The sequence below is a fragment of the Ictidomys tridecemlineatus genome, chromosome 1 (assembly GCF_052094955.1).
Source record: "Ictidomys tridecemlineatus isolate mIctTri1 chromosome 1, mIctTri1.hap1, whole genome shotgun sequence".
Lineage (NCBI taxonomy): Eukaryota > Metazoa > Chordata > Mammalia > Rodentia > Sciuridae > Ictidomys > Ictidomys tridecemlineatus.
Genome location: NC_135477.1, coordinates 159,978,682 through 160,199,273, shown reverse-complemented (window position 1 = coordinate 160,199,273; position 220,592 = coordinate 159,978,682). Strand labels below are relative to the sequence as shown.

Below are 220,592 nucleotides of genomic sequence, written 5' to 3'. Positions count from 1 at the left end.
CCCAAATGCCATAGATAGATGAATGGATAAACAAAATGTGATGTATACACACAAAATGGAATCTTAGCCTTAAAAAAGAGATTTACATTCTAACAATTGCTACATGATAGATGAATTTTGAGGTCATTATGCTCAGTGAAATCAGCCAGTCACAAAAAGACAAATATTGTAATTCAACTTCAACAAGATTATTAAAAATAGTCAAAAATCATAGAGGGAGATAATAGAATGGTGGTTTCCAGGAGTTGGTAAATGGTGTTACTGTTCAATGGCTATAGAGTTTCAGTTCTGCAAAATGGAAAGACAGAAGATGATGGTGGCACTATGATGTGAACATATTTAATGTCACTGAGCTGTATTCTTTTTTTAATTTTTTTTTATTGTTGGTTGTTCAAAACATTACATAGTTCTTGACATATCATATTTCACACTTTGATTCAAGTTATGAACTCCCATTTTTAGCCCGTATACAGATTGCAGAATCACATCAGTTACACTTCCATTGATTTACATATTGCCATACTAGTGTCTGTTGTATTCTGCTGCCTTTCCTATCCTCTACTATCCCCCCTCCCCTCCCCTCCCCTCCGAGCTGTATTCTTAAAATGGTCAGGATTTAAATTTTTTTTTTATGATTTTACCACATCTTTAAAAACTGGGGATAAAAGGTCTTTAACCTTTCCCATTGTTTTATTACACTAGTCTGTCAACTAAGACATAAATATATAATTTCAGTCCATTTTGTTGCATTGATAATTTTAAATCTCTTGTAATAAATGATGTGTTCATGTTCTCTTACTTAGTAGTGCAAGAGACTACTTCTCATTGGCTTTCCCCATCTGCTTTCCTAAACACATGAAATTTTTTGGTTTACGTATTAGGTTCTGTATATTATTTTCTTTGGATTGTGTGGTTGGACAGCATTTCCTACATTTTTCCATCTCAGGAGCAAATTATACCATCGCATTAAAGTTTTTAATTTTAATATCTTCCAGAAATTTATTTTCGAAGATTTACCTATAGGTTGTATCCTTCCATTAAGTTTGTTTCCAAGAAAGCAGTATTCTCCGTTTCGGAAGGTGATTTCTCCTTCCCTTATTTTAAAGCTGTCTATCCTTGTTAGGTGCAGTGGTGCATGCCTGAAACCCCACTGGCTTGGGAGGATCCAAGTTCAGAGGAGGAGGATCCCAAGTTCAAACCAGCCTCAGCAATTTAGCGAGGCCCTAACTAACAACCTTTGGTACCAATGTGGGGAAAAGGTTTCTCTTTCCTGTGGAAGTGCGGTTAGGACTCGATTTCCTTTACATTCTACATATATGCAGAACGCTTAGAGTCCTACTACAGTAGTTCTCAGGATTTGTCTTAAAAGCCCCTTTACACTCATAAAAATTACTGTAGACCTCAAAGGGCATTTATGTGAGTTATAACTAGCAATATTCACAATCAATTGGAAATTAAAATTGAGTTTCTTTTAACCATAAGAATATACAGGCACACATTCCATTGCAATGACGTATTCACACTTTTGTGATCCACGGAAACCCCTGGACATCAAAGAATGGGAGTGAGTTTTGACGTTTCTGGAACACAATTGATTCCACCCCATTCCAAGAGTCCCGGGGATAATGCTCTGAGAAACGCAGCGCGGCCCATCACAAGCCACGGTCTTCCTTTCGTGCTGCCCCGCACCAGCAAGAAATTATAATCCGCATCAACCCGCAACAGCATCTGGTACCTGGAAACAGGCACTACTGCGCGCCGCACGCCTCGCTTCCCGGCGTGCACTGGGCGTGCGGCGTGTGACGTAACGCGCTCGGGCCCACGTGACCTGTGGGGCCGCTGTAGCGGGAATCTGTGAGTTCGCGCTTTTGCGGGGTCTTGGGCCTTTGCTTTTGTCTTGGGGCGGGTATTCCCGAGCCGGTCTCCTTCCCTCTCGCCCTCCAGCCGGAAAGGAAGCCGGTGTGGAAGGAAGGGCTCCAGCCTGAGCCCCTGCCCCCTCTTGCTGCTCGCCCTCGGAACTTGGCCTTCCTGTGCCTTTCTCGTCCCACGCTTGCCCTGCTGCAGCCTTACTGTTAAACCTCGGTGGGCTCCAGGTCCTTTGGTGTCGAGACACGAGACGTTTGCAAAAATGTCCCGGATCGAAAAGATGAGCATTCTGGGCGTGCGGAGTTTTGGAATAGAGGACAAAGATAAGCAAATTATCACTTTCTTCAGCCCCCTCACAATTTTGGTTGGACCCAATGGGGCAGGGAAGACGGTAAGTCCTGAGTAGCCGCCTTCCGTTTACTCGCCCCATGTTACGAATCCAGAAAGTAAAATCCCTGGGGGAGTTCTGAACTCTGATTAGGGAAAAGAGAGGTGTACTTACTACTGTGCTTCTGGAGGCCTAGAAAGTGCATCGGGGCGTGGCCTTTTGCGTCATCCCAGTCCCAGGCAGTTTGGGTGTCAGGGACAGCCCTGTGGACAGGTGTCGTTGAGAATCCCAGAGACCTGAACTCGCTCACGGTCCTACATGAAGAACTTTGGCTCATGCTGCTGTTATTTACCCCTGCCCCCTTGCTTTTGAAGCATAATATTCGTTTCCCAGTAGTTGGCCCATACAGGAATTCCTTAAAAAGTTATGAAGTATGATAAATATACACTTGGTAAAGATACCCACTGTTAAACCTAATAAATGGAAAAAGAAATGACTTTAAAATGAAACTGATGTAGTGAGGATTTAGGTGCAATTGGAGAACTGTATTTTGTTGTTACTTAGGTTTTTTTGACTTTTGCCCAATTAAAGTGGGAGCAGAGCTTGATTACTGCTATTGTTAAAAGCCCAGGTAATATTAGAAATTTGAGTGAAAAATGTAGCCAAGAGGTGTTCTGGTCCAGAAATAATAGCTTGAGAAAAGCAAAACATTATCAGTATAGGAATGAGCAGAGTCTAAGGGAAGAATTTGTGAAAAGCATGTAGAAAGGGAAGGTTGAGAGTTGAATGCTGGACTGTTGTCTACTTTTATTTATGTAAAATTGTTATATATTGGGCTGGGAATGTGGCTCAAGCGGTAGCGCGCTCGCCTGGCATGCGTGCGGCCCAGGTTCGATCCTCAGCACCACATACCAACAGGGATGTTGTGTCCGCCGAGAACTAAAAAATAAATATTAAAAATTCTCTCTCTCTGTCTCCTCTCTTACTCTCTCTTTTTAAAAAAATGTTATATATTGTATATTATTTTCTCAGCATTGTACTAAGTGCACTACTGACCAGTACTGACCACTGACCACCTGAATACAGATTTTTTTGCCTCATCATTTATTACCTGTGTGACTGCTGGCAAGTGACCTAACTTCACTGTTAGGTCTAGTTTTAGGTCTTAGTTTTGCCTTAGTGTTTTGATTCATAATATGGTGTAAAAATAGTTTCTATGGCCTAGGGTTAATGGGAGAATTCACTACTTGCATATAGGAATCTGTGTGTAATTGTTAGCAGTTGTTTTGGAAATATTTTTCTTCTAAATCACGAATTCTTTATTTTAGGATGCCTTTTAAATTATATAGCTTTTCTATGAGCTTACAGCAATTATTCTTTAAACTCTTAATCTTATCTTTATTATGAGTTTATATTGTCAAATATTTCCCAATCACATTCTTATAATATCCATGAGAAATATTTTAGTAATGAATTAATATTTATGGTAAACTTAAGCAGTTCTCTTATAACTAGTATAATTTTCTATTTCTTTAGACCATCATTGAATGTCTAAAGTATATTTGTACTGGAGATTTCCCTCCTGGAACCAAAGGAAATACATTTGTTCATGATCCCAAGGTAATGCTACTAGTAAAACTTTTTATTTTTAAAATAAAATTTTTGTAATTATGAAAGTGATAATGGCTTATTGTAGAGAAATTGGCAGTGGTAAAGTATAGAAATGAAAGTCACCTACACACACAGTCTTAGCACCCAGTGATAACCATTGTTGATATTTTTATGTGTTTTTCTCTTACTTTACATATTGTTTTACGTAACTGAGGACATATTGTATCTAATTTTGTATTCAGCGTTTTAAATTTTTTTCCCCACTACACATTATTCATTAAAGTCCTATGTCATGGTCTGGGGTTGTGGCTCAGTGATAGAGTGCTTGCCTAGCATGTGCAAGGCCCTGGTGTGATCCTCAGCATCAAATAAAAGCAAATAAATAAAAAAAAAGATATTGTGTTCAACTACAACTAAAAAAATAAATATTTTTAAAATTCTTAATATGGGCTTATGTTATATGATTGCTTCTTTTTAGTCTTTGTTTTATGAACATTTTTAGTAGTTGCATTTTTTTTTTACATTTAGACTACATTTAGTTTTTTCATTAAAATATTCCAAGATGACCATTTGCATATGAATCCTTGTTTGAATTTTGGTGTTTATACTATTAGTATGTGGAAAGGACATAGGATTTGGCCTATGAAACAAAAAAATATATATATGTTTAGTGGAATTGTGTGCTTCTCTCCTGATCCCTGCCTTGAGTCCCACTAGGTTAAGAGTTCATGGTATTTTCTTTCAGGCCTTTTTCTGTCTTTATAAAACCATGCCCGTGTGATTTTATAAGTACACTTGGTACATTTATCTTTAAACACATCAGTAGAATTTTATTTTATAGTGTAAAAGTTATTTAGTGACATACTGTGGATACACACACACACACACACACACACACACACACACACACACACAAACACACACACACGTTTCTGTTTCATTGTTTTAAGTTACTAAGTAATTTTCCATTGAGTTTATATCCTGTAGTTTAACTAACCCCCTACTGGTCATTTAAGTTGTGTCCACTTCTATGTAACTGAAGATAGCTATAATTTTGAAGGTATTTGTGAATTTTCATATATTATATTATTATTTGGTACCTTTACTGAGTAGCAAATAATTATTTTTCTGAAATAACTGTTTCCACCTCTCTTGTTAAATCCACAATGTACTCTCCTCAACTAATGATCTTGCCTTGTATTTTATTGAGAAATAGGAGGAATCAGATACATTCTCTCATTTTCCAATCATGAAATTTATGAAACTACCATGTACACATTCCTATATAGTTTCCTCTCCTGTAGTGAGGGTAAATTGATTTTCATTTTTTCTAAAAATGAACCAACTCCTTTTGGAGGCTGGAGCCCATCCATCCCTCTTATCAACTAAAAAATTTTGCTCTTTAGTTCCTTCTCTTTCTGTATTAGTAGTTTCTCCTTATAGGATCATTCACATTAGCTTGTAAATATGCTCCAGTGTTCAGATAAAAAATTATCCCTGTACTCCAAAACATCCTCTAGCTATTATCTTTGTTTTCTTTCAGTTTGTAGCAGAATTCACAAGGGTTGTATGTACACTTCATTGCCTCCCATTTCCCCCTCTGTCTATTCCACTCAGGTTTTTTCCTTCTTCTTTTACTAAAATTGCTTTTATAAGATCACCAGGAATCTCTGTGTTGCCAGATAGAATGGTCAATTTCAAATTCTCATTAACTTCTCAGCAGATATGATTCAGTTATTCTTTTTTTTATATATATTTTTATGTGGTGCTGAGGATCAAACCCAGTGTTTCACACATGCAAGGCAAGCACTCTACCACTAAGCTACAGCCCCAGCCCTTGATTCAGTTATTCTTAAAAGAAAAAAAATTCCCTTTTGCTTTCTATGACATCATAATCTTATAGTTTTCTCCCTTTTTACTTGCCATTTCTTAGTCTTTGCTGGATCTACCTTTGATTTCTATATGCTGTTGTGCCCTAACACTCAGCCTCTTCTCTGTCTTCTCTCTTGGGTGATCTCATTCCGTTTCATGAATTTAAGTACTGATGCGTCCCAAATTTATTTATTTAACTTTGACCTCGTTCTTAAGCTTTAAGTATATGTCTAGGGGCTGGGGATGTGGCTCAAGCGGTAGCACGCTCGCCTGGCATGTGTGCGGCCCGGGTTCGATCCTCAGCACCACATACAAACAAAGATGTTGTGTCCGCCGAAAACTAACTAACTAACTAACTAAATAAATAGATAGATATTAAAAACAAAAAAACAACAACAAAAAAAGTATATGTCTAGCTGTTTGGGTATTTACTAGGCATCTCAAACTTAGTATGTTCAAATAGAACTCTTGATTCCTTGTATCCCCATTCCTCCCACATTGTCAAGTCTGCTACTACTTCAGTATACCAATTTAGTAAATTATATCATCATCCATACATTTGCTTATGCCAAACTCTATGGGTGGTCTTTGATTGATTGTTGTATCTCACCTTGTTTCCAATTCATCAGCCATTCTTAGCTACCCTTTTAAATTGTGCCCAGAATTTGTCCTCTTCATTTCATTGCCAATACTTTCCAGGTACAACCCACCATTATTTTCCCCTTGAACTGTTAAATACTAGTCTTCTAAGTTGTTTTTCTGCTCTAATTCTTGAAGTTCTCTCCTTTTCACACAGCAAGCGGTTGTCTTTTAAATATTCATTCAAGAAGAGTGAATTGTTAAGAATATGGAGTAAGAACATACATTTGATCTTAATATTTAAGGGCAAAGTCCCTGAGGTATGAACATGTTTGGTTTTCTTACCAAGAAGAGCAAAGTGCGGGGAAAAATGGTAGAAAATTCAGTCACAACAATAGAAAGGACTGAATTCTGTGAGATCTTGGATTCTATTCTATTCTTAAGTAGAAATCTATTGGAAGATATTGAGTAGGGAAAGAACATGGTTTTATTTATGTTAAAAGGGACTAAGTTTTCCTAAAACAGGAGATTCTAAGCCAGGTGCAGTGGTGCACACCTGTAATCCCAGCAGCTGAGGCAGGAGGATTGCAGGTTTGAAGCCAGCCTCAGCAACTTAGTGAGGCTGGAAGCAACCTAGCGATACCCTGTCTCAAAATGAAAAGGTTTGGAGGTGTGACTCAGTGGTTAAACACCCTTGGGTTCAATCTCTGGTAATAATAATGATAATAATAATAATAATAACAACAACAACAACAACAATAACAACAACCAGTTTGGCAGCTGAGAGAAAGCTATCTGCTTTCTGTAGCTAGCAAAGGTTGGAGAACAGAGACTAATTTAGGGGTTTGTGATAATCTAGATGAGAAATATTGGTGACCTGATGAAGTTAGTGGTGGAAGTGGTGAGAAATGCTGGATTTGGGATGTTTTGAAGGTAGAACCAACAGATGAGGTAATAATTTGGATAATAGTGAATGAGAGATGTAAAAGCACCAAGCATGATTTCAAGGTTTTTTTTGCTTGAACAGGTGGTTAAAAAAGTTTGACCATTGGGCTAGGGATGTGGCTCAAGTGATAGCACCCTCGCCTGGCATGGGTGAAGCACTGGGTTCGATTCTCAGCACCACCTGGAAACAAAATAAAGATATTGTGTCCACCTGGAACTAAAAAAATAAATATTTTTTTTTAAAAAAATTTGACCATTTGTTGTAATAGGGGAACTCTAGAAAAGAGATTTGGGTGGATCTGGTTTAAACATGTAAATTTGGGACCTGTTAGATATCCAGAAGAGCTGTCCATTTGGCAAATAGAAGTTTATCCAAGCAAGTAGTTAGACCTAGAGAAAAAAATAGAAAACATTGATATATACACTTAATTCTATATATTAACTTAAAAGGTTTGGTTAATTCAAATGGGGAGAGTAAATAGAAAAGATCCAAGACCTGGAACTCTAGAGCTAATGGATTTAGAGATCACAAAGAGGAGGAAACAGCAGAGGATACTAAAGTACAATTAATAAAGAGGAAAATTGGGAGAATTATATCTTGGAAGACAAGCAAATAAAGTGTTACAAGGTGGGAGCTATCAACTCTACCTATGCTAGTACTTAAGAGGAATGTTTGGGTACATGGAACTCATAGCTGCTTTTGATAAAACTAGTTTCAGAGAAAGGAGGAGGCAAGGAAGTGAAACTTAGAATAATTTTATGAGTTTTGCTAAACTAACTCAGAAATAGGGCAATAGCTAAAGAGGCATAAAAGATAAAGAGGTGGTTAGTTGGTTATTCTTATTTTGTTATGTTTTTTAAAATCGGACATTCTAGAACATTACAAATTGTAGACTAATAAGAATGACTGTGGATAAAGGGAAAAATTGATGCAAGAGAGGGGATATTTGCAGAGCAAAATCCTTGAGTACACAAGAAGAGATAGGATTCATTGCCCAGCTGGAAGGATTAATAGGAGGGTGCACTGTTTATCTAATGTAACAATACATGATTGGAAAAGTAAGCAGTGAAAGAATAGTAAGTTCTCTTTTGGTTGCTTCTGTAGTCACAATGGAAAAAAGACATGAAGTTATTGGCCTAGAGTGGGAGAAAGGGTTGATTTAGGCTCAAAAATGTGTGAAATAGTTTTTACCTCATAAAATAAATTGACTAGGAAAATGTTATAGGGTTGCATGACAGTGTCAGGAGTCTTGAAGTTTATGTATGAAAATATAAAGAGAGACCAGTTGTTGTGACTGTGTTTTTTCACTCTTGTTCAATTATTCAGTGGCAAGCAATAAGTTGGACAGTTGAATTTAACCAAGATTGGGCATTTGCTTGCTAAATACATGAAGAGAATGAGACTCAAGAAACTGACTACATTCTTATTGTATTTACTAGTTTGATCAGTTTCCCTATATGTCATGAATCTGCCATCACTGCACCAGGGCTCCAACACCCCACGATGGGCAGACTGCATTCCCATATTTGATGCCTCTTTACCTTGTTTGGGCTCTTGACTCCTCAGCTAGCTCCTTCATATGATGCTGTCCCATTCTGCTTCAGCTCTATCTTCCTGTACTGATGACCTCCTCATTCCCCTCCCATGGACACCTTTCTCAGTTTGATACTTTGTACCAGCTAAGCTCTTGAAGAGATGTTTACACTACTCTGATCTAGATCCGCCAATAGTCTTCTCCCTCATGTGGACCCCCTGTGCAGCATTGTTAGACTCTGAATTCTCATATCATCATCCCTTCCCCCAGTGTGGACACTCCTCTCCTGAGCTGTATTATTCTGATTATGAATGTCTTTTTCATCCTGCTTGACCTCTGATACCCTAAGACTCTTGAAACCCTGTGCCAAGATCTCCCCTCATGTGAATACCCTCTTAGTCTACATAAACTCATTTATCCTACTCTAGGCTGAGCTCCTGTGTGCATCTCTCTCCAGGTCTTCAGCTAGCATGGCCATGTACTTTCTTTTGACCTGTCTAATAGTTTAAGGTATAAATTGTTTGGAAAGGGAAGGGCTTATTATTTATTTTATTCTTTTGGATAGAAATTGTCCTTAAGTATATTAGATTAACACAATCTAAATAACTCTTTCAAAGTGCCTCTTTCTCAGCAAGAACATCAACGACAATATTTTGATAGAAAGATACCTTTTGCTTGAATTCCATTTACTAATTTGATATTTACCAGGTAGATTTACCTTTCTAGACAGGTAAATGCCATGGAAAATGAATACATGCATTTGGCCTGCTAGTGGGGACATTATAAACAAATTAATTTTCTGGTGCTTACATGCATAGCTCCTTAGTTGAACTACTGAGAATTAAACCCTTAGAACTCCTCTCTTTGGGATGAAATGACTGAATGTCCTCCAAGGCTTTTTTTTTTTTTTAAATAAATAATTTTTTTTTAATTTGTCGGTGGACTTTTATTTTATTTATTTATATTTGGTGCTGAGAATTCAACCCAGTGCCTCATATGTGCTAGGCAAGCACTCTACTACTGAGCCACATACCTAGCCCTTTCATAGCTTTTTATTAAACTTTGGCCACCTTTTCTCTATACTAAGAGTCCAGTCCAGAACTCTCTTCCTCTTTACCTACTTCTTCAGTGTTAAAACCTTGTCCACGCTGTTTTCCTGACTTACTTCAGTCCATTCTCTTCACCCTAAAGAGAAATGATTCTTCTAAAATGTTTACTACATGTAATTCCTTTGGTTCAAATCTTTTAGTGCTTTCTTCTCTCACTTTAAGTCTAAAAAACTATGTTTCAGAAAGCTCTTAATTGCTGGATTCATTTTTTCTCTTTACTTTTCCCTACTTTCTGAAATTACAGTTGTCTCTTAGAATCCAATAGGGATTGGTTCCAGAAATCCCTTCCTTCACAGAATACCAAAAATCCAACAATGCTTCAGTCTCATAGAAAACATAGAGACATGTGATGTCATATTTACATATAATCTACTCCCATCCTCTCATATACTTTAAATTATCTCTAGGTTACTTATAATGCCTAATACAATGCAAATGCTATGGAAGAAGTTCTTATATTCTATTGTTAAAACAATGCTATAGAAATAAGTCTACATATTCAGTTCAGATGCAGTTTTCCCAAAATATTTTCTACTCAAACTTGATTAAATTTGCAGATGGTGAAACCCTCTGTTACTGTCAACTGTATTTTAGCCACTCAGTGACTCAAATCTTTTCTTCTGGCCAATTCTTTCTCATCTATCAGGTCTCAGTTTAAACATTCATTTCTTTTACAATGTCTTTTCTATGCGGTCTCCTTTGTGTTTCCTGAGCACCCTGTACTTCAATTATGATGGTGTTAAGCATATCTTTTCTACTCTTGTTCAATCTATTAGTCTTCCATGTGCTAAAGAAAAAAAATTGTCATTTTAAACAAAAACAATACATGAAAACTACAAAATACTTTATAAATGCTTGTTTAGTGTTTTGATGAATTAATGTCAAATGATTAAAACAAGAATATTTTCTAACTTAAAAAAGCAGAACCTAGGATTTCTAATTTGGTCAGAATTGTGAGTATTACAATTAATCTCTCAAGATAAACAACTATGAAACTGGAAAAAATATTTGAAGGAACTGTTTGCAGGCATTGGACAACAGATCATGTTCACTGAGAAAAGAAGAGCATATAAGGTGACTATATTCTAACTTTTTACTTAGGGACATTTTATAAACTTTAGGACATGGAATTATAATTTAACAGAGAACAGGGACATATTTAAGCAAATAAAACTGAAAAGTTTGGGTTTGCTGAGATGACTGGAATTTATGGAGCAGGGTACTGGAGTAGGATTGTTGCAGAGAGGGCACTGGAAAAGTACATAAGGATCCTTTGAGTTTTGGGGAAAATACAAGCTAACTATGTCCAGAATGAGATTCAATGATGGCTAGCAGAGAAAAAGTACTGAGTAGGGTGAGTTCTGGTACCACATGTTGAGTGGATTAAAGAGATCCCACATGTTGGAAGACATATGATTCTTGACAAGCCAGATGAAAAGACCTTATGGAACTCTCCAGTATTATAATTGAGACCTCAGAAAGGCCACCATAACAGAACCTCCAACCAAGCTTTGACAGACTCAAGCTAACCTGTCAATAAATTAACTGCTAGAACAAAACCCTTTTTAAAGGTTACTCAATGTAACATCCACAATGTCTAGAATATAGTAAACATTTAGTGGAATCAGCCAGGTGTGTTGGCACATGTGTATAATCCTAGCTACTCAGGAGGCCGAGGCAGGAGTATAGCAAGTTGGAGGCCAGTCTTGGCAACCTCTGCAATTTAATGAGACTGTCTCAAAATATTTTTTTTTTCTTTTTTGATACTGGGGAATGAACCCAGGGCACATCTCTACCACTGATTCACATCCCTGGCTGTTTTTATTTTGAGACAAGGTCTCACTAAGTTGTTTCAAGCCTCACTAAGTTGCTTTAAGCCTCACTAAGTTGCTCAGGATGGCCTTGAACTTGTAGTTCTATGGGAATTACAGGCATATGCCACCAATCCTGGATCAAAATAAAATATTAAAGGGCTGAAGATGTAGCTCAGTGGTAGTATCTCTACATTCTATCCCCAATATAAAAAAATGACTTAATTAAAAAATTAAAAAGGCAATTTATCACAATTACACTATTATTATAGAGGAAGTTTTTGAAACTGAAGGAAAATAATACTGAAGTGTCAGTAAATTTACAAGGATTGAAGTCATACAGAGTGTGTTCTTTGACCACACCAGACTTAAACTGTAAATCAGTAACAAAAATGTATCCTGGAATATTTGAAAATATGCAGGACATTTATAAATAATTCATGGATAAAAAAAGAGTCACAAGGAAAATTAGAAAATTCTTGGAATTAAAAGCATAGCATATAGCTGGGCACAGTGGTACACACCTGTAATCCCAGTGGCTTGGGAGGCTGAGGCAGGAGGATTGCAAGTTCAAAGCCAGTTTGAGCAATTTAGCAAGACCTTAACTCAAAATAAAATATAAAAAGGGCTGGGGATGTGGCTTAGTGGTTAAGCACCCCTGGATCCAATACCTGGTACTCCCCCACCACACACCAAAAAAAGGAAAAGAAAAGAAAAGCTAATGAAATTCAAATATGCAAAAGGAGGGAAATAATCAAGATGAGGGCAAAAGTCAGTGAAATACAATACAGACAATAGAGAAAATCTTTGATACCAGAAGCTGGTTCTTTGAAAAGCTTAATAAAATTAATAAACTTCCAAGCGAAGTGATAAAAAAGGCAGACAAATTGCCAAGATTAGGAATGAAAGAGAAGACAGAGCTACAGATCTTACAGGGAGTGTTGTGAGCAACTTTATGCGAAAAAATGTAGTAAAGTAAAATGGACAATTCTTTTGAAGACACATGACACTAAAATTCACTCAAAGAAATATCCTATGAAAGCAATTGATTTGAGTTTGAAACCTCTCAATGAAAATGCCAGGCCTAGGTGGTTTCACTGGTGAATTCTACCAATCATTTTATAAAGAAACAATGTCAATTCTATACAAACTTTCAGAAAAGAGGCAAAGGGAGTGCTTTCCAACTCGTTTTTATGAGTCTGACATTACCCTGATATCAAAACAGGACAAAGATATTATGTGATAGCTGCAGTCATTCCTTTCATGATGTAGATGCAAACATCCTTAACAAAATATTAGCAAGTCAAATTCAGCAATGTACAAATAAAGATAATACACCATGGCCAAGTGGTATTTACTGGTGTTGTAAGAGTGCTCACCTAGCACATGTGAGACACCACTGGGTTCGATCCTCAACACCACTTAAAAATAAATGAATAAAATAAAGGTATTGTGTCCAACTACAACTTTTAAAAAAAAAAAATTGTAGCTTAGTGGTTGAGCGCTTGCCTCGCATGCATGAGGCATTGGGTTCTATCCTTAGTACCACATAAAATAAATAAATAAAACAGATAAAAAAAATCAATGTAATTTGCCATAGAATAAAGAAAATGAAAAATGCATTTAAATTTAAATCTAAATCACATTAAAAACTCTTGGACACTTTCCTTCATTCCTGAATAATTCATTCCAAAAGCCATTAGGCGGACTGAGTTGGGAATGCATCCACAAAAGTTAGTGTAGTAACCTATGGGGGATTGGAGCCCAAGTAAAAAATCCATGAGTTCACACTTATGCCAAAAATAAAGGAAAAAATAAGGAAAGAACAAAAGCTTTTATAGTAGAATCTTTCTTATAATAAAGCTAGAAAATTTGTTTGCTAGCTCTCATAATAATTCAGGTAAAAATAATAGATGCTAAGACTGGTAGAGGAAGTCTGGTAAAGAGCTGGCAGATGCAACCTTATCAGGAGATTGAAGTTAATGCTCCTAGTAATAAGATAAATTGAAATCATGTCCTACCCGATGAAAGGCAGAGGATGTCATCATTACTTCTGTAATATGATGCCAAAGATGGGTAACCTGATTCCGGTCATGAGGAAATACCAGACAAATGTACATTTTAAAGACATCCTACAATATAATGATCTTTAATTTTCAAAATTATCAGTCATAAAGGTAAAGGAAAATTTGAGCAACTGTTCTGGACTGAAAGAAACCATAGAGAGAAGACTGCCAAATGAATTACACCAAATGTATAATTCTGAACTGGATCTTTTTGTTGTAAAGGACAACAACTGGTGAAACTGTTTCCAGTGACAGTTGGTAGAACTAGAATAGGATCTGTGAACTGCATAGTAATAAAGTATCAGTATCAGTTTTAGGAAATTTTTGTGGTTGAAAACTTTTTGCTTTGTAAGAAATTGGTGATGGGACATCAGATCAGCACTATACTTTCAAATGATTCAAGGATGTGGGAGGTATATATACTTTTTATTTCCAATTTTGTTATGATTTTTTAAGTTAAAAAAACATTTTTGGTACTTAGAAAGATAAAATTTATTTATTTGGAAAGTTCATATACCTAGTCTCCTAATGTTGTTGATTAAAGAAAGTAAATAGTACTTTATCATTTTAGTAAATCAATTAAACAGTATTTTTCCTCCCATATTTTGAATAGCTTGTAAAAATGTCATTTATTTTGAATGTATTATTCCTTTTTTTGTTCTCTCATTTTGAATAAATAAGATTGCTTATCCTTTTTCTTTCAGATTGTGCTTATTACTATAGCATAATTTTTCTCTGTTTACCTTCAAAGGTTGCTCAAGAAACAGATGTGAGAGCCCAGATTCGTTTGCAGTTTCGTGATGTCAATGGAGAACTTATAGCTGTGCAGAGATCTATGGTGTGTAGTCAGAAAAGCAAAAAGACAGAATTTAAAACCCTGGAAGGAGTCATTACAAGAACAAAGTAGGTGTTTATGTTACAGTTTAATATTGTTCATTTTTAGTCTTTTAGGTGTATAAGACCATGGACTTTTTTTTTTTCTATTTATTTTTGGGAGCATATTGGTTTTCTTTTAACAAACTGTTTTTAGAGTAGTTTTAAATTCATAGTAAAATTGGGTAGAAATGTTACCTTATGGTCCTCACCCCTACACCTCGCATAGCCTACCCCATATTAACATGTAAATGTTTTGTCTTATTTTCTCAAAATTGGTAATTGAACCTAGTGGTGCTTTACCATGGAGCTACATCTCTAGTCCTTATTATTTTTATTTTGGTCTTGCTAAGTTGTTTAGTGCCTCACTAAGTTGCTGAGGCTGGCCTTGAACTTGGTATTCTCTTGTCTCAGCCTCTGGAGTTGCTGGGATTACAGGTGTGTGCCACTGTACCTGGCAACATTTAATTTTGTTTTTTAATTAAGATGATTTTTTTAATACCTTTATTTTATTTATTTATTTTTATGTGGGGCTGAAGATTGAACCTAGGGCCTCGCACATGCTAGGGGAGCGTTCTACCACTGAGCCACAACCCCAGCCCTAATTTTTGATACTTATTTACTAAATAGAGTGTTCACATTAAAGATTTAGTGATAATGTTTCATTTCATTGAGTAATTTATGAACAGTTTCAGAGTCAAAAGTATATAATCATCAAATATAGATTTTTTTAAAAAAAGTGTTAGTGTTACATATAGGGATGGATGAGATGAGAAGCAGACAAGTAGGGAAGAGTAGTAATTTGTCGCTCTTAACAATTATCATTGTGTTAGAGTCAAATAATGTCTTCTAATAGATACGGATTTTTGGAGTTTGTATGCTCTGTGCAAGCTTTTTTAAAAACATATATGTATATAAAATATATTTATTAGTTGTCGAAGGACCTTTATTTTTATGTGGTGATGAGAATCGAACCCAGTACCTCACACATGCCAGGCAAGCACTCTACCACTGAGCCACAATCCCAGCCCTCTGTGCAAGCTTTTATTCTTGTTCATTGAATTACTTAACTGTTCACCCTCCTCCCTCATTTTTTCTTATTAAACTGAGTAAGTATTTAGTCAGTGAAGTTTAGCAACCAGCTAGAGGCACTGTATTAGCTACCAATTTCTCAAGTAGGTTTTTTTTTTTCTGACATTTATTCATTCATTTATTCATTTACTTATTTATTTTCTGGTACTGAGGATTGAACCCAGGGATGCTTAACCACTGAACCACATCTCCAGCCCTTTATATTTTTTAATTTTGAGACAGGGTCTTGCTAAGTTGCTGAGTCTGGTTTTGAATTTGCAGTCCTCCTGCCTCAGCCTCCTGAGCCACTGGGATTACAGGTTTGCGCCATTGTGCCTGGCTTTTCTGACTTAAGTACACTCAAGTCTCTCTTATATCTTTTCATATTATTCCATTCCAGTTAAGCTATTTCCCTTTTCCCCTTTACAGCCATTTTTCTCAAAAGTTGTTAATACTTGCTATCTTTTCCTTTTCCAGTTCCATTCTTTCAATGAAATAGCTCCAACTAAGGTCACTAATAATATCTTTATTAATTAAAATAATGTTGTTGCTATACAGAATAGACTTAAAAGCCTCTGTTTTCTTCATTTGTAAAATAGGGATTTATTATGCCTGAATTTGTCTTTGAAAAAAGGCAAGGATTGAAATAATGCATATAGAATGCTTACTATGTAGTAAGAGCTCATGGATTAGTTTTCTATAACTGCCATAACCACAAACTTGGTGGCTTCAAAAACCATAAATTTGTTATCTTACAGTTCTATAGTGTAGAAGCCTGAATTCAGGAATTTTTTAAAAATATTTTTTAGTTGTTGATGGATCTTTATTTTATTTATTTGTATGTGGTGCTGAGAATCGAACCCAGTACCTCACGCATGCTAGGCAAGCGCGTTACCACTGAGCCACAACCTAGTCCCTGAATTCAGGAAATTTTATGGCTTTTCTGATTTAAGTACACTCAAGTCTCTTGTAGGACCATTGTTCCATTTACCACAGATTAGTAAATGACAATTGTTAATTAGTCCTTACTTGAAAATTCCTTTTTTAGACCCCCATCATGTAATGCTGTTCTTTCTTATTGCAGCCTCATCTTACTTCATTTACCCAGCCAGTAAAGGTTAAAGTCAGACAGGCTCAGTACTATATCTTCTGTTGTGCTCTATATTTTCTTCCTAGAAAATCTCATTCATATCCATTGCTCAGATTACTATGTGACTTTGAGGAACCCACAAATCAGACCTCTTCTTCTAGACCCATTTATCCAATTACCTCTCTTTTTATATATGTGTGTGTGTGTTTGTGTGTGTGTATGTATATATACACACATATATATAATTTCTAGTTTTTTTAAATTTATGTATGACAGAGGAGTGCATTACAATTCTTATTACACATATAGAACATAATTTTTTGTATTTCTGGTTGTATACAAAGTATGTTCACACCATACATGTACTTTGGATAATAATGATCATAACATTCAACCATCATTTCTAACCCCATGCCCCCTACCTGTCTCATTTCCTACCTGTTTCAGATATACATTAGATTCAACATGCCCCAAACCATGCACGTGATTCACTGTCTTTGACCCTTCCTAATAATCTTCCTGTAACTTGGTCTCTTGCATTACTTTTTATTGCACTGCCCATGCAGTAACACAAGCCAAGAATCTAAACTTTAATATCTTTCTTGTCCTCTCTATCCAGTTTATTACCAAACACCATGGATTTAATTTAACTTAAATGTTTCTTGAATTTGTTTCTTATCTTACATTGACCATTCTAATCCAAACTACCATCATCTTTCCATGGTCTAATGTGATAACCTATTGTCTTATGTGTCTATTCTAGTCCCCCACAGGACATTCTCGGTATACTCAGTGTAGTATTTTCAAATTTGGAATGTAAAAAAAAAAAGCAATAAAGACAGATTCTGTGTCTGTCTGCCTAATTAGTCCATTATTGAACAACCCAATTTTTAATGTACATGTTCTTAGGTGTTTTTAAGTTATCTTTGCCTGACTGCTATTGATCATTGTGTTCTGTTTTATTAATTTAGGTCTCTTATTTTTTATTCAGGAATGAAAGAGAGTATTTTTGCTCTATGTATTAGGTATAAATATTTTAAGTTATCTTAAAGTCCAAATAGGTAAAAAAAAAATTCTCTATTTTACCTAATTTTTTTATCAGTTAACTGCTAAATCATTTAAGAATAGTACCTTTTAGCATGAGGAAGCTAACATGATAGGTAAAGGGACTATTTTTTAAAAGAAGTACAGTATGATGGATTGACTAAGCAATAGAATATGTATGACCAAAGGTTATTTTACTCATATTCTTTATTTTTATTTTCTATAGGCATGGTGAAAAGGTCAGTCTCAGTTCTAAATGTGCAGAAATTGACAGAGAAATGATAAGTTCTCTTGGGGTTTCCAAATCTGTGCTAAATAATGTCATTTTCTGTCACCAAGAAGACTCTAATTGGCCATTAAGTGAAGGAAAGGCTCTGAAGCAAAAGTTTGATGAAATTTTTTCAGCAACAAGGTTTGTAACTCTTGAGTGTGCTTTGTAATCCATTAAGTTGTTGAACATTTTTTTTTTCTTCTTTCTATTTTTTGTGTTATTAAGGATTGAACCCAGGACCTCATATACTCTGCCACTGAGTTCCCTGAGCCCTTTTTTTTTTCCTCTCTCCCCTTGTATTTTGAGATAGTCTTACTGTGTTATTCAGGTTGGGCTTAAACTCTTGGCCTCAAGCAGTTTTCCTACTTCCACCTTCTGAGCAGCTGGGGCCATAGGCACACTCCATTTCAGCTTGGATTTTTTTTCAGTTATAGTAGAAATTGAACCCTGGTACATTCTACCTCTAAGCTATGTCTCCAGACCTTTTGTTTTGTTTTGTTTTGTTTTGTTTTATTTAGAGATAGGGTTTCACTAAGTTGTCCATGTGGGCCTCAACCTTTTTATTCTTCTGCCTCAGCCTCCCGGGTAGCTAGGATTATGGGCATGCACCACCATGCCTGGCTGGATGCTTCTTTCCTTTTTTAAAAAAAAAGAAATTTTTTTTAGTTGATAGTAGACCTTTATTTTATATATTTATATTGGTATTTACATTTGTGCTCAGAATCAAACCCAGTACCTCACGCATACTAGGCAAGTGCTCTTCCACTGAGCTAACCCCAGCCTGGATGCTTCTTTTCTTAAAGAAAAACTTAAAAAGCAAAAGGTCATTATTTACTACTTTTACATACTGGCAACCATGTTTCCTTTCAGTTTTCTTTCTGTACATATGTTTATTTACCAGACTGACAGTGTAAATACAATTTTTTCACTTACCGTTATGTCAAAGCATTTTCCAAGTTACTGAAATTGGATTTGGAAATTGCTGAGTTTGTATTTGAATGTAAACAAATTTATAGCATGACACTAAACTAGTTTAAACTAGTTTAAACACTTAAACTAGTACAAACTATCAAATAGCTGTGTAATTACTCAGTCTTAAAATTCTGTGTTCCTAAGATTTTTTTAATTGAGAAATATTTCTATAGAATGTTATAATTTGAAGGATGTTCTTGACATGGCACAAAAATTTTAATTTAATTGTAAATGTAATATTAATGACCGCATAATATTCTATCGTGTGAATATACCATAATTTACTTAGCCAGAAATTTTATTTTTATTTGCTATCTTCAAAGGTACATTAAAGCTTTAGAGACGCTTCGTCAGGTACGTCAGACACAAGGTCAGAAAGTAAAAGAATGTCAGACAGAGCTGAAATATCTGAAACAAAATAAGGAAAAAGCTTGTGAAATTCGTGATCAGATTACTAGTAAAGAAGCCCAGTTAACATCTTCAAAGGAAATTGTCAAATCCTATGAGAATGAACTTGACCCACTGAAGGTAATTTTATTTCTTTTTTTAATTGACAGATAAAAATTATATATATTTGTGATATAAAATATGATGTTTTAATGTAAGTATACATCATGAAATGTGCATGCTATTTACTTTGACTACTAAGTCAAAGTAAGTAGCATGCACATTACCTCATGTATTATTTTTTGGGGGAGAAATACTTAAAATCTATTCTCTTAGCAATTTTTTAGTACACAATATATTGTTATCAATTGTAGTCGTCATTATGTACACAACCTGTGTTCTGTACTCTGGAGATAAAGCTAAAATACAAATGTCAAAGAAGAACTCCATAGGATCTGGTGACTGGTTGGATTTAACGAATGAAGCAGCTAAAGATGTCACTAAAGAGCCAATCCTACATGATTCTCATGTTTCTTGTGTCACCAGGAGGCACTGAAAATACTGATGGAGATACACTGAGAAGTTTGTGGACTTCTGAAGTCAAGATTTTAATATTTAGTGTTCTTAAGTATTAATATAATTCTATTTGTTAGACATCACTCAAAAGATACTTGGTATAGAATTTTCTTCACAAGTTGTGTGAATGGTTCCATCATTAAATGCTAATCACCAGATACTGACCAGAGTGCTTCAAAATGTATTATGTAAGCTCTACAGTGACCCCATGAGGTTTCTAAGGCTAGAAACTGAGCCATAGCTGTTCATGATGGAAGGAGGAAGTGAAACCAGGATTTGAATCCAGGCCTCTTGATTCCTATGCACATACATTTTTTTCCTTTTTAAGTCAAATTTATTGAAGTATAATTTATATATTGTAAAATCCACTCTTTTTAAAGTGTTTAATTCTGTGGGTTTGGACAAATGTATACAGTGACATCACCACTGTCAAAATCGAAATAATAGAGTATTTATCTCCCCCCAAATGTCTCTCAAAAGCCCTTTTAGTCAATCCCCTTTCTCTGTTCCCAGCCTCTGGCAACCACTAATATGTTTTCTGTCATTATATTTCTGTTTTGCCTTTTCCAGAGTCGCACATAAATGGAATCATACAGTATGTAGACTTTGTGTCTAGCTTCTTTCCTTAACATAATGCTTTTAAATTTATCCGTGTTGCTGCATATATAAGAAATTCATTCTTTTCTATAGCAAAGGAGTAATCCCATTGTATGGGATTACTCCTTTGTCTCTTTTTTGTAATTTTTTTAATCCAAAAAAAAAAAATTCCTGGTTGATGGACATTATGTTGTTTCCAGCTGTGGCTGTTACAGATAAAAGTGCTCTAAACTTAACTGGGCATAGTGGCACATGCCTGCAATCCCAATGGCTCAGGAGGCTGAGGCAGGAGGATCGTGGGTTCAAAGCTAGTTTCAGCAAAAGTGAGGTGCTAAACAACTCAGTGAGACCTTGTCTTTAAATAAAATACAAAGTAGGACTGGAGGTGTGGCTCAATGGTTGTGCCCCTGAGTTTGATCCCCCGTAACCCCCCCAAAAAAACTTTTGTGTACATGTTTTCTTTCCTCTTGACTAACTTTCTAGATTGTATGATAAGTGCTTTTAACCTTATAAGTTGGCAAACTATTTTCCAAAGTGACTGCTGTTTTGTATTTCTACTAACAGATACATAAGGATGCAGTTATTCAACATCCAGCTCTGCACTTAGTACTGTTATTCTTTTTCATCTTAGCCATTATAGTAGGTTTGTGGTATTATCTCATGAGAGGTTGTTTTTCTCAATGGTTTTTATTTGCGGTTTCCCAAGGACTATTCTAAAAAAGGTCTAGTTAGAGTTGGTCAGCTTTGGAATTGTAGAACCAGACCTGGGGAGAGTATCCTCAGCATTGTTCAGGGAGAGAATGCTCTAAAGCAGGTAATACATATTTCAGGAGAGGAGGCAACCAACTGCCCCTGAAGGTAGGCCTTGGAAACAGGCCACTGAAATCATTTGTCATGCCCATCTAGCTGTGCCCCATCTTATTTCCTCAGAGTCCTCTGTGCTTGAGTACACTTGCAGACTCAAAATTGCTAACTCACTGCCCCGTCAGTGATTTTGATATTTTAAAAGATAAATTAAAGCTGGGGATATAGTTCCATTTGTAGAATGCTTGTATACCATTGGTGGGGCCTTAGGTTCAATCTGCGGCACTACAAATAATAAATAATAATAGTAATGAATAAATTCATCTTTTAAGGATTAATTCTAACACGTGGTACTTCCGAGACTGTAGCTCATAATACCCTACAAATGAGTGACTTTTGTGGGTGGAATTGAGGGTAGGGCATGGGCTTTGAAGTTTTAAGTGGAATTTAATTTCTGCTTTTATCAACTAGCTGTGAAGAGTCAGATAAATTACTAACATTTCTGATCCTCAGTGTGTTAGCTTTTCAATACTGTGACCAAAAAACCTAGTAAGAACAACTTAGAGGAAGAAAAGTTTACTTAGGCTCATGTATCAGAGGTCTCAGTCCATGGTTGACCAACTCCATTATTATGGGCCTGAGGTGAGGCAGAACATCATGGTGGAAGAAAGCTGCTCAGCTCATGGCAGCTGGGAAGCAGAGAGACAAAAGGGTGTGTCCGTGTATATGCATGCAATGAGCCAGGGACAAGATATAATTCCCATGATGATGCCCCCAGTGACCTAATTCCTCCAGCCACACCCCATCTCCCTATAGTTATCATCCAGGAGACTATTTTGATTGTTAATCCATCAAATGAATTAATCCACCAGTGAGGTCATAGCTGTCATAATCTCATCATTGCCTAAAAGCCCCACCTCTGAATCTTACTGTATTGGTGATTGTATATGAAAAACATGAGCTTTTCCAGAGATATTTCTGGAGGATCCAGATCATTACACTTGGTTTTTATGCTTCCATTACAGTGTAGTTGTTGGTATTAAATGAGATCATTTTTACTAAGAGCCTGTTGTTTATTTTCATCCACCAGCAGTGTAAACTAGAGTGAATTTTATTTCTGTAAAATGTTCCTTTGTTTTCAGAATCGCCTAAAAGAAATTGAACACAATCTCTCTAAAATTATGAGACTTGATAATGAAATTAAAGCCTTGGATAGCCGAAAGAAACAAATGGAAAAAGATAATAGTGAACTGGAACAGAAAATGGAAAAGGTTTGTGGTGGTAGAATTTTGTTCTGCTTGAAAACTTGGGGATTATTTTAATGAACCTCATTTGTACTGGTTTTGCCACCCACATTTTGGAATTTTTTTTTGTTTTTAAATATTTATTTATTTTTCTTTTCGGTGGACACAACATCTTTGTTTGTATGTGGTACTGAGGATCGAACCCGGGCTGCACGCATGCCAGGCAAGCACGCTACCACTTGAGCCACATCCCCAGCCCCTTGGAATTTTTTATTTATAACAATTTTTTTTTGAGAGAGAGAGAGAGAGAGAATATTTTTAATATTTATTTTATTTTATAGTGTTTTTTTTGGGTGGGGGGACACAACATCTTTATTTGTATGTGGTGCTGAGGATCAAACCCAGGGCCGCACGCATGCCAGGCAAGCGCACTACCTCTTGAGCCACATCCCCAGCCCAATAACAAATCTTGATGTTAGTTACTTCTATGTATATGTTAAAATGAAGGATATTGAATGAGATTTGATTTATATTTGATATCTCAGAATTATTGTACCTTCTTATATTTATACATTACAGCCTTTTTTTGGTTCTACACAGGTTTTTCAAGGGACTGATGAACAACTAAATGATTTATATCATAATCATCAGAGAACAGTAAGAGAGAAAGAAAGGAGATTAGTAGACTGTCAGCGTGAATTGGAAAAACTAAACAAAGAATCTAGGCTTCTCAATCAAGAAAAATCAGAACTTCTTGTTGAACAGGGTAAGACATAGTGTTTACCTGTCCTTTCTGCCTACTACATATAACATTGTACATTTTTTGCATGAATGAAGAAACCCCAAGGAATTATACTGAGTGAAAAAAGCCATTCTCAAGTTATATATAGTATGGTTTAATTTGTTCAACATTTTTGAAATGTCAAAATTAAGAAATAGTGGACATTTGGGAGGCTGAGGCAGGAAGATTGTGAGTTCAAAGCCAGCTGCAGCAATTTAGTGAGGTCCTAAAGCAACTCAGCAACACTCTGTCTGCAAATAAAATATAAAAAAGGACTAGGGATGTGGCTCTCTGGTTAAGCACCACTGAGTTCAATCCCCGGTGCCAAAAAAATATTTTTTTAAAAATAAAAAATATTTTTTGTGGTACTAGGGATTGAATCCAGGAACTCACATGTTAGGCAAGTACTGTATAACTGAACTACATCCTCTCCCCTTTTTATTTTTATTTTGAGGTACAGTTTTGCTAAGTTGCCCATGTGGGCCTCAAACTTGTGATTTTCTAACCTCAGTCTCCCAAGAAGCTAGAATTATAGGTGTGTTCCACTGTACCTGGTTCATGTTGTGTTATTTTAAAAATCAGCTGAAGAAAAGAATTATTGAGTTTTTTGTTCTTTTTTTTAAGGTCGTCTACAGCTACAAGCAGATCGTCATCAAGAACATATCCGAGCTAGAGACTCATTAATTCAGTCTTTGGCAACACAGCTAGAATTGGATGGCTTTGAGCGTGGACCATTCAGTGAAAGACAGATTAAAAATTTTCACAAACTAGTGAGAGAGAGACAAGAAAGGGAAACAGAAACTGCCAACCAACTGATGGTAAATATTTTGAAATATAGTGTTTGCTGTTTTCTTTTCTATCGGATTTAGTAATTGAATTGTTTAATTTTTGGATGAACCCTATTTTGGAATATTTTTAGATTAGTGTTAAATTAGAAACTGCTATAAAGTACAAAAAACCTTATGGATGCAAATTTTTAAAAAATTTATAAGGATAAAACCATGAATAAAATATAGGCCCACATTTTTTTATTTGCTGTTAAGTAAAATCTCTTAAGGTTAATTGCTAAAAAATGTTTTTCATAATTAATGATGATTATTTCTGGGTGATGCTTTTTACATTTTTAAAACACTTTTCTGTATTTTCTTCAGTGTACATATGTTATTTTTCATAAAAGAAACTGAAAGTTTTTTATGAAAAAAATTAATGCACATTCTTCATGTATGTATTTAGAATGACTTTGCAGAAAAAGAAACTCTGAAACAGAGACAGATAGATGAGATAAGGGATAAGAAGACTGGACTGGGAAGAATAATTGAGCTAAAATCAGAAATCCTAAGTAAGAAGCAAAATGAACTGAAAAATGTGAAGTACGAATTACAGCAGTTGGAAGGATCATCAGACAGGATTCTTGAACTGGACCAGGAGCTCAAAAAAGCTGTAAGATATTTAAGTAATCTAATAATCTCAATGTACAAGACATTTAGAATCTTGTATTCTGAGGCATTTTATCTAATCTTTGTTTAAGATTATGGCACGTTAATGAAAATGTCAGCCTTTGCTGACATGTAAAATTTATCTAAATATTTTCATCACTCAGCTGTTTGGTTCTGGAACCAGGTGGGTTGAAAATTAGAATCACCTAGGGAGTTTGTTAAAGATACCTGAGTTCTTTTTTTTCATTATTATTTTTAAAAATTTGAATTAGTTATACATGATAGTAGAATGCATTTTGACACATTGTATACAAATGGAGCACAACTCCTCCTTCCTCTGGCTGTACTTGGTGCAAGTCATAAGGGTAGTGTAATCATATATGTATTTAGTCTAATGTCTGTCTTATTCCACCATCCTTCCTGTCCTCACACCCATTCCCCTCCCCTCACTCCCTTCTGCACAATCCAAAGTTCCTTCATTCTTCTCCATCCCTCCCCTCATTATGAATAAGTCTTTGCTTATCAGAAAGAACATTCGTCCTTTGGTTTTTTGGGTTTGGCTTATTTTGCTTAACATGATATTCTCTAGCTTCATCTATTTATCTGCAGATGCCATAATTTCATTCTTCTTTAAGGCTGATATCTGTGTTCTTAAAGCTTAAAACCTTCCAAATCAATGTAATTTTGAGAGTGAAGCATGAAAATGCATGTTCCAAACAACAGGACTGATTGTTATGAACATCTTGGTTAAAAACCAGTTATCTAAGTAAAAAAGCAAGTAAAGTATTTTTCTTCTAGTTTCCATACACTGCAATTTTATATGACCTTTACCTTTTTTTCACTTTTTTTCTATGATGAAAACTTTCTTTTTTTTCTTTTTTTTAAAGAAAGTGAGAGAGAGAGAGAGAGAGAGAGAGGATTTTTTTTAAGAGAGAGTGAGAGAGGAGAGAGAGAGAGAGAGAATTTTTAAAATATTTATTTATTTTTTAGTTCTCGGCGGACACAACATCTTTGTTGGTATGTGGTGCTGAGGATCGAACCCGGGTCACATGCATGCCAGGCGAGCGCGCTACCGCTTGAGCCACATCCCCAGCCCTGTGATGAAAACTTTCTGAGAGCCATTCTAAGAATTTCCAAGTATTCTTCCTTGCTTCTAACCTGCCCCCTTCTTTTATATTTTATCACCAAAGTCATCATCCTAAAGATTCCAAATTCTTTTTTGATAATTTAAACATTATTTTTCTCCTTAACTCGCATATATTTTTATTATTTTGGCACATATCACAGCATTCTCTTCTTGGGGTAAGGAATGACCAGTCAGGGTCTACATCACACTATTTTTGTAGTTTCCACATGCCAAATGATATTTACATAGGACTTAGTTGTTGACTGAAGAGTTATTAATCTAAATAGTTAGACATAGTTCTCCTAATTTTGCTCTAATTCTCATTTTCCCTTTATCTTTGAGTCTTCTAGGTTTATTTACTAATTCTTTACAATTCATAACCTAATAAGGTAATTCTAATAAAAATTTCCCTAAGTCATATAGAGCTGGATTTTTTTTTTCTCTTGTTGGATACTAGCAAATAGTAATACTTTGGCTATTCTTTTTTTTTTTGTACTGGGGATTGAACTCAGGGGTATTTGACCACTTAGCTACATCCCCAGCCCTATTTTGTATTTTATTTAGAGACAGGGTCTCACTGAGTTATTTAGTGCCTCGCTTTTGCTGAGGCTAGCTTTGAACTCGTGATCCTTCTGCATCAGCCTCCCAAGCTGCTGGGATTACAGGTGTGCGCCACAGCACCCGGCCTATTCTGAGGAGTAATTTTCTATACACTTTGTCATTATATTAATTCTATACAAAATGTATAAACTTGTGCATTTGTTTGAATTATTGCTTAGGAACGTGAACTAAGCAAGGCTGAGAAAAATTGCAATGTAGAGACCCTAAAAACAGAAGTAATAAACCTTCAAAATGAGAAAGTAGACCTAGACAGGACCTTGCGTAAATTGGACCAGGAGATGGAGCAGTTAAATCATCATACAACAACCCGTACCCAGATGGAGATGCTGACCAAGGACAAAGTATGATTTTTTTTTTTTTCTGTTCTCACTATACTGTCTGGTATTTAAAATGGCTTATCTTGCATTCATAATTGATAGACTATAGAGTGTTGCTTTGGTGTTGGCATTCTATTTAGAGGATAAGTGAACTTAATACTCTGTAAAGTGAACTTTTAAGCTTAAAAGTTGTTTTTATTTATTTATTTTTAAACAGGCTCTTGCTATGTTACCTAGTGGGCTGCAAACTCCTAGGCTCCAGTGATTCTTCTTGCCATGGCTTCTTGAGCAGCTAGGATTATAGGCATGCATCACTATACCCAGCAAAATTTTATTTTTAATTACAAAAAGTTAATAATACAGAAGTACATAACTAAACACACACACACACATATATATATTATTAACTTTTAACACACTAAAGTTTTTAAATTTTTATTTTAGACTTGTTACTCTTCTCTTATGGCTTAGCAAGACCATACCCAATCTAAGACTTAAAGAAATTTTATATTTCCTTTTTGCATTATTGTAGTTTTATTTTTTTTAAGTTAGTCTTATTTTGTTCTTGATATTAAGTAGAAACACAGACTTGATTTTTGAAAGTTTTTGTTTTTTACCTATAGGCTGACAAAGATGAACAAATCAGAAAAATAAAATCTAGGCACAGTGAAGAACTAACTTCATTGTTGGGGTATTTCCCCAACAAAAAGCAACTCGAAGACTGGCTTCATAGTAAATCAAAAGAAATTAATCAGACTAGGGACAGACTTGCTAAATTGAAGTAAGTTTTTGGAACATTACCATTATAATAGAAATGTCTTTTCATGCTTTTATTTTTAATTGTTTGAAAAATAATTTATTGTCATGAAATGGTATTATGTCATATTAATTGACCTTTTTTTTGGGTAAGTTAAGTAAAATAGCAGTGGGTGGTGGTTTGGGCCTCTGGTCTCTTGAAAATTTGTAGTCTAACTATAAATTTTAGATTAAAATTCTAAAATTCTCTTGGGATGGGGTTGTGTCTCAGTGGTAGAGCGCTTGCCTAGCATGTATGAGGCCCTGGGTTTGATCCTCAGTACCACATAAAGATAAATAAATAAAGATATTGTATCCATCTACAACTAAAACATATATATTTTTTAAAGGCAAGAGCTCAAGAATCAAGATTTAATAAAGTTAGTAATTAAAAAAATTGTTTTAAATTCTCTGTTCATTTCTGTAAATAAGCCATTATAAAAGTCATAGTTTTTCTTGGATCTTATCTTAGCTGGTGGTTGGATAAGAAGGTGAAACATTTCACATTTTTGCAGGGTTACAATTACATTTCCTGGGAAACACCAGCATTTAAAACTTGTCCAGTAGAGGAAGAGGAGCAAGGGAAGAAAATAGGGTTATGCTCAGAGATCCAGGGTGGGAGCCAAGCAGGAATAGTATCTGGTGTGCCATGGGAAGATAATCCTCCAAGGAGAGGGCAACAGTGTTTGATGCTTCTTAGAAATAGATGAAGAATGCACTTGGCACTTAGATCATTGGTGACTTTGATGAGAAGTGCTTAGTGGAGCCTAAGATGGTGAAAGTATCATCTATATTATTTTTTCCACATTTTTACTATGACTCAAAAGGATGTTATGATGAAGTGTGTGTACACGTGTTTATCTAAAGCAAATTCTCAAAATAATACTTGTACATATTATTTACTCTATTACATTCTTTTCTGTTTCATTTTTAAGAATATGCTGACTATATTGCATTAAATTGATTATATGACTGCTGGTACATTATAACCTGTAAGTTGAAAAAACAATGTGTGAGCCTTGATTGGCCATGATTTAAGAATTGATGTAGAAGTAAATTATACTAGCAAGCAAAATCTCTTTTTAAAAACTTTTTTAGTTGTTGGTGGACTTTTATTTTATTCATTTATTTATATGTGATACTGAGAATCGAACCCAGTGTCTCACATATGCTAGGTAAGTGCTCTACCACTGAGCCACAATTCCAGTCCTAGTGAGCAAATCTTTGATGAATGAAAGGTAATAAGCAATTGAGAATAGGTAGATGATCACAACAAAGAAGAGACAAAGGAAAGGCTTTCATAGGACATTAGAAAAGTAATATTTTAAGGGGACCCAAAGGAACTAGGAAATGCTTTCTTTTCCTTATTCCTTCCAGTAGGCAAAATATCTTCAGCCTGCTGAGGCTCTTAACCTGGGATCTAAGACCATGACCCCTACTTCCCCAAATCAGGCAGAATTATGCCTATGTACATTTTTATGGGAGCAGATAATAACCAGAATTGGCAAATGAGTCTGTGTACTAGGGGGAGCATTAAAACAGAAATGAATTGTTGCTATGACTAATAAGTATTTGGGATAGGGATGGAACACAGTGTAGAGCATGTGCTTACACGTGCTTCAGTCCCTAGCACCTAATAAATTAGATAGATTGGTTGGTAGGTAGGTAGGTACATAGATAGATAAAAGGAAGGAAGATATTTTGGAAAAGTATTTGATCATACCAAACCCTTGTAATGATTTATTGGCAGAATTTGTCTTCTGCCTTATCAAATTTTTCTCATGTTTATAATCCACATTTATTTTTATTTTAGCAAGGAACTAGCTTCAGCAGAGCAAAATAAAAATCATATAAATAATGAGCTGAGAAGAAAGGAGGAACAGTTGTCCAGTTATGAAGACAAGCTGTTTGATATTTGTGGTAGCCAGGATTTTGAAAGTGATTTAGACAAGCTTAAAGAGGAAATTGAAAAATCCTCAAAACAGAGAGGTAAGTTATCTATTTTATATTATCAAGGCATTTTGACACTTCTTTAATTTTAAATAAATTTTTATTCATATTTAACTATTAAGAATGGGAAATTTTAAAACCTTGTTATGGAGTCAAATGGCTTCAACTTCAGTAAGGCTCTATAGCTTACTGTCTGACTTTGGTCAACTTACCTTCCTGAGTTTCAGATTGATCATCTATAAAATAAAGACACAACTACCTACCATCTGGAGTATTAAAGAGAAATAAGTGATATTATAAATGTAAAACCCTGAGAATAGTGCCTGGCACTGTAGCTATCTCTCAATAAATGTTATTCTTTTTGTGTATTTCAAAAATAACTTGTACGTGTGTAATGTGTTATAAAGCAAGAGGAACAATCATACATTTATAGAAGAAAATGGATATTTTTCTCACTGGAAATGTATTTATTTTCTTAAAATAGCCATGCTGGCTGGAGCCACAGCAGTCTACTCCCAATTCATTACTCAGCTAACAGATGAAAACCAGTCATGTTGCCCCGTCTGTCAGAGAGTTTTTCATACAGAGGCTGAATTACAAGAAGTTATCAGTGATTTGCAGTCTAAGCTGAGGCTTGCTCCAGATAAACTCAAGTCAACAGAATCAGAGCTGAAGAAAAAAGAAAGGCGGCGTGATGAAATGCTGGGGCTTGTGCCCATGAGGTGAGAATAGGGTTTATCCTTATTGTATGTGTAGCATCTGCCCTGTAAGGCCTGGCATATGGTAAATGCTTGGTAAGGATGTGTTGAAAAATTAGAAATCAAAGTCAGGATTCTGAGCCAGTCATACCTTACCTTGTGTTTTTTATATGATAGAAGAACCAATGATTTTGTTTAAAGTTAAGCTTGTTTTTAAAACTAGTCAAGAAAATAGATGTAGTCTTTACATTTGTGTGTGGGGGGGTGTGTGGGTGTGGGTGGTATGTGTTAATTCCTGAGACATGATTTGAAGTTCTGAAAAATTCTCCCCAAAATCAAATTTTAAACAATGTTTTAAAAAAGGATGAATCATAGATTGTTTCTATTATTTTTTTCCTATACTTGCACAAGAAATTAATTAATTTTTCTCTTTCCACATTTTATTTATTGGTATGTTGTAGTTGTACATATGATGGATTTTTTTTTTTTGTTACATACACACAATATAATTTGGCCAGTATCACTCCTCAACACTTCCCCCTCCCTTTCCCCCTCCTACCTGCTCTGGTCCCTTTCCTCTGCTGATCTACTTTTGATTTTCATGAGATGCTCTTGCCACCTTTCTTTTTCTTTTTCCTCTCTAACTTCCACATTTGAGAGAAAACATATGACCCTTGACCTTCTGAGTTTGGCTTATTTTGCTTAACATAATGGACCCAAGTTCCATTCATTTTCCTGCAAATGGCATAATGTCAGTTTTCTTTTATGGCTCAGTGAAGCTCCATTATGTATATATACCACGTTTTATTTATTCATTCATCTGTTGAAGTGCACCTAGGCTGGTTCTATAGTTTGGCTGTTGTTAATTAAGCTGCTGTAAGCATGTATCACTGTAGTATGATGAATTTAAATTCTTTAGGATAAATACTAAGGAGTGGTATAGCTGGGTTATATGGTGATTCCATGCCTGGACTTCTGAGGAATCTTCATACTGCTAATTTACAATCCTACCAACAGTTGCACAAGAAATTTAGGTGATGGGTTTTTTTTAATATTTATTTTTTATTTTTAATTTTTTTAATTTTTTTTTAAATTAATAAATCTTATATGTTTTATTTTATAACAATATTGGTAAAATATACTCAGGTGAAAATATACATTTAAATAATGATACATGTACATGTCCATTTTTATTAAGAATAGTGAAATACATCTATTTTTGTAATATACTTTTGTTCATGAAAGCATCATAAATATTATTATCAAAAATTATTGTAGCTGCACAAAAATTAAAAATCCAAATTGTGTATATCTCAATAAATTAATGGCTTTAAGTGACTGAAATTTCTGAATCTGTTATTGTGAAACACAAATACTCAGTAAAATATGCTCTGAAGAAAACCTCAATTTCAAAATGTAAAACATAGAAAGGAGTATTTAGAGTTGTTTTACCATGAGATTAAATTAAAATACTTTTGATACCTGAACAAATACTCTGAAGTTTTTACCCTTAAGAAATACATATGAAAGAGTACAGCAATTCTGTCTCGAGTAATGCAAGCATAAGAGAAAGATAAGAATATTAAGTAAGCCTCAAAAATATGAGGATCATGAAATAAATAAATTTTTGGCAAGTAAATATCTAGAATCAACTTTGATTTAAAGTCAAAACTAATAAGCATTTTAATTTACCAAATCTTAATGATTTAATATATTAGAGAAAAGAAATCAGAATTCAAAGCAAAGACTTGAGAAATGGGTGTGCAAAGCAAGGTTTAACCTCAGAAAATTTTTTACATCCCCTGTGTCTGTCCATGTTTCTCTCTCACATCTTTCCACTGTGACACCAAAAACAAAAACAAAATGAAGAACAAGTTTTTGAGTAATTATATTTAGGTCTTAAAACAGTTAAAGAAAATTGTTAGCTCTCTTTGTCTATTTTTAGTAGCAATTTGCCTTAGTATTTCTTCAATAATTAATGATCACCCTGTGCTTGTTGCTCATGATATAGAATGAGGTTCTGAAGAGCACTATTAGAATAATGTCAGAACAAAAAGTGCTACAGAACAGTAGGAACTGAAGAACAAGGCTGAAGCCAGTGCAGGACCACATAGCATGTAGGGCTATCTCAAGGAGGAATGGAGGTGGTATATGAGGTCTGACCTCCCTTTGCCAAGACAAAGGGCAGGCTAGTACACACTGTCTAGGAAAATACTTTTCTTCAAATCTTATATTTTAATGGATGCATGGTAAGAATCCAGAAGTTAAATTACAAACTAGCACATTTACATTCATTTCTGGGACACTTTTATTCTAGTTCACTAGATAAGCTAATTTTAATGCCTTTCACCATGTCCTAATTGATATTCTAGCTATGGTGGATAACTTTTTCTTATTTGATATTTTCCAGGGAATTTACAAAGGATTCCATTACAGAATGCATTCATTTTAAAAAATTGTTAGAGCAACAGATTAAATTGTTTAAAACACATACATAGTAGTATCACAGGATATGAAGTGTGTGTAGTTGGACACAATACAATTTATATTTATTTCACCCATCCATCATTATGTGGTGCTGAGGATCAAACCCAGGATCCCTCATGCGAGGCGAGCACTCTACCACCGAGCCACAACCCCAGCCCATAGATGATAGTTTTTGTTGTTGTTATTTTGTTTGGTTTGGTTTGGCATCTGGGTGTTCTACCACTGCTCTACATCCTTGGCCCTTTTAATTTATTTTTCATTTTTTGAAACAGGGATTCACTAAATTTCTAGGACTGGCCTTGAAATTTCGGTCCTCCTGCTTTAGTGACCTGAATCTTGGGATAACAGGGATGTACCACCACACCTGGCTAAATGATAACTGTCTTTTTATAAATCAAATCAGATAATATATAATGATTACCCTGATATCTCCCAGATCATAGAGTATAATCCTGATCACAGAGACTAGTAAGACATAACCCACAAGGAACTAATGGTCTAATTAAAAAGAGGCAAGCTCTCAATATTAGATAAAAAGCTGGGCTTAATAATGTGCTTAAAAATGAACAAGTTTAAAAGAGAGAAGTCAGTGGATACAGAATGAGAAAAATTATTTTGAGAATGAGCTAGGAAGGAGAATATGAAGAGTAGAGAATTTGGTATGACTTAGTTAAAAGGAGAAAAGGGAAAAGGGAAATCATAACCATGTATGCACAGGAAGAGCAGTAGGACCTACGCTTCAACTGAAATGTTATTTGGTGTTTGGGAAATTATTTGTAGGAATTGATTCTCATAAGTTGGGAAGATAGGGCTACGTTATACTCAGGCCTAGTTATAACATTGTTTCATAAGTTAGAAAGAATTATCTTCAGGGATTTAATAAAATATATATTTTGGGAAGTTGAGTGGCTCGGGATAAAAAATATCTGGAAGCAGAAAAACTAGGAGACTATACTGTCTAGGAAAATCAAGGAGAATTTTAGGAAAAAAGAGGAGGAGAGGTCTAAGAAGATGTGTTTTGTGGCAGCCAGCTGTTAAAGGTGGTCCCCAATGGACTCTGCTTCCTGGTATTCATGTGTCCTCTCCTCTTATGATGTTGCAGGTTTAATCTGTGTAACCAGTAAAATGGGACAGAAGTAATAGCATATCCCTTCCAAGATTAGGTTACCTAAGGTATTATGGCTCCTGTTACCCCACCCCTTTCTGGGAGAAGGTAGTGGCCATGTTGTGAACATTCCTGTGGAGAGGCCCATATGGCAAGAACCTACAGCCTTTGAACAAGGAAGTTTGGAAGCAGATTTTTGTAGCATTAGTCCTTAGACGACTGCATCCTTGGCAGACAGCTTGACTAGACTTTATGAAAGACCCTGTGTCAGAAGCATATTTCCTTATCCCATAGCTGTGAGAAATAATAAGTGTTTTTGTTTTATGCTGCTAAGTTTGGGGTTATTTTATTATGCAATAATAGGTAACTAGTATAAGTATCAGTTCAGTGATGCCACAGAAAAAATTTGATAAGGAGATAGAGCAGTAGTTCAAGACCCTTCTCAGAGTAAGGTACCTGTCTTATTCATTGTTTTGTCTGCACAATTCCTCATATGTTATAACTTTGATAACTGATGAGTGAAGAACTGTAGGATCTGTTCCACTTATTTATTGCTGCATAACAAACATCCTCAAAACTTAGAGCCTCACAGCAAAAATTTTTTTTAATAATTTTTCATGATTTTTTGGGGGGCTGGGGATGTGGCTCAAGCGGTAGCGCGCTCGTCTGGCATGCGTGCGGCCCGGGTTCGATCCTCAGCACCACATACCAACAAAGATATTGTGTCCGCCGAGAACTAAAAAATAAATATTAAAAATTCTCTCTCTCTCTCTCTCTCTCTCTCTCTCTCTCTCTCTCTCTCTATCTATCTCCTCTCTCACTCTCTCTAAAATAATAATAATAATAATAATAATTTTTCATGATTTTTTTGAAGTGCCCAGGCTCAGCTGAGTGGTTCTCACCTGGGGTCTTTCAAGTGGCTGCAGTCAGAGACTGGCCATACTCATCTCAAGGCTCAATAGGGCTGGACATTCAAGACAGTTCATTCCTGGCAGCAGTGATGCTGACTGCTGGCTGATAGCTGCGAGTTCAGCTGGAGCTGTCAAACAGGATGCCTTCACGTGGCCTCCACATTGTGTCGGAACTTTGGCAGCATAGTGGCTGGGCTATCAAAGGAAGTTTCCCAAGTGCAGGTATTCCAAGAGACAGGAAATAAAAGCGCAAGTCTCAAGGTCTGGGCCCAAAACCAACACAATGACAACTGCTGCCATTTCCTATTGGTCAGGGTAACCAAAGAGCCTGCCAAGATTAAATCATAGGAGATACTCTTCCTCTCAATGGGAGGAGAGTCAAAGAATTTGTGACTGACTTTAATCTACCTAATAACCTTAGATCTATAGCAGCACCTTGTGCCATTCTGGTCACCACACATTAAGAGAAGAAGCTGAGGCTGGGGTTGTAGCTCAGTGGTAGAGCACTTGACTAGCATGTATGAGGCACTGAGTTCACTTCTCACCACCTATATAAATAAGTAAATAAATGTTTGTTGACAGCTTAAAAAAAAAGAACCTGAAGTTAGAAAAGTTCCAGAAGAAACACTAAAAAGAGACCAAGTTGTTATAGGGCTTCTAAGTGAAAACATGGTGAAACCATTTTTATTAAAAGTACTAAAACATGAAAACCAAAAGAGCAAGCTAATGATTGCTCCTAGATTGTTTTCCTCCAGTGGGATGCCATCCTGGAGAATAATGAGATTAGCATCTATGAGAGAGGGCTTTCTGTCTCCAAGGAAATAACATTATGAAAGATCTAGGCCTTAATTTTCCCCATATAAAGTGAGGGGGTTGACTTAAGATGACCATTAAGTTTTTTTCCAGCTCTGGTTGTATAGGATACTATTATTATATGCCTCCTCAGTCAGCATCATTTTTGAGATTGATTTGTCATCGTCACTTAGAGAGTTATTTATTGGTGAAATAGCATTTAAAGTGAGGATGATTATTGATGTTGAAGTAATGAAATAACAAGAAAGGTTATATGTATCAGATACCATTTGTCAGCTAGTACATACTTAATAGATACTCTTCTGGGGCACTGGTAATGCAGCAGTAGACAAAGTAGACAAAGTCCCTGCCCTCATGGAGTTTATATGCTAATAGGGAAAAGACAGTAAACAAATAAGTAAATATACAGTGTACTGGTGATGATCAGTGCCATGGAGAAAAGAACAGTAGGATAAGGGAATACCAAGTGGCTAAAGGGTGATGGGAGGGAAGTTGCTGATGAAGATAGCATTCGAGTGGATACTTCAGAGAACTGTGGGAGCCAGGTACACATTTGCCCAGAGCAAGAACATTTCAAGCAGCATAAAATCTCTGCAGCATGCTTGACCTGACGGCCAAAGAAAAAGTAGTGAAAGATGAGCTTAGAAGGAGTAGTAGGAGACCAAATTATGCTTCTCTTCTTTGGGGAAAATAATATTTTCATTTAAAGCCCTACACTTAATTTGAGACTGCCATTGTGAATGAAATCTTAGCTGAAAATATATCTGTTTATCATTTTGTCTAGTACTGACTCAGGTTCATTTATTGTAGAACCTCATTTAAATAAAAACTCATCTAACATTTTCCATTGCTCCCAAAGTTTTTTCCCCCGCTTCATTATCATACTTTTGTGTGCCCTTTTATGTACAATGCCTTTGGAACTGTCAAAAATAGGTGAATTGGGGCTGGGGATGTGGCTCAGGCGGTAGCACGCTCACCTGGCATGCGTGCGGCCCGGGTTCAAACCTCAGCACCACATACAAACAAAGATGTTGTGTCCGCCGATAACTAAAAAATAAATATTAAAAAATAAATAAATAGGTGAATTGAGTTTCTCGGGAAAAAGAAAAAAAAAAAACCAAAAATAAGTTTTAAATGTCTTACCATAAAAAATAATAGGCAAGGAAATAGATATGATAAATTGATCTAATCATTCTACCTTATATGCCTATATGAAAACATTGCATAGCTCATAACTATGTGTATTAATTATTTGTTGAAATATTATTAATAAAAATTGTGAACCAGGAGAAAAATGAATAGTGGAAATAAAAAATAAAAATATCATAAAAATGAAAATAACTCAAGAGAACCCTAACAGATCTCAGTAGCCCATTCTCCAGGGAAGTTTCTTTACTTTTTCTTAGAACAGTTATTTTAGCATCTTATATCTATTATCAAAAAAGAACAGACCAAGCAGAGTGTGGGGGGACACAACTGTAATCCCAGTGACTCAGGAAGCTGAGACAGGAGGATCACAAGTTCAAGGCTAGCTTGGGGAACTTGGCAAGACCCTGTCTCAAAATTTTAAAACTAAGAGGACTAAGGATATATTGTAGCTCAGCAGTAGAGCACCCCTGGGTTCTGTCACCAGTACCAGCAGGGAAGAATTGGGACACCAAAACCTGCACCTCATTGATAAAGGGCTTTGTGTGTATGTGTGTGTGTGTGTGTGTGTGTGTGTGTGTAAATATAAAAAATGTATGCCTATATTTTTTCACAAAGACACCCCAGTTTTGTGAATGTTTGACCTTCATTAGGCTCTCTAGTTGTGTCAGTTTTCAGGTACTGAGAACATAATGTAGGACCAATTGGTCTGATAACAATGTTCTGTAAGTAATATACGTGTGGAAGTAATTGCTCATCACCTGCATACCTTCATACTTACTTACATATAAAATAAGAATACTTAATATTTCTGTGATATTTAAAAAAAAGATCTGTTACCACATATCAATTCAGGTTCACATTTCTTGGTCATATCATAGTATACATTATTTTTTAACCATTGTATGATTTCAGTATGTAAGAGCCAGCCCTTGAGTTTCTGGGTTTTCTTTTCCTTTATTAAGATCCTGTTAGCAGTTACTTTATTATATCACTTTAACTTACTGTACTAATTTTAAATAAGAATTTGGAATTTTTCTGAAATAAACTTTATTTTTTAAAAAGATTTAATACAAGTTCTATTGCTTCAGAGGTGTTCACAAAAAATATGTTATGGAGCCAGTACCTGTCTTAGAGGCAGCAGTTCATTAGTGACAATAAAAAAGATTGACAGTTTTTATATCTTTAACCTTTGTAGTATTTGGCTGAGTGGCTGGCTTCTTTCCTTCCTCTCTATAATTTTTTTAAAAATTTGAATTTTGAAATAATTTTCTACTTAATGGAAATCTTGTAAAAATGGTATGGAGAATTCACATAGACCCCTCGCCCAGCTTTTCCTGATATTAAAAATTTACGTAAACATAACACAGTTTCAAAATTAGGACTTTAATTTTACTAAATAACAAGTCATATTTGAATTGCAACAATTTTTCTATTACTCTTCTTTTTCTGATTCAGGATACAACCCAGGATCCTACATTGTATTTAGTTGTTATTTCTTCTAAGGCTTCAGCAGTCTGTAATAGTTCATCAATCTTTCTTTGTCTTTTATCACTTTGACACTTTTTATTTTTTTGGTACCAGGTATTGAACCCAGGGATACTTGACCACTGAACCACATCCCAGCCCTTTTTATTTTTTATTTTGAGACAGAGTCTCACTAAGCTGCTTAGGGCCATACTTAGTTGCTGAAGCTGGCTTTGAATTTGTGATCCTCTTGCCTATGCCTCCTGAGTCTCTGGGATTATAGGTGTGCGCCACTGCAACGAGCTGACCTGGATATTTTGATGAGTATGGTCAGTTAATTTGTAGGTTCTTTCTCAGTTTGGCAGGCAACCCTAGTAATAATTATTGCAAGTAAGATTGGTATTGGTTAGCAATGGATACTAAAATCAGTGCACAGAAGTTTGAGAAGCAGGATAGTTACATATTCTCTTTATGTCTATTCTAAGATTTTTTATTTATAAAGAGAAAAATAGTAACTTTACAGTGGAGAAATCTGGCTGAGAACCACCTTAGCCAAGTGAATAAGATTAACATCACCAGTAATAAGACTTAGTGACATCAAGTAGCCATTGATATAATGCTTAGAAAAGGAACAACAACATTTGTATGGTATTCTTGCCAAAAATGCATAGCCTCAGTCTAACTATGAGAAAACTTCAGATAGATTGTTTTTAATTGTTTGTTTTCTGTTAAGGCAAAGCATAATTGATTTGAAGGAGAAGGAAATACCAGAATTAAGAAACAAACTACAGAATGTCAATAGAGACATACAGCGCCTAAAAAGTGACATAGAAGAACAGGAAACACTTTTAGGTGCAATAATACCTGAAGAAGAAAGTGCTAAAGTATGTCTGACAGATGTTACAATTATGGAGAGGTTCCAGGTAAGTTTATTGTAGTATAAGGCAGAATAAAACTTATTTCTTAGTGACACAAATGTGAAATGTAAGAGTGTTAAAAATAGTATCTAGTTTTCAGGTATATATATCATGTTTAGAATTCCAGGTAGCCTCAGGGAACATTTGATTGGTTTATATTCTTTTTTTTTAAATTTTTATTTATTTCTTTTTAGTCATACATGACAGTAGAATGCATTTTGATATATAATACATACATGGAATGTACATACATCAATAATATTGTCTATTCTATTCTGCTGCCCTTCCTATCCTCCCTACTCCTCCCTTCCTCTCCCATCCTTTCTTGATTTATATTCTTGAGTTTAAATTTTTTATTCATAGATTATAAAAATTAAGACATAATTCTGTTTCTCATTTTTAGTCAACTTCCTTTTTTTACCTCATTTGAGTTGCTAAAAATTAATTTCGCTTTTATACTATTAAACTCTGCTTAAAAGCTTTTGAAATTAATGCAATAAATTTCTTAGGGGAAATAACTATTTTGTTCTTAAGATGGAACTTAAAGATGTTGAAAGAAAAATTGCACAGCAAGCAGCTAAACTACAAGGAATAGACTTAGATCGAACTGTTCAACAAGTAAACCAGGAGAAACAAGAAAAACAACACAAATTAGACACAGGTAATATAGTCTGTTTCCTCAACCATAAAGATTTCAACATTGCCAACATGTGTTTTTATGGTGAATTTTATACCTGTTACATGGACAAAGAACTTTCTTCTTTTAGTCCAAAGTATGTCCATTCTCGTTTTTTGAAAGCATCACTTGTTTGTTCCCCTCCTTTTGAACAACAGATTCAGGGATGGTAGGGGAGTGTTGAATGAACTGTACTCTTTCTCAATAACATCTACCCTGGGAGTTTTACCTGTGAGTAGTCAGGAGAGGACAGCAAGCAGTTTTGGGAACTGGAGGGGTTCTTTTTATACTTTTGATGCAGTCAGTGGAGCCCACAGAAATTCAGCCTTGGTGGATTCCACAGTACTATAAAAACTGAAAGGATGATGCCAATAGTATTTTGTGTGCCCTTTCACTAATCATCACGTCAATATGTTTTTGTGTAGTTTCCAGCAAGATCGAATTGAATCGTAAACTTATACAGGACCAGCAGGAACAAATTCAACTCCTAAAAAGTACAACAAATGATCTTAAATCAGAGAAACTTCAGATATCCAGTAACTTGCAGCGTCGTCAGCAACTAGAGGAGCAGACTGTAGAATTATCCACTGAAGTTCAGTCTTTATATAGAGAGATAAAGGTATAATAGTTCTTACAGTTTCTTTTTAAAATTAGTTCAAATATATGAAATCATATTTATTGATATAATGACCAGAACTGTAGTTGCTGTGAGGATCAAATGAAAATATTACAATTTTGTGCTTCCTGAGTGACAGAATTTGTCCTAATAAGTAAAGATTTCTGGAAAGAGGAGTTTGGCCATAGTAAGAAGTACCAGCTGCTTGGTTAAGCAGTGAACTTCATGTTATTGGAAGTAGTCAGGTTGTGGCTAGATTAATCTATATAAAGGTTCCTTCCTTTGTGAGGTATTTGTGTTATCTGTGGATGCTATGTCCATTGTAGACACGTACCATCAGAGCATTGTTTCCATTTGATTCTAGATGTGGTCTTAGACTCCTTACCAATACAGTGTTACAGGCACTGAGTTACCACATGTACTGGAATGTATTCGCCATGCCTAATATAGATTATTTGTATCTAAGACTTAACCTACTAAATTATGAACAGTCTAGAAACGTTAACCTAGGGGTTTTTTTTATTTTTATTTTTTAAATACTAATATTATTATTATTTTCTTTTTTTGGTACTGGAATTTAATCCAGGGGCATTTAACCACTGATCTACATCCCCAGTCCTTTTTATTTTTTATTTTGAGATAGGGTCTTGGTAGATTGCTTAGGGCCTTGCTTAGTTGCTGAGACTGGCCTTGAACTTGCAATCCTCCTGCCTTAGCCTCCTGAGTTGCTAGGATTACAAGTGTGCGCCACTGCACCCAGCAGTTTTCATAACATGATCATTCAGTAAATACTGAATAAATTACTGAATCCATTTATCACTAATTACTATAAATGTGTTTTAGTTCTTAAATAATTTTGAATACAGATTATCAGAGGCTTAGAATATAATGTAAAAATAGTATTACTTTGCATTTATTTTTTTTATTCCTTATAAATCACTTTGATATTAAAACATTCAGTGTTTTAGCCACACTGTTGAAACAGATGATTAAAGCTTCTTTTTGTAGTAAAAGAAATGGATATTTTCAAATGTCCCATGAGTTGCCCAAGTTCACGCACCTAATAGGAGGCAGCATTGATTTTTCAGATATGTCTTCTTATACTGAAGACATTTGACCTCCTACTACACCATACCACTTTTCACTATGAGAAAATACACCTGCAGTGAAGTAATCCTAAATAATTATATCTGTCTTTATAGGTTTAGTAGATATTTCAGGATCAAAAGGTGGTTGAGATTCATTTTTTGAATAGTAGTTATTATATAAATATGTTGTACAGATGTTCCAAGGATAAATAATGGGGACTTCTGATCAGTAAAATAGTTTTTTACTTGAAAACTCTCTTCCTTTCACATACCAACATGAGTATACTTTTATTACCATATAATAACCACTTAGCAGGCTTAAGTGTAAGGACAAAAGTGGTTTTGCTGTCATAGTCCCATGTATAAGAGAATTGTAAACCAAATGAGCTTTTTTTTTTTTTCCTGTTCTCTAATCACACAGAGCTGACATCAGCCCCTATTAAACTCATGAAAATGCATGCCTGAAGCCACATAATAATAGAATAGGGAGCACACAGCCTCGACCAAGAATAAAGTCAGTGACTGAGGCAGTGTTGCATAGTGGTTAAGAGAATAAACTCTGTAGCTAGATTGGGTTAGAATCTTGGCTATATCATTTACTGTTTTAACCCTGGACACATTTTTCTTTGTGCCTAAAGTAAAGGGATGAAAATAGTGGTAACTTTCTCATAGGGTTGTCAAAAGAGCAAATGACTTGACTTTAAAGCCTGGCACATAAAAAGGGCATTTATTAAGATTTCTATTTTTTGTTTTTTTAGGATGCTAAAGAGCAGATAAATCCTTTGGAAACAACACTGGAAAAGTTCCAGCAGGAAAAAGAAGAATTAATCAACAAAAAACATACAAGCAACAAAATAGCACAGGATAAAGTAAGATTTCATTTATGTATTTATTTAGAAAATATCTTTATTAAACTTAGATTTACAGCACTATCATTTCATGTGAAATTAAATAGCTTGATAAGATTAATAGTATTTTCAGATTCGTTATATATATGTATATTATTTTTAAGAGGAGGAGAGGTACTAGGGATTGAACCTAGGGCTTTGTACATGTTAGGCAGGTCTGTACTATTGAGTTAAATCCACAAATAACATTGATATTAGAGATACTTGTTAGAATAAGAATTAAAATTTAAAATATTTTGCCTCTTGATCTAAAATAGAAGTTAAAAATTGAGACTATTTAATCCATTCCCATTAGTAATAAAAGGACTTACTTAAGATCATAAAATTTTATAGTAGTGGAAGTTGGAACTGAAGATTCCTACTTCTAAGCCACTGTTTCACTGTGCTACTTATTAAGTGTCCTGGTCCTAACTAGTATAAATTTAATAAATACTTTTCCACAGCTGAATGATATCAAAGAGAAGATTAAAAATATTCATGGTTACATGAAAGACATTGAGAATTATATTCAAGATGGAAAAGATGACTATAAGAAGGTAATTTAAAACTTAAAATTATTTATTTAGTTATTTTTGTTTCATGCACTTAAAAGTTTTTCTTTTTTTGTAGCAAAAAGAAATTGAACTTAATAAAGTAATAGCTCAACTAAGTGAATGTGACAAAAACAAAGAAAAGATAAATAAAGAAATGGGAATCATGAGACAAGATATTGATACACAAAAGGTAGGTCTTTTTTGCTGATGGTGTCACATAAACATTCTTTTCTCTAGTTTTATTATAATAGAAGATCCCATTGAGTATAAATGCAAACAGAAGGCAATTGTAATTACATGTTCTTTTTGTTGTTCTTTATTTTTCATTTTTATTTTCAATAAAAGGCCCATCTAGTAAATTTTTAAACATGAAGACAGAAGATTAAGTGTCCTCCTCCTAATTCCCAGTTTCATTTCTAGATGTCTTTATTGTTGCAATTTCTTATTTGCTCTTAAGTTTTTTATTCATATACCAGCAGATAGAAGGATAGATAAGTATAGATTTATTTATATGTATGTTTAAATTAACTTTGACAGATGGGATCATACCATTTATTTATTCTGTACCTTTTTTTTAACTCACAGAATTTGATCTTCCATGTGAACTTACAGATATATCACTTTCTTTTTAATGATTAAAAAAATGTCCCATTTTGTGTATGTACTGTAACTTGATTACTTTTTTCCTTATTTTAAACTGTATAGCAGTGAATATTCTTCTACGTGCATCTGTATGTTGTTATTATTCTAACATATCTTTGGGTAGGATAAATTCAGAAAAGAGGGATTAAAGTCTAATATATTCCTTTTGGGGGCAGGGTACTGAGGATTGAACCCAGGAGTACTTTATCACTGAACTATATTCTGAGTCCTTTTTTATTTTGAGACAGAGTCTCATTAAGTTGCTGAGGGTCTAAGTTGGGGAGGCTGACCTCAAACTTGCAGTCCTCCTGCCTAGCCTTCTGAGTCACTGGGATTATAGGTGTGCACCATGATACCTGGCTTTAGTGTATTCTTTAAAGTTACTTGTAAGGGGGATTAGGACCTGCCTTTTTTGGGGTATAATATAGAAGTCAGTATAGCTAAGAACCTTAGTTGGACAGTCCCTGCTTTGTTGTGGAGTTAGTGTGTTGAGCTCCATGTAGCTGTGAGGTGAAAATCCCGTAGTCAGAATCATTCATAACAGTCAAATCTAATGATATTATATATAGCTTAAGGTCAGTGTCCAGTTTTATATTACTCTGCTCTGTTCATTCTGTGTTTCTATGTGGTGTCTTTTTTTCCTTTTTATTTCACAGGAAATTCACTAATAATTTCCTTGTTTCATTTCTTGAGTCAAAAAACTTAAGATCATTAATGTATTCTTTCTGAAGGATTCATTGTTGTATGTGGTAATGTAAGACTTCTGTCATGCATTAACTTCGGATCATGCAATACAATCACATGATTGATACCATAATTTGAATTGGCTTTTTAAATTTTATGCTCTGAGGGTGCTATTTCATTATATTGACAATATTTTGACTTAGTTACTATATTGAATTGCTTATACAGGTAAGGGAAGATGTTGTGTACCATCTTGAATTATTGCAGTCCTAAGAAAAATATTGAATTTATGGTTTAACCTGGGGTAATTTTTACCCTTAAGAGTCCTTAGAAAACTGTGGCCTTAACATTCTGGTCTATGCATGGCCTAACATTTTTTACTTTTGTTCTCCTTAAGCACAGCTGAAATAAGCCACCATTAAAAAAAAATAAATAAATACTAAGGGAGAATGATAAAAAATAATTTTAAAAAATGAAAAATATATTACCAAGGGTTGCACATTCCTATCCAGTTTTGATTGATATGAACAGAATTAACATAGAGGGATTTTGCCTGTGTGTGAGATTTATTGGATTTACTTGGGCTAACTCAAGGGCTGGCACATATCTCTGGCAATTTAAATATCTGTTTTTCTCAAAACCCTCTATGCCTTTTGGTTTCTGCCCCCATAGACTTCCATCATTCACTCCTTCATATAAGGAGAATGAAAAATAAAATATAAGTTTTGTGAGGACCAAAAAAAAGTTACCTGTGAGGGAAAATATTTATAATATTAAGTCATTTCACAATTGATTTCCTTTTTCACTTATTTCTCTATTAAGGAAATCAATTTCTACAACGTAATTAATACCACATAGAGATACTATCTTTAACATGTCTTAGGCAGCCATGGTTGTTAATGTCATGGAAAACTGCATAATTTTTCTGTTCCCATATTTTATTTTATTTTTTTTTTTACATATTGATATACTCATGTCTGTTGTATTCTGCTGCCTTTGTAGCGCACTCACCTGTTCCCATATTTTAAACAAAATTTTCCATTTGACTGTTATAATCACTTGGTTGTAAATGATTAAAAATCTTTGAAGATTATCCAGATCAGCTTTCTTCTGAATCTCTGACTATAACAGAAATTTCAAATACCAGTCAAAGGTAAATTGGTGACCTCATAAATGCCAAATACATTATATATTTATGAATTGTGTATTATAAAGAACTTAATTATCACCAGTTTATATATGGGTTGACTATATAAAACTATATAAAATCACAATCTATACAGCTCCCTGCCTCTCTGTATGTATATACTTATATACAGACTTATTCAAAAACTTAATATTTACCAATCTATGATCTTTTTCAAATTGGTGGTCAGAGCTTAGTGAATCTGATGGCATCAGTTTTCTTTGTAACCTGCCTTATTAACAGAAATTATTTGCAAATACATATTCAGTTAAAGTGAAAACAAAGTGATATAAGGACAAGAAGGTAATGAAACCAGGAGAGAAGTGTATAAGTGTGTATAAAGTGTCTATGTGTATTTATATATATAAATGAAGTCTGGCCAGACATGGTGGCACACACCTGTATCTCAGCAGCTTAGGAGGTCGAGACAGAAGGACTGTGAGTTCAAAGCCAGCCTCAACAACTTAGCAAGGCCCTAAACAACTCATCGAGACTCTGTCTCTAAATAAAACACACTTGGGGAAGGGGGGTGGGTTGGGATGTGGCTCAGTGGTTAAGTGCCCCTAGGTTCAATTTCTGGTACAAGAAAAAGAAAAAGTCTAATATGCTTGTTAAAGATTCTAGTAGTCCAGTTAAGAGAGAAAGTCACAATTAGTTAAGATTTCACCTTTTATCAAAGCTAAGAGAAACAAGTTCCCTCCACTAAGATCAGAGAAAAATGTCTCTGTTCCTCTGAAAAGAGGACTCTGTGTAGACTAATAAGAACTGTGTCTTTTAACAAACTTAATTGGGCTTTTATTTTAAACATGTGTCAGCATCAGCTCTTGAGGAGGAGGTTCTAGAGAAAGTGATGTGATTGAAACTTAAAATACATGTTACAGTTTTTTGAAAGCAATGATTCTTAGCTAGGGCCACCCATCAAAATCATCTGGGTTCTTCCACTCTTAGGCATTGAATCAAGAAATTGAAAACATATGTTCCCATGAAACTGGTACAAGAAATGTTCTTAGCAGCATTATTCATAGCCGTCAAAATGTGGAAGCGACCCAAATGACTATCAGCTAATGAATGGATAAACATAATGTAGTATATGACTGTAGAGGGATATTTTTCAGTCATAAAAAGGAATGATGTATTAGTATCTTCCATGACATGAACCTTTAAAACATTATGCTAAGCAAAAGAAGCTAGTCTTAAAAGACTACATATTGTATAAATGTATTTATATATGAAATGCCCCAAATACGACAACATTCCCTGTGGTGGTCAGCCAGCTACTTATTGGCAGTTTGATTATATTGGACCACTTCCAGCATGGAAGGGACAGTGCTTTGTCCTTACTAAAGTAGACATCTGAATGTGGATTTGCTTTCCCTGCAAGTAATGCTTCTATCAAGATTACCATCTACGGGCTTAGAGAATTCTTTATCCACCATCATGGTATTCTGCACAGTACTGCCTCTGACTAAGAAACTCATCTTACAACTAAAGAATTATAGCAGTGGGCTCCTGCTTATGGAATTCAGTGGTTTTTAACATGATCCTTATCATCCTGAAGCAGCTGACTTGATAGAACTTTGAAATAATCTTTGGAAGATGCATTTATAGTGCCAGCTAGGTGACTTTGCAGGATTGGGGCATGATTTTCCAGAAGGCTGTCTGTGCTCTTAAAAAGGGAACAATTTATGGTACCATTTTTTTTTTCTCTAGCCAGGATTCATAGGTCCAGGAATCAAGGGGTAGAAATAGAAGTAGCTGACCCTTATCCCTAGTGACCACTAGCAAAATTTTTGCTTCATATTCTCCTGACTTAACGTTCTGCCAGTTTAGAAGTCTTAGCTCCAGAGAGAGGTATCCTGCTACCAGGAGACAGAACAGTCATTTCACTGCACAGGAAGTTAAGATGGCCACCCTATCACTTTGGGCTCTTTATTTCTCTGAGTCAACATATACAGAAGAAAGTTACAGTACTGGCTGTGGTGATTGATCCTAACTAACAAGGGGAAATTGGACTACTGTTCCATAGTGAGGGTAAAGAATAGGATGTCTGGGACACAGGAAATCCTTTTAGGGTATCTCTTAATTTTACCATGCCCTATGATTAAGGTCAAATGGAAAATTGCCACAACCTGTTTCACTCAGGACTATGAATGACTCAGACTTTCAGGAATGTGAAGATTTTGGTCACCATACTAGGTAGAGAACCATGGTCAACTCTGAGCAAAAAGAATAAATAATGGTAAAAAGAATAAGAGAAGGAAGTTTTGAATGCCAGCTATTACCATGTGACCAGTTACAGAACCAAGAACTCTAAATTGTCATAAACATTTTCTTCCTATTTTGTTAATAATATGTTTGTATGTGTGTATATATATACAGTCAAGCATCACTGAATGATGGGGATAAATTCTGAGAAATGGGTCATTAGGCAATTTCATTTTTGTACATATATCATAGACTGACATCGCTACGTCATTACAAGGCAATACAATCTTATGAGACCACCATCATATCATATGTGGTCTATCATTGATCAAAAGGCTGTTATTTAATGTGAGAATATACTATTAATTTTACAACATAGGGCTGGGGACGTGGCTTAAGTGGTAGCGCACTCGCCTGGCATGCGCAAACACTGGGTTCGATCCTCAACACCATATAAAAATATAATAAAGATATTGTGTCCACCTAAAATTAAAAAATAATAAAAAATATTTACATCATATTATTCAAGTTATGGGAATCAGGACAGGAATAATATTACCCAAAGACTTTACCTCCTTGTAAAGTCTCTGGGGAAGAGATTTAGTGAGTTTTCAACTGAATATAGGATATATTGTTAGGCAGAACTATAATCTTGTTGTCTTTATTTGGAGATATGAAAGTATAGTTTAAGGAGATATGTTTGGATGCCAAGTTGAGAAGAGGTGGGGTTCTGATGGTTAATTTTAGGTGTCAGTATGACTGAATTAAAGTATACCTAGAGAACTGGCAAAATGTTACCCTTGAGTATGTTTGAAGGTGTTTCCAGAGTTGATTGGTCTGTGAGTCAGTGGACTGAGTATGGAAGATCTGCTCTTAGTGTGGATGGACACAATCCAATTAGCCAGAAACCTGAGGAGAACAACAGCAACAAAAAAATCCTCTTTCTTTCTCTGGAGCTAGGCTACTCTTCTTCTTCTGCCATTGAATATGAACTCTGGGCTCTCTGGCCTTAGGACTCTGGTTGTAGACCAATGGCCCCCTGGGTTTTCAGACCTTTGGCCTCCCACTGAGAATTATACCATTGGCTATTCCATTGAGCTCCCTGGTTCTGAGGCTTTACTCTTCAACTATGCCATACTTTGGGCATCCCAGGGTCTCCAGCTTGCTATCATGAGATTCCTCACCCTTCATGACTACACAAGCCAGTTGCCCTAATAAATCTCTTCTCATGTATCTATACCTATATATCCTATTAGTTCTGTCTTTGGAAAGACCTAATACAGCAAACTGCTTGCATAATGTATCATCTGAGCTAACTGATTAGGGTTGCTATTTTTTTAATGTTATTTTTTATACCTTTATTTTATTTATTTATTTTTATTTGGTACTGAGGATCAAACCCTGTACCTCACGCATGTGTGGCAAGTGTTCTACCACTGAACTATAACTGCAGTAGAGTTGCTGTTTAAGAACTGGGAAAACTAATAATATTTGTTTACATGCTGATTTAAGCCCTACTAAATTTAATCCTAAGAATAAAATAATTTGAAAACTAGTAATCTGCCTCCCTTATTTTTCAAATGAAGGGCAATATCAAAGGGCATGAAGATGATCTGACTTGACCAAGGGTACACAAGTAGCAACAGATTTAGAACTTGACTGTACATTGTCAAATTTCTAGTGTAGTGAAAAACAGTACTGGTATACCATCACTGTATCTGGTTTTCTTTCCTCCCTTTCTCTGATATTTTATAAGATATAATTGGAATTTTCACAGCTTAGAGTTAAAAGGATAAATTTGACCCAGAAGGCTTTTACTCTCAATTATTGAGCCAAGCACTGTACTGATTACAGACACTAACTTAAGTAACCTTCACAATAGCTCATTACATGTTACAAGCAAACTGAGGTTCAGAAAAGTTAAACTAATCTGTCCAAATTATTGTGTTTAAAAGTTATGGTACCAAAATTGGAGCCTAAGTATACCTGACTTCAAAGCCTATGCTTTTTGGGGAGTGGGAGCGGTGGACACTAGGGATTGAACTTAGGATCACTCAACAACTACCCATATCCCCAGCCCTATTTTGTATTTTATTTAGAGACAGTCTCACTAAGTTGCTTAGCGCCTCGCCCTTGCTGAGGCTGGCTTTGTGCTGGGGATCCTCCTGTCTCAGCCTCCTGAGCTGGGATTACAGGCCTGTACCACCATGCCCAGCAAAGCCTCTGCTTTTTAACTACTCCACTATATACTGTCTTTCAAAGCTAAATAGTAATAGAAGCTGACCTAAAAGAAAGAAATGCCTGCTTTCCTGGTGATCATGCAGGAAAATAGACCACAAATATCATTTTTTGCCAAAAATCAGTCTTACTTAACATGTGATAGCACTTTAACCCCAAGAGTCCTTTCATGTAGTTATGAAAGCAGATTCAGGTATTACATAGTATCAGATGAAAACAGGCGTTGGGACATTTTCTTTTTCCTAATGAGGAAATATAGTTTCCCATGGAAGAGCTTTGAGGAGGTGTAGCAGCTAACTACAGTGCTATAGCAGCTACCTATAACTACATATGGTGGTTGTCTCAGCCTCAGAGAACTTTTAAAACCATTTCATTCTAGCTACCTTTGCTTATAATATTGCCATTAGCAAAATTGTGTCTATTTATAATATTTTCAGGAAAATTGAAAGTAGCCTTAAATTTTTGAAAGTTTTTAAAAAAACATAAAAATGGTGATTTCTAGATAGTTAAGGCTGGACGTGAACATTGAGCATGTGAGAGAAATTCTTAACTTCCCTTCTTGCTCCTACCTGCCTTTCTCCCTGACCTTCATTGTTGGCAGTAAGGTATTATCAAAAATCTGACCTTCCCTCCTTGGCTTCCTGCATCCCTGAGTTTTACTCAGCTGCAAGGACTATTATTAGATATCCCACTTTAATATTTGAGAAGTCCTGACTGCAAACTCAGGTTAAATTTTACACATGTGGATTATGGAGGCCAGACCACCATTGTTTCTGCAAGATTTTTTTAATTCCAAAGAGTCAAGTTATAAATTGCTTCCTAGTGTTTATCTCTTGACAGTATAATTCATTATATACACACCAGGAAAGCTACTGAGAAAATTTTTTTTTGCTGCCATTACTAAGGGATTATCCTTTTTAAGGAGTAGTAGCAGGTAGTTTTTACAAATTCAATTCAATAGCCAGGAATATATCAAGAAGTTTGTAGACAAACACTACTTTTATGGCACCTCTTACTGCTTGTATGACCATTATAAATTGAGAGTCTCATTTAAAGCACATGAGACCAGAAGTCTTTCAGATCTCAGTCTTTTGGATTTGCGATGTTTGCATAGACTTTATTTGTTGAGCAGCCCTAATCCAGAAAATCTGAAATGCTCCAAATTCATGTTAGATGCTTACACTATTTTTGTAAATTTGAAAGCAGAGGTTGTATCACACATATACTTATAGAATCTAATAGTCTTGGCACATGGTAAGTATAGGGAGATTTCAGCAGTAGTAGTGATCTCTTGTGATTTTTTAAAATTAGACTTATTTTTAACTGATACCATAAAGACACTAAAATTGTACATATTGATGAGTCTTACTATCTTTTAGATCAACAGGTTCCATCATACAGTTTCTGGACATGATGTGATTCACTGGAATATAGATATTAACTGTGTAATTTTTTGTTTCATCATATTAAATTCCTGTTTTGCATATGTTTTGATGAACATATTCAATAGCATTTTTAACCAAATACTTCATAAATAAACAAGTACACAAAGATATGTGCTCATATCATTTGTTATGTGACCACCCAGTCAAATAGGAAAATAACTTTTTACATCATGGTCAGGAAAGGGCACTAAAAGCTACATTACAGATGTCCCTCCTGTGACTATTAGCCATCTAGATTAGTATAGGCCTAGAGATAACTTCACACTGGTTAGTTCTCCCTTTGTCCAATTTAACATGATTCTAATTAAGGCCGAATTAGCACTACCTGTTGGCATGTTTCTGTTATGTATCTCCTGTTCATAACTTGATTGTTTTCATTAACTGACTTAATATTTATATTTAGATACAAGAAAGATGGCTACAGGACAACCTCACTTTAAGAAAAAGAAATGAGGAACTAAAAGAAGTTGAAGAAGAAAGAAAACAACATTTGAAGGAAATGGGTCAAATGCAGGTTTTACAAATGAAAAAGTGGGTTTTTAAAAATAGTTCTTAGTTTAAATAGAGGTGTTTATTATTGTAATGTAAGGAAATTAAATAACTATTTTGTGGAAGAATTTAAGCCTCAGCCTAATATTAGAGACTTAAAGGAAGGTGGACACAGTTTTTATATCTCATAGCCTTAAAAATTGAATTACTGAAAAGTAATATAAAATTGATAATCATACTGCGGGAAGGGACAGTAATTAGTATTATCCCAGGTCCCCAGACTTCTGCTAACCTACTGCACACAGGCTAGTGGTACTGAGCACACAGAATATACAACTATGGGCTCTACCTGGCTTATAACTTGTACAGTTCATGATATTGCCAGTGGAGTTATTTCCAGAGCAATTTGTCAATGGAGACTTATGTCCTGGTTATAATTTTGTGCCCACTAGAACATTTTGAGTGTATGTGAGAAAGAGAGAGAGAGAGAGAGATATTAGCCAGACTCTTCCTTCATTTGGTATTATTGGTATTTATTGTGGGTGCTTCCTTCCTGGTACAACAGAAAAGATTTTGTTCCTTCCCTACATTAAAGTTAACTTAAGAATTCTCAAAGAAGCTGTTTGATTCTAAAATACTAGGCAGGTGTAAAAGATTGTACTTGCCATTTTTAACCTCCTCAACAGCTTTAATCGAGGTCTCATTTATTTATTCAGTTCTTCCTTGTTCATTTTCAGAAATCTGAATCAAAGAATGCTTAGGATTTTCTAAAGGATATAGTAAAAGTGAAGTTTTAATTTACTTTATACAGTCTAACAAGTGGTTAAGTACTTGGTTTATCTATTCAAAATTTCTTTGAGATAGCGAAGACCATAACTGGAAGAGCTTATTATCTTTGGCTTCTTCATTTTTTATGGATTTGGACACCAAGACTCAGAAAAGTCACAGAAAAAATTATGATGAAAACCAAGAATATGACCCCAACATCCCTTTAGCTCTCAAACCTCAGCTCTAACACAGTGATATTCGTGCTTTCTCTGGCAAGTTGGAAAAGGAAAGCTTTTAGAAGGAACTTTAAATGAAATAATTTATTCTTTACTACTAAAGACCCAAACCAGATATTTTAAAAATTTCTATGATTAGTGCTTAATAATGCCTTTTACATTCACTCAGATTTCAAATTCATCTGTTCAAATTCATCTGTTCTTTTTCAAACCTTTCTTCAACTAGGATACAACAGAAATATCAACAGAACGTACAATCAGGCCAGCTTTCAGATGTCTATAAACTTGAGAGCAATGTCTAGCTCCTAAGAGGATGTTTAATAAATAAACAATTGTTAAATAAATTAAAAAATTTTAAAATATACATTGAAGCCTGTATAACCTGCTAGATTATCATAAGATTTTGATTATTTTACTTCTTTTTAGTCAGTGTTACAGTTTTTATACTTGGGTGCAAGAGTAAATTTTTTTTTAATAGAGAAGTCTAGCTTTTTCATAAAAATTACTGTAGAAAATTGTTTATTTCAGATAAAACTAGACTGTCTTGGACATATTGTGAACAAAAAAATTTTTCCCTTTTACAGTGAACATCAGAAGTTGGAAGAGAACATAGACAATATAAAAAGAAATCACAGTTTGGCACTGGGGCGACAGAAAGGTTACGAGGAAGAAATTATTCATTTTAAGAAAGAACTTCGAGAACCTCAGTTTCGAGATGCTGAGGAAAAATATAGAGAAATGATGATTGTTATGAGAACAACAGAGCTGGTAAACAAAGATCTGGACATTTATTATAAGACCCTTGACCAGTAAGTATTAGGCTAGAGATTTTGTTTCCATTGCCATGAATATTAGCTAGCATATTTTAGTCATCTTTCTTCTTTTTAAAACTTATTTTATATATGTCATAGAATAAAAGAATATATGTATGTATGTATACACATATTTACCTAAATTATGAAGTTAGATTATAAAGCATATTAGTATTAAAATGGAGTTTTCTACCTCTCCCAACCAATCCAACAACTCTATCATTATCACCAACTGGCCTCCACTTAGATGCACTTCTCTTATCATAACCTTCAATCATCTCCACTTTCTATAACCAGTGACAAAGATTTTTGCTTTCTCTGCTTTTTAAAAGCTAGGTTTATCATAGGTGTGTTAATTTTTAAGCTTTGTAAAAATGGCATTATATTCTCAGTACTCTCTGGGGATTTGTTTTATTATTTTGTTCTGCTTTTATTTATCCATGTTGCTTATAGCTGTAGCTCATTCATTTGCACTGATGTTCAGAATTTTACTAAGAAAATTTACCACTGTGTATCCATTCTCCTATAGGGTTTTTCCAGTTCTTTACTAATACAAACTTTGTTGCTTAGAGCATTCTTATCATATCTTTTGGAACAGAGGCATAGTAAAGTTATAAATGTGGCAGTGGGTTGTAGGGTTTGCTCACTTTTACAGTCTCAAATTGTTTCTCAAAATGGTTTTGCTAATTTACACCACTAGCAGTATATAATGCTTTTCTTTTTTTTTTTTTTAAGAGAGAGTGAGAGAGGAGGGAGACAGAGATAGAGAGAGAATTTTTTTTTTAATATTTATTTTTTAGTTCTCGGCAGATACAACATCTTTGTTGGTATGTGGTGCTGAGGATCGAACCCGGGCCGCACTCATGCCAGGCGAGCGCTACCGCTTGAGCCACATCCCCAGCCCTATATAATGCTTTTCATTAATGCATTCTCTTTCATTAGTTTTGTAAATTTCTTAATATTTGCCAATCTGGTGGCTAATAAATCACTGTGGTCTTCATTTGCAATCCCCTTATTTATTAATATGTAGTAATTGTACATATTAGTGGGGTTAGTATGATATTTCTGTATATGCATAGAGTGTGCACTAATCAAATCATACATGTTCATGGGGTTAGTGTGATATTTCCATCTATGCATATATAGCGTGTAGTGATCAAATCCATCCCCTCTTTTCCAACCACTCCCCCCAACACATACCTTTCCCAATCTCAAGTAATCACTGTTCTTTTAAAGTCAGCGTTTTTATGCTTCCACGTATGAAAGACATATGGTACTTGTCTTTTTGTATCTGGCTTTTTTCACTTAACATAAAGTCCTCCAGTTCAATTCATTTTGCTGCAATGACAGGATTCCATTCTTGTGGCTAGTTATATTCCCTTGTGTATACATCCACATATTTTTTTAATCCATTCATCTGTTGATGGGCACATAAGACTAATTCTTAGCTCTTGTAAATAGTGTCACAATAAACTTGGGCATGCAGGTATTTAGTGAATATGCTGGTTTCATTTCCTCTGGATATATACGTAGAAGTGGAATAACTGGGTCATTTGATAAATCTATTTTTAATTTTTTGAAGAATCTTTGTACTGTTCTTCATAATAGCTATACTAATTTTCATTCCCTCCAAGAGTATACAAACTCCTTTTTCTCCTTATCCTTGCCAGCTTTTTTTTAATAATAGCTATTCTATGGTATTATAATAGCTACTCAGTGGTATCTTATTATAGTTCTGATTTGTATTTATCTTATAGCTAATGCAATTAAGCATTTTTTCATATATTTTTTGGTTATTTGTGTTTCTTTTGAGAAGTGTCTCTTCAGATCATTTGCCCATTTTTAAAATGGATTGCTGGTTTTTTGTTTTTTGAGTTCTTTATGTATTCTGGATATTGATCCTCTGTCAGTCAGATATTTTCTCCATTCTGAGGGTTGTCTCTTCACTCCATTGATTATGATTATAAAAAACAGAAAGATTTTTACTTTTATTTTTATTTGTGTGTGGCGGGGTACTATGGATGGAACCCTGTAATACTCTACCTCTGAGCTACATGTTCAGCCTTTTTTATTTATTTATTTTAATTTTGCTAAATTTCTGAGGCTGGCCTCAAACTTGCAATCCTCCTGCTTTAGTTTCCCAAGTCTCTAGGATTGTAGGCATGTACTACTGTGCCTGACAGAGAAGCCTTTTAGTTTGATGTGATAATCTTAATCAGTTTTTGCTTTTGTTTCCTGTGCTTTTGGGGTCCTTTCCTGAAAACCATTACCTGAACTAATGTTCGTTTTGAAGTTTTCCCCCCATGTTTTCTTCTAATAGTTTCAGAATTTCAAGTCTAACATTTTATTCTTTGATCTATTTTGAGTTGATCCTTGAACATGGTGAGAGAGAAGGTCAAGTTTCTGTCTTTGCAGGTAGATATCCAGTTTTCCTACTGCCCTTTATTGAAGAGGCTTTCCTTTCTCCAGGGTGTGTTTCTGGCACTTTTGTTGAGAATAAGGAGGTATTAGATATTGGGGGATTGGTATTTCTGTATGTCTGCTGTTCTTTCGTCCATTTATATGCCAGTGTGATGTTAATTTGATTATCATATGTGTAGTATTTTTGAAATCAGGCATTACGATGTTTCCAGCTTAGGTCTTTCTGCCTGTGATCACTTCAGCTATTCACAATTTTTGCGCTTCCATGTTAATTTTGAAATTGTTTTTTCTAATCCTGTTAGGATGTCTGGGATATTTTGATTGGGATTGTTTTGCATCTGTATATCACTTTGGGTAGTGTGGTCGTTTTAACAATACCAAGTCTTCTAATCCATGAATGTAAGAGGTCTCCAGTGTGTGTGTGTGTGTGTGTGTGTGTCTGCCTGCCTGCCTGTCTTCAATTTACTTTATTGGTGTTTTGTATTTTTTTTTTTTAATTGTAGAGGTTTTTAGTTCCTTGGATGCGTTTTATTTCTAGGGAGTTTTGTTGTTGTTGTTATTTCATAGTTATTGTGAATGAGAGTATTTTCATGATTTCTTTCTCAGCAAATTCATTATATTGGTATATAGAAAAGTTACTGATGTGTGTGGGGGGTGGTGTGTGTTTATCCTCCTACTTTATTGAATTTGTACATAAGTTTTTATAGTCTTTTGGTGGAGCTTTTAGTTTTTCTGCATATATAATTGTCTGCAAATGGATAATTTGACTTCCTCCCTTTCTAATTATATCCCTTTTCTTTCTTTCTCTTGCCTAATTTTCTGGCTAAAACTTCTAGTAAGCAGTGATAGTGGACAGCCTGTGCCCTTGTTCCTGATCTCAGGGGTACTGCTTTCAGCTTTGCCTCATTCAGTATGATGTTAGCTGTGGGTTTGTCATTTACAGCCTGTATTATGTTAAGGTACAATCCTGTATCTATTTTATGTAGAGCTTTTATCATGAAGTCATGCTGAATTTTATCAAATACTTTTTCTGCATCTATTGAGATGACCATATGATTTTTATTCTTTTTGATGTTATATACTATGTTTATTCATTTGCATATGTTGAATCATCCTTGGATCATATCTAATTTGATTATGGTGATTGACCTTTTTTTTATTATTATGCTGCTGAACTTGATTTGCTAGTATTTTTTTTACACTTGCCTGTTGTACATCTTTATTGTTTCTAGTTGAGCTCATTACAAATAAATCAGCCATGAACATTTGTATGAACATATATATTTCCTTTTCTTTGGGGTAAATATTGAGAAATAGAGTAGCTAGATAATGTGATAGGCATTAATTTAAAATATTAATAAACTATTGAAGTATTTTTCAAATTAGTTGAAGCATTCTACATTCTTATCAGCAATATAGTTCCAATCTTCCAAATTGATTTGCTAGTATTTTTAAAATTTTTTGTAGTTGTAGATGGACAGCAGGCCTTTTTTTTTTTTTTAGTTATTGATGGACCTTTATATTATTTATTTATATGCAGTGCTAAGAACCAAACCCAGTGCCTCAAAAATGCTAAGCATACATACTACCACTGAGCCACAACCCCAGCCCCTTATTTGTTTATTTTTATGTGGTGCTAAGGATCAAATCCAGTGCCTTACTCGTGCTAGGCAAACACTCTTTGACACTGAGCTACATCCCCAACCCCTATCTGCTACTATATTGTTGAAAATTTTTGTATCTATATACATGAGAGGTATTAGCTGATAGTTTTTTTGTTGTTGTTGTTGTTGTTGTTTTGGCATCCTTTTCTGGTTTGAATAACAAGGTAATGCTATCTCCTAAGATGAGTTTGGAAGAGTTCCTCCCTTTCAGTTCTGTGAAATACTTAGAAAAGAATTGGCATTAGTTCTTTTAAAAGTTTGATAAAGTATAATCCCAGCTATTCAGTAGGCTGAAGCAAGAGGATCACAAGTTTAGGGCCAGCCTTGGCAACATAACAAGACCTCTCCACATCACTAGCACCCTCCCACACAGAAATAAATGTTTGATAATTCAGCAATAAAGTTATCTGGCCCTGGGCTTTTCTTTGTTGGGAAACTGTATTACTAACCCAGTCTCATTACTTATTATTGGTCTAGTCATGTTTTTTTCCGGTCCTCATGATTAAATTTTGTTAGGACATAAGTGTCCAGATATATGTCCATTTCTTTTAGGGTTTCCACTTTCTGACATGTAAATTTTCGTAGTCCTAATGATCCTTTGTATTTCTGTAGCATAAGTTGTAATGTCTTCCTTTTAATCTTTAGTTTTGAGTCTTCTCTCTCTTTCTTGGATAGTGTAGATAAAAGTTTGTCAGTTTTATTCATCTTTTTCAAAGAACCTACTCTTTGTTTCATGAATCTTTTTGTTTTTAATTTTTTTCTCTATTTTACTTATTTCTGCTCTGATCTTTGTTAATTTCTTTCCTTCTAAAATTTGCAATTTAGTTTATTCTTGCTGTTCACAATCCTTGAGGTGCATCATTAAGTTGATTGAAATATGTATTTTTTAATATAGGCATTCAATGTGTAGACTTCCCTTGTAGTACTTATCCTGCTTTTGCTACATTCTACATTTTTGGAATGTTGACTTTTTATTTTCATTTTTTTTTCAAGAAATTTTAAAATTTCCCTTTTGACTTCCTCAGTTCAAAAATCCATTGTTCAGCAAGTGGATGCTTTGCGTGCGTGAGGTCAAGTGTTCAATCCCCAGCACTGGAAAAATAGAGTGTTGTTAATTTCCATACATTTGTGTAATTTCTAAATTTTCTTTTGTTGTTGACTTTTGGTTTCTGACCACAAAATACACAGGATATGATCACTTTTTAGAATTTGTTAAAACTTGTTTTTGAACCAGTACATGTTGTAGAGAATGTTTCATGTGCTCATAAAATAATTTGTGTTCTGTACTTGTTGTGTAGAATGTTCTGTAAATATCTGTTCAGTCCAATTGATCTATAATAGTATAGATTCTCTGTTTCTTTGTTGATTTTTGTTGTTGTTGTTGTTTTTGGTTAAGGTGATCAGTTCATTGATGATAGTGGGATGTTGAAATCCCCCACTTTTGTTGGAGCCTGTCGCTCCCCTTAGGTCTAATACTTTATTTATAAAATTGGGTGCTTGGGAATGAAATTGACAAAATTATATTGTTCTATTTTATGCATGTATGAATATGAAATAATGAATCCCATTATTATGTATGATTACAATGTACCAATGTACCAATTAAAAAAGGAAATAAAAATAAACTTTTAAAAATCGGATGCTCCAACATTAGCTGCACATAAACTTACAATCATTCTTATTTTTGAATTTATCCCTTCATCATTTTATAGTGACCTTTGTTTCTTTCAGTTTTTGTCTTAAAATCTATTTTGTCAGATATAAGTATAGCTATCCAGCTTGCTTTAGGTTTCCATTTGCTTGGAACATCATTTTCCATACTTTTACTTCTAGTCTATGTGTTTCCTTGCTGGTGAAGCATGTGACTTATACGCAGCATATTATTGGGTCTTATTTTTTATCCATTCATCCAATTAACAACACTTAGTTTTTCCAATATCGTTCATTTGAAGAATTTAGTCTGTTTACATTTAAGAATATTATGGATATGTAAAAATTTATTCTCATCATTTTATTGACTTTCTTCTAATTGTTTTGAATATTTTTTTTTGTTCTTCCTCTGTGCCCTTCTTTTTGGTTTGGTGGTTTACTATATTGCCAATGTTTGATTCTTTTCTATTTCTCCTTTTTGTATGTATTCTTCTAGTGGGATTTACAATTTCACTTGCTTTCAGAATGATTTCTTTATCTTTCCTTTCTGAGTGTAGGACTCCCTTACACATCTTTTGCGTGGTAGACATGAATTCCCTCAGTTTTCAATTGTCTTAGAACATTTTTATTTCTGAAGGATAGCCTTGCTGAGTATAGTAAGTTAGGTTGGGAACTATTTTGATTCACGACTTGGAATATATCATTCCATTCCCTCCTTATCTATAAAGCTTCTGCTGAGAAATCTGTTGGTATAATGGGGATCCTGTAAATGTGATTTGGTGCTTTTCCCTTGAAGATTTTTTAATTCTTTCTTTAACTTACACTTCTGACAGTTTGACTATATGCTATGAATATCTTTTCTGACCATGTCTTTTGGCAGTCCCATAAGCTTTCTGTACATGGATATCTATGTTTTTCCCCCCAAGATTAGGGAAGTTTTCTATACCTTTAACTTTTTTCTCCTTGCCTTTGCTTATTCCAAAAATAAATACAGGTGTTTATACATTTAAAGTGTCTAATAGGAATGAATGTGGCATAATTTTCCTGTGTACTATATGAAAACACCACAGTGAATCCCACTATTAGAATGGGACTCTAACTAGAATAAGATGTATTCCATGCTTGTATAATTATATGAAAATGGATTCTGCTGTCATGTATAACTAAAAAGAACCAATAACTAAAAATAAAGTATGTCATAGATCTTGAATAATATTCCCTCCGTTTCTTCATTTTTCTTTTCTTTCTTTTTTTTTTTTTTTGTTTGTTTGTTTGACTCAAGATACTTCTAATGACCTGTCTTCAAGATTCAAGTTCAAACATTTTTTTTTCCACTTGGTATAGTTTGTTGTTGAGACTTTGGCAGGTATTTTTTTTTGTTTGTTTTCAACCTGTTGAACTCTTCGTTTCCAGGATTTCTGTTTGATTCTTTTTCAGAATCTCTATTTGCTGAATTTTTCACATATATCTTACATTGTCTTCCTAATTGTATTTACTTGTCTATATTCTCATGGATCCCTTTTAGCTTATAATTGTAACTTAATTTGTAGGAATTTTATTTATTTCTACTTTTGGGGAATCTGTTTCTTTGAAAGCTGCTACTAAGAAGGACACCTTATTAAAAGTGGTAGAGTTAACAATCCACCAGATGTACAAATCTTAGTGTAGGAGCACAAGAAGTATGGAAAAATAAGGTCATGTGAAGCCTCCAAAAGAACACAAATTATCTTTATTATTCTTAGTAGCAGTTTTCTCCTGAAGATATGTCTTGAGGTATGGGTTTGTTATACAGTGTTGGCTTTTTTTTAAGACATGAATATATTTATTAATATGTTTTTGATAATTAATTTTTTATTTGTTTTAATTAGTTACCCATGACAGTAGAATGCATTTATGCACTTTGATATATCATACATAGTTGGGATATAATTTCTTATTTTTCTGAGTGTACATGTTGCAGAATCATATTGGTCATGTAGTCACATATATACATAAAGTAATAATGTCTGTTCATTCTACTATCTTTCCTATCCCCATATCCCCTCCCTTCCTTCACATCTTTCCACCTAATCTAAGGTAACACTATTCTTCTCTAGTGCCCTTATTATGAATTAGCATCCTCATCCTCATACTAGAGAAAACACTCGGCCTTTGGATTTTGGGGAATTGGCTTATTTTGCTTAGCATGATATTCTCCAACTCTGTCCATTTACTGGCAAATGCCATAATTTTACTCTTCTTTAAATCTGAATAACATTTAATTGAGTATATATCACATTTCTTTTAATCATTTATCTACTGAAGGACACCTAGGTTGGTTCCACAGTTTAGCTATTGTGAATTGAGTTGCTATAAATATTGGCTTGGCTGAATTACTGAAATATGCTGATTGTAAGTCTTTGGGTATAAACTGAGGAGTGGGATAGCTAGGTCAAATGGTGGTTCCATTCCCAGTTTTCTGAGGAATCTCCATACTGCTTTCCATAGTGGTTGCACCAATTTGCAGTCCCACCAGCAATGTATGAGTGTTTTTTTTCCCTTTTTCCCCACATCCTCGCCAATATTTATTGTTTTCTGCATTCTTGATGATTGCTATTCTGACTGGTGTGAGATGAAATCTTAGAGTAGTTTTGATTTGCGTTTCTCTAGTTACTAGAGATGTTGAACACTTTTTCATATATTTGTTGATAGATTGTATTTCTTCTGTGAAATGTCTGTTCAGTTCCTTAGCCCATTTATTGATTGGTTTATTTGGTTTTTTTTCGTGTTTTTTTTTAGTTCTTTTCATATTCTAGAGATTAATGCTTTATTGGAGGTGCATGTGGTAAAGATTTTCTCCCAATCTGTAGGCTCTCTCTTTACATTACTGATTATTTCCTTTATACTGAGAAGAAGCTTTTTAATTGGAATCCATCCCATTTATTGATTCTTGATTTTACTTCTTGCACTTTAAAAGTCTTGTTAAGGAAGTCAGATCCTATGCTGACATGATAAAGATTTGTGCCTATTTTTTTCATCTATTAGGTTCAGGGTCTCTGTTCTAGTGCCTAAGTCTTCGATCCACTTTGAGTTGATTTTGTACAGGGTGAGAGAGAGAGGTTTAATTTCATTTTGCTACATATAGATTTCCAGATCTGCCAGCATGATTTGTTGAATAGGCTATCTTTTCTCCAGGGAATGTTTTTAGCACCTGTGGCATAACTATATTTATGTGGGTTTGTCTCTGTGTCCTCTATTTTGTACTATTGGTGCCAATACCATTCTGTTTTTGTTACTGTAACTCTATAGTTTAAGGTCTGATATTGTGATGCCTCCTGCTTCACTTTTCTTGCTAAGGATTGCTTTAACTATTCTGGGTCTCTTATTTTTCCAAATGAATTTCATGATTGCTTTTTTGAGTTCTATGAATAATGTCATTGGGATTTTAATAGGAATTGCATTAAATCTGTGTAACACTTTTGGTAGTATGGCCATTTTGACAATATTAATTCTGCCTATCCAGAAACATGGGAGATCTTTCCATCTTCTGAGTTGGTTTTTTTTTTTTTTTTTTCAGTTTCTTTCTTTAGTGTTCGGTAGTTTTCATTATAGAGGTCTTTCACCTCTTTTGTTAGATTGATTCCCAAGGTTCTTCTTCTTTTTTTTTTTTTTTTTTTTGAGGCCATTGTGAATGGAGTAGTTTTCCTAATTTCTCTTACAGTGAATTTAATGCTGAAAATGTATAGGAATGCATTTGATTTATGGGTTTTGATTTTCTGTCCTGCTACTTTGCTGAATTCATTTATTCTAGAAGTTCTCTGGTGGAATTTTTTGGATCTTCTAGATATAGAATCATGTTGTCAGCAAATAGTGATAGTTTGAGTTTTTCTTTACCCATTTGTATCCCTTTAATTTCTTTCTTTTGTCCTGATTGCTCTGGCTCAAGTTTCAAGGACTATGTTGAATAGAAGTAGTGAAAGAGGGCATCCTTGTCTTGTTCCAGTTTTTAGAGGGAATGCTTTCAATATTTCTCCATTTAAAATGATGCTGACCTTGGGTTTAGCATATATAGCTTTTATAATATTGAGGTATGTTCCTTCTATCCCTAGTTTTTCTAGTGTTTTGAACATGAGGTGTGCTGTATTTTGTCAAATGCTTTTTCTGCATCTATTGAGATGGACATATGATTTTTGTTTTTAAGTCTATTAATATGAATTACATTTCTTGATTTCCAAAGTACCTTATTAGAAGAGCCCACAAAGCCATACACAATAAAAACAGACTTACCAAGTCACATTTGTGTGAAATTTAAGAATAATCAGTACAGATAAAAGATCCTAAGTTTCCATAAAGAAAAAAAATTCAAGCTGGGTGTGGTGGCCCATGCCTGTAATCTTAGAGACAGGGGGCGTTAAGAAAGGAGGATCGAGAGTTCAAAGCCAGCCTCAGCAAAAGCAAAGTGCTAAGCAACTTAGTGAAACCCATATGTTGAACCAACCCTACATCCCTGGGATGAACCCGACTTGGTCATGGTACACTATCTTTTTAATATGATTTTGTGTGCGATTTGCCATAATCTTATTGAGAATTTTTGCATCTATGTTTATCAGGCATATTGGTCTGAAGTTTTCTTTCCTTGATGTGTCTTTGTCTGGTTTGGTGTCAGGGTGATATTAGCCTCATAGAATGAGTTTTTCTGTTTCATGAAAATTTCATGGGGCTGGGGATGTGGCTCAAGCGATAGCGCGCTCGCCTGGCATGCGTGCAGCCCGGGTTCGATCCTCAGCACCACATACCAACAAAGATGTTGTGTCCGCCGAGAACTAAAAAAAATAAATATTAAAAAAAAAATTCTCTCTCTCTATCTCTCTCTCTCCTCTCTCACTCTTTCTTTAAAAAAAAATGTCATGGAATACTTTGAGGAGTATTGATGTTAATTCTTTGAAAGTCTTCTAGAATTTGGCTGAGAGTCCATCTGGTCCTGGGCTTTTCTTGGTTGGTAGGGTTTTGATGGCATTTTTTATTTCTTTACTTGAAATTAAATTTAAATTATGTATTACTTCCTCATTCAGTTTGGGTAGGTCATATGTCTCTAGAAATTTGTCAATGTCTTTAATATTTTCTATTTTAATGGAATATAAATGTTCAAAATAGTTTCTAATTATCTTCTGAATTTCAGACATGTCTGTTGTATCTTGTATTTTAGTAATTTGAGTTTTCTCTCTCTTTTTCTCTTCATTAGCATGGTCAAGGATTTATCTATTTTATTTATTTTTTCAAAGAACCAAGTTTTTGTTTTGTCAGTTTTTAAAATTGTTTCTTTTTTTTTATTTCGTTGATTTCAGCTCTGATTTTAATTATTTACTGTCTTCTACTGCTTTTGGTATAGCTTTGTTCTTTTTCTGGGGCTTTGAGATGCAGTGTTAGGTCATTTATTTTTGACTGTTTATTCTTTTAATGAATGTACTAAAATCAATAAACTTTCCTTTTAGTGCTGCCTCCATAATGTCCAGGAGCTTTTGATATGTCATTATCAGTGTTCTTATTTACCTCTAAGAATTTTTTTATTTCATCCTTGATTTCTTCTATTATCCATTTATCATTTATTTAGTCTCCGTTTGTTACAGTAGCTTGTATTTTTTTATCATATCATTGATTTCTAATTTCATTCCATTGTGGTCTGATAGAATGCAGGGTATTATCTCTGTTTTTTTGTACTTACTAAGAGTTGCTTTGTGGGATAAGATATGGTCTATTTTAGAGAAGGTGCCATGTGCTGCTGGGAAGAAAGTATATTTGCTCAATGATGGATGAAAAATTCTATATGTGTCTGTTAAGTCTAAATTATTCATTGTATTATTTAGTTCTATAATTTTCTTATTTAGTTTTTGTTTGGAAGATCGTCCAGTGCTGAGAGAGGTGGTTAAAGTCACCCGGTATTCTTGTATTGTGGTCTATTTGACTCTTGAAATTGAGAAGGGTTTGCCTGATGTACATAGATGGTCCATTGTTTGGGGCATAAGTATTTATAATCATTATATCCTGCTTATATATTCTTCCCTTAAGAAGTATAAAATGTCCCTTTTTGTCTCTTCTGATTAACTTTGGTTTGAAGCCTACGTTATCTGAAATGAGAATGGAAATCCTGCTTGTTTACACAATCCATATGAGTGGTAAGTTTTTTCCCATCCTTTCACCTTTAGCCTGTAGATGTTTTTGCCCATGAGGTGAGTCTCTTATAGACAGTATATTGTTGGATCTTGCTTTTTAATCCAGTCTGCCAATCTGTGTCTTTTGATTGATGAGTTTAGGCGGTTAACATTAAAGGTTATTATTGAGATATGATTTGTATTCCCTGTTGTTTTGATTTATTTCTGGTTTTTGATTTGTCTTAATTTCTCATTTGGTTGAATGTCCCTGTAATGTAGCTCCTCCCTTTCCTAGTTTTCACGTTTTTCCCCTACTTCATCCTCATGGAATATTTTGTTCAGAATGCTCTGTAATGTAGGTTTTGTAGTTGTGAATTCTTTCAATTTTTGTTTATTGTAAAAGGTTTTAATTTCATTGTCAAATCTGAAGCTTAATTTTGCTGGATATAAAATTCTTGGTTGGCATCCATTTTCTTTCAGAGCTTGAAATATATTATTCCAGGACCTACTAGCTTTGATGGTCTGGGTTGAGATCTGAATTGGTTTCCCCCCTATACATAATTTGATTTTTTTTCTCTCATAGCCTTTAAGATTTTATTCTGTGGGTAAGTCATTCTCATTATAATGTGTCTTGGTGTGGGTTTGCTATAATTTTTGTACACTTGGGGTCCTGTGAGCCTCTTGTATTTGATTTTCCATTCCATTCTTTAGGTTTGGGAAATTTTCTACTATGTTATCATTGAAAAAACTGTGCATTCCTTTGTTTTGTATCTCTGTTCCTTCATCTATTCTGATAATTCTTAAATTTGGTCTTTTCATGTTATCCCATAATTCTTAGATGTTCTGTTCATGATTTCTTACCATCTTCTCTGCATGATCAACTCTCTTTCAAGATTATATGTTTTGTCTTCATTGTCTGAAGTCTATCTTCCAAGTGGTCTAGTCTGTTGGTGATGCTTTCTATTGAATTTATAATTTGGTTTACTGATTCCTTCATTTTGAGGATTTCTGCTTTTTTTTTTTTCATGATCTCTAACTCTTTATTGAAGTGGTTTTTCATTTCCTGTATTTCTTCGATTTTACTCCTTATATATCCTTTACTTCACATACCAATTTAACTATGTACAATCTGAACTCCTTCTTAGACGTTTCTTCTACTGTGTTATCAGTGGCTTCTGTTGTTGAGGCATCTTGGTTTGTTTGGGACGCTTTATTCCCTTGTTTTTTCATGTTGTTAGTGTGTTTTCCCATCTAGATGTATGGATGTAAGGGAGCATAAATTTACCCTGAAGGTTTCTAGTACTTTTCCTTTAATGGTGAGACCAATATCAACAGCACCCAGTGTATACAATATATAGCCTTAAACTTAACAGCTCCCACTAAGGTGTCTACTGCTTTCTCGCATTAAATCAGAATGATGAATTCAACAACTATCTATAGTACAAACAGAAAATTTGTTAAAACAGTTTACAATTTCAAATGGTGGATGAGAGAACAGACGTGGTGTAGTATGCAATATTTGCAAGGAAGGAAGAGAAGCTAGAAGTAAAAATTCACAGGAAGAGTGGAAGAGGAGCAGAAAGATAATGGCTGTGGGTTGGAGAAAAGTTGGAAAGAAAATCCAAGAAAATAGACAAGAGAGGAAGAATATGAACAAAGAGAAAAAAATAAAGACATAAGAATACAACAGAAATGCAAAACACCATTCATATATCATTGTCCTCCACATACTGATGCATAAAAAACATCCTGTTCCAAATATGATAGAGAGATTAGTAAATCGAAAAATAAAATAAATCTTGCTGGAAAGTCGAACTGTCTCTATCAGTGTTCATCAGTTTCTCAGCCCTGTCTCTGTCGTCTCTTGGGATCACCAAACCCAGATCAGCCCTCGAAAACCCAGTCTCTGTCCCACCGATCTGGGCTTTAGATACCTCAGCCTCAGCCACGCTGCAGTCCCAAGATTTCAATGTTGCTCTTACTTGCAGACAGATCTCTAGGGATATACTCATGCAAAGGAGCAACCTCAAGATGCAGCAGCAAGACAAGGGCCACCAGCACCCTCAGCAGGAAGACCCCAGGCTTCTCCAAACCCATAGGCACCCCCACACTGGACCTGCAGTTCCTGGGTAGAGGCCCCAGATAGAGGCTTTAATGGTGATAAACCTGCTGGCACCCAACTTTTCTCCATCCCACAGCCATTCTCTCTCTGGTCCTCTTCCACTCTTCCTGGCCGTGGTGGCAGCAGTAGTGGTGGTGGTTGTTGGCAGCAGACATTGGGTTAGCAGCATCAGTGGCTGTAGCAGCTATGGGGGCAGCATCACCAGGTGATCTCCAGGGATCAGCTCCAGGGATCAGCAGCAGTGTCGGCTTCAGTTGCATCCAGGGCAGCAGTGTCTTCCGTGGCAGCAGCACCCAGAAAAAAGATCTCCAGGTGACTTCAGGCTGACAACAGCAGAATCAATTCCTAGTACCAAATAAATAAATAATAAACAATTATATATATTACAAATATCTATTCAAGCTTTGTGCTTTTACTTTTTACTTGTCTTTTGATGACACTTGATTTTAAGCTAATTGAATTTATCTATTAGCTCTTTGTATATCTTGTTCAGAAATCTCCCTATTCCTTCATTTTCTTCTAAAAAGTTTAAAGTTTTATCTTTTCATATCTAAGTACATTTAATTATTTAATTTTAAATTTATTTTTTTAATATTTTTAAGTTGTAGATGGATAGCATGCCTTTATTTTGTTTTTTTATTTATTTTTATGTGGTGCTAAGGATCGAACCCAGTGCCTTATGTATGCTCGGCAAGCACTCTGCCATTGAGCTACAGCCCAGTCCCTTAAATTTAATTTTATGTACAGATGTAAAGTATGAGGTAGGAATTTGATTTCATTTCTTCTCTTAGGAATTACCAGTTGTCCTGGTTCTATAGATATATAGTAAGTTATTATTTTTTTCTCATCAATAGGCCACATTATTTCTGTAATATATTAGAATGCCATATGTGCATGGTTTGGTTCTAGGTTCTCCTTTCATCGGTCACTTTGTCTATCTGTGTGCCATTACCAACATGGTCTTAATTACTGCAGCTTTATAATATTTCCAGTATGTGGCAGAACTTTTTAGTTGAGTCTGACTGTCTTTTTTTTTAATATTTATTTTTTAGTTGTAGTTAGGCACATTTACTTATTTTTATGTGGTGCTGAGGATTGAACCCAGGGCCTCCCAAGGCTAGGCAAGCTCTCTACCACTGAGCCATAACCCCAGGCCCCAATCTTTATCTTTTACTGAACTTATTCCTTTCATATTCATTGTAATTACTTAATAGAACTGGATTTATTTCTGCCCCCCTTTTTTAATCCTTTTCTACTTTTGATAGGATTAATTTATTCTGTATTCCTTCTTTTTCTTTTCTTTGGATTGTAAATGATTTATTATACTTCAGTGATTTGGGTACTTACCTTTAAATATTTTAACATACTTATTTGACTTCAGGTCAAACACATTAACTTTCAGAGTGGCCCTGGAACAACATTGTCCTCACCAACTTGGAACTCAGCCTCCAACTCAGACTCTTTAGATGTGAGATAGGAGGATTGCAAATTCAAAGCCAGCTCAGCAATTTAGCAAGACCCTGTCTTTAAATAAAAAATTTTAAAAAGCTAGGGATGTGGCTCAGTGGTTAAGGCCCTTGGGTTGAATATCCAATACAAAAAAAAAAAATTTTTTTTTCTTTTGTACTGAGGATTGAACCTAGGAGGCCTTAACACTGAGCCTCATCCTCAGCCCTTTTTTTATGTTTTATGTTGAGGCTGAGGCTGGCTTTGAACTTGTAATCCTCCTGCCTCCTTAGCCACTGGCATTATAGGTGTATACTACCATGCCCATCTAGTTTTGTAATTTTTTAAAAATTATTTTTGGGGGGCTGGGGTTGTGGCTCAGTGGTAGAGCGCTCGCAGCATGTGTGAGGCCCTGGGTTTGATCCTCAGCACCACAAATAAATAAATAAATATAGTTTAATAAAATAAAATTATTTTTATTTGTTCTATTTAGCTGTACATAACAGAATGCATTTCAATTCATTGTACACAAATGGAACACAGTATTTCAGTTCTCTGGTTGTACATAGTGTTGAGATGCACCATTCATGCAGTCATACATGTACCTAGGGTAATGATGTCCATCTCATTCCACCATCTTTCCTACCTCCATAACCCCTTTCCCTTCTCCCTTTTGCCCAATCCAAAGTTCCTCCATTCTTATGCCCTTCCTCCATCATAGATCAGCATCCACTAATCAGAGAAAACATTCAGCCTTTAGTTTCTTGAGATTGGCTTACTTCACTTAGCATAATACTCTCCAACTCGATCCATTTACCTGCAAATGCCATAATTTTATTCTCTTTTAATACTGAGTAATATTTCATTATGTATATATACCACAGTTTCTTAATCCATCCATCTATTGATGGACATCTAGATTGGTTCTACAATTTAGCTATTGGTGTGGCTATGTCACTTTGGTATGCTGATTTTAAGTTTTTCGGGTATAGAATGAGGAGTGGGATAGCTCGGATAAATGGTGGTTCCATTCCAGGTTTTCTGAGGAATCTCCACACTGCTTTCCAAAGTGGTTGCACCAATTTGCAGTCCCACCAGCAATGTATGAGTGTATCTTTTCCCCCACATTCTCTCCAACATTTATTATTGCTTGTATTCTTAATAACTACCATTCTGATTACAGTGAGATAAAATCTTAGTTTTTTTTTAAGAGAGAGAGAATTTTTTAATATATTTTTTTTTTCGGTGGACACAACATCTTTGTGGTGCTGAGGATCGAACCCAGGCCACGTGCATGCCAGGCAACCACGCTACCACTTGATCCACATCCCCAGCCCTTAGAGTAGTTTTGATTTGCATTTCTCTAATTGCTAAAGATGTTGAACACTTTTTCATGTATTTGTTGATTGCCTGTATATCTTTTCCTGAGAAGTATCTGTTCAGTTCCTTAGCCCATTTATTGATTGGGTTGTTTGTTTTGGGGGGATTAAGCCTTTTTGAGTTCTTTATATATTCCAGAGATAAGTGCTCTGTCTAATGTGCATGTGGTAAAAATTTACTCCCATACAGTAAGCTCTCTTTTCACCTCAGTGATTGTTTCTTTTGCTGAGAAGAAGCTTCTTAGTCTGAATATATCCCATTTATCGATTTTATTTCTTGTGCTTTAGGAGTCTTGTTAAGGAAGTCAGGGCCTAATCCAACATGATGAAGATTTGAGCCTACTGTTTCTTCTTTTAGGCGTAGTCCCTGGTCTAATTCCCAGGTCCTTGATCCACTTAGAGTTGAGCTTTGTGCATGGTGAGAGTGAGAGGTTTAATTTCATTTTGCTATAGATCTAGGATTTCCAGTTTTCCTAGCACCATTTATTAAAGAGGCTATCCTTTCTTCAATGTATATTTTGGTGCCTTTGTTTGGTGTGAGGTAACTATATTCATGTGATGTTTATTTCTGTCTTCTATTCTGTATCAGAGGCCTACATGTCTATTTTGGTGCCAATATCATGCTGTTTTTGTTACTATTGCTCTTTAATATAGTTTAAGATCTGGTATTGTGATGCCTCCTGCCTCACTTTTCTTGCTAAAGATTGCTTTAACTATTCTAGGTCTTTTAATTTTCAAATGAATTTCATGATTGCTTTTTCAAGTTCTATGAAGAATGTCATTGGGATTTTAATAGGAATTGCATTAAATCTGTATAATGCTTTTGGTAGTATGGCCATTTTGACAATATTAACTCTGCCTATGCAAGAGCATGGGAGATCTTTCCATCTTCTAAGGTTTTCTTCAGTTTCCTTCTTTAGTGTTCTGTAGTGGTCATTGTAGAGGTCTTTCACCTTTTTTGTTAGATTGATTCCCAAGTATTTTATTTCTTTTGAGGCTATATTGAATAGGGTAGTTTTACTATCTCTCTTTCAGTGGATTCATCAATTAAGTATAGAAATGCATTTGATTTATGGGTATTGATTTTCTATCCCGCTATTTTGCTGAATTCATTTATTCTAGAAGTTCTCTTGTAGAATATTTTGGAACTTGTAAATATAGAATCAGGTCATTAGCAAATAGTGATAGTTCTTCTTTTTCTGTGCATAGTCCTTTAATTTCTTTTGTCTGTCTGCTTGCTCTGGCTAGAATTTCAAGGACTGTGTTGAATAGAAGTGGTGAAAGAGGGAATTCCTGTCTAGTTCCAGTTTTTAGAAGGAATGCTTCCAATTTTTCTCTGTTTAGAGTGATGTTGACTTTGGGCTTAGCATAGGTAACTTTTACAGTGTTACATTGATCCTGCTATTTCTAGTTTTTCTAGTGTTTTGAACATAAAGAGGTGCTGTATTTTATCGAATACTTTTTCAGCATCTATTGAGATAATCATGATTCTTGTCTTTAAGTCTATTAATGTGGTATTACATTTATTGATTTCTGTATATTGAACCAACCTTGCATCCCTGGGATGAACCCCACTTGATCATGGTGCACTGTCTTTTTAATACATTTTTGTATGTGATTGGCCAGGATTTTATTGAGAATTTTTGTGTCTATGTTCATCAAGGATATTGGTCTGAAGTTTTCTTTCCTTGATGTGTCTTTGTCTGGTTTTGGTATCAGGGTAATGCTAGCCTCATAGAATGAGTTTGGAAGAGTTCTGTCCTTTTCTATTTCATGGAATAATTTGAAGAGTATTGGTATTGGTTTTTCTTTGAAGATTTTACAGAACTTGGCTGTGAATCTGTCTGGCCCTGGGCTTTTCTTGGTTTGTAGGCTTTTGATGGTGTCTTCTATTTCCTTGCTTGAAATTTATCTGTTTAAATTGTTATGTCCTCCTGATTTTGCTTGGGGTATATTATATGTCTCTAGAAATTTGTCAGTGTCATTGAGATTTTCTATTTTATTGGAGTATAAGTTTTCAAAATTGTTTCTGATTATCTTCTGTATTTCAATAGTGTCCATCGTGATATTTTGTTTTTTATCGCAAATTTTAGTAATTTGGGTTTTCTGTCTCCTTCTCCTCATTAGCATGGCTAAGAGTTTATCAATTTTATTTATTTTTTCAAAGAACCAACTTTTAATTTTGTCAATTTTTTTTGAATTGTTTCTTTTGTTTCGATTTCATTGATTTCAGCTCTGATTTTAATTATTTCCTGTCTTCTTATTTTATGTGGTGCTGAGGATCAAACCCAGAGCGCTAAGCAAGTGCTCTACTGCTGAACCACAACCCTAGCCCAGATCTTCTTCTTTTTTAATCCAATCTGCCAGTCTGTGCATTTCTGATGAGTTTAGGCCATTGACATTCAGGGTTATAACTTAGATATGGTTTGCATTCCCTGTCATTTGGTTTATTTTGGTTTTTAACTTGACTTGGTATCTTCTTTGATAGGATTTTCCTTTAGTTTAGTTCCTCCCTTTGCTGATTTTTATTGTTTTTCATTTCCTCCTCATGGAATATTTTTCTGAGAATATTCTGTAGTGCAGGCTTTCTTGCTGTATATTCTTTTAATTTTTGTGTATCATGGAAGGTTGTTATTTTATCCTCAAATCTGAACTTAATTTTGCTGGATATAAGATTCTTGGTTGGCATCCATTTTCTTTCAGAGCTTGGTATATATTGTTCCAGGGTCTCCTAGCTTTGATGATCCGGGTTGAGAAATCTACTGAGATCCGAATTAGGTTCCCCTTATGTATAATCTGAAACTTTTCTCTTGCAGCTTTTAAAATTCTATACTTATTCTGTGCTTGGCATTTTCATTATAACATGCCTTGGTGTGGATCTTTTGTAATTTTGTGCATTTGGTGTTCTGGAAGCCTCTTTATTTGATTTTCCAATTCATTCTTTGTGTTTGGGAAGTTTTCTGATATTATGTCATTGAAGAGATTGTGCATTCCTTTGGTTTATATCCCTGTGCCTTCCTCTATCCTGATAAGTCTTAGATTTGGTCTTTTCATGTTGTCTCATAATACTTGAAGGTTCTATTCATGGTTTCTCACCATCTTCACTGTGTGGTCAACTTTATTTTCAAGATTATATATTTTGTCTTTGTTGCCTGAAGTTCTGCCTTCCATGTGATCTAGTCTGTTGTTGATGCTTTCTATTGAATTTTTCTATTTGGTTTATTGTTTCCTTCTTTTCAAGGATTTCTGTTTTGTGTTTTTCAGAGTCTCTCTTTCTTGAAGTAATCTTTTGCTACCTGTATTTCCTCTCTTATCTCTTTGTTGGAGCAGTCAGTTGTTACCTGTATTTGGTATCTTAATTCATTCTGTGTTTCACATATCATTTTCAATACATGCATTCTGAACTCCTTCTCTGACATTTCATCTACTGTACTGTCAATGGAATCTATTATTGCAGCAGCTTGATTTGTTTGGGGCACTTTTCTTTCCTTGTTTCTTCATGTTGTCCTTGTGTCTTCTTCTCCAACAGTGTGGATTCACAGTATTATAGTTTCTACCTTATAATCCTGTAGTGTCCCTGTAGGTTTCCAATACCTTGCCTGCAGGAACCTGGATGATGGTCTTGTAGGTCTTGGCTATTATCACTAGATGGAAGCTGGGAGGGTGGGCAGGAGGGGTACCCAGTGGGAGGACCCAGCCCAAGCATTGGTTGGTGTGGCACTGCTCCTATCAGGTGGCAGGCAGGTCAGGGTTGCTCTACTCCTACTCCTTGGGCTTGGCGGGTGGGCCCCAGTTTTATCATTTTTTGACACATATAAATTGTACATATTTAATGAATATGAAAAGATTACTTCATGTGATGTTTGATACATGTATATATTGTGTAATGGTCAAATCAGGGTAAACATACCTACTCTTCCTACAGTTATCATTTCTTTGTGATGAAACATTCAAAATCCATTCTTTCAGCTTTTTTGAAATATACAGTATATTATTATTATAGACACCATAGTGTGCAATAGAACACCAGAATTTATTTCTTTTAATTCTATCTTAGTACCCATTAACCAACTTTTCCCCATTCCTCCATCTCCCCTGTCTCTCCAGTCTTTGGTAACTACTATTTTATTCTCAGCTTCTTTGAGATCAACTTTCTTAGCTTTCATGTGAGTGAGATCATATGGCATTTTTCTGTGTCTGTTTTATTTAACTAAACATAACGATCTGCATTTCCACCTGTGTTGTTGAAAGTGACAGGATCTTATCCTGTTATGACTGAATTGTATACCATTGTGTGTATTCACCACATTTTCTTTAATCAGTTGATGGACACATAGTTGATTCCATTTCTTAGCTATTATGAGTAGTACTGCAGTAAACATGTGCATAATGTCCTTTTGACATATTGATTTCATTTCCTTTGGAAATATACTCAGTAATAGGATTGCTGGATCATATGGTAGCTCTATTTTTAACTTTTTGAGGAACCTCTATACTGTTTTCCATAATAGATTTATTATTTACATTTCCACCAACACTATCTAAGGATTTTCTTTTCTCCATATTCTTACTAATCTTTTGTCTTTTTGATAATAGCCATCCTAACTAGAGTGAGGTGATATCTGAGTATGCTTTTAATTTACATTTTCCTGATGTTAATGGTATTGAGCATTTTTTCATGCACACCATTGACCGATTTGTATGTCTTATGAGAAATATCTATTTAGGTCTATTACCATTTTTTAAATTTTTGTCATGTTTTTAAGGGGACTTGGGGGGGTTTGTTTTGTTTTTGCTATGAGTTGGGTTCCTATTTCTGAGTATTAACCAGTTGTGTAGTTTTTACATATTTTCTCCCATACCATAGATAGTCTCTTCATTCTGTGGATTGCTTCCTTGTTGCACAGAAGCTTTTTAGTTTGATGTACTCCCATTTGTCTATTTTTGCTTTTGTTTCCTGTGCTTTTGGGTAATTATTTTACCTATTTTGAGTTAATTATTGTAGAGGATAAGAATAGGTCTAGATTCATTCTTCTGCACGTGAATAGATATCCCTTTTTTGCTAGGTAGATAGCACTATCTATTGAAGAGACTGCCCTCTCCTCAGTGCATATTTTTACCACCTTTATTGATCAGTTGACTAGAGATGCATGGGTTTACTTCTGAGCTCTCTATTCTGTTGCATTGGTCCATTTGTATGGTGTTTTAATTATTATAGCTTTGTAATATATTTTGCAGTTAGTTCAGCTTTGTTGTTTTTGCTCAAGTTTACTTTGCCTGTTTGGGGAATTTTTGTGGTCCCATATGAATTTTTAGAAAATTTGTACTGGTTCTAAAATATTTTGATAGGGATTGTATTGAATCTATAGATCTCTTGAGGTAGCACAGACGTTTTAACAATATTGATTCTTCCATTCTCTTAACATAGGATATATTCCCACTTTTCTTGTGTCCTTTTCAGTTTCTTTCATAAATGTTTTATGGTTTTCTTTGTAAAGATTTTTTTCTCCTCTTTCATGAAATACATTGCTAGGATTTTGTTTTCATAGCTGTTGTAAATAATATCGCTTTCTTGATTTCTTCTTCACATAATTTGCTATTGGTATATAGAAGCATTACTTATTTTTGTGTGTTGATTTTGTATCCTGCAATGTTGGTAAAAATTAAGGTTTTAGAACAAGAAATAAGCAAGACTTATTAAAGAATTCTTGCCCAGTAAACTACACATATTCATATTTTTCCTTTTTTATTTTTTCTTCAGTAATTTTCTTTAGACTTCTCCTATGCCTGCAGGAGACATTTTACTTTAGTTCTTTAGTAATAGTTGTTACAAATCCAAAAGACTCACACCAAACATTCCTTGAACACTAAGGAAGGGTAGGCCCAGTGCCGCAGTTTGGCTGGGCACAAGATCACGAGCCACTCACAGCTTTGTAGATTCAAACAGCAATTATTTATTCCCGAACTCACACCGGCCCTCTACAAACACGTTCTCAGGAAATTCACGTTCTGCTGCCAAATTCATGTCCCAAATACTTTCTGAATTCCACTCAACCAGAACTCAGGCAGCAGGATACACCCTATTCCCAGCAGGAATAACCTTAAACCTGGAACTGCCCTAAACCCAGATTGTCTTAAACAGGGAACTCCCTAAACCCAAGGTGCAGGATACTTCCTAAAACCTGCAGGATACACCCTAAACCTGGATCCACCCTGGTCCTTGAGCAGGGTCACCTTTCTCAAACACGCATGCAATGTCACAGCGAATTTCCAAGGCAAGTCCATTTAACATGGGGTACGCTGGCAAGGAAATTTCGATGCGTCATTCCTACTTGGCAATGGCCCTCAGCAGCCCAGGTCCTGCTGACAAGGACATTTTTAAGTTTACTTGAAGAAACACAATTCAAAACAGATTTCTCTCAGTAAGAACCTACTGAATGGGGAAGATAATTTAAATTGGTTGTGATAGAAAAACAAAACAGGAAATTACAAAGCAGAAGTGGACTTTGTGTGAAAGTTGATAAATTTTGCCTTCATGAAGCCTCAAAATTCCATAATACATGGTTAAAAGTACTAACCCTTAAAACTGAATTTGAATTCTGTTATATTAAGTAAATTATTTATATACCCCAAGTTTCCATTTCCTTATTTTAAAATGGAAAAGAAGGTTTTAAATCCTTAATAGCATTCAGAATGGAGAAAGTTAAAAGGAAAATTCAGGGGTAGTTTTGAGTTTAGTCCATCTTTCTTTGTCATATTCTATTCTTTAATATGAGGGGTTTTTTTCATATTGATTATGACCTCTTAGTTTCTGATTCTGCTTCTTTTTTACAAAACTTAAAGATTATTGATTTTACCGGAAATATTGTGTTCAGTATTTAATCCATTTTCTTTTTAAATCTGTTCTCTTTTTTTCACATTATTTTTTTATGCATTATAGTTGAACATAATGATGGGATTTGTTGTTACATATTCATATATGCCATGATATAACAATATAATTTGGCCAATATCACTCCTCAGCACTTCCTTCCTCCCTCCTTCCCCCTGCTCCCTTTCCTTTGGTCTACTGACCTCCCTTTGATTTTCATGAGAGCCCTGCTCTTCCCCACACCTTTCCTTTACTTTTTCTTCTCTTGCTTTCACATTCTTCAATGTAAGTTCTTAAACTGTATTCTTTAATAGCACTAATGAACTCCACTGGAAGTAAATATAGATTTCTTTTGTTCCTATTTGAATTTTCTTAAAGTTTAATTGTCCCAAAGTTGGCTATGCAAAGGAGACACTAATATTAATTGAATATTTACTGTGTGCTTGCCATAATCTAATTTAATTGTTATGTCTACCCTGTAAAAAATAAGTATTTATTGGCAAGATTAAGTAGACTGCCCAAGATTACACGGCCAAATGGCAGATATAAAATTAGGTCTCAGACCTAAGAGTTGTGCCTCCTCCCCTGCCAAGATTGCTATCATGGTAGCCCATTTTATAATCTCTTAAAAAGTAATTTTTATATAATAGGGTTATAACTTTACTTAATTCATACTTCCTGATTTATAGCCACACAATCAACTAATTTTTACATATTTTATAACAGTTCAGTGAAGCATATCCATATGTAAATATATATTTCATTATATTAGGATTTTGAGTGCTTATATCATTGCTTGATACTATTCTGGATATAAGTAAGCAAATAGGAATGAAGAAACAGAAAATTAAAAAATAACATGGTAGGTGTTACAAATTAACAGTATGAGAATAACTGAGGGGCTATTTGAAGGTTTTCCTAAGGTAAGACACTCTCTGAGAATGTGACATCTAAGTTGGGACCTAACTGATGTGAGAGAGCAAAATAACAAAATTCATGGAGCATGTGCTCCAGGGGTAAAGTATGTAATATAGTGGTCCCAAGACCAGTATGAACAGGACATGTTCAAGGAACAGGAAGAAGGGAAGTGTGGTCGAAGAGAATCAGAGGTGGATTACTGATGGAGTATGTCATGGCTTGTGTAGCCTTGGAAAACAGTCTAGTTTTATTGTAAATGGACTTGGAAGTCACTAGAGGGGTTAAGGCAGGAAAGTAATATAATCCAATTGATAATTTGAAGAAATGGTACTGGCTGCTATGTAGAAAACACATTCTAAGGAGCGTGAAGAAGACTGCTATGGCATCCTAGGAGATGGCAGTGGACTTGGGTTGTAGTAATAGAATTGGAGAGAAGTGATGGACTCAGGATTTGTTCTGGGGATAGAGTAGACAGGCCTTGCTTCTGAATTGAATGTAGAGAAGGAAAGGAAAATCAAAGATTACGTGTACCATATTTTTACTTGAGCAACAAAGCATTAGGGAAACAAGTTGCCATTCTTAAAATAGAAAGAATTTGGGAGAGAAAATGAAGAATTGTATGTCAGACACTTAAGTTTGAGGTGTCTATAGACTTCTTCTAAGTAGAGAAGTCAACAAGCAGTTGGATATATTATTCAGTCTAGAGTTCAGGGGAGAGAAACTTGGGAATCATTGGCATAAATGTGGCATTTAAAATCATGGAATGAGATTACATATGAGTAGACAGAGAAGGGAAGTAAAGATTCACTATTACAGATAAATCAGTAAATATAGTAAATTATTGCTAATGAGATGGTAAAATATTTTTAAAGGTGCAGGATATTGAAAACCAAGTGGAAAGAAAATACTTCAAGAATCTAATTAGGGCCTGGGGGTGTCACTCATTAGTGAAGCACTTGCCTAGCATGCCAGTCTCTGTGTTCAATTCCCAGCATTGCAAAAAAAAAAAAAAAATGCTATTGAGAGGTTGAATAAGATAAAGACTAAGACTTGACCCTTGAATTTGACAAAATGGAGATTGTTAATGACTTTAAGCAATAGTGAACTGAGTTGGGTAGGCAAAGTTAGTTTTGTTTTAAATTCAGTTATAAGTATTGTATTCTGCAGCAAAATCAGTTTCCTTTTACTGTGCTTTCCAGCAATTTTGGCTAGCTTAAGAAACAAAGCTGGGCTGTTTGCTGAAATCTATTATCTGGTAATCAGATGGATTCTTCTAAATGAAAAGAAATGAAGTAGTACAAATTTCCCCAAAACAGTGTCTTTGTGGGCTTATACTTGCAAACAGTGGACTTCTCAAGGTTTATACTATGAGCCTAAATTTGCCTGCTTCTCCGGAAGAAAGGAAGGTCTAAAATTTCCCTTATTGTTTCACATCTTAGAATAAGGCATACTGTCAGTGTAATTGTTGCATTCAGTTGTCTATTTAAGGTAACACAGGAAATTAGCAGTGCATTTTCAAGAAAAGCTGATTACCATCTGTTATTAGTAATCATCTAAAAACATCACTAAGTAGAAGCATTGGCAATGGTCAGAGACACAGCAGACGAGAAGAGGAAAACATGCATCATTTAGAATGTATTACCTCATAGAATACATCCACTTAAATGATTTTGGAATATTATCAATAAAGGTATAATGTTCTACCCTATGCCCAAAATATTCTACACATTTTTTCCTAGATATGGAACATTGCATATTAGGTCATACTACTTCTGAGACTCAAGAGAAGCATGCAACTTTGACAGTTTTGTGTCTGAAGCAGCCATCTTTCTATAAGGCTGGAGCATGGGTCCCTGCATTCAGAGAGAGCTTTGAATTGAGGTCTTTATTCAGAGGTCATTTTGTGGCTATCATTCTTGTCCACACTATGGGTGCAGTAAGATTTCACCTTAGTAGTATCCTACAGAGGGTAGATTACAAAATGAAAAGATAGCCATTGGGAATTCATATCTTCTGAATGTTATTTTAACCAAACCTTTATTTTGCAATAAAGGTTGTAACATTGTCTAAATTTGAAAAGCTTATGTTTAAGAGTCTAGCCACAGGAAATTAGTACTTTGCAGGGTTTTCTCTTGAAAGAGTCACTTTCCTTTTAAATGTACAATTTAAGATTGGCAAATTAGGGATTTTGAATTTTGCTAAATAAGAAAAGTCACTAGTAAGTTGGAACAAAATTGTTATGATACCATTTTCCTTATGCAAGAGGGCTTTCACTGACCCAGATGTAGGGAAGCAAGATAGTCCCCCAGTGCTAAGTTCCAGGGCAGTAGGGAAGCATAGCAACCGTAATAAGGAATAATAATCATAGCCAGTTTTTCAGCAATCTGCATATCTAAGAGTTTGGAACAATTTTAAATACAAAGATAAAGATAATATATTGTTGGGAAATGACTTTTGTAAATATAATATTTACTGCTTTTTTCCAACTTGTTTAATTTTTCATTATGTATTTTTTATCATATTTCAGAATTAATAGTTTATTAGGAAAAAAGTTCATAGGTGTTTGGCCTTTTCAGATAATGTTCTAGTCTGTGAGATAGCTTTTGAGACTACAGGGAAATCCAGTCAAGATTCACTTTTCTTGTGCACTTCTGATTTTGAGCATCAGGTCACATTTTGCACAGTTTAGCCAATCTTCTCAGTACCTTGAGCCCTGAAGATGGTTTAAGTATGGAAAGAAGTAAGAGCTGGACAGGTCTTTAAAAGGTGAGGTCTTGGTCTATTTGGGTGATGCTGTTCTAACCCCTTAGAAACTCAGTCTCTCATGGTGTGTCTCAGGCATTCAGTTCCATACTAGTGGCTAAGTTCTGAGATGGCCAGAAAAGTGGTCTTCACAGTAGGAACAAGAACCCTAGGTGGGTGTGAGCCTGCACTTCTGTAATCCCAGCCAGTTGGGAGACTGAGGCAGAAGGATCGCAAGTTCAAGGCCAGCCTGGACAACCTACCAAGACCCTGTCTCAAAAAAAAAAAAAAAATTTAAAAGGGCAGCTCAGTGGTAGAGCACTTGCCTAGCATAAGTGAGCTGAGGTTTGATTTCTATTACTCTAACTGCTTTCCTGGGTAGGCTTAATATGCTGCTTCAATTGTGACATGAGGCTGGAAGCCATGTATGCTTAGGAAGAAGGTAACTCAGAGGCTCTGAAAAGCTTTCCCTTAAAGGCTAAGTATGGGAAGCATTGGATACCAAAGTTTAGAACCAAAGGGAAAATTTTCTTGATGCTGAGGCAGAAGCTCTGGTTGAAAGAGGTGTAAAGAATAATAGAGTCATCTAGGCATTTAAAGGTAAAGGGCATGTCTGCATACAGAAGGAAAAGGGACACAGATGGAAATAGCTCCACCACTGGCACATGTCTGTGTTGTGCTTTGTTTTACAGTGCTGAGATTCAAACTTGTGGCCTCATATACATAGGCAAGTGCTCTACCACTAAGCTTCATCCCCAGCCTGTTGTTGTTTTAATAGACTTTATTAGAGCAATTTTAGATTAACAGCAAAATTGAATTGAGCCGACAAAAAAGTAGAGATTTCCCATGTGCTCCCTGACCTCACACATTAGTAGTATCCTACATCAGAGATACATTTGTTATGCTCTGTGAACCTATGTTGACATACCATAATCCAAATCCATTGTTTGCATTAGTTCACTCTTGGTAGTATATGTTCTGTGAGTTTTGATGAATATCCAATGGCATTTATCTACCAGTATAGTATCACATAGAATAGTTTCACTGGCATGTGTCTTTTTGTCTTTCTGGCCTCTTGATGCCTCCTTTTAAACAGGAAACATATTAGACCTTTGTCATTTGTGAGGATCACATCCTAAGACTTTCATAGATCACCAGAATTATAAATGCCACTAAAACCAATATGTGTCCTCAGCAAATGCAATATATTTTTGCAGAATTCTTAATGAAATCTTTTTTAGACTCTTAATGAGTATAAGACTAAAGTAATTTATAAACCATTATTTTCATAGATATTAGAGCTTCTTGCTTTCATTTGGGAACCAGGTTTCACACACACAAAAAAAGCATAGCACTTCACATGAATAGTATGTGTAATTAACTGAGAGATGTGCACACTGGCGTGGTGGGGCTGATATATGTGAGGTAACTACTTGCCTCCAATGGTATCTAGCCCAGGAAATTCAAATCTTTGCTTCAGGAGAAGGTCATAGACTTTCATGGTTTATCTTTAAGGTATTTAATACTAAATAACCTACAAAAGCCAGGATGTAATTCAGTGGGACAGCATTTGCCTACCATGTGTGAGGCCCTGGGTTCAAACCCCAGCAAAAAAAAAAAAAATCACGTGTTCAATGTGTGTGAAGTTAATTGGTCCACTGTCAGTCAGTAGTCAGGTCCCACAGGGTTCTTGACATGGTATTGTTTCACAGCTGCTCTTTCCAAGGCCTCAGCCTTACTCTTCCCTATCACTGGTAGCCTCCTCTACCTCTGATCTCTTACCACTCCTTACACACACTCTCTTCTGTTTCTACCAGGTTAAGCTTCCAAAAGGTGGCAGTCCCTATTCCTTTCATTTTAGGAAACAATTCCATACCTGGCTCTTCCCATTTTTAGCTCTCACTGTTCACTGTGTTCCTAAGCAAACTCTGAATAGTTTCGTTCTGTTAAGGTACACCACATTTTCCTATGCCACTTCTCCTCCTCAAAATACTGCCTTGATGAAACCCTTTCCAAACAGATATTTTTTCCTTCCTTTGTACAACACAACACTTTGTAGCACTAAACACATTCAGCTTTGTATTACAGATAATTTCTGCCTCCCCACACTTCATGACTATGCAAATCATAGGACACACTTTAGACTAGACTAGCTTTATTTCCATGACAGTGTCTGCTGTTTATTCATCACTTCAGTATTACATCAGTGACGTATTTTCATTTCCCTCACAGTGTCTTTACATGTAGTATTCAAATATATGTTTTGTTTTTATGTGAATGGTATCATGTTTTTCTGTTGTCCTTTTTCATTTAACACAATTCATTTATATTCATATATGTTTGTACCTCATCATTTTTTTTAAGAGAGAGAGAGAAGAAAGACAGAATTTTTTTAATATTTATTTTTCAGTTTCCGGTGGACACAACATCTTTATTTTATTTTTATGTGGTGCTGAGGATCGAACCCAGCGTCCCGCGCATGCCAGGCGAGCGCATTACCACTTGAGCCACATCCCCAGCCCAATAACTCATCACTTTTAATGGTTTCATAATCTAAATGGATATTACCTACCTTATTTAACTATTGATCGACATACGAGGAAGCTTTTAAAAGTTGGCTACTACCAATTTTGCTGCAGTGTGTATCTCTGCACACTTATGCAGATATACCAGAAAGATAGCTGAAGTTACTGGGTCAGGGGGTATGTACATTTTTAACTTGTTAATGCCTAATTGCCTTCCAAAAACATTTATTAAATTTATTTTTCCACCAGTAATATATGAAAGTGATCGTTTCCAAGTCTGACTATTATTATTGGCCATTTTGGTTTTTGCTAGTCTTTTGCACACAAAAAATGCTTTCACTGTAATTTATATTTCCCTCCTTATTAGTGAGGTTAAATTTCTTTTAACTTTCTTTATGGTGTCATTTGTGACTTTTAATTTTTGCATAGTCAAATCTTTAGTCTTCTTACTTATGGCTTCTTAATTCTGTGCCTTAATTAGAAAAGTCTTCCCAATCTAAAATTACAGAAATGTTTTCTTCTGGTAGTTTTACTTTTTTTCTTTACTTTTTTTTCTTTAAGATGAGTTCTAACTTGTTGTCCAGGCTGGGCCCAAATTCCTGGGCTCAAGAGAGCCTCTTGAATAATATAGCTACAGACCTGTGCCACTACGTCCAACTTACTTTAACATTTAATCATTTTCTTTTTGAGTTTTATTTTGGGTTTTAATGAAGAGTAGTTATAGCATTTTATTTTTTTAATTTTTTCCAGCCATGTTGAAAGTTTTTTAGTTGGTTTGAAATGTCATGACAAAAGTTTTATATGTATTAGAATTATTTCTGAATTTTCTTCTTGTCTACCAATTGTTTTTTTTTTTTTTTTTTTTGGTACCAGGGATTTAACCCAGGGGTACTTAACCACTGAGCCACATCTCCAGCCAGTTTTCTATTCTTTTTATATTTGAGACAGGGTCTTTTTTTGGGGGGGGGGGGGAATGAGGTTGAGACAGGGTCTTGATAAGCTGCTTAGAGCCTTGCTGAGGCTGACTTTGATAAGCTGCTTAAGTTGCTGAAGCTGACTTTGAATTTGTTATCCTCCTGCCTCTGCCTCCCCAGCTGCTGGGATTACAGGCCTGGCTCTACCAACTGTTTTATTCTTATTACCAAAATTTTATTCTTTTGCATTGTTTCTTAGAATTTTAGAATCATACTGTGGGTTCTATTAATTTTTTTTTTTTTTTTTTTTTTTTTTACTTTTGGGATTTCTGTTTGGATTGCATTTTGTTTATGGATTACTTGGGGAGAATACATATCTTTGCAATATTGAGTCTACCATTTTGGACCTTTTACTAAAAGTCTCTTAAATCAAGTTTTTGTCCTATTATAATATTTTATGGCTTTTTCTTCTAGATTATATACTTTATTGCTGGATTTTTATGTATTTTATAGTTTCTATTGCTATTTTAATAGGATCCCTGTTTTTCGATTGTCACTTATAATGTTGTTAGCTGTTAGAATACTAAAACTATTAATTTTGTGTATTTATTTATAACCATCTTATTAGTCTTAATTTTTTAGTTGACTTTCTTGGATTTCCTAAGTATACAATTGTATCACTTGTAAAAACAATGATAGCCCTCCACCCCCATCATTTATGCCTCATTTCTTTTCATTGCCTTACTTAAATAAACTGTTAGAGATCCCCAGGACATCATTTTAGAGTGGCCATAATAGTGAGCATTTTTCTCTAGTTCTTAGCTGTACAAGGAATGCTTCTGTATATTTTAAATTAAATTGATAGCTTGCCATAGGTACCTGAGAAAGGAATTTTATCAAGTTAAGGAAATTTTCTATTTTTTCTCTTATTGAAGATTTTTAATCAAAACTCGATGTTACATTATATCAAAAGCTTCTTTGACATCTATTAAAATCATTTTTTTATGTTGTACTATTCTTGCTTTCTTGGGACAAATACCACATGGTCATGTGTTCTTTATATTACCCTCATTTACTAAATCTTGTTTTATTTTAGAGTGTTTCTTTTTATTTTCATACATATAATAGGCCTGAACTTCTTTTGACCTCTCTTCACTTATGTTTTTCCTTGCTGTTTAATACTTTATATAGATGGTTGGGAGCTAGGTCTGTCTTGAGGATTTGATAATACTCATAAATCTGAGGCTGGTAACTTTAAAAGATGAAATATTCACTACCAGTTCAATTTTTGCTACCATAATCAAGGACTGTTAATATCATGCCCACTTTTCTCTGATCTGAAACAACTTACTAATTTTTCCATTTATTAATGGTAAGTGGAGATAAAATCTAACTCCTGGTATTGTTGTCAAGATCTAATGAGATGATGTGGCCATTTAGCATTGTTGTGGCTCAGATAAATGTCCATCAGTAATAACCACTATTATTGTTACTCCATTAGGTTGATTTTATCTTAGTCATCTCCAGCTGTTGCACAGTATGGTTATATAACCTCCATAGAAAGATAGAGGACATAAAGATTAGCTTATGATCCAGCCAACAGTGGCAGACATAAGCTCCCTCTGACACATGCCTGGTGGGTCTGGATTTTGTGTCTTGGCAGACCTACCTGGCTGGAATGCACCACCTCTGCTGTGTGCCTTGGACACTCCTGCTCTACCTGGAATTTGTTTTCCACATTGGGCATGCTTGCTTACATTAATTTTGAAGATTTTTAACTCGAATGGACAAATAACTTTTTTTACAAAAAAGTTCTTTGATGGTTGGGATGTGGCTCAAATGGTAGCGCACTCGCCTGGCATGTATGGGGCACTGGGTTTGATCCTCAGCACCTCATAAAAATAAAGATGTTGTATCCACCAAAAACTACAAAATAAATATTAAAAACAAATATTCTCTCTCTCTCTCTCTCTCTCAAAAAAAAAAAAGTTCTTTATTAAAAATCAGGATCATAATGCACAATGCTATGGAAAGACAGTCTTTTTTATACAATTGGCCCAAGCATAGTGTGTGATTTTTTTATTTTGACTTTTTAGGAAATTCTTAGATGTTTCATCTCTCTCTTTTTTTTTCTTCTTTCCTTTTTTTCAATATTAGGGATTGAACCCAGGGCCCCATGCATCTAGACAAATGCTCTACCCCTGAGCTGCATTTCCAGCCCCCATTTTTATTTTATTTTGACTCAGATTCTTGTTAAATTGCCAAGGCTGGCCTTGAACTTGTAATCCTCCTGTTTCAGCCTCCCACATAGCTTGGATTACAGACATGTGCCACCAACCCTCGACTTGTCTTTTTGAAAGTAGCATAAAGTAGAAAATGGAGACTTGTTGCATTCTCATCAAGAAGCAGAATATGTTTTTTTTCCAGGGTTCACTACTTCAATAATCCCTCATCTGATATTTAAAATGTATTTACGTTGAGTCATTTCTTTCTCTTTTGCTGGTGAACCAAGAGATCATGAAATGATTTTGCAGAGGCAGTAGCATTACGTTCAGTTTCTTTTTTTGTATATATCAGATAAGAGGCCTGCAAATGGAAGTAAGTCCGACTCACATCCTTTGTATGGTGATGGCAGTGATGTTTGCCTTTTAATCATCGGAGTGACATTTATTAGTTCATAAACCTGCTTCCAAAGAACCTAAGGTCTTTTTGATGAAAGGTGACTATAAAAAGACTAAGAGGTTTTTGACAGGCTACTTTTATTTTTGCAAACATTCTTCTTTTTAGTGTTTAGGAACTACTATCTTAAAAGAAGCTTGGGGGCAGGGACATGCCAGAACCAAATGGAAGTTAATGCTCTCATTTAGGATTAGGATTTCTGAATCTGTAATTAGGAAGGCAAAATAAAATTTTGATTTAAGCTTCTAAATCACCCTCTGTGATTTAGAAGAGCCTCCTTCTAGTTGGAAAAAAAATTTACAGATCTGAGGAATAGAAGCAGCACAAGGGGCCTGGCTTTTGGTAAACCTTAATAATAAGAGAAGAGGAACCAGGAAGTAGTTTCCTGGATTCAGTACTAGTGGAACAGCAAGGTTTTGGTCCTATTTATTTTTTTCTAGTTCTTTTGTTTTGTTTTGTTTTGGGGTTTTTTGTTTGTTGGTTGTTGGTTGGTTGGTTTGGTACTGGGGATTGAACTCAGAGGTGCTTAACCACTGAGCCACATCCCCAGCCCTATTTTGTATTTTATTTAGAGTCAGGGTCTCACGAGTTGCTCAACACCTAGCCATTGCTAAGCCTGTCTTTGATCCTCCTGCCTCAGCCTCCCATGCTGCTGGGATTATAGGCATGTTTTATGCCCAGCTTCTTTTTCATATTCTGTTTTTGTCACTCAGAGTTTTAGGGAATTATTTCATGATATTATGTTATTTTGACATACATTAGTACAAATAATTAGACGTCTTTTATATATAGTAGTACATATTATTGTTCCATTAAAGTACCAATGGCCTCTCTTTCCAGAGCAATAATGAAATTTCACAGTATGAAAATGGAAGAAATCAATAAAATTATTCGTGATCTTTGGCGAAGTACCTATCGTGGACAAGGTAATTAACATGGTGTGTCACAAACATTCTTCACAAAGCCTTCTTCATAACTTCTCCCCGTATGATCTCTCATTGTGCAAGTATTACCTCCTTGGACCCCTTTCTGAACATCTCTTTGAGATTTTCTAAGAAATCTTATCTTGAAACATAGCAAAAAGAAAATGCAAAGTTTTCTATTCCAAAGCCTGATAGGACTTACATCCTTGGCTGCAGTAGGCATGATATTTAGCTGATGACATAATAGGTTCTATTGAAGTGTAGATAGAGATAAACCCTGATGCAATAAGAAGAAAACCTGCCCAAGGAAACTCTTAGAGAAGCAGCAGAGGGGTTGGGTATCCAAATTGCTTCTAGCCAGACTGCCAGGATCTTAAATCTTCCCAGCCAGAGAAATAAGTTCAAAATCAGCCAGTATTTTCCCCAGATGAAATCAGCTTCATGTGTTTCTCCTAGGCTTACTTGATGTAGAAAATGACAAAAGGCTGCAGAGGGTAAAGTATTTTACACTAAAGTATTTTTCTTTCTGCATCAGATATTGAATACATAGAAATACGATCTGATGCTGATGAAAATATATCAGCTTCTGATAAAAGACGGAATTATAACTACCGAGTGGTGATGCTGAAGGGAGACACAGCCTTGGACATGCGAGGACGATGCAGTGCCGGACAAAAGGCAAGTATCTGGGAAGTCTGACAGGAAGAGTACCAGAAAGCACCCAGGGCTGTCCTTGATGGTAGGAAGCTCTTTTCAGCATCTGTGGTTACCCTCTCCTAATGCCAACCAACATTTCCTGCAGCATTCTGTATAGTGGCTTTTAAGAGAATTGCCTGAAGGGGTGTAGAGAAAGAGGCTGAACCCATTATCATTTCACAGCATTCCTTCTCAGAATAAGGTCACTCAACTGCCTTATCTACTACTCTTTAATGTGCTACCAAGAAAGAAAAAGATACTTACAACTGTAAGACATATTCTGATTTCAGAGAAGTAAAAATTCAAAATTAATATTAATTATATTAGTAATAGTAATTATACTATTAATCATAGTAGTGTTAACAAGTCAGATTCTAGGCTGAGCCAGATGAGACATTCCAGTAAATGAGAGAATCTTCTTGAGAAAGTAACCCCCATATAGAACCAACCTTCTACCACCCTAGCCTAGCTTCTGGACCCACAGACCTCAAAAAGAGGGCTCTTGTCATTCAATTGCCTTGATGCCCACAGGGGTTTCTGTCACCAGCACCACATACACAAGACACAGTTGTAGGTCAGGCCAGCTGGCTCCACATGAAGTCTCTGGGAGGACAGCCCTGCTTGGATATGGAGCACAGAGCAAAATCACAAAGAAGAATGTTATTTTAAAGGTCAGGATAATGGGGTCTGCATCCTGGGGTATAAAGCTAGGTCCTTTCACTGTGCACAGGTTTCTACCAAACACTTCTCAGATTAGAAGCAGATTATACTTGATATACCTCTGGACCCTGATTTTCATAAAATTTCAAAAAAGAAAAGTATGCCCATATTATCTTAATTACTTCTATAGTTTTTTGCTTAAAGAATATACCATGCAGCTAGGCATGGTGGCACACACCTATAATCCCAGTGACACAGGAGAGTGAGGCAGGAGGGTCGCAAGTTCAAAGCCAGCCTCAGCAATTTAGCAAGGCCCTAAGCAACTTAGTGAGACCCTGTCTCAAAATAGAAAGCACTGGGGATGTGGCTCAGTGGTTAAGTGCCCCTGGGTTCAAGTCCTAGTCCCCCACACATAAAAAAGAATAAACCATGCATGTGTGTATCATCAGCCCAGAGAGCTGATAGCAATTCAAGACATCTGCAGATTACTATCTAAATTGTAGTCTGCAAAAATGACAAATTTATGATAATCAGTATCCCTACTTGCTTTTGTGATTTTTTACTGTTAATTATAAGTGAATTTGAATCAAGATACCTCTAGATTTAAAATGCTTTCAAAATTACTTCCTTTATATGTGCATGATACTGGGAATTGTCCCTATGCATGTTCTACCACTGTGTATCCCCATCCCTTTTTATTTTTTGAGAAAGAGCCTAAGTTACCAAGGCTGGCCTCAAATTTGTAGTCCTCCTACTTCAGCCTCCTGAGTAGCTGGGATTACACGGTTGCCTTACTGCACCCAACTCAAAAATACTTTCTGAGCAAAAATAGATTTACTGTAGATAGTAGTAATTGCTTTGTAGTAGTAATTGCTTTCTTGGCATTGGGAGAGAAGGAAAACCAAATGGTTTGGTGGAGGTGGGCCTCAACTGTGCCTAACACTGGCTTTTGCTGAGGCTTTAGAGGCCATTGTGAGTGGGTGGTAGTAAAGTTGGCAGCAGGGGGATTCAGAGGCAGGAAGGAAGTACCTGTCCCCGAACGGGGAAGCAGTGGCCCTCGTTTCTGCAAGCTGCTGGCCTCCCTGGCCATTATGAGAATGTGTGTACTACTACAAAATCAACTCACTCACAAATTCAGTAGGAGAAAGAATTTGTAACTCACATAAATGTACTTTATATTTCATAGAATAGTCCTACACTCTTAATTCTGTGTTCCTTGTACTCTCAGTTGGCTTTATTTGAGTCTGAGGGTTTTAGTATTAGGTTTCTGTTAGTCATGAAAGTGCCTAATAGTTCTAGTTACTTGGATTTCCTGCAGGTAAGCGTAAACAAAACCACACTTCTATACTCATCCTGATACTGTGACCCATGATTGTTTTTTCCCTCTTACTTTCTCAAAATTATACACACAAACATTTCAGTGTGGACCAGAACACAATACCTGGTACCAAGTCTCTTTGTCAGAAAACCATAAAGGTCAGATGAAGACTTTTTAAGATCATAAATCTTATATCTTTATTAAAATTATTTGTTATAGCCAAGTGGTAATGCATCTCTGTTGTGAGCCTGTGATTTCAAGTTTTGATTATAGCTGATATGGTTTTTTATTGGAGGGCAGGGGGATGATCAGTGTTGCATTTAGCATTTTATTTCATTGCAAATGATGGGCGTGAGCATGCAGCTGATGGCTCACCTTCCAGAGGGACATAAGAACCTGGTTGCAGGCTGGGCTCTCCCACACAACAGCAATTTCTCTAATGTCAGTGACTTTGTGACATTTACTCACCTTTGCCTTCTGAAGCAATCGTGCCAGTCTGTGGTATGCATCTCACTCCTGGGCTTTTCCCCAGGTATTGGCCTCACTCATCATTCGCTTGGCGCTGGCTGAAACTTTCTGCCTGAACTGTGGCATCCTTGCCTTGGATGAGCCAACAACAAATCTTGACCGAGAAAACATTGAATCTCTTGCACACGCTCTGGTTGAGTAAGTGTCTCACATTTGGGAGATTGTGATAGTTTTGATCAAGAGAGTTGTGTGGGGTGAACTCCACCTAGATGTGTCCTTCTTGAGGAAACCAGTTGGTGACAGACACTTTTGACAGACACGTTTCCTTTTGATAGTAATTCGTCAGATTCCCTTGAAAATGAAATAGTGAAAGCAGCCCCAGACCTGTCCTCCTGTGAACCCACATGTCGCAAACAGGAGTTGGTGTGCCCTGCTGAGATGTTTGTACATGGTGGTAGTGGGTTTAGGACTGTCTCCCAAGCTTTTTACAGTGCATCAAACAGCTCTGAGGAACAACAAAACTCTTATTCAAAAAGCACACTAGTGATTAAGTAGACTGCCGAAGACGAAACTGCACACACCTTTTACCACATTCACCTGTGTGGGCGCAGGCTCCAAGGTTGGGCAGCTTTTGCAAAGGCCCTCAACCTTGAGGTAGAAGGGGATGTTTGGGGGCACTCCCGACTCCAGGAAGACTTTCTGGCAGAGGTGATATTTCCGGCCTGACAACACAGCATGGGCCAGGGGCCCTAAGCAGCAGGGCCATCCTCAGTCTGCTCTCAGTAGTCAGGCGGGACCAGCAAGGAAGGGCTAGTGCTTTAGAAACTCAAGTGCATCCAGCTTCAGGCAAGAGATAAATAACTGGTTTGTCTTTCAGGTCTCAGTCCCAAAGCTGGTTACCTCATCATATAGATGAGCAAAAAAGTGTTCCCAGTGCACCCACTCAGGTCTCCTGTGTGTCATAGAACGGATGCATCTAGTGACTAGTGGTGACAGAATTCTAAGTAGACTCAGCTCTGAAGAAAGCAGTGTTATTCCCCTGTCATCATTTTTTTAAAGAGACAGCTAGCATTAGAGTCAGGAAAATGTAGGGGAAGAAGTTGAGGAGTTGAGGCATTCCTCAAACGCCACCACCTTCTTTAGTAGGAACAACTTTGTGATCTAGAAGAGCAATTCCAAATTCTTGGCCTGGTTCTTACGAGCCCCTAAGGTGGAATCAGCCATGCATCCCCACTGCCTGGACAGGAGATGGGACTCCTGCCTTACGGGCTGAAGGCCCCTGACCACCACCACCACCTCAACTTCCTGCAGGGTAGCCAGAGGCCCTTACATACACAGCACAGGAAAAACTTAGATGCCACATGTAGCAGCAGTTCATGTGTCTGACAAGGTTTATAGTGACTTTTCCAAATTTTTGCTCTTAAATCATAAAATATTCTAAATATATTGTTTCAGGATAATAAAGAGCCGCTCCCAGCAGCGCAACTTCCAGCTTCTGATAATCACTCATGATGAAGATTTTGTGGAGCTCTTAGGACGTTCTGAATATGTGGAGAAATTCTACAGGATTAAGAAGAACATTGATCAGTGCTCAGAGATCGTGAAATGCAATGTTAGTTCCCTGGGATCTTATGTTCATTAGCTGCTTGGTTTTTTTTTTTTTTTTTTTTGGGGGGGGGGGTTGTGTGTGTGTGTGTGTGTGTGTGTGTGTGCGCGCGTGCATGTGTGCACGCGCGTACACAGAGGATTGAACTCAGGGCCTTGCAATACTAGCCAAGTATTCTACCAACTGAGCTACAATCCCCACCAGCTGCTCACTTCTGATATCAACTGAACCAGATGAAGAAACATTCTTTAAAAAAAAAAAAAAAAACTTGTGTCTAGAATGTTGAATGTTTAAGAGGTTCTGAGATCATAAAGTTGTTTCACATGAAATTTGGACTGATTTCCTAAACTGTGTCCCCCTGCAGCAGCCTCTAACAGCCTACAGGGCTCAGCAGCTTTACAGTTGGACTCAGTCACTCTGCTTCTCTCCATGTCCCCCTCCCCTTGCTGTTAAGAAGGATGGGCTCCCTTAACTATAAATCCGTGCAGGTGACCTCTCTGCCTGGGCCTTGGTTTCTCCTAAATCTGAAGTAGTTGAATGGGGTCTTAAGTTTTGACAGAAACCATTGAGTACCCATCATCTTCTCTCTCCACACACCTGCCAGATAGTCATCAAGACTCAGGGCTCTCTAGAGAGGAAATTGCCCACTTGAAGCCTGATCTGTCCACCATGCAGAAGGCAGTCATTCTCCTCTGCATCTCCTGTGTATCAGCTCAGCCTTACCGTCAATCCCAGCTACTCTTCAAGGGCAGGTCCCAGTGTGGAAGGCAAGCCAGGCTCACTCATACTCAGGTCCTGCCTCCAACCAGACCTAGAAGAACAAGCCTCTCATTTCCACTCTCAATGACAATTCTGATAAAGCCCAATACACTTTTCCATGGAATTATCAGCTAACATCTTGAAGCCATTTGCAATTATTCTAATGCTTCCAAGTCACACTTAATTCCACTTTGTGGAGTTTTGTCAGAGTCATTCAGAACTGTGTTAGACCTTGATTCAGTCAAGCTTTGCAGATCTGGTAAGCATATTGTGTAGACTGCCTTTCTCATCTAGGGTCCAGAAGCGGATTGAGCCCTAAGGTCCTATATTATCTGTGCTCAGGCTAAATAGTGGCCCCCAAAGACATCCAGGTCCTCATTCCCTGAACCTTTGAATATTACCTTATATGGCAAAGGTGACTTTGCTGAAGTGATGGAAGCTAAGGATCTCGGAAATGTATTTTCCCTGGGGTGCTGCTAAATGTAATCATAAGTAACCTAATAAGAGGGCGGCAGAGGGGAGTCAAATTACAGGAGGTGATGTGTTGGTGGAAACCGACCAGAGAGATGCACTTTGAAGATGGAGGAAGGGCTGTAATCCAAGAGATAGAGGCAACCACTAGAAGATGGAAAAAGTAAAGAAGCATTCTCCCCTCAGAGCCCACAGGAGGAGTCAGCCCTTGACTTTAGTTCATTGAAATTGATTTTGAGTTCTAGCCTTCAGAACTGTTAAAAGAATAAATCTGTGCTGTTTCGAGATGGTATATTTTGGGTAATTTACTACTCAGCACTAGGAAGTTAATATAGAAATCAGTTTCACTGCATCTAAAATGATACTAGTTATCCTTGAAAGAATTGAGAAAGGAATTGCTTAAATCATGTTCTGAGGTTCATATAAGAAGCCTGATTGAGAAAAGAAGGTCCAGAGTCTCACCCAAGCTGGGGAGGGCCAGGTAATAGAGTATACCACTCCAACCATCCAGCTCCTGCCTATTCCAAGGCCCGTCTTGTTATCAGGTTCAGTCATCCTACTTAGTTTTTTTTTTAAATGACACAACACCTTTATTTTTGTTTGTTTTCATTTTATTGTGGTGCCGGGTATTGAACACAGTGGCTCATGCATGCAAGGCAAGCACTCTACCACTGAGCCGCAACCCCAGCCCCATCCTACTTAGTTTTGACAAACTAAAAATTGCCTCTTAACCAAACTCACATAATCCTGACAAAAGAATCACTAAAAAGAAGAGCAGATCACTGTCACAGTGAGCACAGGCCCAGTGACTCCTGAATGCAATAAAAGCAAATCAACTCCATTCATATATAAAAGCAAACATCTATAGTAACCAAGGTGTGTTCATCCCAAAACACAGTAATAAATAATAATAAATCTTGAGAAAATGATAAATCCAATTACAAAATATCAAGGATAATAAACCAAAAGGGGAATAATTCTTACACATGCCTAACATTTGATAAAATTCGTCTCCCAGGTTTAGCATATTTGTAATTCTGTAAATATTTTCTGAATATTACTTTCAAGTCAAAAACAATAACAAATGATGAAATATTTGTCACTTAAATATTAAAACCAATTACCTCCTATCAGTGTGTTCTGAAAGCTCTGGTTTTTGCAATAAAGAATGAACAAAATGCAATACAAGTTAAACATAGTGAAACCAGAAGTATGACTTACAAATTAAAACAGACTTTCCATCTAAAATCTAGGCCACACCCTCACAGACCTTTTGAGTGGCCCTTTCACCCTATAACACTCCTTTCAGTGGGCTTAGAAATGAGAGGTACCTTCTTCCTTCTCATTGCTGCTTGGAAACCATGCTCCATTAAATGCCCCCACCCCCAAATGAATGGGCATTGCAGTTTGGAAGTTAACCATCTAGATTGCCTGGACTTTAAATTCCAAACACCACCACTAATCAACTGAGGGACTTTGAGCAAATTAGTTATTCTCTTTTTGCCTCTTCTTCCATACCTATAAAGTGGGTAAATGGTACCTTGTCTTGTAGGGTTGTTATAAAGATTAAATGACTTAGTATTTATAAACTGCTTAGACCTGCTTGACACATAGTAAGCACTATTTTAGTGTGTTCAAGAAAAACTTCACATCTTCAGTTTATTTGTTCTTGTTGCAGTATCCTAGCACCTGGGCTAGTCACCCATAACCGTAAATATTTTAGCTGCCTTTTCAGTGTCACTCTTTCCAAACTACTTTCATAATCACTGATGATTTCAATATCCAAATAATGATTTCACATAGCAATAATGACTCGAGAGCTCCTGTTCTTTCCTCTCCCTTGAGAAGATTCCCCCATGGTCTTACTTTGGAGCCTGATTCTTTTAATAACAAGAACTGCAACTCTCTATTGGAGAGTGAAGAATTTCACATTGGGGTTTAAACTCCTCACTCTCCAATAACCCCTCTGTGTCTACAAGTCATTTCTGGAGTTGTCAACCCAGCAATTCTTTGATCCCACCAAGGTTGAATTCTACCACCTATTGACAGTTCATTTCCTTCATGCCTTCACTTACACAATTTAAATGCTGTTGTCCATCATTATCACCCTGCTCTTCTATCCTGGGCCTTCCTGACCACTCCAGCCCTGGGTAGGTCCCCCTCTCCCCTTCCCTGCACATGTCGCTTTCTTTGCAGTTTCCCTGATCTCTTGCTGCTGCAACACTTCAGTGCTGAGACTGAATCTGCACCTCTTTTCTCTACACCCACTTATTTTGTGATATCATCTATTCTCATAACTTTCAAACAATTTTCTCCCAGAAGCAGAACCTGAAACAAGGCTTTCAAGTGAAAGTAATCAGCAAGAGATTGGGAAAATTATATAGAGAAGAGAAGGCAGCCATTGACACGCCTGCTACCAAGCGAACAACAGGAGTTTAATCCCACAGGGTAACTCTGGAGAATTTGGCAAAAACATGTGACATGGCATTATTCTGCCTGTGGGGCAAGAATATGGGATATTAATATTGCAACTTCCCAGTTACAATATAAATATCCCATGTTTATATTGGACTATTCTAGCACATATTAGGTAGCAGCAAAGCTACTTTCCACAGATGAAGAAATTTTCAGACAACAGTAGCAACTGGCCAGGGGTGGAACACACTGGTAGTCCTAGGATTGGAGCAAGGCATAACAGCCCTTGTAGCAACCACCTATATGCTGATGACTCATAAATGTTTGTCTCCAATCCTAAAACACCCAACTCCTATCCAGCTGCCTGTGGACAACTGGACATCTAGATGCACTTAAATATTTAACAGACATCTGAAACTTAAAATGACCCAAACCATTCTTGCCCCAGAACCCACACCCCCTACAGGCTTTCAGTTAATAGCAATTCCATTCAAACAGTTGCCATTAACATCCTTGATTCTTCTGTTTATCTCACATTTCACATCCAGTGCATCAGTTTAATACTATGGATTCAACTTTGAAAATGCATCCAGAATCAGAGTGTGCCTCGCCACCACTGCCCCGGTCCAAGCCAATACCATCTCTAACCTAAGTGGTCTGAGTAACCATCTAACTGCCCTAACTTATTTCTTCTCTGCACTGTCTGTGCTTAACACAGCAGCCAGTGATCTTTTAAGATGGTAAATCAAGTAAATGTGTTTCTCACAGGGCCATGGGGGAGCAATTCTGAAACTATTATGTACAGATGCTTCATCATGTACAATGGAGTTACATCCCTCTAAATCTATCATACGCTGAAAATGTAAGTAAAATGCACTTATCTTCTGGGCACCGCGGCACACACCTAAAATCCCAGTGGCTCAGGAGGCTGAGGCAGGAGGATTGCAAGTTCAAAGCTAGCCTCAGCAACTTGTCAAGGCATTTAGCAACTCAACGAGACCCTATCTCTAAATAAAATATAAAGAAGGGACTGGAGATGTGGCTCAATGGTTAAGCACCCCTGGGTTCAATTATCAGTACAAAAAAAATGCATTTATCACCCCTAACCTACCAACGACCTAGCTTAGTAACCCAGTGTAGTTGCATAGTATTAGTTTTTTTCCCTTGAGATCACTAGGCTGATTGGGCTGATTGCCACTGCCTAGCACTGTGACAGAGTATCATACAGCATATTGCTAGCCCCAGAAAAGTTCAGTTTAAAATTCAAAATGTGAAGTGTGGTTTCTATCAAATGCATACTGCTTTCACACTATAAAATCAGACAATCATAAGTCAAACCATCCTAAGTCAGGATCTGTATGTGCTAAAACAATACACATGTATTTTGTAGATAATAAGAATCCAGTGTTCTGAATACATGTATAACATATATTCAGTTAGTAATCAGCTAATTTAAATAATCAAAGAAAACCCAGGCTTCATGGATAAACTGATGGTTTCTATCATATTTAAAGAATACCATCAATCCTTTAGAATAAAAAGTTAAAATCAATTTCACTCCTGAGTATATAGCCCAAAGAATCAAAAGTAGGGGGTCTCAAAAGATATATGCACACCTTTGTTGATAGCAGCATAGAAACAGCTCACATATTCATGGACAGATGAATATTGGGTATTCATGTAATGAAATATTGGCCTTAAAAAGGAAGGAAATTCTAACATATGCTGCAATGTTGATGAACTTTGAGGACATTATGCTAAGTGAAATAAGCCAGTCAGCCAAGGAAAAATGCCATTTTATTTCATATATATGAGATACCTAGAGTAGGTAAATTCATAGAGATCAAAATAAAAAGGGTGTTCACCAGGGGCTGAGAGAGGGGAGGATGGGGGTTTGTTTAATGGGCACAGTTTCTGTTTTGTAAGATGGAAAGTTCTGGGAGACTGGTTACACAACACTGTGAGTGTACTTAAAAATCTTGAACTATACACTTGAAAATGGTTTAGATGGTAAGTTCTATGGGTGTTCTACCACAACTTAAAGCTTTAAAGGAGACAGAACTAAGTACACACCAACACAGGCTGGTCTGCACACATATTCTACTTCTGTCCACTGAGGGTGCCTCAGTAATAATGAGCACACCTACTGCCCTAATTATGATCTTGATTTAACTTTTATATAAGGAAATGAGGCTCCTTGGAGAAATGGTTGATTCTAGGGCTGTAGCGTGGAAAAATACAAAAAGAGCCTGGAACACCTTGTGGTACCATTGTGTGTGTGTGTGTGTGTGTGTGTGTGTGTGTGTGTGTGTGTTTTCCGAAGAAAAGGGTTTGTTCAGAGAACACAGGACCTCACCTGAAGTAATGTCTTTGAGAAACAAAGACAGTATGACAGTATAACCCATAGAGAGACAAAAACCTGTGAGCACATACTGATATAACAAGTACTTAACCAAAGTGGGGAGAAGGAAATTGAAAAACCACCATCAGGCAAATAACCACAGTAAAAGAATCATTGATTGGTGCTAACATTTAAGGAGAAATGATTTTATATAGTCTCAAACTATCTCCCTCAATATATTTATTAACTAGAACAAGAGAAAGGTGTTAACTTTATAGTGGAAAAACCTGGCAGAAGCCGTCTTAACCAAGTCAAAGTCAATACCCAATGAAGCATGACATGACTCCTATGACATGATGCACTGAGAAGGACACAACTCCATTTCTGTGATATTCTTGCCAAAAATGTGTAACCTCAATCCAATTACAAAAAAAAATGCCATAATTTTCTCATAAGACACATCCAAACTGAAGAACATAACTGGTCAATATTATTAGAAAATACAAGAATTATGAATGACAACACTGAGGGACCATTCCAGATTTCAGGAGACCAGGGAGAATTAACAACATTGTGAGATCTGGGTTGGATTTTTTGGGGGGGGCTGGGGATTGGACTAGGGCCCCATGCATGCCAAGCAAGCACTCTACCACTGAGCTACATTCCCAGCTCCTTCTGGATTGGATCCTGAAACCAATAAAGGACATTAGTGGAAACACTGGTGAGATTCAAATAAAGAGTGTAGTTTATTCAGTAAATGAGTGTTTTTTGTTTTTGATTATTGCACTAAGATTCAGTGTCTGGTGAGCACTTTCTGCATTTGGAAGGTGTCACCATTAGGAGAAGCTGGGAAAGGGGAAATGTGGAAACCCTAATATTTTTTGCAACTTTTCTATAAACCTAAAGTTAATTCAGAATACGGGTCTTTTTAATTTTTTTAACATTTATTTTTTAGTTGTAGTTGGACATAATACCTTTATTTTATTTATGTATTTATTTTATGTGATGCTGAGGATTGAACCCAGGGCCTTGAACATGGTAGGCAAGCGCTGTGCCACTGAGCTATAACTCCAGCCCCAAGGGTCTTTATTATAAAATAAAAAATAAATAAATTGAATCATGCTACTACACTGCTCAAAACCTCCTGTGAATCCCCATATCACTGGTCACAGAAGCCCCAGTTCAAACAGTGGCTTAAAAGACTGTTCTGGGCACGTTGACCACCCCACTCACTCCCTCTGCCTACACCAACTTCCTTGCTAAATCCTCAACATGGTATACATCCTCCTGCTCAGGCCTGCTATAGTCTGAATGTAACATTTCCACAGAACTCCTCTGTGGAAATGTTACCCCCCAGGGTGATGGTGTTAAGAGGTGGAGCCCTTGGGAGGTGATCAGGCCATAAGGATTCTACTGTGCAGATGGGATTAGTGCCCTTATAAATGGCTTGAAGGAGAGAATTCACCCCTTTACCCTTCTGCCATGGGCAAAAGAAGCAAGAAGACACCATCTTGGAAGCAGAAACTGCTCACCAGACACTAGATCTTCTGGTATCTTGCCTTGGACTTCTCAACTTCCAGAACTGTGAGAAATAAGTTTATGTCTTTTTATAAATCACTAATCTCAGATAGTGTGTTGTAGCAGCAAAAAAGGATTAACACAGGACCTTTGTCCTTGCCCATACATTCTACTTGAAAACTTCTTCCCCCAAATATCTACATAGTTGCTTCCTCTCATCCTTAAGGTCCCTCTACTCAATCAGCAGCTTCCGAGTGAGACTTTTCCTCACCATCCCTACACAAAGGCACACTTTCTGTAGCCTACTTGTCCTATCTTCCCACTGCCCTTCTGCCATGGGCCAAAGAAGCAAGAAGACACCATTCTGGAAGCAGAAAGCGCTCACCAGACATTAAATCTTCTGGTGTCTTGTCTTGGACTTCTCAACTTCCACCATTGCACTTCGCACCATCTGCCATGCCATACAGTTATTCTGTCTCCACCCACTACAATACATCTCCAAGAGGGCAAGAACTATGCTGTTTTATTGGATGCCCAGCATACAGGAAGTATACAATAAACATTTACTTAAAAAATAAATGAACTTGTAATTGTTGTAAGAATTTCTTGTAATTATTTGTTTCAAATATGTCTTCCATACCAGACTGAATTGTTCCACTGAGCTGCATCCCCTATCTTCACCCAAAAGGGGGTACACAAGATCTTGCTAAATTGCTCAGACTGGTCTTGAATTTACTATCCTCTTGCCTCAGCCTCCAGAGTTGCTGGGATTACAGGTGTGCTCCACCCTAACCAGATATTCACAAAGGCAAAGGTTTCCGTTTTCTCTTCACACATCTATCTACTAGAATACTAGAGTGACCGCTACTAAAATATTACAGTGATGATTATCTTTGGGTGCTGGGATTATGGGGGCTTTTTATTCACTTGTGTCTCTGCATTTTACACAAGAACATATTTTGCAAAAATCTTTTTTAAATGCAGAATACTGACATTAGAGAAAAGACAAAAAAAAGTTATTCAATAAATCATTTCAGTTTTGCAACAAAATACAAATGTGTGCAGCAGAAGGACTGGTAATAACTACAGAGTCCAAGTTAAAAGGGTGCAAGATTCTTGTTGGCTTCTTACTGCTTGTCTCTTTTTAAAACTTTCTACCTTAAAAACATAAATTCCAAGTGGAAACAATGGAATGAATACACACTACTGCCTGGATAACCCAGGAAAATGACAATACTGAATTTTTCAGTTTTTAGTAACACCGGACTGGGAGAGGGAACAACCACACTAGCAATTTATAAGGTGGAGAGCAGAGGGCCAATGGGCAGGCACTTACTGACCCGAGACAACAGAACTGTGAACCAGTCACAGGGAACCTGAGACCTACTCTGCTGTGCAAAATCCCCAGTGCTCAGGAACGGGCAGAAGACCAAGTACCTCTCTGAAAGGGGAAGGCTGCGACTACGGAAAGGGAGCTGAAACTCTAAGCAGCAGTCAGATCATTCCTACTCCTCAAAGTCAGCTGAGCCCCCTACAGCAGACAGAAGCCCTTCCTGGTACCTGGACCCAGAAACACGATGCACATCTGCGGGCAGCCTGACTCTGCTCAGACTGGGGCATCAAGTTAACAGACGTGGAGACCCTTAGCCCAGCCGTGCCCTCTGTCCACCTGTGGCTTCTAGAGTGCTGGCAGCAGGCAGAGTAAGGGAGAATCTTTGCTGGGGAAGCTACTTTCTCTGCAGGAAAAAAGGACTTAAGATACTGGTAGGGCAGGTCCCCTGTGGCCCTAGAGTGAACACCCAACCACATCCACACCCTCATATGGACAGACAATGCAGGGTCACCTGACACCCAAGAAAAGTCCATACATGAAAGAGAAAAAAAAAAAAGGCAGAAAGGGGCTAGTGACTTGGCGCCGTGGCAGAGCACTTGCTTGCCCAGCATGGGCCAGGAGGGAGAATTTGGAGAAAATAAAGACTAAATAAAAAAACACTACCAGTAAAATTCTTATATTGCTAAGACAAGATACCCCGTTAAACAAGAATGTGGTGCTATGAGGACATACACATGTTCCTATAAGAATAAAATACCCCTGGGATGAAAGATAAAGCTATGAAAATATAGAAGAGGAGAGGAAATTTTAAATGGAAAATAGAGAAAAGAAAAAAACTAGACTATAGAATATAAAAACTAGAAAATATGTAAACTAGAATTATAATAACAATATTTTAAACTGGTGGTTCTAATAAGAGAGAAGAAAAAGTCATAAACTGTCCCAAGTTCTAACACTGTGGATACAAAAATAATTTCTTACAAAGACAAGTAAGAAAGAGCAAGGTGCAAAATGTCACCTCACATATGCAGACAAAATAAGTTGCTTATATTTCCAGAAGCCCCAATAAGTTACACAAAAGCACAGTAAAATTCATTTGCAGTGGGGAGTAGAGATGCTCCATTCAAATATACATAGTTTTGATTTTTTTGTATCATGTGAATGGAATACCACAAATAAGAACTAAAATAAAATAGCCAAGCTTTTGTTTTGTTTTGTAAGAAAGAAAAGTTCCCTAAACTTAATGACATGCTTTCTGTTTGAAAAGGCCCTCCATGTGTCTGGCACACAAGATGAAGACAGAACCATTCCAAAGTACATCACTGTGACATTTGGAACCCAAGGATCAAGAACATTCCTACACATTTCCAGAGAAAGAGTGAGAAAAGATTTAGATTCAGAATGAGTTGGGTGCTGTGGCACACACCTATAATTCCAGCTTCTACCAAGGCTAAAGCAGGAGGATCAAATGACAAGGGGCAACTTAATAGGACAGGGTCTCACTAAAAATGAAAAAAAAAAAAAGGGTACTGGGGTGGGGGGGTATAGCTCAAATCGCTTGCCTAATGTGGGAAACTCTGGGTTCAATCCCTAGTAGGGATGGTGGTGGGGTTGAAACAAAATTGTCTCTGGAAGATAAAACTCTTAAGAACAACTGATTTAATCAAATCTCTTGAGAGGAAATTTATATAAGTGACCAAGAATTTAGGATTAAGTCACTGAGAACATAGAAAACTAAACAAATGGGAAAACAAGACAACTCCAGTGGGGAAATGGTTTTAGGAAAAATGAAAGTGATCATCATTAACCACCTGTGTGCTGTGAATATATTAGAATAATTGTTTAAACAGAAACAAGGTTTTTGACTGACCCAAATTATGATCCTACCTTGGTAGCAAGAGGGAAAGAAATCATGGAAGGAGGGAAGAAGAAACATCTATCCTAGACAACAATGCCTACACCTGAACATCAGGGAATAGCAACATGTTTAACTTAGAAACAGGAGGGATGTAAAAACCAAAACAACTTGTCAAAAACGGAAGGATCTGAGATTTTTCCCTATTTACAAGCTTTCAAGTCAACATGTCACAATTTCATAGATGCTGGCAGTAGACACAGTGTTCTTGGCTCAGAGACAAAGACATTTATTACGCACAGAAGCAGTAGAATATCAACATTTTTGTTCCCAGAATTCCAATGCTCACAGGGTGGTGTAGAGAGGACCAGAGGGCACCTGTGCACCCAGTGGGTTGCATGACAGGAGAGGAAGTCCTAGCTTAGGAAACCTAAACTTTCTATAATGAGCAGAAGGTGTGCCTGCCTTTTGCTCTGGAGGAAGCAAAAGGGCTGGGGATGTAGCTCAGTGGGAAAGCACTTGCCTAGCATGGAGGCCCGGGATTTAATTCCCAGTATTCAGGACCGCAAAAGGAAGAGATAGAGAAAAAAAAAAGTCCAAGTAGGGCAGTCAGTGCCTCACTCCACTAAACAAGCAGAAATGCAAGAGACCGGTGGAGAACTGTTACCCAACCTTGGCGGTTTTCATGATCAACCTTTATGAATTATTTCAATGTATAAATTACTAGCAAGTGTAACTGTCCTAAAAGTCTAACCAGTAGTTTTACTTACTAAACAATTTGCCCAGCCCTTCTCCCAACTGCGAATCTTTTTCTTTACAATGGAGACCCCCAAAGAGCAGGAAAATTGATAAAGACACTCCCAGCTTTCCCGATTGTGCAGGGCGATCTGATCCCAGGGAAAGACTGTCCCACTCCCAGCACCCAGAACAAGAACCAGGTAAATCGGCTGCCGAGCCCTCCGGGTTCACAACCAAAAAAGCAGAAGTGGGTGGCCCACGCTTCGGCTCTTAGCTTAGAAGCACGCCACGTTTGTCAAGTCCTCAGAGATGGGTTTTTCCATGTGACAGGTGAATGGACCACAGCTGACAGTTAAGAAACATGCAACACAAGACCACTCGACGCCGCGAGCCTGGGTGCTCCTCTTAGTGTGGCTGTGGCTCAGAAGGCCACCTCCGCACGACGCCCCCGGGGGCAGGGCGGGAGAAGGGCGGGAGAAGGGCGGGTCCCGGGTCCCGGCCCAGCACAGTCAAGCAGCCGGAGCGTTCCCTGGCCTGTGCGCACCGCGCTCTGGGCGTCCGAGGGCGCTCCGGGCAGGCTCTGCCCCGCTCACTTCCACCTTAGCCTCCCCCTCGCTTCCCCGCCGCTCTGCGCCCTCAGCCCTCCTTCCCGCACCGGCCACCTCCGGAGGCCGCGGGGGAGGGCCGTGCCACACGGATCCCGCTTATCTGCCCCATCTCGCGTTACATAAGGCCGCTCCCCTATCTCCGCGGGCCATCGCCGCCAGCGCGCCTGCTCCCACGCGCTGGGGCGCCTGCCCACCGCTGTCCGCATGCCTTCTGCTGGCCAGGAGGGGTAGGGGCACGTTGACTCATGCATGCGCGGTGCTCTGGGGACTTGCACAACCCAAGGTGTTTTCCCCATCATTCCCCCACCACGGAGACCCCAAAGGAGATGACATTGGCCCTTTGCTACAGATGCGGAAAATGACAGTGCAAGGCCTCTCTGGGCAGGGGCGGGCTCCCAGGTGTCAGGGCCTGTAGTTGGACTGCAAAGCTTTGAGTGTAGGCCAAAGACTGGGAATTTGTTCCCAGCGGGAAGAGGAGCAAAGCAAGGCTGGGAGGCATCTAAAAGAGTGAAGGGTCTGGCATTCCTGGGAAGACCTTTGTAAAGTTGAGTCACACCGAGGAGGGGACAAAGGGAGCCTGAGCAGACCAAGAGGGGACCTGGAGTGGCAGGTGCTGGCCTAGGAGAGGAAGTGGGTAAGGGAGTGAGTGCTGTCCACATTAGCACTCAATAAGCAGATACTGTAGCCTGTGCTGTGGGGGTTTCTGGAGGAATTCTAGGGAAATGAGGGAAGAGCAGGAAAAAGGCTACAGGCCAGCGTCCCTGCAGGGGTGCTGCTTACAGGGGACAGGCCCAGAAGCTCCCTCCACAGCATTTATTCTGCAAAAGGGAAACAGGAGGCCCTTCGCTGGCAGGGGCTGCTCCTACAGAGACTGGTGGGCAGAGGTGGTGCCTCCACCCAGTCTCATTTGGCTCTGGGAACAGTTACACACCAGGTCCAGGGCTGGGGCTAGGGCACTAAGGCCATGGTGAGCCCCAGAGTTCAGGCTGCTCATACCTAGAGTTACCACCAAAGCATCTTTAAAAAATTAAAAGTCCCAAGAGGAACTTAACCCTGGTTGGCTCTTTCAGTGAAGACCTGGGAGTCTGACCTTTTTGAATCCTTCCTGTGGTGGGGCCAAGGAGGAATCATGTGGGACACAAAAACCCAACTTCAGTCTCTCCTTTTGTCCTGATTGAATTTTGTATTGAAAATCAAGCATTACTTTGGTAATTTAAGAAAAACTACAAGTCCCAAATTCCCATAGCTCATAGACCTGTCACAGACCCAGTGCCACTTGGACTGCCCAACACTTCTGGTGATCCAGAGGGGTCTGAGGACAGGAGTTCAGAATTGGGTTGGCTGTCCAGGAGCTCAGGATGGTCACCAGGTGGAACTGCTGCACTGCCAATGCCAGCCACCCTCAGGGGCCCCTCACCAACACCTGGGATTCAGCCATTCCAACCTTGGAAACTCTGTACCAGATCCTTCTCGATAAATCCACTAGAAATCAAGCTCTTTCCTTTATACGATGCTGGATTTTCCACAAAGTAAAATCAAGATTAGTAAAGATGTGGTTTCTAGATAGTGCCCGACAAAGCGGAGGCCAGGGTATGGGGCGTCACCATTTGGGCCTATAAAAAGCTGCCACAAGAAGCAAAGGCCACAAGCCGCTCAGCTTTGACCAGCACATGACACGTCTGTTCCTCTGTTCTGTGCTGGCTTTGGGTCTCATGGCGCTCTGGTTGACTGTGGTCCTCACCCTTGCCTGCCTCGGTGGCCTCGCTGCCCCAGGCCCAGTGCCTCCTCCATCCCCAGCCTTCAGGGAGCTCATTGAGGAGCTGGTCAACATCACGCAGGACCAGAAGGTGAGTATGGACTGGCCAGGCAAGGCTCTGAGGGGCCAGGAGGGCACTATTAGGAAGAGGTCATGAGCAGATTGGGCCTGGTCCTGTATACCTGTGGGTGAAGAAAAGCCCCATGGACGAAGGGCCAGGCCAGGCCATAAGAGGTGTGGGGGGGTGCAGTAATATGGAGCTCTGAAGGAGTCCAGCAGAGCTCCTAGGGACCAGCTGCTCCCCGGTCTGGCCTTACCACTGACAGCTCCTTTTCAGCGTTGTTAGCAGAGAAGGGTCAAGGTCCCCCTAGAACCAGCTGCGTTTTGAACACAGTAAGCCAGCCATCATTGTTAGCGGTTGGTGAAGCCCGCTCTGTGGGAGGAGTCCTCACAGAGTTGGCCCTTCTCCTCACTGGCATTGGCTCACACTAGGCCCGCTGCTGGCTGCTTAACATGTCATTGTATTGCTGCCCACACCATGACCCCATTTTGCTAAAATTCAGTGAGGTTAATTGACGGAGGCCAGGTTCAAACCAGGCCTAGTGGACACCAGAGGGTTCCTAACTGTAGTACCCCTACTGCAGAGCACAGGTACCTAATTCCCCAGACCCCAGTGCCCCCCATCTGAATTGTCCTGATCAACCGCAGACTGAGCCACCACCTCCCTCACCCAACCTGGCTCAGGGCCTTCTCTGCAGGTCCCCTACCCTAGGTGTGGCGAGCTTTAAATAAAGCTTATCACTTATCAGTTTTTCTCCCTGAGCTCCAGGACCCTCTATAATGAGTCCCCAGCCCCTTATGCAGAGCAGAAAATGAAGCTCAGGCGTGCTGAGGGGTTGCCAGGCCTGATGGTGCCATACCAGGGGTACTAGTGGGGACTATCCTGGTGGGGACTTGGTCCCCGGCTGGCTGGGGTCCTACCAGCCATCTGCTCACTGTCACTTTGCTCCCTCAGGCTCCCCTCTGCAACGGCAGCATGGTGTGGAGCGTCAACCTGACAGCTGGCGAGGTAAGGTCCTTTGGTGACTGGTGGGGAAGTGGCAGCAGCTGTAGGCCTTGGGATGGTCTTCTCTGAGCCTCACTCACATTTTGGAGCTTTCCCAATGAGCTTCAAGAGCTACCCTCTCTCCCTTACCACTGGGGCTCTTCCCCCCAACCCAGACCCACCTCTGCCAGGCTCTCAGGCCCTCTTCCTGTAAACACATCAGCCTCCCCCCACGAGGCCTGACACCTGTGGTCTTCTCCCACAGTACTGTGCAGCCCTGGACTCCCTGATCAAGGTCTCCAACTGCAGTGCCATCCAGAAGACCCAGAGAATGCTGAGTGGCCTCTGCACACACAAGAACACTGCGAAGGTAAGGCTCCCCGCCACTCTCCAGGCCCCTCCCACACCCACTCCTGGGTCCCAGGGAGCTCCCAGGGAACAAGGCTGAGTACCTGAAGGGTGTGTCCACCCAGGATGTGGACAATAGGAACATGGCCTTTGGGATTGACAGGCCTTGGGCTCAAGGTCTCCTACTTGAGCCTCAGTTTCCACTTCTGTAAAGTACAGATAATGGCAGTACTACCTTCGGGGGACTTTTGTGAGGATTAAACAAGACAGTCCCTGGAAAGCCCCTGGTTGTCCTTGCCCATGACATCCACTAACGTGCTGGCTTCTCTGTCCTGCAGCAGGCTTCCACCGTGCCCATCCCGGACACCAAAATTGAAGTGGGCCAGTTTGTGAAGAAACTGCTCAGTCATTTACGGTGTCTTCTTCGCCATGGAAAGCTCCCCTGAAGCATGAGATATGAAGAAATGGGCCCTGATTATTGAAGTTGCAGATTCATTTTCTTACCAATGTCAGGAACTGTGGGGGACATGGGGAGGAGGGGGGAAGGGAAAGATTGCCTTAGCTTAGACCTCAGCCTGTGCCACCTGCCTTCAGCTGTACCAACCCTTGCCTGGGTGCCTGGGGCTCAGCCTAGTGGCCTTCTTTGTCCAGGGCTCTGAGCTCAAGGGACCCGGAGTGAAGACACTTCCCTGCACCTGGACCCCTCCCTAGGGCAAACTGTAGCATTCCAGTGGGTGCTGTTCTTGCCAGACAGGGACCTGCTTCACACAGGGTGACTGACTGAAGCAGAGACAGCTCAGGCCCATTTCTTCTTAGTCTTATTTATTATTGTGTGTTATTTAAGTGAGTGTCTGTTAGTGTTGGGGTGGGGGAGGCTTTCGCTGCCTGAGTGCCTATGACTTGGGGCTCTAGCGGAAAGCAGTGGGCATTGGTGGGGTCCCTAGTAACAAGTACTGTGCACACAATCCTGCTACCTCACTGGGGCTCTGGGGCCAAGGAGTAATTTATTATTTTGTCCTCATATTTAAAGTTAAGTATTAAATATGTTAGCAAAGAGTTAATAATATATGGAAAGGAGGCCTACAACAATGAAGGCCGCATGTGTGTGGACTGGGGGAGGGGGGGGTCACTGAACAAGCTCTTTCATTGTGCCAAACTGGAAGCCAGAAATAAAGATGGTGACAGATAAGCCTGATGATGTTTGCCTTTTTTTGGCCTCTGGGGACACCTGTCTGGTTACAGAACTTCGAGGAGCTCTGTGAGAGGCAGGCTGGCGGGAGGAAGGGGAGTGAGGTGCGAGACCTGAGCTGGAAAGAGTAAGCAGACCCTTGGGATTGGAGGCACATGGCCTTGGGGTTGGGGGCTACCCACAGTGCAGAGAGGAAGCTGGAGCTGGCATGTCAAGGTTCAAGGAGGGTGTGGAATGGGTGGAAGACCTCCAAGATGAATCATTACCACAACTCCAGCTGTGTCCAGCTGTGTCCGGCATGGCCCACACACTCTCATGTCACCCTAAAGGGCAGAGGAGGACTCTGAGGCTCAGGAGAGTAGGTGGCTCACCCAAGGTCACTAGGGATCAAAGCCAGAGTTTGAACCCAAGTTCACTCCAAGTCCAAAGCCCATGTTCTCAATGGCTCCGCCTGCCTGAGTGCCATTGGTCTGAGGGCACTATTTCCCTGTCATCAGCCTGCTGGGCACCCCCATTGACAGGGAGTGCACTGTCTGCTTCCTGGGTCAGCCCCTTCCATGTCTGGACACCACTCAGGAGGAAGTGCTCTCCACCCCCTCTGTGAACAAAAAGGCATCCGCTCGCAGCCTCTGGACCAGGATGGACCAGAATGGGCGCAAGGGTCCCAGCTGCCCCACACCTCAGAGCAGGTCTGTTTTACTCTCCTGTGGGCCCAGCATCCTTGGAGTCTGGAAGCAACAGGCTACAGCTGATGCCTTGCCTCTCAGCCCCTCTGGGAGGTGCCTAGAGCAGAGGGTGGCTCCAGAGGACGAGATGCTTTGCAGCATGGGTGGAGGGTTACCAGGGCAGTCTCACACTGGTAGGCAGGCACCCTAGGGTGGTGTGTCTCCCAGCAAAAGGATGGCTGCAGCTGAGTACTCAGGAACCAGCCCTTCTATTCCTTACCTCACTGCTGTGGGGAAAGGAGAGGAAAGAAGGAGTGGAACTGGGCTGGGAGCTGGGGATGCTCAGCAGGGGGGAGAAGGCCTGGGGAGGGACACAGGAGTGTGGACATGGCTGGGACTGGCTCTCTGGGGTGCCAAGGAGGTCACAGGACCTAAGTCCCATTACATTGGCTGAGGACCACCTGTGGCCCCACCGGTATAAGCCACCTGGGCTGCTGAGGACAAGGCATCACATGGCCCGAGGGTTGGCACTACAGAGAATTTAAAAACAGGGAGGCTGCTCTCCCTTGGGAGGCCCCCCAGGCCTCTGGAGGTGAGGCTTCACTGCTTCCTGGGAGGTGGAGGAGGCTGGAAAGCACCACACAGTGGAGTGGGTAAGCCAGGCTCTTAGCGTCCCTCTCCATCCACAGTCTGGGACTTTCAGACCAAGAATATTTATGAAAAAGTAATGTTTTTTCTCTCTTAAACTGAACTTAGTGATCCATTCTTCAGTAGCATGGATTTCAAACTTATCTTTTCCGCCCCTCTCCATGACCAATGATTTGGCCTGTCTGTTCAAAAAGATGGAGACTCATCCAGTGAAATTTCATGGGAATCCCTCAAGAACTAAGACTGGCATTTGGGTCCCTGAGGATTTTTTTCCCAGGATGCATTCCAAGCCACCCACCCATTCAGGTGGTATTGGGGGCTGGTGCACAGAGCAGATGGGCTGTGCCAGGCCCTGCCACTAGGGGTCCACAGCTTGCCACATCCTCAGCCCTGCCAAAGCTCCTGCCAGTCTCAGGAGACTTGTCCCCCAAACAGGGGAACCTGTGGTTCCCAGAGGCGTGCAGTGGGCCTTCCAGGGAAGAGGGATGCCTTTCAGAGGCACAGAACCAAGCTGCTGCTGGTGACAATAGTGAGGTGGCCCGGTCAGGAATGAGAAAGAAAAGAAACAGAAATAAAAGGCAGGTGTCAGCCACAGTGGCTGGGAGCATCGTGGCCTGGGGACCGACCCAGGATAAGGCCTGGCCTCCTCCATAGACAGGGCAAATCCTTAACAGGACCAGGAGAGAAGGGTTGAGAAGAGATAAGGGTAGTTATGAGTGGGAGGCAAATGGCAGCCGGGGGCCCAGGGTGGGGAGCCCCTTGGTGCCACCTGGAACCCTAGGCCGGGGAGGTTTCACTGGAAGAGGGGCCAGGGCTCAAGTGAGAAGCGAGACACGATCGTGAGTTTCCTGTGAAACACACCTCTGTTTGCTGCTCAGATGAGGTGTCAGAAAACACTGCAAGTCACCTCAAGGGTTTCTCTGAGGCCGGCCCCTGCAGGCTCAGGATGAGGAGGAGCAGGACCAGGGGACTAGGCCAGCATCTGTGTCCTGTGGCAGAGGAGCAGCCTGAAGGCTGGGGTTATCAGTCTATCAGCTTATCGAGTTTTCATTATGGTCAACGGGGAGGTGTCTTCGGCTCAGTCTCTCCAGTCAGTGAGCTGGTCAGTTGTAACAAACCCAAACCCTGCTCCTCCCTCAGCCTGGCCCCCTTCTGGGATGGCCATCGGTGGAGGCTGACGGTGCTCCAGGAGGTGTGCCCAGCTTGGACACTAGGCCAATGTCAAGCTCCCGGAGATCCAGGCTAGCCAGTACAAGGCGTATGTCCACAGTCGGCCTCCCACACAATGCCCTCTCTACCCTGAAAAATAACAAGTCATGAGGCATCATTATCTTCATTCATTTCTCAGCTCCACCCAAAAGCGACAGGGTACATGGTTTGCAACGAACTTTCCCAGATCAACTGATTTCTCAGCAGCCAGGGAGGGCCCCATGACGAAGCCATTTGAAATCCCAGAAGCAATTTTCTACTTACGACCTCACTTTCTGTTGTGCTCTCTCCCTTCCCTTCCCCGGGGCCTTCTCTTGTGGAAAGTGGTTCTCTCTCAGTGTCGCTCAGAAACGCCTCCAGCCCAGTGCACTGCCTCGGCTGCTGTGTGGTCAGAGGTGACGCAGACACCCAAATTAAATATAGCAACTCTCGTCAGCTCGAACTCTACATCACTATGGACAAGACTGCGGGGGCCGCACGGCTTTTCCTGAAACCCACGTGGGGAGGAAGGCCCAAGTCAGCCATGGTGGCCCCTATGACCTATTGGCTGCCCAGACCAGAAGATCTATGAACCCTTGCCCAGCCCCAGGCCTACACCAGAGGACCCAAAGTGAACATCACACCAGGAAAAGCAATTTCTCATTGATTTACTCTTCTTTTTTCTACTCTTTGTTTCCCACAAGTTCTATAATAAGCATACATTTATTTCCCATTGGGGAACAAAGAAATTTAAATTTAAAAAAGTGACAAGAACCTGGGATGGGTATCTGATCCCTGGAGAAGCTGATTAGGACTGGGGCAGGTGAAGGGCCCAGCAAGATTCTCCTGACCCTTGCTCTCCCAGGAGAGGGGCTGGGGACCTGCAGGGGCCTGAGAGGCAGCACCTACAGCCTGGCCAGGGGCCCACCGCTTCTACCTGGGCTGGGCCTCTTGGGCCAGTCATACCCTTCATTGACCTAGAGAGAGGAGGGTACTCTATTCCTGGGGATCTTCTCCTGGCCCTGGCCTGCCAGGCTGGGTCAGAGGAGCCAATGGGAGGGAGATGGGAAAGGGGCCGGTGGCCAGTCCAGCTCTGAGAGTGATCCTGGGACAGACATAAGATTTCTGCTGACTCTTCAGCAGACTCCCCTCTCAGGAGAAAGACTTCCACCTGCTTCCCAAAGAACAGAGGACGGCAGCCTGTGCAGCTATGTGTCCACCTGCTCACCGAAGCCAGAGGCCTACCTTAGCTCCTGTGCTCTGGAGCAGGGTCCTCCCTGCATCTGTGCTTAGGGTTCCTTCCCCTGCCTTCTTAGGGATGTGGGCAGAACATGCAGCCCAGGGCTTGCAGCAGGGACTCCCCAGTAAAACCAGCCCTGACTTGGGAGTCCCACTGTGACCTTGACTTCAGCTGTTGTCTCTTGGGCCATATCTCAGTTGCCCCTCTGTGAATCGGAGCTCCATCCACTCACTCATTCAACAAGAACTGACTGAGACCTTGCTAGATGGAAGACACTGTTCTAGGTGCTGGGATCCACGATGAACAAAGCAAGGTTACTTCTAGTGGGGGACAGAATACATTAAGCAGCAGCACAGGGCATGTCAGGTGGCCCAAGTGTGCTCCAGAGGTGGCCAGGACAGTCCGGGAGATCCTCCCCCATGAGAGAGATGAGAACAGAGGCCCAGGGAGAGGGAGGAAGGCTGGGAGAGAGCCATTTGAAAATGGGAGGAAAAGCATCCAGAGAGGACACTGCAAATGGCACCCGTTTCCTCCACGTGGCTGCAGCCCAGGAAGGTGGCCGGCAAGGGCCAGGAGACTCGCTAGGACTCCCCCGCTGGGAATCCCTCTGACTCAGTTTTTGACAGAACCATTCTGGGTACTGTGAGAAGAGTAAGGAAGATGGGCCATGAGGCTTCCAAAGAAATCCAGGCAGGAAATGAGAGGAGACATGGCAGTGGGGGAGTGAGAGGTAGGAACATTCTGGAAGATGTGTGTGTAAGAGTGTGTATGGATCAATGTAAATATCAACACATATATTTACATAAATATGTAAGAGATTATGGACATAAACGCATACAAAGGTGTACATGACATTAAGAAATATTAAATACATTTAAGTTTGCTATCCATAGAAGTTTTTGTTGTTATTGTTGTTTTGCTTTTTGGGGTGCTGAGGATTGAACCCAGGGCCCGGCCCATGCTCAGCAAGCACACTATCACTGAGCTACACTCCCAGCCCCATTAAGGCTTTAAAGTCTCTTATTATAGAAAAGTTGAACGATTTAAGCCAGGTGTGGTGGTGCATGCCTATAATCCCAGGAATTTGGGAGCCTGAGGCAGGAGGATCACAAGTGTGAAGCCAGCCTTAGCAACTTAGCGAGACCCTGCCTCAAAAATTAAAAAGGGTTGGGGATGTGGCTTAGTGGTTAAGCTCCTCTGGGTTTGAGTCCTGGTGCCAAAAAAAAAAAAAAAAAAAAAAGGAAAAAAAGAAAAAAGAAAGAAAAAAGAAAAAAAAGAAAAGTTAAAACATTTACAAAAGTAACTTCCTGGCGTCCATTGTCCTACCTCATCAGTTAGTGACTGAAGGCCAATTTCGTCTCATCCCTACACTCTCATATCCCTCCAACAATAGTATATCATTAAGTCTGAACACAGTGCAGGGGCTGTGAGGAGGTTGGATGTGGGTGCGTGAGATTTTTAGGAGCAACTTGAAGGATGGAGTTGCCATTTGCTGAGCTGGGGAGGCCTGTGCTCCAGAAGATTCCATCGAAATGCAACCATCAACCAGACCTCCATCCCCCTTGCAGCCTGAACCCCAGCAAAGTCTGCCTTTCACACACCACGGGCTCCTTCCAGCCTGCATCTGTTCCCACTGCACTCGGAAACCATCTCACAGATGTCACCACTTATCAGTTCATCGCTGAATCCAGCTGACAGTCTTGTGCCTTATCTTGCCTCACCTATGAGGACCATCTGATGTGCTGACCACTTGCTTCTCCTTTCTGAGACTCTCATATCTGGGTTCTTAGCCTGCCCTGCCCAGGGCCTCTTGTCAGGCCACCTGCCCCCTCTTCTGCCTCGTTACTTCCCAGTGTTCCGGTGTATCTTACGTCATTTCTTGTCCTGCTCTTCCCTTGACCCCTGATGATACATTTTCCCCCTGCAGCTTAGTCTATAGACTAAGAATTTCTTCCATGCTCAGAGCTGTGGTCACCCCTCAATTTACCATTCCAAACCACCACCTGCCCTCCTAAACCACCATCTTTTTGAAGGGCAGCTCCCTGAGCCAGGAACCTGGGGCCCCATGATTCCCCACTCTTCCTCACCCTGGGTGAATCTGGATTCAGCAGATTCCAAATGCTGCTGCTTATATCAACAGCTGGCTTTTTTGATTTGCCAGGCACCATGCAAATAGTTTCTATGTATTACCTCACACAATTGCCCCATACCCCAATAATTAGGCCAGGTTATTTATTTATTTATATATTTATTAATACCAGAGATTAGGTACCCAGGGGTGTTTAACTACTGACCCACACCCCCAGCCCTATTTTGTATTTTTCTTAGAGATAGGGTCTCACTGAGTTGCTTAGAGCCTCGATAAATTGCTGGGGCTGGTTCTGAACTTGTGATCCTCCTGCCTCAGCCTCCTGAGCCACTGGGATTATAGCCCAGTTTTATAGAGATGCTTGGACGGGGTAGATTTTCCAAGGTCAGAACTAGCTGGGCGCCCTCAATCCTAGACACTGTACAACTGCTGATTGACAAATCCACAATATTCTTTCCCATAGCGCTTTTTCCAGTTCAGCCATGCCAGTTTCTCTGTCCAGGGATGACTCCCTGCCATGGCTCCAGTCCCCACCCTGCTCTACTCCTAGCAGAAATACATTTATTTCAATCTCCACTTAAACATCATTCATGCACAGAATTATCATTTCTTCAGTAAGCCTGTTAGGAGCTGAACAGGGTTCTTGCCACCTAAGTAAGGGAAGAGGAAGGAAGGTGAGAGCCACAGGGCACAGGTTGGGCAGGGGCAGTGGGGATGGCTGCCTAGGCAAGCCTGAGCTGCCCAGGTGCCTTGCTGAACCTCAGTTCTTCTCCCCTTCTAGGGTGCCTTCCAATACTGCAGACTTGAAGGAGCACGGTGACATTTCTCAGACTCCCTGAAGCGAGGGTCTGGATGCAAACTGGCTTCTCCAACGAGCTGTGGATGGGAGAGGAGAGGTCATCACCATCCTCCTTTTCCTTTGGGCTGTGGGGAGATAAGATTTTCTCCTGGAGCAGTTTTGTAGGTGATGGGAGGCTGTTGGGGCAGCATCCCCACATTGCAGCCCTGTTGGGTGGGGTGCCAATGACCATCGCCTCAGAGGCAGGGGCCCCCCTGTGGGTCAGCACTTTAGAATCCAGAGCCCAGGGTGGAGACTGCTCCTCTCCCTCCCAACACAGTTATAGCACCTGCTTAAGTCCTGTTCTGACTAAAGCATCCATGGCAGTGTCCATTTCCTGTCTGGAATCCAGCAACAAGAGTCTGAGGGCTGCAGAGTAACAATCAGAACTCACCAGAAACAAGGACAGGGATCCACAGGCTAACAAGGAGACACCTGGGAGGGACAAGTGTGGGTAGCATCCATGAGGCTCCGTTGCCCAGTCCAGCCTTGGACTTGCTAACATCTGGCCAACCAAGAGAGGACTAATGATAACAATCTTGCCACTCCCGGGGGGCTCACATATGTGGGCACTTTTCTAAGTACTTTAAGTTTTAACTGATTTATTCCTCATAACAACCTCAAGAGCCAAGTACAGCTGCTCCTCTCCCACACTGTACAGAAGATGCTGAGGGCATGCTCAAGGTCATCTTGGGAGGACACAGTACAACGGGGCCTGATGGGCTGTGGAGTTGAGTCCCCTCTCTTAGCCATGTGAGCTCAGGCAGCCTCTGGGAACAGCCACCCTTTAAAGAGTGACATGTGCCAAGTGCTTATCTCTCCTTCACTCCTCAAAGGAATCCAAAAGGAAGAGCGACACCATTCCTGAGGAAACCGAGGCCCAAGGTTAGTGATCCATCCGCCCATGTCACAGATTCAATAAGTGACGTGTTTTCTGGACTCCACCACCCAGTGCTTGTGACTGCTGTTTCAGGGTCTGAGTGGAAAGTTCTTTGGCCAGGGAGAGGCTAGTGCTGGTTCTCAGCTTGTCTGAAGGGCAAGGGCAAGGGCAAGGGTCTGAGATGGATACTGCCAGAGCCCAAGAGCATCTTTCCGCTTCTCTCCTAAACTTTGGTGCCCACCTGCCCACCTACCTACCAGTCACTGCCCACAACTCCCGCTGGCTTGGTGGTTCCTTCGTGGTGATGGCTGCTGCTGTCCTCTCTGTCTGTGATGGTGCAGACATCAGTCTTCCCAACCTCTGCCTGGCCGGCCACACTCACAGGTGCCATGGTGCTGTCACTGCAGGGCAGGATAGCCACTTTCTTCCCTTTGAGAAGGGAAACTTCTGGTCACTTTCCAAAGTTCATCCTTTTTTCTCTTGCCTCATTCAACAAACAGAACAGTCAGTATTCTGCTTCTGAGCTAAAGGCTCCCATATTATATTCCTTTTCTGACTCACCTCCCACTGCCTCTGAGATGCTCCAGAACCCAGACTGCCTCCAGCTCTGGCTCTGCCGCCTGGCTTTTCCTGGAGAATCTGAGTTATTTAGCAGGACTCCTCTAGCGTGGCAGTGCTCTGAACAGACTTCCTCTGCTCACTCTGAGCCGCTACCCTGCCTCACTCCACACAAGGGTTAATCTGAGCTGATGTCCCCACCAGTCCTGCAAGAAACCTCATGTTCTTCTCACAAACTCTCCCCTGACTTCACCCAGAGAGGTCTGGCTCTTGGTCCAATGGCTACGCCCCTTGGAATAAAGAATGCAGTTAAAAGAATGCAGTTATTCTTTGTCACTAGTGCCTGGAAAAAACCTAAATCCATGGGATTTCCTGAGCAATCGGCCTATCTTTGTTATTCATGGTGGGACCTGATCATTTGCACCAGTCAAGAGACTCCTCATGGACCCCGAGATACTTTTAGCTAATGAGACGAATCAGGATGAGATTGGCCACACCACTGAGAGACTATGGTCTTGGCCTGGCCTCTGCCAGTGGAGGGGGCCCAGAGAATGGACTCAGCTGAGTGACCAGTGGTCCAATCAACCATGCCTGCACAGCACAACCCCAGGAAAAACTCTGGATACCAACGCTCAGGGGAGTCTCCCTAATTCGGAAATACTCTGAATTCTGTCACACACTGAGGAGCTGAGAAAGTGAGGCTCTGTGACTTCATGGGGGAGAAGATAATGGAAGCTGAGTTTGGGTCCCTCCTAGACTTCACCCTCCACTTCTCCTCTTTGGGCTTGTTCTCATTTACATTTTTGTTCTAAAGAAAAAAAATTGTGCCAAGTGCAGTGGTGCACGCCTGTAATCCCAGCAACTCAGAGGGTGAGGCAGGAGGATTGCAAGTTCAAAGCCAGCCTCAGCAATTTAGGACCTAAACAACTCAGTGAGACCCTGTCTCTAAAAAAAATACAACAAAGGGCTGGGGATGTGGCTCAGTGATTGAGCACTCCTGAGTTCAATCTGAAAGAAAGAAAGAAAGAAAGAGAGAGAGAGAGAGAGAGAGAGAGAGAGAGAGAGAGAGAGAGAGAGAAAGAAAGAAAGAAATTATGACTTTATGTAGCACTTTCATGATTCCCTGAGTCATTCTAGCAAATTACTGAACCTGAGAGCGTAGTGGGAACCCCCAAATTTGTAGCCAGATGATCAGAAGTGAAGGTGGGATGAGGTCTCCCAAATTTGCAACCAGTATCTGCAGGAGGGTGGTCTTGTGGAAGGCTGTGCCTTTAACTGTGAATTGTGGCACAACTGCAGGAAGCTGACGTCAGAAATCATAGCACCGAGTTTAGCAACGTCATTGCATGGTCCCAAGAGAAGGATCCTGAACAAGGTCTGAGGATCCTCCTGACACATTTTCCAGAGTCTCAATTTCACAGAGCCTGAGACACTGCAATAAGTTCCAAAGCTGCATGTGCACAACAGAACGCTATTCAGCCTTAATAAAGAAGGCTACTGGGACACCTGTGACAATGTGGATGATCTGGGAGGATGTCATGCTTAGGGAAATAAGCCAGGCCCAGGACAAATGCCACATGATCTCCTTTACTTGTGTAATCTAAAAAGTTAAACTGACAGACACAGAGTAGAATGGTGGTCACCAGGAGGAGAGAGAGGGAAGGCAGGGGTGATATTGGTCAAAACATACAAAATATCTCTTATACTTAATAACAATGCATTGTATTTTTATATTTATTTTTTAGTTGTAGTTGGACACAATACATTTATTTTATTTACTTATCTTTATGTGGTACTGAGGATCGAACCCAGGGCCTCACATGTGCTAGGCAAGTTGCTCTACTGCTGAGCCACAACCCCAGCCCCAATGCATTGTATTCTTAAAAATCATGGACTATAGGTAGATTTGAAGTGTTCTCACCACAAATGAATACTGTGTTGATTGCGTGCTTAAGCAATTCCACAATATACACATTTTTTAAAAAAATATTCAGAAGCCCATCTGAACAACTCAGTGAGACCCTGTCTCAAAATAAAAATAAAAAAGTGCCGGGAGGTAGCCCATGGTAGAGCGCTTGCCTCGCATGTGCAAGGCACTGGGTTTGGTCTCTAGCATCACAAAAAATCAAAACAACAATTTCATATGCCATAAATACACGATGTTTGTCTTTAGGCTGACTAACAGCGTGAGACAATGTTCACCTCACCAGAACCACAAGAATTAGATTAAGACAGCATGTGGGTGATGGGGTATTCACAAAGAGAACTGATGGGTGACTTGGACGATTATAGTCCCTTTTCCTAAGTAGCTGGGAATGTGTTCAAGGTTCTCTTAAAAAGTGGTCACTCCTGAAGCCTCAGGATAGACAACCTTCAACCTTGCCCATGGCCTTCTTCTTGGTATAGACCTTAAAGGACCTGGTAGGACCCAACCTGGGCCCCACCTGATGTTACTTGTCCCTCACTGAAGACATCCACTTGCAAAAACAGCAGGTGCTGTACCAGGACAGGAGAAGGCCTGGGCCTGTTATTCTTCCACTCAGAGAAGAACCCAGGTCAGCTTTCCCGTGACAGGAGAGTTTCCAAGATTCCCCCCATACCTGGAAGAAGCCAGGTAGAAACACCATGCAAGTCAAACTTTCCTGACATTACTCGATCTTTCCCCAGGAGGATGGCACTAACACAAATTCGGACACCTGTGGCCTCTTCCTTCTATGCAAAGTAAAAAGCCAGCAACCACCCCAAGCTGATAAGATTAATCTACAGAGCAAATTATGGTGTAATTTCCTATGCTGAAACTTTGTAGTTAATTTTAAAAAAAGGTTTCATTTTCCTACTGGTCTGATTTCACAGGAACATTTTACCTGTTTTCATGAAGTATTTTTTCTCCTGGAAGAGAGGCGCTGATTGGCCTCAAATAACTGACAATCTGGTGTAACGAAAATTTCCAATGTAAACTTATTTTCCTTTGGTTTCAGCAATTTTAAATCTATATATAGAGATATCTTTGTCAGAATTGCATTGTTAGCCTCCCCTGATAAACTAATCCTCTCACATTGTCACTGCCAAAAGACACCTATTGATGGGTCTCACCCCCCTGCTGATTGCCACTCTCTTCTGTCTCCTAGTATGCCCTGGCAACTTCACCCACGGATGCGACGTTACCTTAGAAGAGATCATCAAAACTTTGAACACACTCTCAGGGAAAAAGGTGAGTAGCCTATCTGGTACCATCTCTCCAGATGTTCTGGTGATGCTGTGGGTAGTTCCAGATCATGAGAAAGACATAGTTTGTGGGAGAAATTGATAGTGGATGTTGGTGGCCAGGCAGGGAGCATAGCAAGACTTTTCCCTGGCACTTTCTTCTGGGGAAGTCTGGGAAGTTTTCCCAATGTGAGGGAGTGGGAAATGCTTATCAGGGATTTCTCTGTCCTGTTGGAGGCTAACTCTGTCTCTTGCTCTCTCGTTCCTGCTTGTGCCAAAGACTACATGCATGGAGCTGATGGTAGCAGACGTCTTTGCTGTCCCCAAGGTAAGAGGCTGTTCCATGGTCTGCTTTGGCAGATGAGTGACTTGGGAGAGGAGGGCTATCCACAAAAGTTTGAATGGAACATTTCTTTAATGAAAAATGAACAGGCGCAAATTAATTATAGGGTGTTAAATGTTTTCATATAATTGGAATTCTGATTTTTTACTCTTAAGCGTGTTTTGAAGTTTTCGGTTTCACTTGATTTAGAAGATACCTAATAGAAAACTTGAAGTTTGTAATCCTAATTCAGATCTTGTCAAAGAAAAGCTCTCTAGGATTTAACTCAGCATTGGGTATAATACCTGGAACACAGGAGGCACTCAATACATGCCTGCTGAATGGGAGAATTTTTTTTTGGCCCATGCAGTTTTGAGAACCAAATACTCTCACAAAAACAGATATTGAGATTATAGGTTGAGGGCGCTTTCACTTTGTCTAAGAGACTTCCTATGGCAACAGAGAAGGTATTGCCAGAGCCCCTTCTCTCTCACAGCCTGGTCACCTAGCAGTCTGCTGGGATATGGGGCTGGCTCTCCAAAGACCTCAGCTTGCTTGGTCCTGCCAAAGCTCCTGCAGCCTGGTCTACCTCCATCCTGCCAGATAGAGTCCAACATATTCCTGCTTCTTACTGCTTGGGCATCTCGCCTTTCTGCCTCCTGCAGTCTCACCACCCCCCATCTGTAGTGGGAGGAGATAGATGTGACAGCTGATAGTGCATTTTCTCTGACAAACACATGACTATAGCCATATCAATAGCTTGTGCACTTCAGTTCCTGTTTTCATGGAAACACACAACTGAGAAGGAAAGCCCCAAAGCCTCAATTCACCAGTGGTCCCTTAGCTACCTGCTTGCCATGTGAACTAAGGGCTGACTTGGCCAGCAGGGAAGCCCCTGTTCAGCACCCAGGCCATGAACAGGGCCCATCCTACTCCACAAGGAAAACTCTTCTTCAGCTTTTTATCTGGACTATCGCATTTCACTAAAGATTATTCTGAACTCTGATGCAGGGTAAGATTCTGAAGGATAATATATACACACACATACATATATATATATATATACACACACATATATATAATTTTATATATATATAAAATCTCTAAGTCCTTCCAACCCATATGGTACCCACCAGAAGCCAAGAGTCCCTAGATTGTGCCTTGGGTTCTCCCATGGCCTGCTGCATATGGAGAGGGCTGTACCAAAGCCAAGGAAAGGGACCAGCTCATCAGCATCTGGCCCTCATGGAGGTAGGAGGGTCTGGAAGTGAGAGCGCTTGAGATTTTAGCCTCAATTCTGCCATTAACTATCTGTATGGCCTGTGACAAGTCTTCACACCTCTCAGAGCCTCAGCTTCCATATTTAAGGATATGAAAGTGATCTTGAAGGTGATTTGAAGGTTGATTGGAATGTAGCTCTTGAGTTAGTGGAGAGGGTTAATATAATATAACCGTGATTAAAGTCACAGATTGGGTTGTAGAGAAGTGATGATTCTGAGGAGGTCCAGCAGTTGGAAAAAAACTTAAAATATAATCTGCACTTCTGAGGAGGTCCAGCAGTCACAGGAGGTCCCCCTGTGACTCTGGGCTGCATCTAGATGACCCCTCCCCACCTGCTGACTCCTAGTTCTCACACACAGGGTGTCCTGTGTGGCTGCTTTCTTGCTAACCCATCTCACAGCCTTACCCCAGACTGTGTCTTGTCCTGCTGGAATTGACAACCTCACTTTTCCATTCTTTTCTTTCCCTCAGACACTCAGCACTGCCTACTTATATATTAAGATGTTTCTGAATGGAGAAAGAGTATTATTTTCAAAATCCCACAAAGTAGTATATGGTAGGAAAAGCTACTTCTTTGTGTTCCCCAAACATAATATCTTTCTAAAACCAAGCATATTCATTTGATTTCTTTTGGGAATCAAGAATTCCAGTAGTTTGGCCAGGTGTGATGGTGCACACCTGTAATTCCAGCAACTCAAAAGGCTAACGCAAGAGGATCGAAAGTTCAAAGTCAAACTCAGCAATTTAATGAGGTGCTAAGCAACTTAGAGAGACCATATCTCAAAATAAATAAAAGGACTGAAGATGTAGCTCAGTGGAAAAGTGCCCTTGGGGCCAGTGGTCACATTTTGAGTCTCTTTTTTAGCAGGTCTGAGCTACAAAGTGTGCTGGGTTGTCAAAGTATGCTCTGTGAGCCACTGCCAGACCCACTGAGGCAGAAAGTTCCACAGGCAGATGACAAGAAGTCAGGGATGAGGTGGAATGTTGTTCTTTGGCAGCAAAACCAATAAGCTAAAATTTTAAGGTCTTTAACCAAAACTGCCTTTAGAATTAGTTCCTTTAAAATTTTTCCATTTGATGCAGATTCTTTTCAATTACAATTTTAGCTTAATTACTTTTAGAAAGTTCTTTGAAAAATATTGTTAGAGGGTTTTTTTTTTCCTATATGATGTAGCTATAGACTGATTTAAACTAATAGGCAGTTTAATTCCCAGGTTCCAAGCCAAAGTTCCAGAAAAGTCTCACTAGGTTTTGATGAGGAAATAAGCAGAGGGGCTCTTCTTTCTGCCCTCTCAGATCTCAGGTTCTCTCTTCAGCAGCAAGGGTGTTGCCCCTCCTTGCTCACCACACAGCCCGGAGCCCCTGGCACTGCTCTCAGTTGGCAACTAGAGTCAGAGACCAGGAGTGACTTGCAGCTGGTTCACTAAGGGTTCTTCCATCTGCCTGCCCCTGGGACCCCAACCCCCACGTGGGAAAGGAGAAGCCTGTGTCGTCTGGGGTTCTGGTGCCTCAGTCTAGGTCTAAGTCTTCTTGGAAAAACCTTAAAATATAATCTGCACTTCTAGAATTTAGTCTTCAGAAATGAGATGAATGCAGAATCACTCACTGCTACATTATTTACAGAAGCAAAAAACCTGCTACCTTAGAAGATTGACAAATCATGGTACAAATACATGGGAACAGTGGGTTCCTATGTAGTTCTCGGTCCCACTTATTATTTCTTTTTATGCAGTATTGGGGTTTGAATCTGGCAGTTCTTCACCAATGAGATTCATCTCGAGTCCTTTTTGTTTTTATATTTTAAATTTTGAGACAGGGCCTCACCAAGTTGCTCAGGCTGATCTCCGTCTTTCGATCCTCTTGCTTTGGCTTCCCAAATCGCTGGGATTACAGGCATGTGTCAGCGCACCTTTCCTAATCCCACTTTCTTAAAAGGCTTAAATGGCTTCAGAAAGTGTTTTTAGTGTATATTGTGGGAAAAGATTATGAAACAGTTAGTTCCTATTTGGGGGAAAATGTGTTTAAAAAAAACCTGGGAAGATATTTACCAAAATATATTAGTAGTTATATCTGGCTGGTGGGTTGAATGAATTTAATTTTGTTAATGAATGAGGTAATGTTACATTACCTTGATAATTAGGGGGGTAAACACAACTGTAAGAACTCAGATGCTTCTCATGTAAATTCTGAGGGGCTCTTGTCATCGCCCACTCTGACTCAGTGGGTCCAGGGTAGGGGACGGGAGTTGTGTTTCTAAAAAGTTCCCAGGTGATGTTCATGCTACTTTTTCGGGGACCGCACTTTGAGTAACAGGGGCCCCAGGCATGTCCTGGCAGAAGCTAGAAGCAGCTTTTCATCAGACTCGGATAAAGAAATTGGGCCCAAGCTAAGACCACTCTGGGCTCTGTGCCTGTGTTCTTTAATGGAAAATGGGAGAACACTCAGGCCTGGTATAGACTAAAACACAGTTCCTCTCCCAGGTTCCCAGCAAGAGCTTCTGTGCTGCTTGTACATTCCCTTTTCTAAGGCTCAATGTCCCCAAGAAGAGCCATGTGGCCAGACCCACATCAGTACTGCCAGCATCCACTCTATACCATTTTATGCCCAAGCCTTGTTATAGCAGCTCTTTCCAAGTCCTAACTCAATGGTGTCTTTCCAAGAAGCCTCCCTGATCTCCCCAGACCAGACTCCTGGGCACCTTTCCCAGAACTGGGCACCTACCTCATGCTGCCTGGGGACATGCCTGAACTCCTCACTTGGACCATGCCTTTTACACACACGCTCTATCTCACAGGGAGGGTCACGTGGAAAAGGCTATGCAGTGCAGGCCAAGGACAGGCATTTGTTTATCCAACAGGTATGTTGGATTCCAGGGAAAGCTGAATTTTAACCCTTTGTAAGAATGAAAGCACCTAAGAGCTCACGTGGGCATTTCTCATGGTGCATAGACTCGGCACCAGATGGCCCTGCATTCAAATCCCCACTGCCATATACCTACTTGGTGACTTTATTCAGGTACCCCTTCAGCAAAACTTTCCAAGGGAAGAGAAACTTGGAGGTTCAGAGGAGAAGGTTGCTGCATTTCCAGGTAATAAATAGAGGTTCTTTATAGTGATTTATGACTGACACCAGCCTTTATTCATGTCACAGAAAGACTTGAATGTAGCTTCACAGTTGAGCAAATTCATCTCTATGTGTTTTCCTAGAAGGAGGAAACAAGGAGGAAAAAATCTCTCTCCCATGCTCAGAATAGTGTAGCACATGGCTCATCTAGGCCATTTCTCGTTCTAGAACACAACCGAGAAGGAAATCCTCTGCAGGGTTACAACTGTGCTTCGGCAGACCTATCAAGACCACCCGGTGTCTAGGTGTTTGAACAAAAATGGAAAACTTGACATTCTCAAACTCCTGAGAGGACTCTATAGGAACCTCCGAAGCATGGCCCAGTTGGTAAGCTACACTGTCCTACTGGTGGGTTGAGATTGTAGCTGCTGGTGGACAGCAGCCTCTCTTGTAAATGACTCTCCTTATTAGTTGTAATGCCCTTGATTAATGAACCCATTCATTCAGCAAGTATTTGTTGAGGCTTTACAAGTGCCAGGTGCTGGCCTAGGCATTGGGGATAAAGCGTTAAAGATCAGGGGGCAGAATAGGGACTCATGAAATATTCTAGTGGGGGAATTAGACAAAAGAATCAGATGTAATCAGATGTCTAGTTGTAATACTGGCTATGAACGAAAATATAGGAATAAAGAACATAGGTCATAGGAGGGGGGGTTAATTTAGGAGTCAGTGATATATTCTGAGCAGATACTTGAATTAAGTGCGGGAACAGGCCACATGTCTTACATACAGAAGGAATAGCTATGCAAAGGCCCTAAGGTGAAAATAAGCTTCAAGTGTGGCTTCAGCAGAGCAAACGAGGGGAGGTTTACTAGATCAGCTCACACAGGCCTTTGGATCCTGCCCCAGGTATGGTAGAAACACCTGTACGGGTTCAGGCAGGTCACTCTGGCTCCCATGTGAATACACTGAGTAGGAAGTGAAGAACCAAGGGCCTGCTGAGAGGCTGCCACAGTAGACCAGGCTGAGACCAGAGAGGTGGTTCGATGTGGGATATAATGAAAAATAGACCTCAAAGGATTTGCTGACAGGTCAATTGTGAGGGTTGAGGGAAAGAAGTAAAAGGTACCCTCTTGGTCCCCGCCTGAACTCCTTTGGGGATTTACAGAGACATGGAAGACCTGGGGCAAAGCAGGGTTGGAGACTGAGCAGAGAAAGAGTTCAACATTGTTCATAATGAATGCAAGGTACCGAGTAGAGGATATGGCTCAGAGGTAGAGTACTTGCCTAGCATGTGCAGGGTCCTGGGTTCAAACCCCAGTACTATGCCTCATCCCCCCCAAAACTGAGTGGATAACAAAGTGGAAATGGTTAAAAAGGCTGGAGCTTAGGGGAGAAGTCAGAGCTCATAACATAAAATGGAGAGTCCTCTGATAAGTGCTAAAGTACAAATGAAAGAAAATAGAGAAAGCAAGAGATCCAAGGCCCCATTCCAGAGGCATATATAGAGGTCAGGGAAGAGGAGGACTGAAGACTATCACCAGTGAAGTAGGAGAAAATCAGAGTGTGGTTTCAGCCCTGAAGGGAAATGAAAAAACCCCTGAGCAGGGGATGGACCATGTCCAACATCCTGACAAATCAAATGAGATGGAGGGAGGGTGATGGCCACAAATCTGGTGTGATGGAGGCCATCAGTGATGCTTATGTAAATGGAGAGGAGGGATGAAAGCCCACCTGGAGTAAGCTCAGTAGAGGATGGGTGGGCAGAGGTAATAAAGAAGGCGCAGTGCGTACAGAAAACTCTTTTGGGGTGTTTTGTGTTAAGGTCTGTAGACAAGTCAAAATAACACCTGGTATTTTGCCAGGGGAATGTTACAGTTCGTAAACAAGTCTGGATGGTGCCTGGCAAAATGTCAGAGGGAGTGGTTTGAGAAGTAACAAAAGCGAGCCATTAAGTGTAGAGATTCCTTATTGGTTGACTGATGTATCTAGTTTATGCTAATTAAGATAAGCTGTGCAAAATGTATAAATACCTCTGTTGTCCTACAATAAACGGCTCCTACTCCTGCTGTACCCCCTTAATTTGCTGCCTGTAAACAAGTCAAAATAACACCTGGTATTTTGCCAGGCACCATCCAGACTTGTTTACGAACTCTAACATTCCCCTGGCAAAATACCAGGTGTTATTTTGACTTGTTTACAGACCTTAACAGTTTTGCTATAAGGTTGCAGAGAAATGGAATGGCAGTTGAAGGGCAGTTGCAGAATGAGGAAGGTTCTTGAAGGTGGGGTCTGTTCAGCATGTTAGTATCACAATGGGAATAATCCAGTAAGAAGAGAGAATGGATGCCACAGGAAAGAGGGAGAGTGGGGCCAGAAGTCTTGCAGCCAGGTGGGTGTTGTCTAACGCCTTTCGAGAAGGGCAGGGACATTCATCCCCACCCTGCTACTGCTGCATTTAAAAGGAAAGCTAATGAATAGGAGCTGGCACAACACACATTTTCTTTTAATCCTCTTAATTAACTTATGAAGTAAGCAGTATTGTCTCCACCTTACAAAAGGAGGAACTGAAGCTTTTATAAATTAAGTTGTTTGTCCTAAGCTATGCAATTAATAAGTGGTAGAGCTGAGATTCATACTGGACTGGAGGCCGAGCTGTATTACAGCTGCAGCTGTTCCGTGGGCAGGAGGGTAACATGACATGTCTCGTCACCGTCCAGGTGACCAGGCAGTGGCACCGGGCACGTCACATTACTCTCTCTGAGCCTCTGCTAGCTGTGACACACTGTCCAGAGACTGCAGCACACCCTGAAGGCAGGCAGGGGTTGGTGCTACAGATACCAGCTCTGGAAGTGGAAGTAGCATCCTGCTGGACTCCCAATCAAGCTAGACGACGGGAGGTCCCAGTTTGCCAATTGTTCAGGCCACATGAGCTTGACCAAGCAGACAGACATAGTGGAGAGACTTGGATGCTACTCATGCAACCTAATGTAATGTTTCTTTTGCAGCACAACTCTCCCGCGAGTGAATCCAAGCAGAGAACATTGAAAGACTTCTTGGAAAGCCTAAAAACCACCATGCAAAAGAAATATTCACAGTGTGGAAGGTCCAAGTTTTAATTTATAAGTTTTTAATGGCTTTATTTTAAAAATATTTATATATTTATAATTCATTATAAAATAAAGTATATGTAGAACCTAAAATGACTTTTAATGGTATTGGCTATGTTTACTCAGCAAATGAAGTTATAGTTTGCAACTTTTAGGGAAACTGATTTAATTTTTACTGAAAAAGCAACAAATGGTGTAGCAACAAAACAGACCACTTTCTTTTCAAGGATTTCCCTGTCTAGTTGGGGACATAAGGCACAAGATAGCTAAAGAATAAAAGGTCACACGAGATATAAGTGATTAGAGTGAGTCTATGATTCCTCCTGACTACCACAATTTTCTGAGTCACAAAAGTATCAAAGGGATGCTTAGAACATTCTTCTCCCATTGGGACAAGGAGCATTTTATTGAATCTGTAGGAAAAACAAGTAATCCTTACACAATATATGGCTCTGAGGTGAATAATAGTTAAAGTCATAATAATGCCCTCTCTTGATTTTCAAATCCAAGAACCAACCAACAGACAAAGCCCAGAAGATTTATGGTTAGAGAACAGGCTCTACCTGACAACACAAAAGGCATAGCCCAACATGGTCAGAGCAGAAGCAAAGAAAGAGGTGCAGCACTCAGCAGGGAGGGGCTGAGTTAAACAATAATAAAGTTGATGGAACCAGACCAAGAGATTAAGGTGCTCAAAACTGCAGAGATAATAGAACTAAAAATAATTTACTCAAAAAATTTTGGAAAGGAAGTCAGGCATGGTGGTGCATCCCTGTGGTTCAGCTCCTAAAAGTCTGAAGAGGGATGATCACTTGAGCCCATCTCAAAAACAAAACAAAGCAAACAGAAAAATACTTGGAAGGGGTAAATTAGGGGTAAAGCCTCATTCTTTCAATGGGGGAAATATATAATGTTTGAAGTTGACAAAAATAGAAAGAGTGGTCCTAGGTTGACAATTGTTGTAGCTGGGGATGGGGATATGGGTCTGCTTTTAAATCTACTTGAAATTTTTGTTTAAAAAAGTGAAAAAAAAACCAATAATGAATCAAGAAATCTTTGGATTATGATGATAACCACTAGAACAAAAACAAAGGTAGGATGGTTCGCTTGGAAAGCTATTTTAGATGGGAGACTATTGCCTTTCGTGTGTGTGTGTGTGTGTGTGTGTGTGTGTACGCATATACATAAATGATTGCATGTATTTTAAAATAGAAGAAGAAATAAAAACCTAACAATAACTAGTGTGGGTGAAAATGTGGAAAAACTGGAACACATAGCTGGTGTGATTGGAAAGTGCTGTGGCCACTTTGGAAAACAGTTTGGCAGTTCATCAAATGCTTAAACCTTGTTGATGGGCTAGCAATTTCAATCCTATACCTCCTCCCCCAGAGACCTGAAAACATATGTCCACACAAATTCCTCTACACAAATATTCACGGTAACATTATTAACAGCAGCAAAAGGGTAGAAGTAACCCAAATGCCATCAACTGAGGAATGGATAAGCAAAATGGAAGATTATTTGATGATAAAAAGAAATGAAGTACTGAGACATGCCCAAAATGGATAAACCCTGGAAACATTATGTCAAGTGAAAGTCGCCCAGGTCCAAAAGGCCATGCCTGGTAAGATTCTAATTATACAGAACAGGAAAATACACAGTGGCAAATAGGAGGTGGAGTAGTAGATGGAAGAAGGGGGAGTGACTGCTAACAGGTATGGAGTTTCTCTGGGGGGTGATGATGATGTTCTGATATAAGACAGTGGTATAGGATGTACAATTCAATAATAGAATAAAAACCACTGAAAATGTGAATTACATCCTAACAAAGTTCTTTATTTAAAGAAATTAAAGGGAGAGAAAAACAAAATCAAGTGTCAAGACATCAAAATTTTCCTTTTGATGCATTCGTTGCAAGAGTATGGGATCTTGTAACAGTGATTGAGCGCTTTTCATCCTCGCTTACACATGTGACAAAATTAATACTAGTTCTAAAATTACACCAAAATATACAACATCTTTTTAACCCTTTCAAAATAAGGGGAAAAAATCAAAAGCTTAAAGTCTCACCCTGACCACAGCCAGTTTCACCCTGCCCACATAAAATACCAGCATGCCAAGGGCAATAAGTAACAGAGAGAGTCATGGAGGCTTGTAAGGCCAATCGGAGAAGATACACGCTGAAAATTTTAATTTCCTTTCTCCTTTGATTGAGGCTCATTTGCATTCAATGGCTAATGTGAGCTGTAGTCTGCCACAGGATATGAATTGTGGGTTACACTTTGGGTATGAGGCCAGGATGATAAAGGAGAAGCTGTCAAAAAGAAAGAATTAGAATAGGCCACAGAAAGGACACGTGCGCTTGAGCCAGGGCTGTGATAAGATGAACTTGGATGGTCAAGGTGTAACTAACATTCCTATTTACTTCCGGACAGGAAGTCCTGGAATCTGGATTTAAACATCCAACAATGACTTTAAATTTACCAAGAATACGAATCAAGGAGACACATTTTTAAAAGAGTGAGTGAAGACAAATTGGATTAAGATGGCATTTGAGTAGTTACTTAGGCAACTTAGTGGCAGCCAGTGCCTGCTCAATGGGACAAACCTCTTGTCTGTGCAGTCTGTGACAGCAAAGACCAAACTCCACCCCTGACTAGGCTACCTCTACCTTTGGCCCAGGAAGTATTCATCTCTGAAGTCTGGCAGTAAGTATTTATTGAATGAATGAATGAAAAAAACCATCGGGCTCATATCTATAACTACATGTCTCCCTGAAATATTCTTGAGTCACAATTAGAAATGCTATCCTCTAATAAAAATGCCACAGGGACTTTGTTTTGGATCTGTCCATGCCATGGACTCTGACTTTGGTTTTCCTCTGCCTCTGCCAAGAGTCTCAGCTAGCTGCCAGAGAAGAACACTGAACATTCACCTTCCTTTACCTCAGCCCTCAATGTGTTCATTCTCCAGTTTTGAGGCCACCTGCCCTCTGAGGGAGGCTGAGTTTTGCAAAGGCTGGCATTCCTGTGTTCCCAAAGACATTCTACTCAGCATAGGGCAGGTGCCTAATAAGTAAAGAGGAGATGTACATGTACAACATAATGGGCCAAAGCAGAAGAGACACATTAAAAAGAGGACAACTTTTAAGCAGAAATCAAGGCAATACATACTTGTAAGGCAAAACACAGTTTGTAAGGCAATACACAGTTTCTGTAATGACTCTGGCACTTTTGGATTGGATTAAGCAATATCCTCTTGCTAAGATACGTATCGACCCTGAGAAATTTTATTCAGTTTGTAAAGTCCCAGTTAAATTCTTTTGTACAATTGGAGAAATAAGAGCCTTTGATTACAAACTAAAATTTCCCCAGCCCTTTAAAAAGGGATGGGGGAGGGGAACAGGTGTGGAAGAATGTCTGATCTGTCATATTCTGTAGTCAGAGCCATAAACGTGTTTGGGTAAGGCAATCTGATGTTCTGATAACGTTGATAGAAGTAACATGAAGATTGGGTCACAGGAAGCCCAAGATAAATGCTGAGAGGAAACAGGTTCTTTTTGAAGTAGCCTCTTCATAATCATTTTCCCACACATTTGTTCAACTTCCGAAGGAAGAACGAATACCTGATTTGCTTTGCAAATGAAAGAGCTTAAGAACAAGATATTCAGCTAATATTGTAACAAGTGTGTTTGGAGGCTGCTCCAGCTCCCTTTGAATTCAGGCTGGGGCTTCAGAGCTGTGCTAACTGTTCGCATAAGACAAAGGCTGTGGTCTTCATTTATTTGGATATACTTGTTTGATAGTTGGATTCAAAATGACTTATTGAAAAAGATTAGAGCAGAAAAATAACAAAAATGTTATTAGGGGAGTAGAAGTAGAAAGGGAGTAGAAGTGATGATCCAGAGTCACACAGATGGTACAAGAGGCTACCAAATTTTATTGTCCCATCAGGCAAAGCAAAATTCTCATCATTTTACCTAATTCTTGCTTTTACCTAATACTTAGCTTTTAGAGATTTAATGAGATGACATGATGGACAATGTGCTCAGCCACCGCCTAACAAAACTGACAGTTGCAGAAAGGAGCACCTTCGTGGTATTGCGTGAAGCTCTGAAATTGAGGGGAGGGGCAAAGCTGCAAAGGTGGCCCTACTTTTTACCTTGCTAAGGCCATGGAAAGCTTTTAATTTATTGTCATGTTCTGCATGCATCTAGGAGTTTTATATAAGCTGGTCACTGTGAAAAGAAAGAGAGCAAGCTCTAGAGAGGCCAGAGGAATCTCCTCCTCTACATGCAAAAAAAAGTACACTTTAAAAAATCCTTTGATACTAGCCATGGGAGGCTCAGGAGTCTGAGGCAGAGGATCACGAATTCTAAGCCAGCCTTAACAACTTAATGAGGCTCTAAACAATTCAGTGAGACCCTGTCTCTAAATAAAACACAAAAAAGGGATGGGGATGTGGCTCAGTGGTTAAGCGCCCTTGAGTTCAATACCAGGTACCAAAAAAAAAAAAAAAAAAAGTGCTCCTTTGAAACTAGTCCACAAATCCAAAATTTCTCCAGACCCACTTTGAATTTCTGATAGCTGCCTGGCACAGTGCCTAGTAATTGGTGTTTGTCAAAAGAACATGTGATTGAATATAATCCAAGAACTATGATTATTTTGGAGATGCTCTAAGCTTATGAAGAGTTTTGAAATGAGATCATGGTCTTGTTACCAGCAGGCAACATTGCCCCTGACTTTCCATGGGATACTTTCTACATACACGTTTCTTTACGTTATGACCTAAGAACTGGCTTTTGTTCTCCAAAACCTAATGAAAAGGATAACACAAATTGGCTAAAATATTTTTGGTGAAAAGGAAATTTTATCAATGAGAAAAAGTACATTTAAAAATACTTCTGCCAGGCGTGGTGGCATATTCCTATAGTCCCAGTGGCTCAGGAGGCTGAGGCAGAAGGAAGGATCACGAGTTCAAAGCCAGCCTCAGCAAAAGCAAGACGCTAAGCAACTCAGAGAGACCCTGCCCCTAAATAAAATACAAAATAGGGCTGGGCATGTGGTTCAGTGGCCAAGTGCCCCTGAGTTCAACCCCAGTATTCCTCCCCCCAAAAAATTTCTTCCAAAGTTGTTTCATAATGATTTCTGTTTAAAAGACCCACAACATTAAGAATTTCTGGGTGTGAAATTAAAAACACAGGACTCTTTTAACTACACAAAATTGAGATGTTAAGCACAAAGAAACTGCTCATTAATGTCAGGCTCAAAGTAAACACAAAAGTAGTTCAGAAAAAAAGGCCATCACTACAGGCTTTATAAAGGTAAAAGATTTTATTTCTTATCTAACCATGCTGCATGTGTACATACAATAGTGATATATACAACTTGAACAAATACAATTTATACATGAAATACCATGAAAGTGTGGCTTTTAAATTTAACACAACAAACTTGTACAATTTGTAATTTTGGCCAGTATACAGTATTGTTAGTAATGCTATTGAAGTTATTAAGGATTTAAATTACACTAAAGTTAAGTTCAAAGGCACTAGAAAAGATCTATGTTTTCTTGTATTATTTTACGAAAAAAGAAAAGTTAAAAAGGAAAATAAATGCATACATTAAGAAATTGGGCAGACACTGGCGTGCTTAAATGTAAACTCTACCCATTCCTTAATTCACAGCCCTGTAGGAAAGAGAGGGACTTTCCTTAAAAATTAAGGGGAACACAAGTGCCACTACATAATGACTATATACTGTATAATTACTTATGTTCTAATTTTAAAAAAGGAATTAAGGGGAAAGATATTAAAAACAGACTAAAAAAGAAGCAAAAACAAAATCCCCAAGCTATAATAATTTTAAAAACATGTTACAGATGATATTATAACACTTCCTTCCCCCAAAGTAATGTTAAATTTTTTGAAGAAAAAATTCTTCTTTTTCTAAAAAGTACATGAAATAGCTTGTCAAATGAGTTCTTACTTGTGCAACAAATGTGTAGATGCAGAAGTCCGCCACCCCCCTTAAGGAATCTTACACTTCACAAGAATCTAAGCACAAATGGGGAATACCATTATATTTTAAATTACAACTATCTATATATATATAATTACAAGGTTTACTGAAGAACATACTTAAACAAAACATGGTAGCAAGGCCCCTTTTAATAAATAAATATTGCTTTTTAAATTAAAGGGAAAGAGAATATTTATTCAATAACCTATTATATATTTGTGACATTTTAAATCTGCACATTTACTTCAAATAATGAGCAAATTTTGTTGGTGTATATTATTTTAGGAAATTAACACTGAATTTATAAAATATTTCATTTGTGAAATAAAACACAGTAAATGTGAAAAAAACAGAACTACTGTGACTGGAGCTAAATGAATAGCTCTGAAGTCAGTGTCCTATATATTCAAATGGATATTCAGACCTGGCTTGAATATCTAATTTTTGTATATTTGAATATTTAATGTCCATCTGGCAGAATCAGTTCTAGAATTAATTCTTTTTTTAATAAATTGCTAAAGCAGGCTGCTCAAGAATTTCTCAACATTTGACACTTCATAGATTTCTTTTTGTTCTTGTGTTGGGGTGGGATAGAAAAAAATATTTTACATACTGTGGCTTAAATTTCTATAATGTTTTCAGCTTAATTCAAAAGGTATTCCTTTCCTATTAAATAAACTGTTGAAGGCTAGAAACATGGACTTTTAAAAAGAAAGAGCATTGGTCACTTTTTTCCTACAGGTAAAGATATCTGTAGACTAATTACTAAAGTTAAGTGTGCATCATCAAAAACATTTTACAATTTCCAAGATATTCTACTCACATAAAGTCTTGACAAGACATACTCACCTCAAGTCTTCACAGTACCTAAACAATGCCCCTCGGAGCAAAGTTATATACTTCTAACTCTCACACACAGTACAAAGAAAATGCTGCCAAGTGAAATGCAGTTCTAATTACCTAGCAAATACCACACAGGACATTCAGGACTCCACTTCCAGAAAGTACTTCAAACATATGGACACATTTTTACTACCACCTCACCAGTATTCTACCTCCACTTACTACCACTCTAACAGAACTCTAACACCCCAGTATAATTAGTAAACTAATGTTTAATCAAACTTATTTAAATAATGTTAATTTAATAAATCCTAACTTGAGAAGTCTCAAAACCTTTGCAACTAACACGTGTCAGGGGTGATTATGAAATTTTAAAACTCACAGAACAGAAGACTAAGTGGTTTAAGAATAGAAAACTTTTACAAAAAAAAAATTAAAATTTTGTTAAGTAGCCAACCAAAAACAAATTATCTATTTCTTAGATTACTATGAAATGAATAAATATAATTTTTATATTGAGAGGAATATGGTCCAACTGGGCATATCAATAGAAGAAATTTAGAAAATATTTTCTTTTATAAATTATTTTAAAAAATAATAAAGTGGTGTTTAGTTTTTGTTTTGCGGTACTGGGATCTAATCCAGGGGCACTCTACTACTGAGCTACCTCCCCAGCTCTTTTTATTTACTTTTTAATATTTTGTGACAGGGTCTTGCTAGGTTGCTGAAGCTGGCCTCAAACTTATGATCCTTTTGCTGCAGCCTCCTGAGTCATTGAGATTACAGGTGTGTACCACAACACTTGGAAAAATAAAATGTTTTAAAGGTCAAGGATTCAAAAAGATTTTTCTGTCTTAGTTGCATTTTCTGGAAAATAAAAGCCCTTTTCGTTGGGATATAGGTAATTTCCATCAAAATTTAAAACTTATACAAGGGAAAGCATACCCAAATCACACTTCAGAGAGAATTTTTAAAAAATAGACAATACAGGCAAAGATACTCCTTTATGTTTGTACAATTCAATGTTTCAAGAGAAGATGAAGCCAGAACAACAAAAAAAGTGTATTTAATTGAACTCAAAGTAGCAAAAAAGGTCAGAAGAGATCGAAATGAAATATATTTTCAATATTTGGTTTCAAAACGTATACTTGTGAGGACCATTGAATTACAAAATTTTCTACAGAACATAAATAAGATCAGTCATTCATACTTAAATTCAATGAATATTAATATAAAAAATAAAATATATATGAACAGGCCAACAGGGTTGGTGTTAGGACGGAGTCATTTCTTACATGTGCAGCCCAACATTCACATATAGCAGCACAATATGGGGTAATTCAACCTGCTACTTTCTACATGCAAAACAGGACATTTTTTTTCCCCTGTACTTTGAAATTATTTATCTAAATATAGAGTAGTTGGGTAAATAGCTAACAGACTTACATTACATCAAATTGCAACTCTATAGCATGAACTGCTCCCCCAACTTTCTGGTACAGTACAGTTCAAGAGTAGTATAACAACCTGAACAATCACCAATTGTACAATTTTAATATGTTAACTTAATGTATATGTTTAAAAATTATGCAAATCATTGTTTCCAAGTCTTATATCATGATAGTTTTCATTATTTGAAATTACACAGAAGTCTTCAGTGTTTTAATTAAAGATTTGTCCAGGCATAGGAACATCACTAATTTTTATTGTAACTTTGATTCTATAACATTTACTGAAGTAAAGAATCAATTACTGTCTCAGGCTTTGCAGAACGCTTTCTGTTTGAAGAAAAAAGAAAACATGAATGCTTTTAAAAAGACAAAAATGCAAACACTTTACAACATGTAGTAGAAAAATAATGGGGTGGCTACAGAGTCTGGAAATTGGCTGACATCACACCCCAGTATACAGGGTAGTGAGAGATTGGGGAGATGCTGGTGTCCAAAACTGGACTAGACAATGTGGCCACGTCAAGTAGGTTGCACGCTCCAGTTTGGAATCTCTTGCTAATCTCTTTTGGGCTATGCTAATGGCATAGGTGGATTGTGTAAGAATCAGACACAAATCATCTTAAGCAACAACTCACAGATACCTATGTAGGGACTGATGGAAATGCTATATTATTGTACTATTTATGCAATTAAGCCCAGCACAATGAATTATGTATTTCTAATGAGGACTATCACATTGAACATATCATGTAATATAATATTGATGAACCATTTATTGTATATATTTGCCTAGATTTATGGCTATCTACAATTTTTATGATAAAACAGGATATTTCTGGTATACAAAGATGCTGACTTTGGCTCACATAATGTTAGCCCACACTGTTTTTTTCAGTTTAACCTAAAGCTAAGCTTAAAAAAAAAAAAAAAAAAAAAAGGTACATATTGAAAAATGAACGTTATGGAAGCCATATCCAAACAGCTCATCAAATTTGATGTTTTAGGTCTACAAAATAAAAAAGTAACTAAAAACTGAGGGATCTCATGTAAGTAATCTGAATTTCTTGCTTCTCCTTAGAAAAGAGAAGATCCAGAAACAACGGGCCCTCTATTCCCACAACTAATTAGGAACTTTTAAAAGCACAGCTCTCCAGCTTGCCCCAGTCCCCTCCACTAGCTACTTTCTACTATGCCAGGACCAACTATCTTACCATCATACTTGTAGTGTCATATTTCCTAGTAACTGCAGAGTTAAGAGGAAAATATTTCTAGTAAAAGTGGAAAAATAAAAGATCTAAAAGAATTTGTGTTTCTTAGAACTGATTTGCTTCATTCCTTAATATTGCATGTGTGTCTTCGGTGGGCACATGAAAGTTTTTAAACTGCTTATCTAAATGCTGAAGAATGCAAAAATTTGTACACTTTAAATGTGTAACTGATTTCCCTACCACTAGTTCTGTTACCTCAAGTTTAAAAGTATTAGGTTATGTCTATGAGATTGTATAATAAAAAAAATTAAAAACACACAACTTCATCTATTATAGAAAAGTACATGAAATCAAGAAAAAAAAGAAGCTCGTTATCTGCTACAATTTCAGGAGCTCCGATGCAATTAGCCTAAACAGGCTGCACAATACTTGATATAGGAAAAATGGAGAACAAACTCCAGCCCAGGACTGATTTCCTTGGGCTTATGTGATAATACATGAACATTACCATGGTCATAACCAACTATCTTACTATCATACTTGTAGTGTCCAAAGAAGTGGGTAAGATGATCAAAGATTCCATTATGATAGAGGAAATAAAAGTTCTTGGGGTTGTGTTTATGATAGGAAAAACTAACCAGCTGAATACAGTAATTTGGGAGTCTAACCAGGCAAATTAATTAACATCTTGCTAGAAAAACTAGTGTAAGAATTAAGCAATTAAAAAAGATAGTGATTCATTAAACATTTGGAAAGATCAAAGTGGATTAAAAATAACTTATATTACTCTAGAGGGCTAAAGAAGTTGGAATACCTTAATTCTTTAGTCAGATTTTACTTGCTCAAATTGTGACAACATAAGAAATTTGATTTTTAACTTATCAACTAAAATATTTATTGTGCTAGATAAATTTTAGTTTCCTCTAAGTGTATTAATCATTTTATTGGATTCAAGGATGGTCCTTACCTTCTCCCTGTTTTTGGCCTTGTTTTCCCCTTTGATGTCCGTGGCCTTTCTAATTTCATCAAAGACTGACGCAAACTCTCCTCAGTATAGGCAAGATACACATGGGAAAGATCTACTTCAAAGGGCTAGTGAAAGAAAAATTAAACCAGATACTCTTTAAAAAGTTAAACCAGATTTAGGGGAAGATGTAAAATACTGAACAAATACCTAGCAAAAACAAAACAAAACAAAACAAAAAAAAACCAGAGAAGATAAAACTAAATAAATATTTAAAGACTTCTTCTAAACCAATATCTGAAATGTATTCACCAAAGTTTGGTGAATTAGAACATCTGAAACATTATAAATTTCCTCAGACATAAAGAAAAACTGTTACTAACTTCCCCAAACCTTATTCCTCTTCTTGTTGACCTAGAACTAGAACAAGCTTTGAAAGGGAAGGTAGATGCATTTTAGTCTCTCACCATATCCCCATGAACTAGAGAGGTGAAAAGAAGATTCCAAAGAGTGTCTCCAGATTATTCTTGTGACAGAAATAAGCTGGCCATCAGGATAAGCCTGAGAGTGAGCAGAATTGTCCTAATAACCGTTCCATCCTAGAGGAGCCCACTTTTCAGCAGAGCTGATTAACAGATACCAGGTTAATAGCACACTGTAATGACCCACATTCCTATAAAGAAATATATGTAATTTTTTTAAAAAAAGTATTCTTACATCTTTCTCCTTTTTATCAGGTACTGGTGTTTGCTTCCTCATGTTATTTCCTGTATAGGCAACACATTTCTCAAAAAAGGAAAGGGTGGGGAAGAAATGTCTTAATTAGTAATTAGTACTGTGAATTAGGCAAACTACTGTGAGATATCCTGATGTTTCACTAGTAAAACATGATTTGAATGTTGATACAGAAAAGGAACCAGAGGTCAATCAGTTCCATATCTCCTGACCTAGGCCATTTCTACCACATGATCTCTGTTACAGTTAATTAGAAAACCATCTTAAATACCCTACTAAATTCTCATCTGATTCATCCTCTGGACCACTTCCCACCTCATGGCAGCCAGCACAATTTCTAGTCCAGAGAAAAAGTAGTTCACATTATTTCATGAAAGGATGAAGATAATACTCACTAGCTGCCATTCTCCTATGTCTTCATTCCAGTGTACATAGTTTTCAATCATTTCCTTTTAAAAGTGAAGGACAGTTCATTTTTAATATTTAATAGCATTTAAATTATTGAAAAATAGTAGTCAGTCGCTTAAGTGACAAAAGTTTCAAGATATTATATTACATGATACTATTTCTATTAAGTTTTAAAATATAAATTCTTAGGAACATGTGTAGGAACTATTAAACTATATAAAAATAGGGCTGGGGATATTATTATTCAGTGGTACAGCACTTGCTGAGCATGTATGAGGCCCTAGGTGTCATTCTCAGCACCAAACACACAATCTCACACACACACAAATATGTTATACTGTATGTGTACACTATTGTGTGTGTGTGTGTGTGTATACATTTACATATATACATATGTCAAGAGAATGAGAACACAGGAATCAGAATGATGGGTACATTTGGTTGGAAGAAGCATGGATGGAAGAGTGTGGGAAACCATTTGGTTAAAAGTAGGTTACTGTCAAGGTCCTAGCTTTTGTTTTGGGTGATGAATTCACTACAAAATAACTAACTAAATTAAAGCAGACCATCCAAGGACAAATAAAAAGAGTGGGCTATGTATCCAGTATTAATTTCATACACCTGAGGTCCAAAGGAAAAAGTACTAAGGCTTATTTTCAGACAAATATTGGGAATTCAAAACAGATTTTTAAGAAAATCATGTTACAAAGTTGATTAAAATGAATTGGAAAGAGAATTTTTGGTTATGAAAAAGAGGATAAGACTTTTAAATTATACTTGACTAAGAATTATCATACATTTGGAGATGAATGGTGATGATGGCTGCACAACAATATGAATATTCTTAACATTGCTGATCTGTACACATTAAGGATGGTTAAAATGATAAATTTCATGTATGTTCATTTTACCAACCAGACACACAAAAATTAACATCCATAAATAAGGCAAAATAGCCTAGGGGTTCTATTTACTGGACCTATACTTTGATTCTGATTGCATTTACATGAATCTGAATTCTCCAAATGAAAGAGAAATTCTTAGATACTTACATATTAAGGGAACCTTAATTAGATATTTAGATATTAAGGGAAGTTAACCGAAGTTAACTGGCATTGTTCAAGAAACTTTTATAGATAATAGCTAAATTAAATTAAATTACAAATTTCATTTCCTTTTTTTAACCTCAGTCCAGTGACTAACATCTAGATTAGAGAACTTCCTGCTTACCTGATAGTCCTGAGGTATGAAGTTATCAATAATAAGCATTTGAAGTCGAAGCTCCCGGCTAAGTTGCCGAATGTTTTCCAGTAGGCCTTCAATTTCCCTCTGATGTTCTTGTTGGAGATCTGCCATCTAACAGAAAATCCATAAAAATATTATAAATAAATAAGATTTTGAGTACAAAAGTTCCTCTGACATAGGACATTGGCTTGTCAGACCTTATGCAGTTCTTTTATAAAAATAAAATAGACTGACACTATCACTATGTCAACTTATTAGTCAAAATTGGGGAAAAATTAGTTTGATAGCTAAAACTAAAAATTGCACATAAAGGCAAAGTATTTTATTTATTTCTTTAAAACTGTAAGTTCATGTTATGATTACGTATGCATTCTTAATAAAGGAATTTCTTCCTTAAAAATTCAGAACTAGGGCTGGGGCTGTGGCTTAGTGATAGAGCACTTGCCTAGCATGTGTGAGGCATTAGGTTCGATTCTCAGCACCAAACATAAAAAAATAAATAAAATAAAGGTCCACCAACAACATTAATAACAATAAATATTTTTTAAAAATTCAGAACTATATTTGTAGATCATTCTAAGAAACCAACCTCTGACTTTGCAGCCATCAGCATAGTCCAAACTTTCTTTAATTTCTTGGTCTTTCCCTGTGCTTCCTCTTGTAAACTGGTATATTTTTCTTCAATATCTAAGCGTTCTTGCTATGATAAAAATTGGTAAACTTCAGAATCATTTTAAGACACAAATTTAAATTATTTTAAAAAGTTAGTGACTATTATCTTCAAAATAAACCATATATCTGCTTTTAGTGCCTGTCTCCCAGTTATTTAGGAGGCTAAGGCAGAAAGATCACAAGTTCAAGGTCAATTCAGGCAACTTAGTGAGGCCCGCCCATCTCAAAATAAAAAATAAAAAGGGCTGGACATGTAGCTCAGCACTCTGGTTCAATCCCTAGAACCCCCCAACATACACCCTGTTTCAAAATTTTATTAAGATTATAGATATTAAAAGATAAATAACTTAGGCAACGAATATTAAACTTAAAGCAAAAAGTCACATCACCTCTTTTTCCTCAAGTTCTCTGCGAAGCTGCTCTGCTCTTTTCCTCCTTTCTTCCAGCTCCATGTTAGATTCTTCAAGTAGTTTTTCTTGTTCCTCAGCTTTGGCCAATAAATCAACACCACCAACAATTACTTTCTTCTCCAGAGCAGATAATTTTTCCAGCAAAGATTGATGCTCTTGTCTATTGATTCAAATGAGAATACTCTAAATTCACTGATCAGCTACTGTTCTAATAATGGCATTTCCCAAAATTTGATAAGAATTTTAGGTGTACAATTTCAAAATTAAAAAATAATTATATAACATCTCTATGAAACTATACCTCTGTGTAGTTTTAATTCATTAACCTTTAATTCAAACTCACCAATATTTTTCCTCCCACAGAGATTAAATAATTGAAACAGATTTAATCTTTAGAAATATATCACATACATGGCATTTTCTACCTCAGAACAGCTATACTTGAAACAACAATCAAGCTTTTAGTTACTATTCAATTTTCCTGCTCATATATCTTATGAAAACTATTAGAAATTTAAATCATGAATTCATCTCAATTCAATAAAACTCACTGAGCTTTAAGAAGATCTTTTTCCCGCTTCTCTAATTCAGCTCTAGCCTTGTTTCTTTCTTCTTCTTCCATGTCAAGCTTTGTTTCAAGTGCTTTTCTCTCCTCATCAATTTTTGCTTGCATTTCAACCATCTTATCTGGAGAAACTTTCTTTTTACCTATTTGAGTCATTTAATTGCAACAGTCACTAAAACAAGTGAGTGTTTCAGACAAGTAAATTATCTTTGATACAGAACTGACTAGACTCCTCAATAATACAAAATATCAACATTTTAAGAAAATCAAATTGATAGTATCACTCATTTCCATTTATGTTCTAGAAAAACTTTTATTTTTTAAAAATATTTTTTAGTTGCCAATGGATTTTTCACTTTATTTATTTATATGTGATACTGAGGATCAAACCCAGGGAGGGCCTCACACATGCCAGGCAAGTGCTCTACGACTGAGCCACAACTCCAGTCCTAGAAGAACTTTTTAATTCACTGCTAAATTCAAATTGTTGTTCAAATGTACAATGATATCTAAGAACAAAAGTAGGTTAAAGAGAAGCAAAACAGATGGGCTGAAAATAGGGAAAGAAAGAGTAATAGGAAAGCCAAATAAAATAGCAAAAATTTCTGTGTCCCCAAACAATACATACAGGATAAAAAAGAAAGCAAAATGATTCTTCAGTTTCTTTCTCCTGATAATAAAGTACAATCACAAGTGGCTTCTCAAAAACTGTCTCCCAAATAACATAAATTAAAGACACATATAGATATAAAATACAGATAAAAATATCAGAATTTGTATCAGGTAGATTTTAATTTATTCTTGAGAGTTTTAAAAATTTATTATTCAGGGTTTTTCTAAAACTTTTGTTTAATAAAATTATTAGAAAGTATTTTCTACCACATAGTATATTTCTAAAGGAAAAAATTCTATAATAATTATACAAGTTACATAGTATTTTACAGCTGATTAGCTGTTATGATTATCATCAGATCCTAAATGAGCAACTAAAATGCTCATTACTATGTCAAACTCAGGATCCTAAATCTCCCTAACTCAGATTAAATAAGTGTCAAATATAAGCAGAAATACTACCAAATAATAAAGCTGAAACATAACTTCCAGTTGATCATTTTGATTATAATGTCTAAAAGTGTTTTATATATATATATAATAGGTATTCAATGAAAGTTTACTGATGAATTTCAAAAATCATGAAATTCATATGAAAAATCAAAAAGAAAATAAAAACTAGCTTACTAAAATGGTTATGGAACTGAATCAATGACAATTCATTTCTGGCAACTATTTCTCAGAATCATATGTTCCTTCAGAAAAACCAATCAAACTTTTCACAGAATTGATCTGAGGCTCTCCTGAAAGCTTTGTCATTCTTAACTTCCTTCCCAAAGGACTGTAGAAGAAAAGGGTAAACCAGAAGAGTTTATAAATTGTTAATGCCTTTACCCCAATCCAACCCCTTCACTAATAATGAGGAAAAAAAACTGAATATAATTATGATGGTAACATATATCTGAATATATCCTTTGAAGAACCATGAGAGGAAGAATCATTCATAGGCTTCATTTAACTCTTCAGGCCAAAATTATATTAAAAACAAACAAACAAGGGTTTAAAATACAATATCCTTCATTTCTACAGATCTGTAAGTTCAAAGCAAAATCTAAGCCACAAAACAAATTAAAATAAAAGCACTGATCTACATGCTTTGGTATGGTGTGATTCATTGCATTCCAAAAGTCAGGATGTGGACTTGAATCTGTTGGCTTGTTTATCACAGTCCCCTGTGTGATACCTTCTGGGTTATATGGTTAAAAAATAACTTTTAAAAATAATTTAACTCCTTTTCTCAATGAATACTTAGAAAGAATTTCCCATAAGTAATACAATTTCTCAGAAATTTGAGAGACAAAAGATAAATTTAGGTGTGTGCATTTAAAAACCTGTAACTTCCTCTCCACCTCAGAATTACAAATATTTAAAGAAAAAATGGCAAATATGTTAAAAGCAAAACAACACAGGTATGAAGACATGGATGCTTGACATATGAACATGAATATTTTTAGGCCTTTAGGATTCTAATTGTCTTCATTAATAGTTAAAAATAGTTTTTACAAGGCCTGGTGGCACACAGGTAATCCCAGCTACTTGGGAGGCTGAGGCAGAAGGATCACAAGTTCAAGCTCAAAGTCAGCCTCAGCAACTCAGTGAGACCCTGACTGGGGATGTAGCTCAGTGGTAAAGCACCACTGGTTTTAATCCAAACAAAACAAAACAAATACAAATAGTTTCAAAACCTATAAAGTGGTGAAAAAATAAAAGATTGAATATGTAGAAATATAAAAATGCATGCCTCTTGATGAATTAATACTATGCCTGAATTATATTAGTAAAAATCATGTGGTAATGTTTTTCAAAGTGATGCTTTCGTAGCAAAAAACACTACTGTGCTGCTCTTGTAACATTTTCATGAAGATGACCATGCATATATAATCAGTATAGCTAGAATCAATTTCAAAAGTCTGATATTTACCATGTTAGTCTAGCCAGAATCACTTTGATAAATCATTATATTTCTTCAAATAATACTTTAAGCTAACTTTGACTATGTTCCAACTCTCCTAACCAGTCATTTTAAAATGAGGCATTACTAATAGTCACTTTTACATGTACTTTTAAAATTAATTAATTTATTTTTACCCTGTTCTTTATGATACAAACAAGGTTTAGCCTCCAGGGGGCTGGTCTGTGGACTCCTGGGTTAGGGTTAAGGTGCTTTAGTCTGGGGGAAGGTGGATACCAGGGGCAAGAGCCTGGTATCTAGGAGCACAGAGGTGATCTCCCCTCGTCACCATCACTGTTAAGTAAGAACTTTGATTCTTCTAACTACAAATATTTTAAAAGACTTTTTTAAAGGGTAAGGGAGTAAGGCTGGGAAGTAAAGCACTTGCTTAGCATTGGTAAGGCCCTGGGTTTGATCCCTAACAACATACACACATAGCCTCTTATAAACAAAGCCAGTTAATTAAAAAAACAACAACTACCACCCCATAACAACATAGTTTCTAATATTACATGATAAAATTTCAGCACAAAATTTCAGGTATTTTAATAATGCCAGAATAAAGAGTATTTAATTAAGACAAACAGAACTAGTAACATTTTCCAGTTGCACTTTGTCATGTGTTCTAACCAAAACTGTGATGGTGAACTGGCAAGGAAAGTCTGAGGGGAAGAACTTCAGGGAAGTATTAACTGAATTCAATTCATATTATTAAATGAGTACACCCACCAGCATAGCTCACAGGCACTTTATTCTTGGCTTTGAAAGAAAAGAATGGAAAATGTTTGTGAAATCATTTATAATTGTATTTCTAAAATGTGACTTTAAGAATTTAGGAAAAAAGAAAGTTTTATTTTGTTTTTGGTATCTGGGCTTGAAACCCATAGTGCTGAGCTACATCCTCAGTACTTTTTTTTTTTCATTTTGATACAGGTTTTGCTAAGTTGTTTAGGGACTCAACTAAGGTTGCTAAGGCTAGCCTTGAACCTGTGATCCTCCTGCCTTAGTCTCCCAAGTGTTTTTTTTTTTTTTTAAGTTGAAGTTGAAAGAGTTTTTGAATACAAAAAAATGGATACTTACCTTGCAAAAAAATATTAAATTAAAAAATGCTATTTAATTAACAAAGTTCTTTATAAGATAAATAACTACTAAGTGGAGTGCAAATCAATCACACCAACCTGCTTGATCTTGCAATAAGAAGTGGTAAGCAAATCGTAGACAGGAAGCATATGCACAGAGATGAGGAAGAAAAAAAGGAAAACATTATTTCCTTTGTAAAACAAAAAAATGTATAATAGCATTTACAGTATAAGTAGAGATATAAATCAAATCATTATCAAAACGGAAATAAGAGCCCATGTAAAAAGAAAGCATATTGAATATAATGAGAGATACAATTTAAGCAAGGAGAAGATTACTTTACTCTAAGATTACAACTCAAAGAGCTCACACTGACTCCCAAATTCCTGCAAATGTAACAATTCAGCATCATGTGGTTATGTTAAATGGTAGACAAAGAATTGGGAACCTGTTAAGACCTGGGAAATTCTAAAAGAACAAAGCAGAAGATTAAGCCAATTTTTAAAATTAATAAGTTGAAAGTAACAAAATTCACATTGTCCATTTCCAAAATTTCCCAATTCAATGTGTCTCCTAGTACAAAGATCCATTACAGATGTGCCCCATTTTAAGAAAATCCAACTCAAAACCCTGAATCAACAAGAGATAAAAGTTTATAATTTTCACTATTTGACAAAAAAATTTTATGAAGAATTTTTAAAGACAGCAAGTTCACAATAAACTGTTTTCCAACTTGATTTATAAGCAATGTTTTCAGAGGAAAAAATTTAGTATATAAAATGGAGTACACCTGTATAGTAACAAACTTACATTCAACCTATTAGTAGATTATAGAAGTAAATGATAACTGATGATTCAAGCAAGGGACACCTAAAAAAAAAAAGGCCACTCAGGTTTTATAAAGGGAGGGTACATACATAACAAGTTACACACAGCAACCACATGCTTGGGACAATTATCTCTCCACTTCACCAACCTACCCATGTTACAACAACAACATATTTTATGTGCTAAGTATGCAAATAGCAATGAAAACTTCTTGAATTGAACAAAGTACAACTCATTTCACACTGTAAGTTCATGTAACTATTCTTTAAGAACAAAGATAAGTTTTGCATTAGAAAAAATGCAATGTTTCCTACTCAGATATTTCTCATATTTCAGTTTATAAAACAAAATTAACCTTTATATGGTCTCTAAAGCAACATCATGTATTTTTTTCAAATTATCCTCTGAAGTGAATCATTTTGGTAAATTGCTTAAGAATCGTCAATAGATAGATTTTTGCTATTCTTGGATTCTTCCTCTAAAAAGCTAAATGCATAAGAACAATAAGCAATTATTTTGTTATTAGTTTGGGAAAGGTAAGAATATAGATAATGCTTTAAAAAGACAGTAAGCTGCAAGCTGGTATAAGAAGGTATCATCTCCCTTCTGAGAATAAAATATGAATAGATAAAATTAAATAATACTTTTCAACTTAATTAAAGTTTAAGAAAAAGTCTGAAATAAGTCTAGACAGATCCTGAGTAAACTTCATGTGGTTCTTAATTATTTAATCACATCATAGAAAAATTCTTAAAACCTATCAGGTAATTAGAAATGGAGATAAAGTCCATTTGAAATAAAATACCACTCAATTTATTTTTATTTGCTTGAAACACTCCATTTTTCTTTATTTGAGAGTCTTTAATCTTAAGCTACTGCTAAGAATAGGACACCAAAGTGTAAAATTTTTATAACTGTATGACATGTTATAATGGGTACTGGTATACTGCCAAATGTAATTGGTACTTTTAGAAATTCAGGATTTGTTGTTACATGTCCCTTATACTGACCAAGAGTAAACATTTATAATGAAACATAAAAAAACAACCATAAGAATTTTTCTTTTATACAGCTTACTAGCTCTCTTTACATTATCTCAACTGCAAAAGCATGAATCTCTCTTCCATTGTCTCAAACATAAGCTAAAGCATATGTTTTAACAATTATGGTTAACTGGAAGCAATGAAGGGGCATGGGGGATCATCAACATGCTTTGTTCTACTGAGAAGTCCAACATGTATTCTCCAAATAATGACAGGGAGCGGTGCAGCATTGCTCAAATGAAGCCCATGGGTTATGGAGAAGCCAAAGCTCTGTTAGAGAATTTAAGAGCTACCACTCACTAGTCAAGAACTTATCCAGAGGTTTCTCTATGACAGAACATGTGGAGTCTGAACTACTGCTGCTGCTACTGCCTGGAAGACAAAGAAATGAGCCCAACGCCAACCAAAGAAAGAAAAAAACAGGAATATGAACACACATATAGAGAAAAATTCAGTTCCAGAGAAAGAATTTTAAAGGACAAACAAGCTTTGTATTAAAGAATCAAAACTTAGTTTCCCTTAAAACCAGTTTTGGTAGTAGTCTATCCAATGTTCTCTACTTCCCAAAGCCATATGGGGGGATTAGAAACTGTATTTAAGATTCACTGTGTGCAAATTTTATTACTCATTTAAAACACTGCATGTTGAAATGACAAGAATAAAAAATATGTTATTTGGTGACATTTAAGTCTATTTAAATTATTTAGGTTGTAAGTTAAAGGAAGTTTTAAAACTTAAAGTCAAATTCAACTAACATTATAGGTCTGTCACCAATTTCCCTCTCTCCCCTCATGGCATCAAACTATCAAATATAAATATTTATGTTTAAGGTATGACAGCAAAATTGAAAAGGCTCACTGAAAAAATTTAAATTTCTAAGGCTGGAAGGCATATTATCATTAAATATTTTAATATATTAAATAGTGGCATTTTTCTACATAAAGTTTTATTCTTAATAAATCTATTATATGCTTTATAGCTTTCTAAACAACAGTTCATTTTGTTAAAAAAAAAACTAGATATGAACAAAAAATACATTTCTCTAAGTCAGGGTTTGGCAAACATTTTCTGCAAAAGGACAAATAATATGTATTTATAGGCCATAAGCCATGTGAAAGCAGCCACAGAACATATGTAAACAAATGAACATAGTTGTTTTAATAACATATTATTTACAAAACAGATATGGGCTAGACTTGGCCAGCAGGTTGTATTTTACCAACTCTTGCTCTAAATCATGCTTTTCCTCTCTTCTGAATTTATACAATCTTACAGTTTTTAAATTTGGGACTCCTGATCAAAAAGTGATGGGTTTATTTTCAGCAACATCATTTAAATAAGACAAGCAAAATATGCACCAGCTGGAAAACAATGATCCACACTAATGGAAGAGAGTTCTGAAATAAATATTTAGGATAAATAGGCTTGAAATGCAGGCCATTATAATATGTCCATCTCTTTTGCATGTTATCTATAATCTTAGCATGACAAAGTCTTAATTCACACATGATAACATATGCCCCACATTGGGGTGAGAATGAGCACATATTATAAAGAAAAGGAATTAGATTTTAAAATACAATACTTAAACAAATTTGTTATTTAAAAATCTAATGAATTCTAAAGATTAACCTTACTTGAGGAAAAACTCCACATTTTCCTAATTTATTAAAATATGTAGGTTCCTAACAGATCCAAGTCCTCACGTAAAATCAAAACTCTACCTAAAATTTCAAAATGTTATATCCACTCTCATAGTTTTACAATTCAAAAAAAAAATCCAAACTATTCTGAGTAAGCTAAGAACAGATTAGTGGAGAAAAAAACAATGCAAAGTTAACTAGGTATATGGCATACATCCTCTATTCTAATTGTTACCATAACTATAAAAGCAAAATAGAAGGCATGCACTCTGTTGTCTTAGAAATGTGAAAGCATTATTAGGTAGCAATCCTAATTATTTCTACCAATTAGAATACTTAACAGAACTTACCCCTTCTCTTTTTCCTTTTCTCTCCATCTTCTCCAACCTCACCCTCTTCATCCTCTTCCTCCTCTGACCCACTGATATCAGAGCCTGATATTTCTTCTCCTTGGATAGAAATTTAATGCAATGATTTTAGTCTGTACAAGTCATTTGTTATTTCAGAAATACTTATACCAATTTTCTTCATTAAGCTTTTTTTTTACTCAAATATACTTTTTAGACTTTTTGCAGTACTGGGATTGAACCTGGGCAGGGGTGCTCTATCACCGAGTTACACCCCAGCCCTCTTAATTTTTAATTTGAAGATAGGGTCTCAATAAGTTGCCCAAGCTGGCTTCAAGTTTGTGATCTTCCTGCCTTAGCCTCTTGAATAGCTAGAATTACAGGAGTGTATCACTATGCCTGGCTCAAAATATAAATTTAAATGTTTCAGTGCTCCTAGATAGTATATCAGTTGTGCTAATCTCAGAAATAGCTAAGATGTACACAGAGACTTTATTTTTCCAAAGTTCCTAAAAAAGTTAAAATCTGACCCATTTAAAAATTCAAATAATTATTTTAAATAGAGTTCTAAACATATACAAAAGATTATGTGTTAGAATTATTAGTTCAGTCTTTTAAAATGTGATCTCTTTGGGGAGTATCTTCTCCTTGTTTCCTGCTTAAGATTTCAAATAATTCAATCTGTATATTTTTTGAACCACAAAACTGTCAGTTAACACAGTGATCCCATATCTAGGATTATATCACACAAAAATTTCAAAGACAGCTTTATCTGTACAAAGATAATGTTAACTACATATTCTCTTAAAGACAAAAAGTCAATAAAATGGAACCATTAAATAGTAATACAGAGAAGCACTAAATTAACTTCAAATTAGTTATTTAAAGACATCATTGTCCATACATGAAGTTTTTAAGAAAGCAAAGGTAATTGGGGGAAAAAAGTAAAATACATACAAATTGCAACTAGATTATATACTTATAAATAAAGGCTGGAAAGAGAATAGTGTCTTAGGTAAAGAAATCATTTAAAATATTTTATTCTTTGAGACTAGAAACAATGATGCCTTATCAGCAATGATCATACATAGTGTCCCATTCTATATACCATTCTCCAATAAAAGGAACCAGGGAGAAATGTATTTTAAGATTATGGTAGGGAAGATACAAAATGAGCCTAAAACATTATCTTGAAGGACCAGAAAAACAAGCAGGTGTCTAAAAATAACTTGATGAGAACACCCTGAAAGAATATAGGAACTATCCCACTAGAGCACCTAATAGTCAAAACTGTGAGAATATGAGCAACATAATAAATGATAAAATACTGGATTGTAACACACAGGCTAAATAAAATAAAAATTTGAATAAATAAATGGAGATTCCTTTTCCTAGTAATAGAATTCCAAACACTAAACAAAATGAATGATGAGAATAGAAAAATCATCATTGAACAAATGCAACAGAATTATAGTCACAGGCAAGAACCACTGATACATGCTAAAATCAGGAATAAGGTACTTATTTTTTCCTACTATCTCTTAGTAGGAGAAACAGGATATTTGCAGAGTCTCAAAGTATCTCCCCACAAGATACATATTAATTGCAAATGAAAAAAATAGTAGGTTTACAGTGGAGGAGGCTTCAGAGTAACTATAAGAGAACTGCAGACTAGTCCAAATTAAAGGACAATCTAAACATTCAGGACCAGCACTCTTCAGGAAAGTCAAGATTCTTCATTTTCTTTTTCTTTTGCAGTGCTGAGAATCAAACCCAGGGCTTTGAACATGCTGGACACATGCTCTACCACTGAGCCATATTCCTACTACTGAAGTGTCAAGATTTTGAAAAACAAAAGGTACTAAGGCAATTGGAGGAGATTTAAAAGACAGAAAAAAAATATAGACTAATAAAATTATTGTGTGTGATCCTAGATTGAGTCATAGACTAAAATAAGAAAAAAAAGGAGGCATTGGAAAGATAACTGGCAAAATTTGAAACAGCATATAGATTAGTTGGTGAGATTGTACTGATGTAAATTTCCTGGTTTCAATAATGGTACTGTGACAGATGTTAACATTAGGTAGCTGGATAAGGGTAATGAAGGGTATCATAGAAACTCTGTACTACATAAATTTTCTGTAAGTCTAAAAATAATTTTAAAATAAAAAGTTTAAAAATTACTTTAATGCTTTTGCCTACGTTTTATTGTTTATATGATCAACTCTATTAACTAAGTTATAAAAACAAAAGTTTGGAGCAAATAAAATAAAATGTGCTAAAAATAGTAACACCATATGATCCAGCAATTCTACTGTTGTTTTATACCCAAAACATTTAAAACAAGGACTGTCTGCATCCATGAACACAAAGTAAGTCACACAGGCCAAAAGATGAAAGCAATCCAAATATCCACCAATAGATAAATTGATAAACAAAGTGCAGTGTGTGTGTGTGTGTGTGTGTGTGTGTGTGTACATACATACATGCACACACATTGGAATACTTTTCAGCCTTAAAAAGAAAATAAATTGTGACATGCTACAAACATGGATGAATCTTGAGGTATTATGCTAAGTGAATAAACTTACATAAAAATTAAACTTAGATTAAAAAATCATTATTTAACAAGTAGACATAGGAAATCTACAAAATACTGTATGATTTTACATATCTAAGGTACCTAGAATGGTCAAATTCATAGAAAGTAGTACAGTGGTCCCCAGGGACTTGGGGGAGAAAGGAATGGAGAATTAGTATTTAATGGATACAAAATTTCTGTATATGGGATGATAAAAAAGTTCTGGAGATGAAGAGTAATAATAGTTTGCACAACAATATGAATGTATTTAATGCCACTAAACTGGTTAAAATGATACATTTTATGTTTCATATATTTTTGCCTCCTAATAATGTTAAAAATAAAGACAGCAAAATAAAGGTATGCACTGAAAATCAACATAACCAAGAAATTTAAACTTTTTAAAGCATAGTGGCTATAAATACCACCTAGTGGTCACATTTAAAACACCAGATTTCATTAGTTCACTCATTGCTTTTTCTCAATTATCTTACTCTAGTTGATTGAATTAGCACCTTCTCCAAACATATGTGATGGGGTTAGCATCTCTAAATTTCACCTGTGATGGAACTAGTTTCCTTCCCAAAGGCTGCACAAGTGCAGTTTCTAAGCCCTCTATTTACGTGATACACAGAGGAGTTCCTTGCCAATAAGAAGGACCTATTTGTCCCTAACAATGAAGGTGCAGGGAGTGACTAGGTACTTAATGATGACTGAGATGAATAAGATCTTTAAATTTCCCAACCATTTTGCATTATCATGTTAGAAAATAATTTCCAGCCAGGTGCAGTGACACATACCTGTAACTCTAGCATCTGAGGCTGAGGCAGGAGGATCACAAGTTCAAGGCTACCCTTAGCAACTCAGTGAGACCCTAAGCAACTCAGTGAGATCCTGTCTCAAAATAAAAAATAAAAAAGGCTGGGACTACAGATCAGTGGTAAAGCACCCCTGGGTTCAATCCCGTGCTTTAAAAAAAAAAAAGAAAGAAAGAAAGAAAGAAAAAAATATTTCCCCTCTCACATTCAAATTTGAGTATGAAAGCATATTTTAAGGCTATGCAATGCGCTTTTATTGATAGCAAAACAACTACTATCTTTCCTTAACAATAGTGAGAGGACTGGGGCTGTAGCTCGGTGGTAGAGCACTTGCCTAGCAAGTGTGAGGCCCTGGGTTCCATCCTCAGCACCACATAAAAAAAAATAAATAGAATAAAGGTATTGTGAAAAAAAATCTTAAAAAAATAATAGTGATACCAATCACAAAGCCAGAACTTTCACAATACACACACAGTAGAATGTGCTTCTATACATAGATAAAAATTTATTATTTAATAAGTAAACATAAGAAATTTACAAAAGGTCATGGGAATAAAGATGACAGCTTTAATTTAAAAAAATACAAATGTTATATAATTTATACTTAATTGAAAATGCTAAGTATCAATTGTTTTTCAGAAATATTCTTTTAAATATTAATGTTAAAAGCTCAAAAAAGTTTAATAGGTGATTTCTGTTAGAATGCTTCTCCGTTAACCAACATACTTTTAGCCAAAATTAAGATTTATATTATTCAAAGAATTTACCTTCTTCCAGCTTTTTCTTCAGTTCTTCTATTTCTTTCTGAAACTGGCGAAGCAGAGCATCCTTTGGATCTTCATTAATTCTAGCTTTATTTTTAATATTCTTAGCACGGTTGGCGTACCGTAATGTACTAATAGTTTCATCATAATTATAATCTGCTGGCCCAATATTCGCACACTGTTGAATTAGAAATGCAAATCATTTTACACTACCATTAATTAATAGTACAACTACAAATATATCAGAATAGACGTCTGAAGTACATAGGCACTTTGACCTTCTTAAAAAAGAAAGTGTCAATTATATGGGTTTCCAAGTGATAATCAAAAATCAAAGAAGTAAAATAGTTAATTTTTATAAATGAATATATCCTTTTTTATGTATTTATTTTTTTATGATGCTGAGGTTGAACCCAGTGTCTCACATGTGAGAAGTAAGTGCTCTACCACTGAGCTATAGCCCCAGTCCATAATAGTCAATTTTAAAAATGTTTTTTATATTACTTATGGACAAGTTAGAATCTTATATTTGCTGGATGTTAACGATACCACAAATGAAGTCTTACCATCATGGTTTTTGAGTTTCCTCCTAAAGAATCCTGAAGAAGACGAGTCAATTTAGAGTTACGATAAGGCACATGTGTGCTTTTTCCATCAACCAAGGCAGAAATTACATTACCAAGGGTGGAAAGTGAAAGATTGATTTTTGTAGCTTCCTTCAGGCGCTGTCCAGTAGCTCCAGTTTTTGCTTGTCTTTCTGAGCCCTAGCAATATACAGAGACAAAACTCAAGCTAAAATTATAATAATAATACAGAATACTCTTTTTAAGGATTTTTTTAAAACGCAATTTAACAGTAATATACCTGATATAACACCCGAGATTCACTTCAAAATAATTAAGGAAAGGAAAAAGTGAGCAAGAACAGATGAAACAAGACTGGCCACGAGTTGATAACTGTTAAAGTTGGGTAACAGGAACATAAGGAATCATTATGCTAGTCTACTTTCACATACATTTGAAATACTCCATAATAAGTAGTAAGTTAAACAAGTCACAATTTTAAAATCTCATGTAAATCACACCTTTCCACATTAATTCTTATTTATGAGATAAATGTAAGTCATAGTAAGACTTATTCCTTAAGTAGGATCCTGTTACTTACAGCAAGATCTACAAGATGAAGCTTCCCCATCCTGACATGCATATTACCATCGACACCTTTTTCACTGCACTCTATAGTAATAGTAAAGATGGCATGCGAACGGGAACTATGTTCATTCATATTAGTTGCACCAACAGAACCTTTAATAAAGGAAGGAAATCCTTAAAAAGTGTAACAGAGAATATGTACAGTAATAATTAAATACCCAGAATAGTTCAAAATACTTAATGTCATTATAATAAAAGCCAGAGAACATGTCTAGACCATAAAAGTAAAGATGTGCATTTAGCCATTATATGAAGTTTCCCTTACTTTTTTTTTTTTTTTTGGTGATGCTGGGGATTGAACCCAGGACCTTGTGCATTCAAGGCAAGCACTCTACCAACTGAGCTATAGCCCATCCCTCTCTTACAATTTTTGTTGAAATAAATAATTTACAAAGCCAGACAGGGTGGTATGGTGCCTATATAATCTCAAGTACTTGGGAGGTTGAGAGAGGAGGATCCCTGATACCAGTAGTTTAAGACCAGCCTAGGCAATATAGTGAGAACCCCCTTCCTCCCACTCTTAAAAAAAAAAAATTACACATAAAGAAGAAATGTGTTAAATAACTGGAACAATTATTGCTGATTCAGCTCTCTGTAAAGATAATTATGTTCTAGCAAACTAAACCATGGAAATTCTTGCAAATATGCTTTAGGAATATATAGTGTAACATTGTTTGCAACAACGAAAGACCAGAAACAACAAATAGGATAATGGCTAATCAATTATAGAATAGTCGTACTTTGGACAACTAAGCAGTCATTAAAAAAAAAATAGGCAGAACTGTATCCAATGATGTGAAAGATGCCCACAGCATTTAAATTAGGGTTTGGAGCGTACCCAGGATTGAATCCAGGGGCACTTAACATTAAGCCACATCCCCAGTCCTTTCATTTTTTCCTTTTTTAAAAAAAAAAAAATTATTATTTATTTTTATTTTGAGACAGGGTCTCACTAAGTTGCTTAGGACCTCACTAAATTGCTGATGCTGAGTTGAAACTTGTCTTGCCTCAGCCTCCCAAACTGTGGGATTACAGGTATGCACCACCATGCCCAGCTAGCATCTGACTTTTTAAAAGTCAAGTAAGAGAGGAATATATAGTTTGATCCCATTTATATGAAGCAAAACCAAAAGCATCCGCTTAAAATATACAAAATATTCATGTACTTGTACATTTTTACATGAATATATTGCATAAACATGCTTTTTTTTACAATAGTCACGTGCTAATATTTTTCTTAAATTCCAAAGTATTTTAAAGCATTAATTTCTATCTTCCTACTATTTATGCAGAACTTCTCTGTGCAAACATTGATTTTAGAAATGAGACATTAAAAGAGTATATTAGCGTGTGGCTATATTAGAAGTCATATAACTGGAATGTAAACTGCATTGATAAAGTCCAATGAAAGAAAGTACATGAAAAATCAGTGAAAGAACAAAGAAATAATTTATATGAGGAATAGATAGAATTAATCAAAGAAAACACAGGGATCTGCAATTCTACATTTTTCTATTTTCTTTTAAATTAAAATATGAATTTTCTCAAAAAATACAACCATTAAATTTGATACCACTTTTCAAAAATCATCTAATCAGTCAGTAGCAATATACAAGCTTCTACAGTGTGTTAGGTCTTACTTTATCTTGTTTTTCCCTCACTTACCATTATCTCTTATGTATATAGTATTTTTGTACCATAATTATAAAAAAATAGTGATTTATTGATGGTTAGATTGTTTACATCTAAAAATATTTTTCTAGATTATATATCAAGAGTTAGAAATACTAGATCAAAATGAACATTTTTTTTAAATGTCAACAGATATTGTTAATATTGTCCTTCAAAAATGCCATATCAATTTCCACTCCCACCCCAGTGCCCATTTCTTCAAAGCATAAAATAATCTGGAGCGGGGAGAAGTGGCACATGTCTATAATCCCAGTGGCTCAGGAGGCCGAGGACGGCAAGTTCCAAGCCAGCCTCAGCAACTTATCGAAGACCTAAGTAACTTAACAAGACTCTGTCTCAAAATAATAAGGATTGAGAATGTTACTTAGTGGTTAGGTGTCACTGAGTTCAATCTCCTGCTACCTGCCCCCTGCCAAAAGCATATCTCTTACTATTGTTTTAATCTGCATTATCCTGATTATTTATGAAATAATTTCATGTGATCATTGCTCTGTATGATTTTTCTGTGAATAACACATTATCTTTTGCTCATCTTTCTGTTGAGATTTTATCATTTTCTTATTGATCATTTTTCTGTTAGTTTATGTATAAAATTGAATAATGTTTAATTTCTTTGTGTTTGCTAGATCTATAGTCAAGACACAAAAACTTAATATTTTCACTTTCTATGTTCTTGTCATTTATTTCAAACTTCTAATTGCTATTGGTAACATCACTAGTACTAGGCTTTGGGCACCTATATTTTAAATATTGCTGAAGTTTCTTATTCTTTAGATTAAAAACTTAAAACAACTACTAAGGTAAATGTAATTTTGATAAGTTTTTTTTTGCTTTCCTTCTCAACAAAACGGAAGCAGTATAGTGCCTGGTTAATACTAATAGCCTACATTCAAATACTCACTCTGCCACTTAGGAACTATACTACCATAGAAAAGTTACTTAAACTAAGCCTCAGTTGGTCATTCAAAAAGTAGGACTTTAGTATCTCCACAGACTACAGTGAGGATTAAGAGATCATCTTCATGAAGCACTGAGCACAAGTGCTTCCCACTTATTAAGTGCTCAAAAAATGCTCTCAATATTTAGTGTAACTAATAAAAGACAATTATATGAGAGTTTCAAAGATTAGCACAATTAAAAAGAAAAATTTTGGGCAGCATGGAAAACAATCTGATATCTTTCATTCATTTATATTCTCTACAGAGTAATCATCAAAGGGAAAGAATTTTCAAGAAACCTTAAAGTTCAGTCTCTATAGGGCAAAGAATCACACTGTTTTTGTCTCTCAACCAATCTATTCAACACGTAGACATTTAATCACAATTATGCACTATACTTACGATTTTTATGGCCTAGTGTCATAATTCTATCCATATCATCAGCATTATTTACCACATAAGCTGATAAATCTTTGATATAAACTCCCACATCAGGCCTTTCTTTAACCTAAAAAAAAAAAGTAAGACTTTACTTACATTTATCATAATAAAATTTGTTATTTATCATTTGACTTTCAAAAAAAACTATGGTAGAGGACATGTACACTTCTAATCTGGCAAACTAAAATCTTTGTAAAATACAAAAATACTTGGATGCAATGGCAATGTCAAATTGCTATGGAAGTTTTTAAGCACTTTCTGTGTTAACATTACTGCCAACTGGAAACATTCTTCAAGTTCACATCTGTTCGTGAACTATTTGTCTTCATGAACTTTAAGGTCTTTTCCAATCACATATTAATTCAAAATTCAATTAATAACTGATTAGCTATGAAAGATGAGGAAATAAAATACAATCTCGAATTTGTTAAAGTTTAAAAACTGAGAATTTGTCAAGGTTTTAAACATATGCTTAATATGCATAAGGCCTTGGGTTCTATTCCCAGCACCAAAAAAAAAAAAATTTTATTGTCAGGAGCTGTCCATGGGTTGCATGTGAGTCACCACGCATAGAAGCCTCATGGTAGAGACATTTGGTGTCTGGGAATAACCAGTGGACATTCTTCTGGTCAATTACCCAGGGACAATGTGAATCTCTATCTGGCTCTGCAATGACCCACCACAGCACCTGAGATGAGTGTGATCTTCGAAGACGTCAATCAACCTGCTGACTGCAAGATATTACTAAGCAAGACTCTGCCTTTGAAACCTTATCCCTGCTTTTGATGTACCCCCTAAAATAAACCACCAGAGCCATTTTATCATGTCTAGTTCCAGAACCCATGAGCACTAGATCTATCAGGGGCTTTACTTTCTGTACATATATTTCTGAGTATTTGTGCATTGTTATTCACTAATTATTTGAGATTGATTATAAATCTTAGGGTGGCTAGGATTATCCTGGGCAGGAAGAAGAACCCCTTAATGAGATGTTGGCCGTTATCCCCCTGATAATTTATCATAAAAAATTTAATTTCTATAACAATACAGTTATAGTGGGGGCGTTTATGGTTTACTTGAAACACAATTAGTATTTATAGGCAAGGAGCAAGGATACTAAACATTCTGAAACGGGTGGGAGGGCTCACCCAAAGAACAACTGTCCCATATAAATTTCAAAGTCCTAGTAGATATTTACATGGATTAAAAAACTATTCATAATTATCTGAGACTAAGATATAAAGACAAAGGTCTTTTCCATAATAGTAATAACAATAATATAAAAATACAGAAAAACTGAAGAAAAAATTGTACTTAATTTTTCTCAGAACTCTACCAAAAGCTAATCACTGTTTTAAAAGACCATGTCATTGACAACGACACCAATCAAGTGTTCCGGTTACTATTACAACATACCTGTATGTTATAATATTCTATATCTGTAGTTCTTACAGTCATGGTGATTCTCCATGTCTCTAACTATTTCATTACATCCTCAACTGTGGTCCCCCATCCAAGCATTTCCACATTGAAGTACTAGCATTTTAATTTTAAATTACTGTTATTCTCCTTTTTATTACAGTAGGGCAGTATACTAACTTTTTACAAATTATGTGTGTTGGTAGATTTTATCACCTGTGAATTTCATTTCAGGATAGTCAAAAGGGCATTACAAAATGTTATTTAAAAAAGAGCACAAGGTCTAACAGGGTTTAGAATCACTGGCAAGAATGTTCCTGAGAATAAATCTAATCTATAATTTAAAGTACAAAAACAGAAGTGTTCCTTCTAAATAATTTTTTCCCAAAAGTTTGAAAAACAAAATAACAAACTTTTCAGAGGCAAAAACACTAAAAGATAAGAAAACTAAAGATGACAACTAGCAACAAAAAAAATTGTTTCTACAATTTGCTATGTACATGTTATCATTACAGAATAGCCTTCATTATTCAACAAATAATTATTTTTTAATATTTTTAGTTGTAGATGAACATAATACCTTTATTTTACTTATTTATTTTTATGTGGTGCTGAGACTCAAACCTAATGCCTCACACATGCTAGGCAAGCTGAGCTACAACCCCAGCCCAACAAATAATTCTTAATGCTCCAATATGCTGTACCAAAACTCTATTTATATAAGCTTAAAATGAAAAATGCTAACAAATATTATTACATGTCAGACACTGACTTAAACACTTTAATTTGTTAATGTTGGCATCAATCCTATGAAGTAGATCCTATTATTATTTCCATTTTCATGTGACAGAACTAAGACTCACAGAGGTTAAGTAATTTGATCAAGATCAGAGCTAGAATTCAAGCTAAGAGAGCAGGACCCCAGAAACGATCCTCTTAATCCTAAGTGATATTACAATTCACTTGCTACATGACTTTGAGCAATGGATGAAACCCCTGTAAATTTCAGTTACCACATCAGGAAAAGTAAACTGCTGGGAAGATTAAATGAAATGAAATATCACTACTACCAACTGCCATTGACTACATCAAATGTCTACACAATTGGAAAGGCTCAGTAATGGTGGCTGCTGCTATGCTGCGTATATTCTTCACCATCCTACAATGGCGGCTATTGTAATTCTACCCCATTCTACTGTTATTCTGCATATGTTATTCACCTCTATTTTACTGAAAATGCAATTTCAACACAAAATTTTAATATTAATATTTAAAGGCTATTCTTTCCTTGTTATTTGTCTCATATTTTACAGGGTTAAAAATTTGACAGTACCTAACAAACTGACATCATTTACTACTTGACTCACAAGTCTTGCTTCAGTAACTCCCCATCTCCTTTGTCTAAATTTAATAAGAAACAAATCTACAAGGTTTTTTAAAACCTTAAAAGTATTTTTTATACAAAAAGGTTCTTAATTTAGTAAATATTCTATTGCTTTGGAAAGTATTCCAATTTCAGTTACCCTTACCTCTAATCTCTGTGTCTGATCCTTGCCCAAAAGGTCACGAACTTCTTCATTATATATTTCCAAATATGACACTCGAACCAAAAATCTATAAATAAAATATTTTAAGTACATAAAAAGCAGTGAAATGTTTATGGGACCCGTTTTAAAATGAGTTTATAACTGTAAAACTTTCTTGTGTTTGTATTTCTTATTAATAGAAAATAAAAGAATTCCCTTTTACCTTGTATCACCCTCTGCCTTTGCAATATGACCAAATATGTGAGCAAATGAATTGGGAATGATTCCTCTAAGTTCAGGAACAGCTCGAACACCTTCCATGGTAAAAGTTTTGCCTGTTCCAGTTTGTCCATATGCAAAAATAGTTCCTGAAAATGATCAAGATAATCAGCCACTTTTTACAGCCTGATGTGACAGAACAATAACTCTTAAAATTAATTCCTTTGATATTGTGATGTAATTTCTTCCCTGAATTCAAAATTTGCTCTAGTACAGATTCCATCTTTATTATCAACATGTACAATATGAACTCCATGCCACATAAATAAAACACTGCTAAAGCACTAGTCAATAAGATATTACTAATAAAAAAATCTTAAACCCCAAATGCAAGAATCTTATCCTTAATTATAAGAAATTTCTTTTAATATGTATTATTTATTGTAGACATTAAATTGTAGAAGGCAGCAGAAGAACACAGGATCTGGAGCAAAAAGACTTCAGTCTGAATCCATATCTGCCCATTTTTAGCTACTTGACCTTGGACAATTTATCTACCCAGAGATTGTCTCCCTGATGGTAAAACAGGGTTAAGAATATTCTATATTGATAGTTAAGAATAAAATGAAACAATTTAATTCAAATAACCAGGCTGGGGTTGTAGCTCAGTGGTAGAGCACTTGCCTAGCATGTGTGAGGCACTGGGTTCGATTCTCAGCACCACATATAAAACAAATAAATCAATTAAAGTCCATCAATAACTAATAAAAATATTTTAAAAAACACAAATAACCAACCCTGTGCATGGTACAGAGTACCAGTAAATGGTGGGGGTTTTTTCCCTTATTAATCTTAAATAAATTCATTTTTAAAAAATTGTTTTAAAGTAACATTTATAAGAAATATGGGTGTTAACTAAAAAGTGATAATGCAATTCTTACAGATTAACTAGAGACATAACTTAAAACCTTCCAAATACCTAAACTTTTTCATCCCACAAATATTTACAACACACCTGAGTGTGGCATTGTGCTAGGCACCAGGGCCAGAGTCACAAACAAGACTAATAAAATCCTTAATCTTAAAGTGCTTATAATCTTAGGGAAAAGATACTGGCAAAACAATTTTTAGCCTGATGAGTACTGAGAAAACTGTTCCAGATGAGAGTAGGATATAAACCAAACCAGGGAATGGATAGGAGTAGTGGTCAGAAAAGGCTTTCCAGAAGAGGTACAGTTTAAGATAAGATCTGAAACACAAATGAGATGGGAATAGAGTAGAAGAGGCAAAAGGGAAGAAAGAGACTGGAGGTTTTCAGACACTGAAATGAGATCAGAAAGCAAGAAACATGTAAAATGTAAGGTAGATACATAGAGAGAAAGAGAAACTAAACTAGCAATGTCCTAATCACACAGGGTCATGAAAACTGTATTAAAGTTTTTAGGCCTTATCCTGAAGCAGAGTGAAGCCATAGAATGATTTTTCTATGGTTATATTGTGGACAGTTGGAATAAAGCAACGGTAGACATAGAGAAACCTAAGTTAGAGAGCTGTAGTCAGGAGACGATATGGCATGAGAAGATAGCCTAGGATGTACAGCATAAATGAAAAAAAGTTCCTTAACTATGAATACTCTATTCAGTTAACCTCAAAGGACACCATCATTTTCAGACATTTTAAAAAATAAATCAATCACACCAGAAATAATTTTTTACATTGGAATATAAAGTCTCAGTTTTTTCAAACTGGCTATTTCAAATTCTGCCATTAGGAATGTAACTTATTACATTCAAAGGATCTGAAAATATTGTAACCCTTATAGAGACACAATGAATTACTAAATAATAAGCTCTATCATGATATAGCTACTATTTACTGATCATTTCCTATGTACTAGGCCATGCACTTTACATGCAATTATATTTCTTTTTTTTACCCCAATCCTAAGGGATAGACACTATTGTATTCACATAATTTATTTAGAGAAATAGAGGCTTAAGTTTAGTAATTTGGTCAATGTCATAAATGCAGAGACAAGGTGTGAACATAGTCCATCTGGCTACAGAGCCCATATTTTTTCAACAGTATGCAATGGTCAAAATTTTTTTAACTCAAAATTAGTTCCTATTTCAATTTCTGTGACTGCATTAAATACTTAAAATTTACTAATTAAAAAAAACTATTAATCTATACTTTTTACACCTGAGAAAAGAAGATCATGGATTTCCTATAATAAGAGAATCTCATCTCAATTTTAGAGAGTCAGAATTTCTGGTTTTAAAATGTCAAACTTAAACAATTCTAATGGCATATAGTTTTCTTCAACATGAATCTCTTAAAACTTTACTTGTTAATATCGAAAACTGTGCTCAGGAGGCTGAGGTAGGAGGATCACAAGCTCAAAGTCAACCTAGGCAATATTAGTAAGACCTTGTCTCAAAGAAAGAAAAGAGAAAAAGCCAGGTATGGTGGCACATGTATCAATAAACCCAGGAGGCTGAAGCAGGATTGTGAGTTCAGGGCAGCCTAGGCAACTTAGCAAAACCCTATCTCAAAATAAAAAATGAAAAGGGTAGATGATTGGCAGAACACTCCTAGGTTCAATCTGTAGCACTGCAAAAAACAAAACAAAAATACTAAAACTGGATTGAGGTTTTTACTCAGTCTTCTCATTACCGTCATATCTTAAAAATGGTAAAAGATCCACATAAAAACATGAACATTAATGTTCGTGGCAGCTTTATTCATAATTGCTAAAACTTGGAAGAAACCAACATATCTTCAGTAGACATAAGGATATAATACCATCCAGACAATGAATTATTATTTATCACTAAAAAAATTAGTTATTATCAAACCATAAAAGAGAGTATGGAAACTTAAAAGCATATTACTAAGTAAAAGAAATGACTATATACTATATGATTACAATTTAACTCATTCTGAAAAATACAAAAGTATAGAGGCAGTAAAACAATCAGTGGCTGCCAAGGTTAAAAGGGAGGGTGGGAAGAACAGGCAGACAGCACAGAGAGTTTTTAGGGTGATGAAACTACTATGCAAAAAACAAGGGTAGGTAAATATTAGCATTAATTTATCTAAACCATAGAATATACAACAGCAAGAGGGAACCCTAATATGAGCTATGGAGTTTGGATATAATGATGTTTTGACACAGGCTCATCATTTTAACACATATGCCAACTTGGAAGGGGATAATCGATTAAGGAGACTGTGAATGTATGGGGATGAGAGTTATATGGAAACTCTCTACTTTCTGCTGGGGATTTTGCTATGAAATTAAAAACACTTAAAATAAAATTTATTAATTTCTTTAAATTGTTTTATTTATTTATTTTGTTTTATTTATTTATTTTGGGACTCATTATGTTGTCCAAGCTGGTCTCAAATTCCTAGGCTCAAGTAATCCTCACATCCCACCCTCCACAGTGGCTGTGATTACAGAGTCATGCCACTGTCCCTGGACAAAATTATTTTAAAATGGTAAAAAGATTATGTACTTGTCATTGAGAATCCAAGAAGTTATAGCTAAATCGTATTTCAATAATGGAGAGTACACTGCATTACATATTATTTTGGTCCTTTTTTTATGTTTTCTCTTGTTAATGACAATTTTCAGTCAGACATTGAAAAGTAGGTATAAACTCTTGATAGTTGAATACTATTCTCTCTATTTATTTATTTTTAAAACACATAATTCTGTTATTTCAAAATTAAACTAGTGATATTTCAGTTTCCACCAAGATAAACAAGGACTAAGTTAACCTACCTTCTTGGCTAAAACTAAAAGTATACAAAAGTACACAAAATCACAGTTTAATTTTTTATACAATACCTTTATTCTTATTTTTATTATTTTTTTATGTGGTGCTGAGGATCAAACCCAGTGCCTCTCACATACAAAGCAAGCATTCTATCACTGAGCTACAAACACAGCCCCCAAACCACAGTTTTAAAAACAATGAACATTCATAAACAAAGGACTGTGATTTCTAAAAAATGAGACACAAATGAGGTGGGTCTCTTGATTTCCCATCTTACTGCCTTAAGAGAAAATCCAAGCCATGGAGCAGGAGGGAGAACTCAAGAGACCAGAAGATACCCTGAGCTAAGAAAAAGGTGCTGAGAAGCTACAAAGTAAGTCCAAAGAGGCAAAAGTTTGGAGGACACAGTACCAGAGAAGAGAGAACTGAATAGAGTGAGCTCTGTACATCTGCCCAGGGTCCTCCGCAAGTACTCTGCTGAAACTGATAGGCTTAGATGAGGAAACTATCTAAATAGGGGGGATGGGAGGATCAGCTAGACAGATTGTAAAAAAGAATACTCAGCATTCACACAGGCCAGGAATAGTATCTATTTCCACAGGCAGACTGGAAAAGCCCATGACAGGACACTAGGTACAAGTATGCAAAAGGGTCTTTGCCTCAATGGGGAACAGTTAACCTCAGATTAAACACTGCTCTGATACTTACTAACAAGTATTAAAAGAGTGATCTGAATGAATCAAATTGTTTTCAAGTCACTGCAAAACTCATAAATATTTATAGGAATAAAAAAAATCCAAGACCCAAGGTAAATTCCGAATGTCTTGCATCCAACCAGAAATTGCCAACTTTGCAAAAAAGCAAAACTATATTAGCCATAATGAAGAAATGAATCCATCAATTAAAACTAACCCATGGGGTTGGGGCTGTAGCTCAGAGGTAGAGTGTTTGCCTCGCACTTGTGAAACATTGAGTTCTATCCTCAGCACACATAAAAATAAAATAAACAAAATAAAGGTATTGTTTCCATCTACAATTAAAAATTTTTTTTAAAAAAACTAATGCATAAATGATAAAGATGTGAGAATTAGCAGACAAGTACATTCAAATAGTTATAAAAATTGTATTTCATAGGTTAATAGGCCAAGTAGAAACATGGATGGAAAACATAAAGTTCAAATAAAACTTCTAGAGATGAAACCTACAATGTGTGAAATGAAAAATACAATAAACAGTATTAATAGCAGATTAGGTACTATAGAAGAAAAGACTGGTAAACTAGGAAACACACTAACAGAAACAACCCAGAGAGAAAACAGGAAAAAAAGAGAGAGAATATTAGTGAGCTGTGCTATAATTTCTAACAGCCTACTTTTTAAAATATTTTTTTAGTTGTCAATGGACCTTCCTTTATTTATTTATTTATTTTGGTGCTGAAAATCAAACCCAGTGCCTTGCACATGCTAGGCAAGCACTCTACCACTGAGCCACAACCCCAACCCCAAACAGCCTAATTTTTAGCCTTCCTACATGTCTTTGGAATTCCCCCAAAAGGTTGGAGGCAAGGAAAGAAAAAATGTCAAGAAATAATGGTTGAAATTTGTCCAAATTTGATGAAAACTACAAACTACAAATTCAAAATGCTATTTAACAAACCACACACACAAGAACACAAAGAAAAACATACCAAAGTATACCATAATCAAATACCACATAACCAACAACAAAGAACAAAAACTTTAAAACAACCAGAGACCTACTATTTACATATAACTATAATGCACTAATAAAAACAGTTTTAAAAAATAGAGGAAGAGGGACTGGGGTTATAGCTAAGTAGCAGAGCCTCTGCTTGCCTCATACTTGTGAGGCACTGGGTTTGATCCTCAGCACCACATTAAAAAAAAATAAAAATAAAGTAAAGATATTGTGTCCATATTAAAAAAATAGAGGAAGAAGGACATGCTACGTACAGAAGAACAAAAATGAGAATGAAAGCAGCTTTTTGATCAGAAACAATGCAAGTGAGAGGACAAGAGCACAATTCTTTAAAACACTAAAAAAAGAAACCGTCAACCTAGATTGTATAGTGAACATATATTTTTCCTTTTTTTTTTTTTTTTGGCACTGGGGATTTAACCCTGGGGTACTTTACCACTGAGTTACATTCTCAGTCATTTATATATTTATTTTTTGAGATAGGGTCTCACTAAGTTGCCGACCTTGATTCAAGAGAGTAAAGTAGGAGAATTGCAAGTTCAAGATCAGCCTGGGCAATTAGCAAGGCCCTCAGCAACTTAGTGAGAATCTGTGTCAAAATAAAATAAAAAAGGTTGAGAAGTAGTTCAGTGTAGAATCCCCAGTGTTCAATGCCTGTACAACATAGACACACACACACACACACACAAAAAAAAAAGTGAAATAAATGTTTTTTTTTTTGACTATAGGAGCTGAAAGAATTCATAGGCAGTAAATCTGCACTATTATAAATGTTAAAGTTTTTCAAGCAGAAGGAAAATAGTATTAGATGGAAATATAAATCTGCATAAAGCAATGAGTACCAAAAATTATACTACATAAAATGTTTTCTTGGGCTGGGATTGTGGCTCAGTGGTAGAGCGCTCACCTAGCATGGGCGGGACCTGGGTTCGATCCTGAGCACCACATAAAAAAAATAAAAAATAATAATAATAATTTTTTTTCTTATTATTTAAGTACCTTTAAAGGATAACTAATGGATTAAACAAAAATAACAATATGTTATGGAATTTACGATATGTAGAAGTAAAATATGTGAAAATAACAACACAAAATTTGAGAGGAAAGAAATAAAATCTACTGTTAAAAAATTCTTGTACATTGTGGTATAATATCATTTGAAGGTATACCATAATATATTAAAAGTTTATATCATAAATCTTAACACAACCACAGACTAAAACAATTGTGTATTCCTATAAACCAACAAAGATAAAACAAAATGATAAGAATATTTAATTTAAAAAAAAGAACAAAGAACAAATGAGACAAAAAGAAATAGCAAGATGATAGGTTGCAGCCCAAACACATAATTCCACTAAATGTAAATACTCTTAAAAACCACAATACCCGGGGCTGGGGATGTTGCTCAAGCGGTAGCGCGCTCGCCTGGCATGCGTGCGGCCCGGGTTCGATCCCCAGCACCACATACCAACAAAGATGTTGTGTCCGCCGAGAACTAGAAAATAAATATTAAAAATTCTCTCTCTCTCTCCTCTCTCACTCTCTCTTTTAAAAAAAAAAAACCACAATACCCCAAATAAAAAGCAAAAAATATAATAAAACAAAACAAACACAAAAAAGAGATGATAGATCTGGAGTGTACTTCAGTGGCAGAGTATCTGCCTAGCATGCGTGAGGGCCTTGGGTTTGATCTCCAGCACCACACACACACAAAAAAAAGACAGCAAAACTGAATTTAAAAAGCAAGACTAACTATATGCTGTTGTGCAGAAAAGAACAAAGCCAACCTGAGGCTGCTGTTGTTTGAAAGCCCTGCTTGCAAGACTGGCCCTTGGGAATTTGAAGTTAAGGGGTTTCCATCATTCCCTAGCTGAAAAGAGTGCCTCATCTTGCCTAAATAGTTTATACAAAACAATGTCATTTATATATTTATTTTTTGAGATAGGGTCTCACTAAGACCCTATCTCAGCTTTCCTGCTAAAAGTCTGGGATGCTGACATGTTCTGGGCTCACGGTTCCTATGTGACCAGCGCTGAGTCTCTAATGAGCTTCCTCAGATAGATAATACTTTATATGTATTTTCATACTGAAAGCCAAAAAAATTAAGCACACTGTATATCCGGGATGACCAACAGGAAAGAACTCTAAAAAAATTGCATCTAGTTTCCTGGAAACTTTGCTCCAAGCACATTTTACCTTTTCTAATCTTTTTTTTCTTTTTATAAGTAAAACTATATGATCGTCTTGTGAGTCCTCTGAACAATCACTGAGTCTAGGGTGATCATGAGGGTCTCCACTGCACTTACCTAATAGAAATGGACTTCCAATATAAAAACACATAAAGGTTAAAAGAATGGAAAAGAGTCATGCATGTTAACACTAATCAAAAAAAAAGCTGGAGTATCTATGTTAGTATCACACAAAGCAGGTTCCAGAGCAAAGAATATTACCAGAGAAGAAGAAATAATTTCATAACGAGGTTTTTTCATCAAGATAACCTAAAAATCCTAAGCATCTATACATGTACTCTTGGAATTTCAAAACACATGAAACAAAAACTAATAGAAAAAGGCTAATCTGAAAATATGTTCAGAAACGTCAATACTTCTCTGTCAATAATTGACAGACCAAGTAGATTAAAGATAAGTACACAGATGATTTGAATAGCACTATCAAATTGACCAAATAGACATTTACAGAATTCTCTATCCAAGAACAGAAAAATATACATGCATTTTCAAGTATACACAAAGATCTAATAATAATAAATTACATTCTAGTACATAAAACAAGTCTCAATAAATTTAAAAAGATTCAAGTCAAACAAAGTATGTTCTCTGACTAAAATAAAATTAAACTAGAACCAACAAAAAATTTTCTGGAAAATTTCAAAAAATATAAAAACTAAGCAACATATTTCCAAATAAGTCAGAGATTAAAAAAGGAAATCCAGGGTGAAGTAAAAAAGTATTTTGAACAGAATGAAAATGAAAACAGTTATAGTTTGGATATGCTCCTATTAATGCATGAATATTCAGAAGAGAAATGACTGGACCTGTTCATGGTAGTTTGAATGGACTCATTGGGTAGTAACTATAGGCAGGTGGGGTGTGATTAGAGAAGATGAGCCACTGGGGTATGTTCTGAAAGGTGCATCTTCTCTGGAGCCCCTCTCAGTTTCCTGACCCACCATCAGCTGAGCAGCTTTGCTTATTGAGCCCTTCTGTCAAGGCATGCTGCCTCACTTGAGCCCAGAACGGACTGAGATCTCTGACACCCAAGCCTCAAATAAACTTTTCCTCCTCTAAGTTATTCATGTCAGGTGTTTTGGTCACAGTGATAGAATAGCTAACTTAAACACACAGTATGACAAAATCTGTGAGATGCCACTAAAACAGAACTTGGGGAATAATTTATGCCATTGAACTCCTATATTAGAAAGGAAGAAAGTTCTCAATTATCTCAGCTTCCACCTTAAAAAAGTAGAAAATAAAGAGCAAATTAAACCTAAAGTAAGTAGGAGAAAAGAAACAATAAAGATCAGAGCAGAAATCAATGAAGTAAATACAAGCCAGATACCATGGAGTACACAGATAATCCCAGCAACTTTAGAGGCTAATGCAAAAGTATCACAAGTTCAAAGACAGCCTGGGCAATTTGACAAGACCTATCTTAAAATTTTTAAAAGAGGACTGGAGGAGACATTGGGTGGTTCAATTACCAGTATCACCCGCCACCTCTGCCAACCAAAAAGAAAGAAAGAGAACAGAAAAAATTAAACCAAAAGCAGTTTCTCTCAGAAGATAATCAAATTGATATAGCTCTTATCAGTGTAATTGGTTAAAAAAAAAAAAGAGAGAGAGGAGATACAAATTACAAATATACCAATATCATGAATAAGAAAGGTTATATCACTATATTTTAACATACTAAGAATAATAAAAGAATAATACGAACAATTTCTTGCCAATAAATTGACTTCAATGAAACGGAGGAATTCCATGAAAGACAAACCACTAAAACTCAATAAAAAAATGCACAACCAGAAAAGCCCTATATCTATTACAGACACTTGATCTGTGGCAAAACTTAAAAATCTTCCCACAAGAAAACTCTTAAGACCAGATGGCTTCACTGATGGATTCTATCGAATATTTAAAGTAGAAATAATACTAATTCTAGACAAATTCTTATAAAATTTGAAAAGAAGGGAATACTTCCTACCTCATTCTATAAAACTAGAATTGTTCTGATATTTAAACCAGATAAAGACATTACAAGAAAACAACATTCTTATATGCCTCATGAACACATATACAAACATTTTAAACAAAATTTTGGCAAACAAAATCTAACAATATTTGAAAAGGGTAATACTTCTTGACCAAGTGGCAAAGCTGGTTTCACACTGAAAAACTAGTAATGTAATTGACCACATCAACACACAGAAAAAAACATTATTTCATTAGTTGCACAGAGTAGGATATAGTGGTGCACATTTGTAATCCCAGCTGTTCAAGAAGCTAAGACAGGAGGACTACTAAATTCAAGACCAGTCTTGGCAACTTAGACCTGTTTCAAAAAAGAGGGTGGAGGACAGAGGCAGAGGATGAGGCTCCATGGTAAAGTGCCCCTGGGCTCAATCCCCAGTATTTAAATAAATATTTAAAAATATAAAAAGGGCTGGGGTTATTAGCTCAGTAGTAGAGCATTCCTGAGTTCAATACCCAGTACTGGAAAACTTTTTAAAGTTTCCACATTTGAAAATATTCAATATACTTTCCTTTAAAAAAAATCAGCAAACTAAGAACAAGGGAGACCTACCTCAATCTGATAAAGGATATTTATTTAAAAAATCTATATGTAATATCACATTTATTAATGAAAAAATAAATGTTATATGAATACCTAACTAGTGAAACTCCACATCATGTACAACCACAAGAATGGGATCCTAATTAGAATATGCTACACTCCATGTATTATGTAAAAAAACACTCATCATGTATACCTAAAAAGAACAACAACAAAAAAAAAAAAACAAAGAAGAATGCATTTTCCTTAAGATCATCAACTAAACAAAATGTCTACTCTCACCATTTCTATTCAGTGGAAGTTCCAGTCAGTGTAATCAAGCAATAAAAAGAAATTAAAGTCATAAAGATTGTAAAGAAATAAAAAAACACCTTTATTTGTAGACAACATAATATTATATGCAAAAAAATCCTACAGAATTAAAAAAAAAAAAGCAGCAACAAAATATAGTGGCTAGTAGTGTAGCCCAGTGGTAGAGCACTTGCCTAGTATGTGCAAGGTACCATCACCAGCACTGCAAAAAGAAAAAAGCAAAACAAAAAATCTACCAGAATTAAAGAGCAATTTTAGCAAGGTTGCAAGATACAAGGTCAATATTAAAAAAATCTATTGCAAATCATAATGAAATACCACCTTATACCCCTTGGAATGACACTATCAAAAAGACAAGTAAAATTGTTGACAAGGATGGGGAGCAGTTGAAAACCTCACACATTGTTGGTGGGAATATAAAATGATGCAGCCACTCTGGAAAATGACAGTTACTCAAAATGTTAAACAGAGTTGACACATGACTCAGTAATTTCACTCCTCCCTATACATTCAAGAGAATTAAAAGCATATATTCACACCAAAAGTTGCATTAGAATGTTCAAAGCAACATTATTCATAATAGCTAAAAAAGTACAAACAATCCAAATGTTAATCCAAAAGAATGGATTAACAAAATGTTATATCTATATAACATATGAGAATATTTGGCCATAAAAAGGAATAAAATACTGATACATTCTTATGACATGGGAGAATTTTGAAAACTGTTAGAGAAACTTTGAAATATGTTTGTGCATAGATGTATAAATGAATGTTCATAGCTGTGTTATTTATCATAGCCAAACATCTAGATGCATAAACAAAATTGTTGTATTCATACACTGGAAGGCAATTCAGTAATAAAAGGCTACAAACTACTGGTATATGCAAAACATGGGTGAACTTCAAAACATTATGCCAAGTAAAAGAAAAAAAATTAAAAAGAAGACATTTCATTTATGTGAAATTTTGAGAAAAGGTAAAGATTGTAGTGACAGAAGCAGACCAATGGTTGCCTGGGGGTGGAACTGCAAAATGGCACAAAATAATTTTGGTGGAAGTGCTCTAAAATTGTATTATAGTGATGGTTTCACAACTGTATATATTTACTACAACTCATCTAACTGTACTATTACAAGAGATAACTTTATGGGACATTAATTATGCCTTAATAAAGTTTTTTAAAAATAAACTATATATTCACTTACCATTGTAGCCTTCAAGAACAGAATCAATAATAGGTCTTGCAGTTAAGTTATAAACATCAAGTTGTTTACTCTCTGGTCCAAAAACAGTATCAAAAGTAAATGTTTTTGGAGGTTCATTGGAAGAATCAGTCTTATGTACAGTGATAGTTCCCCTCATTTCATCCACACTGACAGCCTGTTTGTAACACATGGATTTTTCTCTCTCATTGAGGGGACGGCACCTAACAACAACCTTCACATTATCGCAGCTTTCCGGCTTCTCTGATTTATTGATCTGTGGAGACAATATTTACACATAATGAAAAAACATTTGCTTTTGCCATCAACCTATTAAATTTATAATTTAAAAAGGACTGTGTTGCCATCTCAGTGTTCTGCATATGTTAGGACTTCATAAGTCTTCATTAAATGCAATTAAAGATCTCATATATATACAGCAAAAGCTTATTAAAAAGATATTAAGGGGCTGGGGTTGTGGCTCAGTGACACAAGCAGTGCCCTGGGTTCAATCCTCAGAACCACATTAAAACAATAAATAAATAAAATAAAGGTATTGTGTCCAAAAAAAAAAAAAATATATATATATATATATTTTTTTAAGATATTAAGTGGGGCTGGGATTGTAGCTCAGTGTTAGAACATTTCCCTGGCACTCATGAGGCACTGGGTTCAATCCTCAGCACCATGTAAAAATAAAATCATTGTGTGCATCCACAACTAAAAAAAGACTTCAAAAAATATATTAAGCTATGGGGCTGGCTGTTGGTAGAGTGCTTGCCTAGCATGTGTGAAACACTGGGTTTGATCCTCAGTACAATGTAAAAATAAAATAAAGGTATTGTGTCCATCTTTACTATTTAAAAAAATTTTTTTAAGATATTAAACTAGGCCTGGTGGTTTAATATCTTAAAAATATTAAGATATTAAACACCTGCAATCCAAGCAACTTGGGAGGCTGAGGCAAGAGGATTGCAATTCCAAGACACACCTCTGCAATTTATGGGGGCCCTAAGCAACTTAGTGAGACCTACTCTAAATAAAAAATAAAAAGGGCTGGGGACATTGCTCAGTTATAACGTGCCTCTAGCTTTAATACTCAGTACCAAAATAAATAAATTAAAAAATATTTTCTTTACAATGCAAAAGAGGGGATAGAAATTTACTTCTATAGTAAGTGCAGAAAATGAACTAGTATATTATTGACTGTCTTTCTGCACAAAGTCCCTGACAGCCGGGAGCAGCGGCACTTGCCTATAATCCCAGAAGCTTGGGAGGCCGAGACAGGAGAATCTTAAATTCAAAGCCAGCCTCAGCAATTGTGAGGCACTAAGCAATTCAGAGCGACGCTGTCTCTAAATAAAATACAAAACAGGGCTGGGGATGTGGCTCAGTGGTTGAGTGCCCCTGAGTTCAATCCCCAGTAAGAACAACAACAACAAAAAAGTCCCTGACATTCTGAGTTTCTGCTTATAAGAAAACACAAGGAGCATGAGCATGGTTAATAAATTTAATTCAAGAATATAGTGGGGAGGGGGGCAGGCCTGGGGTTGTGGCTTAGTGGTAGAGCACTTGCCTCATTCGCATGAGGCACTGGGTTCCATCCTCAGCATCACATAAAAATTAATAAATAAAATAAAGATATTGTGTCCATCTACAACTAAAAAAATATTTTAAAAAAAGAATATAGTCAGTCCTTAGTTCCCCTGACACATCTAGTTTTATTTTCTATAACATATTAGTAAAATTATTTTTAAAATATAGCTCCATGCATGGCTTATCTTCTCTATATAAGACAACAGGACGTTAAGAGTGAAAAAAAAAAAGTACAACAGCAGACAGAGAAACATGTCTTAGAATGACCTAAACTCAAGAAACTTGTATATACAAAGTTTCAATTTTTGAAATTTTATAAATCAAAATACAATTCTATTACTGAAATTAAGCTTAATATTTCCATTGAACATATACTTATCAAATTCCTGTTTTTGATACTCTTATAAACATTAAAAGAAACATGTAAGCCATTGACTTTGAAATTGTCATTGACAAGTCAACAGATAATACCAATACAACACATTTCTCTCCATCTCTACCTTGATTACCACAATCTAGGACCCCATCATCTAGGCCCTTTACTCCTGTAGGATGTCGAATTAGATTGTCCTACAGTCTGTACTCCTGGCAGTCAGTATCAACACAGATCAAATCATGTTGACTCCTCTACTTTAAATTCAATGTTTCTCATATATCTTAGGATAAAAATTTTTAAGGTGGTCTGTAAGATCTGGCTGTTGCCCATGTCTACTTCTTCTCCAGGCTTATTTCACAAGATACTTCACCTGCTCTCAACTACCCTGGGTTTTATGGTCTTTTCTAATCACCATGATTCTCTTTTACCACTGGCTTTTCCTTGTGGTATTCCTTCTGCCTAGAACATTCCTTACCCCCCTCTTCATTTAGATAACATTTACTTATCTTTCAGAACGCAACTCAATAGCCACTTAATCTGGAAACACTTCTTTAATTAGGTCAAATGCTTTTATAGGCTCTCAGAGCACCCTGCTCTCTTTTCCAAGGACAAAATTTTACTCTCTTCCTTATTTGATTAATGTCTTTCCCTCTGTCTACATCAGAAATGCAAATGAATAGTCAAGGGACTGAATTCAGCCCATAAATATCTTTTATCTCAAGGTACTTTAAAATATTAGTTGGTAAAATTTCACAAGCACACAATTTCTAAAGTCTCTTAAAAAACAGTTGATCCTTCTCTAATAAAAAAAATACACGATTTGATATCAATGTAGGCTAGCATTCCTACATGGTAACACTTTCCAATCACTAGTATACACTAGTTTCTACTTTATGCCACCCACTCACTTCATGCTTTAAGAATGTGTATTATCTCTGTAAATGTGTATGATTTTCTCCTCTACCTAAGAAAGCAAGTCTTTTTTTTTCCAAATTCAAAAATGCATCTGGTTTTGCTCAATACTGTATCTTCAGTGCTTAACATGTGGTTGATGCCCAACACTGACTGAATTAATAACTTGAAAACAATAAAAAAAGATATAGAGTAATGAATGCTAAATGTCAAAACTGTTCTTCGTCTCCTGTGTATTATCTTATTTCGCCCTAATAGAAACCCCACGAAGAAAAGTTTCATTATGCAGGAACTAAGAACCCAGACAGATTAAATAATTATCCGAGGCCGCATAACCAATAAATAATTCTCCAAGGCTCAAGTTTTATGACCCTTTATTGGACTTAAAAAAAAAAAACCTTATTAAGAGAACGGTAACTATGTATATCCACCACATACACACACAAAGACACCTACAGGTTACATTCTGCACGGTAACTACAGCGCCACAAGAGGAATGACAGCTCAAACCTAGGAAAACGCAAGTCAGGGCCCTAAAACAGGGACTAGCAACCTTCGCCCGGCCACTTTCCGGGGCGTGTCTCCGCTGCCAGACCCCACCTGGCGCGGAGCGTACGAACGACCCTCGGTGGCCGCCCCCAGACGCCCTACCCAGCCGGCCGGGCTGGGAGCCAGGACGCATCCTCTGGCACAGTGCCTTTATGTCAAACAGCGCAGGCCCCATGGGATGCAGCAGGGACAAAGGCAACAGGGCCTGCTCCCGAGTGCTTCCACAAGAGGGCTGGACCCCCACGGGCCCTGGGCCCACCTGCCAGTTCCCTTAACGGCCGAGACCCACGGGGTCCGGCCCTGCCCCGCCCCACCCGGGCCTCCCGCCTGCTCCGCGCTTCTATGGCAACGGCCGCGCCCCCGAGCCAGGCCGCTGGGATTAAGAACCCTAGCGGCTGAGTGGCTCTCCTCACCGGCATCGTGGCCCACTCCCGTGCCCGGGAGACGTCCCCAACCGGGGTGTAGCCCAACGACACCGGGTCCGCAGGAGAGGCTGGCCAGAGTCTACAGAAACACCTCCTGGGCGCTCTCGAGACTGCGGCTTCTTCGACTAGAGTGTGCAGTGCGCAAACGCACTCCAAGTTCGCCCCGCCCAATCCCAGGTTTCGGGCTCCCTTGGCCTCTTGAACTACGCATGCGCGGAGGCGTTTCAAGTCCATCTCCTAGGACGCCAGACTGAGGCCGCGCCTGCGCAATGGTGCCAATCCCCTGTGCTAAAGAATCGGTTAGCTCTGAGGAAGGATACCTGGCAGGGGACCGCTGGGAGGAGGCGCTCCTAGGTCGCAAGGCTCACTTATCTTCTGAGACTTATAATATCCCGAATATTGAAAACAACAATAGCATTTGTACATTGTTCCACCTGGAGAGCTAAAGACCTTATATACGTTATCTCGCTTGATTGCTAACTTGTTTATGACCTGTTTTATTACCATTAGGAGATGAGCTTACAAGAGTCAGTATTCCTGCGTTTATTTCCAGAACCTAACAATAAAACTTGGCACAGGGTGGGATATCAATAAATATTTGTGAAAGAACCAATGATTTGTTCTTTTTCTGGTCCGAAACTCTCCTCTCCCCTGAGCATCAGATTACTTGGTTGTGTAACAAACATTTGGAGTTTAGCACAATCAAAAATGTAAATCTTCATCCCCTCTCCACTTGCCTCCTCGACTCTTAATCTTAAGCCCCTAAAAAAAACAGATAAAATAAAATAAAAATAAAAATAAAAAAGGCTCCTTTGACTCATCTCAACAACTAGACAATTGCTCAGATTAAACTGCAGTCTCTTTCTCACACCCAATATCCAGTCTACTGGACCTATCTTCAAATTTAAGAACCAGAATATGATCACTTACCATCAACATCTTTCATGTTCATTATTACAACATCTCAGAACTAATTAATGTCCTTGATTGCATCCTTGACCTCTTTTAATATACAGTCAGGCCTCCATATTTGTGGATTCTGCATCGTTGATTCAACCACCAGCAAATCAAAAGCATTTGGGAAAAAAATTCGCATCTATACTGAACATATACAAACATTTTCTGTCATTATTCCCTAAAAAGTATAGTATAACAATTCTTTACATAGCATTTGCTTTGGACTAGGTATCTAGAGATGATTTAAAGTACATGGGTGTGCAGGCTATATGCAAATACTATGCTGTTTTATATGAGACTCAAACATCCAAAGATTTTTATACAGAACCAATCACCCACAGATACAGAGGGATGACTATATTTTCAACACAGGAGCCAGAGTGATGGTGTTGAAATATGAATCAGATCTTTTCTCTCCTCCAAATCCTCCATTGATTTTTCATCTCACAGAGTAAAAACCACAAACCCTCCCTCCACCTCCTATTGTTTTTATTCTTGGTTCTTCACCAGCCCCACCAGGCCTCCTTGAACATTCCAGGCATGCTTCTATCTTAGCATGCAAAGGCTGTGTGCTTGCAGCAGAAACTAATGAAAATAACTATAAAGCATTTTCTTACTGCCAGTGTAATATTCTAAGTGCTTTATTTTCTTTTTTAATCACTTAAGCCACACAATAATCTTTCAAAATAGGTAGTATTTATTATCTTTATTTTACAAATAAAGAAAGTGAGGCACAAGGCCAATAAATAACTTTTCCAAGGTCACACATGTGGGCCATGAAGAAGTCCAGCTTCAAACTTAAGCAGCCCAGAAGCTCTTCTCCTTGATACCTCACTTGCTTGCTCCCTCACCTCCTTTAGAAAGATTTTGTTCACAAGATACCTTCTCAGTGAGCCCTAACACGACCCTATTTAAAATTTCAAAACTTAGCTCCAGTTTTTCTTATTTCCCCTCTCGACTGTATAGTTCTCCATATTACTTATCATCATCTGGTATTTTATATATACTGGTTATACATACCAACTTCATTTTGTTTTCAGGCACTGGAGATCAAACCCAGCGCTCTATACATGCTAAATGAGTTCTCCACCACTGAACCACATTCCCAGCACTTGAACATATGTTTTTATTTCCCTCGGGTATGTATACCTAGAATTTTTGCATCATTTCATAACTTTAATGTTTATAACATTTTGAAGAACTTCCAAGTTGTTTTCTACAGTAGTTGCACCATTTTAAATTCCCATCAGCAATGTATCAGGTTTTCAATTCTCTATACACTCACCAACACTGTGTAAAATAGTATCTCATTTTGGTTTTAAATTTTTCATTTCCCAGGTGACTAATGGTGTTCAGCATTTTTTCATGTATTTATTGACCATTTATAAAACGTTTTTGGAAAAATATCTGTTCAAATCCTTTACCTATTTTATTTGTCTTTTCATTGAGTTCTTTATATATATTCTAAGTGCAAATCTCTTTTCCGATATATGATATACAAATATTTTCCCCATTCTGTGGGTTGTCGTTTTACTTTACGATGATGTCCTTTGAGGTGCAAAAGTTTTCAATTTTGATCAAGTTCAATTTCTATATATTTTCTTTTGTCCTTGTGATTTTGTTGCAAATTTAAGAAACCATTCCCTAACCCAAGCTTGTGAAGATTTTCTCTCCTCTGGGTTTTCCATTTTTAGCTCTTATATTCAGGTCTATGATCTATCTCAAAGTAGTTTTTTGTTTGTTTGTTTGTTTGTTTGTTTCATTTTGTTTGTGGCGCTGGGGAATCAAATTCATAGGCTTGCACATGCTAGGCAAGTGCTTTACTATTGAGCTACAGCCCCAGCCCTCCACTTACTGTTGTATATTGATAGACATGGGGATCTAATTTCATTCTTCTGCATGGTTCTCTTCCAGCTATCCCAGCACAGTTTGCTGAAAAGAATATTCTTTTCCCTACTGAACTGGCACTTCTGTTGAAAACCAATTAATCATTCCTAAACTCTTGGATCTAGTTCACTGACCTATACATCTGTCCAAATGCCAGTACCACACTGTCTAGAGGAATGTAGCTAAATTTTTAAATCACATAGTCTGAGTCTCCAACTTTGCTCTTCTTTTTCAAGATTGTTTTGGCCATTTGATTCAGGGATTTTCATCTTGCATCTCCAAAGGAATTTTAGGAACACATTTGTCAATTTCTGCAAATAGGCAACTGAAAATTGAACAGTGATTCTGCTGAATCCATATATCAAGAAGTTTCGCTTAAAACAATTTAAGTCTTCCAATGCATGAACACAGAGTGTCTTTCCCTTTAGTTATGGAAAAAATATATATAATGTTCCACTTAATTTTAGCAAGGTTTTCTAATTTTCAATGTACAGAATTTGCATTTTTATTACATTTACTTCTAAATATTTTATTTATTTTTATGCTGTTGTAAATGGAATTTTTAAAAATTTCATTTTCAGATTATTCTCTGGTAATGTACAGAAATCAAATTGACTTTTTTTTTTCTTTTGGTACCAGGGGTTGAACCCAAGGTGCTTAAACACTGAGCAACATACCCAGCCCCCACCCTTTTTTTCAAACAGGATCTTGCTAAATTGCTTAGGGCCTTATTAAATTGCTGAGGCTGTCTTTGAACTTGTGTTCCTCTTGCCTTAGCTTCCTGAGTCACTGGGATCACAGCGTATACTACACCTGGCTCAAACTTTTAAAATATATTGATCTTATGCTTTGCAACTTTCCCATCTTCTTTATTCTTCTAATAGTAGTTTGTGTGTGTATTCTATCCTTAAGATTTTCTATGTACAAAATCATATCATCCAAAAGTAGTGTTTGTTTTACTTCTTTCTGTTTAGTCTGGATCCAAACCTTTTCTTTCTTTTTATGATCTAATTCCCTGCTATACAATGTTAAACAGAAGTAATGAGAATAGACATCCTTGTCTTTTTCCTGATCTTAGTTGGGAAGCATTTGGTCACTGTTAGGCATGATGTTAGCAGTAGGTTTTTCATAGATGCTTTTTTAAAAAAAAAAAACAAAAACACAATGTACTTTTTTTTTTTTTGAGAGAGAGAGAGAGAGAGAGAGAGAGAGAGAGAAAGAATTTTAATATTTACTTTTTTTAGTTTTCGGTGGACACAACATCTTTGTTTATATGTGGTGCTGAGGATTGAACCCGGGCCGCACGCATGCCAGGCGAGCGCGCTACCACTTGAGCCACATCCCCAGCCCCTCATAGATGCTTTTTATCAAGTTAGAGAAGTTCCTAATTTGTGGAGTGTGTTTTATTATGAAAGAGTATTGGATTTTGTCAAATGTTTTTTCTGGCTCTATTGTGATGCTTGTGCATCTCAGTTGTCCTTTATCAGATAGGTGTACATGTGTGCATGCATGTGCACACACACACACACACACACACACACACACGCACACATTTTGGGATATTAAACCAAGCTTGTAGTTTTTTGTTTTTAGAAGAATCTTTTATTCATTCATTTATTAATTGGTTATAGTATCAGGGTGATCCTGGCCTCATAGAATAATCTGAGGGTAGGGAGCAGGTTCTTTTGAGAAGGGCACCAATCTTGCCATGACAGCTCTACCCTTATGACCTCATCAAACTCTAATTACCTCTCTGAAGCCTCATGTCCATATACTATAAAATTGGAGATTAGGGTTTAATTTTATGAATTTTAAAGGGACACAAACTTCCATTTAATAATACAATCCCTATATACTAATACAACTGTTTAATCCACTTACAGTTAATATTATTATTAATACTATTCAATTTAAGTCTTCTATTTTGCTTTTTGTTTTCTGTAATGTCATGTCTTTTTTGCTCTGCTATTCGTTTTTCATTTAGTTAATATTGTCTAGTTTAACCTTTGAATTCTTCCATGGTTATTTTACTGTATTTTTTAGTTATTTTTATTAGTGGTTGCTCTAGAGCTTTATGTGTGTGTGTGTGTGTGTGTGTGTGTGTGTGTGTGTGTGTGTATACACACACATATACATACATATATAATATTTATCATGAACAACTTCAGATTTATACTAATTTAACTTCAGTGATATATCTTTTAAATGGTCTAAAGAAGCTGAGAGGAGAGCTAAGCTTAAATTATAGTTTGTTACATTAACCTTCTTATTTACTATTTTTATTTCTCTTCATTTTTCTGTGGATTCAAGTGACTATCTGGTGTTACTAGTATTTTATGGTGCCATTTCTATCCTTTCTTAGCATATTATTTACATATTTCAAAAAATTGTCTGGTGGTTACCTTAGACTTTTCAATGTACATTTAAAACTATTGCATTTAGGGCTGGAGTTGTGGCTCAGTGGTAGAGCACTTGCCTGACATGTGTGAGGCACTGGGTTCAATCCTTAGCATCACATAAAAATAAATAAAATAAAGGCATTGTGTCCATCTACAACTAAAAAAAATTAAAAACTAATGCATTTAAAATTAATCTACTTCTGACTAACATTTTACTGTTTTACAGATAATGTGAGTACCTTATTACAAAGTATTCTTTTTTGAAAATATTTTTTAGTTGTTAATGGACCTTTATTTTATTTATTTTTATGTGGTGCTGAGGCTTGAGGCCAGTGCTTCACACATACCAGGCAAGCACTCTACCACTGAGCCACAACTCCAGCCCCACAAAATATTCTTAATTCTGCCCTTACATGCCTGTATCATTGTTGCCATTTAGTTTGCTTACCCATAATCTATAACTATATAGCCTATATGCTTTAATTTCAATAAATTATTAGATTAGTTAACAACAAAAAGTTTATTTTACCTTCATGTATTCCTTAATGTTCTTTTTTCCTTTATGTAGATTTGAGTCTATGGTCTATATGATTTTCCTTTTTCTCTGAAAAAAATATTTTTAAATATATTTTTTAATATTTATTTTTTTAGTTTTTAGGTGAACACAATATCTTTATTTTATATTTTATGTGGTGCTGAAGATTGAACCCAGTGCCTCATGCATGCTAGGCGAGCACTCTACCACTAAGCCACAACCCCAGCCCCTGGAAAAAATTCTTTTAAAATTTTTTTTTTCAGGACAGGTCTACTTGTGACAAATTCCCTCAACTTTATTTGCCTGAGAAAGTCTTTATTGCATTTCACTTTTTAAGGCTAATTTCAATGAATACAAGAACTCTAGGTTGGTGGGGTTTTTTCCTATCAGCACTTCAAATATTTCATTCCACTATCTGGCTTGCATGATTTCTGAAGACAATTCTAATGTGATTCATATCCTTGCTCCTCTATAGATAAGGGCTCCCTGCCCCTGGCTTATTTCAATTTTTTTTCTTATATTTGATTTTCGACAAATTTAATGTGAACACCTAGATACATTTTTTTTTTTTTTTGCATTCATCCAGCTTGGTGTTCTGTGAGTTTCATAGATTTGTGGTTTGGCATCTGACATTATTTTGGGGAAAATTCTCACTCATCATTGCTTTAAATATATCTTCTGTTCCTCTTTTTTCTCCTTTAGTATTCCCACATATTTTAATAATCCCATACATTTAATGGGATTAAATTTTAACAGCATGTAACTTGCATAAGAAAATGTATAAATCACAAGTATAGACCTCGATCTGTTTTCACAAGGTAAACATACCTATGTGATCAGCATCGAGATAAAGAAATAGAGCATTACCAGCCCCCCATGAGCTCCTTGTGTCCCCTTCCAGTCATATTGCATTCATCTCCAAAGGTAACCACTTTCTCCATTTAAACAAGGTAATGAGTTTTTCTTGTAAGGCTGGATACAATGGAAGGCAGCTGTCATCTCAGCTACTAGGGAGGCTGAGCCAGGAGGTTCATTTGAGCCCAGGAGTTTGGGGTCAACCCTGGGCAATGTAGCAAGACCCCATCTCTTAAACAAAATCTCATATAAACCATTCATACAGTGTTTCTGTTCCCTTACACTCAGTATGTTTGTGAGATTCTTCCATCTTGCTAAGCATAGTGTAGTTCATTATTCTTCAACAAAATGCAATATTCCATGGTGTGAATATACCACAACCTATCTATCTCATTTAGCTCCTGATGAGCAGTTCAGCTAGAGTTTGGGCCTTAGCAAATAGTGTGGTTCTAAGCATTATGTGTCTTTTGGTACACACATGAACATTTCTGTTGGGCCTATACCCAAGAGGGGAATTGCTGGTATTTGTGTGTGTGTGTGTGTGTATGTATATTTTGGCACCTGGGATTGAACTCAAGGGCACTTAACCACTGAGCCACATCCCCAGCCATTTTTTGTATTTTAGTTAGACACAGGGTCTCACTGAACTTCTTAGGACCTTGATAATTTACTGAGGCTGGCTTTGAATTCAGATCTTCCTGCTCTAGCCTCCGGAGCCTCTGGGATTACAGGTGTGAGCCACCGTGCCTGGTTTATTTCCATATATTCTATTTTTGTTTTTTGTCTCTCTCTCCTAACTGGAATGTAAGTATCATGCACATTTTGTTCACTGTTATGTTCTGGCACCTAACATATAAGCAGTCCTTCTATAAATAACTACTGAAAAGATAAATGCATGCATGGATGAACTATCTTTTGAGGGAGGTATCATCACTTTTTTAGAGAAGGAGACTCTGAGAGCTCACACACTCACTGCAGGTTGGAAATTCCATAGCAAACCTGTCTTATTGAGGAGCTGAGCTCCTGATGCTTCTCTACCTGTATCCCCAAATCTGTACTATGAGATAAGACACAGGATGTGTGCTCGGACACGAATGTCCAGGGTCGGCTTGGTCACTAGCCACCACACGGAGGGCTGAAGACTGCATGAGGCTCAGGCCACAAGTGGGGAAGAGGCGTACAGAAGGTGTATGTGGAGATGGGAAAGAAAGATGGGGATCTTTCACTCACCTGAGTGAGCTCAGGTAGTAGTAGTGCCGGGTGTGCGCCGCCCATCCCCCCCCCCGCCCATCCCCCCCCCGCCCATCCCCCCCCCCGCCCATCCCCCCCCCCCCGCCCCCCAGCTAGTGCAAGACCCTGCGCCTCCCGGGCGAGGGCTGGGGGTGGGGCCCGCCGAGCCCGCCCCTACCCCGGAGCTCCGGCTGCAGAGTCCCTTGCACTGGGCTATAAAAAGCTGGGTTAAGCCACGACTCAGACCTAAGATCCTTGCCACGCCATGGCCTCAGACGCGCGGCTCCCACCGGAGCGGTCGGCCTCGGAGGAAAGCGCCTTGCAGAGCTCTGGGGGATTTAGCCTTCTCCCGCCTTCTCCTAGCAAAGCCTCTCCTGCCGCGCCGCCGACCTCCAGCGAGTTGCAGGCGATCCTCAAGCCTAGGGCGGCGTCCTTCTCCGCGCCGTCGGCGAGCGGACCCCTGCTGTCCCAGCACCTGGCAGCGGTAGCTCAGCAAGCCGCAGGCGGGGTCCCTACTACCGCTCCGGCCGCGTCCCCGCCATCCACACAGCAGTCCTCCCAGCGCGATCTTGGTGTGCCCTCCGACTGGAGTGGCCTGTTGGACGAGCGCAGGCTGCTCGTTCACCTGCATCTGGCCCAGCTTCGCGAAGAACGTCTGTGGAGGGGCGGCAACCTCCAGGTACCAGTCCTCGGGGCGGGGCCCTTCTCACTGGCGGATCCGCTCCTTCCGCCATCAGGTGTCTAAAACTCAGGAGGCCCGGCCCTTCAGGTGCGTCTCCATTCGAGGCACTAGGCGGGATTCCCTGACTTCCCGCACCAGGAAGGAATTTTGCTAATAGTTGCCTCCTAACCGGCCCTATTGCATTTGGGGAATTAGAACGAAAAGCAGGTGCCCTTGGAGTTGGGGTACCAATGGGTGAGACGCCGGGCCACCGACGGCCACTTAATCCCATCCCGGGATTAAGGTGATAGGGCTTCTCATAGCCCCTCCGTTCACCTTAAGCAGGCAGCTCGTGCTACCGGTGGACACGGGCTGTCCCAAACTCTCCCTGCCCACCTTTTCAATCAGGCTGAGATCTGCAATGACTTCCAGAAAGTCGTGTTGTGGCTTCTGAAACGTGAGAACATCTTTCACTTCTCTCAGACCACTTTTAACCTGGCTCTCACCATCCTCAACCGCCTCCTGGTTTCAGTGAAGGTAGGGAGGCCTCTAAGGGATGGTGAGAGATAGTGGGACACGAAACTAACCTTTGTTTCCTATTGCTACCTGAGAAGTGAGTGCTCCATATGCATAAACCAATGCATATAAACTAAGTCACATGCCCCAAGTGGTAAAGCTGGGATTAGAACCTCTCCATGGACATTTGTCTGGGTGTCCTGTAATCCTCAGGATTGGATTTGAGGACCTATTTGGGGAAGGGCTTCCTGTTGAAGTAGGAAGTCCTTGCCTGGACCTGTCAAGCTGGGCTTGAGGCAGGACAGGATGGTATCCCTGAAAAAGTACCATATTTCCTAACTACTTTCAACCCATATCAAAGGAATTACTGACTAGTCACCAGTGATTCTGAAATCAGAAACATCTTTGTTGGTAATATTTAAAAGTGACACCAACTGGGTGCCTGATGGTAGAGGCCTGTGATTCCAGCTACTTAGGAGGTTGAGGCAAGAGGATGACAAGTTTAAGGCCAGCCTTGGCAATGTAGTAAGACCCTGTCTCAATATAAAAAAGGGCTGGCGAGGTAGCTCAGTGGTAGAGTGCCCCTGGGTGGTAGAGTTTCCCCTAGGGGAAAAAGTTTGTTTTAATTAAAGAAAATATCCCCACAGATGCTTTGCAGTTTATTTCTGGCATTCATAGTCTTCTCAAATGTGTTCGTACTGCAGATAAAAAAGAGGTTACTCCAAGTTATCACAATTACCTCCTTGAGACTTGCTGTAAAAATGAATGAAGAGGAGGAGGTATGCATCCCTGGAAGTCTGCACTGGGCCACATTTGAAGGATAGAGATGTGACACTAGAGCACTTGGGTTTCCTGAAAGGCTGTGCCCTTGGGAATGATGAGCATTTTGGGAAAATCACTTGGGATCTCTTCTGGCCCCCACCCCCGCTCCTGCCTTTTGGCTTGTCAGGCTCAACCTTCACAAATGGGGAAGCACAAACACCTGAACTCTCCTGACCCAGCAAACCCAGAGGCCTGACCTCCTGGCACATACTTCTGATATTATTGGTAAATGCCATGTGTCACGCCCACTAAATAGAGGCATCTGCTAATGAGAAAAAAAGTCTTCCAAAACCATGTGGCTTAAAGTCTACTCCCAGAAACTATGTCTAAGAAAGCTGCTTGATGCTTAAGGACTTGGTTATGCCAATGAACTTAGTCCTTGGGGACTCTGGGATCCTTCTTCTGAGAGGGGCAGGAAGGCTATGTGCTGAAGGTAAAGGAGAGTCCCTGCTGAGTGCTTCAGGTTTGCTTGCTTGGCCACCTTAGTTTCACCATGTTTTTCTGTTTTGGAGGAGACTGTCTTTCAGTACCCTTCCCAAACCTCCCCACCACCTTCTGAGCCCTTCTACTTTGGGATGGGGAAACTGCTGTCCTTTCCAAGGGTCTCCTTTAGCTGATCTCAAAGTCTGAGGAAGCAGGAACAAAAGGCTTGTGTGTCCAGTTCCAAACTTTCAATAAAAATGTTTTTAACCCTTATTTATTATAATTTATGCTCCCTGAACTTTTTTTTGCCCAATGAAAAAATCAAGTAAATATCCCTTAAAAGAAGTATTTCTGAAAGTTATAGCAATATTTTAAATACCTGAAAAAATAGGACGAAGTTTTTAATGCACTCGATACATCAGTGTTTACTCATAGACAAGTTTTATTATTCCTCTGGACTAAGAAGTCCCTCTGGAGAAAAGTCATATTTTTCCCAGAACTAAACCACCTTCAAAGCAGGTTGAAGGGAAGTGTGTCCAGCTGTAGTGGTGCAAAAACCACAGGAGGTTTTGTCAATGTGCCTGCCTGGTGTGGACCAGGAAGCTCATGAGCAGAAACTTTTTATAAGAAACCATGATAGGGATCAGGAACAAGAATAGTCCAAACCCATGGCTCCTGAAAACCTTTGAGGAGTTCTTGTAGCTGAACACAGGAACTGGAACAGCCCCACCCAGTCTCCAAAGCACCTTTGGGTCTGAGCTGGCATGCAGTTGGGGGATCAAGACCTGTTTGCAGAGGGTGACCATGTGACATGCACGACAGTGTCATAACTTCTGGGGACTTGATAGATAGCCAAGGTCTGATTTGGTTTTTCTTTTAGAAGCATTTTCTGTGGCATGCCACTGGAAGACAACTCTGCTCAGGTCGTATATGCCCAATTCCCCACGGATAAGAAAACAAAAGCTACTATACCAATTCCCCACGGATAAGAAAACAAAAGCTACTATAACATAATGTAGGGCTTTGGCCTCTTTATTTTCTTTTTACAGTTGATTCCACGCATAAAAGACTTCATAAAGCACTATGGCTTTGGCTACACCCCGAATGAGCTGCTGAGGATGGAGCTGGCTATTCTGGACAGACTGTACTGGGACCTACACACTGGGACACCGCTGGAATTCTTGACTATAGTAAGCATGAGGAGTTTGCCGAGTCTCCCTGAGACTCATTTGTGCCTTTGGAACAGCTGTTCACAACATAGGACAGCAAAGCACAGGCGTGCACACGTCCTTGCACATGCACCACGGTGAGGTGACCCACAAGGCTCACAACATACGGGAGTGAAAATGTATCCAACACCATTCCACCAGACTCCCATTTCTGAAGGACATTAAGTTTACTTGACAAAGATTTTTAAACGGCACTATTATGGTGAGTTTCTCTTTTAAATACACACTGCAAAAATATTTAACTTTCCATTCTATGAATATTGTACATAAATATCTGTCTGCTTTTGCTACACTTTACACACATTCACTTAGCTGTCTTTATTCACCTACACACAATCCTTATTGAGGCTTTAGACCATATTGATCTGGCACTTAAAAAAATATCATACATTAGTTTGGGTTTGTTTTAGTTAGGGGAATGATCATCATTTTCAAGGATATGATTCTGTTAGTAAGGCAAAATTATGCAATGTGAAAATGTCATGGGATTTTGGTCTATTATGAAGCATGAAGATTAAATTACTAAGAGATGTTTCATTATGAAAACTGGACACTGTTGCCAAGTTGAGTTTCTTCTAGTATCAAGCAGATACAAGTAACTTTTCTGCTACTTTGATCTTGAATAGTATGTTTCTATTTTTCAGATTTGAAACATTGTCATCTAAGTACTTTAGGCCTGCAAAGACTGTCACAAAGCAGACTGTATTTTCTCTCCAGGGTTGAGGCTCAGGTTGGCCACAGAATGGGCATTAAGCCTCAAGCCCCTCATGGGGCCATGGATGAGAAGGGTTGGGCCACATTTGATGCTCCCTGAAGGAAACGGAGATTGTTTGCACTTTTGGTCATTGATATATGAAAAGTATGGGGTTTTCTGTTCTAATATTAAAAACCATGGTCTCCAGTTCCACTCCCTGGTGGTCCTGAGCCGGCCCCATGTGGTGGAGCTGCTGCCTCAGAGGAATCCTTCCCTCCACGTCGCGTCCCTGACCAGGCAGCTGCAGCACTGTATGGCGGGCCACCAGCTGCTGCAGTTCAAGGGCTCCACACTGGCTTTGGTCATCATCACCTTAGAGTTGGAGAGGCTCATGCCCGACTGGTGGACTCCTATATCTGATCTGCTAAAGAAAGCACAGGTAGACATCAACTTTGCCCCAAGCCTGGCTCTGAGTTTTGCCCCTTTAGAAGATATACTGTGCCCCTGAAAGAGTACTCATGGCCCTTCTTGGCCCTTGAGGGCTCCAGAAGATGCTCTGGCCTTGATAACTCTGGCAAGAGTCTGCCTAAGGGCTACGCATTCCACACTTGGCCACACTCTGTGGACATCAGTATGAACACCTGCACCTTCACTGGATCAATGCAGGTGGGTCCCTGACAATGAGAAATTTTATCTCAATGGCAATCCTTAGTGCCAAGAAGATTGGGTGTGTGTGGAGGGGAATGCCCAGCTCAGAAGGAAGCAACCTTGAGCTTAATATTGGGAATTGTAAATTGCAGACCCCCCCCCCAATCTGTCTGAATCTATGGCACCAGGCCCTGGAGGGTCAGAATCCTTGCAGACAGATAGGTCAGGATGGAGCTGTGCAATTAGACTCCTGACAGTTTACTGAGGTTGGAGAGGGACGTCCCTGACCCAATGGGGTTAATGCTGGCGGGTTGGGTGGTTGGATCCTGCTTGGGTACTCAATTGCCTAAACAGGCTGGCCACTGTTTTAACACAGGTCATCTGTACCGAGCAGTACAGCTGCTGCAAGGAACTTGTAAAGCAGCACCTGGGAAGTTTGAATCAGCCTCCCGCATAGGCAGCTCCGTTCCACCTGCCACCCAGACTCTCTGCCACGACCCTGGTTCCTTCACAGCATAATGGGAACCCTCCATGCATGGACTCTTATAAATTCTTTGGCTTTATGAATCCTGTAACAAGACAGGAAGAAGGCCCAGAAGAGTAACTGAGAAAGATCCTCTGGCCCTAAGAGAAAAATTTCAGGAGAGGGGAAGAGTGGGTCATGATCAACAGTAGCAAGGGTGGTCTGACAGATACTATCTTGCCTTCTCCCTTTTCCCCCCAACCTAGCAGGTAATAAATGCATGCTTCAATGGCACTTGTTTTTCCTTCCTTCTCCAACAAGGGCTGATATTGGCCCTTTAGAGAGCTGAGGCCAAAGGGTGGGCCCTGCTTAAGCCTGAAGGGCTGGGGCTGGTCCAGATCCTGACTGACCAGTTCTTGCTGTTCTACATGCCAGAGCCAGCCAGGTCCATGTGTCCCAATCTCAGCTCCATGCAGCCCCTTCAAAACTGGGACAGTCTCTCCAGACTCATTTACCTTGATGGGTCTTAGCTTAAGTCTTCTCCATAAGGTCTTGATCTTAGAGTAGACCTTATTTAAGGTACAGTAACTCAAAAATGCTTTAAGCACTGTTTTCCCTTTGTTACTGTGAACCAAAGTAGTTTTTTAATCTAAGTAGAGGAATTTCATGCTAATTAATGGAGATTACTGGGTGACACCTGTGAGGGGAAGGCAGCAGTTCTGAGCGCTTTTGTTGGGGTAGACAGGTTTCGAGGCCCAGTCTGCTCCAACCACTGTGCTGCCAGAAAGAGGAGGATGTTACTTGTGTGGCTGAGAGAAAGACCAGCTGCCTCTCTGAAGCCATGATACTATAGGGCCATTCTCTAAGCAGTAGAGCCCAGCTGGCCCAGAGGCCAGCTGGAGCTGTGTAAGCAGAGTTGGGGATTTGAATGACTAGGGCACACATTTAGAGGTGGTTTGTGAAGTCTCTCCACTGTGAACGGTTGTTTTCAGGAATGTGCTAAGCCATGGTGGGTAGGGATATGGTCTGCTACTAGGGGCAATTTGGTAAGAACCAGATATACTATAATCACATCTATACTAAAGTCAGTATACATCTGTATCTTTTCTTGACACAAGTTTGCCTATTGGAGCTCCTGTAAAAAATAGACTTTAATTGCTTTCAACACTGTCTTGAATCTTTTCTTGCACTTACGGAGTACTGTGCATTCAGACTTCTAGAGTCAAATACATTAGGAACATACTCTCCTGGGTCCTATTCATAACTATCCTCCAGGTAGATCCTGCAAGGACCAAAGTGAGAAAATAGGGACTGAGGTTGGGGAGCTGAGAGGCCTAAAAAAAGACTGGTATGCAAACATCTCCCATGAGGGTGTAGGTCAGTTCTACATCTGGTAGGCAGGTGGCAGAACCTCCAGTACCCATTTTACAGATGAAGATGCAGCTGCATGGCCACCACTGCCCTCCACCTCCTTGCCTCTAATGTGAGTGAGCACTGCAGTGGATGAGGCAGGAGTTCATCCTGAGGACCCACACCAGGCTTTGGGGAACTGCTGGGAGGCATCTGGGCCATGTAACCAAGTGGCTCTACATGTAAATCTTAGTGAAAGAAGGCAGACCTGTGATCCCTGCCTTGTTGTTCAGCAGTTCTATAAATGACCTAACCCTTGTTGGGAAGCTAACACTTCCATTGCCAAAGTACCAATTATACATTTTTAAAAGTCTGTGCTGGTCGCCCTTGCCTCAGAGTACCAGATCTGTGCTAGTCCCCTCTAACATTTTCCCCTCCTGACATTAGGAATTCACATTCCACTAGGATCAGACACTAGGGATCCTCTGAAGGGGGATTAATATGGACACAATCCATCTTTTGTCTCCACCCATACAGAAAGGCGGGGGTTGGTAAAGGACTGAGGCTGCAGAAAATGGAGATGGGAGAAAGCCCAGAGGAAGATGCCATAGCAGTGGGAAAGGTCAACGGGCTAAGGGAGGTGGTGGCCGGGGGAGTGTCATGGATCTTTCTTAAACATGTTCAAATGGTACTTCCCCCACATGGGTGAGTCAAGTTGTATGATATTGCTCCTTCCACCAAGGAGGCCCAGCTCCCTCTGGCTTCCTGGAGAGTCTATCCTTCAAAGTCTGGTGAAGACTGCCTCCCTTAGGTAGAGTTGAACTACACCTTCAGCAGGGGTGTCGGCATCCAGTCTTCCCGTTGGGCTGTCAACTCCCCAACCTCAGTCCCTATTTTCTCATTTTGGTCTTTCCAGGATCTGACTAGGTCCTAGAAAGAAAGCTTCTCAACAAATGGACCAACCATATGTGCTTGTTATTTTCTCCAAACACAGTTTTCTCTTTCTCAGCCATTTACCTGTATCCCAGGGCTTTCCACTCTACAAAACCTTCCCAGGTCCAGCAGCCCACACTGTCAAACTATATACCCTAACAATGACCACATTTCCAGTCTTCTTACATGAGCCTACTGGGATGCCAAGAGGTGGTTACAGCTTGGGACTTAGGAGTACAGACAACTAATGTTCCAATCCCAACTCTTCCATTACTTGCTTTGTGACCTTAGGTAATTACATTAACTCTCTGTGCCTCACCTGTGGAATGTGGAGAATAATGGTATCTAATTATAGGAAACTGATGAAGATTAGAGGAGTTAATGCATGTAATGCAGTTGAGAGCACACAAATGTTAGTTGTCCCGGGTCAAGGCTCCTTATAAACTCCTTGAGGGAGTTTCAGTCTCATTTCTTTAACCCAGTTGCCAATAAATATTCATGCCACAGACTTAATTTTCTTTTTCTTGCAATTCTTTCCTCCACCCCACACCATACAAAAGCCCTTCAGAGATGTCAATAGCAGGATTCACTATTGAAACATAACTTCTGCAGAAGTAACTCTCATGAATTCACAGAAAAGACAAGCTGTATCTTAACACAACTGTAGCGTATTAATAGGCTCAGGAAACTTGTTAAATCAAAACTTCTGTCCAAAAAAGACACCATAAAAACTCAAATAAATGCAAAATTTAATGGGGAAAAAAAAGTACAAAGTGAACTGAAAAGAACAAAAACAATCAATGAATGGAGTAAATGAATTAACAAGTGAAGCAGTTTTAGAAATGCATGTTAACATAACAGACTAGCAAGCCACACTTCCCTCAGGCCTCTTATCCAGTAAAAAAACAAAACAAAACAAAACAAAAAACCGCCAAACAGGGAACCCACACATGGACAAATAAAAACATAAATGCAATCAATCTGAACAATTACAAGCCTCCTATGCTGATGAGGGATACCACACATTCTGGTTTGCCTGGGATGGTTCTGGTTTATGGATGTTGACCTGGCTTAATTATTGACAGCATCCCTTTTCTCTTTCAAAAGTCCTAGTTTGGACAATAATTTTATGGTGATTCTACCCCAAACCAACATAGTTCAGGAAAGACATAACAGTAAATGCCAACATGATCCTATATGACATCCCTAGTAATACCAACGAATAATAACAAAAAATAAAAAAAGAGGGGAAAATCAGATCTGCACAGGGGGGCCATATTACATGAGGGGTAGATTAAATAATCATGCATTATGCTCACCTTGTATACCAAGGATTCATTTGGTCTCAGCTAAAGATGACAAAATCCCAAACACAAATAGGAGCAGGAGAGCACAGTAAGACTTGCTAAAGCTGATGACTGTGGGGGCAGCTCAGACCCCAGAAAATGCAAGTCTATCAGGTCTCCCCAGAGATGTTGGGAAGTCTTGGGCCTATGGGCAAGCAACTGGCCACAAGTATGGCCTTCCAGTATGCCTGGGGTGTGGCCAGCAGGGGTGGTGGACAGGTGGCAGAATCTTCCCTTTCCAGAAGCCTCAGGTTGGCCATGAGCCAGGAGTCCTCATTTCTTACATAACCAATGAACCTGTTGGGTCACTGAACCTCATCGTCAGATATATATTAGCTACAAGAAGATATTTTAAAGGTCATGCTTTGACCCAACTGAATACACTTTCAGATATACAATTACCCCAAGGAGGAGTCGCTCACCATCCACATCTGCCTTAGATCTGCAGTTGACCTTTTCAGATACCCAGAATGAAGTATCCCTTTCCACTCACAACCAGAGGTGGATTAACTGCAAAGCTGATAAGGCTTAATCTTCAGGGTCCCTTCCAAGGCCCTGTGCCTAATTTTTCATTCATATTCTTTTTCTTAAACCAATCGTCCTAAATAGTTCAAGCTTCCAGCTCAGTAAAAAAGTCAGAATCCACCCCTGGTCACAGCATAACACTTGGAGGGTTTTCATAACATTTACAGCATAAGTAAAACCTGCTCTACTCTTGGCATATGGAGCCCCCCACATGTACAAACTGCCCCTTTATGGCTGTGGCTCAGTTAGACATACAACAACTCCCTACCTCCACCTTACTTGGAATGGAACATCATTTTACAAGGGCAGGAGGAATCCCCAACTTGGTCCTGGAAATCAATCAAGCAGGCCAGGGACAGGTAGAAAGGGGGAAAGAGTGATGGAAGATGGGGGCATGAAAAACTGCCAGCCCAGCAATAAATCAACACAGCCTCCTAAGACTCCTGGTGAGGGAGTGCCTTGAGGAGAGGGCTGGGCTTTCCTCCAGGTGGCACCAGGCTGCACAGTGCTGCAGCAACCTTGAGGCTAGTCTTCCTCTCATCTCTTCATTTTTCACCAACCGATTTTCCCGGCCATGATTTTTAACACTCATATATCCTGGTGGTGCAAACCATTGGAAGCAAAGAAGAATCAGTGCTGCCCGAACTTTAGAAAATGTTCTGCTGTAGAATGCAGCTGAAGTGGGGAAGGCTCCTTGACTGCTAATTTGTTCTCAAATTGTCCTAAATACACCAGAGACCTTCATTCTGTCCTGTGACTCAGCCAGGAAAAAAGAAACAATGAGTTTGGGGCAATAGCTTTTTCCCCACTGGAAATAACTCATTTGGAACACGCAGGATTGGCTTGAGAGCCTTATGTGAAGTCAAACACTTAACACACACACATACATGGAGTTGGTCCCTGGTTACAGCACCTTGGGGGCACAGAGACAATGGCTTTGGGCTGCTGTTCCATTTACATTCACAGTAAAAACGCTGGACGTGGTCTCGTTCATGTTCACTTTCATTCCGTAAAGAAATTCCAAACACTGTCATTACAGGAAGTTTATTACCCACCTCTCCCTTTATATTGTAGGGGTACTTTTTTTACATAAGAAGGTTTAGAGATATTTTTAGTTTTTAAAAAACCAGGAAGTCTGTGTTACTTATGAAAATAACGGGAGAGGATATTATTTGTCTTTACGCTGGTGCCAAAATAAAAATTTAGAAGTATTTCAAAGTTATTATTGAAATTAAACTCTAGGTTAGAAAAATTAAACTGAAAGGGAATCGGGCAAATTTTGCAGCATGTATACCAGACCACAGGCCACACCTAGGCACCACGTGAGCTGCCATCTTGACGCTGAACAGTTAGGCCTAGCATCGCCGGCAGGGGCCTTCACTAGAGCGGCACATAACTGCTCCATCAAGGAATAGTGACACTGTAAATGGAAGACCAGCCACTGGCTCTGAAAAAAATAAACCTCATCAGTTTTGGATTCCAGCATTCATGGCTTTTAGGTATTTGCATAGAGAGGGGTGACAGGCCAGGCCCAGGGGCAGCCTGGAGCCAGATTGGGGTAGGGGCAAAGCAAGGCTGTAAACACTGGAGTCTGTACCGGCTCCCAGTCCGTCCTCACACCATGTTATGGGAGAAGGGTCACAAGGTGTAACTCAAGCAACTTAACACATGAAAGTCTAAAGTCCGCTCTTGACATGTAAGTCTGTGCGTGCGTTAACTGAAAAATAAAAATAAAACAAACAAAACAAAAATAGACACATTAAAAGATACACAGACCAAATCAAACAGAAGCAAAAGACAGCAAGATGGACACTGGGAAAGGGCAGTCAGTTTGGCATTTGTGACGGGCAAAGCAGAGAATTCGCTTCAGTTTGTGACGTCCCAGGCTGAGGGTCAAGATCTGATTGGGAAGTAATTTTTGCAAAAACAGATTAAAATCTGAAGAATAAGTACAACCAATCAAAGCTGTTCAACTAAATGGTCACGAAAAATACCCACCCATAAAATGTACTCCCAACCCACCCTATCCCCTTGACCAGGGCAAGAGGAAAACATGCCCCCAGCCACCCACCCACTCACTCCAGCCTCTTTAGGCCAACATGGGAGGAGTTCAGTCTCCCAGGGCCAAACCGACTGAAGCTTTCTGGCATATCCAGCAGACAGGAAGAGCCTGTCTTCCAGGCCTCGGCCAGGACAACAATGTACCACGGACACCAGACACTAGGGACAAGCCCCCACTGAGAGCTCTGCTGGTCCCCTGCAGCCAGTCTGCACCCCACCCCCACTGACCCTCAGGCCTGAACTGGTCCTTGTTTTCAATGTCTGTGGTTTCTCCATAGCATGTTTCCTAGGGGATCATGACTACTTTTTCTTTAACAAGATGACCTGGGCTAAGCTGTCAGAGAGAAGGGCAAAGTAACTTGGGTGCCAAAGATTTCACCCACCGCCCCCCAGAATGAAGTCCAAGATGGTTAAACTTGCTTATTTCCTGAGGTGGTAAGAAAATAATGGTACCAGATCCAGGCTGGGGAAAGGGAGATGTAAGGACAGATAAGAGCTCCACAGTGTGGCATGGCATGGGACTCTGAAGTAGGGTAGGTGAGAGAGAGCCAGGGCATCTGGACTCAAGTTAAGGGTGTATAAATAGGACATGAAAAATATCAAGGAGAGCTAGGGGTATGGTGGTAAAGCACTGGCATAATATGTGTGAGGCCCTGGGTTTGATCTCTAGTACCTCAAAAAAAAAAAAAAAAAAAAGACAACAAACAAAAAGCCAAGAAGTGACTCAGAATTGCCCCAGTTGGCTGATAAATTGACAGCACTTGTGGAGGCTGAAAAAAAAAAAAATTGGTATCCTTTTCTCTTCCTTCCCTACTCTATATGAACAGCTCTAACCTCTCCTGGAAGGGCAGCCCAGTTACCTGGCAAAACCAGAGTCCTGCAGAGAGCTGCTATCCTTTCAGCCCCACATGCCCTTCAAAACAGCTGAGTAGTAATCACAGTGTCCAGGTCAGTGCTAGCTGGCCTTGAGTCCGGCTGCTCTTGGTTACCATCTGCCAGCCAATATGGGTCCCACACCCACCATCTCAGAGGCCGAGGATGGACAGCTATGGCTGTCTAAGCAGAAACCACAGGAAGTTTTGGAATCTGGCTAGAAATGCTGACAGTACCAGGCCTGGTTCCTCTCCTGGCCCCAGAGACTTCCCCAAGAACCCAGCAGCTCCACCCAGGACTCGGGGGTCAGCTTTCCCCATGTGCAGCAGGCAGGCCCCAGCTTCTGTGGGCGCTGCAGGAAAAGAAATGAGTGAGCAGAAGAGTGGGGGGGGGGTGAGAAAAAGAAAGGCAGAGCCAGGAAAGGAGAGGGCAAGATCACCATGCAAGAGAGCACAGGCCATGAGAGAGGGATGCAGATTATGGTGCATTGAGAGCACTAGTGCAGAAACAAGAATAAGAACCATGAGCAAGAAGAGGTAGCAGAACAAGTGAATATGAGGGAGAGCAAGACAAGGATGAACCAGAGAGAAGGCCAGGTGAGCCAGAGACGAGCAGGAACAGCAGAAGCCAGATCCCAGGGTGAGTGCACAGAGTAGAGAGAAGCCAGTGTAGCGGGGGAGCCCACCACTTACTTCTTCTTGTCCTTGTCCTTCCTCAGGGGCTGCTGTGAGGTGGCATGCAAGGCCTGGGACTGCAGAGCCTCCATGGCAGCCTTCCTGCAGTTGAAGGCACTAGTCTCCTCCTCCAGTTCCCGGCGCTTTTCCTCCACCTTGCGCTTCTCCTCCTGGTGGATCCGCTTCAGGTGCTCAAACTTCTCCTGGAGCTGGGACGGAAGGAGAGGCACTTTGGCATGAAGAGGGAAGGAGCTGAGCCCCCACATCTAGGCCTAGCCAGTGTCCCCTCGCTTTCCTCACCACCGCCCCATTCTCGCACACACACCTCCCTTTCCTTCTCCTTCAACTCCAGCTCGGTCTCCTTCACTTTGTTCACAAACATCTGCCTCATTTCTTCCTCCTTTCTCTGCAGCTCACTCAGGAACTCCTTCCTCTTGGCCTCATATGTTTCTTGTAGGCTGTGGAGACCCAAAGGAGAGAGACTCAGGGTAGGATTATGGAGAGAACGGGTGGGACAGGGCCAGAGAAGTATAATCAGGGGGACGCTGGGGTGAAGAGGAGGCTGGGCTTCCAACAGCCTCTGCCTGGCTCATAAGACCATGGAGGTTAGAGGCCGGTGCGGCAAGAGTAGCTGTGGCTATGAAGCTCAGGCTGTCACCTGAAGGGCTGGCTGTCACCATCGCTGTCCTGGAAGCCCATTTCCTCCAACTTGCAGCGCCGGTAGAGCTCATAGTGCCGACTGTGGGTCTGCTCACGGAGGTCCTCCATGTTCACCCGGATCAACATCTCCCTTAGCTTCACGAAGTCACAGTGATTCTCGTTCTCCACTGAAAGCAGGGGGCATGTGGGGCATGTGGCAGGCACCCAGTTGGGCAGGGGAAGGGCAGCATGCAGAAACGTGGTCAGAGTGCCACAGGTGGCAGGACAGGATGAGGACTAAGTTCACATCACCAGATGGGAATGTGCTCTCTCCTCACACTCACCCTGCACCACACCCCAGGGGTACTGCCGTGCTCGGACCAGCTTGTTCCCCACCTTCACCTCCTCGGTGCTGCCCACCACGGCAAAGGGCAGGTGAGCCTAGAAAGGGACCCAAGTATGTGTGAGTGCTGCATTATAGAGGGGGACACACAGACTCTCCCTCACTGTCCCTGGGTTCCAGGGAGGGGTTGCCAGACCTGAACAAAGGCCCTGGGCCCAGAGGCTCATTTCCTGGCTCTCTTTGGATAAATGTTCTCTTCCATACAGGGTAGTGGGCTGAAGCCTCAACCCCCCTCCCTGATGTTACTAACTCTCTAGGGTGTTCTTTTCAGGGCTCCACAAATGGACCTATGGACCTGGTTCTTTTTAAGGTTCCCATACTTTGGCCTCATGTCTGCTCACTCCTATAGGCTTTAAGTTCCTACTCTGAGTAAAAATATTTTAGCACTCAAACCTAGGAGAACTCCAGTGAGGGTCCAATATCCAAGTCCTCTTGTCCCCTGCCCACTGGAAATAGGAATGGTTCGTGCCAAATACTCATCTGCCTGTCCTGGAGAAGCTAATGCTGGAATCCTGGGAAACAAAGGTCTCCTGGGGCTGTCTGAGATTTGTGCTGGCTCCAAGCCCTCTGGCCCCAGAGCCCTGAGACCCTTGAGCATCACTCACATTCATGACTGCATTAATCTCTGCAACAGCCTCATCATCAGTGGGAAATTGGTAGATCTGGACTCCATTGCTGACCAGCTCACCCATGATCTTGATCTTGAACTTGTGGAGCTCACTCTTGGAGATAGTGTCAGCCTTGGCGATGATGGGAATTATATTCACCTGCCAGACCATAGGGGTGTGGGGCACATAGCAAGTTAGTTAGTCTGAGCAATGGTCCCTGACTATGGACAGCTCTAAATAGAGGAACAGGAAGCCAAGAAGATGGAACTATCTCACAGGCAATACCAGCCCAAATCCAGCCATCATAATTGGCTGTGATGCTTCTTACAGTCCTGGTCTCCAAAACAACCATCCAGCTTCCTGGGCATACCAAGCTTTGACCCAGAATGCTCTGAAGGTCATAACCAGAATAGAATCTGACAGAAGCACTGATGGGGAACCCCACTAAGCAGGTAAGATGACTTTTATATCAGCAGTAGATATGGAAAGATATTAAAATCTCCCAGGACAAGGTTATCATATTTTTCACATTAATTCCTAAGAGGGGGAGGTCACCTGAGAGCTGACAGGTGACTGGAGTCACAGGCCCTCCAGGATTTCCAACCCTTCCTGACATCCCCATGAAGATGCTCTCACAATACCCACTGCTTGTTCATATCCCAATTCTGGGGCTTCACTCTCCTCCCCCTAGAGGGCTCAGGATCCATGTTGTAGAAGAAAGAGGAAGTGAAAGTGGGAATTAGGAAAACGGAAATGAGAGACAAAATAAGCAGAAAAAAGGCTGAGACAGGAAGGGGAAACAAAGGTCTCCTGGGCTCTGCCCCAGAGCATCAGAGGGAGGTGGAAGTCATTCTAGAAGGAGGGAATGAGCTAGCAGGGGAACAAAGAATGATTCAGCTGGAAGGGGCTCAGGGCCAGACTCAGGGGACAGGGTCCTGGAGAAAGAGCCCAGAGCAAGTGTGGACCTACTGGAGTAGAAGAGACAGTTGCAAAATACAATATAGAAAGGATAGCGAAGGGAGCTGCGTGCAAGGTCCCTAAGGACCACAGTGGACTGCCCAGCTGCAGCTGCCATATCACACCTTACTGGATAATGAGAGAGGGAACAAGGAGAGGGCACGTACCTTGCTATCTAGTTTCTTCATGGTGACCAGATCCAAGGACTTCAGGGAGTGCCCAGTGGGTGTGATGAAGTAGAGGCAAACATGAATCCTCGTGTCATGGTAGTCAAAGAGGGAGCGGCGGATCTTCAGCTCCTCTTGTAAATAGTTTTCAAACTGCGCATCAATGTAGTCGACTATAGGCCTGTAACTACAGACAGCTCCATCACCTGGGAGCCAGGTAGCTAAGCTGCTTGGAGGGCTCAGAGCCTAGCCACGCTATACTCTGGCCCTTCCTTTTCTCCATGGACATAAAAGGCTCTACCCTATCTGGTCCAGGTGGCTGACCCCCTTCCCAAGTAAAAACTGGTCAGTTAATGGCCACAATGCTTCAGAAGTCCCTGAGAGGCCCTGCCCTGGCCTCGCTGGAGTGTGGCGGCTCAACTACTCAAATAGGGGCAGTTTAAGGTGACATGTGCCCAGGCAGTTTTAGAACTGGGGTTAACATGGGAGGGATGGACGAGGTTAGGTGGGGCTGCCCTTCCCATCTCTTGCCTCTCGTCTTTATTGATCTGATCCCCGAAGCCCACAGCATCCACAATGGTCAGCTTGAGCTGCACGTTGCTTTCTTGGAGGTCATAGGTCTGGGGCCGCAGGCGCACACACTCCTCATGGTGACTGGCTTCCTCAGTCTCGAAGGTTGTGTTGAAAAGGGTGTTCATCAGTGTAGACTTGCCAATCCCCGTCTCTCCTAAGGAGAGGTGACAGGAGGGAGACAGTAGATGTGGAAAGCTAGAACAGGGACTGTCCCTGGCTAGTGGCTAGGCCAGGGATGAAGGGGGAGGCTCAGGCACACTTAGGCCTGATACAAGAGAAAGGGGCTGGCCTCCCACTCCATCCCTCTCTGACCCTATTCCCTAGGAATTATCCCTTTTCTTAGTATAATAATGTGTGGGGGCTGGGATGTGCTAGAGTGCTTGCTTAGTTTGTATGAGGTCCTGGGTTTGATCCCCAGCACCACAAGAACAAAACAAAACAAAACAAAAAACGAACCAGAAGGTAAAGAAATAATGTGTGGAAGAAAGCTAAAAGGAAGCTTTGGACATAAGACACAGCTGTGCAGAACATGCGACATTTCCTCATAAAGTGGAGAAGCAGAGTCAGACAGCTGTGAGGTCACCACCAGATGCTGGCTTCAGAGGGACCCAATCACCAAACACATATTCTCCCATGCATGCTATCCCCCCTAGGCCTCAGATGATTATAAGGACAGCAGGGTCAGGATCTAAAGCCACCAATGGCTTGTCCCACAAACCCTGAGTCACCTCAACCTCTATGTAGTCCTTTTTTTAAAAAAAATAAATAAATACTGGGCATTGAACTCAGGGATACTTAATAAATAAGCCACATCCCCAGCCTTTTTTCATATTTTTTATTTTGAGAACAAGTTGCTTAGGTCCTTGCTAAATTGCTGAGGCTGGCTTTGAACTTGTGATCCTCCTGCCTCAGCCTCTGTTGTTGCTGGGATTGCAGGCATGAGCTGCACTCAGTCCGCTCTGTGTAGTTTAAACGGGGCTGGGGTGTGTGTGTCTGGTAGAGCACTTTGTGCCCTCCTGGGAGTCTTGAGGCACGTGGTTCCTCCCAGAGCTCCTGTTTAAGGATTGTGTTTGTTTAGGCGTGTGCTGGAGATTTTATTACATGATACTGCCGTGAAGAGCAGGGTCTGGTTCACCATCGTGTCCTTGACACATAGAAGGAATAGTGCATTTTTTTAAAAAAATGAATGATCAAATGAAACTAAATCTCTGTCTAGACACCCACAGTTTACAAAAGCATTTTCCTGTGCCTAATCCTATTTGTTCTTCATGACAACTCTGAGTCAGTCCTTGACTCCAATCCTGTCTCCTTGACTCTGGCAGAGACACCAACCAAATCCTCTTCCTCTGCCTCAGAAGCCCCCACATAGTTGGACAGGTGGTCAAGGCAGCAATGCCCCATCTCTTAGAAGGTTCCCATTCATCCTTTGTCCGAGGATGCCCCGATCTGGCCATGACACTCACCCACACAGAGGATGTTGAAACTGAAGCCCTGAGTGACAGACTTGCTGACCAGCTGGTCAGGGAGGCTGTCGAAGCCCACATGGCCACCCAGGGAAAGGCTCCGGGGCTCTGGATCCGCATTCTGCTGAGAGAAGCAAAGCAAGGCTGTGAGCCCAGGGGGGTGGGGGGGAGGCTGTACCTGAGTGAAACAAGCCCTGCCTCACTTCCCCCAGTGCTCAGCACACCTTGAGGGCCCCACAGCTACAACTCCACACTAATACTCCCACAAAGGGAGCCCAGCAATACTCGGAGACCCTGAATCGGCTTTGGGAAAGGCAAGGCCCTTTCCCCTCTGAGGCTCTGCTCCATGTGGCATGGCCAGGTACACTTGGGCCTCAGGCTCCATCTCTCTTAACATGGGTAGTCCTCTGATACCTCAGAGGGCTCACCTGTCCTCCTGCCTAGGAGGAGACCCCAGATTATCCCTGGATCTTAAATAAAGATTCCAAGAGTCCAGAGTGCAGAATGTATGTTCCTGTGGCCAGCTCTGAGGAGACAGTGATGCTGCTGCCCGCTCCCAGATCCTCCTTTTCCCAAACCCTCACACTCATGCTCCATTAGAGAGGACTACCCCATCAGTCTGGGCTCATGTTCCTCCACGTCCACCCCCTACTCCTTGTGCACTCAAGTATGTAATGCACACATGGGTCCTGTTAAAGGGGCTGGTAATCATGAAGACAATCCCACCCCTTGGGCTCAGAGAAAGCCTCTTACCTCCTTCTCAGTGATATTCTCTAGAGACCTCCAGGCTCTGGCTCCTGTCACCCTCCCAACCCAATCCAAGCTATGGTTGCTTACACAGAAGATTCTGGATGAGAATGTGGGGCCTGGCTTTAGCAGAAAGATGGACAGCAGGCCCCAAGTGAGCAGGAGGTCACAGGAGCTGGCCCATAGCACCACAACAAGAAATGAATCATGAGAATATGAAGCAGAGGGTCAAGGTCAGATTCCCCTTTGTGTAGATGATCTCTCTGGCTTCTCTGGGAATGAAGGCAAAATGCTCAGCCCCACTGAAGGGAAGGCCCCACACAACTCCATACTGGGCAGAAACATGGAGCTCCTTCCTGAGCCCCTCTGCTCTGACCACCAGCTAAAGACAGGAAAGGGCAATGGGTTCAGAGTCCCACCTTCCCAGAGCTCCCAAGGGGAGGAAGCAGGCCCAGCGGAGGTCAGTACAAGAGCTATTGCTCAGCACCATGGCTGCTCTCATACAAATGTAGATACAGGTAGAGTGGGCAGAGGGACAGAGAACTGGACAGGAGGGCCCTGTTCCTGCTCTGCAGAGGGATCTCCTCTGTACCTGAGTGTCTGACTCTGCAACAACAGCCTGTGGCCTCTGCCCCACGGAGCAGTCTTTCCTCACAACCAGAGCCATCTGGCACTCAAACCCAACTTCCTTCCCCATTTACGCCCACCTCTCCATGGCAGCCCTGCACCATTGGTTCCTAAGTATGTCTCTTGACAGCCTATACCCAACTTGGCCTCTTTGGGCAGTGTACTATGCCCTCTGAAATAAGTCCAGGTTACCCCCTAAACTTGTTTTCTCCAGTGACTCTCTCTTAGTGGAGTCTCTTTTCTTACAGCTGAACCTTCCTCCCTCCCCTAACCCCAGGGCATCATGGCCCAAGCTCCCCACTAAGCCCAGGCTCCTTTAGGGCTGCAAACATAACCCGACAAAGAGTCCCCAGGCAGCATCTACATCAAGAACAGTACATGGGGCCTCGGATGTGGCTGCCAGGAACAACCCCCTTGGTGTGGCATTCCAGGCCTTCTTCACAGGCTCAGCTTCCGCCCCACTGGTTACTTCTCAATTCACTTTATAAGCTCTGCCCTTCCCTAGGCTCCAGAGCTCTAGCTTTTCCCTGGTACTGCTGTCACCTGGCCTGCTGCACTGTTATGTATGCTTTTATGCATCTTGGTTCTCCACCTATTCCATAAGCTTCCGGAAGTTGGCTGCAGGTTGGGGGAGATCATGTTTCCCATTCTTCTCACCAGCATGCTCTGTGCTAGACAACACTACCCATTTATTACTTACTCTATGGGCATCTGCCTACCTGACAGAGGGCTTCATTATTTGGTCTATTTTCCCCTTGCTCTTGACAGTTTGAGGATCAAATAGAGGACACAGAACAGTCAGTCTGGAGCTTTCTTCTTTTTGGGTGAGACAGAAAATCTCTAAAATTTAAGGCGTGCTGTGCTTGCAGAGAAGGCTATGTGTTTATTCATCCTCCTGTTCCAAGGGTGACACAATCAGGATGCAATCCAACATCCTGTAGTCTGCCGCCAAAACCCACCAAGTCAGCTGTGTCTGGAAACCACACACACACACACACACACACACACACACACACACACACACTCCACAGCAGAATACTTGCAGAGAAACAGAGACCATCCTGTGCCTCAGATCCCCACCCCCTACCCCACATACAGTTCCAGGTTTCAGAGGCTTAGAGCAGCACTGGGGGACTCACATAAGCCCACCTACCCAGGCTCCTGCCTGCCCTTCACTCATTCAGCTCAGCTCTCTCTGTAGAAGTGTGTGGAGGATGGAGGTCATTATCCCCCAGTTGTTGCACAGGCTGCACTCTGTCACCAAGGTCACACACCTGGGACAATTGCTGCCAGAGAGCTTCAGGGTCAGTGGGGGTATTCAGTTTATGGAGCACATGCACATACATGGCCCTAATAGAAATAGTGTTCTTCCCTGGTCTCAGGAGGCTGATGTGATCTCTCAATTTTATCAATGGTGGTGCTCAGTGATGCCAGCCTCCCTGATCATATATTTGACATCAACAACATGTGATCCAGGATACATGGCTGGCCCCAAGGTGCTCAAGACAGATGTCTACTAATCTGAGCAGGATCACAGCCTACAAGAAGCCAGCAGCCCCCGAGGCATCTCCTAAAATTAGGTCTCCTATTGGCTACCAGCCCTGCCATTGGGTGGGAATCGCTCAGCATGATTCCATGATTGGCTCAGATACAGGCAGGTGACCCATATGGAGCCTTTATAGCCATCTCAAGATGGCTATAAAGAGCCAATGTCTGCCCTACTTCTAGGCCTACCCCTTTACCCCTGGCTGTATATGCCCTTAATTGCTTAAGCCAATTGGGTGGAGTACTCTAGTACTTGCAACTGAAAGTACCTTGACTGCTGCTGTGAAATTCTGGATGCACAGGAATGGGGACGTGGCAGTGAGCAATGAGATGTCAGAGTGGAAAGATGTGGGAGGTCAAGTGTCACAGAGTTCACAACCACAGGAAGGAATGGGTATCAAAGATGACACTAGCACCACACTGAGGACCACTATGGGTGAACTTGACCAAGTGTGTTACACGATCTCTCCCTAAGTCTATGCAGCAGGCATCACTTTATCAGTGAGGAAATTGAGGCACATGATGTGGGAACTAATCAGGGCACAGCAGGGATGTGAGAGTAAACCAAGCCCTTGCCCCTAACCATGCTGGTACATCAGTGTCACTCATCGCACACCTATTGGACACACCTGCTGTGTGCCAAGCACTGGGATGGCTGGCAATGAAAAGAGGGCACCAGATCCTTTGCCTTCAAAAGGCTCATTCTAAACTCAAGTGCTTAGAGGCCAGACAGGTAATGTAAATGCATGAAGAGAAGTAATACAGTAATGATGATGACAAGAACAAGCTAGCATTCATCGGGTACTTGCTGTTAAAGGCTCTGATTTAATATCATTTAATTCACATATCGGTCCTGTGAGACTGGCCGTAACATAGTTTGCACTGAACAGTTGAGACCACTGAGGCAACGCTAGCTTAAGTAATTTGCACACAAACATGCTGCTCAGGAGGGTGAGGCCAGGCTCTCAATGGAGACAGCATGATGGAGAAATGCACACACCTGGCCGCATGGCAACCTTGGATGCTGGAGGAAAGATGCCACTGACATGGCCAAGTGCGGGATCCCCCAGGGAGACTAAGAATAGTGGGGAGCTGCAGAGCCCACTATTGGCCTGTGGTGGTCACAGTTCCATGACTCCAGCCAACTGTGAGAATGCAAGTCTAGTGTTACCAAACCTTACTTTTCAAGAGAATTCATAAATCTAGATCTTTGCGTGAAATCCTCTAAATTTTAAAGGTTGGCAACAAATACAATCTGAGAATCCTGGGAGGGCCCAACACAACATATCAGGGGCCTGGTCTAGACCAAAGGCCTGACCGTCTGCAACCTGGGCCTAGAAGGAGAATGAGCTGGAGCTACGATGCACCTGCCTCTGTTCTCAAGCGTGGAGACCAACAGGACACTGTTCCACAGGGAGGAGCCTGGGTGAATGGTCAACTTGGACCCTGGAGAAAGGCAGACCCTGCTGCCTCTGGCCCTTTCCACATGCCCAGCGACTTGGGGTCTCATTCAGGGACCTCTTAATGTCTTCAAAGCCCCGGACAGTGAGAGTTGGCAGCCTGGGGCTCTACATACACAATGAGAATCTCCACGGGGACGTTATACCCTCTCTAGTCACTAACAAGCTTTTGGCTCCTGAGCCAAGCCCCTGGCTTCTGTGTCATCATTTCTTTGGCATATCAAAGACAACAACCAAAATAATAACTACTCAGTCGGCTGTGTTCCTCCATGCCTGGCCATCCAAAACAAAGTGGAGAACTGTATTTTGTTATGCAGGCCAGCGGATAACTAGGACGTCCTATTCCTGATCAGGAAGTGCTCTCTGAGTCTTCTGGATTGACCCTAACTTAACTGCCAGCCAAAAGGAGCTGCCCACTTTACCAAGAAGCAAGATGGGATTTAGGGGAGAAACTACTGTTTGTGGCTTAGCCACACACAAATAATAGCCTTTTATCCAGAAAAAAAAGAAAGAAAGAAAAAACAGAAATCTGATCAATGTCCAAACCAACACAGCCAGGAAAGCTGTGGGTAAATAAAGACCCCCAAACCAAGACAGTTGTTAGGGTGGAAATAGAGGGGAAACCCCACACAGTGGCATGTGGCTTCTGAATCTTAAACAAAGGATAGCCCCATCCCAGGCCTTCCACAGAGTTCTTTACGCCTTGGGCTTGGGACACTTGTCTTCACCTGGGTCCCCATGCCTAGCATCCACTGGCCTGTGCACCCTGCCAGACAGAAAAGAGGCCTTCACCTCAGGAGCGCTCCAGCCCTGGGAGAGGCCCTGTTAGGAACCAGGAGTCACTGCACCACTGGGGGCCTTCTCTACCAGTGTTCCTGGCCCAAATCATCCTACACCAGTTCAGCTACTTCTAGGAGCTAGGGCCTTAAATAGGCAGAGCAGAGGCCTCTGGCTGGAACGCGGGGTCTGGTAATAAGCACAACTGTCCTTGAGCCCAAGAGGAATCCTAGGAATTTTCCCAGGAAAGGCTTAGGCTCTGGTCCCAGGATTCCACAATAAGCCTCTAAAGTCCAGGTCAGAGGTTACGGGAAATAACCAAAAGGACTACATGTGGAATGGCGGGGTAGAGATGCTGCTACCCTGGGCAGAGAGGGAAGAACAGAGGCAGGACATACCTGTCCCGAATCAACAAGACACTTAGGAACCAAAGTGTCTCTCTCCTACACCACAGAAAACCAGAGAAGACTCAAACAGGGATCAACCTTCCTAGCATCACGGTGGTGGCAGATGGGATAATAAGGAGATAGCAGCTGGACCACCAGTCACTCCACAAACCAGCTGTCCCCCCCCCACCCATCCTCAGAAGACAAGGAACTCTGGAGCAAAGCTATCTGCAGGAGTCTAAGACATCCCTCCGCTGATACTAGTACTCTGTCTTCTCTGCTTCCCTGTCTCCAGAAGGTATGTTCTCCTTCTTCCTGCACATCAGTCAGGTGGCAGCTTATTAATTGGAATGATTTGATTTCCTATCAAAATCAGGTTTCCAGGAACCAAGGGCATACTTGCTGATTCCTGGGCCCATGCCTGTCACCTTCAGTGCCCAGGCCTAGGACACAGCCCCATTCTTGGGCTTCGATGTGCTAAGAGGTTGTCTGTCCTACAGCTGTGCAGATGGGAAAGGCTCTCTGGGCTACAGAAAGCACTGAAACCCAGGTGTTCCCATTTATTCACTTGGCTCAGGGCAGATGTCACTTACAACAGGGAAAGTCATGAGGGGTCTGACAATGCTGGAAGGAGGGGGCAGTCTTTGCTCCACAGAAAATGAGACCCTAGACTTGGAAGGTAGAACGTGGGTAGCAAAGGTGCCTCTTCTTTCCTCTCACCCCAGGACAGATGCCAGTGCTGGCAAGGAACAGAGGAATTCATGAGCACCAACATGGAGAATGGAAGTGTGGGTGGCATTGCTACATGTCTCTGCTGCTTGTTCATTCACCCCAGCACCAGGCAGAAGGTCAGGCTTGTGATCAACCCCATAGCCAGGTCTGGGGAGTAGACTTAGGTCCATAACCACTGCTCCTCCTGAACTTCCCTGGTGGCCCAGAAGGTCCCTCAGAGAACAGCCAACTGCCACAATCAGAAATGGACCCTTACTCCTGCTTCTCCTTGTTCTAACCCTGTGAAGTCTCTAAGATGGGGCTAAGAAGCACCTAGAAGCTATGTTCTGAGTATGAGAACATCTAACTTGTCCCAAGACCTTCAGGGCAACTGCAATCACTGCCAAGATGCCCCCTGCCCTGTCTCCCAATGCCTCTGCCCAGCCACGGTTCCTCAAGAGCCATGAGGTGACAGCTCCTAAGGCACCCAGTCAAGAGCACCCAGCTATACTATGAAGGCATTCTGACCTTGTGAGGCATCCTTTTGCCAGGCAGAGGTGTCTCCCTCCTGCCTGTATAGCTCCACATCCCATTGTCTGGCAAAGCTTGTGCCTTGGGGGCTATGTCTGGGAATCCCCAGACCCAAGCAGCAGCACAGAGGTAAGAAGACAGGAATGCATGGAGACCAGCTGTCCCTTAGGTCCTTTGCTCCGTCATCCTACAGCTGCTCGCCTTGCCTCAGGGAAGCTGGACTGGAGTCACAGGGACACTTGTAGTAGTCACTGCACTAAATATGCTCCTCCACCTGGTCAATCCTAGAACTCAAAACACAGAGGGCTGCCCTCTTGGTCATCTCAAGGGGTCCTTAGTTGCTAGTCTGGGCTTTGAGCCCTCCCTTCACTGGCCAATGACCAAAGTTGGCTTCCTCATCTGTTAGTATCAAAAAGATGATGGACACAAAGCATCCAGTACTGTCCCTGTCTCCAGTTTCAGACACAGATCCAATCCGTGGGTGCTCAGCTTCCATCCATTCTCCTTGGCACTGAGATCAGTCTCTTCTCACCACCCTGGTCAGTCCTTTATGGAGTGCAACCTTGAACTGTCACTGCCTCCCCGACCAGCCTCACAGCCCTCAACCATTCCAACCAAGATCCCACACAGACCCTCCTAGGGCAGGCACCATAGCATGGCATGATGCAATGAGAGAGAAGGGCAGGGCAGACCCACTGCTAGGGAAGACCCACTATAAAGAGCTGCGGCTTTGCCCAGGGTGCTCACATGTGACCCCTCAAAGTCATCAGGCACTGAGAGTTGCAGAGACATCTCTTGCTCGGCTCTCATTTCTCCCTCAGAAAGGCTTGGCAAGGAGGTCAATGGCCATGTTTACGGGACAGGGAGATACCACACAGTAACAGAGGCCTTGAAACACCACCTGGGTGAGAGGGCTGCTTCCCACATCCCTCGCTTCAGGGAAGAATAGGCACTCTCAGATAGTCTGCTTCTTGGGGAAGTGTCAAGATTACAGGGGTGACAACGGAAGCAACAGATGGTGCTGGGGATAAAGCCGAGATGGGGGGGGGGGTGACTGGCTGGGAAGAATGCCAAGCATGAGGCTGCCTCACGTTTCTTCCTCCCCCCTCACATCTCACTTTCCCCAGGCCTGATAAGGTCCCTCACCATGGAATCTGAATCTTGCATCATGAGGTTCTGATAGGATTAAACAGGAACTGGCCCTCAGGGCAGGAAGAGGTTAGCTTTCAGAGTCAGGGACCAGTAAGGAAAAGAGACCAAGCAAGAGTGGACTGGAGTCTGATGCACAAGAAGAAAGAGGCAACAGAAACTCCTGAGGTGTTTCCGGCCCCTGACATCACATACTTCAGGCATCAACCCAAACCCCATGGTTGATCTAGAGCTGAGCAGGGCCCAGTCAAGGGTAAAGGCTGCTGGGGATGTGGGACACACAATCCTGCTACATCTTGATCTCAAAGTACAATTCTGTATGCTCTTCTGAGCTCCAGGTCAAGACAGTGCCCAAGCCCTTCAGGGCTGGTCTAACCACTGTGCTAACCAGAGGGGCAGTGCAGACCTACCACAGCCACATCCAGACCCTGGAGCTGGTAAGACACCCGAGACATCTCCAAACACACCAAGACTACAATTAACCTTCCACAAACTCTTTGAAGAGTCAGTGTGGTGGTGCCCAATTTGCAGCAGGATAAGGAAAAAGCAAGATAAGAGATTATTTTCCCAGAATGACAAGACATGAGGGGAGAACGGAGTCCAGGCTCCAAAATTCAGGCCAAACTCCACCCAAGATCTCCACCCAAATTCAACCCTGTCAAAGTCTTCCCAAGAAGCTGATGACCCAGAGCAGAGGGTGTGGTAGGCGGCCATCCTTCCAGTTCAACCTGGCACAGTACTTAGGCTCCATGCTCTTAGCTCACAGTGCACTCTCAGCGCCTCATGCAATGAGAGATAACAACACCCAAACTCCTTACAGGAATGGTCCAAGAGCAAACATAAAGAGGCCCTTCCAGACCACTGCTGTGCAGGCAGGCCTCTCAGTTGATCCTCTAAGAACTATCTCTGGACAAACATCAATGGAAGGAAGCCCTTCCAGAAAGTGCAACATGGGGCAAACATGTTTTCTGCTGCCTTCTCACACAGAGGATCAGTCTTTATGTCTACATAAATAGTAAACATCATGTGTCATTTATTGTGTCCTTACCATGTACCCAACACTGCTCAAGTTCTTCATCTGAATTCTCTCACTGAATCCTCACAATAGCCCAATAAGAAATAATGTCTTTTATCCTTTTATACAGCTAAGATCAACAAGGGGTTAATAACTTGCTCAAGGTCAGATGACCAACAAGTAGCATATAAGATTCAAATCAGGCCCGTCTGATTCTGGTTACCCTACATACCACTCCCACCTACAAGATCAACTGCTAGAGCAACCTCTAGCAACAGACAAGAACCAGACATAACTTTCTGGTCAGCTGGGCACAGAAAATGCACACAGACACGTACAAGCACACATCCGTCTCAGCCTCCAGCGGGTCTATCAGGATTCAGGAACTGCCTTCCTCCAGTATATAAATTCCAATTCACTACACAGGGGTGAAGTGGATTTCAGATTCACCCAGCCTCTGAATCTTTACTCATCTAGTTAAATTTACTTAACTGATACATGCCTCCCCCCCACCAAGGGAAATAAAACACCCAGTCTATAAATTATGAAATCATGAGCTCCTGCTTAGTTATGCATATTTCCAAAGTAGACCAACAAATGTATTTTCAGATTAAAGGGGAAATTTACATATATAAATTCAGATGACAGTATTTATAGCATTAATTACATAAGTCCTGGCTCCCTTATTTAGCCCCAGAACCAATTCGTTATCGGTCACATAGTCAGAATTCCCCCCCCCTCCCTCCCTTTCCTCTCATCTCCCTCCTCCCGTTCCAGCCGACCAGGGCCTCACTTGCTGGCCAAGAGGACACAGCTCCCTTCACTGTCACAGCCTAGCCTCTCAGACACACCCAAATCCAGCCTTAGACACCAAGGGACGTACAGACACAACCCCCAAAAGGCCTCCCTCCCCCAGATGAATTATAAAAACCTTTAGGAAGTTGACTATGGCCTGACTCAGGTCCAGAGAGACCCCTGCAGGGACCACCAAAAATGTTAGCCCAAGAGAAGGCAGACCCAGACTGAGCCCAAACACCCAATGGGCTGAATCTGGAATCACTCCCGTTCCAGGGGAATGGCTGTCGCAGACCCGACCACTGAGGCCTGACCTGTCGGGGTCGCATCCAGGATCCCGACGCGGGGAGGAAAGTGGAGGGGAGAAGAGGAAGAAAAGTGGGCGCAGGGTCTTCAGGATCCAAGTGTGCAACTACCCTGAGCGCTTTGGGGGGACTCCCTGGATCCTTAGGGCTTCATCCCCACCGTTTGTGTCCATCCAACAGCACCTGCGCGGCTAGGAATCTTCCCCAGTTGTGCAGAAAGAAAAACCCTGGGAGATGGGGGTAGAGAGTACCCCGGATCCTTTCCTCTGGCCTCCGGGATCCAGGTCTATCTTCACACCTGCCCAGAGCCAGGCGGGTCCTTGCTGCTTCCCAAGAAGGGGGTTTGCCTCGCCAGCCACCGGGCGAATCGCCCCCTCCCGACTCCCCGAGACCCCGGGCTAACGCGGCCGAGAGCCGGCTCCAGTGTTCCGGAGCCCCCTGGGCGTCGAGGCCCGGCCGCGCGGCGCTGACAGCCTGCCTCGCGCCCCCCGGCCAGCTGCAGGGCGGCCCCCTCCAGCGCCTCCCGTGCGCGCCGCTGCCACCAGGGCCCTCACCGAGAAGCGTTCCAGGTCAGTGGCCGCCATGGTGAGCTCCGCACCGGGCGGGCGGGCTGCAGAGAGCGCCGGGGCCGCGACAGGGACAAGCCGGCTGAGGGACGCGCTCCGCCAGGGCGGCTGCGGCTGAATGGATCCAATATGGCCACTTCCTGGAAACTCCCCTTGGCGGCGGCGGCGGGAGAAGCCGCGGAGCCGCCCCCGCCCCCGCCCGCGGGACCGGCCTCTCCGCCCGGCCCGGCCACGAGCGCAGCGGAGCCCTGTCGCTGGGACCGCCGGGGGTCTCCGCGGCGAGGCGGGAGGTGCCAACTGCGGGGGCTGCTGGGACTTGTAGTCTGCGATTTGGGGGGCCCGGACGTCTGTCTGGGGGACTGAGGCGGGTGTCCAGCGGCCTGCCGCGTGTCCCTGGGAGCCTGGGGTCGAGCCGCGGTGGGAAGTGTCTTGGGCCCCCGCGCTAGGAAGCGGGGAGTGTGGGGAGTAGAGAGGAGTGTTGTGCGCTTCCTGGGGGCTCCCCGTTCCAAGCTGCCTAGGCACGCTGGACCTGCAAATGTACTGGAACCATCCACCAGAGAGCAGACGGGCTTCAAGCAGCCGCCTGGGTCCTGGAGGGGCCGCTTCAGCCTCGTCTGCCAGTATCTTGGGTCCCACCTGATGCTCCCGCCAGAGCTAGGGCGGGAACCCGGGCAGGACCGGCGCAGCCGGCCAGGCGGCCTTCCCAGGCAAGGGACCAGCCTCTGGCTTCTTGCGCAATGTATGCGCGGGATGCGCAGTTCGGACCAAAATCGTGCAATAGAAAACAGAGCTCAACGGTTAAAGCATCATGTTGCTAGTGACCATCACCTACTGTCCCAAGAGTTTGGAATAGCATATTAATGGCATTCTGGATCTTTGCAGAAGACCACCGCTCCCAATGCATGAACATTTTCTCTGCTAAGCTCCCCACTCAAAACGTGCACAAAACTCAGAAAACTAGCACCTATGCCCAAGCCAGAGGCCTCAAGGGGCTCTGTGTTCTTCTCACTATCCGTACTAAATACAACCCCAAAACCCTGAAACTCTCCTTTTCTTTCCGGTCTTTCTGCATTACTCTGGTTTCTCTTTGGTAACGTGGCAAGGTTTGTTTCTTGATCCTCCATTGGCCTCATCCCAGGTGTGTCCACCCTCTAATCCCTTAAGAAACAACCTTCCATCCCAATCTGGACTTGGCACACCCCTCTTTAAGAGGAGTTGCCTCCCTGCCCTAGACCTTCTCACCCTGAGGTGACTTCCCCTTCCTTTCTCTCCCTAGAAAACTGTAGCTTATCACCCAGGTGAACTGACATCCCATCCTGCTGAACTTTCCTGACATACATTCACTTGGTTCCTCTATCTTGCTGTGTGGCTGTTTCTTGGACATTTTTGTGTATAAGTAGTGGTTAGGTGAGGTGAATCTGTGGCAAACCTTCTTAGTTGGAATCCTGCCTTCACCCCTTGCTAGTTTTTTAATCTTACTTAGGCAAGTTACTTAACTTTGCTTCCCTTGCCTTGCCCTAAAAGTAAAGATACTATCCATAATATCTATATCACAGGATTAAATAAGGTAAAATAAGTAAAGGGCTGTAAACTGTAGTTGAAATATGGTGTTTAATAATATATCTCTATAAGCTCAGAAGTGAAAGGGAGGGAGGGAGGGAGAGAGAGAGAAGGAAGGAAGGAAGGAAGGAAGGAAGGAAGGAAGGAAGGAAGGAAGGAAGGAAGGAAGGAAGGAAGATGAATGAATGAATGAGTGGCCGATCAATATTGATTTGATCATCCTAGACCTTTTTTGCTGTTTCCTCTTAAGTGCCAAGAAGGCACTCCCGGCTACCATTTTCTGCATCACAACTCTTGGGATCTGCCCTAAATTGTTTTTAAAATGGTCATTATCCCTACTTGGGCATATCTCAAAATACCTACTCCTTGAAGTTACAGCCAGTGGCTATGAGAAGGAAAAACCCAGACTCCAGCTGATTTCCTTCTTGGTACATGTTCAATTTACTGGGAGAATTTACTCCTATTTTCCAAACCCCAGATTTCTTTCTCTTTGTATGCTGCTGCTGGTCAGAACTTATGAAGGAGTGAGAATTATCTATAGGGACTCAAAGGTGAGTATAACGATCATGTCTCACATTGCAAAGTGTTATTTCTTATAATAGCATTTCCAAGTGTTTCTTGTACTCCAAGGGGAAGTTTAACAGGAAAGATTGATTCCATTGTCAAATAACCATGGGGAATATTGAGTTCCATACAAGAATAAGGTTTCTGTGGAAAACTTCCCTAACTCAAGTTCATAAAAGACTTTCCCTCCTTTTTTTCCTTTCTCCTTTCCTCCTCCTCCTCCCTCTCCTCCTCCTCTTCCACCTCCTCCTCTCCCCCCCCCTCCTCCTCCTCATTCTTCTTTTCCCCCACTTTTCTCTCTTTTTCCTTTGATACTGGGTATCAAACCCAGGACTTCACACATGCTAGGCAAGTGCTGTACCATCAAGTTACATCCCCAGCCCTTTTACTTGACTTTGAATGGCTTGACCATTATGGTCTAACATAGTGTTACTGAACCTGCATTCCAGGCAGCAAAAGGAAATGAAAGTAATACAGAGAAAATGAGCAAACATTCTCAAATCTTTCCAGAAGCTGCCACATGGTGCTTCTGTTTACATCCCATTCATGAGAACTAAGAAATAGGGTTCTTTGCTGCTCATTGCATGCACAGCTAGAACTTCCTTAAATATTAGAAAAGGAGAGGAGATATTGGAAGACAGAAGCAATATCTGGTTCTGGATGGTGAGATGTCTGAAAATTTTTTCCTGACACTTTAAAATTTTTATTTGTTTATTTGTTGGAGAATTAAAACAAAAAAAATGACAAGCAAGAAAATAATTAATTCAGAATTAATCAGAGATAATTTCTTATCCTATGCTTTCCTTTTTAATAAAAATTACATGATTTTATAAAAATGATATATGGACACTTTAAATAATTTTAACAATACAGAAAAGTTTGAATTGTTCCAATGCCATCATACAGAAATGCCCATCATGAACAATACATTTCAGAAAGCTTTCTGAGAATATTTACATGCCAGAGGAAAGATAATAGATATTTTAAAGAAATGTGGGCCATAATACAGATGCTATTTAAATAAATGTATTACATTTAACTTTACTTGAAGTTGAAGTGAAACTGAAGGAGGAGTTGAACTTCAAAGAATGTTTCTTGACCACAAGAAATATTACTTCCTAAGAGAGTGGGGCTATAGCTCAGCAGTGGAGCACTTGCCTCACACATGTGAGGCACTGGCTTTGATCCTCAGCACCACATAGAAATAAATGAAGATATTGTATCCATCTACAACTAAAAAAATAAATTAAAAAAAGAAATATTACTTCCAAAAAGATACCTCTGAGGTTAAACAAAAATTGTGAAAAACAATGTTACACATTGTTTTTATGTTAGACATTTAAATCATGTGTATGTGTGTATGTGTGTATGTGTTCATTGCTCTGGAAAATTAGTTTTTGTGATTCTTCCCATCTATCCTGCTCCTGCCTCCTGGCTTTGTTGTTTGTTATTATTACAATATCCAGGCTTATGACAATCATATTTTGCTCTGTTAAACACTATTTTATAGTTACTTAGCAGACATTTATTGCTGGTCTTTTTACAAAACCTTTTTCAGTTGCAAGTTCTTTATTTCAATTAATCTCTTTTTTAAAAAATATTTATTTTTTAGTTGTAGTTGTACACAACACCTTTATTTCACTTATTTATTTTTTTAATGTGGTGCTGAGGATCAAACCCAGGGTCTCACACATTCGAGGCAAGCGCTCTACTGCTGAGCCACACCCCATCCCCTCAATTAATCTCTTAATGGCCTGAATTTCATTGTTTAGCTATTTTTTCCAAGAAGGATTAAGTATGTTTAAGAATGTCTACCTATTGCCTCTTTGCAGGAAGCATATCTTAGCTGGGTATAATATTTTTGATGGGCAGACCTTTCCCATTTTGCAAGAATATTATAAAAGATGGTAGATTTTGCTCCTTTCTCTTCTAGGCAGAAGTCAAACCAACCTCCTCAACACACACACACACACACACACACACACACACACACACATACACACACACATTTATTTTGGCAGGTGTAGGAGGAAGGAACTTTTTTCTTCTTTTGTCCTCTGTTTCCCTTTTATTGATCATTATATTTTGTTCCCATTTGTTTGAATCATTTTCTTGTCATTTGTTTTGGTGTGGCTCTTTTCAGAGTTTTTTTATACTGCTGAAACAGAGTGATAAGAGAAAGGGGCTTAGTGACCATCACCCTCTGAGCTAAGTGCAAGGCTGGGTCTTTGGATTCTGTACACTTTTAAGTATTCTGAAGGGAAGGAAGACTTTGGAAGAGTTTGGTCAAAGCAGAGTACAGACTTTGTTGGAATATCTAGACATGCTCTTGTCCTGAAGTTCTGTTTAAAGTCCTGTACAAGGCTCGTGCCACCTGATTGGGGATAGAGAGGAGGACACTATATTCTTCTCCCCTCAAAGGGGGATAACCCAGGCCTTGGATCACTGTCCCTATCTGGAGTGTTGTTCTGGAGCCTGTATTTCTGTTAGCTAAGACAGCTGGGTAAACCAAGCTCTGCTCTATCCAGTCTCCCTAGCTCTTCCAGAAAAGGAAGAATAAGAGCATGATTCATCCCTGCTTCTTTTTTAGGTTCAGGAGCAATAGATAGAACACAGGAGTTTGTCAATTTCTGGGCATTGAGGACAGGGTAGGGAGCACAGAGAGGTGTTCTCTGCGACTGCTGGTCACTCAGGGATCCTCCATATCTTTGTTTGGATGCTATTTTTGAGGCATACTATATTGGTCAGTAATAGTAAATCTCCCCCCTTGGTTTTATATGCTTTTATTTCATTAGGAATTGAGAACTAGAACTATGGGGAGGCCCTAATCCACTACCTATTCTGGAAGTGCCTACACTTTTTTAAAGCAATATATGCTGTCTCTGACTTCCAGGTCTGACTTATGTCAACAGCTGCAAAAATAATACAAAGCAAGGGGAGACCTGAAGAACCTGCTAGGTCCTAGGCACTGAGTTCACAAGTCCACATGGCCTCCCAGATGGGCACACTTTCCCATTTTGCAAAATATGGTTCTTAGAACCCATATTTAGGGATTATAGTCAAATGGCAGTACTGCCAGGTTGAGGCCTAGACCAGAAGTCCTGGCCTGATGGAAAGCTGGCCCGAGGTAAAAGACCATGTTCTTACACCTTTTGCCAGGAAAAGCGCCAGAATTTGCACCAAGATTTGGTGTGGGAGCTGTGTAGCACCAGGTGTGTGTATGGGGGGGGTAGCCAGTAGCAAACAGCCCTTCCCTAGCCACATGGCTTTCTATTTGTCCTCTGCCTCAGAGTGCCAGGGTGTGCCCTGATGTAGCTAGGAGAGACTGCATGCCTTCCTGCTTTCCACCAGAGAATTTGGCTTGGAGACCCTGAAGACAGTACTAGGGATTCCTTGGAAAGCCCTGGAAATAAGAATCTCTGCCTCTTCTCACAGAAGAGGATCTCCTTGTACATGGATCCCTGGGTCCCCTGAGCGAGACTTGATGCATCCACGGTTCCAAGGATGCATCCAAGTTTTGAGGAGCTTAAATCTAGTAGAATTTAGAAGGTTTAAAAAAAAAAGCACAGTTATAAAGACAAAGTGGATATGGAAGTAGTTACTTATTTAGACCGAGAAAAGGAAGGGATGCTTGCAAGTGAGAGCCCTGGAAATGTAAGTTTCATGGTACAAGCCACCCTCAGTAAATAAGCCACACAGACACCCAAGGATCCCCAGTCCCAGAAGCTTTTAGGGATTATAAAGCAACTCCACGGTCCAGAGCTGCCACTGAAGCAACTCCACGGTCCAGAGCTGCCACTCTGGACCAGAAACCCCACTCCAAGCTAGGCTTGGAGAAACGGGACAGGATTGACATCAACTTCATAAGGAGGAGTTCCACACAATCGTCCAGAGAATCTTTCCAGGGACCTGTCCCACTGGAATTCCGGGCCTCACTAAGATAGGAGACTTCTTCTCTTTCAAGTTAGTCAAAGCCAAAAAGAACTTTTCCTGGGCAGGGGGGTAAGGAGATATGTCAATTGTCTAGCAACCACAATTTATATACAGGACTGTATGATACTCACATTGTGGAGGTGACCAGGTGATGCACAGCTGGCTGGCCAGCCCAACAGTGTGGCCTCCATCCTGGCAGCCTTGAATAGGCAGGTAAGAGGAAGCAGGTAAGAGGAAGCCCCACATGGTGACATTGCTGGGCAGAGGTGAGAAAGTTAAAATCTCTCACTTTTCTTGGGAAAATGTGACCTTCAAAGAGCATGAGAAGTGGAGAGAGAAAGAATGCTTCAGATTGTACAA

General features: G+C 38.9%; 6 protein-coding genes and 1 non-coding gene across 25 annotated transcripts; 4 read left to right on the top strand and 3 right to left on the bottom strand.

Annotated features, from left to right (window-relative positions):
• Window positions 1–1,795: 1,795 nt before the first annotated feature.
• Rad50 (RAD50 double strand break repair protein) lies at window positions 1,796–100,960 on the top strand. Of its 8 annotated transcripts, none has more exons than XM_078050833.1 (27): window positions 1,806–1,854; window positions 2,094–2,257; window positions 3,731–3,814; window positions 14,474–14,625; window positions 18,027–18,212; window positions 19,367–19,571; window positions 22,550–22,678; window positions 23,252–23,417; window positions 24,057–24,250; window positions 24,666–24,872; window positions 26,774–26,956; window positions 27,556–27,713; window positions 29,541–29,716; window positions 30,162–30,399; window positions 39,038–39,227; window positions 39,756–39,882; window positions 40,323–40,516; window positions 42,360–42,470; window positions 42,953–43,045; window positions 43,119–43,232; window positions 51,846–51,973; window positions 53,520–53,744; window positions 88,047–88,132; window positions 88,665–88,807; window positions 91,336–91,469; window positions 92,727–92,883; window positions 97,291–100,960. In XM_078050833.1, the coding sequence occupies exons 2-27, from the start codon at window positions 2,129–2,131 to the stop codon at window positions 97,378–97,380; spliced, it is 3,999 nt and encodes a 1,332-aa protein (XP_077906959.1). In that variant the 5' UTR covers window positions 1,806–1,854; window positions 2,094–2,128; the 3' UTR covers window positions 97,381–100,960. The 8 variants fall into 8 exon arrangements, 7 of the variants coding, with proteins under 7 accessions (XP_040128721.2, XP_077906996.1, XP_005335832.2 ...); XM_078050848.1 differs by lacking the exon at window positions 2,094–2,257 and adding an exon at window positions 10,825–10,919 and having other exon boundaries at window positions 1,811–1,854; XM_078050855.1 differs by lacking the exon at window positions 2,094–2,257 and adding an exon at window positions 10,770–10,919 and having other exon boundaries at window positions 1,813–1,854.
• Window positions 100,961–103,249: 2,289 nt separating this feature from the next.
• Il13 (interleukin 13) lies at window positions 103,250–109,218 on the top strand. The gene is made up of 4 exons (XM_005335814.4): window positions 103,250–106,762; window positions 107,687–107,740; window positions 107,982–108,086; window positions 108,403–109,218. The coding sequence occupies exons 1-4, from the start codon at window positions 106,586–106,588 to the stop codon at window positions 108,508–108,510; spliced, it is 444 nt and encodes a 147-aa protein (XP_005335871.2). The 5' UTR covers window positions 103,250–106,585; the 3' UTR covers window positions 108,511–109,218.
• A 6,004-nt stretch (window positions 109,219–115,222) lies between these two features.
• On the bottom strand, window positions 115,223–177,919 carry Kif3a (kinesin family member 3A). 5 transcript variants are annotated; one of them, XR_013439278.1, is made up of 20 exons: window positions 177,659–177,919; window positions 173,816–174,089; window positions 161,978–162,122; window positions 161,758–161,842; window positions 158,771–158,876; window positions 155,692–155,831; window positions 155,094–155,291; window positions 154,531–154,705; window positions 150,368–150,466; window positions 148,675–148,746; window positions 146,602–146,610; window positions 142,847–143,003; window positions 142,275–142,455; window positions 141,803–141,913; window positions 141,199–141,324; window positions 139,956–140,009; window positions 139,543–139,611; window positions 138,829–138,953; window positions 117,059–117,230; window positions 115,223–115,959 (listed from the first exon to the last, which is right to left on the bottom strand). XR_013439278.1 is itself a non-coding variant. In XM_078050824.1 (19 exons), the coding sequence occupies exons 1-19, from the start codon at window positions 177,902–177,904 to the stop codon at window positions 117,200–117,202; spliced, it is 2,403 nt and encodes an 800-aa protein (XP_077906950.1). In that variant the 5' UTR covers window positions 177,905–177,919; the 3' UTR covers window positions 115,223–117,199. The 5 variants fall into 5 exon arrangements, 4 of the variants coding, with proteins under 4 accessions (XP_077906950.1, XP_005335830.2, XP_040127781.1 ...); XM_078050824.1 differs by having other exon boundaries at window positions 115,223–117,230; XM_005335773.5 differs by lacking the exons at window positions 115,223–115,959; window positions 117,059–117,230 and adding an exon at window positions 133,654–136,980.
• Il4 (interleukin 4) lies at window positions 120,326–128,348 on the top strand. Its single transcript, XM_078019192.1, has 4 exons — window positions 120,326–120,570; window positions 120,844–120,891; window positions 125,458–125,616; window positions 127,950–128,348. The coding sequence occupies exons 1-4, from the start codon at window positions 120,442–120,444 to the stop codon at window positions 128,346–128,348; spliced, it is 735 nt and encodes a 244-aa protein (XP_077875318.1). The 5' UTR covers window positions 120,326–120,441.
• Window positions 156,019–156,089, bottom strand: Trnas-uga (transfer RNA serine (anticodon UGA)). Its single transcript has one exon. It is a non-coding gene; the product is annotated as a tRNA-Ser (tRNA).
• Window positions 177,920–185,669: 7,750 nt separating the features above from the next.
• Window positions 185,670–189,421, top strand: Ccni2 (cyclin I family member 2). The gene is made up of 2 exons (XM_040273422.2): window positions 185,670–186,212; window positions 189,005–189,421. The coding sequence occupies exons 1-2, from the start codon at window positions 185,799–185,801 to the stop codon at window positions 189,263–189,265; spliced, it is 675 nt and encodes a 224-aa protein (XP_040129356.2). The 5' UTR covers window positions 185,670–185,798; the 3' UTR covers window positions 189,266–189,421.
• Septin8 (septin 8) lies at window positions 188,967–214,454 on the bottom strand. Of its 8 annotated transcripts, none has more exons than XM_021733579.3 (10): window positions 214,164–214,454; window positions 203,562–203,685; window positions 202,057–202,252; window positions 201,526–201,706; window positions 200,399–200,560; window positions 199,735–199,831; window positions 199,410–199,578; window positions 199,077–199,209; window positions 198,770–198,960; window positions 188,967–190,302 (listed from the first exon to the last, which is right to left on the bottom strand). In XM_021733579.3, the coding sequence occupies exons 1-10, from the start codon at window positions 214,191–214,193 to the stop codon at window positions 190,137–190,139; spliced, it is 1,449 nt and encodes a 482-aa protein (XP_021589254.1). In that variant the 5' UTR covers window positions 214,194–214,454; the 3' UTR covers window positions 188,967–190,136. The 8 variants fall into 8 exon arrangements, with proteins under 8 accessions (XP_021589254.1, XP_021589253.1, XP_021589251.1 ...); XM_021733578.3 differs by having other exon boundaries at window positions 188,967–190,299; window positions 201,526–201,712; window positions 214,164–214,452; XM_021733576.3 differs by having other exon boundaries at window positions 201,526–201,712; window positions 214,164–214,451.
• Between the last annotated feature and the right edge of the window lie 6,138 nt (window positions 214,455–220,592).

What these genes read in the sequence shown, in the direction of transcription:
- Rad50 (XM_078050833.1), top strand. Translation starts at nt 2,129, where the DNA reads ATGTCCCGGATCGAAAAGATGAGCATTCTGGGCGTGCGGAGTTTTGGA. An exon ending in AAGATATTGATACACAAAAG is followed by an intron (nt 43,233 to 51,845) that starts GTAGGTCTTTTT and finishes ATTTATATTTAG; the next exon opens with ATACAAGAAAGATGGCTACA. An exon ending in AAGTACCTATCGTGGACAAG is followed by an intron (nt 88,133 to 88,664) that starts GTAATTAACATG and finishes TTTCTGCATCAG; the next exon opens with ATATTGAATACATAGAAATA.
- Il13 (XM_005335814.4), top strand. Translation starts at nt 106,586, where the DNA reads ATGACACGTCTGTTCCTCTGTTCTGTGCTGGCTTTGGGTCTCATGGCG. An exon ending in ACATCACGCAGGACCAGAAG is followed by an intron (nt 106,763 to 107,686) that starts GTGAGTATGGAC and finishes TTGCTCCCTCAG; the next exon opens with GCTCCCCTCTGCAACGGCAG. An exon ending in CACACAAGAACACTGCGAAG is followed by an intron (nt 108,087 to 108,402) that starts GTAAGGCTCCCC and finishes TCTGTCCTGCAG; the next exon opens with CAGGCTTCCACCGTGCCCAT.
- Il4 (XM_078019192.1), top strand. Translation starts at nt 120,442, where the DNA reads ATGGGTCTCACCCCCCTGCTGATTGCCACTCTCTTCTGTCTCCTAGTA. An exon ending in ACACACTCTCAGGGAAAAAG is followed by an intron (nt 120,571 to 120,843) that starts GTGAGTAGCCTA and finishes CTTGTGCCAAAG; the next exon opens with ACTACATGCATGGAGCTGAT. An exon ending in TCCGAAGCATGGCCCAGTTG is followed by an intron (nt 125,617 to 127,949) that starts GTAAGCTACACT and finishes GTCACCGTCCAG; the next exon opens with GTGACCAGGCAGTGGCACCG.
- Kif3a (XM_005335773.5), bottom strand. Translation starts at nt 177,904, where the DNA reads ATGGACTTGAAACGCCTCCGCGCATGCGTAGTTCAAGAGGCCAAGGGA. An exon ending in GAAAAGGAAAAAGAGAAGGG is followed by an intron (nt 148,747 to 150,367) that starts GTAAGTTCTGTT and finishes TTTGTCTTCCAG; the next exon opens with GCAGTAGCAGCAGCAGTAGT. An exon ending in GAGAACTTGAGGAAAAAGAG is followed by an intron (nt 141,914 to 142,274) that starts GTGATGTGACTT and finishes TTTTTATCATAG; the next exon opens with CAAGAACGCTTAGATATTGA.
- Ccni2 (XM_040273422.2), top strand. Translation starts at nt 185,799, where the DNA reads ATGGCCTCAGACGCGCGGCTCCCACCGGAGCGGTCGGCCTCGGAGGAA. An exon ending in GGAGGGGCGGCAACCTCCAG is followed by an intron (nt 186,213 to 189,004) that starts GTACCAGTCCTC and finishes TTCTTTTTACAG; the next exon opens with TTGATTCCACGCATAAAAGA.
- Septin8 (XM_021733576.3), bottom strand. Translation starts at nt 214,193, where the DNA reads ATGGCGGCCACTGACCTGGAACGCTTCTCG. An exon ending in GGTGACAGCCAGCCCTTCAG is followed by an intron (nt 199,210 to 199,409) that starts GTGACAGCCTGA and finishes GGGTCTCCACAG; the next exon opens with CCTACAAGAAACATATGAGG. An exon ending in TGAAGGAGAAGGAAAGGGAG is followed by an intron (nt 198,961 to 199,076) that starts GTGTGTGTGCGA and finishes CTTCCGTCCCAG; the next exon opens with CTCCAGGAGAAGTTTGAGCA.